A 288358-nucleotide genomic window follows, 5' to 3' on the forward strand; every position below is an offset into this window, starting at 1 on the left:
GACAGGAGGCGGCAAAGAAGAGAACGACGTTAGAAGAAGCGAAGCTCAAGGGACGTTTTTGTTGACGGGCACAGGTTCGCCCAGAATAAACTAGTTTTCATAGAAACGGCCGCCGTAACTGTTGGTTACAATATTGTCAAAATTTTGAAGGCTGTCCTTTTAAAATCAAACTAAACACGCAGGCACGTTTCATCGGTGACTGTGTTAAGTTAATGGCGGCCGAGATTGAAGAGCGAATGCAGAGCTTTCCTGTGAACTATGAGATAAAGCATCTAGCGTCACGTGCCAGGTGTGTGCTTCTCCAGCTGACACATTGGAAGAATACGTCATAAAGATTAGGGATTCTGGTATTAGTTTCCAACTTAGAAACTATTGTCAACGCCTTGATTAATGCGCATAGGCAGTCTCCCCATATTTCTATTTCTACTTTCTCATTTTGATGCATAGTAACCATGTTGTTTACTGTGACATTTTCGAACAGAATGCGTTCACGGCTTTTGATCACTGTAGAATGGAGTCATCTGCCTTGTTTCTTTTTCTGCTGGCGTAAGACAGGTGCGAGATACATGGACTTCAAGACGCGGTTTCTCCCGTGACACTCTTTTAGAAATTCGGAAAAGCAGATGACGCATGCACACAGATCCCCTGAGGCAACAGGTTTTTTTTTCGGCCAGCCCCGCCTGCCATGAACTGTCCTAGAACACACGCCGTAGAGTCATTAAGACAGATTGTCCCCTTTACGGAACACCGTCGCCCGGAACAATCAACAGCGAGGCTTGAAGCGCTTATCGGCACCAACGAACATTAGCTCGAAAGGAGATACGCCAAGAGGCCCGCGAAGACACGGCTATGGAAACAGCTTACCAGGGTTCATGATGCCCTTTGGCTCAACGGCGTTCTTCAGCGTGCGCATCGGCTGGATGCCGTTATCGCCGAGCTCCTGGACCAGCAGGCGGCGTTTACCAATCCCGATACCGTGTTCACCCGTCGACGTACTATTAAGGAACAGAGAACTACACAGGTCGAACAAATCTCAAAGCATAAGTATGTGAGACGACAAAACTACACACTGTGAAACGCAAGAGCGTAAACTTTATTTTCAAATCAATGAGATTCGAGTCCGGCGTCTTTTTAGTGGGTCTGGGCACCCGCCGCGGACGCGTTTCCGAGACCTTGTCTCCAAGCGACTTCCCCGCCTCGCTGGACGGCCCAGAGTTGTGCTGTCAGGTTCGAGCTGAGCAGTGCGGTCTTCCAGCGCGTATAGAGGCTGGCGGTGGAAGAGACGGAGAGGTTGGCACTGGCCGACTTGTTTGCTACGTGCTGACACTCCCATAACATGTGATTAAGGCCGGCAACTTCGCCTCACGATCTGCCTCTATTTGTAGGGTACATGTCTGGATACATGGCGTGCATGAGTCTGAGGTTTTCTGTGACAAGCCGTTTGCAATTGTCTGAAGTGTACTGCTTGCGTCCTGTCTAACCTAGCGCGAGGGACTGGTTATACGCGTCTTTCTAACTGGTAATGTGTCCTGATGTCGTGGAACCTGCTCATGCGATACTCCCATGCCCACACGCTTGCAGTACCCCCCGGGGGCTCTCCCTCAGTTGCTCGAGGCCTCACTCACTGTAAGACGCAAACGAACAGGCATTTAGTAGGAATATATAGGCAGGGTCACGTGTCCCGGCCTCTGTTTTGTTCATTCCGCGCTTTCCAGCCCGCTATTCCTATAAATGCCTACACAGTTAGAGGCGGACAAGGCAGCAGCTCAACGAAGCGTGAGAACACTGCCAATCCTTCAGTCCGTGTCAGCAGATCAAAGGAACTACCGTACTGGACGACATATTTTTCGTTAACGCATTAGCAGCGGTGGTGAACATCCATAAGTGCGACAAAGCTTCACGCAAAAATATGATTTTTTTTTTCAAATATGTAGCTTAACATTTTAATTCATTTTGAGTACGTTTGCTGCAGCTGAGCCATTGAGGCCTCTGCCTGCTCTACGTATTCCAGCTTGGCGGGAATCTCGTAAGTAACGTCAATTTTTAGATATTCGCACGGAAACAAGCACAAAAATACAGGTGTGTTCCATATCGCGTTGTTACACTGTTCTGTATGTTTCCTTTTTGCTTTGATGTTGCGGGAGTGGCGTTATTGTAAATCAGTATCCATCGTGTCGGCTTGGACCTTCTCGGCCCATTTCCAGAATCCACATCAGGAAACAAATGGCTTTCAGTCGCGGCAGACTACGCGACCCGCTACGCCGTAACTCGCGCTCTTCCGACCAGTTGCGCAACTGATGTTGCGGACTTCCTCCTACATGATATCATTTTGATGCATGGTGCTCCGTATCAGTTGCTTACAGACCACGGCAGTACGTTTTTGGCCAAAGTCATTGACGACATCATGCGTGCCTGCTCAATACAGCATAAATTTACCACCTCCTACCACTCCCAAGCGAACAGCCTCACTGAGCGTTTGAACCGCACCCTTACAGACATGCTATCCAAATACGTTTCACACGACCACCGTGACTGGGACCAGGCTCTACCGTATACATTAACTTTGCATACAACTCTTCCCGTCTCGAAACTGATGGCTTTTCCCCCTTTTACCTCTTGTATGGCCGCGAACCGACGCTACCACTGCACACTGTACTTTCGTGCGCCACAGCTTCAACTAGCGATTACGCCCATGATGTAATCGCCCATGCTGACCATGCTCGCCAACTTGCGCGCGCTCGTGTACAAATGTCTCAAGACAAGCAGAAACAACGTTACGACCTCCATCACCATGATGTCCATTTTGTACCCGGTGCCCTCGTGTTGCTTTGGTCACCATCGCGTAAAGTCGGCCTTTGTGAAAAACTGCTTTCCTGTTACACAGGCCCGTATTGCGTGCTCCGTAACGTGACTGATGTCACCTATCAAATTGTTCTAGCCGCGCCCACTACATCCTCCGCTGTGACAACCAGTGACATTGTCCACGTTGCCCCACTGAAGCCCTACAACTCTCCACGCACCTTGCACATTTAACAGCACCGTGACGGTGCTTTTGCCGCATGGGGGGTAGTATTACGGTATTATCGCGCGATGCTCAAGAGACGAGCCGCCGCGAGAACGACGATGAATGTGGTCTGTGCCCTTGGCGCGAGCGTCAGCCTGGCTGCCTGGCTCCAGTGTAAATAGCCTCTTTCGTCTGTGTCTTTCCACACGCAACAATATATATATATATATATATATATATATATATATATATATACAGTAAAGATCAGCGGTTGAACTTAAGGTACAAAGACGTGACAAGAATAACTAACCGGGATGAGGGTAAACCACTCTTTGTGATCCATTCTTGAATATAGTTCTTTAGCCTGTGTAGTTGTGGCGCTCGACAATTTTTCTTTCGTCTACCACCTCGTCTGCCGCGAGTTCTGTTGAAAAAAAATATAAAAGACATTCTTACGATTTGCGTGCCCAAAACGAACGTTTGACACGGAAGAACGCTGTAGTGTTCCAGGTAATTGACATCATCTGCGGTTCTCTTAACAACCTCGCACTGCGCTGAAGAGAACATTCTTGCACTTTGTCTTCATCGGGCTGAGGCCTGCACGGCCGGCATCGAACCTGCGACATCGAGCTCAGCTGCGCTACACCGTAGCCTCTGGGCTACCACGGCTGCTTTTTGTTGCATAATGCATACAAAACGCCCCGTGCTTGCTACTCAGGAGGCGTGTCCCACAATCCCCTCGAAAACATCTTTATAATATATACGTTTTAAGTGCATGTGAGCGCGATGGTCCGCCTTTAACCCGCCAGCATCGCGTCACACTAAAAAAGACTGCTGCGTGTCGGTCAGGCAGTTGTCGTTTTAAAATAAAGGACGCGCTGCGCATCGCCGCAATAGTATCTATGTTTCCAACTGAGGTTAGACAGCGCGAATAAAACAAAGACAAGAGAAAATACCACAGACAAGCGCCAACTAGACCTCTTCAATATCTTACTAATGCAAATTTCTTCTGCAATGGGCTCCTTCCGCTCATCACCAACCTTGCCAGACCCAGCATACGTATGTGTCAACCACATCGCCATAACTACTTGCCAGTCACGTTCCTAAAGCTACTACCTGAGAAGACGCATCACGCCACCTGAAATCATCGGCTTTATTGGTTGCGTAGAACTTTCTTGGGGACACGTAAAAAGGTTGCGCAAGTTACTGAAGTCTGGGAAATGGCTCCCAATACGACTATACAATGATTGGCTGAAAGTACTTGTTGAAGAAAGAAAGGACCCGTGCAAACAGCGTTTGTCTGTGGTATTTGTTCCTCGTGTCCTTGTTTTATTCGCGCTGTTTAACCTCAGTTCTAAACATGAACCAAGTAGCCCTCATCAAGAGCTTTATAGTATCTATGAGACGATTTCGAATTGTGGTGTTAGTACATATCTTTATATCGTTAGTAGTACATATCTCCGAACTCGAGCCATTCTCTAAATTTATTCCAAGTGGATAGGCCTTGCAAACTTACCGGCTATACTTCGGAAATTGCAATATGTGGCGTGAATTAACTAAATAATAAGTGACTTGGTCAATGCTTGTCAATGAGTAGAACTTCCTGCCCGCTTCTGTTGGAAGTAATGTCCACCTCTCTGAATCATCCATCTCAATTGATAAAATTGTTATATTAACAAACAACTTTTCGAATACTCAAAGTCCTGCAAATCATGACCCCCTCTTCTCTTTAGGGTTCTGTAGACTCTTTTAAAGAGCGAAGTCATAGATAAAAGAACGGATGTTAAATATGTGCCACATTAATCTTCAAACACGTTTCATTGCAGTTTTGGCTCAAGTTTGATTAATGTGCGCAAATTGTTCTGGCAAAAGGATTTGGAAGTTTGACGGGTGGCTGTTCACTCTCAGTGTCGATATGTCGTCATATTGCGGGTGCACAAGCTTTCGTTGTTTATCACAATCTCTTTTGTCAGCCATATTGAACACGTTCCTTGATAGATGTGCATTACAAGTATGCTACAAGCTAAATATACCTCGCAGCGAGGTTTCCATAGACGCCTATGCATTCAAAACATGGCGGTTCATCAGTGGTTCATAGGGCTTAGCGCCATCTGTGTGAGGAGAGAACACTTCCTGGGGAATAAAAAATAATCTGAGGCCATATTCATTAAAAACAGAGGGGACGTCCTTTTGTTCTAAAAGGCAGGAAATTCGTTTTGATGGCCTGTCATCAGAGCTTTATATTCATTTTCCCCGCCATTCCGCTTGATGGTTTGCATCGAACGTTCAGTGCGGAAAGCGATGTAGTATGAGATCAGCCGTACGCGTTTCGAAATCACAACCCTGCCCAGAATATGTTTTCTTGGGAGGCCACTTCAAGAGGCCACTACCAAGGAGGTTTAGCGCGTTTCACATGAAACTTCGTGTACTATATGTATCGACCTCGTATGCTATCCGTGAAATAGTTGATTTACCTTCCCGGAGATAGTTCTCGCAGGCAGTTCGCGTTCTGTACACTTGATAGAACTCAAAGAAAAATGAAAAATTTGTAATTCGTTGAACAGCTCGCGCTTTTGATGATTAGGAAGCTGTGGGAGATGTCTTGAAAATTATCGTTTTTTGGACCGAACGAATTGGCGCCTCGATACGCTATAGGAAAGAACGAATTGCTGTAAAAGAAAAGAAAACGGCATTACCGGACATACCAATTGTTATTGACACCCTTAACGACAGCGAAAAATTATATACAGCCAAAACTTCGAGTTACGAATCTTACTTTTTATTGGGTTAACTTGTACCTAGAAAGACAAGCAACACTCAAGTAAGAAGGGCCGTGGCGAGTCCGGTGGTTAATCTTGAAATCTACTCTCGCAGATGGAGTGCGTACCCGATTTATTGACAAGTTCCATGTTTGTAAACATAAAACCTGTCGGATTGTTGGGGGCACTCGCATAGGCAGGATAAATAAAAAGCATTTGAGGCTTATTTGTTGTCAAGCCACTTCAATTCGTGTCCACGATTATTATAATCACCCCGTACAAGCACCGAACTTGAAGAGGCCACTACCAAGGAGGTTTAAACATCTACTACCATAGGAGATATGACGTCTTTTGTAACTGCGGACAGGGGTCGACATGAAAGATCCGTTGTCGGCGTTGGCGTCTGCGTAAGCGAAAATTCCCGTATACATTTGTGTACATACATATGCCACTTTGCTATATGACATGCCATATGTGGGGGTTATATTGCAACACTATTCTATCACTAAAGTTGCTCGTACCAGGTCTTACATTCTTGAGAAAGTTCGTCCTCAGAAATTTGAGAATGATAGCCCACAAAAAAATGTTACGAACCGACAGTTACCGACAGTGCATGTTACCGACAGTGCATGCCTTTTATGCTAAATCTTCTCAGACTGAAATATTGAAAGTGCGAAACAACAACAGAAACATGAAAATAATGTCTTTCTTTACGCGGCTTTGCACAACCTCCGGGCTCAGCGCACGCACGGGGCCGCATTTCTACCAGCAAGCTCGCCTCCGTGCATAGTGTTCACGGCGAGCGCTTCCCGGTAAATATAGCGGTTACATAAGCTGAAGTTGCCGGGAAGCGTGAGCAGCAGTCAGGGATCTTGAAATGCTCTCACATTCTACTCTTAAAGGCGAAGCGTACAACTGTTCTTCATTTTTTTAATGTTCAAGCATTCTTTGCCGATTACCCCAGCACCGTCACGCGAAAAAATGTACTGCATCGTGTGAGCACAAACAACGGGTAATTGACAAGGTTATGATATTTAATTGTTACAATAGTGTAAATCTACATGACTTGTTGCTTTAAGCGTTAATAAGCAATTTAAATAAATAAATAAATAAATAAATTGGAGGACGCTTAAGCTTCGCCTTTAAGAGTGGAACGTGACAGCGTTCCAAAATCTTTGACTGCTTGCGACGCTTCGCGGCAGCGTCAGTGATATTGCGGATGCCCGGAGGCGAGCGCCATCTGGATGGCTTTGTTGCAAGGAACCGAGCGGGCCGCGCGGCTTTACGAATGGTAGGAACGCTTGAAAAGTGTTTTGTGTTTGAGGTTTCGCGTGAGAGAATCACGTTTTCTGGTGTATTCAAATTACAATCCGACGCTATCATGTATGTGGGTTGTGGTTACGTCGTACTTTACGATTTTTCTCCCGTACTTTGAGGAATTCAATAAGTTCAGTAAGTCCTCTGCGCCACCCGGAAGGCCCGCATGATTGTGGTTCGGAATTAGTTTTCACGTAATGACGTCCGACGCCCACACCGGGCCATCCGCGAAGCTGGGTCCTTTTTGCTATCGCGTTAAAGAAGAATACATATGCGAGACATAAATGCATGGGCAAGCTCATAGTAGAGGTCGGCCAAACGAAATTATGAGGTGGGCCAATGAGAATTTGGAGAAGGGCCAACTTGAAATTTGGAAGTGGGCCAACTTGACATTTGCGGGGAGGCCTTCTGAAATTTGGTGGTGGCCCAACTTGAAATTTAAACGTGCGCCAATTGAAATTGAAGAGTGGGGTAACTTAATTTGGGGATGGACCATCTTAAATTTCGAAATGGTTTAAGGTGAACGTTGGGCTTTGGCCAACTTATACTTGGAGCAGCACCAAATTGACATTTACAATTTATAGGTAGACAAACCTAAATGTGTGGTGGGCCAACCTGAAATTTCGTGGGAGTGAACATAAAAATTTCGGCATGGGCGCATTTAAATTTGGGGGCAGGCCAACTTAAATTTCGCGCCGGGCCAACTGAAACTTGGAGGTGGTCGAGTTTGAAACTTGGACGGGATCTAACTTAAATTTGGGGGTGGGCGAACCTGAATTTGAGGTTGAGCCAACTTGAAATTTCTGGCCTGGCCAACCTAAATATGGGTACGATTACCAAGACGGCGCCGAATAAAACAACACACGAAGAAGGGGGACACGAGACAGCACGTAGGCGCCTACGTGCTGTCTCGTGTCCCCCTTCTTCGTGTGTTGCTTTATTCGGCGCCGTCTTTGTAATCATGCTTAACCAACTAGCCCACCAACGCATGCTCAGTTAAATATGGGGGTTTGCATACGCAAACTTTTGCAATTTTTGTACATGTGGGACACATATCACGCACTATAAGGAAACGCAAACAGACGCATGTCACTGATCGACTCTTCATTCTTGGTTTCCGCGTCGTGTTTGTGAAAAAGATAACAATAAATTTCAACCATGTCAAAACTACGTTGGTAGGGTTGTAGGTACAAGGCCTCTGTGTCGTAAAAACTGGTTTTGCATGTTTTGTGGCTTGTATAGCGTTTAGTAAATCACGCACTGTACTTTTCGCAACGGATGGCAAATGTAGCCCCTTTTGAAATGGCCTGTGGCCTCGATGGGCAATTGTTCGTACCTGCCTAGTGCCAGGAATTCCGTGATCAGAATCTGCCCAACCGCTACCAGATTTTGCAAGCTTCAAGGCAGACCCCTGGATGCCGCCCCCGGTGCTGTCCAGGAACTCGCACAACCGACGTCGTCCGCCCGGGTACCACAGCGTTTCGCCATGGGAACCAGGGCTATGCCCTGCCATCTGATTGCATTCTCCGCACCTCCACCCAAGGCGTTCTGTTTCGTCATCAATGCACTAGAGGTCAGCACCGTTGATGATATATTTGATGCGCTAGAAGCATTGACCGGTCCTTCCGGTATAAAGTCCGTCCAGAAATGGGAGGTGTAAAGTTTGGAGCCGCTGCCGCAAATGACAGTGCTGATTCAAAGCTCAAGAAACGGGGCGCTATTTTGTTGACCGGCGGGTTGGTGCCTCTAGTAAACATCAGTTCCAAATCGTCCATATTTCAGTTTTCCGAGTGCCACTGTGGGTCGGCTATGCAGTCCTGGCGGCAGCTCTCTCGGCCTACGGCAATGTACAGCAAGTACAGGAACCAGTCTTCAAGGGTCGCCCGGGAATCGGCGCTAGCATCTGAGTGCCTCGAAGCGAGAGGAAGAAACATATCCAGAACTTTCTTTCTGTTCAAGGTTACACCGTAATGTGTGACTATCGAGGCGTCCAGAAGGTGAGCTCAAGGTGTCGCCTCGCAGGCCCTATAGGAAAGGATTGCGCCACCTACGAGGCGCGCGTTGCGACGTATTTGACCAGGCTATGCATTGGTGGAGAGAGCCGTGGCGCAAATGCTGAGGAAACCACACAACAGCCGACTGTATACGATCGAGGTCATCTGCGACGGCAGAACCAGCAGGTGTGCAGGGTGAAGCAGCTGCACTGGTTTCATATGAATTCCAAGCACCAGCGGGAAATACAGACACCGAAACCGTAACATCGGATGCTGGCTTCCAAGCAGATTCACAAGAGGAGACAGGAAATTTTCTTCCTCTTCACGAGGGGGAGTTCCATACTGTCCCCAACCACAATAAACTTCTGACTCTTCTTCCGAAAACTCTGAAGACCACAGCTCGTCGACACCCGCAGCAGCAGTATCGCTTCCGAGAAAGCAGGGGGTTCCATAGATAACTCTCATGCTGCATGGACCTCAGTTGGCAGCGACACACGACCTGCGGGACGACCAAGTTGCCCAGTCTCCAGTCCAGACAAGCCCGCACAACTGACCCTGACGACCTCCCGAGCGAGCAATTTCATAACGCACTCCCTGCTGCTGAACTTACAGAACCCTCTCTACACAGACACAGTCTTCAGTGCGATCACCAGACACAGTGCCATGGACATTGATCGTCAAGTTACAAAGCGCCTCCACCCCAAGTCCACGGACTCTCAAGGTTCTTCAGGTAGTAGTAAGCCTCATAAACTCCCTGGTGCTCCGGCGCGGTCAGAGCACTACTTCCCGTAGTCACAGTGGCTTCCCGATTCCATCTCCTACTTTTCCTTGTTTCAAGAATAACTGCGGGTGCTCTCCTCATAATGGCGATGGTACACTTTCTTTTTCTGAATGTTCGAGGGTTTAGAGACCTATACAAGCAGAGGGAGAATATGAACTTTGCTAGACCATGCTGCGCAGATATTCTTTTTCTACAAGAAAGTAAATCCAGTTCCCCGTGTGATGTTAAAACCTCTTGTTCATGTATTTGTGCTGAGCCATTTTACTCATTAACAGATTCCTTTATATGTACAGTCAGATTTGTGTATTTAACGCCAGCATTTCCTTGGGGCACCCATTATTTTGGTTCTGATAGACGTACGCTAGCTGTAGACATCAACCTTCATGGCCGGCGTACAAGAGCGCTTGTAATTTATGCTCCAGCTCAGCATTCCTTTACGTCTGAGTCTCTTGATTACCTTGATTTTTTTATGTTGGACAATCATCCTGCTTTACTTGGTTGGGGATTTCAGCTGTGTCGACTATCCTTACATACATGTAGCTGGGCGTAGACAGGGCAGGGCACACAGCGTTGCGTTCGCACTGAAACAATTAATTTGGAATGTCAAGCTTAGAGACTCATGGGTGGGTACTCATCGAGATGAGTTTACTGCTACCTGGCAACGAGGCTCAGCATGGGCCGAATAGATTGATTGTACTTCCCCGAGGTGCTAGCCACCCATGTGATCAGTTGTGAAGTGTTGAGGTTTCCTCCAGATGTACCGCGCATCTCTGATTACTTTCCAGTGTCAGTAAGGCTGCTGTTTCACCAGCCTGCACATTCACGAACCCATGAAAAATGGACACAGCACTAGTAAGTGATACAACGCGCGTAGCTGCTTTGCTTGTTTAACTTTAAAACGCGTGCAGCCGCTCACCAGCACCGCTCGGTTGGGACGCTTTGAAGGACAACTGGCATGCTGAGCCAATTAAAGCAGGGCGAGAAAGAAAGGCTCCGAAAATCGCGTATTGTGCCACGAGGTGAACCACATACGTTCACTATGCAACTTCATCTTAATCAGCTGATGCTGCGCAATGATCTTCTGCTCCGACTTAGCTCCCGTGCTGCCACGCAGTTGTACGTATATGGCAGGCCTGTAGCAGATCCTGTGGTTCTCCGTAGCGTCTGCAATGGTTCTTCAGAAGAACGGGTATAAATCCCATTCGTTGAGTTGCCTAGCGGAACAGAGTCTGACCAAGTAGAGGACATAACGGCCGTCTTTAAAACGCATTTCGCAAACCCGCTCACAACAGATGGCACAAATACAGAGTACCTGAGAGTAGGTATACGCTAGTTTTTTTTCAGGCGTCTCCCGTATAACCGAAAAGCACCATGAGAGCCTTTGTAGACTGTTGACCCTTGAAGAGCTTCGCTTTAAGTTTCAGGAATCAGCGTGTCAGCTGCGGCTCGCCCTGACGGGCTACCGCTCATCTTTTACAAGTATTTGTTTGCTCAAATACATGCTCGACTCGTGCCAATGCTCAACGGCCTTCTTGCTGTCGGGATCCGACCATAACCTGTCCGAGAAAGCCGAGTCATATTCACCTTAATGAGCGGCGGTGTACCGTCAAACCGGAAAACATGGAGACCCATTTCTTTACTAAACTGCGAATGTAAAATACTAGGCGCTACCCTAGCGCACCGCTTCAGAACCGCTTGTATCGCCAAAATAATCGATAACGTCGAAACATGCTGTGTTCCTGGTCGTACGATTTTTTCTTCACTTGCTTTGACCCGTGATCTCTTCACGTTTCCTTGCGCGAACACAGGTTTCTTGCGTCTACGTCTCCTTATATCAAGAAAGAGGATTCGATAGGGTTAAGTGAACATACTTTTTGCGGTATTAGAATGCTTCGGCTGTCCTGCACGCTTGATAGAAGTTATTCGATTTCATTATACAAACCTAGAAAAAGTTATGGGGTTTTACGGGCCAAAACCATGATCTGATTATGAGGCACGCCGTTGTGGGAGACTCCGGAAATTTGGACCACCGGGGGTTGTTTAACGTGCACCTAAATCTAAGCACCATGGGTGTTTTGGCATTTCGCCCCTATCAAAATGTGGCCACCGTAGCCGGGATTCGATCCCGTGACCTCGTGCTTAGCCGCATAGCTACTCAACAACCGCGGCAGGTCCTAGAAGCCAGCCTCGAATTTAATGGCCACTTAACCGACCCCATCGCTATGAGCCGTGGTATACGCCAGGATTGTCCACTCTCTGCACTTGTTTTTGTATTCCGCAGACAGCCTTTGCTGCAGCAGATCCAAAGTTCCAAATCGATACGAGGAGTCCCTCTCCCTGGCCAGGGTGAGCTAAAAGTAGCAGCATATGCTGAAGTTTCTCTTTGTATTCGAAATATTGATAGCTACAGGGCATTTCTGCGGCTATTTTACACTTAGAGGCGCATGTCTGGTGCGCGCCTAAATCCAGAGAAAAATCACGCATTGCGATGGGGAACATTTCATGAATTTTCATATGGCATCCACTAGGTTGATGGAGTAAAGTCCTAGGTGTGACCTTCCTTGCATCCGGCGAAGTAGCCCGTATCTCCTGGAAAGAAATTAGCCACCAGGCAGATAAGCGTACTGAAGTCGTCACAACTTTTCATTTGACCTTTTCTGAACGCTCATACCTCCTCAAGACGAGCATTGTAGCGTCCCTGTTCTACTTGGCTAAAATCGCACGCATGCCTCGTCCAGTTCTGCAGAGGTTAGCCACTGCGTGTGGCTCGTTCTTTTCGGATGGATACGCACAAAGTGTCGGAAAAGCCTTTGTCCGCGTGCAGACAAAAATGGGTAATTTTAGCATTCCAGACCTGCAACTGATGTGTCGTATGTTCGCCTTAAGAAGCGCGTGCGAACTCATCTCGGATATAACCTACCGCGGCAGAGAGCTCACAACGTGCCTGATGGGGACTTTGCGCCGTTACTTTGCACTGGCAGTTGAGATTGGACCGGCGGCAGAGCGGCAACCTGCGTTTTATACACACCTGTCGAGATCGTTGCATCTTTTGCAAGAAACTTGCCAGACTGTAAGCTGAATGGAATGTCCCCCAGTGAAGTCTATCAGTGCATTGCCTTTAACACCTTGAGTGATGACCAGCGTAGGAAATGCCGCACAAGAAGGCGCAGGCCCTTGGTTATCGCCTCCCTTCCTGCCGGCGTCCGTGACTTCCCTTGGTTAAGAGAAACGTCAAGCGCTGCCAATGGCTTGCCGCCTTGCTGCGTGGGGTGTGGCGCCCCCTGCCTCATGTCACTAATGCAGTTGGGCGGAAACCTTAAATCTTGTCCTCCATAAATTTTCTGTAGCGCGTACGTTTTGGCGAATAGTGACGCACATGCTTCATGTTCGCATGCGACGGCAGAGTCGCCACAGGGACATCTTTGTTGAATTGATAATGTGCATTGGTGCGTTGTATTGTGGAGGCGAAGCGGACTGGCATGCTTAGGGAGACGCGAGCAGAATGTCATGTTTCCTCAGCTGCATCTTTTAAGAACAACGATGATAATACAGTTGAACGCGAAACTGATCGTACTTTGGTATGAAGCCTTCCTACTGCGCTGGTCTACGCCATTGATTCGTCTTAGAAACGCGAAAGTGACCATGCCTATACTTCCCTAATAAAAAGGCAGGCAAGCGTTTGTCCTGTCTGATGCATGTGATGTCACTGACCACTTTTTGAACTTTTGTATGTACACCATGTGGACTTAGTCTTAATTGTAGCTCCATCCGCATAAACAGCAGATGCCTATGTTTTCATGAGTGCACCCTATATAGTAGCAGTTGAATACGAGTGTTTCTGTTTCCCGGATCATCTTGGAAAAACAAATACTCTTCAAGAAGTGGTCGGAGTCCCGTGCCGAGACTTACCATCGCACTGCGGTTGGCTGAAGAACGCCAGCACCCCAAACGGGAGCAGGAGCGGATTGTAATTTTTGGTAGTGGGGCTCGGCGTGCGCGAATAAATATAGCGACAATTAGATTGTTTACATGGCAGCACTAGTGAGAATACCATGGCTACAAGCACCGGAAGGAAGTAGAACGACGCATGACAACATGTAATGTTTTGTTAGGCACAACACGTGAACACGTATCTAACAATTGAATTCAGAATGTTGTATTATCGCTACAATCTTTTGACCTACATTAACTGGATATGCATCCTTTCTTTGCTCTTCTGTAAACACATCTTCCTCCTACCCCTCGCAGCCAGTGTCACGAATCATGTCCTTAACGAACTTGCAAGAATGCGCGAACGTTATTAAGTTTTTGGTGTCGCTACGCCGTGCTCAAGCTGCTTTCAGCCTCGCAATGTTGTTTGTGATTGTTGTTTCTCCTCGCTGTTAATTTAGCATGTAATTGACGGCCTCCTTATGACTAAAAAATTTTCCCGAGCCTAAATTTATAACCAGAACCGCATGCAAAATCTTTCACCCGTATGCACATGGCGTGTAACGCAAGCGCACAGATTTAGCGAGCGTGCTTCAACGGTATTTATGATGTTCTGCGCATGCGCACTTGCATCACGCGAAATGTTTACGTACACAGGCCAGATGTGCGCGTGAAAAATAAAACTATATTGTCCTAGCACATTGATTTGTAATGCCTAACCCCTTCAAGCAACCTTCGACTCAGTGCTCTTCCTCCACTCATTCGAGCTGAGTACAGCGTTTCTCTTCGAGGGAAGAAGATGTTACAGTTCCCCACAATGGACGTGAAGTGTCAGTGAAGCGCAGTGACCAATGTAGTCGAGACACAGAGCTGCGATTTGCGTTAAGCCGAGTTGGAGTGCCGAGTGGAGGGACCTTCTATAACATGAGAGCAACATATCCAGAAATAGACATTCCCGTCATCAGCGGCGTTTTGTATGACAGTTGAATAATTCACCTCCTTCGTGCTCGCGCGCAGCAGTATTGCACGAGCGTGCTGTACCAGTTCTACAGAATCTACAAAATGACCCGCGGCAAGGCTTACGACGGAGAGGGCCTCGCGCAAATGGTGTGCAGCGGACGAGCGTCCAGGGCGCGAACTCCCGCTGTGCCTACAGCCGCCGAAGGCAGGACACCAGCCGGCCTGTCGCCGCTGCACCCGCACAGCGTAGCGCTGCCAGTCGCAGTTGCCGAAACCTCAGTCACGGCGGTCCACACACCGAGCGGCCATTCGCAGTCCTCCGTTACGCCGCAAGACGTCGGGACGGCCGTAGCCTCCGCGATGGCGAGCTCCTCGGCAACGCCTCGGCAACAGACGGCGCATGGTTCCGCAGCGGGGACTCCTAAGCCGACCACTCATTTCATTTCATTTCATTTATTCAACCTTAAGGGCCCGAAGGCATTGCATAAGGGGAGGCATGCAGCAAAGTCGAACAGCTTCATAAGAAAGTTCAAACACCAATGAAGCCGCGGGTGGCAGCCGAACGAGATTGCGCCTTGGCCGTCGACTCCAAAGTGTCGACCTCCAGCCGTCGGTCGGTCGTAAAAGCATCCCTGCACTGCGGACGGTCGCAATGTGGGCGGCAAAACGACGGCGACAAAGAGCCCCGCCGGACGAACGCAACAGTTCTAGCCAGCCCGCTAGAACCTGCCCGGGCAGCGATGCCGCTGCAGCGTCGACGGCGACCAGCGAGAGGCCGCAGACGGCACCGAAAGCGTTCGCAGACGGCACAGACGCCTCGAGGACGCAGCAGCTTCATTTAGGCGCTATTAACTGATTGCGGTGCGATTATCGCCTTCTATACATCATTCAAAAAGAAATAAGAATGTTGGCTTCTGCGTCTCTTGGTGTCGAAGCAACTGCAAATGTCTTAGTGTCCAATACGTGTGCTACGTCAGTTTCGCTTACTTTTGTCCGAAACAATCACTTCTGCTAATAACAAAAATTTCACACCATAGCCATTTTTTGATAGCGGTGTGTCACCGCTGCTTGTATATAGTTTTATTCCAGTAGCTCTGTTGATTGTTAATTCATGTAGGTCCTTCAAGCAGTGTTGTTCTGTTCATACGGCATCTGAGCACACTTCCCAACGCAGTTAATATTAGGCAGTGTACACGAACACAGCAACAGAGATCCAGCACTGAAGTTACGTGGCTAGAGGCGTATATATGGAAAGCCTGTACAGCAACAGCTGTCCAATTATTGTATCAGTACGCATAGTCTTTTAGGAAAACATAGGCTAGACACTTTTTACTTTAGAAGCGGTTTTTCACGAAATCGTCCGCATACTTCTTTGATATAATTGCAAACAATGTTATGTTATCGCTTAACGTGTCGGAATGTCGGCTGCTTCAGGACGAGCGAGTAGCCGTTTGTCACGCGTTTGCCTCCTTTACGGGAAGTGAATGGTGTTCTCGACTTTGGATTCGCTTTATTTCACTTCGGCAGCAAAGTCTAGGTGCGTTGTCGCTCTTGAAATTGTTTCTCGATCTGCAGGGGTGAGGGCCTAACCTGTCCAATATAGGCTACAGGCAGCTCGCGATGTCACTGCAACAAAACAGTGGCACCAACTGTCACGGCTACGTCATCATCAGCAGCAACAGCCAAGCAGAGACAGATGGCGCCGCCGCTCTCCACTGCCATTTTCTTGAGACAGATGCACCTCTACGAATAGCCATATCTTTCGCTACGAATCTTTCGCTCAAAAAACTCAATAAGCCCGTCGGGAAAAGAGACCCCCTTGCTTCTGTGTCTGTGGGGATTGTCGCTCAGTTCCCTTAGACTATATGCATCTAGTTTGTATTGGCGTTGCGAAAAAGGTGCTGCTTTTGTCCATGAATGGCAGTAAATCCTTCTCCTTGCGTTTTTCACCTCCTAAATAAATTTCAAAGCGATTATCTGACCTATAATTTCTGCTCCGTGGAGTTTCCACGCCTGCTGCGGTTTTTGGCATATCTGCGGTATTGGAAAATAACCCAGCGTCGCTCATTTCTATTGTATTTGGGTCCACTTATACTTGAGAGACGTTCTAGATCAAAAGAGATGTGAGCACTTGCTTGTGCTACACGTTGCAGTTAAGAGTTCTCGCCAGAACGAACAATCGTGTGACATACAATGACTACGTCAAGCGCTCCTTGTCTTTTTTTGTTTATTCATTGAAAAGTTTATACGGAAAAACAAAGCTGTCATACATTGTCCTTGGTTTAGGTCATTTAGCGCATGATTTGATCAGACATGGGCAACTCGACAGCTTTAGTGCATTCCCTGCTGGAACTTTCATGTTCCAGTTGAAATGCCTTTTCATCAGTGCTACGCACCCTCTACAACAACTGCAAAACAGTGTATGAGCTGAAGGCCTGTGGCAAACAATACGTTTTTCAGGAGCCATCAAAACAGCCATATTGTACTGAAGTATGCAAATGGGCGGGCAACTACCACTGCCACGTGAAGGCCCACAGTTTCACGCAGCCATTTTCCCTAACTTTGTTTTAAAATCAACGGTTGGAAATACTTGCTGTATTTATTCCAAGAGTGAGATAGTTGTTAACGACTTCTGCTTTGACAAGCATGGGTTGAAAGTGATTCTGGAAACGCAGTTCATCACATTTCAACACTTCCACACTACACCTGGCAAGCCCAGTGATTAGGGGATCTTCATTGCTTGTGACCTGACCTGTCCCACATTGAAACCAGTGTCTAGCGTCATATCCAAGTGCATTCTCGTGCCTCACGTGGTACAGTTTAAATTTTTACTATATATTATTGTATAGGCGCAGCACCTCCACGTTTAACTTCTTGAGAAACTTTCCGTGCACAAGAAGCGTCTCTCGGTGAGGCAGCACGCATCAAAGCTATCTCGGCGCGGCGTCGCATTGAAGCGGTATCGCGCGGTTTTCCCGGCTCCTCTTCGGCTCCTCAACGTTGGATTGAATAATGCTCCCTATTGTTTCTCTAGCCTTATGGACCAGGTGCTACGAGTAATTCGAGGACTTTGCACTTCGGTATCTCGGGGACATAGCAATCCTTTCTTCATCATGGGTGGACCATATGCAACACCTGCGAACCGTATTGTGTAGTCTACGAGAGGTCAACTTAACTGTCAGGGCTCCCAATTCCCAATTGGGGCGCGCGGAGGTAGCTTATCTAGGCCATGTGATAGGGCAACACCATCGTCGGCTTTCCGAGGTTAAACTGACCGCAATAGACAACTTCCCGCAACCACGCACCAAGCGGGACATGAGGTCATTCCTTGGCTTTGCAGGTTATTACCGAAGATATATCCCGCGTTATTCCGACATTGCAAGTGCTTTAACAGATGCTCCAAGAAAAACAGAACCGCAAATGATAAAGTGGGATGACGAAAAAGAAAAGGCTTTTAGTACGCTGAAAAAAGCACTAACGAGTCAGCCAGTGTTGAACGCACCCGTCTACTCCAAACCACTCATTCGTCAATGGGATGCCAGCGACAGGGTTATGGGGGTGGTGCTTCGTCAAAAGAGAGATGACTAAAAAGAACACCCCATACTGTACTCCAGTAGAAAGCTGTCGGTTCTTGAGGAAGCATACAGTGCACCACAAAAGGAATACGCCTGCGTAGTATGGGCGGTGCAGAAGCTAGCTTGCTATATCGCTGGTTCAAGGTTCACCATTGAGACTGACCACTGTCCCCTCATATGGTTGCAGTCCATGTCTACGAAAAATGGTCGTCTTTTGCGCTGGAGTTTTTCTCTTCAACAGTAGACCTTCCATATTCGCTACAACAAGGGCAAACATAACGGCAATGCCGACAGTCCGAGTCGTTGCCCCTAGAGTAAAGGAAGCCTCATGCTCACCCGGGTTTCCGTGGCACTTTTACGTTCGTTCATACGTTTTATTTTCGCGAAGTTGTAGTCGATTATTAGCGTATTTTAATAACCACGTCTTAACGCTTTCAAGAAATGGTTGTTTTAGTGTTCAGGGGGGGGGGGGGAGGGGGCAGGACGTGCGAAAGGAATGGGAAAGGAGTAGCGGGTTTTCTTCTTTTTCAAAGCCTGGTGTGTCTTGGAGGAGGGTGGCTTGGTCCTCGCTGTATTGTGGTCGTGGGTCCAGCACTGTTCTGGGGTGATTGCTTGCCCAAACAGGAGACGAAACCTTGTGAGACACGTTTGCTAGTCTAGTTTCACCGGACCGTACCAGGGAAACAAGACACAAGAGCGCCACAAGGACATGTGAACGACTCCCAGGAATCTACCAGCCACGAACCAAGGGTTCGTCACCCCTGAGGAGAATTCTGCAGCTGAAACGCCGATCCCTCGCACAGCAGCTGCTGGCCCCTACGCGTCGGTATCTTCCTCCCCCGCCGGAGATAGTATTACGGTTGACGTCTAGCACCCCGTGCAAAATGGATTCTCGACCACCATGCCTCATCCACACGAAGTGTGACTTCCTAATTCGCCAGGGCTGTCTCGAGTGTATGCTGGTCTGGCGGACCGCCCGCAGTGTTAACAGGCCCCTTTTGTGTGTGTGCGACTTTAAAGGGACCCTTTCCTCGAACTTTCATGCTCTACAGGAGAACTTCCGCGAACCAGCAACGCGCAAAAGAGAAGGGTAAGCGTCTACAATCCCGGACCTGCGGCTTCGTATATACGGAGGTGGGACGCTCTTTCCTTGCTGCGGGCTTGGTATCTACGGAGGCGGAACGCTCTTTCCTTGTTGCGGCTTGGTATCTACGGAGGCGGGACGCCCATCCACAAACCTGACCCTGTGCTTGTAACGTGACAGCATTTTAGAAAGCCTATTTAAGGGGCTCCAAATTGTACTTTTTATCGCTTCATTTTCTTCTTGTCATATTTAACCAACCTTTGAATAAACCGTGCGAGTTTCGCACTAGAAATCGTCTCTTCCTTGCCTGGTCGCCATGGTCTACCGGATGCCTGCAGCCCGCCGACAACGCCACGACACTCAATAGTAACATCGGTCGAGCTTCGATAAACAGGCGTCACTACAACTCGGCAGCCGTACGATACGCAACACCGTGCGCACCGTGTTGCCTGGAGTACGCAGCACCGTGCGGCAGCTGCACGCGCAGCTAGAGCACGGCACGCTCTTTCTTCTTGGGTACCGCCGATGGGGCGCATTATTCGATGGAGGCGCACCTAATTGAGCCACTTGCGCGCCCCAGCGATGAAGAAAATCGCAACCCCAAATTTCAGAATCGAATAGGAGAGTGCCGCAGGAGGTGAGTCTAGCTTCTTTCAATTTAACAAGGGGCTTTAGCAGCCCTTTGCTGACAGCGCCATCCAGGGCCAGCCGGGTGTACGCCGCGTTACGCTTTTTTGCTCTGGAACGCGCTAAATCGGATGGCCGGAGCAAAACCTGCCAGCCCGAGCATTCTTGGAGGCCATGCGTAGCCGACCGCAGCTACATGCATCTGCTATGTGTAGGCGCAACGTTTACTTTGTGCGTAACAGGGCTAAAGTGCGCGCTGGCGCTCGCTTCTGACCGCGCTGCACAGTGAAGGCAGGCTTGACCTGCAGTCGATTGACCGGGGGATAGTAGCCTCCTCCAACTCGCGCATATTGAAGCGCTTCCAATAAATCGTTATGAAGCGACGTCTACCAAAGTGTATAGCAGGAAGCGGCGAGGTGTGAGCGCGCGCTGCCAAGCATGCATACGGTCTAAGTTTGGCGTGGTTCGACGCTAGCTGAGAGTTTAAACGATTCGAAATTAGCGGGACCCAGCATCTACGACAACGATAAGCAGGGTGACCAAAGTTTAATTCATACGTGGGTGGCCGCGATCGAGCATGAGCATATAAGGCTTCATCCCGAAATACGTAATTCGTATAGAAATTCGAAAGCAGATTATCGCTTACTCCAGCCCGTTTATTAAACGGCTTCAACAAATATACATAGCAGCATTAAGAAGAAGCGCACTGAACAAAACACCCTTCTTGACTGACGTGAGCTATCGTCAAATGGTAGCCACCTAAGGGAACCTTCCGTATGAGGACATATGCAAGGCGCCGTCAACTTTAAAGAGGGTGAGGAGAAGGCCTCGTTTGAAACGAGAGTGTTTGAAAAATATGACTTTGCGCTCTGCTTGAGATGATGCGCCGCGCACCACAGCAATATCCGGCCGAGATGTTCAGAGCAGCTAATGCTGTCTGCACACTGTGTTTTCCCATGCCCGAGGTGTGGTTCCGGATATCTTTAATGCCTGTATGGCAGCGCTGCCTTTGATTTATTTTGCGCTCTGCGCGTTTCCACTCTGACAAGTGGATAACTTTATTTTCAGTTACATCGGGGTCCCTAAATACATATTTTATTCAGAAGCGAAGCACAATCGAGGCAAAACCGCACCAAATACCTGCAGAGAAGCTTCCAAGCAGACACCTGGAGACGACACCATTTGTCGAGGACATTTATTCAAGCAACAACATCGGAATCCTCGCACTACATCTCGCTGAGCAAGAACCTGCGCTCGCGGGCCTAGTAGCTTTGATTCTACTGTAGGGAACTATTGAAAGTGAACACAGTCCAATACATACAGTGCAGCTCTTTGTGGCATAGAGAATAGGAATGTTACCGTCCATGACGTTTTTTTTTCGTCGTAGTGCTCTTTGCGCACACTTCCCTGTGCCCAGTTGGATGAATTTTGTGGCTGTTATGACGGCTCGGCCCCGTTGTCCGTGCAAAATAACATATGGAGAAAGAAAAGGAGGAAGCATGAGTCGGCCCTCGTGAGCGCTGACTGCTCGAAAGTTGAAGACGAAGATTGCTCTTCCGCGCAGGTCGACGTTCCAATAGCTTCCGTTGGCATTTACTTCACAAGTCTGCATTACCACGTCTAGTTTCTAGCTGTCGGCAGCCCGCTACGAACTCGGACAATCCCGGCAAGCACGGCGTAGTGGAACTACAGGCAACACCAAACTCGACTTGCGCGTTCGGTGTTGTCGAAGCGCGCCGGCCAGCCACTATGCAGGAAGGCCAACCAGGGGAAGCGCACCCTGCCCGCAGCGACCAAGGTGCCAGCACTGCCCCGTCCTCAAGTGGCGGCGCAAGCTGTCAAGCATCGCCCGGCAGCTCGCGAGGTCGAGTGTCGCCAAACGAGCTGCCCGGAAGACGCTCTCGCGTCGGGAGGTCCTCGACCACGAAACCAACCTCAGCCCTCGACGCAGCCTTGACGCAACGGCATCAAGGGCAAGGTTTACTTCCGCCATCACTGAGTGGGCCGTCTCCGGCTGATGTGGACCGCACCGCACCGCATCTGATAATGCAGCGCCATCATCGCCCCAAAGGCCGCAAGAAACAACCGAAGGACGGCTTTAAACCGACTCTTACCACGTTTAAGCCCGCTGCCCCACCGTCAGGCGCTTCGCCACCTTCATCTGCTTCCCCGCCTTCATCTGCTTCCCCGCCTTCATCTGCTTCCCCGCCTTCGTCTGTTTCCCCGTTGTCGGCCATTTCACCCCTGTCGTCCGCATCCCCATCGTCTATGCGTCCCGGTTACGATGAGGACGGCGTGCATCACGAAGGATTGGGAGCCCCGGAAAAAGACGCAACATGTTGTCAGAGAGTACGCAGGACGGGACGTGCCAAGTACGGGACAATGCACGGCTCCGTCGACAAGCGGGAGGTAAGCAGACACTCGGGCCTCGACATGCAACCAGCCGCTGAGCGCACAATAGTTCAAACAAGCCGGGAAGTCGCTTTACTAGCTCCGATCTGCTCGTGATGTAGACCATCGGTGGTATAACGTAAAACTATTAGAGTGTGATTTCATTAAAAACTACTGATGTCAACTTAAAGCGACGGCTAACGCAAGCATCGGGCGATGATCTAAAGGCTTTGTTTGAACAACCTATTTAACACTCTCCCTATTTATAGGAGCTCAATTTTGCTTGCTACCAACGATGATAGCGTTGCTTGCATTTGCAATTGACCAATCGGAGACGACGAGCGTGCAGAAGTGGAGAGGATTTGCATGGGTCTTATGTAGCACAGTGGAAGTACGCATAAATTATCGGATGAGAAAGGCGGTACCCGCGTGTGCGATTGGTCCACTTCCCCTTGCTTTTCTTGTGATGGCTGGTAGAAAATCGTGGAGGCGTGCAACAGAAGGTTAAAAATGCCGGCAAAACGTATCCTCAGCGAAGGAGAATTGGCAGAACCATGTCCTATAAGTGCCGAAAGGTCTCAACAATGTTGTAGTGGCACGCCAGAATGTTCGTTATACGCAGAGAAATCTATTATGCCCGGCAGCTCCACCTAGCCAGGACCACATCGATCAGCGGCAGTCATATTTTATTTCTTTCGGAACAGGGAAGTCTCTCGGTAATTTCGAAAAATTTAAATTTTGTTCGGCAATTTGATACATCTATCATTAGTAGGTACACGTCCACTTGACGTTGTCATTTTTCTTGTGGTTTTGTACGTCGCGTGACGGACAGGCGAAGACGCCAGAGCCCAAAAATAATTAACCATTACAGGAAGGCTAGCGAAGAAGAAAGGCGTAGAACCGGAAATATTTTTCTTTAGTTGGGTCTAATCATGCATAATCTGTATCACAGACGTCATATCGTGGTTTTCCTGACGTCCCGTGACTGATAGGTGAAGTGGGGATAACCCGAAAATTTTTGGCCAACTGCTGAAAGCTAGTAGGAGAAATGGGATATAAACAGATTGGAATAAGTCAACGTAACTTTACGTAATAGCGCACCATGGCCGATAACAGGAAGAACGATCCATGTGTATGTGAAGGGGAGAGAAGACCCTTAGCATTCTCTTTTAAAGGTGTTTTGGCCTTGATTACCTGAAACTGCTTTTCTTCTCTTAAGCTTAAGAAACTAAATGTTTATCCTAACCAGAAGTGGTTTCAAAGATTATTGCTAAGATGTTTGCAAATATGAAGTTTTTATTACTACGACGTCTGTTTTCCACGTAGGTTAAGAGGTACCCCAAGTTTAATTCCTTGCCTCACTTTCCTCCTTTTGTATCACATTTTCTTATCAACAACATATTACGTTGATGTAGATTACCACCTAATGTCTTCCATCAGTCACACGCGGAAAATGCGTCTAAATGGAAACAAATAAAAGTTAAGAGAATATGCCGTAACCGTCCGTGCTCCTGCAACTGTAACATTCATGGTTCTGTTAGCGAGCAAGTGCATGCTTAAGATACTTATAGGTTCGTGTAAGCTCTGTCCTGTCCTTACAATGACACAATGATTACCATATCAACGCTAACCGAGAGCTTAGATGTTTAAACAATTGTACGGCCCCCTCCTCTGTAAAGCTGCTTCCATGAAAGATTTCTTATTCGAAGCTTGGACAAAAGGTGGCCGGGATCTATAAGTTGCCACTTCCATGAGTCTTACTGAAGCAGCTCAGATGTGACAACCTACTTTGTTTTCCATTCTTCTCTTGCTTCGTCACTGGCCCCAAGGTCACAGCGCAGAGTCGTAATAAGTGAAAATTAGAAAACAGAATCCATTATTACATAACATGGCCGCAGGTTTCATTTTATCAAAAGCTTGTCAGTTTAGCGCATGCGGTCGGTAAGCCTTTCGTTGCACAGGCAAATTGGCAGCTCATTCTTAGGTTGCGAGCTTTCAACGTGACTCTCACCGGAAGAGAGCTACGTACTGACCCTAGATTTGTCGTATCGATCACTGAACACTGGTTGTCGCGGGAGCCAGTGCTCTCCCTCTTTCGTGCTTCACTTGCATAAAAACTGAAGCTACCTGCGTGTGCCTCGTGTGCATTAGTCAATTCGCACCGCAATGGTTAAGGGCCGGTAAAAGCAGGATGCGCGCTCAGGGGAGCTATCATGCAACCTGTTTATTGCGCGTGACACATAACGGCCCTGCGATACTCCACAGACGACACTGCATAAAGGGCCCTAAGCGGTGTTAGAGAATCTTGCTACTGTGAGGGCCGTACGGGAAGGTGTGTGCAGATAATGGATCTACAAGATATCTTATATAAGAACAATAAGCTTTTTTTATATAACTCCCATGAAGCCGTCATGTAAGTGAGGGTTAACGTCCGCGAACGGTTCAGATCAGGCAATTAGTGCACTAATTAACTAGAATAGGTTAATAAACATTTTAGCGGTTAGACTTTCACGAATCATTGTAATAGGTAAATTAAAGAAAGATGTCCGGACACGCCGTATGGACGTTCAAATGTGGATAAACTCGCCGACTCAGGAGAGCGCTGCCACGCCCTCGAGTGAAAGTAACTGGAACGTCACTCAGCGGCGGGAATGCAAAACTCCGCGCCCAGCTTCTGCATCGCACAGCTCAGCTGATTAGAATAGTAGAATAGATAGAAGCGTTAATCGGTTTGTGTCAGAACATTTAAGAGGTAGGCGTCAAATTCAGTGCAATCGTGTGCTTATTAAGAATAAATAGTTAATAGTAAAAACGATATGGCCTCGCAAGGCTGCGCAGTATTGAAAAAAAATTCAGCATTCGTATTTTGCTTCTGTTCAGCATTGATATGAATACGAAAACTACATGCCAATGTTTGCTGCTGAGAAAGGTGAAATGCTAGCTTTTAACGTGGTATCGCGCAGGAGCGCCTCGTAACGCTAGTTTGTTGACCTGCTCCCTTGGACGTGGATCGCGTGACGGTGTGACGCAATCCTTTATTTCCAAGCCATTTATTAAACTCTACTGTTAACTCCTATTCGCATTCCGTTTCCAGAACTTTCGCCTCCAATGTGCCTCGCCACACCATCTTTTACCTTCTTTACTATATTTCCATTCTCCTATTCTTTTTCTACCCGTTTAACATTTGTGGCCCGGGAAGGGGTGCCCCCAACAACCAAGCACATATTCAAAGCAGTGAGGGACAAGAAATGTCGCAGTATCCAACGTTACGACAAGGGGACGGGTCTTGAGCTCTTGTAGCACTGTTGATTCGTGCAAACTGTCATGCTAGCGTGAATTTCTCCCTTCGTTGGATATTTGGTGTTACAGGGACGAGGCGCCATCAACCGAACATATTAGATAATATTGGGTATAGGATATGAAAGATTTGTCATAAATAAAAGGTGCCTGTCCTCTCGGTAAATTGTTCTCTGCTTTCTTAGTGGGAAATTAGGCACTGTTTGCAAAGCTTAGGTCGAAATCGTTGCATTGCAGCAGAAGCGACCAACGGCGCCTGACAAAGTAGCTGCGGGCTTCGAAAGAACAGTGGCCAGTCACGGCCCTCTGACCAGCACCAAGCAGCAGCAGCGGGCAGGCGTGAATGGTGGTGCCAAAACGGACAAAGACGTGGACTTCACTCCGACTAATACCAGGTAATGATCGGGTTCAAGTACACGAACGCATCTCTCACTGCTCGGGAACAACAGCTAACCAATATTACTCAAATGAAGATTCCGTAACAAAAACATTTGTCATCGCTTAACGGTCGGGGACAGCAAAGTAAACCGAAAGAAGGCGAAAGACTGGTAAACCAGCCTTAGAACGGAACACGATCGGTGTAACGTTCAGTCAAGAATGAGGCAGCATGAATTAAAAAGGAGTCTCTGGCAGGCTGTATCTGTGACACAGCCATATTAGGGTGCCTGAAACTAATTGCGTTGCTGCAGAGGGTATGTGAGAACGAGGGTATAGAAATGACTTAACCAAACAAAGAAGTTACATTCACGCATTAAAAAGCTTACTTGCCTAACTTGTGTTACAGGTAGTCGGAATCTCTCGCTATAATTTTGCAGTCGTGCGCGATCGCTATTCGTAGTGGACTTGTTTATACAACAGAGGGTTTATTGGCACTGGCAGGCACTTACTTACCCAGGATCTTGTTTTGGGAGGGGCCAACCCCCAAGACAACTTTTATATGCAAATGGTGGGTGGGCTTATACCTTTGCTAGTACAAAAGTTTACAATTCCGACCGTTCGTTATAAAGGTGCGTAAACGCGCAAGAAAAAAGATGAAATAAGTTGCATATCACAAGTATCCGCCTTTGATATACACGCGTCTTTTACGTGGCAAACCAGGAACCACACCAAATTGACTCGCGCAGGAAAGCAACGTAGGAAGGACACAGCCAAGAACAAGTAAAGTAACGAAAGCGCAAAATATACTGGAGTTCTGGTAGTGTTTTTTCTAATTAGCTCTAGAAGAATTATTGAGAGAGTTATATTTGCGGAATAATCGCAGGTCTTTTGTATCCCTCGTTTACTGCTCTGCCAAGTTAGAGGCCAAAACCGACTCGTGTTGTTATTTGGGAAGTTGCGTAATGAACCGTGTAGGGCGCAGGACGCTGCGGTTTTAGACGTACTGCGCCCTCGCGGAAGGTTAGAAATACATCGACATAAGCACAGCAGAGAAGTGGCTACGTCAGGCGTGCCTCGAAGGATAACTGTAGAAGCGTCATTCAAAGTACAGGTAACGATTCTGCCCTTCCGGCGGCATTTTCTTTACTTCCTTCTTAAATAAAAGGATTTTCGTGCATTAGTATTCCGACAGAAAACGGTTAAATTTGTTAATTTTTGATTTTTCTTCCTCTTTGGCTGCTGCCTAGACTCTCTCCTTCAGTAGATAGGTCAATTTTTCAAGTACTTGCGACTATTTTCTCCCGTTGTCAATGTTGCACGATAAGTGCTGTACAAATAAGGAAAAAAAAACAGACAAGGTAGCGGGTGACATTCATGTTTCTTATGAGTTCAACGGTTATTGCAGGGTTTGAGTGAAATCTTTAATTTTGGGGGATGGCTGATAAACGTAGATCGTCGAAAAGATATCAGTGGGGCCTTTCCAGCGGCAGCACCTTGAAATTTCGAAACATACTTCGAAATAACAATAAAGGCGAGAACATTCATCCATCTTTTAGCTGGGAGAATATCAAGCTGTTTCACGCCCTCAGTTCAGTGGCCTTTTCCTCGACCCGATTAACGATCGCTTCGGTGCCTCGGCCATAATAGACCGTTCTCGAATAGCGTTTGTCGCCTTACGTACGTTAAACGTAATCACCTTTGCGGGACGTTACGTTGCGCGTCCTTTCAAGACATTTAGTTTACCGCACGGGAACGCAGACATAAGGAAAACACTCCCGTCGCGGAGGGAAAGGACAGGAAAGGTTTTCGCGCCCGCTACCCCGACGGCTTCATTTCCGTTCAGTTTAGTCTCGGAAAACGGATGCGACGGTCACGTGTTGCGCGTTCCCCCGAGGAACGGGCAGCGTTAGACGAGCGGCGGCAAGGACTCGCTTGTGAAAGGGATCCCCTCGGCGCACCAATCCAGCCGTTAGAACCGCCCGAACCCAGGCATTCCGACAGCAACGTGAGGATCCCGAACGGAGGGAGCGGGAGGTCGAAGCAATTCGGCAGCGTTGCCTGGGAGTTACTTAACCGTCACGAAGGTGAGGTGCACGCAGGACAAGTTTCGCTTAGCCCCATTTTGCGGTAGGGGAAGGGTTGTACTTTTTTCTCATCTATATATGGATTGACGCTACTCAGGTACTCCTCCCAGCACTCCCTTTTCGCCTATCGGCGTGTTCGTTTTCCCTACGACTTAATGCAATTTAAATTGATCAAATGTTCTACAGTTGGAGACTCTCATCAAGTTCTCCAGGGTTTGCTACAGTTTTTACGTGCCTCCATGCGTTCCTCATTCCACCAAGGAACGCGTCGCATACGAGGCGTCTTTTATGTTTGTGGCAGGCATTTTTAGGACAGCATCAATCAGAAAACCTGTGAAGCACGCCACTTCATCATCTGTACTAAAAGCTACGATGTGATTTCGCTCCAAATGTGCACATTGTCAAAAACATTCGCAGTAGGCTGAGTCGCTTTTCCTTCGTGGTATATGTACAAGGCGTTCAACTTCTTTGTCAAGGTTTAGACCTATTGGGAAGTGGCCGCGCTTGTACGGATATTTAATAACCATACTTTTTATTACGGCATTATTGCTGGAGAGGTTATGCTTAGGTGTGTGAAATAAGTACGTTCTATGCGTGGCACTATTGAAGATGGGATTCTTTTTATTTAGCAGAGCCGCCATCAATACAGAAAATAAAGTTTTCAATTATTCGACCTCGTGCGTCACACCGCGAGTCGTCCCAGAGTTTATTATGCGCATTCACGTTGCAGCGGCTGCGCCTCGGTCAAGGCAGCGCTATCGTCGCAGCAGCAGAGACGCGCACGTTCGTGCTGCATGCACCTGCGCTTGGGTTCGCCGGCGCTCCGTGCACCTGCTGACGCAGTCATGAAAACGTTAGCTTTGATTTAGGCGTGACCTTCCTCCTGTGTGCTCCGCTCCATCTAAGGCCCCATAGTGTGGTGACCCGGACGTTTACTCTACATTTTGTAGGGTCGTGTCGACCGGGCATTGAACACATTGGGCACTTGACTACAGCGCCTACATAAACAAAAGGACCGAAAGAACGTTATTTGGGTCATTTTTGTCTTTGTACGCGCTGTAGTAAAATTTGCAATGGAATGCCAACTAGCCCGTACGCAAACTCTGGCTCAGCCAACACAGCCCGCCGAGCGCCAAGGCGCCGTCGACCCCACGAATGTTCCCTCTGTTACCGATCGACCGCCTGTGTTTCAGAGCTTGGCAACCAGGTTCCTCTAGGCGGAATTTCACTTTTCGGTCGCCGGCATTCGCACCCAGCTGCGCAATTACTACCTGGTCGTCCCCGCCCTGTCTTTTGCTGCCGTAGCCGAAGCGAACGACATCGTGTCTGTGCCGCTTTACGCTATGGCATATGAAGCTCTCAAAACTATACTGCTACAGCGCACGACTCCGTAGCCGCGCAGTCGTCTGCAACAGTTGTTCTCCATAAAAGATATGGGAGAGTGTCGGCCTTAGCAACTTTTTCTGCGCATGCGTTTGTGCCTGGGCCCGAGCTAGGCTAACATAGACGATGCACTCCTGCGTAACTTGACACCGCAGCGCCTGCTAAAAAAGGTACAGATAGCCGCTGTCGTCATTGTCATCCTGCTCGATCTTGTTTCTTTGGCCGACAACGTGATGTAAATCACTATCATCGGCCTCGACTCTCGTCTCCGTTCGAGACGAAACTCCTGTGAGCAGCCAATCATCGTTGAGCTGCCCCTCTATCGACGTTTGACAGTCCTTGCGACGGCCATGAGCCCATCCTCCGTGCCGCACAACATCGGCGCTCTCCGCCTTCTCACAATCTTCAACGGCGCACCAGCATTTCTTGCCGCACGCCAGCTGCCTTTCATGCAGGCTCCCCCACTCCGCCTGGAGTGTGTTGGTACTACAGCCGTTTCGGAAAGGACGGGCACCACTTTCTGCTTCCTTATTCATGGCATGGAAAGCCCCAGGCCGACCCCTAAAGGGACGAGTGGTCTGCCACATAGTACAATCACCCTTTCCACGTCGGCGGCCGTGCCACAGGTAGGCAGTTTGTGGTTGACAGGGGTGCTCGGGTCAGCACACGGATCGTGAAAAGCCACCAACATCCCGTGGTCAGGAGGTAACTGGCACAAGAATTCCAGCACACAGTGATAACTCATCCTGAACTTGGTCTTGCGCCCATCTTTCCTTTGGGTATTTTCAGTTGCCGACGTCCGCCCTTCGGTAATTGGAGCTTACTTCCGGAGAAGTCATGGCCTCGGGGTCGACGTCAAGCGTCGACGGCTTCTTGACCGTATTACCCACATGTATGTCGCAGGCGTAGGCTCTACGCATTTGCCTCCCGTTGCAAACTGACCACTGTCCCTGATTGTACTTTCGCCGCACTGCCTAGAGAGTTTCCGAGATCCTCTCGACACCTTGGTTGGAGGCAACCTGTACAATCCTATGTCCGGCACCATATCATAACAGGTGGTCCCCTCGTACATGTCCCTTCACGTCGATTGGCGCCTGAAAAACTAAAAATCGTGCAAATAGACTTCCAGCACATGCTCGAGATTGGCATGGTACGACCTTCTTCTAGCGACTGAGCGTCCCCACTACATATTTTTGCTTAGACAACTGGGGGCTGGTGACCTTGCGGGGACTACCGTGCACTAAACAGAATAGCAGTTGCTGACAGGTATGCTCTCTCAAACATCGAGGACTTTACGGTTGTCCTCTATGGCGCGGTGATCTTCTCAAAGAGACCTTGTACACAGAAGGCGATATACCGAAGACCGCCTTAGCCTCCCCGTTTGGTCTCTTCTAATTCATTCGGATGCATTTTGGCCTTGGCAATGCCGACCAGTGTTTCCAAAGACTTGCTTACTCGCGGGCTTCCTTTCGTATTTGCTTACGTGGACGAGTTGCTCGTTTTAGTTCCTCTTCTGATGAGCTGATGGGACATCTCAGAATACTGTTCTGGCGCCTTGCAAGCCATGGTATCGTGATCAACGCAATGAAGAGTTAACTGAGACAGAAGCAACTTGAGTTCCTCGGAGATCTGGTCGACCCCTGCAGTATTAGGGCGCTGCAAGATAAGGCTCATGACATAAAGGATTTCTCTCTGCCGCCATAAGGTAGAATGTAACGCCAGTTGCTCGGCTTCGTAAACTTTTATCGCTGCATCATCCCAAAATGCGCTCCACTATTCGCTCCTCTCGACGCTATGCTGCCAATAAAGAACAAAGAATCCACCTTGAAATCACCGGAAGAGTCTACCGAGGCATTCAATCGAGTAAAAATCGTGTTCGCCAAAGCTACAATCAGTGTAGCTTTGGCGAGCACGATTCGGAAGTTTACGCGTCAAGCCTGAGGCGTACAATCAGTGTAGCTTTGGCGAACACGATTTTTATTCGAGTGAATGCCAAAGCTACACTGATTGTACACGCCAGGCTTGACGCGTAAACTTCCGCCATGGCGGATGCGTCCAGTGCAGCTTTGGACGCTGTTGTACAGCAGTACAGTAATGAAGCATGGCAGCCTCTCGCTTTTTTCTCAATGAAGCTCAAGCCTGCACAAACATGGTACAGTGTCGTTTGGCTAGAGCTCCTGGATGCATACCTTGCTGTAAAGCATTTTCGACGCTTCGTCTAGGGCCGACATTTTCTGGTCCTCACTGGCCACAATACGTTAGTCTATGCGGTCATTTTCGGTCCTTTTGCTCCCTAGCAAGGTCCCCTCCTTACCCGCATGGAAAGCAACACATTTGGCCTGAAGCTGAGCTGATTCCGGACATCTGGGCGCCTACGATTGCGACAGCTCTCTCGTCAACTTGTGTTTCGCGCTTTGGTTTCCCATCTTTCATAATAACATGCGGAAGTCGACAATCATCCCTGCAATTTATTCGAAAGCGCAACTTCACTTCCCTGTTGGAACACGAATGCAGGTTTGGCGGCGCATACCTCGAAACCGATGCCACCCTCAGAATGCACTCCAGGTCGATATGCTTTAGAAGCTAAAGCTACAATTCGTAGATTCAAATATGTGCCCTAAACTAAGTAATTAAACTTAATTTAACAGTGAAAATTATGGGGTAAATAATCATGTTGATTTCCCGTAGAAGTAATTGGCGCATGATAGAGTAAAATATCTGGATGATTAGAGTTTTGCTATCTCCCACAGGAATTTTTTTAAATTTTATGCAGCTAAAAGAAACACCCTATATATAACGAGGGACTGGATTTGTGACAATGTAAGTCTAGACCGAAGCCTGCTTGCGCATCGTGCGGCATCACACGATGACGTCGTGTGATGCCGTCATCGTCCAGAGAAATTGTGCCCCGATGAAGTCATGTGATGCCTCTTGGAGAAGCAGCACACTGTGTCCGGGATGCACCCATGATCACGTAATGTGATTACTAATTCACGTGAAACGCCACGTGATGACGTGATAACACCGAAAGTAGCGTGATGACCTATCGCGTCAAACGTTACGTTATTTGTTAGCGGCATCGTTACGTGTCCATATTGTCTGATGACGTAATCTACTTACGTCATCACGTCAAACGTTACGTCACAAAATGGCGTATTCGTCAAGTGATGGTGTCACCTGATGACGTTATGTGATGCCTCTTGGAGAAACAGAGAAACAGCGCACTATGTGGTCCCACTTCTTTGCACTCTCTCCGTGACCAGCCGACACTTTCGTGTGAGCAAAGGTCGCGCATGCGGACACAAATCCGGACCAACTATAGTCTAGCAGCTTCGCTGTAAAACGCCCTCTATGTATAACAACCTACTACCTTATTGACAAAGTAAGGGTCACTAATGCAGGGCGCAAGGCATGTATCTATGTGGGTCGATATCTAAACTTAGTGGTGGATAGAAGTAGAACTTGCCTGTTTTTGCACACAATACGATTCTGCTAGGCGAAACGCTCTGACAAGTTACGTCGCGCTGCTGCCGTCACACATTTGCTTCACAAGGTTCGTCTTTGTGCGTCTGCGGTGTCTTCGTGTCCGCAGGCGGTCGCCAGACGGAGCAGAGACAAGACAGGAAGTGACGGTCATCGTTGGTTCCGGCCAGATGACGCCTACTGGCACAGCTGTCTCCAAGCGTAACACTCTGGCGTCGCACGACCAGCAGCCACGGGCCACCGAGGTGAAAGCGCGCGACCTGCGCCCCGTGGGTCTGGTCAAGGAGGAGCTGGAAGACCCGGAAGGATATCCCAGCTGTGGATATCCCACCAAGGGCGTGACGACCAGGAGCCGCGGCCGCTTGGAAAGCGTGCTCGAAGGACGCTCCTCGGTGAGTGTGCGAGAAGCGGACGGCGTCTACACCACCTTGGGAAACATGCAGTGGTGCTAGCAATGAATTGCGATTTGGAGCAATCTTCCGACCATCTACATTTGTTGTAGAAGCCCTCTGAAAACTTCCCCATTATATCTTATTTTGCAATAACACTATTATCAGATAGACAAGTCTATCGAGGCATGAAGAGCGGCAGATATATTTCATTTTATCTTTTCGCAACATGCAAAGCAGGAATGTTGGGGACAGGCGCATAGCAGTGAGTTCAGTTAACACATTCACAAGCGTTGCTTGCCTGTTTCGTTCACAATACAGCAGAAGTGCTGGTCGTTTGCGGAGACACCGATAAGGAAAGTCAGTCTTGCTACAACAGAACGTTGGCGCCATATTTCAACGCTACGATAAAAGGCGGGCTTCAACGTTACAACCTAGCCGTCTGCGACGTAATTTAGGGTAACAGACTATGCTTTCTACCGCGTTTAGCTTTAACGCGATAGCATCAAGAGCTCCGTGTAGCAGAAAATCTGGGGTCCCGCGTCCAGCCTAGACCATCTTTTGGCGAAATGACAATCCCACCCAAGCATATACTATACGGCACTGTACTTGTGCTATCACTAAAGTTGCTAATACCTTGTCTTACGTTCTTTGCAAACTTATTCCTCGGTAGCTTGTGAATGGCGCCTACAAACAAACGTCATGAAACAAAACACCGACAGCACGTGCGTATTATGTTAAAGTCAGACTGAAATGTCAAACGTGTAAAACAATAAGTGAAGAACAGCGCACGCAAATTGCCGCGTTTCTAGCAGAAACCTCGCATTCGTGCATAGATTTTGTCGCCAGCGTTTTCCGGTAAACATTGCGGTTGCACAAGGTGCAGTTGCCCGGAAGCGGGAGCACCAGTCAGGGATCTTTGAATGCTATCGCTTTCCATAGTTAAAGGCGCAGCTTAGGCATCCTCCATATTTTTCTTGTATTATTCCTGCAAACAAATTCCGGTTTTAACCGGCCTTGTTTTACGACCTACCAGCTACAAGGGACGAATTACTGGCCAAACTATTGTTCAGACGGTTATATATACAAGAAGCTGTGCTGCGGCGACATGTGCGTCGGCAATGAATTGCATGCAACTTTTCGCTGTCACTGCAGTAAAAGAAGAGAGCCATCTTATGCGACCTTTTAGAATCACGACCGAATTTCCGACGACTCTGCTTTTTCAAACTAAAACAATAAGAACTGAAGCTGCTTGTAACTAGATAACGTATTTCTTAAACTTAGACGCATATGTTTGGCTAGCTTATAGCCTGGCCCACACATAAAGCTTTTGGACAATAGTGACCATTTAAAAAAAAAATAAAGGTACCAATTCATAGATACATATTCTACTTAGCAAGAACATTGACTGAATGTTTTTCCTAGCGCTGTTTCGACACCTTTAATATAGGTTGCCTCTGGAGTTCTCCCGGGACAGCGGGATAAATTTTGCGTTTTTTGTAAAATACATTGTAACGCCTGCAATAATTTGCATAGGTAATTTACACCTCAGGTGCTAATTATTTCACACGCTTAGAGCTTCGCCTACACAACACCCATAATATACCCTTAAGTTTCGCAACACATCGTACATAGGGTTTGGGCACAGATGCGGCGGCCCAAACTTGTTGATTCCGATCTGAGTTGCGAAGTGGGGCCCCTCATTCAATTCCCACTCCATTCCAAAGAGCGCAGATCCTTCATTATTTCGCTGCTTTAATTTCGGCGCATGGTGATAGTTTACCATACCCACTCCTGAAGTGGCTCCATTTCTCCAACTCCAGTTAGGGGAATGCTTGCTCTAAAACTGGTCACTGCTTGTGCCCTCCTTGGCTACCCCGTGACAAAAAGAAGATTGTTTTTGACTTCTTAACAACGTTACAGATAAGTACAATTTCCAGCACACGAACTATGCTTCATGGTCCAGCTGTTAGCCCTAGTGCGCGGTGTCGCCTTCAACCTTTCCAATATCATCATCATCATCATCATCATCATCATCATCATCATCATCATCAGCCTGGTTACGCCCACTGCAGGGCAAAGGCCTCTCCCATACTTATCCAACAACCCCGGTCATGTACTAATCGCGGCCATGCCGTCCCTGCAAACTTCTTAATGTCATCCGCCCACCTAACTTTCTGCCGCCCCCTGATACGCTTCCCTTCCCTTGGGATCCAGTCCGTAACCCTTAATGACCATCGGTTATCTTCCCTCCTCATTACATGTCCTGCCCATGCCCATTTCTTTTTCTTGATTTCAACTAAGATGTCATTAACTCGCGTTTGTTCCCTCACCCAATCTGCTCTTTTCTTATCCCTTAACGTTACACCTATCATTCTTCTTTCCATAGCTCGTTGCGTCGTCCTCAATTTGAGTAGAACCCTTTTCGTAAGCCTCCAGGTTTCTGCCCCGTAGGTGAGTACTGGTAAGACACAGCTATTATACACTTTTCTCTTGAGGGATAATGGCAACCTGCTGTTCATGACCTGAGAATGCCTGCCAAACGCACCCCAGCCCATTCTTATTCTTCTGATTATTTCCGTCTCATGATCCGGATCCGCCATCACTACCTGCCCTAAGTAGATGTATTCCCTTACGACTTCCAGTGCCTCGCTGCCTATTGTAAATTGCTGTTCTCTTCCGAGACTGTTAAACATTACTTTAGTTTTCTGCAGATTAATTTTTAGACCCACTCTTCTGCTTTGCCTCTCCAGGTCAGTGAGCATGCGTTGCAATTGGTCCCCTGAGTTACTAAGCAAGGCAATATCATAAGCGAATCGCAAGTTACTAAGGTATTCTCCATTAATGTTTATCCCCAATTCTTCCCAATCCAGGTCTCTGAATACCTCCTGTAAACACGCTGTGAATAGCATTGGAGAGATCGTATCTCCCTGCCTGACGCCTTTCTTTATAGGGATTTTGTTGCTTTCTTTATGGAGGACTATGGTGGCTGTGGAGCCGCTATAGATATCTTTCAGTATTTTTACATACGGCTCGTCTACACCCTGATTCCGTAATGCCTCCATGACTGCTGAGGTTTCGACAGAATCAAACGCTTTCTCGTAATCAATGAAAGCTATATATAAGGGTTGGTTATATTCCGCACATTTCTCTATCACCTGATTGATAGTGTGAATGTGATCTATTGTTGAGTAGCCTTTACGGAACCCCGCCTGGTCCTTTGCTTGACAGAAGTCTAATGTGTTCCTGATTCTATTTGCGATTATCTTAGTAAATATTTTGTAGGCAACGGACAGTAAGCTGATCGGTCTATAATTTTTCAAGTCTTTGGCGTCCCCTTTCTTATGGATTAGGATTATGTTAGCGTTCTTCCAAGATTCCGGTACGCTCGACGTCATGAGGCATTGCGTTTACAGGGTGGCCAGTTTCTCTAGAACAATCTGCCCACCATCCTTCAACAAATCTGCTGTTACCTGATCCTCCCCAGCTGCCTTCCCCCTTTGCATATCTCCCAAGGCTTTCTTTACTTTTTCCGGCGTTACCTTTGGGACTTCGAATTCCTCTAGACTATTTTCTCTTCCATTATCGTCGTGGGTGCCACTGGTACTGTATAAATCTCTATAGAACTCCTCAGCCACTTGAACTATCTCATCCATATTAGTAATGATATTGCCGGCTTTGTCTTTTAACGCATACATCTAATTTTTGCCAATTCCTAGTTTCTTCTTCACTGTTTTTAGGCTTCCGCCGTTCCTGAGAGCATGTTCAATTCTATCCATATTATACTTCCTTATGTCAGCTGTCTTACGCTTGTTGAATAACTTCGAAAGTTCTGCCAGTTCTAGTCTAGCTGTAGGGTTAGAGGCTTTCATACATTGGCGTTTCTTGATCAGATCTTTCGTCTCCTGCGATAGTTTACTGGTATCCTGGTTTACTGGTTTCCAATATCTACCGTTCTTTAAGAAATCCTTTTCGAAGTTTTGGTTTTCGCTAAAATTTAGCTGCCTATGAGCTGTGAAAACGACCACGAGTCCATAACAGCGGCATTTCGCATAATACTCGGATTGCGAAGCACGTGTGTGTTTAGTATAGCACCAATTTAAGGGATCTCATTTAACAAACACGAACAGGCGCTGAGTACTCAAGACAATTAGACGTGTAATACAACTAGGCAAAATATACATAAAACATGATTACATATATATTGTGTCGCTTGTCAAATAGCGACAACAAACATGTGGCAAACAAACAAATAAGTGGCATGATTGCAAAATATATTAAAGCCTTGGCATCAATATATCTCTAAAATATATTCATCTGTGGGGACAATCTTACACGCAGTCGCCTTTTCCGAAGCGTATTTTTCATATAAACATCAAAGCGACAGGAATAGGTCTCTCTTTCTCTCTAGGCCTCTTCAAAACCATAATAAAGAAAAGGGTATTCTATCTGAAGAAAACGAGTAACCGAGCCGAACAACCGGACTTGACTGAGACAGCCGAAGCGCTCAATTTGAACCAATGTTTTATTGTGCACATAGAAATATATACAGGGGCTCGAATATGCAGGAAAGAGAGTTCATATCATAGTAGGAATACATTGTCAGGAAGATAGCCACGACGGAAAATATAAAAACAGCCCAACTAAATAGTCGTCATCATGCACGTGCAAGATACGCAAGTTCTTCCAGGAGGACCGGTATCGAAGGCACTTTCCCGCACATGTCGCCTTTCGTGTCGATGCAAAAGGCCTCGTATACCTGACGCTGGTAACTAAAGCGCCTTAGTATTTTGCATTTGTCAAACTGTGCGCGACAACCTCGACGGGAGTTATACACGACTAGGTGGCCGCCAACAAACCCTCTTCAATAAATTGGGATGTTCCCTGAGGCGGTCACTATAACAACGCCCTGTTTGGCCCATGCAGCAGAGACCGCACGAGAGAGGGCGGATCTCGTATTGTGGCAGCAATCGACAGGCTTTTTGATGCGTTTCTTATCACAAGTGCGGGAGCCCGTGCCTTCCCTATTCACTTTTTGACACATACTGGTGAGTTTGCTTTTTGCCGAAAAAGAAAAACAACACTAGTGCCTGCCTTACGTGCTACATTTTTATAGGGTGAGACACTCGGTGCGAATAGGGAACGACCGCGGTTCTTGAATGCGAACTTTTGTCTTTTTATTACTACGTTTGTCAGTTTTTGGCTCCTTTAGGCCTGCTAAAAACTGTCCACTTACTGTCCACCTTTGCTTTTTGCCAAGGTGGACAGTAAATTGTCCCGGTAGCCTGCCATTAATTTGCAGTCTGAGAACCTGGGGATCACGATAGAAGCTAGCGTCTACAGTGCGGTCGACGAACGGGTTAATGGTATCAGTCTTGTCGGTGAAGACTCACAAACCACAGGTTCCCTTCCGCGTTATCGTTTGTGATCAGGGCACTTGGCAGCGCCTTGTGGAAACGTAGCTACAGCGCTCTCTATCCGTGTTGGATGTGGAAGGCCTTTTTCTTATCAGGAAGCCCCAAGAATTTGCCGACTATCTTCAGCACGATTGTCCGCCGCAAGTGAGCTGCTTTCCAATTGACCTAAAAGACATATTATTCATTGCCGCAGGATCAGGCGCCCGGTGAGGTGAGCGAGTGCATCGACCCCTAGGATGTATACGTTTTTAGTACTCATGCGGATTCAGCCTTAAGCAACGTTTTAGAAGTTCTTAGCTTTTATTTACGTCTTACCCTCACAGCACAGTGGTTAATTAGTTTATACAAAAAACGGCGTATACTCATGCTTTGCCCCAATCCTTAGTGACGTTCTTTTAGCAAGTTATAACAGATGCCTCGTGGAATGCCAGCTACAGACAAGCGTTCGAAAAGTGTTCGTATTTGTAGACGACTTTTTGTTTTTTGCAGGTCTGACCCCTGTAACACTCGGCTTTGTGCCGGACAAATTGTTGACGCGCTTTGTTCCTGCATGCAGAAACTAATACTGACTACTGAATTTCCCGATACTAACTTAGGTTCCTTGACATTGCGCTATTTTAATCTGACATGTGCGCTGGCGGTATGCACTCTGCTCCAGCAAGAGCCGCCTACCTTCCAGCTCCGTGCACTCGAAAGTTTTGAACCGTGTGATTGTCATACATTGTTTAGAGGGTGCCTAGTTGCGGTAGTACGTCGCATCACACAATGCGCAGAAGTGTTGATTCCCAGGTGCTCAGAATGCGAATGGCAGGCTACCGGGACAATTTAATGTCCACCTTGGCCGAATGTCCTTTAGCAGGCTAGCAGGTAACAATGAAAAAGGCAAAAGGTCGCATTCAAGAACCTCTTCAAGGGTCTTCAGAAGTGCATAATAGCATGTTGCTTATAATTACCCCGGCAGAGGTAGTCCCTTAGAGTTGGACACTGTAATAACCACTAGGAAAAACGCAATATATTGGCGCAGTCTATTCTAAATGGTAAATTCACCGGATTCGTAGTTTTCCAGTTTTACCTAAAATAACTATTTGGTGCTACACGACTATGTGGCCATTCCATTCAGACTTCCATGATTTCGGGCTCCCATTTCATCCCCATTCCATCTGCTCGGCAGGTGGCATCATACCATTCTTATTCCACTCCGCCTGCTTATCAATGTGGAATCATTCTGGAATCATTCCGACTCCGGAGTTGCCCCTCCACATCTCTGATGCCGATATACCTTCACTAAAGATATATAGGGTACAGCGCAGTCCTTACTGTGCTATAACTCGGTCTGATTAGTGAAACGCTCTTTTTCAGGTATTGAGCAAGGCGATGGCACGGGTCACTAAAGGAACCTTGGAGGTCACGATTGCTGCCCTAGCCCTGGTCATTTTCGCCCTGGTTGCTGTAGGGATTCTCTTGACCAGGCAGGAACGGCAACTCAGCGGAGAGAAGCTTTGTCACACGGGGGACTGCCTCACGCACGCTAACCTGCTCTTGCGTGCCATTAACACGAGCATTGACCCGTGCGAAGATCTGTATGGCCACGTGTGCTCCCGTTGGTTACCGGACAGCAGATACCGCGACTTCGTGAAGTCCACATTGGACGAACAGAGGTTTGCTTGGTACGAAGGATTCAACACAACCCTCACGCATGGGACGCTCGCGCTGCCTGTGGGGAGGAAAGCCCGCGCCATGTATGACACTTGCATGGCCAGTGAACCAATATTCGGCGAGTCGGTGGATAGATTCATCAATTTGCTCCACCGTTACGGGTTACGCTGGCCGGGGAGACCCGAGTCAAATGTGACAGCTCTCGGCGTGCTCATCGCTCTCGACGTTGACTTTCAAGCGGCATTCTGGTTTCTGGTCAGAACACGAAATCTAGAATGGGCACGGGCAGTTATAATTTCGCCCAGTCCCTTTATCACAGTATATCTGAAGCACCACCGCAGCGTAATGTCAAGCGGGAATTACGCCAAGTATTGGAGGGACTTCGAGTCTGTCGTCCTTAACAACTCAGGGCCAGCCTCTAGCGATGAAGACATTGCGAAAGCAGCTGATATGGAGTCCAACATACTGACGTGGCTGGCCAGTGCCTACAACACACAGCCAAAGTCTCCTGCGCTGTTTTTCCTTGAAAAAATCGAACGACACACGAAGCCTTTGTCATCTGAGGACTGGATTAAAGAGCTGAATGCCAAGATGGAGCTCGACTCAGCACTGAATAGCAGTGATATAGTGATTACAGATGATGTCCGTTACCTGCAAGCGATTGGTAGCATCTTCGCTAACTACAGCAACGAAGACCTCCTGCGTCATTTATCTTGGCATGTTATTCAGCAGTATGGGATTGTTGCCAGCTATAGGCTGCTACATGCACGGCACGGAAGTGGCGAAAGGTTCACGTTCTACCGCCCGGCCTTCTGCGCCACTAATGTCGAGGTGTCCTACAAGGCACTTGTCCTGTCCTTGTACGTCGTGTCACGGTTACAGCCCAATGACCTTGACTCTATCACGGACGTTTTTGACAGCCTCAAGGATATTTTTTTTGAAAAAGTCAACGCATCTCGGTGGCTCGATGTGAGCAGCAAACGCATGCTTGTCCAGAAGGTGTCCGGGTTGGCGAACCGTTTGTGGCCGCAGCCAGAATTTATGCGCAACAACGCACTCGAGACCGTTTACTTTGATTTCCCTGATAACGAGAAGACTTACGGAGACTACTGGGTCAAATCGCGGCTGTTGGTGCAGAAGCTACACGACAGAGTGCCTGGCTACGAGGATGTACTCGAACTTCCTGGAAACAACTCGCCCAAGTACCTGCTCTTTAATTATATGATGAACAGCGTCGAAGTAGCAATCGGAGCAGTTTCGAGACCGCTGTTCTACCCACACGGCACGCGGGCGATGTTGTACGGTGGGCTCGGGTTTTCCATAGCCTTGCAGATGGTGAAGACGATGGACAACGAAGGCCTCAAGTGGCATCCTCATCATGGCCTGGCGTATTCCATCAAGTCGCGGTCTACGATGAGCGCCTACCAAGCAAAAGATGGCTGCCTCAAGGAAGAGGGACTGCCGAGCGTGTTTCCCGAAATTCCGGCTATGGAGATCGCCTACGCTGCTTACGCGAAATCCAGCAATACTCACCCGCCGATCGATCACGGCCTGCCAGAAGACAAGGTCTTTTTCCTGACTCTTTGCTACATGACCTGCTCACAGCGTGGAGAGAGAAATCCTTCCGCAGCCGACTGCAACAAAGCTGTGCGTGGCTCTGCCGCCTTCGCCGAAGCGTTCTCTTGCTCTAAGGGGTCCGCCATGTACCCGGAGAAAACGTGCAGTTTCTTCTGATCTGCGGAGTGGATCAATGCGAACTATTCAGAAATGACTACGCTCGTTTTGCGATTACCAGTAAATGAAGTACCATAAAGAAAACGCTAAGTGGACCTCTTTACCCTACCCCCTGCTTCGTCAAAGAGTTTGTTTCTGTCACCCGTGTTCTCATAATTTGTTTGCTATCGCTTTATCTTTTTACAACTGAGTATTCATCTGTTAAGTATGAGTCGATGCCTCCATCTTGTGCATGATCCTGCCACTGAAGAACTTATGTGTAGACGTGCGCCCTGTATCGCGAATGCTCCATACACTGACTATATTGCAGTGATTGAGATGTTTAATGCGCTGAACTGAGTTTGCTTGTTTTTCTTTATTGTTAGAACCCAGATTCTTGACGGTTGCTGCAGCAAGCTAAATGATACTTTCTGTACGAGGAGCGATTTTTTGATGTCGTGACGAGAGGCCTAGCGTAAAGTGTTGCGAAGATGTAAGGGACCGGGTCTGTATCTTCGATGGGTGCTGTGGTCTTGATTTGCTTGATATTAAACGATTTACTCGTGTATAAATTGCGGACTTGTCCCATAATTGTCTGCGTTTCTCACATGCAAAACATGTTTACAATATGAAAACAGTGGCTTTGGACTGAGGACTTCAAACTTGAGATTTTCAAACCGTACAGGATTTATGGGCGAGCTGGAACGTGTCTGTCGCGAAAACCTCCACTTCTTGTAATAGACTAAAGGTAGGTACTCCGTGCGGCGACCACTTCAGTTCGACTCCTCTGATGGGTCTGTCGTGCAGAATCAGGCGTCTCAGAGCCGCGGTAACCAGTCCACATCCCAGAGTATTCCCGTACGCGGGTTTCCTGCTTTTGTGTCAAAAGCGATGGTCGCAGGAAAAAAAATATATATGTGAGGTAGAATATCAGTGTAGATTTAGCGCGTAAGATGTTCCTTGTTTCGGCATAACGAGAATGCAATCTCACATATCTGGTGATGTACTTGACAGGACACATTATGGGTATTTTGAGTTTTACATGACATAGCATCTGGCGTGAAGCCTCCTTGCAGCGAAGGACATTCTGCTCACTGCGTTCGGCGCCTGCTGAAAGTGATAACTGTGACTGTGGGCCTCTCTTATTCCCTGGGCTTCGCCACTCTGCGGCTTCCTCTTTGAAATGAATGCGCGTCGCAGTGACTGAGCTGCAGGAAGCTTCCCGACCAGGTGCTTTAACGCTGCGATTGCCTTAATGGTGGCGTCCCTGGTGCATGTTGGTAACCGCAATGCTGAAGTTATCCATCGCAATGCGTTACTATGCAATTTGATCTACTACGCTCAATTGCACACAGCAGAAAAACATGGAAAGCACACGACTTCCTTCGACACTGATCAGAAGGCATGAACGTATTCTGTTCGAAAGTACTACAGTAAATTTGTTTTGACAGATGGCTTTCGAGTTATTTTGACTTTTGCATGACGTAGCATCTGGCAGTGTCACGCTATACACGCTGGTTAGATGGGTATAGTGCTCGGCGTAAGCTAGCCCGCCAAGGAAAGGACATATTTGAAATAGAACACACGCTCACGAAATAAATATATAAGTATATTTTCATGTTTCGAGGTTTATCCGAGCACCTTGCTCACAATGTATATTGAAGGCTATGACATTGGCCTATGTATAAAGTAGATGGTGCAATGAGTGCAGTAAATACCGGGCGGATTGCCTCATGTCCGTTTTATCGCCTGATTTGTGGTTGGTATGTGCCGCGATTTTAGCAGCAGACGTGTCGATAATCACTTTTCAATGGCGATTACAGATACCTAGTCCCAGTCGGTTCTATGTCCCGTCTTTTCGTGGTGCTCAGATAAGGCGTTCAAGACCATGTGTGCTTCTGCAACTTCATTTTGCTGTTGCGTCTTGCGTCGTTCATGGTTCCCAGATTTGCCAATGGAGGCAGCATCGCAGTCGTTGCCTGCAATCTTGTAGACGGCACGCTGGGAAACTAATGCAGTCTAGGTAGTCCTTGACGCGTGCAAGTTGTGCGCGCAGTGTGCAAGTTGGGATGTGTGTTACCTGAATACTATAATTTTTGAAGATACCAGTGATCCTTTCACTTAAGCTATAAGCGTAGGGGATCACTGCACGTTTTTCTCGTGAAAACCTTGTAAGATTCAGTGCCGTGGATACCGAGAGAAACCAATACTTTGTTTCCATGTGTTTAGATGGGACCTCCCGAGCTAAAGCTTCCTTCTAACCGACTAAAACTTCATTCAAGCAGGTAACACCACAGAAATGTCGGCGATAATCTTGGCGCTGTCACTGCTAATGCTCTGCTGGTGCGCCGCAGTTTTTTGCCTCGTTGCGTGGCGACAATGCACAAATCACCGACCGTGCTTTGCTGCATTTTGTAAACCTCAGGTCTCACTTCACCCCGTCGCGTCTAGGTTACCTTCCGAACACCCAGCAGTGTGTTACATAAGTTACATATGCGGGCTCGCTTGGAGGATCGCTTGCGATTAAAGCAGTAAAACGGGCCGAACAAGATGCAAACAGCCGCCAGAAGTTCATGTGGAGGGAAACACTGTCCATTGTGCGAAAGCGTAAGAATATCGCAAAAATTTTGAAGGCTCTCTTTTTAATATCAATCTAAACACACAAGTACGTTTCTTTGGTGGCTATCTTTAGGTTAAGAGGAAGCTTTAGCTCGGGTGCTCCTATCTAGATACATGTAAAAGGAGAATTCGTTTTTCTCGGCAACCACTGCACCAAATTTGACGGGGTTAGCTGCATTTAAAAGAAGAGCTTAAAATCTAGTGACTGTTGGTTTCGAATTTTCGATTTAGGTCGTCAAATTTTTATAAAAATTTGGCGAAAATCGCAAATTTTCAGAAAACGAAACTATCAAGTTTAAAACTCCGTAACTCAGCAAGAAAAAAATGATATCGCAATTCTGTGAATTGTACCTGATAGCACATCTAAAGCGGACAAAACTGATATGTTACACATGAACCTCAAAAAATGGAGTAATGTGTAATTACAACTTTTGCATAACCTTCGTAAACAACGTAACAAATTCACGTAAGATGCAAACTGACACATCAAATTTGTCCGCTTTGAATGGTCTAATCGATGCCGTTTACAGAATCGCGATATCTTTCTTGATGCAGAGCTATTAGCTTGTAAACTTCGTGCTTCTATTTTTTTCAAACGTCTGAATATTTGAAAATCCTTTTAACAAAATTAAAGCCCTAAATCAATATTCCGCTTCCAACAGTCACTAGAATTTAACTTTCTCTCTCAAATGCAACAAATTTCATTAAAATCGGTCCAGGGGTTATCTCAGAAAAACGTTTTTGCGTTTTTACATGTATTTGATTAGGCCGCGTCGGAGTTGGGCCCGAGCTAAAGCTTCCTCTTAACGGCGGCCGAGATGTGGTTTGGAGAATGAATGCTGAGCTTGCGTGTGAACTATGAGATAAAGCACCTAGCGTCACGTACAAGGTGTGCACTCCTCCAGTTGACACATTGGGACAATACTTCATAAATAGCAGGCATTCTGGTATTAGCTTCGAACTGAGAAGCTATTGTCAACGCCTTGATTGATGTCCAGAGGCAATCTACCCATATTTATATTTATGCTTTCTCGTTTTGATTGAATATTAACCCTGTTGTTTACTGTGACATTTTCGAACAGAATACATCCACGCATTTCACATCACCGTATAATGAAGTCGACTGCCTTGTTTCTTTTTCTGCTGTGGGCAAATGAGCGTGGGAGAATGAATTGCATAGTTTCGTATTGCGATGAATAACTTCAACATAGCGGTTATCTATACACATGAGGGACTCCGCTGCTAAGGCTGCCGTAGCGTTAATAGCTTAGTTTATGACGGCGAAGTGGCAGAGTATGCCCATAGAATATCCCCAAAAAGCTTTCTCTATCCCTGCCTTAAAGAGACTGACTACTGCCCACACCTTGCCTAATACGTCATGTGTTGCAGTAAATGAAGTTATTTGCAGTCATGGTAGAGGACGCTAATCATTATTGACTGGCCGATATCCAGCGCTACGGAAATAAACAAAGATGCTTTAGAGGTAAACACGATTGCTGTTTCTTAAACAAATACTGAACTTCCGTGAGAACTGGTCAAGAAACTGGGTAATAATGTTTATTTTCACTGCCCCTTATTTAACTATATAGATCCTGTACACATTCTACACCGATATTCAGATGGATAGATAAAGCTCGGGGCAATAAAGCATTTCGATAGTCAAAATTCAAGATCCAGTGTTTATCTCCTTCATCTCAGATGGGATACGGGTTGCATCAAGTCTCCATAGAGGCAATGCCCCATCCAGGTACACATTGCTGAGAAATCCTACCGCAATAATATTTCGAGTTGAAACTCGACTTACATAGCTGCGGTAGCAACGTGTTAAATCATAATATACAGCTGGAAATGACAGCTATGCAAAATGTGCTAGAGCCCTTCTCGTTAACGGGTCAACAGCGGTACCGATGAAGTTTTCTTGCTCCTACATGGCACGGAATGCCACTACCACCATTAGAACGCTGAACAAAGGACGCCACTGGCGTAAGACAGGTACGACAAAAATGGACTTCAAGACACCGTTTCTCCCGCTACACTTTTCCAGACATTTGCAAAAGCACAAGACGCATGCGCACAGAACCCCTCAGGCAACAAGGTTTTTTTTCGGCCAGCCCCACCCGCCATGAACTGTCCTAGAACACACGCTGCAGAGTCATAAAGGCAGATTGTCCACTTTACGGATCACCGTCGCCCGGAGCAATCAACACCGAGGGTTCAAGCGCTTATCGGCACCAACGAACATTAGCTCGAAAGGGGATACGCAAAGAGGCCCGCGAAGCCACGGCTTGGGAAAGAGCTTCCCACGGTTCATGATGCCCTTCGAGTCAACGGCGTTCTTCAGCGCTCGCTTCGGCTGGATGCCGTTATCGCCGAGCTGCCGGACCAGCAGGCAGCGTTTACCGATCCCGATGCCGTCTTCACCCGTCGACGTACCGTTCAGGTCCAGAGCCCTACCCAGTTGGAGCAAATCTCAAAGCACAGGTATGTGAGAAGAGAAACCGACACACTGTAAGACGCAAACGAACAGGCATTCAGTAGAAATACAGGCAGTGGCACGTGTCCTGGCCTCTATTTTGTTCATTCAGTCATAACCCTAAGCCCTTTCCAGCCCAATATTCCTACATATGACGATTAAGTTAGAGGCAGCCGATACAGCAGCTTAGCGAAGCGTGAGAACACTGGAACTGCTTCAGTCTCTGCTAGCAGATCAAAAGAACTACCATACTGGACGACATATTTTCTGTTAACGCATTAGCAGCCGGTGGTGTACATCCGTAAGATCGAAAGAGCTTCACGCACAAATAAAATTTTGTCTTTCAAATTTGTAACGCCGCATTTTAAATAATTGCTTTAGTGCATTTGCTGCAGCTGAGCTATTGAACCCTCTGCCTGCTCGACATATTCCAGCTTGGCGGTAATCGCGTAAGTAACATCAATCTTCCGATAATCGCATTGAAACAAGCATAAAAGTACAGGTCTGTTTCATATTGCGTTGTTACACTGTTCTATATTTTTCCTGCTTCTTTCGTTTGGTGTTGTGAGAGTGACGTTCTTGGAAACAAATATGCGCGACGCCAACACTATTCTCTCGAAATATGTGGAGAGTCTTGCAATGCGGGCAAGGCCTGAGCAATGCCTGGCTACAATTCTGCAATTGCAGATGTGTCATTAACGTTAAAAATGCATGTTTAATGTAATTTGTTAACCAATGTTACAGATTTACGGATGTTCGCCGCAACTAATTCTACGTTCTAAAATAACATCGTATCATATATATTTGCTAGACTACTTTAAAAATCGAAGTAAGATGCGTGCGACGGTATGGCTAATATTTTTACATGTGTATCACAGGCGTACGACAATTTATCTTGATATTTAAAATTCATGTGTGCTAGTCTGCTTTGTTGATTTCACATGCATATTATGTGTTTCCTGTTACGTCACATTTATGAATATATAAACCGCTTCCTACCAATAAACCCCGTTGAGGGTTTGAGCTTGTGTCTGTCGTCGCCCCATCGACGTTCCATGAGTTGCGCAAATAACATTGATCGTGTATCCGATAAACTTTGTTAAGTGCACTTTCCCCATGTCTCGCTGGTTCGACGAATTATGAGTGAGACATAGGAAATACGCATCGAAAGTACTCCGCACAATCAAGCCAGGCTACGTTCTACGCTGTAATATTCGTCAGTGTAACAAAAGACTTGAAACGAGTTCAAACGCACCTCGTAACGTCTCGGAATATGCAAACAATATCTGCGCTAGCGGAAGCTTAGATATTTGTTTTGTTACCATGTTCCACGATGACTGAATGTGACAGCCGTGCAGCAAGAGAGAGAGAGAAAAATAGAAGAAAGGAAGGCAGGGAGGAATACCAGACGCATGCCCTGCAGCAAACATTCTCGACGAAGTTAACGCGGCAAGAACTGTAGTACTAGGGTGGGAGCACCGACCTAAAGGTATTATATTGTAACTTTAACTACAATATCCAATGAAATATGTAACACCGAGGCAAATACTAGTCAGTGATCAGAAGCGTTCTTTGAACAGCCCAATCAAAAGGTTTTCTCGTTTACACGAGGTAACTTTTCCTTGCTATGAACGCATATAGCACTGCTTGCCTTTACAGGTTGCTATAATCCAATTGGCCGACGAGAGGCGAGGAGTGCGCCGAAGAGGCGGCATTGGCCGAGCAAGCACAGTGAAAGTAGATAACCGGACGAGGGGGCTGGTGCCGGCGTCTCTGATTGGTCTGCTTCCCCTTGCTTAGCTTGCGGTAGCTCGTCGACGATTGTGGCGGCACGCAAGGGGAAGTTCGAAATACCACGAAAACGGATGCTCAATGGAGAAGATTTCGCAAAGCGATGCCGTTTAGGTGCCAAAAGGGCTCGAGAACGTTGTACTGCCATGCAATATTTTTATTATAAGCAAAGAAATCCAAGTCTCGCAGGCATCTCCGAGTACACAACACCGAAGCGATCAGTGGACAGCTATCTTCTATTCCTTTCGGAGTGTGGCAGCCAGAAAAGGCTGTTCCCAGAAAAGTTCAGTTTAGTTTGGCCTATTTATGCATTTGTATTGCGCATAGGTCACGTTAACGTGGTCGGTTTCCTCGGTTTGGTGAAGTGACCTGACACCAAGCGAAGTGCGCACGGGCCCAAACATTTTTCACTAATCGTGGAGATCGAAAGACATGGAATAGAAACAGGTTGGAATAGCTTTGCTTGATAGCGCCCTAGGCACCCCTTGTTCAATGTGCGCATCAGCTACAGCAAACAGGTAAATGCTGCTGCGACGAACTGACAATAGATCGAAGCATTGAAATTCCAAGGAAAATTATCTTTGTCACCGCAAGATAAATAGCCCAGAACTCGATTCAGTTCTCGTGAGAAAGCTTTAGCGCGGGGCGAGCTCCTATTTTTTTATTCAAAACACATAATGAAATTACGGATTACTGGTTCAAAAAAAAAAAAGCGCACAGTGGGTTATCTGTGTGAGGCATAATGAAAATAAGTTTTTTTTCATGGTCATTATGTTTCCAGGCAATGGTTTGAGGCAATGCCCCAGATTGCGTTGCTGATATCGAGCATGCTGCCGAATGCCAGCTTTTGCTTCACAAAAATGGCTACAAAGCTGTTTGTAGCATCTTTTTAAATTTCTCTTCAGAACGTTTCAGAATGTAATTGGCAAAACTTATATATTTTAGCACAAACAATCCGGAATTAGATAAATATTGCGGTGGTTTTGTTCATGCAAAGCTTTCCCGTCAAATGCTCATTCATCACTTGCAAGCGTAGCAGCATGTTGTTATACTCACTAAATTCTTTTTCAGTTTTGCCCAAATGCCCTACACCCACAATCGCCACCATGCAGCAGTCGCCTGGTAACTCCGTGTCTAAACTCAGGTAAACGAATTCTCTGCAAGAATTCTCTTTACGAGAGCATAATCTTTTGGAGGATCTCATAAAAGAGCCTACATACAAGAATACTGATTCTGGAAATCGGCTAATCAACTGGCACGAGTAAATTTTGGATTGGTAATATACACGCTGCATTTGAATACAAGGAGGAAGTGTTGTTGCATTATTGCCCAGAATAATACCTGCATGGAAGGAAAGAAAGAGTTCTAATAATTGCAAGTGTTATCTGCAATTAAACGTTCATGAAATATTTATTTATTTATTTACTTATTTATTTATTTGGTTAAAATGCAGGGCATTAAGTGTCCGTTCCGTTACACAGCCGTTGGGCAATTGCTTCATTCAGATTGTCAGCTCAATAGCTGGTTTCAGGGCATTTTTATAGTTAATGACCACACTGTCTCCCAATAAAGGTTATTGCATTGCAGATAAAGCGTGGATGGCAGGAAAGCAGTTGTTAATGAAAACTTTTGAATTCACTTCTTGCCAGAGAGTATATCATAGATGACACAATCAGAACAATTTCTTCAAACACAGTATGTTAAAAAAGATATCTTTCATATTTATTGGGAATCTACGTCCTCTCTAGCAACGAAATAAACAGGACTGTTGCACTGGAAATAATTTGTTAGGTATTTTTTTTAAATAATGTATCCTGGCAGCTTTCTGCCCAGAGCATGCAAGAAGTTTCTGTACGAACAGGTCATTTTCGAAATTTACTTGAAAACAATGAACAAAATACCGGGACGTTCGCTTTTATTACCGTACGTTGTGATTTTCTGAACATTAATCATATTCATGTGGTTCTGGGAGGCAAGCGGTAATTGCTGCGTCATATAAGATTTCGCGTACACTTGTTGGTTGTTTCAGGGATGACGTCGGAGATTTGTCATCTAACAAAAGAATAAATTCGGTGGCATATATTATAACGTTTCTACGCGCTCTACGTGTTCTGCTCTTTCTTGGAATCTATATTGGTAATTACACATTAGAAAATCAAGAAATGCCCCTGCAATCATGATAGTGTGTTGCCTGCCATATTCAAAGAGATACTTAGAGCAGCAGCAACAAATAACTATCGGAAGAGACAGAGCGATTTCGTTTGGCTTGTGCCAAACCCCTTAATAACAGGCAAATCAAGAATTGATCTAATAAACAGCAACAGCACAGCGGAGCGCCGCTGCCGTGCCGGCGTGACAGCGCCGCGTGTGGGGTAAGCTTTCAACCAGCGGGTATATATCTTGTTGCGCACTCCAGGGCAGCGTATCGTACTGCTGCCGAGTTGTAGCGGCGCCTGCCTAACGAAGCTCGTCTGACGTTACTTATTGGGTAGCGTGGCGTTGTCGGCGGGCTGCAGACATCCGGTAGACCATGGCGACCAAGCAAGGGCGAGACGATTTCTAGTGCGAAACTTTCACGGTGTATTCAAAAGTCGGTGAAAGAAAATGAGAAGAGCATGAAGTGATGAAAAGTACATTTTGGAGCCCCTTAAATAGGCTCTCTACAATCGAAGGAGGGATCTTGCTTCCGTCGACGTCACGTGACCGCCACAGAAAGAGGGCCCCTCCTCCTCTGGTTATACCGAGTCTGCTGCAAGGAGGAGGCCGTCCTGCCTCCAGGAATTGTCGACGCCTGTCCGTCTCTTCTGCGCGTTGCGGGTCTTGGAAGTTCTCCTGTAGTTTGTTCGAGGAAAGGGTCTCTCTAAACTCGCACGCACGCACGCACGCACGCACGCGCACGCGCACGCGCACGCACGCACGCGCACGCGCACACACACACACACACACACACGCACACACACACACACACACACACACGCACACACACACACACACACACACACACACACACAAGAGGCCTGTACACTGAGGGGCTTCCGCCAGACCGGCAGACACTCGAAATGGTCATGGCGAATTAGGAAGTCACGCTTCATTTCGACGAGGCCTGGTGGAAGAAGGTCGGGTGAGAGAAAGTTCTTTCTGCACGTGGTGCCAGTAGACACCAACCCTAACAATCTCTCCAATCCCTCCTTCACACCACCTCGATTGTCTGCTGCACTCTACGTGTTAGCGCTGGTTTCGGACCGCGCGCGCGCGCGCGTGTGTGTGTGTGTGTGTGTGTGTGTGTGTGTGTGTGTGTGTGTGTTTGTGTGTGTGTGTACGTGTTTACGTGTTTGTTTCTTTTTGTGTGTGTTCGTGTGTGAGTGAGTAAGTGAAGTAACTTTATTTCGGTCCAGAGAAGACGCAGGGGAGACTTCGCGCCACCCGGCTAGTCCCACGTAGGGACCGCCAAGCCGAGGTTGACGGCCCGATCGCTGGCACTCTGGACGGCCAGGGTTTGGTCGTTGAGTTCGGAGCTGCCCAAGAGCGCAGTCCACCTATCCTCGCTGAAGGAGGAGCCGATGGCTTCACACTCCCACAACACATGGTCCAATGTTACCTTTAGTCCACAGGCAGGGCAGTCCACACTGGAATATCTTTCAGGGTACATGGTATGAAAATCCGCGAGGTTAGGGTACGCACGGGCTTGCAAAAGTCTAGGTGTAACCGCCCGCGTCCTGCATAAGGCGGGGTGCGGGAGGGGGAATAGCCGTCTTGACAGATAGTAGTGTGTGGTGATTTCATTAAACGTAAGCAAGGGCTCCCCGCGGGGCTGGGGGACTGCTGAGGCGGCGCGGTCAGTGAGTGCTCACGCGGCCACGTGTGCGCCCTCGTTAGGGTTAGAAGGAGAACCCTCAATCGACCCCAAGTGAGCGGGAAACCGAATGAGAGAATGCGGAGAGATACTTTTGGCGCTTTGGAGAATGCGGAGGGCCTGGGGGGAGACCATACCGGTTTGGTTGGCCTTAATGGCTGCCTTGGAATCACTATATATTGCACTCTGCGACCATCGAGCACAGCCAGCGCGATTGCAACCTGTTCGGCTACCACGGGTCTCGAAGTGCGTAACGTAGCGCAGCAAGTGAGCCTTGAATTGGAGTTTACGATGGAGACGTCGAATGCCTCTTGGACATATGCCGCGGCATCCACGAAGCTTGCCTCAATGTGGTTATTGCGCACATGCTAGAGTAGAGCCAGACCGGCAGACACCCCTGGCCCAACGTCTGCCGACGTTGTTTGCGGGGTGCATATTGCGGGGAAGGGGTGTCATGTGCAGTTGAGACCTGATGTCGCTGGGAATCCGCACGGCGTCAAGGTACTGGTCCACAGGATTGAGGCCCATCTCGTCGAGTGTCTTGGGGCCCGTCGGGGTGCCGGATAGCCTGAGCAGCTGTGAGGGCTCTTGTGCCGCGATAATGTCTTCGAGCGTGTTGTGGACTCCGAGCTTCAACAGGTGTTCGGTGTGGGTGCTTCCAGGCAAGCCGAGGGCAAGCTTAAAAACCTTTCTAATGAGTGAATTGAGCTTGTTCCTCTCTGCCACTTGCCACTTATGCATGGCCGCCGAGTATGAAAGGTGGCAGAGAACAAAAGCATGTATAATGCGGATGAGATTGTCTTCCTTGATTCCCCGGTGCCAGTTGGCGATCCTCCGAATGAGGCCGAGAGCACTTTCCGTCTTGGCGGTGATCTTTCTGAGTGCGGTTTCATTGGAACAGTTAGGCTTGATATACATCCCCAATATTCGGAGTGAGTCCACTCTGGGCACCGGAAACCCGTCACCAGTGAAAAGCCGTATTTCGCTTTCGGACGCCGGTTTCCAATCACGATGGCGGCCGCCTCTGGGTCTTTTCTTGTAGAGAAGTGGCTCAGATTTTGATGGAGAACATCTGAGCCCAGTGGGGCAGAGGAAGCGCTCGGTCGCATCGATGGCGCTCTGCATGGCGGCTTCAACTTGGCCGTCGCTCCCGCTGACGCGCCAGATGGTGATGTCATCTGTGTAGATGGTATGGTTGATTCCTTGAATATTCGCGAGCTCCTTAGAAAGCCCGATCATTGCGATGTTAAATAATGTTGGCGAGATGACTGAGCCCTGAGGCGCGCCGCGTGAACCGAGGGTGATCTCTTGCGAAAGGTATCCTTCGATCTTGAGCTTGGCAGTTTTCTGGCTAAGGATGGAACGGACGAAGTCGTAGGCCCTCTTCCCGAGCCCGAGGCCGGCAATAGACTGGAGAAGGAACTCGTGTGAGATATTGTCAAACGCCCTCTGCAGGTCTAATCCAAGGATGGCGCTGGTATCTCCCGTGCTCCGGTCGATGATCTGATGCTTTATCATCTTCATGGCGTCCTGTGTCGAGAGGCCGGCCCTGAAACCAATCATATTGTGGGTGTACATGTCATTGGCCTCGATGTGCGCCTTGAGCCGGTTGAGCAGGGCATGCTCTGCAACCTTACCAACACAGGACGTCAGGGAAATTGGTCTTAAATTCTCTATTTCTTTTGCTTTACCGGGTTTGGGAATGAGTACCGTGCAGGCCGCCTTCCACTGTGTGGGGACCTGTCCACTGCGCCAGACTTCATTATTCCTTTCAGTGAGGAAGTCGATCGACTCATCATCGAGATTCCTCAGCACCCTGTTAGTGACGCCATCTGGACCAGGGGCAGATTTGAGGTTGAATGAGAAGAGAACATCTCGGATATCGGCCGCACTAAAGTCTTGCTCCAACTCCGGCACCGCACACCCCGCGTAGTCCGGGAACAGGGTACGGGCAGAGCTATCCGCGACCAGCAGGTACTTGTCTATGAGCCTGTCGACAATCAACTCGTCCGGGGTAGAGTCCGTAGCGAGGTGGATGGCTCGCGCGAGGGATTGTCTCTGGCTAGATCTGGTGCTGCCCTCATCTAGTAGGTGTTTGAGCAGACCCCAGCTCTTGCCTGATCTGAGCTGACCCTCGATGGATTCGCAGAGCTCATCCCATTGTTGCTTACACAGGTTCTTGCAGTGCTGTTCGATCTCTGTGTTAACCTCCGAAACCTTCTTGCGGAGCCTCCTGCTATGCTTGTGCCCTTTCCATCGCGTGAGGAGGGCTTGCTTGGCTTCCAGCAGGTGCGCCAACCTGCTATCCATCTTGTCAACGTCGAGCTCAGTGATGACCGCCTTGGTTGCCGCCGCGGCATCATTCCTTATCCCTTTGTACCAACCTTCAAAATCTGTCTCGGCCATCGGTGCGCGCTCGGCTCTGATCTTGCGGAAAACGTCCCAGTCCATCAGCTTGAATTTCCTCGTCTTATAGCGGGCAGTCGGGAGGGAGACTTCGATGACGCAGTGGTCACTTCCAAGGTCTAAAGCCGTGTTGACCCACTTGACCTTCCCTGCGTTCTTGACAAAAGAGAGGTCTGGGGTAGTGTCCCGGCATGCGGAGTTGCCTCTCCTAGTGGGGAAGTCTTTATCGGTGATAAAGGTCAAGTCCAGTTCCATCGCAGTCTGCCACAGTTCGCGTCCCTTGGGCGTGTCATGGGTGTACCCCCACACCCTATGTGGGGCATTGAAATCCCCGACGACGACAAGGGGGTGCCCACCGGCCAGGCTGACGGCCCTCTTGAGGAGAGAGTTCACCCTCGCCCTGCGGTAGCTGGGGCTGCAGTATACGTTGAGGATGAAGCGGCTGTTTCTTCTGAGGCCCTTTCTGGGTGGGTTCATGAGGATTTCAGTCATGACGTACTCGATGCCATCACCAGCTGCGCCGAGGCCGTGAGAGAGGCAATTGTACCTTTTGTTGACAAGGGTAGCAACTCCCCTACCTCCTGAATGTGAGGATACTACCAGATAACATGCGAGTTTGATAGGAGTACTAGTTGCAACTTCCTGAATAGCGATGATTTGGGGCTTAACCGCGAGAGTTCCTAAATATTGCTGCAGAAGCGGCTTCTTGTTGGGAAACCCTCCGCAGTTCCGTTGCCTAATACTAAAGTTCTCGTGCGCATTATCCATGGCTAGGCTGAGAGGAGGCTTGAACGGCCCTGAGAATCGCGCCCTCCGTCGGTGGTACTAGTACATGACGTTGTGCTGCGACCAGGGAAGGAGCGGGGCTGGGTTCGCTCTTGACATCGACCTCTTCTAATTTGCTTATCCGTTCACTGAGTGCACCTAAGCTCATTGTTGGGTGCGATATAGCTTCCTGGACCTTTGCTAAGCTAGCCTGCATGCTGGCGAAGGCATTCTTGAGTTCTGAGAGCAATTTTATAGTCTTGTCTTCCTCTCTGTTCTCTACCGCTCGACGCTTGGCGCGCGTGCCGCATGGGATGTCTCGGACATATCCATCGCGACCGGGGCCAAAGCGGGTAGCGTCGAGGAGAGTGAATGCGCGAGCTTCCTAATCTCCGCCATCTCCGTAGCTAGCCTGCGCATTTCTTGTTTAACCTGCGCGTTTTCTTTCCTCAACTGCTCGTTAACTCGTCGCAACTCCTTGAGCTCGTGTGCGTGGTGCGAATCGCGAGGCGGGTGGTCACCTCTTGGACCCTCACGTCCCCCTCGAACCTTGTCGGCCCAGGAGAGCGTGAACTTGCTTTTAATGGCGGTGGGCGCGCGGGAGTGGGACCTGGTTCGCCTGGACCTGTCGCGCCCCGGCCTGGAGCTGGAGCGAGGCCGAGAACCGAAGCATCCCCGGGAACAGGCCCATTCTCTGGACCCACGGCGGGAGCCGGAACGTTCCCTGGAGGCGGAGTGGCCCCTGGATACGGAACGGACTCTCGAGTGGCCCCTGGAACGGGAGCGTCCTCTGCGCTGAGCACCAGAAGTAGACGAAGCCTGGACGAGTTCTGCAGTGTCCGAGCGTCGCTGATGGGATGATAACGCGGCACCGGCCATCTTGGCACGCTCACTGCGACGACGACGCACGATTTATGGCATCTTGAATTGTTGAGCACAGTCCTTATTAGCGGTGCGATGCTGGCCACGACACAGTTTACACTTGGGGGTACACTGATGCTGCTCATCGGGACTAGGGGCACCACAGCCACGGCAAATAGCGTCACCTGGATTAGGACATACGTCGGCGCGATGACCGAGGTGGCCGCACGTATAGCACACGTCGATGTGCTTGCGGTAGAGTGAGCACTGCATGAGTAACCGTCCAAACCTGACGAAGTTCGGTACACGATGCCCGTCGAACGCGACGATGACCGTGCCGGTTTGAGCTATTCTCTTCGCTGCTAAGGCGAGTGGATTATTGGCGTTGAGAATCTTGGCATCGATGACGTCAGGGCCATCTTGAAGAGGGATGTTGCGGATCACTCCCTTCCACGTGGAGTGTGGGGCCGTCTCGTAGGCACTGAGCTCATATATCTTGCCTGAGATGAGCATCTGCCTCATCCGGACGTAGCGGTTCGCATTCTCGCGCGTGGGATTACTGGTAACCATAATATTTTGCAGTGGATTCGAGCATAGAGTACCTTGGCATAGATCTTCCTGACTGATGCCAGCGGCGGCGAGTATTGCGTCAGCCACTGTAACAACGCCAATCTTGGAGATATTCAGTCCACCTCGCGGCATGATCACAATCTTGATATCATCTCGTCGAAATGAGGGCATTCGTTCCGCTCGTATCACTTTGGATTTTAGCGCAGCACCGCCTGATTTGCCACGGCACGCTCCCGGCTGGGGCGATAGCGCATTAGTGTCAGCCGTGCGCGTTTTGGTGTTAACTCTTCTGGCCCCCGCAGACTGCCAGCCTTGATCTTGGGTAACCTCTTCCGGGGAGATATCCTGCCCCGCCACTTCATACTCCACCTTGAGTATGAAGCGTACCCCGCCTTCAAAGGGCCAGTACGCGGCGAGCAGATGGTTCACGAGGCGAAAAGCTCGGTCTCAAAGCTCGGGCACGGGCAGGAGGCTCGTGGCCGAGGCGCGAGGCGCGTGGCCTCGGGGAGCAAAGCTTGGCAATCCTCCGTAGGCTTAGCTTGGCGGCCGTCGCCTTGCTGCTTCCAAAGCTTGTAAATATGCGAAAAATGAACTCACAGCGCTGCGGATGGTCTCTCTGAAAGCCGCTTTTCGAGCTGCGTCGAATGGTGCAGACGTTCTGGCGCTTCCAGGTTGCATTACGCAGGATGTACACGTTGAATCGGGAGCTCATGTGGAACAAGTACGCTGAGTTGGCCCCCTTGCCTGCGTTCGTGTGTGTTTTTTGTGTGTGTGTGTGCGCGTCTGCGTGTGTGTGTGTTTTGTGTGTGTGTATGCGTGTATGTGTGCGTGTGCGTTTGTGTGTGTGCGCGCGTGTGTGAATGGGTGTGTCTGTGCGTGTGTGTGCGTTTTTGTGTGTGTGTGTGTGCGCGTGTGTTTTGGGTGTGTGTGCGTCCGTGCGTGATTGTGTTCTTGTGTGTGTGCGTGTGTGTTTGTTTTGCGTGTACGTGTGTGTGTGCGTGTGTGTTTGTTTTGCGTGTACGTGTGTGTGTGCGTGTGTGTGTGCGTGTGTGTGCGTGTGTCTTTGAGGACGTTTCATTCGAAGGACATATGTGCACGATGCACACGTGTCGATCAGCCTTTAAGAAGATCTGCGCGGTTGAAAACTATTGTTCGTGGCTGCAATGTGGTGAAAGGGCAGCGTCTACTAAGCCATGTAGGTGACGCGGAGCAGTTAATAAGAAACGACACCGTATGGGCCACCGGTAAAAAATCGTCGGTGCATTCGATGCGTGTAGGCTCAAGTCATTTTTTTTTGCAGTTTCCCACAAAATGTCTGCTAGAAATCCATGTTGTCTCTTTTGGCGACCACGGACTTCCATTGGCACGGTGAGGAAATACACAAAATATATCGCCGCATAGCACAAATACGACATGCGTACACTATTTTAACTAGTACGTCCCCTAAAATATAGAATGGAAGCAGCCGCGTAAATAGCTTGATAATTTTTACCAGTGGTGGAGTGACGTAAGTTGAAAGCATTAGTAATCATTTCTGCTTCAGCAATGCCGGTGTGATCAAGATGTGGGCATGTATCTTCCAGTAACTCGATCGATCGGTGCACTGGTGATCCAGGAAGGAGCTTGGCTCATGTTCAACGCATCGGACACATATTCAATTTCTCGGCACGCGTCAACTCAGACTATTGCTAGCGCATGGAACAAAAGTTGTTTCCATTCTTGGGCAGCACACACACAAACTCAACACGAGAAAGTAGACAGGACAAGCGCTGATAAAATAACTGAAAGTTCTTATTTGAAGAAAGAGAAAGAGACCGAGGAAGGCAAAGGAAAGGCAGGGAGGTTAACCAGAGATTATCGCCGGTTGGCTACGCGGTGCGGGGGGAGCGGCAAAGGGAAGCGACAGGTAAGGGAGAGAAAAAGAATTAAAAAAAGAACATATGCACACATATATACATACGACACAGAACTGTTTCTGTGGGCATTGTCACGCAGTCTGCGAAGGCGTTCCTAATGTTACGCAGTGTCACCATAAAATCTTACGTCGCACAATGTACAGTCACAATTTGCCACAAAGTCCCGTGTCATTTAAGTAACGTAGCAGCACCTTCATAGCGGATCGCGCTGATCTTTGCGTATGGGCCAGTTTCTAATGATGTTGTTTTCCGTTGTTGGGCGCTTTTGCAGTTGGTCTAGGGCGGCTGAGAGGGCTGCTCTTTGAGGGTTGAAACGAGGGCACTCGCAAAGAATGTGCACGATTGTTTCGTTGCACCTGCAGAAGTCACAAAGTGGGCTGTTGGGTTTTCCGGTAAGAACGGAGTACGCATTTGAAAATGATACTCCAAGCTATAGACGGACTAGAAGGGTCCAGTTACGTTGTGGAAGGTCGGGCCGAATACGGAGCTGTAAATTAGGGTCCAGGTTATGAAGGTCTGCACTTGTGAATTCGAAGGAATTCCACTGAGCTAATCTTAGGTCACGCGCAAGTGCGGAAAGCTTTTTCGTTGCGTCGGCTCTCGAAAGAGGAATGGCAACGCAGTTGATGCCGTCGTGGGCAGATCGGGCAGCGGCGTCCTCTCAATCATTGCCATGTAAGCCATAGTGAGTAGGCAACCACTGGTATATTATATCTTGTCCTCCATCAACTATGTGATGGTGATCTCTGATCTCTGCGACGAGCTACTCACGTGATCCATGGCGCAGTGCTGACACTACACCCTGTAGGGCTGCCTTGGATTCCCAGATGATTGACCATACATGGGGTAGTTTCTCCTGAATGAAGTTAAAAGCCGCACGCTGGGTTACCAGTTGAGCAGCTGTAATTGATGATAGATGGGACGTATTTAGCTGTATTTTGACGGATCTTTCGGGTATCACCAAGCGGCCACTGAACTTGTAGGTGTGACTGAGACAAATACTTTAACATGTACGCCCCCAGTGTGCACCCAGTAAACATGAAATTCATGTGGATTACACGTAAAATCATTATACACTCTCGAGCGATCAATGAACGAGATCTCTACGTTTGCCAGTTTACTTACTTTTTTCGGCGCACCACAGTCATCCATGTCTGTCGTCCTTCTTTTTGTACCATTTTCGGCGGAATCGGTAGACGTTCGCTGGTGGCATCAACCCTCTCGTGCTTATATATCTGTTGTGGCAGTTAACAGCACAGTTTTAATTTCCAGTCGTCCGAAGAGGCACCATCGCAAACAAGAAACGTTTAGCGCCCCGCCCGAGCTAAGCGCGAGCGCGCCGTTGAAGGGAAGCGACGGAAACGTACACCCTTCAGAGGTGAAATCCTTCCAGCAGGGGAGAAACGATCGCTGGCGTCTAGGATGAAACTTGTAGTGCGGACGTCTACATAAGTAACACCTGTAGCTGTAAAGAATTAAGCCTAGACATTGACGCTGTGAATAGACAATCAAGGATGAAGCCATGAAATTTTGAAGGAACTTGTACTAGCTGGAGCGGCGTGAAATAGAATTTAGTTTTAAAGCAGTCTCAGGTTTTGTTATTCGTTATGATATTTTAAATGTTTCCTGCTTCCGAAGTTTCTGATCAGAGTTGTAAGATATACCAGCAACTGCAGGATGTATGATATATATATATATATATATATATATATATATATATATATATATATATATACACGCGACGATTTTAGCTGGTGGTAACAGTTGCAACCTAGATTTTCTTCTCAAATTTTTTTTTTTTTTTTTTTTGCTGAGTGCGGGTTGACTGACCCCGAAGTAATCCCCAAGTGCCGGGAGCGAGCTGAACAAGTAGGATAAAAGGCATCGGCTTGGCGGGTCCAGGAGACTCCCGAGGAACGTGCTAGAGGGCTTGACACAATGCGGCTGTTATAATGCGCAACCTGTCTTACTCAAAACGTTTCTGGAACATTCTCCGCGCAAACGCACGAAAAGTGAATATCGTCCATACGCTTGCGCGTAACCCACGTTTACGAATTGAAACGTCACTACATATTTTATTGTGATCAAGAATCGTTATGATATGCTATAAGATGTGTATTGCATGCATTCTGTAAAAACTGTGTTGTGTAGGAAATCAAGCAGTGTTCTGTGGTATTGGTTGGGTACACAGTGATTATAGTTGGTTGTGGCACTGTAGCGTAGGCCAGTTTTCAGTATGAGACGTGTGCGTTTCGCTTGCAAACCCGGAGAAGTACATATGAAGCTTAGAACGACAGAAAGCTGAGCTAGTTGCTAAGGATTCATTATGCAAAAAAGAAGTGAGGCGTGCAGACCGGACACAAGAGTATAGAAGTGGGCAACACGAACGCCGACGAACGTGTTGTCCACTTCTATACTCTTGTGTCCTGTCTTTACGCCTCACTTCTTTTTTGCATAACAAGTCTATATAGCTTGTTACCGCCAACCAGCATATTTCTCGAGCTTTTTAAGCGGTTTACAGGATGTCACTAACACGGTTTTGTCGCGATACCCACGCTACCTTTGTTCCTGCTCGGTTATATTAATATCGATAATCTCACATGGGACTGTGATCCACCCAGCATGAATCATTGGTCGATGCTTGCAAAAGAATTTCTTGACATATGTATTGTTTTTTTTCGATTTCACAACTTCTCAAAGAACCCACCAAGGCGATAATTTGTTCCGTCAATACCCTTGATTTATTACTCACTACTCCACCCGATCTTGCTTCCGATATAGCTTTACTGCCGGGTTTGAGCTATTATTCCATATTAACCTTCGAAATAACTTTATTTACTCCGAACCTCGGAAAATTATCCATAGTTATCCGTATTTTTTTTCCCTTTATTTTAGGATTCTTTGTTACCCTGAATTTTAATAAATGCTTGACCCTAACCGACAAAGTAGGTTTGAAGGTCATTAGCAAAAGCATTATTGAAATTAGAAATATGTAGCCTGACAATGAAATAAGAACAGGCGACGGCTTGTTTTGGAGTGAACAAGGAAACTTATAAAAGAAACTACTATCAGAGTCCCTGGACCAGTCAAGAAACTTCCCTTACATAAGAGTCACGGACCCATTCGTATGCTACCATGCCATGATGTTTTCATGTTCTTGCGAAAGGAAATAACACATTTTGCTAAGCTCGCCTATACCTTCCCTTTAAAAACATTTTTATTGACCAATTTCACGTTCCATTTGCCTAAAAGGGAACAGTCGTCAACTCAGAAAAAAGTGAGCGCTGACTTCAGCCTGGTTAACATTTGCTAAAAAGCTTTGACGGCTAAGGAGAGCCGCACTATTGGTCTCAGTTCCTCTGCAGGTCACTGCTCTTTCTGCACCAAATCGGTGCTGTCCTCCCGCTTTCGCTTGCTGCAACGCTCCGTGACAGCAGCTGCGTTCTCGCTTTTCGGATCCTCCTCTTCGTCGTCCAGAATGTCACCGACCTTGAGGTAGGAGCGTAGGTAATCCAACATGTGGGCACCAAGTTTGTCGAGCTGGCGGACCTTCTTCCCGTTTGCTCCAGTAGGCGGCGCATTGCAGATGAGCTGTTCTTTGACAATGCCAGACAGCTGCCAGAACTGCATGGAAAAATAGATGTCTGACGAATCAGCTATGCGGAAACTTGCAATGTCAAGGAAGGTTCCAGAACGAAGGAAGGAAGGAAGGAAGGAAGGAAACGGAAAATTGGCATCCATCCCACTGTAGCATCAAGCTACAAAGTAAACCCAATTCGGGATTCTCTATCTCCCACACACACAGGCACAATCACACACACGCGCACACACACAGGCACAATCACACACACGCGCGCACAGGCACACACACACACACACGCGCGCACAGGCACACACACACACACGCGCACGCGCACAGGCACACACACACACACGCGCGCACAGGCACACACGCGCACACACACACACACGTCCACACACGCGCACACACACACACACGTCCACACACGCGCACACACACACACACACACACACACGCACGCGCACACACACACGCACGCGCACGCGCACACACACACACACACACACACACACACACACACACACACACACGCACACACACACACACACGCACACACACACACACGCACACACGCACACACGCACACACACGCACGCACACACACACGCACGCACACACACACGCACGCACACACACACACACGCACGCACACACACACGCACGCACACACACACACACACACACACACACACACACACGCACGCACACACACACACACACACACGCGCACGCGCACGCGCACGCGCACGCGCACGCGCACGCGCACGCGCACGCGCACGCGCACGCGCTCGCACGCACGCACGCACGCACGCACGCACGCACGCACGCACGCACGCACGCACGCACGCACGCACGCACGCACACACGCACGCACACACGCACGCACGCACGCACACACGCACGCACGCACGCACACACGCACACACGCACGCACGCACGCACGCACGCACGCACGCACGCACGCACGCACGCACGCACGCACGCACGCACGCACGCACACGCACGCACACGCACGCACACGCACACGAGCGTATAGTAGACGGGTCATAGGCTGGCTCATGATGTACTTGTGGTCTAGTCAAATCAATTATATAAACAAATTGGAATAATCAAATCACTTATGTACTGAAATGAGTCGGCGGTGACAAATGGAAGCCAAATGAGGATTGCCAAGGCATGCAGCACAAGGAATAATGAGTGAAAAGAAACGAATAGTCTGTGTTTGTCGACAGCCTGCGTTTGGCCTTTATGTATCCTGGTTATCTCGTCATGCGCGCCGACACTTGCAGGGATGTGTGCAACTGCTATTCCTTCTGTACCTTGTAGCACGGCAGATGGGACTTCATCTTCGTCAGAGTCATCTTATTACTAATTTTGAATGAATAACATACGCGTTGGTTTTACAGCCTGCGTTCACAGAAATCCCTCATGCTTTATGCTTTATTACATTAGAAACTAGTAATGACAGGAATCTGGGCCCTCTGCCTAAAATAAGCACTCTTAGTCCTATCCCTACACAATGCAGCGCAGTTTTGACAAACAATTGGCGATGATTTTTACAGGCAGATACACGGGATAAGTCCGGAAAGCGGTCGATTAGACCCTCCCGAAGAAGGTGAAGGGCACTAGACGAAAATAAAAATATGCATATTCCACGCACTATGGGAATCGATGTAATAGAAGCTTGCTGTGCTGTTTGTGTTCATTGGCGGCATTTGGCTTTGATTTGGACAGCATGCGGCAGTGATGACGTGTTAAATGCTACCTTGCATGCACCACTTGCGTTTGTCTAAGTGGTACACAGAGCGCACAGCGAGACGTGTTTGCTCGAGGCGTTGCTGTGCGCCGTTGTCCGTAGCCTGCGAGCAGGTTAGCACTCGCCCTCCCTCACACGGCGCATCGCACGGTGGATGAGAGGGAGAAATCCTTTTACTGAAGCCTTAGGAGCAATAGCTGCTGCCACATCCTTTGACCGACGGACCAGCACCCGCTGGCTACACGGGTTTCCGTTACGCATCAGGCAGCCCCCCCCCCCCCCCCTCTGCCCCACCCAAGTATTGCAGGGTAAGGGCACAGCAAATAAAGTGTTTATATGCTGGATCACCACTTGCGTTTTGTCATTTTCACGCCGCGGTGCTTTAATGCGGCTTTGCGTCTGCTCGCAAAGACCCTGCGTCAGTTATCCGCGTGGACAAACTTTCATGGTGTTTATTTTTCAGAAATAGCAGAAACGTGCCTACCATACCTTGAATGATTATTAATATTATTATTATTAGTATTTGAAGGGTGCCCAAAGAGAACATGTCGGATAACATCGGAGGGAGCAGGGGGGTAGAGGAGAAGACTAAAAAAAAGTAAGAAATGGCGACATGACTATAGTTTGACCTATTTGATATGTGCGGCTTATTGCAACTTTTGGCGCAGCCGACAAGTGAACGAAGATGCGGGCGTCTTTTTTCGTGGAGAGGTACAACCACCGACTTGTATTCTAAGGCTCCTATGTCCACGATGATTCTCGGCTCGATCTCCCTGTGCACACAACGGCTAAGCTCGAGGATGTTGTTCTAGAGCGAGCTTCTGTGTCGCCCGAAGAGCTTGTTATAGGAGGTTCAGCGAAGGTGAATATCCCAGTGGCCCTGTTTAACCAGCTGGTACTCGGACGGCCATTTGGGTCATGCAGCGTCATATGACCACAAATCAATTTTTCAGGCCATAGCAATGCAACAAGAACAATTTACGCAACAGAGCGCAGTGGCAGAAGTTCGCCTGTCTGCTTTACGCCACTAGAGAAACCATCCAGTTGAAATTTTACGGCCAGAAACTTTTGACGGGTCTTATGATAACCTAGAAGGATGGATCACTTTTTGAGGCCGTAGCGAAATACTGCATATCATATTGACCGCAAATAAAGACGGGACAGAGGGAGAGAACACATAAACAGCGCGTTTCCCTCTGTCCCCGTCTATATTTGCGTTCAATATGATCTGCAGTAAATACCAACTAGGCCAAAGTGAAGTTCTTCTGTAGCGAAATACAATGAGTAGATTTCGTACCAAGGCCGGGTCTTAAATGTGCGACAATTTCTGAGTGGTGTAGCCGGAATGTGGCATTAGTTGCGCTTCGTAGAGTATGTTTGCGAACCTTGGTGCATGTGGAAAGAGTTTCTTTTTGTCAACATTCTGAAGAAATAATGTACAGTGACAGGACCAGGCACTGTTTGAACGTTTTAGGTCCGGTTACCCACTTGGCAACTTTCTTGAGAAGCAGTGACTGCTTCGACTAGCTGAACGAAATGCGCAATCAAGATCAACCTTAGCGCTTGGATTTCACGGTCTCCCAAGATATTTGCAACTGCATCCATAAATAAAAGGGCCGAAAACTCTCGAAGCACTACTAGAGCTGCTACAAGTATTCCCTCATCTCTGGTCTTAGAGGAGCTGTAAGACGCGGCCAGCTCCTCACGGACAGTCAGATTCTCAGTCCAGCAAATGTAAGGTAGCCACTAATTAAATATAGTGCAAATATTGGACTTTGTGCGATCGACTAAGGACTTGATGACGCCTTGCAGTCATCGACACTGTTCGAACAGAAGCAATTGACAAAAAAAAAAGCCTCAGTATGTTCAACTAAAACGAAACGAGACAAGACGAGACATTTACTTCACATACAGCTCGAAGTGAACGCACACAAGCCACGATCTCTTCAGTATTAATACTCAAAGAAGCGGAGCAAGTGCAGAAGACAGATGCAAAGACAGATCAGTCCTTGTACGAGGTTATGACGGTTATGAAGATGAGCAGGTCGAATGGACAAGCTTAAGGCTAAAATATCAGTCGGAGCACGCGGAACTTCCTGCCTTGGTTATGGAAGGTGTCCTATGGGGCTTTCTTCTGTTTCGGCCGGACGTGAACTCATTGAGGCTAAGCATTCATTCGGACGACACTGCGTCTGTAAGCCCCGATGAAGTTAATTCCAAACCAATGACAGGTACAAACCAATTTCGCTGGCCAAAAAAATAGACATTCTTAAAAACATTACACACAGTTGTTCTGCTTGGGAGGCTATCCTCCTGATAGCACCAAGTTTGAAGTCCCCTCTAAATTACACGACACTAGTATATTCTAGAAAAAGCCACACTAACTATCGAGAGAAAAGAAGGCGTGGCTAAAAGAGGAGTTTGAAAAGATGTTAGATGCTGATATCATCTTTCCACGTATATTAGCGTTTGCATCACCAATCACCATAACTCCAAATGAGGACTGTAGCCTCAGACTGCATTGACTACAGAGCGATCAACGAGACGCATCTGATCCCATTTGCAATGCGTAGAATAGACACCATAATTGACGGAACAGGCGGATGTACCTGGCTTTCTAGGATATATCTGTGCAAAGGTTTCTGGCAAATGGCACTTCGAGACCAAGCAATACACCGCCTCTATGACTCCCCGTTTGACATTTACTAGTATTGTAGTGAAGAGGAATGCCCAGCGCTGCAGAAACATTCCCAGTCGTCCGGGATGCGCGAGCTTGAGATTGCCTGAGCTGCGCTGGTTAAGACACGCTGGCTGCTGCTCTCTTGGACCATACAGTAGTGGACAATGCACATCACAAGCAGTCCGCACAGCAGTGGACAGTGGCGCACTCCTGACAACCGGCGAATATGTTTTTCCTGTGGTCCACCTGGTCACGTTGCACGATTTTGCCGTCACCGCGCAACGCCCTACCGCCGTAGCTTCGACCCTGGGCCATACGTTTCCCCATACCCGTCCTCCTCCGCGTCTCAGAACCCTGGACAGATGTCTTCCTACTCGGACCACCACCCTCTTGTTGACCGCCGTTTGCCATCGCCTCGACGCCGCTCGCTTTCGCCGATGCGTCGTCGTCCTTCTTCGCCGGAACGGGAAAACTAATCGTCGCAGTTCCAGAGGCAAGAACTGCATCACCCACGAACAGACCGAGGCCTCTCCCTTCTCCGACCAATGTTATTGATGTATATGTGGACGGCGTCGCTGCACTTGCTCTCGTTGACACTGGTGCCGCAGTTTGTTATTAGCGCCAAACTTTGCCGTTCGCATAGAAAAGTTACGACGCCACTGTCCAACGTGTCACTTCGTACCGCCAGCGCAAAACACATAACGCCTGCAGCTGCGTGTACTGCTCGCGTTGTGATCAACAGCCTCCTCTACACCATCGAATTTTTGGTGCTATGTTCTTGTTCCCACGATCCTATTTTGGGCTGGTACTTCTTTTCGGCTAATAAGGCCGTCATCGTCTGTTCTGGTTCTAAGTGTAATGTCAAACGCTGTGTAATGCCCCACTCCTTGACGCTTGTTAACCTGAAGATAAAGAATTTATTGCCGAAGAGGTTACAATTGCACCACACTCTTCTGCCCTTGCCACAGTGTCATTCAACGTTGCTGCTGATGCCAGCGTACGTTTTACGCTATCTGCAATTATCGCTCGTCGCAAACGTTCGCCGCTGCCTATCCCTCTTTTGAACGTTGATGCGGCGTCAGCAGGCTGCTAATCACCAACCGACTGTCCTGTCCTCTCGCTTTGCTTAATGGGGAGTGCGCTGGCCGTGCCCAGTGTGTCGACCCTGCTGCCATCATTGACATGCGAACTGGTTGCACCGCCACTCATGAGGTCGCCGGAGTGACCTGTAACCCCGCGCAGGAGCCGACTTCACCCGATGTTTTACGTAGCTTTATCGCCGACACGTTGACTGTTTCTCAACGCGCCCAGCTTCTACGTCCTCTCGACAAGTTCCATTCGTCTTTCGGCTGCCAGCGTGTTCCCTTGGGCCGCACGTTAACTGTTTGTCATCACATCGACACGGGTACCAGTGCACCACTGCGACAAAGACCATATCGTGTATCCGCGACAGAGCGCCGTGTTATCGACGACCAAGTAGCTGACCTGCTCAAGCGCGGCGTCATTCAGCCTTCGGATAGCCCCTGGGCATCTCTCGTTCTTGTTAAGAAGTATGCATCGATTCGATTCTGTGTCGATTACCGTCGTCTTAACAAAATAACTCTTAAAGATGTTTACCCTCGTCCGAGAATTGACGACGCCCTTGACTTTCTCCAAGGCGCGGAGTTCTTCTTTGCTACCGACCTGCGCAGCGGCTATTGGCAAGTCCCCATGGCACCCGAAGACCAACCTAAAACGGCCTTTGTAACACGAGATGGCTTATATGAATTTCAAGTCATGTCTTTAGGGCTTTGCAACGCCCCCGGAACATTTGAGCGTATGATGGAGAACCTCTTGCGAGGTCTCAAGTGGAAAACGTGCCTGTGCTACTTAGATGATGAGGCTATTTTTTCGCCCGATTTTCCCACCCATCTCTAGGCTGGAGGAAGTGTTACAGTGCCTAACTGCCGCCGGCCTTCAGCTCAACCTGAAGAAATGCCACTTCGGCAGAAGTCAGCTCACCATCCTTGGCCATGTAGTATCTAAACACAGTATTCTTCCTGACGCCGCCAAGCTGCGACCAGTTGCTGATTTTCCCAAACCTTCCTCCGTAAGAAAGCTTCGCAGCTTCCTTGGCCTGTGTTCTTACTTTCGCTGCTTCATTCGGAATTTGGCATCCATCACCGCTCCCTCGAATCAGCTTCTACGGAGTGACTTGAACGACTACGCCTGGTCGTCGGCTTGTGACTATTCCTTCCAAGAGTTGCATCGTCTATTGACCTCGCCGCCTATACTGCGTCACTTCGACCCGACAGCTCCGACCGAAGTACACACCGACGCCAGCAGTGTTTGACTCGTCGCTGTGCTCGCGCAGCGCAAATCTGCATTCGACGAGTGCGTCGTTGCATACGCAAGCCGCACCCTCACCACAGCCGAAAAGAATTATTCCGTTACGGAGAAGGAATGTTTGGCCATAATCTGGGCACTTGGTAAATTTCGACCTTACCTTTATGGCCGTCCCTTCGGCTTGATTACAGACAAGACAGATCGCACTTTGTTGGCTGTCCACGTTGAAGGACCCCTCAGGTCGATTAGCTCGCTGGGCTTTGCGGTTGCGAGATTTCAACGTGCACGTTGTCTACAAGTCTGGCCGCCGCCACACCGATGCTGACACGTTTTCCCGTTTACGCGTGTCAACCGAAAGCGATGCATGCCTCTCTGCCGCTGACCAAGTACTTTCGTTCCCAGCACTCTGCGACATGGCTTCGGAACAACGCAAAGATGCCTGGATTAGTACTCTTATCCGCGTCCTTTCAAACCCGTCGAATGTTCCTTCATCTTCTCGAGTTTGCGCCGTCAAGCATCTCACTTGAAAATTCGGGAGGGACTTCTATATCACCGTAATTACGTCTCTGACGTCCGCAAGTGGTTTCTGGTCATACCGCGACATCTTCGTGGTGAAATATGTTCTGCCTTTCATACTGGCCCGCACTGTGCACGCGCGGGTGTCTTCAAGACGTAGACCCGGCTTCGCTCCAGCTTTTATTAGCGTGGCATGTACACCTTTGTGTGCAAGTACATTCGGTCGTGCCCTCAGTGCCAACGCCGCAAGGTTCCTGCTCAATGTGTCTCCGGTCCACTCAAGCCAATCCCGTGTCCTACCAGGCCTTTCGATCGCATTGGCATTGACCTGTATGTACCCCTTCCGAGCATGGCTTCCGGGATCCGCTCGTTATATGGCATCCTTCCTCCTGAAAAACTCCGAAGCTGTAAACACGCTCCTTGCTCAATGTCGCATCGTTCATCACACCACCACCGCGTACCATCCTCAAACTAATGGTCTGAAGGAAAGATTTAACAGCACTGTTGGCGACATGCTCTCCAAATACGTCGCCTCTAATCACACTGATTGGGACCTCATTTTGCCATTCATCACGTTCGCGTAGAACACTGCACCACAGGCGACCACAAATTTTTCCTCATTCTTACTCTTTGATGGCCGCGAACCTTCGACTACCCTCGACACCATTCTTCCGTACACACCCGCCTCATCCGAATGTACGCCCAACTCTGAGGCTGCCCGCCGCGCAGAGGAATGCCGTCAGCTCGCCCGTTCCTTTACAGCCGTCGACCAATGGCAACAAATGTCTCGACGTCATGATGATCACCCGCACTGTCACTTTCTTCCTGACTCCCTTGTGCGGCTTTGGCTTCCTGCCGTTCCTGCTGGACTCTCATCCAAGCTTGTATACAAGAATCAAGGACCCTACCGTGTTGTAGCGCAGACATCGCCTGTGAACCATATTGTCGAGCCTGTCACGCCACCTACGGACAAACGCTGTCGTGATCATGAAACCGTCCACGTACAACGCCTAAAGCCATACGACGACCCCATGATTCTGTGGTCATATGAGTCGCCAGGATGGCTCCTTTTTCTATGGAGGGCGATTGTAGTGAAGAGGAATGCCCAGCGCTGCAGACACAGACACTAATTGAACTTGCCGAGACAAAATACGTAGAAAAATCGTAAAGTACGACTTACGCGCAACCTACAGACATGATTGCATCGGATTGTAATTTGAATGTTCGCCAAAACATTCTGTTGCGCTAAAACTAAAAAAAAGCCCACTTTCCAGCGTTTCTACCATCCATAGAACGGCCATGGCCCCCTAGATTTGCACGGGCCAATCTCGAAGGCCATAAAGCAGTGCTCCCGCTTTTTTGAAACACCTCCAGATGGCGCTTGCCTCCGCCGCATCGCGGCCCACGCAAGAGGCACGTTCCTATCAGAAAGCTCACCCTCATGCATAGCGTTAGACGCCAGTCTTTACCGGTAAACATTACGCTTACATAAGGAGCAGTTGCCCGGAGGTGTGAGAAGCAGTGAGCGATGTTCGAGTGCTGTTGTGTTCCACTACTGAAGGCGAAGCTTAAGCGTCCTCCGCCTTTTTTATGCTAAAACAGGAAGCGTTAGTGCCAGAAGAATTGCGTATGAGATGTACAACCGGCGTGGTTTGCTTTATTCCATTTTTACGCGAGCAGACCTGTTTACCGTGTGTGTGTGACGGCGACGCTGCGAATGCCGCTATGGTGACATCATTGTGGGGATTCGCATTTGTTGTCTGCTACCCTCCCTCTATAATAGCTGGATTTCAATTCGTTTCCTGGCACCGTGGACGCGTGCTCGCGTAGCACGAAGTTCTCCGATTACTACTTGTATTTTTTCTAGGTTGTTTTTAAAAATATCGACATTATTACGATCTACAAACGTGTCTTCCCTATTACAAACCATTGTGGTTGCCCAGCGGCTATGACGTTTGGCTGCAGAGCTGTCGGTCGTGGTGCAGATGTAAATGGAGTGCAAAGTGGAGGTACGCTTGTGTACTCAGATTTAACAGCACATTACAGAGCCCCAAATAGTCTCCTGCAGACAAGCAGCAGTGCGGATATTACCGTATGCTCAATAATGCTACTGTGCAGGACCGTTACCCACTTCCGCACATAACAGATTTCTCTGCGCCACCGCATGGAGCAACAATATTCTCCAAAATCGGCCTGGTCAAGTCTTACCATCAAATTCCTGTGGAACCAGTGGATATTCTTAAGGCGTAACCATGACGCCATTTGGACTCTTCGAGTACGTGCGCATGACTTTCGGCCTTCGAAATACTGCGCAAACTTTTCAACGATTCATCGACAGAGTAACGAGAGCCTTTCAATTTCGCGTACATCGACGATTTGCTTGTCTTTAGTCGCGGCGCAGAACAACACGTGCAACATCTGGGCCAACTTTTTCAACGCCTTGCCGAATATGGCTTTACCGTCAACTGCGAATTCGGCGCACTCGAGTAGGACTTCATCAATAACCATGTCGAGAAGGACGGCATCCATCTCTGGTCGTTAAAAGCCCAGTCCTTACAAGATTTTCGTCAGCCGTCTTCCATCCGTAAACCGTGCCAGTTTTTTGGCCTCGTAAATTTCTACAACCGCTTCATGTCTCATTCCGCCGCTTTTCTCCGGCCCTTAACGGACATGTTGCAGGCCAACAAATCCAAGACAACGGAACTCGCCTGGTCCCCAGAAGCACTAACCGCTTTTCATACAATGAAGACCAAGCTGTCTCAGGCAACCCTTCTCGTCCATCCGAGACCAGGAGCCCCACTTTTCCTTATGACTGATGCGTCCAATGCAGCAATGGGAGCGGTGTTTCAACAGTTTGTAGATGACTGGCAGCCCCTTTCCTTCTTTTCTCGGAAGCTCTCACTAACGGAAACCGCTACAGCATATTAGGAAGAGAACTCCTCGGAACGTACATGGCTGTATGCCCCTTAAGACACTTCCTGGAGAGTATCAAGGCGTAGACACGATTGCCGAAGAGCAGACGCTGCAGTTGATTGTCAAAAAAGGGTCTGACAAATAATTAAGAGTGCGCCGCGAAGTAGAACAGGAATGGAGAGAAACCAACGCCATGCACGCGCGTGTGCCGACTGATTGCTAGTAGACGACACCAGCAGCAATCCACACTGAGCGTATTAACGACAGCCAGTGCAGTGGCTTTACCAAGGGATAATGTTCCAAAAGACTTACATACTGTTGTACATACCTGCCCAATCACGCTTGAAAAACTCGAACACACAGGTCGGCCGGCAGCGTCAAGTTGCCTTGCCGTAGCGAGCGAGCGCGCGGCATGAAAGAGGAGTCCATCGCTGAGGTCAACAGCAAGAGGGCGCCACTGAAACACCTCATGACTAATACAGGCGAAACTGGGCGATACGTTAGTGACCGAGCACGGCAGCACAAACTCTCAATTAAAATAAAAGCAGTCCGCATCTGTTCGAGCATTGTACGGTTTGCAAGTGCGAACCTTCGTTTCACGAGATGAAGATTCTGCGCGTATGCCAACAATTTTTCGCACACGAACTTTTGGAAGCCGCCCATATCAAGAAAAGTACGAATTGCATTAGATATTCAGATATTCTCGTTTGTCTATTTCGAAGCGAGGTCTGATTTGATTAATTTTTTTTTTTCGTAAAGAACTCCTGTGCATGCGCATTTTAGCGTAGGTTTCTTCTGGCTTTCAAGAAGCGTGTAAATCAGTTATGAGCGTAGCGCCCGTTGTGTCCGGTCTAGTGTTGTGCTCATTTTTATTTGCGCTACTATGGCTTAAGCAAGCCTTGTCGCACTTGGACTTCGCACTTAACATGACGGCGAACATTCGTCTTGAGTGTTCATGTAATTGGCTTCAAAATAATAAGCAGGCTGGTCACCATGACATGTGATGATCCATATTGTTATTGGTTCGCCGTCTGCGCTGCATTGGCGAGTTTCCCAATAAAGTTCAGCAGTTCCACATATGGACAAGTCACAGGCACGAAGGGGCCGCTGTTAGATGTGCCAGAACTGCCACGCCCCAAGAACGAAATTACAAGACAAATGGCGCCATATGAAAGAGACTTTTGCAAACAGCGTCATCATTGTGCAAGATTGTTTGCGAGTTTTTCTGATGGTATTGAATTTCTCCGAAGGGATATTATGCGCAAAATTGGGCTTGTAGCACCTGCCTTTTCGTAAATGCACTGTGGCCCTCAGAACCGCAAGCGAAGCAAATAGAGGAAGCTGTGAAAGAGCGTGAGAAGGCGTCAAAGATCATCGAGAAGCCATAAAGTTGGAACTATACAGACAAGAGGTGCTCCGTAGGTGGAACAAATACAGCGAAAAGGGTGGCGACTGAGCTTGTGCAAGATAAGATTAAATGCACAAGTGAATGTTCGGTGCATAGCATTAACAAAACAGACAAAGGCGCACCAAAATGCGCACCAACTAAATATTCGTATACGGCTGTAAGGAACGAAGGCGGTAACATTTTCCAAGAGGACTATGCGCTGCGGTACCTTAGAGACGGTATTAGGCATAAATACGGCACGAATAAAAAAACAGCATAGTTTGGACTCAAAGAGGTCCCGCAACAACAGAGAAGCCTCAGGGATCAAAATTTGGTATAGAAATCTATTGCTAGAAGACAGTAGAAGAAAATGTCCCCAATAACACTGCCGCAGCATCTCACAAAATTCCAATGCAGTTAATCAAAAACATTGGTGCAAAGAACAAGCGACAGCTACCACAGAGCAATTGAGTAGAAGGAAGGAAATTCAGGTTGGATGGCGTAAAAGCAAGATGAAGCTCATCTACAAAAGCAAACGTGATAAGGATAAGACGAGCACGCAGAGGCCAGTTACGTGATATCATCATCATCATCATCATCATCAGCCTGATTACGCCCACTGCAGGGCAAAGGCCTCTCCCATACTTCTCCAACTACCCCGGTCATGTACTAATTGTGGCCATGTTGACCCTCCAAACTTCCTAATCTCATCTGCCCACCTAACTTTCTGTCGCCCCCTGCTACGCTTTCCTTCCCTCGGAATCCAGTCCGTAACCCTTAATGACCATCGGTTATCTTCCCTCCTCATTACATGTCCTGCCCATGCCCATTTCTTTTTCTTGATTTCAACTAAGATGTCATTAACGCGCGTTTGTTCCCTCACCCAATCTGCTCTTTTCTTATCCCTTAACGTTACACCTATCATTTTTCTTTCCATAGCTCGTTGCGTCGTCCTCAATTTAAGTAGAACCCTTTTCGTAAGCCTCCAGGTTTCTGCCCCGTACGTGAGCACTGGTAAGACACAGCTGTTATACACTTTTCTCTTGAGGGATAATGGCAACCTGCTGTTCATGATCTGCGAATGCCTGCCAAACGCACCCCAGCCCATTCTTATTCTTCTGATTATTTCACTCTCATGATCTGGATCAGCAGTCACTACCTATCCTAAGTAGATGTATTCTCTTACCACTTCCAGTGCCTCGCTACCTATCGTAAACTGCTGTTCCCTTCCGAGACTGTTAAACATTACTTTAGTTTTCTGCAGATTCATTTTTAGTCCCACCCTTCTGCTCTGCCTCTCCAGATCAGTGAGCATGCATTGCAGTTGGTCCCCTGAGTTACTAAGCAAGGCAATATCATCAGCGAAGCGCAAGTTACTAAGGTATTCTCCATTTACTCTTATCCCCAATTCTTCCCAATCCAGGTCTCTGAATACCTCCTGTAAACACGCTGTGAATAGCATTGGAGAGATCGTATCTCCCTGCCTGACGCCTTTCTTTATTGGGATTTTGTTGCTTTCTTTATGGAGGAGTACAGTGGCTGTGGAGCCGCTATAGATATCTTTCAGTATTTTTACATACGGCTCGTCTACACCCTGATTCCGCAATGCCTCCATGACTGCTGAGGTTTCGACTGAATCAAATGCTTTCTCATAATCAATGAAAGCTACATATAATGATTGGTTATATTCCGCACATTTCTCTATCACCTGATTTGCTCTATTTCTCTATCACGTGATGTCGCTGACATACAGAGTGGTAACGCAAGCCGTAAAATTATAACTCTCTAAGTGGGTTGAAAGAAAATTATGTACTCGGGCAACTACAGAATGGGTTCATACCAGGCAGACGTTTAGAGGATTTGACTGTACTTACTCAGTGCATAAATAGCCCAAAATTGAGCTTTATGGATGGCATTTCCAAATAATAAAGGAGCCTACAACAACATAGGCAAGGAATTGTTATGGTATATTCTCAAGCACGAAAGTATAAACAATTTCTTGGAGCTGCTGAGGTACATATATAGAGACAACATAGTGCAATTTGTATCGGAATGTCGAAAATGTAAGGGAGTGGTGGAAATTCACCTAGGACTGAAGCAGTGGTGTTCTTTGTCTCCAGTGTTGTTCACGCTTTATGTTAAAGCCATAGAAAGACCACTGGAAAATAGTCAATCAGGGTTTGATTGATCCTACATGCGTAATATACAAATGGTGCAACAGAATGTCCGCGGACTTGTGTATGCGAACAACATAGTGCCACTAGCCGGCAATGCAGGAGGTATACAGACACTTGCGAATATCTGTGGTAACACAGCGACAAATCTAGGCGCTGAGTTTAGCACAGAGAAATCAGGAATTATGACCTTTTATGAAAAGTCGGATAATTTCGTAGTGTAAATTCAACAAGTCATACCCATAGTCACACACTATAAATATATCTGCGTATACAAAATGAAGGAAACAATTTATGAAGCACCCTCCACGATATTCTGAAAATAAAGGGGAAGCGCAATGCAACCATGAAACGTATATCACTTTGGGGCCACAATAAATGTGAGGTGGTGCGTGGAATCTGGAAAGAAATCATGGCGGCAACGCTAACGTTCGTAAGTATTATGTACATAATATCGGATATATTGGCGTGTTTGAAGTTATCCAAAGGTTGGTAGGCCGGTTGGTTTCGGAAGCCCACGGTAAAACCACAAATAAGGAAGTGCAGGGTGACATAGGTCGCGCCTCTTTTGAAATCAAAGAAGCGCAGAGCAATTTAGTTTTGAGCAAAGACTCAGGAACATGCATCAACATAAATGGGCAGCTGAAGTGCACAAGTACTTTAACATGACAAGCGTGGGCACTGAATGGAGTAAGAAGTCTAGAAACTTGACAGCCAAGTACAAGGTAATTTAAAGTGTAAATAAACAAGCAAGAATCATCAGAAAGACAGTGAGACTAACAAAGAGAACAAATTTGATGCAAAGAAAGAAACAAAGAAACCATGGAGATTTACAAAGATAGCAAGAAAGAAATTAGACGGAAAAATCTGTACGATAAGAGGATTGCTATTTCTGCTCGAGCAGGTTGCCGAAGAACAAAAACATACCGGAGCAACCATTCGCAATAAGACGAAACATGTGTATGCTGCAATCCCGAGACGGCTCAGCACATCCTAATGAGATGCAATGAGAATCACCTAGTGAGAGCCTTGATCCATCGCCTACCTCATCACGAAGCCGAAGACGGCTTCGCTCCATTCTCGCCTTGGCCTCGCCTTCACTCAGGAATCCCATGCACTGGACAACCTCTGCAAGCTGCGGGTGCCACGAGACCAGTTCGTAGGCGACAGCAGCGCGTTTAAGCGAGCTTCTCATGACGAACGCAGCTGCGCACTGCAGCAATCCGTAGTTACGACGAGTCTGCAGGGTTTCAGAATTGTTCGTGAGCTCAGGCACTGGAAAAAAAACACTGAACATTTAAGGAATGCTTGTGATGCGTGTTTAGAAATATCGGCACTAACGTAGTACACAGCAAACCTGTTGAGCGCCTTCTGTACGCGTGGCCGTGTTGTTAGGACCGTGTTTGGCCCTGCCGACATTAGCTGCCAACAGGTGTTTAAATGGTTAGTCTGTACAGCAGTGTTTGAAAGTGAGAGAAAAATAAAACAACTGCAAAGGTGAAGTCGCGTCTAAGTCTGGTTGACGGCCGTGGAAAGATGGCAGTGAATTTGCTATGTTATGTGCCTGAAGGATTCCAACTACGGCTGCGCCTTAAGTTTGGAGGTTGCGAGAAAAATAAAGACATATAATAAACAAATACCATTGCATTGAATGGTAGCATTATGAAAAAATAAAGTTAGTTAAAAAAAACGAGGACTGTTGCCTAGAAGCAAAATAAAAAGCTGAATGGATGTATCTTTAATAAAGTTGCCACCTCGGCGTTTGAAATATTCTGGCAAGCTAGAGAAAGTGTCTTGTTGAATAGACACGTAATTTTTTTATCCGATGAAGGAGTAAACTAGCAGTATGAACGGTTTTTGGTTACGTGGCATGTTTTTAAGATCTGATTACATCACTACAATTGGCTCTGAGAAATAAAATGATTAGGCATATCAAACGCTGGAATTCGTGTGAAGCAGAGCTTCAGTGAACACACGATTAAAGGATGTACAACTAAGCCGAATGCGCCCAATTGTGCTTATTCACATATTGTGTAACATGCGATCTCACGCATTGTTTGTGTATATATACCACATTGTTCTTTTATCATTTCGGGCAATGTTTATGCACTAGACCGTTCACAAGATACGCCTAAATGCTAGAAAAAAACTCACGCGGATGGCCACAGTCAGACATCAACGCAGCGATGCCATGAGGACGAAGGCGATGTTTGATGCTTGTGGCAGGAAGAATGGGGAAAAGGGAAGCATGGGAGCACAGGAAAGTTCGGCACTTATCTAAATTCTTTTAAGGTTTGTGTAACCGTGGTTCCTCACTTAACCAATAATTTAGAAATTGAGCGGAACCATGAACTGGACGATTATTTTCTGAATTGGAAAACTTGCCGAGGAACCCCTATATGTTTCCTGTGTAGCTCCGTGCTACAACCAGGTAGATGACAATTTTGGTTTGCTTGAATCTTGCTACAACTTCCGCGTTTTCACAAAAGGGTATTGACATTTCGATTGAAGCAATAAAAATACATGAAATGGGCTCTCTTTAGTATGTTCACTTAGTGCAAGGTAAAAGCTTCAATGTGTTTTAAAACAAATGCTAACTTGAACTGTGTGCAGGATGTTTCTACCTGTAGGAAATTTTTATGCGCTGAACCTGCTAATAAAATTGCCTACGAAACAACACCTTCACATTTCTGTAAACATTACGTAGGTCTTCTGTCATGCAAAGGGGTTAGATGCGTGGTATTTGCACTGCTTAGTCTTTCGATTAACTTGGGGCTACAACAGCAAAGATTTGAATACCACTACGACGCTATGACGACGACGGTCGTCGTTATACTGCATGCGGCCATAGTAAAATGAACTTCATGTTATGGTCAAGCACTGGTTACGTTGGAGTAACTAACACTTGGCAGGTATGTATGATGGGGGAGGAACCTCGAAATAGTCCCGGTGCTTGCACTTCTCACATAAGAAGAAACAGATTTGTTCGTTCATGCGCCAGCGACTGGATTTTAGGTGTAGGATAACCTGGTATATCTCACTTCTCGCAATGCTATTTGGTTTTGTCTCGGCAGAGACACTTGCTTGTCGAGTGAACTGATAGCAATGTAATGAAATATGTGAATTTATAGAAGCACACATTGAGAATTCCTGAAAGGAAATAATGCTATCCGCGCTATTGTGGCACAGGGAGCTACAATTATCCCTTTCGTTAACCTTCTGCCGCCCTGCCAGCCTCAGCAGAACTGATTTGCTTTATTTTAGGAATCTTAAGTCAGCTATAGAAGGTGCCTTCAAATAGAGAACGAACAAGTTGTTGTTGTTGTCTTGAGTGGCCGTGGTATATACCCACAATGGGGGATTGGCCAAGAATCGGGTGGTTTAATTAGGTGCATAAAATAATAATGATAACAAGGGAGTTAACAACTTGAGCGTGTGAGTTTAAAAGTAAACGTTTTGTGTTTGGAGAAAAAAGAAAATTAGATGAAAACCGTGTATATAATAATAATAATAATAATAGATAAGAAATAAAAGAAAGCTATGGTTGGGAGGGAGAACGATCAATCTAACATGGAAATCGATTGGTTTCAATGAGGTAATTTTGGATCGCCAAGGAAACATTTCTGTGGCTGAACCCATCAATGGAGGCTCCAAAAGATAGGATCAAAGGCACTGATAAAGTTAGCGAAGCGGGATTTCGAGTAGTCGTTTTCTTATAATAGAAAAACGTCTGCAAGACAACAAGAAATGGTCGATTGTTTCCGCTTCACCACAGAATGAGCATAATGGTGAGAGGACCAGACCAGACCTGTGGAGATAGAAGTTCAATGCAGGTATACGGCAGCGCAGCTTCGTGATGGACACTTCAATTTTCTGTGTTCGCAAAAATCTCTGTTCCAAGGGTGTAGGAGATGTCCGTAATCCAGAGTTAGTCATTGCGGAGCCTGATACTGACTGTATAATGATACTCCTGCGAAATCTAGCAGCAGTAACATGAGCAGTCAAAGGGCAGCAAGGGAGAATCTGGCCACTTATCGATGCCTTGGGTAGAGAGTCTGCAATTTCGTTAATGATTAGTCCTTTAGGGCCAGGCACCCAAATGAAACGCACGCTTCTCAAGTAACCAGGTACCAATGATTGAAATGTCCTCATCATGCGAGAATTACTAGAAGCAGTAAGGGATGAACAGAATAATAACGAATCAGTGACTATCACGGCTGACGTAATTGATGGTCCTAATTTGCGTAATGCCAGCACCACGGCCACGAATTCGGCTAAAAAGATCGGTATTAAATCTGGCAGCCGAAGAGAAAATGTCCAATCGAGAATCAGGGAAAATATTCCTACACCTGACTTTTCTTCACATTGTGAAGCATCTGTAGCAATTACAACGTTTGTTTGAAGGTTTTTCAGGTGATCTTGTAATATACCGTCTAGAATACGGTGTGCAAGTAATTTTGCATTATTGAAGTTAGTGCATGACATGGCCTCGGGAAAAGCGGCTGGTGAAGATGGAATAACGGTCGGTTTAATCAAACATGGAGGAGATATCCTGCTTGAAAAGCTTACAGGCATTTATACGCAATGCCTCACAGTTTTGTGTGCATCAGGGAACTGGAAGGATGCGAATATTATAGTAATCCACAAGAAAGGAGACTTTGAAGAATGGAAAAAGTTGCAGGCCCATTAGCTTGCTTTCAGTATTGTATAGAATATTCACCAAGATAACTTCCAATGGAATTAAGGCAACACTTCAGTCAACGAAGAGAACAGGCTGGCTCCAGGAAAATCGAGAAATATGCACAGAAAAATGAAGACATCTATATGGCTTTAATAGTTTCTGAAAAGGTGTTTTTTTTTCAGTAGAGATACCAGCAGTCATAGTGGCATTACGTAACCAAGGAGTACAGGAGGCATACGGGAATATCTTTGAAAATATCTAAAATGATTCCCCAGCTACCTTGGTTCTCTACAAGAAAAGTAGCAAGTTACCCATCAAGAAAGGGGTCAGGCAAGGAGAGAGAATTTCGTCATTTCAATTCCCTGCATGCTTGGACGAAGTATTCGACCTATAAGCTAATAAACTGGGAAGGCTTAGCAGTGAGAATCAATGGCGAATATCTCATCAACCTTCAGTTTGCAGATATTGTCTTGTTCGGCAACACAGGCGACGAATTACAACAAATGATTGAGGACTTTAACAGAGGAAGTGTAAAAGTGGGGTTGAAGACTAATATACAGAAGACAAAGATAATCATGAATAGTCGGGCAAGAAAACAAGAGTTCAGGATCGCCAACCTGCCTGTAGAGTATGTGGAGGAGGGCGTTTATTTAGGTCAATTACTCACAGGGGACCGTGATCATGAGGAACAATTCGGATACATTTCCGGATATCTGCTGTTAAGGGATGCACGGCCTGTGGTGAGGTTGCTATTTTGCCTTATATGCTCTTAGAGTGCGGGTCGCTGGGCCCGAAGTTCACCAAGGAAGAGTGGGACGCACTTCTGCGAAGTCCCGTCTTTTACAACGAAATCCTGGCCGTCCAGCGCGCCCGCGATCGGGCCGGCAGACGATATATGTCAGTCTTGTCGTGGGCTTAGGCGGGTGCGCGTTTTAGCGCGTTTTGCTGGACCCAATACAAGTTTATTCACTCACTCAGTGATCATGAGGAGGAAATTTACAGAATAGAAATGGGTTGGAGCGCGCATACGGCAGAGAATGTTAGCTTGGATGGATGGATGGATGGATGCAAAGCGTTAATGAAGGTCCTGAGGTACGCGACCCAGCGCGCTGCGGGCCGCTCCCACGTTGGGACAGTCAGGCCATGCCCGAACGCCGCATCGTGAGCCCTCTGGACAGCCCATAGTTGCGCCCCGGCATCGGGGCTCTTGATAGCGGAGAGCCACTTGTCCTCATTGATTTGTTCTGTGCCTCGTAACGAGGGGCAACGCCAGAGCATATGGTGTAGACTAGCGATGTCATTGCAGTGCCTGCAAGAACCAGTGGCATAGGTGTCGGGATAAAGCTTGTGGAATAAAGCTGGGCTGGGATACGAGCATGTTTGCAATAATCTGAGGGTCAATGCCTGCGCTCTATTTAACTTCTTGTTTGGAAGGGGAAAGTCTCTCCTGGCGAGATAAAAGTGCTGCACAATTGCATTATATGTGGTCGGTTGATCTCTGTTCTCCACGACTGCGGGCCGGCGTTGGAGTTCTCCATGGTCGCGGAAAGCGAGACCTCGCGCCTTGGAGTGGGCCTGCTCGTTGAGGTTTGGGGGGCCTCCCATGATGGATACCATGTGAGCGGGGAACCACGTGAGGGTGTGGGTGGCGATGCTTTTGCCGTCCAGGATGCGACAGGCTTCCTTACACACAGCGTCAACGCTGAAGGCGCGGATGGCTGCCCTGGAGTCGCTGAAGATATGCGCATGTTTGTCGTCCAGGAGGGCCAAGGCAATGGCCACTTGCTCAGCCGCACGCGACGACGTGCTTCGTACCGAAGCGGCGTTAACGGTCGAACCCCTGTGGTTGATCGACACTACCGTGAAATTGTTGCTGTTGCCATACTGGGCCGCGTCAACGAAGCAGCTGCCGCCAGGGAGTTCTGTTGCGCGGCGTAGGAGCGCCACCGCCCTGGCCTTCCTTTTTTCTACGTTGCGCTGGGGATGCATATTGCGCGGGGCAGGCGATATGATGGTGCTATCTTTCTGCTCTTTCGGAAGGCCCTTATAGGAGTCTTCGACAATGGCCGGGGCGACGCCCATCTCTGTTAGAAGTCATCTGCCTGCCCTAGTGCCGGAGTGCCAGAGAATCTGTGCCCTTTCTTGTGCTTCTGCAATTTCTTCAAGGGTATTATGAATACCCAACTGCAGGAGTCGGTCGGTGCGTGTGTAGTTTGGTAGTCCCAGCGCGCTCTTGATCCCCCTCCTTATCATGGCATTTAGCTTGTCTCGCTCGGCCCTCTTCCAGACGTGCATGGCCGCTACGTACGTGAAATAGCATAACAAGAAAGCGTGGACTAGCCTTATCAGATTCTCTTCGCTCAGGCCTCTCCTTCTGTTAGCTACCCGCCTGATTAGACCAATGACGCTATGCCTCTTCTTTGCTAGTTTGTGAACGGTGATGCAATTCGTGGCCACCCCTTCGAGTGTCATTCCCAAGATTCGAATGGACGCGACTTTGGGAATGGGATCTCCGCACTTGGTGTAAAGAATAATGTCAATTTCAGTGGGGGGTTTCCAGTTCTGTGGCTTGCGGCCCTTTCTAGTTGGGCTGAAGAGAAGGAGCTCTGATTTCTTTGGGGAGCACCGTGTCGGTTAGAAAGCGCTCTGGAGTGTCGACAGCTTCCTGGAGAGCGGATTCGACTTTTCCGTCACTGCCACCCGCGCACCAGACAGTGATGTCGTCTGTGTAGATCGTGTGACCGATTCCCTGGACCTTGCCTAAGTACCTTGAGAGGTCGACCATTGCGATGTTAAAGAGGAGCGGTGAGATGACTGACCCCTGAGGGGTGCCTCTTCTGCTGAGCTCCATTTTCTCCGATTCCAATCTCCAGCGTTGAGGATGGTGCATCGTTTGCTCATGAAAGATCTGACGAAGGCATGGAAGGACGAGCCTAGGTCGAGTTTCGAGATGGCGTCGAGAACGAACTCGTGACGGATGTTATCAAAGGCCTTCTCCAGGTCCAAACCAAGGATGGCTCTCGTGTCCCGAGTACAGCGTTCCAGGATTTGTATCTTGATAAGCTTCATAGCGTCCTGGGTGGAGAGGCCTGGCCTGAAGCCTGTCATGTTATGAGTGAAAAGGTCGTTGGTCTCGATATACTCGGCAATTCTGTTATGGATGGCGTGCTCGGCCACCTTCCCTACACTTGACGTCAGTGAGATGGGGCGGAGGTTGTCCAAGCACGGTGGTTTACCGGGATTTGGGATTAGTATGACCTTCGCCAACTTCCATTCTTCCGGTACAATTCCCTTTCTCCCAAATCTGATTTATCTCATCTGTGAGAAACTCGGTCGATGCGTCCTCTAGGTTTCTGAGAGCCTTGTTGTTAATGTGATCCGGGCCGGGCGCAGACCTGCCATTGATGTCGTGTAGGCCACGACGGATTTCACTGGCTTTGAAGGGCTCACCCAGCGCGGAGTTTGGCATCCCTTTGTATACTGGGTATGCCGCATCATCGGCCAGTTTCGAGGGGCAGGTACTTCTTAGCTAGCATCTCCAGCACGTCCTTTTCCGAAGACGCCTTCTTGGCTTCGTAGAGCGCGTTAGCGAGGACACTTCTCTGGTTTTACTTGGTGCCGGAGTCGTCGAGCAAGTGTTTGAGAAGATTCCACTTGCCTCCCGTGCGCATCTGCCTGTCGATTGAATTGCAAATTTCGTCCCATTGTTGCCTAGACAGAGATTGGCAGTGCTCGTCGATCTGCTTGTTGATCTCGGCTATCTTTTTCTGAGCTTGCGATTTAAGCGTTGGCTTTTCCACCTAAGGTGTGCTAGCCTGCTATCCATTTTGTCTGTCTGTAGATTCGTCTCTATGGTTTTGGTGGTGGAGCAGACATCTCGCAGAATTAATGCGCACCACTGGACGACCCTCTCCGGATTTTCTCCACGGGCGGCGCGGGCCCTGCGAACCTCGCGGAATTTGTCCCAGTCAGGGACCGAGAAGGCCTTCTTTCTCTTCTGCTCCACTTGTAAGCTGGTGACCGTGATGTAGTGATCGCTACCGAGGTCTATGAGCAGATTCGACCACATGGGTGAGCCAGCGTTTTAACAAAGGCGAGATCTGGGGCAGAGTCCCTGGTCGAAGAGGTGCCACGTCTGGTGGGAAAGGCTGGGTCCGTCAATAGAGAGTTCCGCATCTGCCGCCTCCTGCCACAGGCTTCTGCCCTTGACCGTGTCGTGCGTGTAGTTCCACGCGTGAAAGGGGGCGTTGAAATCGCCGGCCACAACCAGTGGAGTTTCGTTGCCCTATTGATGATGGTTTTGAAACGTTGTCTGTGATCGCTCGGGCTGCTATATACGTTAAGTATAAAAATGCTGGAGATGCTGGATTGACTTGGGATGACTTCTGCTAGAGAGTTCTCCGTCTTGCTAGGCCGGACCCCTAGATCGTGTGCGACGAAAGTGAACTTGCTGCAGACTAATGTGCAGATTCCTCTACCATCCCCACGGAGAGCCAGAGCTTTGTATCCCTGTTATCTTGGGACTGGAAGCTTATCATTATCATGAAATAGAAACCTGCACAGTCAGTGCATTATACTGGTGCTAACATATGGAGCAGAAACCTGAGACTGACAAAGAAGATCGAGAACAAGTTAAGGACAGTGCAAAGAGCGATGGAACAAAGAATGTTAGGCGTAACGTTAAGAGACAGGCAGCGGTGTGAATGAGAGAGAAAACGCGGATAGCCGATATCGTAATTGTTATTAAGAGCGAAAAATGAACCTGTGCAACCCATGGAATACGTAGTATGGATAACAGGAGGACCATATGCAGGCGCAAGTTGGAATTGGTTGACGACGGACAGGGGTGAATGGAGATCGCGGAGAAGAGGCCTTCCTGCTGCAGTGGACATAAATAGGGTGATGATGAAGACCTCGATCCAGCACCTTTCTCGCTCGCGCCACATGTGCAGTGAACAGTGGCACTGATTATCGCCGTGTACACGCAGGCGGAAAGGGATGAGTTTGGGCTGTAGTGAGTGGCTCCGTGTATATATGCCCATCTCAGCGGCTTGCGCTTGTATCCGGTAAAACACATTCAGTGATATAAATGAGCGCGTTCAGCGTTAAAGTGCTCCACCAGATGTGGAAAGCTTTAGCAGCTCTGCACCTTGACATCTCCACGACCGTCTGCTTATTGCTGAAACAGCAGGACCTCGCAAAATGTTGTTAATGTTGATAGCTTGATCTTGCCCTTTCACCTGTTTTCGTGGTCGGCGGCTTTTGATGGTCGGACTTGCGACACAAAGGAGCCGAGAGAAATGGTGCCCATGCCACTGAGTTGCAGGGAGGGCGCATCAGCGAGAAGTAGAGTGGAGGACCGCCTCCCACTAAATTTGTTGAGTGTTCGGCAAGGAAAACACTCGTGCGTTCGCTCGTTATTCCATTCGCGCTGTTCTCTTAAATTGCCTTTCCTCGTCGATTGTTCTTGTTGAATTGTATGCGTTTTTGATCACACATTTTAGGAGCACTAATGCGCTTGCTGAAGACATTTACTGGTGGATATGTCCTCATTTCTAACCTGTGTTCATTCAGCTCTTTTACATTCAGAATATTTTTTCTCTTCCCTCTTCTATTTGTGAACCATGATGGCTATATTTAGTGCAATGCGCATCCTATCGTGAAATACATTGTATTGTGCAATATTAGTGGTTTGTTTGGTTAAAGATAGACTATTCTTTGTTATTGCAGTCCCTGCTGTCTTTATCTCATGCCATATCTGTACACGAGGTGTTATGTGTCCCGTGAATGAATATAAAAATAAACATATAAGCAAGTGCATGCGTATGTAGCGCGTATATTGGGCATCGCAAACAGCTTTCTTACGGTGTTCTTTATGCGCATCCAGGCTGCTTGTTCGAGATCACGGTCAAATATATTCATTGCCGTGACGGAGTAGTTACTCTCGAATGACGTTGCCAAGGATTTGACCACTGCCGCATTCTCTCTAGGAAGAGGCAAGATGTCCAGGTTGTGCAAGCGCCGATTGTCGATCAGCCAATTGGTCAAGGTTGCCCAGTCATCATCCTTCACAGAGAATCCTGCGATCAGAAAAGGTAATTCATAACCAAGTGTCCGCGCCAAAGCTACCAAAGCTATGAAGGCTGCCGTCCTATACTATAAAACATCGTTGCCGGGACTGTTGGTATCTAGTGCCGAAGTACAGCGTCATCCACAGTGCAAGTGTGCGTGCTTGGGCGTGTTTTCTCATTTTATCTGAACACTTCTCAACCCAGGGTCAGGAAATGATGCGAGAATGAAGCGCTGATTTGTGATCTGGTAGCGTGGCAATTAAATACATGTCGGTTAGGTTACGAAATTAGTATGGCAATCGCAAGCACAAAAAAAGAAAATTTTATACGGGATTGTGTCTGTTCTGGCAGAGTTTTTGAGTTTGAGATGCTGGCAAAGCTACATCGTAGTCACCATGAGGCGCTGCTGTATCAAAGGTAAGGCGTAGGTACACGTTGATTACACTCAAGCTGAAGTACACGTTGATTGGCAACCTTGAGAGAAAGATATACTATCGTCGCTGCTGCATAGTATACCCAGTAGCCATCATGCCGCAGCAAACAAAGTCCTTCTTGTGAGACGAGTATACAGTGTCGGTTGAACTGAAACAAGGTAGGGAATAAAGTTATTCCAGCTTATACGGTGATAGTTGTAGCCAAATTCGCTGTGTATTGCAATCGCAACCTGCCAACAAACAACCTTTTTCAAAAATCACATGTTGCTTGTGGAATTGGAATCCAGTTAGCCATCACACTCTGAGCAATTTTTTAATAGGTCAACCCAGTGACGTGTTGATGAATTTGTCTGCGCAGAGATGAACTGCAATTTTTGCCATGAATAGTGAGTTAACTTCTCAACAAACGTGCTCAACTTCCCGAACTGCTGGGGTACCAGAGAGGTAAATTGAAGCAACAACGCTGGTAGCGATATTTTGTGATGCCTTATACAACCACAATGTATTTAACACGTTTTGCTGCTACGGGAGTCTTCGTTCAAAAAAACAAACAACTTATGCACATCAAAAGCACCATTTTGTGATCTACGTGGACTTTTCGTGAAGCGTTTAATCAACCGCTGTAAGTTATCCCATTTCATTCCTGCGTCTTTGATTTAAAGAAATCTGGTGCGCGCGTGATGCTAGGCTACGTGACACACCCCGTGATCATCTCGAAGAGCTTGTTGATGTTGGCACAAACAATGCGTGCGATTGTGGGCTGATAGAGCATTTGGACGGGGTACTGGGATGACCGTGGGTCAATCCAACCATTGCGAATTGTTTTTTTTTTTAATATGACCCCTCCGGCAAGACCGCACCAGCACCCATCAGCAGCCACGGTTAGGAGAGTCTCGCAGGATTAACTAATAAAGATTTGCTTTAGAAAGGCTCTTTGTTCACCTTACGTTCTTTCTGCGGAAAATTCATGCCAGCATCTTACTATACAATAATTGGTCACCCATGTTACATCTGCTTACTCTGGTAAAGTTCTGCGCCACCAGCAGAGTGCTTTACGATGTCCGCAGTATTGCGCAGCAAAACGCAATTCACTTACGGACAAGCTTGAACATGTCATGTTAAGTGCGCTGACTAAAGTGCAGAGAATGTTCTGCTGCCCGCAATATCTGTAAATTGGAACGTAACGACGGGCTACGTTACAGCACTGAAAAGCTCAACAAAATTCCGCATTCTACGCGCAGTTCACCTACTTTCTATCCGCAGCTGCTCGATGCTCTTATTCTTTGCGATGCCTTCTATGATGGTCTGCGCCGACTCATGCGATGTTTCAAATTCCATGTCCAACTTTCGTAGACTGCGTGTCAGTGCCAGGTAAAGGCCCAATCCTTTAGCCACATCCGGGGGCACTTTTATGAAGTACTCGCCGGACAAAAGCAAAGAGGTCAGGTGGTCTCCACAGGCAACATTGGGAGGACTGCACGAGTGTCCCAGCGGAGCAAAGGTCAGATTCAGAGGCTCAAGCCTATCGGGGCTTGAGAGCACCTCGTGGCAGCAGGCAAGTTGTTTAGCGGCAGTGGAGTGTACGCTAATCGAAAATCTGCAAAAACGAGACAGAACACAACGACGTCATTACCATCTTGTGGTTGTGTTGGTCACTTCGCGACTATTCTCAGCTGGAATAATTCAACGAGCAATACGATATCCAATCCTTAAATAGGACATACGACATGCGGTAAATAATTCACTTAGCTATTTAATGCATACTGCGAACCAGCATGCATGTAGCTGAAGAATGAGAAGGCGAACGTGTACGTATGAACAATTGTTACTATAACGTATAATGGTTTACAGCAAGTACGGACGCGAGCGCAAGAAGTAGAAACAGACAGGTCAACGCTGGTGCTTCCTGTGCTCGCATCCGTACTTGCTGGAAACCATTATACGTTCACTATGCACCAACTTGCCCATCAAACTACTCTGCTAAACTGTTACTATAACGTCGACAAAATTCCAAAATAAAAGCTCAGTGGCTATCTACCCCGATATATACGAGAGCGATATATGCAAGCTATGCAAGCCTGTTAGAGCCACCCTTCAATACACGTTGCGGGAATGTAAAATATGTCAACATAAAATGGCAGTCTCCCCGTAAAATCTACGAGCACGGTGGTCGGCCGCGCTACTCAGCTCAGAACTCCAACACCAACTTTGGGTCGCCCAGCGCGCCATGGAGGTCGTACTAGAGCGGCTTCTTCCAGTGGCCATCTAGGCGGCCCCAGGCTCGGGCCTCCCAATCGCCGCATTCCGAACAAAGTTATTTTGCTCGCTCGCTTTTAAGCGGTAAATCCGAGAGAAGTGGTAAGCACTACGTGGCACTCCTTTGAGGATGCGGTTCCATCATTTGAACCGTGCCTGCCACATTGGAACGTGTTGTTTAGGAGCACACTAGAAACACGTCCTGCCCCTTGAAAGAGCGTAGTGCATCCGACGGTGGGCCGAAGTTGGCCACAGTCAGTTTCAATTTAAATAGTAGAGGCATATATATATATATATATCATACCTAACAGGGTTTCCACACTTCACACTATTTCCCACTTTCGTATAAGCGAGAACAAGGTGAAAGCCCAAGCCAACTTTTCCACAAGTGGACTTTTCTTTTTCAAGGCGACATATGCTTTCCTCAACATAGTATATTTAGTTACGGCTCTTCTTAAAAGGAGAGTCGGTAAAGTGGGTAGCCGTCGTAGAGAACGAGGCACTGTTAGCGGCGAGAGTGTAGAATTGAAAAGAGAAGCGTGCTATTTAATGTAAGCGGTGGAATGTGAGGTAGCGTCGTGTGTTAGTCGGCTAACCTGTCACTGTAGGCTCCATCATTTGGGAAAGGGGCCTGGATGACGGGATGCGCAAGCATATAATCCGCCCCACGCGAATGTGCCAGTGGAGAGCAAAAATTCTCCGTCGGGATTCACACCGGAAGTCTGTGAGAGCCTGAACGCACACGTCATACAAACCAACTCTCGCTCTGTATTCTTCCATGGTATCCAAAGTCGCCGTCCACCAGAGAGCGGAAGTGACGGATGTTTCTCCTATTGCTGCTTGAATCCGCGCCTTGGCAGCGGGGCACGTGAGCTCGATCAGTTGATCCGAAACGGCCAGTGGAGAGCGCGAACGCACTCGAGGTCGACCAGTGAAAAACATTAGCGTTGGGCCACGAGGCCCGTCTCACCAAGGTAAGCAAGGAGTGTGTCTAGGATCCGCTTGCGCTTTGTCGTTTCAAATGGTTGCACCTATCCTTGGGATGTGGATGGCCCGGGGGTGGATGGCAGCTAGAGGCCGCACGGGGCCACACTCGATGTTTACTGTCATCCGGCATCGAGCTGTGGCTTCTTGTACGACAAGATTTACGGCCCCGTCGTAATTTACATTCTGCATGCCCTTTTCGAAAGTATTAAATTAAAACGCACGTTTCCTCTGTGTTACGAGAGGACGATTGGGACGCCTGGCTTAAGCTTGCAGAAAATGGGCAAAAGCAGTAAAGTGTATGGATCTAATAGTGAGAATGATTCTCAATAATATACGTCATAGCAATAAGTTATGTTTTAAATTTTGTTATATTGTACAACGTATATATTTATGAACTCACTGGATTTCAGAAAAATGACGACCATTCTTTATTTCAGTGGTTCAAAGTTGAACTAATAGCAATGTAACAGAATATGACATGCTATATGCGTGAATCTGTTTGCACAGACAATTCATGCGCTTTGGGAGACACAGTATTCTTGAGTAATCAGAATCGTCAAACAGATAAATAACCAAAACTTCCTAATTATTTCTCGGCTTCCGCGATTGTGGTATATGTCTATACTTGAAAACGGAAGACGGTGGTATTTAGAGGCAGCTCTGTTTTAATCAGTGGGGCGTTTGTGTTAGACATATTCATCAAATTTGACTCAATTATCTAATGCGAATCAGGGGCATGGATCTCCACACAACAAGTCCCCAATCTTGTGTAGCCTACTTTGTGTGGCATTTCATTTGCAAGCAAGGCGAAGCTGAAACAGCTGTGCTGTTACTATTGGCTTGCGAAAACGAGCAACGACTGGCTTTTCTTCCTTTTATTGTGTTGACGTTGCCTCACGCCTTGACGTTTTGTGAAGACCCCACCCCAGAATTCGTAATTAACTGCATGCGTGTCACATTTGGTGACGAATATCTTGAAAAGCGTTGCAGGAGACTCATACAAAATGAAGTTGTCTTCAAATACGATTTCACGTTTCCATCATGAAGGTATGCTTTAATCATACCAACAAAGAGGTAATCAAGTAACGTTTGTTAATTAGGTGATTAATGACTAATTGTTATCGCGAACACTGTCCGGCAAAGCGCATAAGCTGCCTGCGCATAACATACTTTCCATAGCTAGAATCGCATTTTTATTGAACGTACTGGTAGTTTAACTGTGAATAATCACCATAAGAGAATCTGCCTCACAAATTATAGAATAAATTGTGAAGCTTAATTCCAAGAAGCTGCATAGCGGGTTATACGTGTTGCCGTGGTGTAGTACACCGTTATAATTTTGAACAGCTGGGGCTTTTCATCGTGCACGCAAAGCGCGGTATACAATTTTTGGTGCATTCCATGATGGTGGCCAAACGCTCTGCATGCGCGAGACGTCAGGGCTCCAAGACAATTCCCTATCAATGATGAGCCATTTCTCGGCGGGAAGTTGTGGGGCGCAACAGTACCATCACTGTTACAACTATATAAAGCACTGTTTTTGGGATTCCTGCGGTACAGGTTACCTGTACTAAGAAATAGTTGCACTACAAATATCCGCAAACATCAGAGTGTGCAAGCACAAGTACTCAGAAGTTGTCTCGATCTCCCCAAAACTGCGTCATCGATTGCGGCAGTGGCCATTGCCGGAGACGCTCCTTTGACACTCTATATAGATACAGAAGTCCTCTGGTTCTTTTAGAACGCGAATCACTACATCTGTGTCTCGGCCTTATATTAAATTATATAAATAATATTTTATATCATGAAACTCACCTGCCTTCTCTTCAAACTCGATTTCGTATACTGACAGTCCAAACATTTCTAAGCATCTATGCTCCTCCCCAGAGACATTCCTACTATATTTTTATTCGAGAACCAACTGCATTCTTAGAGAATCAATGGTCCAGACTGCATTGTCCCCAGGTAGATTTTGTGCGGAAGCTATTAGAGCCATTACAAATACCAATCCGTGTAGTGGCTTTTCAAAATTTACCTATTTAAACAGTAAGTGTTGAATTTGGCGATATATTTTCCAATAAGGCTAAGTTCCTACCTATTCGATACCTGAAAGGTTTATTAGATGACCACCTTTAAAACCTCCAAATGAATGCTGTAATAGCCACAGATGCTGCTGTCGGTGAAGAGAACGCCGGAGTGGGCATTTTTTCGACATCATTAAATTGCTCTTTCTCTCTTCGACTACCCGACTTTACGACAGTATTTCAAGCAGAGTTATTGGCGATCATCCTAGCTCTACGGCAACTTCCCACATCTATTTCTTCAGCCGTAATCTTAACCGACTCCTTGTTTGTTTGCTCCGCTTTATCTGTGCCCAATTCCAGTATCATTCTCCGAGAATTTCATTCATTCATTCCCCAACATTTACGCCTCATACATCTGGTATGGGTGCCAGGGCACGTGGGACTCACTTTAAACGACTCAGCAGACGCACTAGCAGCGGCATTTCTTAAATTCCCGGTACTGAGGATCCTAAAACCTCCGGCATACGTCACTTCTGCAAGATTAAAAAAAATTCCATTCTAGAAGAACATACCAAATTATGTGTATTAGATAACGCTAATTTTCAGCCCCTTAGATTTCCTTGGCACAGTGGATGGTGTGCAACAAGAAAATTTGAAGTTTCGTTTACGCGTATACGCTGCCGAATATCAAGGCTTCATTTGTATTCCCATAGGTCTGGTTTGGCACCTTCTCCTAAATGTTTCTACTGCAATGAACCCGAAACTATGGATCATTTCTTTATAGAGTGTCGTAGGTTCAACGTGCATAAAAAACGACTTCTAGAAGGATCCTTACGCCAACTTGGATTAGCCATTGCACTACCTATCATTCTGTCTGTGGGGGCGTCGCCACTAGGACACTGTAATAGGAACGTATGTGATGCCATATATAATTTTGTAATGGAAAGGAGACTTCCGTGCTAATTTTACTGTTTTATTTTCCACAAGAAACCAAGAATTGTAACTTCTAATTTTAAGAAACAATAGCATGAAAATTATTAACGATTAGAATTCATTTTTTATCTCATTTTCAGTATAAAAAATCTTATTTAGGTATTTATTCTTTTTCGACCCATTGTCGCCCGATTCATGGCCAATCCTCTGTAGTGGGTTGTGCTATATCTACAGGCTCCAAACCAAACCAAACCAAACCAAACCCTGCACAATAGCAGCTACCCATGGAGTCTCGCTATGGTTTATGCTTAATAGGCCCCTTTTTCGATGCAGAGAAAGGCTTGATTTTATACACGCCCTGGGCGTATGTTTTGAACACTGTCACAACGCAAGCCAATAAGGTTCCGTAGAACAACAGTTACCTAAGAATGATGGCACACAGTGTGCTTTGAATGGGGGCCATCAACATAGAGTCATCAGGAATTTATGGTAACAAGAGATTAAACAGTGCATTGCCACTGCTGCTGTTCTGCGCCAACGTCGACGATACCGCGACCGCGATATTGGCTTCAATAATATCGCTTCAATGGAATATTCAACTTCACAGCTTGCACCAAAGTTACGATTTCTTTCCATCATGACATGGTAAAGAATGTAGTTCTACTTAGGATGCTTATGTACAGATTATTTCCAGATTAATATAGCCAACAAGAACTGAGCGATTCAATCATACACTTGCTGCTCGTATTACTTCAAGTAAACAGCTTACACAAGCTTTTCGACTCTGGGCACCACACTCGCCTTGCAGGTTTTGCAATCTTGAAACGTAAAGAAGTAATGAAATTACTCACTCTCCAATTGTGATCTTCCACTTCTTGGCCATCTCTTGACGCGCAGCAGATATCGGCTCAACATCGTCCTCAGAGATAACCGAAAAGTGGAACTCTTTCAGAGACTCGCATACATGAGTGGCTTCGATGATCCAACGAATCTCGGCAGCAGAAAAGTCTGATCTCAGGGCGAGGCGCCGGAGTGACTTTGCCTGCCTGAGGCCATCCGCCAAACGGTCAGCATGCCACCTGATCTTCTGCTTGTCGGAATACAAAACGTTAGACAGAAGAATTAGTTGTTGATTCATCTCCATAAATCATCACACGTTGTACAGTTGTCATTTCGTATAGAGCCTCAGCTGCAAGCTGAGGCTCAACTTTTTTACAACACACAAGAACGCCCAAGGGTGAAGTGCATTCCATTTAGAGTGTCCAGAAAGCCTTGCATGTGTACTTCAAAAAAACTCAGATGACAGATAAAAGGTTTTGTAAATTCATGCTCCCATATAGGCAGAATATATATTTCGCAATATTTGTTATACAGGGAACTATTTGCAACAAAACTGAACTTTCATCCAGATTAATCACCCATAGCAAAGCTAGAAATCAAGAATGAGAGGTACAGAAATAAAGGACTCGTATGTTGCGGAAGTTTACCTCTGTCTAGCATCTTGAGAAAACGTCTTATAATTCAGGATAGTCATGATCTGCATTCGCAAATTACCAATATCTAACAAAATGTGTGAATTTTCTGTGAGCTTTCGCCGACAAGGTACACAGAAAGTTTCCGAAATATATTGTGTTCATTGAGCATATGCAGCAGCTTCTGTGGGTTCTTCCCGCTCCTAACGTGTCCGCTTGAATTCGTTGACTGTGCAGGAAAAGTAGCAGCCAAGATATCAGTGATAGATAATGCCCCCTCTTTCACGGCTTTAATTACATGTGTGATGCAGTTCTATTAAGGTAAGCAACTTTGAAAACCTTCATAGCCAACTTGAAATCGATTTTTAGCTGGTGTGTATTCACATGTGTAACAACAGTTCGCGTGGATAACGAATGGACACACAAATTGCCTTATTGTCTAATGTGTGACATCGCTATTGTCTGACAAGACATATTGTCTCTGCATCCGGCGAGTGCCAAGCAGTATCATCCAAGAACAAGTGTTTGAAAAGGGCGGACGATTGTATTAGTAGATGTTAATGGCAGCAAAATCGATTTACACTGAAGCCAAGCTGCGTACCAATCTTGTAAATGCCACTACACTGCAGTCAAAAAGGGGTGCACAAGGACGTGCACTGCGAAAATAAAGGCTGGGTAAAAATAAAGTCAATTCCGGTAGAGCCTCACTATTACCTTTTGTAAGACATGTTTTACCGCGTCATTTCGAGATACCTCAAAAGATTCCCAAGGATTAAGTTTCATTATGTCGATAAGGTCATAAAATCACCACCGGTCATAAAATATGTTACCAAAAGCCGAGCGGAAGAGCAGCTAGCGCGTTCCGCCGTTGATGCAAGGGTGACTTGCTGCGTATTTTAAAGCACAAGTTGTCTCTAACACTTCAATTTATTCTTGAAATTTCTATTCGCTGACAGCGATTCTCGTGACGAAGGCGCCTTCTTTTCGTCAAACACTGAATGGCCGAAACGCCGAATGTGGAATTACTAGAGGTCGTTTTGCATAAACGTCTGATCACTAATAAGGTCTTTTAAATCATTTTTTGAAATGCAGTCTTTCCGATTTGGTCTCTTTCGCCTCATGGAGAGCTTGTCGTCATTCGTGCCAGAGATATTCGTTACTGAAATTATAGGCGCAGCCTACTGGCATCAGAGAGACCAGTAGGGTGTGCCCATACTTTCATAAGGCTAATATCTCTGGCCCCAATGACAACAGAAGCGTGATATTCACGTTGTGGGTGCACGTGACCGGAGCATAGCATATCAGCGATTATGGTAAGCTAGATAAGCTTCGTTATAAACGTTATTCGTGTGCATTAAGGCAACGCCCATGCGTACAATAGTTTTGTGCATGAATGAGCCCGTGTCTTGGTGATTCAAGTTGTTGAATTTGAATACCGTTGTTAACATTGATATTGTTACTTCATTTGACGTGTTCTATGTCACTAATCAACCGGCTGATAGGGCCACCAACCGCGAAAAAAGCCGAAGGCCACAGATCAGAAAATGTATAGGCGTGGTAGCGGGAATACGAGGGCCTAAAAATGTCTTACGGCACTGATTAACTACTGAAAGTCCACAGGAAAAACACTTTTCTTTGAAAACGTTTCTTCCACGAAATGATCGTTGACGGTGCGTTCCTTATTTAGGCGCTTTATATAATCACTTTAAAATAATATTGTGCGCATATTAAGAACTTCAAACTCAATATAAAAAAGAGTTACCCTTAGTTTGAATCTGTGATAACATCACGCGATGGCAACTTTGAATTGCGAGAGCACGTAGTAACTTATAGCTTGTGCCACTCAACAAGTTGAAAACTGGCAGAAGTCTTCCTCACCTGAGTTTTTTCTTTCCTCAAGTCCCACTGAATGTGATCGAGTGCCATCTCGTGAATGGTATTGTTCGAGGCAAGGAACTTGGAGAGTGACTTAGAATCCAAGACACCCAATTTGAAGCCCTCAAGGGTGAGCTTGGTAACTGTTTTGTTGGTAAAGAGAGCTCCGAACACAATGTTTGCCTTGGTGCGGTAAGTGTGGTTGTGGCAAAGTACAGTCACGTCGGGAGGAGCCGAAGGTCTGGCAAGCATTCGCTTGAAGCTTGAACCGCCGTGGTGAGATGAAAAGGAGGCATCCAAGGTTAGGCAACAGATGCTCGTGCTTTTTTCCAGGGCATGCAGCAGCTTTCCGACGAAGTCAAACACCTAGACAGAAACATGCGTATGCGGCAAGTGAAAACAACAATAAAATTAGTTTTACAATAGTCTGTCGCCGTTTCATAAAAGGAGCACTGCGCAGCCTCGAGTCAATTATTACGCTAAGCGCCTCATTGCAGTGTGCCGGTTCACGTGAGCCAGAAAACCGAGTCATACACCAGAAAAAAATGTTTGCGGAATACTTCACTGTAAAGTCACAGTTCCTCTGCAAGCAGACAAATAGTTTAAAAGTTGGTTTTTTGCTTCAGAGGTTTAGAGTCTTACATTACAAGCATGCCTAATGAAACAATAAACCGTGACGCTACAGGCATATCCCGGCATTTATTTCCTAATCACTGTGCACACTGCAATTTCTGCTCGCAAGTAAGCTGTCGACTACTGTTTATTTTGATTCATTTCGAGAAAAATAATTATGGAGTTCTACGTGTGAAAACTACGATCCCATTATACGGCACACCGTAGTGGTCGACTTCGGGTTCCTTTTCACCACCTGGGGTTCTTTGATGTGGACCTACACCTAATAGACTGGTGGTTTTACATTTCGCCGCTATGAAAAGCTTATTTTGAACCATAAGTGTCAACCAGAACTGCATTTCTTATTGTTCAAATGGTGAATTGTTAGTGCACTTTAGAACGAGGTGCTTCAGAAACGCAATTTATAAAATATTCAATGTCACGTGCAGCAACAAGTATTCATAATTGTACAAATATATTCTACCTTAGATCGACAAGACCGTTGACTATGTTTCGCCTCAAGGTTACCGTTAAAACTTGTTCTGTAGTAACGTAATTCAAATAAAGGTAGAATTTATTGAGGGAATGCAGAGATTCACCTTAGGTACACGCAATGCCCAGGATTGTAAAGAAACCATTAAGGAAGCACCACTGAACATCTACCGTATACCGTACAGTATACATCTACCGATTCTACGGCTCTCATAACATTTAAGAAGCGAAATATCAGCTAAGAAGTGTTTGCAGAGGAAGACAAAATCACTTACAATGTATGCTTGCTAAAAATATTTCGGATGGCCGATTAGGCGGATTATGGAGGGTAGACAACGAGAAAATATAAGCTACCATCGACCTGAGTATGACACTTTCTGCAATTGTGGGACTTCCAAGATGTGATAAAAGATATGAAGCGAACAATATTGAGAATTACGCCATGACAAAGACGCAAGAGCGCAGACAAGGAGAAAATTTGAGACAGAGAAAGGTTCTTTTCTATTAAATTTCTGTTTGTCAGCGCCACGATTAACCATATTGCCGAACCAGGAAGTCCAAACGTCTAAAAATATTAAGGGCAGTTTAGGGGATCGAATGTATGAACATTAGACAAACCACACCGAACATAAAGACGATGGTCTACAGACAACAAGCTAGTATTTCGAAAGGACTGGCAGGCAAATAGGTTACGATGCAAAGTGATAGAAGAAGATGAGTTCCAGGTTTGCCGTAATTCTTGTGAAGCTGCATAGAAGCACTAGTTTAGGCGAAGAAGATACTGTGACGCACAGGCCAGTGAGCGCAGGCACACAGTCAGCACGGCGAGCACGACTAAACTGCGAGAACTTTATTGGCCAAACTTGTGCCCTCAAAGAAAGCACATGTGATTCTGGAGCGGTGGTAGCAGCAGGTGTGGTTGGTCGCCGCGAATTCGTGTGCCAGTGCTTACGGTTCGCCCCTTTCATGCGTGTAGCATTGTATCTTTTATACGCGCTCGTGAATAAGGGTTTGAGCATATAAAACGTGTCACAATCTTGTATTTGCGCACCTACAAAGAGGCAAGTATTGCCGTTATTACTAGTACGACAGCGTTTTGGATCTGTGCGTTTTATCGCGCCGCGACAGCGCTCTCCTGCGATTGCAGAATCGTCATAAAGCCACGCAACAGAGCTGAACAATCGAGAGTACACCACACTCGCATAACAAGGACCACAGTCCGTGTGTAGCAAACCTGCTGGTGATTAGAAATCAAAGCGCATGCGGTAGAAATTTAAAATTATAAACGGCAACGTACCTTTGTTTTTGAAGAAGAGAAGAATAATATGCATGTATTTTAGCACTTGTAACTTACGGGGGTCAAACTTGAACGATAAGGATTCTAACCAGGAGTTGTTGAGGGGGTTCATACGAAGATAAAAGGTTTGAACGCTTAGGTGTAAAAAACGTGGACACTCGAAAAAGATAACGCGAACAAAAAGATATGAGGAGAAAGAAAAATATCAGGAGGCCTCGCAGAGAGCGATAGGATTGAAGTTGGTAAACGAAGTATAGGGGTGGTGATTCTAAATATGACAGATCTGGTATTTGCAGCAGGCCGATATTTAGAAAAAGGAGCTTGGCAAATCGAGCAGCTGAGAACCTTCAAAGTAACGAATCGGCTGTAAATGAAGAAAGAAAGCGCCTTCCCGGACGGCAGTGAATTCGCAATCAGGGGTAATCGTAAGTCAGTTGTAAAAGCCTTCGTTTAACAGTTGGCAAAGTCTTTTGACAGATGGTAAAGACGGGCACATTTCAAAGTCATTTAATTTATCATTAGACTTTATCTAACCCTCCGCCAAAAATTGGTTGGGTTTCACTGCATATTTCCCGCATTTATGCTAGTAATGCGAAAGAGATGGGGCATTGATTGGGTAGATTGAAAACAAATTAGCAGGAAATGAGCAGAAAGGTAGAATATAAATTATTTTAGGGGAAAGAGGGAATGGTAAGTGCAGGAAACACGGAAAGAAAAAAAATGAAGGATTAAAGACACTAGCTGACCAATATATGGAAGGATAGTAAAGAAACGTGGTAAACTACGTCCTACCGATATTCTTTTAAAAAATGTACTCAACGATTTCAGATAAACGCATGTGGCCATTCGATGAAAATCTAGATGCCTGCGAAACTGATCAAATTCTGCTTGTATGTCATCTTGGAAATGTTGAGAACTATGTGCTGTGTGTAAATTCTTCATCAATATGAAAGCGAACAGATAATTTTTTTAAACGACTGTAACTCATGATGTGTGCTTCCAAATTTAAGAAATTGAATGGTAATTAGTTTTCCAGTTGAGCATTTAGTCTGACCACTTGACGCTATTCAAGTGACGTTGCACACAGGCAAGCACGAAATGTTGCTGCGACGTCTATACTTGCGAAAAAATAGAGCTTGGAAGATTTTCACGGATAGAAAAGTCACCACTAAGGCACAAAAAACCTGCGTTTACATTGCGCGAAACCGAAGTTACGAAACTGCCACCGCTTGTTTTCTCACCCCAACTATTAGATCAGCTTACGTGAGCCCCTGATTTGCAACAAGGTTTTGTATGCAGTCAAATCTGGTATTTAGAGTCAACGACTGTTTAGTTCCAGTTACCTTGTCTTAGCAACTTGCCCGTCATACATAGCATGTGCAGTTTTCAAAAGCCTATTCTAAAGAAGAAAGGTTCCTTCCACAATTAATATTGCGTACAGGACCGTGACTCGGTTTTAATGTCCAACAACAATGATCTGACGCGCATTCGATCTCGTCACCTTGAGATTACTAGATCGAGTCTCAAATTCAATCTCCGTAATTCATTTAGATCACTTTTCTTCTTTACTTACGGTTACGACACTACATTCTTCCGCGTTTCTTCCCGACATTTACCGCCAGCGGCTATGTGGGTTTTAAGGGTAGCTCCTTGGACTAGTTGGCATTTGCTTTCAGTTAATATTTGGGAGCCATGTCGTCAAGCATGTCTGTCGTGCGCGTCTTATCTGCAGCAAATGCGTCATGCAGTACACGTGGTTTAATTCTGTCAGTTGTTTTGCTTCCTTTTTAGTGGCACGAGCATCGAGTGACACTCTTGGTTCTTGCGCAGCACTTCCGGTTCACCTCCTGAGACGACCGGAGACGAAATTCGAAATAAATCAGCAAAAGGGGAAAAAAATAGTAGAGTACAATATGCGTGGGTTTCATTGGAGATATGATATCAGAGCATAAGTTTAGTTACAAATTGAGTTATCGAAGTGTCTGTAATAAATAGAATTAGAAATCACTGATTACCGCTCACCAAAGCACAGAATCGTAGACTTTTGAGACGCGCCACGTGAGCACGACTTTGCCGATATTCATGAAAACGCGAAGGTAGAAAGCGGAAGTAATGACGTCACTAATGACGTCCCACACAAGAAGGTGGCACGGTATCTAACCGGCTAAATAATGAAAAAGATTTGCCTCGCACAGACTGAACATCTGCCTGGCAGAGCGGATGTGATGTCACTCCCTCCTCTCTCTTCTCTCCCGACGCGTACCTGCTTGCTGGTTTGCTCTCAAGAGCTGCGCGCACACGCGCTCGTTACGTGCTCTGACGTCAGCACCATTGACTGCCCGTAATGTGTGCTTCGTGCACCGTTCTTTGGGGGCTACGCCTCGCCAGGTGACGCGCGCTGCGCTTCCTCCTTAAGGTCCCTTAAACTTCGTGAAGTACTGCCACGCTTTGAAGACTGCCGCCTCATCCTCGCGCGCTCCAGCAGAGGCCGACGCCACGTCGCTATTGGCCTAATAGCATCACGTGGGCCCTCGCGCATTGCATCAGCGTGATTTTTCTCGAGGAGCGTCTACGGAGTGGCGAGGAGCGCATGTTGGCGCCGTTGCTACGCTGGAGCAGTGTAGGCGGCACCACGGTCGAGGAGGGAGTGTGAAAGAGGAGAGGAACGAGGAGGAGTGAAGAGGGAGGAGGAGAATGTCGCTACTATAAGCTTAAGGAGTTTTATTCCTCCGCGCCCTCCCTCGCCCGCGTATCGTGGCAGGGTAAAGACGTTCACTAGCTAAACCAAACGAACACCAATGCCGAGGTGCGACTGCCACTAAGATACACCCAAGTCAAAGACTAAGGTATCCTACTACATTTGTTACTTCTCTCCAACGAAGTTGCTAAAGCGCGTTCAAACTGGGTAGTTTTCCATCACGCGAGTTGGCGGTATCTCATCGACGACGGAATGGCCACGCTCCCAACGAAGCTGTCGTCTTGCGTTATGAAATGTCCATCACCACCAAAGTTCTGGAGGGAGGCTGTGCATGGACTGAAGTTCGCTACTCTCACTTCTCGCAGGTTTGTTCCGAGTTCATGGTTATTACAAAAGTATTTTGCATATGTGCACAAGTAACGAAAAAAAGATTAGATACGTTGCATAAACAACAAACGTAGACCCTATGTTACGTAGGCGCATGCGGTGACAGGCTCGCAGAAAAATTATACAAATCCCACACACTATGGGAAACGGGCAACATGAGCAAGCACGGCAAAATTACGCAGTACGACGAGTGGGCGATGAATATTTTGGAGACAAATGTATCGCTCAGTCACCAGGATGGACCTTGAAAACTGGTGGAAATTTTTTTAGGCATTATAGAACGTGTTAAGAAACAAAACGCTACGTGCTCGACCCTGTATAAATGCGGCCCACCAAAATGACTGTCCGATAAAAGATGCGTATTGTCGTTTTCCGTGGCTTGGAACAAGCGTTGCCTGTTTTTCTTTTTTTGCCACTGACAAAAATCGGCCTCAGACCGAACGGTAATACGAGAGCTTTTTGCCTGGCGCAAAGCAAGTTTTCCTGTCGCCGACAAGATCAGCACCCGAAAATCTCCAAAGTGTGAATGGGGCATTAGAATGTGTTGACCTGAGGCGCGATCGGGGTTCGTTGTTCGAAACGCGCGTTTCCTCCTCACGCATATACGCAACGCGGAGTCGTCAGCCGCCGATTCGGCTAATGCTAGGCCAATCGCGTGAGGCGAAAGTGAACGCAAACTGAACGCACGTTCGCAACAACGATCTGCGATCGTGCCCATGTCCGTTTTTCTCAAGCTCTTATTTCGTTTGATCACTTATGACTAGTAACCAGAACTTCAGGCCGAATGCTTAGTTTGTTTTTATTACCTCCTTATGGCGCATATTTAACATATAAGCACAAATCATGTCTAGAATCATTTTAGTGGCTTCATCAACGGGCTTATGAATGGCTAGATCGATGCTAGTGCCTATATACAATTTTCAGGGCCTAAAAATTACTCTGAGTGTTTGTGCTAGTCTTGTCTTCTTTACAATGTTATAACCCACTGGGGAATCCGACTGAAGGCAGCCGATTATTACCGCGAACACATTGCTGGTGTTAAGGCTGTTGCTACCAGATTTACGGCTGGCTACTGCACTTCTGTGCGAATGGCTGAAACTGCTCTAAGCGAAGATACACTCAGAGGTGACTTAACCTACTTGTGGGCTCAATAGATATCTGGAAACTTGAATGGCTTGTTGCGATTCTAACCACGAGTGTAGGGCTAACTTTGAAGTTTAAAAAAAAGTTCGTCCCCATCAATAACGAACCTGCTGCTATTCAACCTATTTAGAAACAACGACCTAACTTGTACAAAAATATCAGGTGTTAGGTGTTGAAAGAACTGTTGCAGGTTTTGAGCAGCGAACATTTTGCAATTCCACAGGGCAATAGTTTATCAAACGTACCGAACGAGAAGTATGTGCCGGTAACATCGGCGGATATTGAGCGTTGTTTGCCCTTACAAACTGATACCCAGCAAAAATAGGAACAACGTGAAACACGGACGTCTTGAGATGGTGCTTGTTTGTCACTGCTTTCACAACTTTTTCCGTGGCTGCATGTCTAGGCACACTAGGTTTCACACAGATCTTCAGACAGATACCTCCTTTTATTGTATTGAGAAAACAACGTGAATTCTACGAAACAGGCATTTAGTGGGCTTTATTTCTCGGAAAATCGTAAGTTATTCCCGGATGGGCAGGAGAAGTTCTTTTAGCCTATACATGGCTAAATGCCAGTTTTTTGCGCCTACAAATGCGTAAGTAGCAACTCTTGTGCCTCTTAAAGGCAGCTAAAACAGCGATCTTTCGTGCCTAAGAAACTCGTGTGTAGTTATGACAAGTTGCTTTAGGATTTCATGACTTTACTGAAAACAGAAACGTTAGCGCTTTGCAACTCATTTAGTGCGATAACCGGCGAATTACAAGCAGGACGACTTGAAGTCTGCTAGCTTTCTCGGTCTTTACCAAAGAAGTTACACATCAACCAATAACTTATCACAACTTAGTACACTCACTGCGTACACCGCCAGCATAGCTTTAACAATGTGGTGGGGTGCACTGGATAATAATATGACCACCTGGTGACGTGTGTCTGTAAATTTTCCTAAAAAGCATTGCGCTTAGAGACAGTAACGTTCTGCCTCGTCCGCCGTCCGGTTTCATCCCTGACTGTATTCCAACGTGTGCACGCGGAAGGAATACAAAAGCCATCGTACATGGAAATTTAATACACTAAGAAAAAAACTAGTCTCCAATCCACGCTGTTAAGGTGGTTCGACAGCGAAGCAGTAAACAACTAGAACGATTAGTCATTGCGACGTAGTCTCAAATTATTCACATGGCGACATTCACATGCACTTTACGTAATTATTCGGCTATAACGGTTCAACGGCTCGCGACTTGGCTTGCGCCATACATTGTGCACCTAGAGAGAGTGGACCAGACTGATTAAAATTCACTTAACCGCACTTTCGCCGCGCCTCGTATGCACGCTGGACATCGGAAGTCCTCACTATACAAGGCCTTCCCGTAGCACCTTCCCGCCACGAATCGATTCCTAGGCGGGTTCTTTTACCTACGGAGGTGTAGTTACGTCGCTCCCTTCTTCGTATGCCAGAGTTTCCATTTCCCGGCGACTGCAGCGTATGCAGCCGTAATCTTTACCGGGAAACAAGTACAGCGAACGCTATGCGCGAAGGCGATATCTCGGGTTCTTTTATAGTTACCCCGCACGGCCGGCGCCGCCGCTGCCGCGGAGGCGAGCGCCATCTGCTGGTGCTGCAAGAACCCCAGCGGCGCGCGCTTCCCGAGTTTTTTGCCTGCGGACACGACAGACCCATTGTGAGGTGGCCAATACAGCTTCGTGGTAAAAAACATTTCTCGCACAAAATGCCGAAAATATTCCCGAGCCCTCAATTCAGGCGCACTGTGTGGCTTTGGGAAATGAAACTCGAGAACTTGTTCATTTATTATTGTCACTTTCAATAACAGTACACGGCGCGGGGATAAAAGAGCGCGCTTGAGAAGTATTTTTGTGCAGCTGTATTCTTTCGCTTGGAGATTTATAGACTGCAATCCCTTCAGCGCTACCCTATCCACTAAGCAACTGTGTCACATTTGTTAGCGCGCACGCACACACACAGGCACACATACAGACGCACGCAGGCACGCACGTAAGTTACCTCCTCTGTGAAGAACGTATTGACGACTTTGAGCCACTTGAGTGCGCTTGTCTCCGAAACTGCCGTCATGAAAGCATCCAGCGAAGCACACGCTTCCTTGGAAAGATCGATCAGTCGCACGTGCTGCAGAGAGAGTTCGGTGAGTCGCGACCGCAACAGACGAGTGACAGCTGAGAAGACCGCAACTGTGATCGCTGTATTAGTTAACACTGAATCACTCAAGTAAAAGCAGCTGAGCGAAGAGATCCGTCTCATGGTGTTGCACATCAGTGAATCGAGGTTACGTTGTTCCCGTGGCTGGAGTCTTAACTGCGACAAGAAAAGAAAAATGCATGGTTATGAAAACCCACGCCTTCAGTAGCGGTATCTGTATTATACAAGAGTTGAAACCTCTACGTTTTAGTAGCGGCAAAAACGAGAAATGCAGAGCTAAATGCAAGCGTTGTCTTTTCCGAACGAAACAATGCCACATTTTACCTCGATATAGAAGAAAGCACAATTGACCTCTTTTAGGATAGAAAGTTTGTTCGTAGCACTTCAGTAAGGATACAGCTTCTTCGTCCATCTCAAGAGCAGAGGTATTCTTTTCCTACTTGGGCGTCCGAGAAGCACCGTCAGAGACGGTATCCGCAAGTGAAGAATACTGCCGCTAATAGGTTCGCTGGAAGCTTAAGGTGGATTGAAGCAGACACAGATGAAATTCGCATTTATAATTTCTTAGAAATTACGCATAGAAATGCAAGGTGGAACAGGAACACACAGGGTGACCCTATGTCGGCAGAGCTGATGGTTTGTAGCACCGCGAGTCTGAAATGTTCGGTCGAGGCAACGGGACCATGCTTTCGATTCCTCGGTAGGCCACCCCTAACATATACAGCCCGAACATCACCTAGTGGTTTTCAGTGTGGTTGACCGGTAAGCCAGTCGCCAGTCTTGTACAAGCATCGCCACGTGAGTGGTCCGCCGGCTATTCAAGCTGGATGGATCCTATGAGCGTCCTCTTTAGAATTGTGCCGGTAGGTGGCGCCATCAAGCTCTTGGTGTAAGTAAAACTCTTGCTTGGGCTAGTTGGTTCATGCTTGAAGTACGTAAAGGCAAGGCGCAGAAGACCAGGACTTAGGAAGAAACACAAACGACAAGACGGGCGCCTGTATAGCTTAATGTCCCACCTATGATAAAAGCAGAAAAAAGAAAACAACCCCGAAGAATTCCCTTTACACATATTTCTGAACCACTTTTGGGAACTTTGTTTTTGTAGACTTCCATTATTCGTCCTTTCCCTACTTTTCTTCCACCTATCTGCCAATCGCCTCTTACTAATATCTTGCGGACATGTTTGGTTTCACCATGCTCTCACTGAACACAAGGGTTTCTAGGAGGCCAGCGGTGCCTAATACCTGTTTCACACGGGCACATTTGGAAGGCCTTCCAGTCGACGGCCTTCGAACACCACAACTCTATCGACTCAAAGGCATTGTCGCGCTGCTACACGGCACTTTTGAAAGGCCGTTGAGTGGTTCAGGCGTTTCTCGCAAAATTGTGTGGCGCTGCGGATCTTTATTTTCGTTTTTATGTGGCGAAAAGTTAAACAACATTGAAACCTCTTAAAAGCGCTATAATTTATGTTATGTTTGTTTATACAATAAAAGAATTTGTTTATACATCGCCATACATATATGTTTAGTTTTTAAGTTGTTGAGTAGTGAAACTGCGGAAGCGTTAGCACCACTCGATGCGTCTGCCGTTTCGGTGTGTGTTCGCACATGTCAAGTGGCAAAAATACTGTATTGAATAATTAATAACACTGATATATAGTATTTTTAGAGCATTTTGGTTTGATTTGTTTTTTTCTAACCGTGAGTACGAGCACACTGTGAACGAAAGGGCATGTACGCGCTGTTTCCGTTCCGTTGCTCAAAGGCCATCGAGATTTCGATAGAGTTGTAAGGTGCTCCGTTGACTCGATACACTATTGACTCGGCGGCCTTCGAAACGGCCCGTGTGCAGCTCGCACTTGACCTTTTAGTCAACTGACTATCGGTTGGAAGGCCTTCCAAACGCCCGTGTGACACGGGTATAAATGTACCACTGGGCAGATATCTTCACATACTAATAAAACACGCTCCATCGTTTCCGTAGCTTTACCACAGCAAGCACATGTTTCATCCTTGTTTTATCTCGGTTTATAAGTGCGTGCTCTAACGCAATCTGATCTCGATTTGATAAGTAAAGGCACTCCCTTTAAGCTAACATAAATTGCTTCTTTCCCGATTTAATTCCTTGCTCTTATATAGTTACTCGTAGCAAGTTTATGTTCCATTGCCGCCACCCATGAGATTATCGTAGCCTCCCTGAGTTTCCACTTGATGTTCTTTTGGGCTCACCACATCCGTCGCATGATTGCTGGTAAGCTTCCTAGTCATTTTCCTCTACTGTGAATCAATGTTGTTCCTGTACAAATACCTGAACGCTCTCCCAGCTCATTTACTTCCATATTCTTCAGTCGTTCTTCACAATCAATTTTACCTAGAGCTTCCCTCGCTTCAAAACATGTCCAATCCATTTCACCCTGCACAGTTTCATTTGTCGTCTTCCCGTGAGTGCCCAATGCGAGGCGTGCCACTTTCCTTAGGTGATCATGGAGTCCAGATTGTACCCCTGACTCAAGCAAGCAATCGCGTTTCCAAATGGAAGTCCTGGAACCGTTACACCTTTCCACATACTCCGGAGCACCTCGTAAACATTGTATGCACATAGCCCTGTGTTTCATTATGGCCGCATTTCTCTTCCCATTAACTGTTATTGTTTTTTCTCTGTGTTTCCATGTATCTCTTGCCTTCTTTTATCCATATACCAAGGTATTTATATTCTTTTACGCGAGACATTTCCTGGCCCTGTGTTGTTACTGTCTGTTTTTGTTTTCATTGTATACCACAACACCTGATTTCTGAACGCTAAATTTCCGGCCTAACTGATCGCCTTGCTGTGCACAGATATTAGCCAAACGCTGCATATCACTTTGCTTGTTAGCTATGAACACAAGGTCATCCGCATAAAACAAACCTGGAAGCTTAGGAATTTGCTTTTCGGCTTTCCTACAGATGAAATTTTTCAACACCAGCTCCTTTTCCATCTAGTTACCTTTCATGCAGTTTTAAAGGCCCCTCACCAGGTCTGGCCATTTTGAGCCGAGAGCGCAGAGCGTACAATGTGCCCTAACGATCGTGTTTGCAAAGAATCACATCCCTACGCGCCGCGAAAGGCTCCAAAATTTCAATCCGAACACAGTTTCTTTTTCCCTCGCCGCGACCGCGCTCCAAGCCGGACGGTGACGTACTCGTGTCCCTGCGCCTACGTAATCGTGCCAGCAGTGTGACGTTGCTCGTGCTGACACGTGACTTCGAGAATTATTCCAGACAACATTTTTGATCTGTGGGGTCTGCTCCTTGAATGGACAAATTGACGTTCAGAGAAATAATAAAACACACAAACAGAATGTCTGCGCGTTTCTTGTTTTACTTCGCACCGAAACAAAAGAGATGCACTTGCACTTCTGGTTGTTCCCACGGTCGGGCGGTCACCTGCACAGGTACCAACACTGCCATTTTCTACCATGTTCCAGCGCGTCATCATGCTCTGCGATGTGCTTGTTTTGCCTCAGTATTCGTGTAGCACGGAATTATACCACTAGTCTTGTTTCCTTGTGCAAAGCGAGCAAAATCGTGCGCTGCGCGAGCGAGACAACACTTGTGCGTGACGCCGTCGGCGGAAGTGCGTAGCGCCCAAAACAAAAGCGAGGAGCAAAAAAAAATGAAGGCGGATCCCGTGACGTATGCGTCACGCGATCCTCGAGGTCCGGTATGGCATGACGCAGGGAAGGAAGTTCGCTTGTGTAGCCAAGGCGGGGCGAGTGGCTAGAGCGTCTTGCTTGGCAGTGGATGCCGTCTGCTGAAATCATGGGTTCGCGGCAGAGAAATATTTCTATCTCGGCCATTAATGAGCCGATTTGAAAAATGTTTGCCGCAGAACGCTCCCTAGAGGATACGTAACAACTTCCAGCATATAACCGAAATTTGCTATGGGGCCTGGTTAGGGCCCTTTAAAGCGAAACCTTTCTAGGCTCATGGTGAAGTTTGCGTCAGCAGACCTGACCACCGCAGTGTCCGCAGAAGCTTCATCACGCCGTATAAAGACAGATTACGGACCTATTAACGAATGAAAAACCATTGATAGTGAAAGTTAGTGAATGATAACGTTATAATAAAGATTGGTAGAGGTTAGTAATGACTCGTAATAACTAATAATGACTACTGATGACTCCTAAATGACCAATATGTCTAACGTCGGCTTGTAATGACCACAATTGATTACAAACGACTGAGAATGCTTAGTAATAGTCCGTAATTACTACTAATGACTGAAATGACTGGTAATAACTACTAATGACTAAGAAATCGCCAATACTCCTAACGACGAGTTGTAACGGCTACACTTGATTAGAAATGAATAAACATGCTTACTAGTGAGCAGTAATGACTAATAATGGCTGAAATGACTTGTAATGACTCGTAACGACTACGATATGTCTAACGACAACTTGTAACGAATACATTTAGTTTGATATGACTAACTATGCTTAGTAATGACCAGTAGGGACTAATAATGAGTTTTGTTTTACATTCTAGAGTTTGGAATCTATCAAGACAATGACGGCCTTAACTTTAGTCATAACAACGCAATATAACTGGACGTGAGAAAAGGACAAACAGTGCTGCTTCTTGTGTAGTGAGTAGATTGTAACTTTCTCGTTCGAATTTAACAGGTTTCATCGAATTCAGTGAAGTGGTTGCCAGGAAAAACAATTTCTCCATTAATATGAGCTTGGATAGGAGACCCGGGCAAAACTTCCGCTTAAGAGGAAGCTGTAACTCAATGCTAGCTCCAATTTTTCTATTCGAATGAATACATGTAAAGCGTCGAATTTTTTAATGCCAGAACCACGACAAGAATGGGAATATAATTTCCGAGTTGTGAACAGGTAAATTTTAGCGTTTGTAACAAGCAAAATTTAATATACGATCGGGAGTTTTTATAAAAGGTTTGTTGAAAATCACTGCAAGCGTTGAAGAAGAGATTTGCCGGTGGTGAGTGGTTGCTGTAGTGTCTAAGGGAACATGAGAAATAAAAAAGGTATCCTGAAGAACTTGCACATCTAGTGACACGTTCAAAATTTGTAGGAATTTTCCAGAAAGACAAGAATGAGCTGCGCTGGGAGAGTTAAAATGACTTATCAATGCAATCTTAATATTACACGTGCCGTTACGAATAATACGCCTAAAATGAACGAAATTATTAAGCATATATAGATGTCTTCTCGAACGTAAATATTGCCCAGTCAGAAACAGTTCACATAATTAGAGCGTAGCACCTAAGTTAATGAGAAATGGAAAAAATTACTAACGTTAAAGATTTCATTCTGGGAATTTCCATGCCGAAACCCCGATATGATTGCGAGACATGCCGTGCTGGAGGACCCCGGATTAATTTTGTCCGTCGGGGGTTCTTTACTGTGCAGCCAATGCCCGACACAAGGGCATTGTTGCATTTAGCACACATCGAAATATGCCAGCCGCGGCCAGGATTTCAACCTGTGACCTCGTGCTTAGCAGCGCAATGCCAAAGCCATCATTCAACCACGGTGGGTGTAAAACGCTCCTGAGGAAGAAAAAGCTTGAGGGAACAAAGATACAAAGATATATGACTTCACCTTATGAAACGGGCAACATTTGGGCGCCATTGTTTACCTGATCTTCTCAATAGTATAATGAATAGGTTACGGATCATACTTTGAGGCAATATGTATTGGCTGCACTGACATAAAGGTCACTATATCACGGGGTTTTACGTGCGAAAACCACCATCTGACTTGGCGGCACTCTAGGCCAACTGAGAGTCTGCTTCGTGCTAGCGTGGCGCATGTTTTTGCCGTGCGTTAATCGTTCAGTGCTCGAGGACGATTGGTGCTAAATAAACTTTGTTGGAAGAATTCCAGGACTCATTTCTAATGGCGTGCAGTTCTTCTTGTTCCAAAGTTATAATATATCTGTAACATTCATTCTGATCCTGCGACTCCTCCTGCTAGCGCCTCTTCTTGGTAAGGACTATTCACGAACGCAACCGACAAACCAAGTTGCTTCGAGTGGCGGCACAAAACGTTTGCCTTTCCTTGTCTTAGTTCACGTCACCATGCTTAGTTCAGGTGCTGCTGAAGACTGCACACGCTCATATTCCAGCCTTAGGACCATGTTTTAAGCGTGCCGAGTATTCATAAATGTACATGTTAAAATTTTAGGCGAGTATGGCTTTTTATAGCGAATACAACTTCTTTCTTTTAACCTTATACATGATATACTTTGGTTTTAATGGTCATTTTCTAAACAAAATGCCCATCGTTTAATGGTCGTGCGGCCTAACGTAATTAGCGCCTATAAGTCTAAATTTTATAGCTCAATTTTTAAAATAGTGTTTAGTAATAAGTCTTTCAGAGGATCCAGAATGCAGCATCAGCGATATATTGATAGAAAATTTATGTGTATGTGCACTGACATAAAGGTCACTATATCACGGGGTTTTACGTGCGAAAACCACCATCTGACTTGGCGGCACTCTAGGCCAACTGAGAGTCTGCTTCGTGCCAGCGTGGCGCATGTTTTTGCCGTGCGTTTGGTTTTGTGCCGTCCTACATATAGGACACTAGGCAAATACACTCCTTATTATAGTGATTGGATTTAAGCTATTCGATTCGAACTCTGATGTCACATTTCTCACAACGCACTGTAATTTTCTTATGACACTGGGAACAGATGGTTCGCCTGTCATGTAGAATCACAATTTTGTCCAATCGGGTCAATCAGTTTTATGTATTCAGCAAATACTTTTGGCTCGTTCAATGCAATGACTGATAGATATAATCTTTCTGGTACGTGGCTGCTATAGGCTTCTCAAATGTGAGCAGGTCAGTGTCATCACTTCCTACGCGGTAGTGCTAGAACGCATTCACATGCATAAAGAAGGCATGTAAGTATTGAAGAATACCGACTATTGCTCGTTTAACAGTGCAGTATGTCGCATTGGTTAGGTTAAGCGTCTAGACGTCACCCCTGTGAGATCATATCGGGTGATTATAAAAGGCGCCGATTCCTGAACACGACATTTAAGGAACTTTCTATTAAATCTCTTATTACCACGTGCTTGGGCTCCTCACACTGAGCGTTAGACGTGACTGCAGCCGTACTGTGGCATTTGCAGTGACAGACGATTCCATCAGAGTTCCAATCAACTCGGTAATCAAAACCTTGCGTCCATAATTTTAGAACTGCTTCAACAAAGTTCGCTAAGACTGCAGCAGCTTAGGAAACACGCACTAAGAAGAGAGCACCTGAAAGCTCTATATCTTACTTTATGCACACTCCAAGTATAGGTAGTTATGCTGGGCATAGCAGTTGGCGTTATGTACAAGAAAAGTGACCACTTCATCTATGAAAAACTGTGACTATGTATGCCAGACAGAGATGCATCTTGATGCATTAGCGTATTGCAGGACTAGGTGCTCGGAAAACACGTTCAGGTCATGCTTGCGCCTATTTTCTGCATACTTTTTGACATCTTACTGGTGGTTCAGTGACAAGCAAGTTATGATAACAGCATTACAAAGCTTCGCATACTTCTTCACCCATGAAAGTGCTGTCCGGCGAATAGGTCACGCCCGTGGTCTATTCATTACTGCTTTGTTCGTCTGTTAGTACCACGGTGTACTTCCTGGCGGAATAAGGGAGAGTGCTGAGTGCACCTTATCACGAGTGTCAATGTGGTTGAAAATTATCTTCAGCCTTTGGCGGGTGGGTGGCTTTTGTTTTTATAGCCTGATCAGAAAATATCTGCCCTCGTAAAAGGACCAGAACAAATCACGGTTGCATTAGTTTATCTGCGGTAGGATATTTGATCCCCCATTACTATAGCTTCCAAAAACCGCACCCAATCTGCCTTGTGTCCTACATATATATAGAGAGAGGAAACAACTTTATTTGCCACTGCACGGTTGGAAGTTAGGGCCGGTAGGCCTAGTGTGGCTCCCAGGTGGGGGCGACGTCTCGGGCCCTCGAGACGAGTGCCAGTTGTGTTTTCTTGTCTGCTCTCGTCAGCAGCTGGTTCCAGCCCTCCTCGGAGGGAGCTGGTAGGAATAATTGTGGGAGAGGGTTACCCTAGCATGCCGAGAGAATGTGTGCCCGAGTGGCGAACACTCCATGGTCGCTCTTAGCACAGACGGGGTCGTAATCCCCGCCAGTGATTAAATAAAACCTAGAATGACTGAGAATGGAATCGGTCTGCAGTCTGCGAAGCATGGTGGCTTGCGCTCGGTCGTGGTCGAGGTGGGGAGGCGAGTACACGCGTCTCGTCTCCTTGTCGAAGTTAGTAATGTCAGCGTAGGATTTCGGGGCCTCTGCGAGAGCATGCGGGTTCGAGGGGCCGGCCTTCCGGTTACTTAGGCCTCGAGCTAAACGGTCGTCCCCTTCATTATGAGAGTTCCGCGCGTGAGCAGGTACCCACACTAAGCTTACAGTTCTGTCGAGAGCGCAACCGCCGATGATGTGAGCGGCGGGGAGACAAAGTGAGTTTTTTGCGAAATTTTGGATGGCTTGTTTAGAGTCACTGAGAACCATGCGTGTGCGGGGATCCGCGATGGCTAGCGCGATCGCGACCTCTTCGGGAGCGGTGGAGGAGTGTGTGCGCACTGTAGCGGCGCTGTAGGTCGCTGCTCTTTCAAATGCTGCAGTTCACGAAATTTTAACTACAGAGAATAGATAGTCTGCCGTACGTACATTTTGTCCCTTATGGACATGTAGTCACGTAATCGGCAACAATCAATTACATTTCAATTCTTATTGGTAACTTTTTTTCCATGAGGTCGTGCCCTTCACCAAGTCCAAATATTCACGATGTTGCAGAGGTCGTTACGTAGAAACGACTTGACACATACTTACCAAAGTTTGCACAGAAGAGATATGACCTCCTAGCTATCGGTTGCCAACTGCAAGCTTTTACATACAAATATGAGCAGGTACTGCCAATGAAAGAACTGTACCACATGTAGGACACTAGGCATACATTGTTTACGCGCAAAGAGCCCTTCTATCATTTTTTCATTGTGACAAATATCGAGTCCCGATTTTAACCTACCATCTTGCTCAAATTAGTGTGCTCAATGGCGAAATATTTTTCAGCATGTAAGCGACGCCTGATCAGTAGGCAACGAGCATGCATGTTTTACGCTTGTGTTCTTCACATACTCAACCTTTCCTTCCATTTTACGGTATCTATACTCCCTCCACTTTTTCTCCTGTTCTTCACTCGCTATTCTTTTTCTCTGTACGTTTCGTCTTCCAGAGCTGACACGCGTAGTGTCCCTCCTGGTGGCAGTTTCAAGTTTGCTCTCTTCTTCGTCTCTTAGGTTTATGGATGCAGACCAAAGAAGTAACTAAAGAATATGCTGCAGTAAGTGACCGACAGGGGCAGGCAGCCGTAACAGACACAGCTCACATGCGATGAACGTATACGGCTTTCGATACACGAACTTAACCACGACATGGTACAGCTGCGTATTCAATGAAATGAACGAGATAAGCGTGTGGAGATATCTGATGCAAATCATTCCTAGCCTCATTCAGCCACATTTCTGTATGTAGGTAGGTAGGTAGGTTTATGTCTCACCTCGTTTTAATAAAAATATAGTTATTACGTGACCGATAGTGGAATTAAGTAATCCAAAGCAACAGCCCATGACTAACCACTAGGCCACAATCGCGAGCACACATCTCTGCGGAAAGCCTGTCAACTCTTTGAAACATTTGGCTAGTGAGTCCCTATGCCTTGTCTCTTGTTTCTTCGTGACATACGATACCTTAGGGTGCTCTGGTATTCTGCACTACCTCCGCGATAGGCCACATACCCCAGTACTCTCCTCGTAGTAGATAATGCTATGTGAAAGCAGTGCAATGTCGTGCCGGCTTGATCAGGCCAAGTTAATTAAGTTGGAACATTTCTTCCCGGTAGTAGAAGCACCATCGTTGCGCTAACATACACCACATGACATACACATGGACATGAACGAGTGCTGAGCCCTCAGTAGCAAATCACTTCACAGTCTCTCCCTAATGCCCGTTGAGTTTCTGTGTCGAACCCAACGACTCGCAAGTGTAAATTTGTCTTTAAAGTCCACAGCAGAAATCATGCCATATGATCGTCTTCAACGTGATCGTCGTCGGGCTGCAGACGTCATACACTCGTTCGTCCGCGACACCCACACACAACTACTGGATTTACACCAACACGCTGGTCCGCCTGGTAACGCTTTGCGCAAGCAGCAGCGATGCTGGTTAACCAGGTATCTGCACATTGCGTCACACAAAACCGATTCCCACAGTGCGCGCGACCGCTCATTTTTATTTGCATTTCCTTTTCTGTTTGCATTTCTGAAGGAAAGTGACCCAGCTTAGCGTCGAGGTACAGATTTAAAGAGTTAAAAAGTCCGGAATTGAAATCATGACGTCGTGCTCAGCAGTAGAATGGCATGGGCCACTGGTTCACCACAACACAAGCTAGCCACGCTCGAATGCGATTGATTGAAGTCTTCGTCGCATTATCATATAAGCTGCATACCCTGATCGACCATCGCAAAGTTACTATTGAATCACACAAAATATCGTGCAAAGCTAATGACCGAGGAGTGCGATAAGTCGCGTATCTCAGTTGTAAACTTCATGAGAAAAACCAAAGCCTAACCACGAGTATTGGCAAAGGAGACGGGTAAAAAGCAGTGCGGGAAGCCTGGCGCAACTATGCCTTAACTTTGGCGAGTTAAATTTTATTGCAATAGCAATTATATCGACACTCAAGGCGCATTTCTGCCGTTGCCGTGAGGTTCCGTATAAATGAAAGCGTGTGAGAGTGAGCCGACGAACGTGGTTCAATTTCGCGGGCGTGAGCGAAGAATCCGGTGCCCTCTCCTATGGCGTGCGAGGCAGGGGGGTGAGGCGAGGGAGGAGGGGCCTTCTTCGGCAGCTTCTAGGGTGCATCGATGTCCTCCTCGTCCACCGCTCCGTACAAAGTGGAGAAAACAGCGGCGTCTACTGCCGCGTTGACCACGCGAATCGCGGACGCCGTAGTAGGCGTTTTTGCTCACGCCATAGGGACGCGTTGCCAACGCTGGTGTGTCTTGAAAGCGATCTGCGACGTGGCTAATGTGAACGCCAGCGTGGACCTCATGCATATTCAAAGCGATCTGCAAGGTTGGCAGAGTGCGCGTAGTGCCGGTAGCTTCGTAAGCGCTGTGCTTTCGACATTTCGTGCGCGCTGAAGCCAGACATACATGAATGTCAATTTGCTTGCTGCTGCCGCGATTCTTAACTCCAGCGTTTTCACAGACAGTTTCCGCTGTCATCGAGCGATGTGTGCTAATGTCTACCTGTGCGCGCGGGACATTGTGCTAGTTAATTTAGTTCAAACACGCTGACGAGCTAGTTGGCTTAAAGCCATGATAGAATGTGTAAGCGCGACTGAACAAGGACGTAGAAAGAAGCACACACACAAAGACAGCGCTGTCTCTGTCTTTCTACGTCCTCATTGAGTCACGCTTACGTTTACTATTATTGTTAATTTAATTAGTAAGCTAATATTTACAAGCTTATACTGCCGACAAATCTACTATCCTTACTTCATACAGATATCTACTCATTTGCTATCGCAATAGGCGCTTTTCCTTTCTGGCGAAATTGCGAACTTTTGTTTAGCATATTTCGATAAAGAGCGTTTCTGAAGCCTTTGAATGCGAAACGATGTTATTTTGTAATATTTTTTTTTTTTGCTGTAACTGCCGGTCTTCTGCCGTCCTACATATAGGACGCCAGGCAAATGTCGTCCTCACCAGGCGTATAAAATATACAGCAATTCTTACGAATTCCCCAGTCAATTTTTTTACTATGCATGCTAGTTTTCTTAAGGCAGTGAAAATAAATAGTTTGGCCTGTGAAGTCAAGCGCTCGCGAATGGGCTAAATCAATTTTCTGTTAACAAATACTGTTGCCACTTCTCATACAACGACCTATTGCGATAAGCCTTCTGGTATGAGACTGCTAGTTGCTGTTGAAATTCAAGCAAGTCACACTTATCACACACAAGGTAACATCAGCAGCCAAGAATACCAGCTCTTTTTTGTATGCAGTGCGGTATACTGCAATTATTTGGTAAAATGTGTCAAATTTACAATGTTAGGGATTTATCCGGAGATTATAAAATGTTACTTTTACCACGACTTTCAAAAAGTTTTCTCTCTCTCTCATTACCACTTGTTTGCTTTCCACATTGGGAGCCTTATGCGCTACTGAACCAGGTAATCGTGTCTCATCGTAACCGCTATGAAGCAGATTCATAATGAACTCGGTAATGGAAAGCTGGCAGCCTTCCTTTCAAAATTACTTGAAGTAAAGTTTCAGCGGTACTGTATCCGTCTAGGAAAGGCACGCCAACAAGAGATTGCCTCAAAGCACTTCATCGTATCCCATGAATCGCGTATGCATTGATTTTGTTACAGTGCATAGCACTTTGCCCTATCTAGAAAAGAGGTGGAGATTTCATCGGCGAAAATATTTTCCAACGTATCGGTTACAGTCAAGGCTGCTTCATAATTTGGCGTACCTCAGGACTTGGTGCTAGAAAAACGCGTTCAGATCGCGCTTGTGGTCAGCTTTCACAAAATTTTGGAGATTGTGCTGGTGACTCAATGATAACCTAGTTACCCTCCCTGCATACAATGTTTAGCCTACTGCTTCACCAAAAAACCTTCAGTCCGGCAAATCGTTTATGTTTTTTTTGTACGGGTTTCCCATTTCTTCATCATTTATTGCCGCAGCGTTACTTTAGTACCGAATAATCTAGAAGGATGAGGGTAGCTCATCAACAATGCCAATTCAGTCAGATTGTCTTCATGCCATTGCGGAGCCTTATTTGCAACAGCCTGAGCAAGGAATTTGTTCTCTCCCTACAAAAAGGAACGAAGTAGTTTACGTGACACACAAGAATTCATCATTACGTTAGTCTCTTTACATAACATGTCTGGCAAACCCTTTACTATATGCTCTCGAAATCTCACCCAATCTGCCTAGTGTCCTGCATATAGGACGCCGCTTTTTGAAGCGCCGCAGGTGGCGAATTTTTTATTACACAGCGCAGGTACCCCGTCGTATAATCGTCTCATCCCTTAAAAACAGGTAATCACGGTCTCGGCAACAACCAATTATGTTTGGATCACTTTTGTTATGTTTTTGTTATCACTTTTGTTATCTTATCTGCTGGGTCGCGCATGTATGGGTTAAGATGAGAACGGGGCATATGAAGGGCAGGAGATTAGCATGAAGTTCTCGTTGACTACTCCGCAGATGGGGCAGGAAGATAAGGAGAGTGAAGCGAGGTATATGCAGAAAGAAGTGCGCACAATATCCAGCAGTACCAGGCAGTGTTCATAACCTCTTAATGCCAAACGTACCTCTTCGACAAGCTGACTTTGGCATCCCAAGATTCTGATTTACGGAAGGGAGATACAGAGAGAAGGGAGCAAGGAAAGGCAGGGAAGGTAACAATGAGTCCAGTTTGCCACCTTACGCGTGGAGAGGAAGGTGGGGGAGTGAAGGAGAGAAAGTAAATCAGTAACCACACTTCCACATGCACTAAGTTAGGTGCAGCATGTCTGCAGTCCGACACTCGTCCGTCGCCTTCAGGTACTGAAGAAGCACTCAAGTGGCTTTCGGGGCTTATGAAATCTGAGGGCAGGCTCCCAAGACGTTTGCTTCTGCAAATGCCCTATCGTCTCATCTGTTCAAGGTACACAGGTGAGTCTGACGTTGGTCATCGATGCGAGAACAGTGGCACAGATGATGACTTATGATCTCTTCACGCTTGCACTTGGCGCGCATCGGCAAGTTCGGCATTCCAATAGTACAGTTTCAGGAGTCAGCGACTGCTACTCATACACACCGCCGACAAAGCAGTGTTGTGTCACTTCTTGAAAGGGTTGCCGGTAATGTAATGTTCAGTGATTGGTGGAGGCTCTTTAAGCGATCGCCAGTAAACGAACGCGATGGGGAGAACGAGATTGCGAATCTCTTTTGCAGCGTTTACTCTCGATAAATGTATAAGAAGTGTCGCTGCTCCAGTCTGGGCCTCTAGGGCAGCGTCATTGGCGATGGCATTATAAATTATTTCAATGGCTGCAGTGAGATTGCGGGATCGTTAGTCATCACCTTATGGAAAAGAAAATTAACCAAGAGCCGATGGTAACACTGTTAACGAGCTGTAGCGGCATTTGTTGCGGAGAGCTTACAATGCAAAATTCTAAATATTTATTTACTATATTGCGTTGTTACCAAAGTAAATTCTTTTTTGTAGAGATGAACTCTCAGTGGAGAGAAATATTGATGAACTACTTGCTCTGAATATTACATGGTGTGGATCACTGCGTTGGCATTACCGGGTCAAAGTTCTTTATGTTAGGTGCGGTAACCTGAACGTAACGACCATCTGGTAAGCATACCTCAAGTATGTCGACGCAGCGGTGCCTAGTGACGATGCAGTGGAGGAATATGATCGCTGTCACCATGTGTTGGTCTCTCTTGATTTGATCATTGTTGTTGAAGCTTGTGTAGCAGCGGACAGCAATTTTACCCGGTGCGACTTCAGTCAATTCAGCCCCTATGTAGTACAGCAGTTGATTCAGTGCTGGAAGCTGCGTGAGAAGGCGGCAGGTCTTGGTCTGGCTGTCGGTGCAGTGAACAGGCAGCGGCAGGCTCGACACGCTGGCTTCTGTTCCGAAGTCCACTAGTCTTCTGACTAGTCCAGATACATCCTCTACTTCCGAGTTCAGGAGCTCCATGGTGAAATCGTCGTCCAGAAAAGCGTTCCAAACCTGTGGTCGTTCCATCACTTCCTGCAAAAATATAAAACACGGAAACATAGAAGCATCGAATTAAGTCTAAAATGTACTGGTTTCGGAAGTTGTGAGGTTACTGTTTCGTAGACGACAAGTACGAAATATCTCGTTCAAATTGTTTAGGAATTGTGGCAATGATAGGTGGGCAAATATTTTTCTGAATTGCAATGGCTTCTTTGAGTGACCGCATGAAAATTTTTTCTACCTCATTTAGTTCACTCGCAGCATTTTTTTTTAGGAAATGCCATGTTTCAAGGATGATTTATTTATTGTTCTCGTAATGTTCCGTACGAGTGAACTATCGAACACATAACTATACCAACAATGTATTAGAAGAGAATGGTTATATTTGTATAGTCCTGGAAAACGTGAATAGAGAAAACTTGGAGGACAGCTATGCGCTTCTTATCAGTTGTGAATGCGGCCGCACAAAAGGCTCATGTACAGTTTGCAATAAATCAGTCAGTAGGCTAGCCCTGCACCGTAAGCGACTGCTAGAACAGGCAACTTCACACAACTGGCCTAGTCCGCAGTTCCCAAGCATGATAAACCAATAAAATCAATTTTAATTTCTCCTAAAACAGCAGATCACACACCTGAGGACAGTGTGTTCGCAATAACTTTAAAATATACTCAAAGTTTGGCATAACATTCAGCCAATCAACAGTGGACGAGCCAGGGAAGCCTAAGCATGTGAACTTATCTTCGTCACGGCCCTTACAATTATGTTTAATTGTTGAAACGTTGGATACAGGCTGAGGCTTCCCTTGCTTACCTCTCTTACACAACTGAAGTGTTGATCTCCTTGAAACCTCTTTGCATTGTTTCAACACGCAAACTGAGATGTTCTTTTTTTCAACATGAAACCATAAATTGTATTTTACAAGGATGCGTGAGCATTAGTTGGGCATATTATATGCCTAGTTAGTGTCCTTATTTATGCACAATATTTCCAAAGGTCGTTGTCTCGATAGCATTCCTCGCCTTCCTACGAGTACTCCAATTGTGTCAAAGCCTTTATTGCTGCATCTGAACACTAAATGTGCAGCAGAAATATCAGGAACACACAATATGTGATCTAAAATATAGCATAAAGTTTTTCGCCTCCACACTTCGTGCCTACAGCGAATGTGTTATGAAAACAATGCGACATTTCAGCTCGAGCTCACCTTACTGACAGTACATCATTGCCAAGTACTTATGTTTCTTTTCTATAGTCCAGCTGAAATCGTCGAAGGCAGACAATGTACGTATAGTATAAAACACGTCAAACAGCAGTGTGCACAACGAAAGTACGAGTGTAGCCGAGCACAATATTTCTGTCTTTTCTTTAGCGGCATGCCACACACGATGAGAAATCTTCACTATATTTCAGTTATTAATTCCGTTAAATAGATTACTATCTGTGTTTCTGTATGTGGTAAACTCAGTGATTGACAGCACCAGGTCCACCTGACCTGTGCGAAAATTGTTGGCATGTACTGCTTCATTCACGATTGACAACAAACAATGTAAGCTTGCAAGTCTGACGTGTTTTTTTGCCAGTTGAGGCCTCTCGGTCACCTGGCAATATGATAGAGGTATCGGTAGTCATTTTAGAGTATCGAACACACGAACACCGCTCCGAAAACAGGAGCAAAACGCCCAGAACCAGCGAGCGAGCAGCGCGACGAACCTTAACAGCCGCTACCGTAACGGCCATATTTCTCATTACATAATGATAATGGTGATCGTTTTGATTTTGCCAGCGCCGTCTCTCGGTCGTATACATTAGTTCACAACGCCACCGCTACTCTTATTTCCGTTGCACTGTGGAAAGTAGTTTCCCCAATCTAACTTTGCATAGGTGTTCTGTGGCAAAACAGCGCTCGCTCAGGCGTTCCAATGAAATCATGGCGGGGGGCACGGCGCTGGCTGAGGCGCCCTGTGTCGCGAGTCAGCTCGCCCAAGGGTTTCGCTGGTTCGAAGCCGTTCTGGGGCGATTCACCACTAGCGCTTTTGCGCACGAGGGGGTGCGTTTCTTGGGCCTCTTCGCCGGCTCCGAATGCCTCGAAAAAATTAAAGGAACAAAATGGTCACTTACAGACCTATAACCTATGTGATGGATTTTTCGGAACGCCAAATCTATGAAGTGTCTCTTTTAAACACGAGATTGATAAGTTAGGTATAATTTGTTCCACCGAATGACGGTACTCACCCTCTATGCCATTAGTTCATATTTATATGCAATAACAAGAACCGATATATTTTTGCGATACGCACAAGGGAGATATTTTTTCGTCTCTGCTTCTATTTCAGTGCATTGAATAAGAATATGGAGGACTGTGAGGTTTTTGCCGCTCTTAATACATGTCGGAGGATCTCCCCTTTCAAGAGGTAAGAGCGAGTACCCTAAGTGTGTCCTATTCTTAAGCAGGCAAACATGCACTTCCTGGCACCGTGAAGTTTTCTCACTTATCCAGTTCCCTAGTTTTGATTTTATCATGTGTAGCTTATTCAATGTTTGGGTATACCACTCTCCTTGCCAATGCTTCCTCAGTTTACGGCGTAGAAAAGACTTTAGGTCCGCGGCAGAGATGGGCATATTTCCATCTGTGTCTAAAATTTACTGACGTAGCGTTTTTGTCAGCAGCTACTTTACCTTTTATACCTTTGCGGCCAGGTACCCAGCATAAGACAATCACTTGGTTGCATATATATAAGGTGCACAACACGCTGCACAGTTAATTCAAGACGGAGTTTTTGTTTTCGTATACTAATTAGAGCTCACTAAACTTAATTAGCTTTAACGACATTTGTGAGCCTTATGTGTGGAACAGCCCAGAGTGTAGCGTATGCTTCCGCTTTGAAGATACTGTTGAGTAGATTTCGCGCCCCAGGTGTCGAAAATGAGGGTTCAAGAGATGCTTAAGGAAAACCAGCAGGAGGCTTCGAAGGATCTGTGTAAAATTGAGCACAGGAGCACTTTTCCAGAAGTTCACCTAAACGTGAATATATATTTGCCTGAGGTGCGGGTTTCGATATTTCTGCGCAAAAGATGTCACACTGAATTGTCTGCAACTCCCAAGCCGGTGGAAGCAGAATAGGAGCCACTAGGACATTCTATAAACGAGGGACTCTTGCTGATTCTAAGAGTGCTTCCAAATGGAGGGACAGAAGAGGCCGGATGGCTGGACGGTTACGGAACAGCCTGAAAGTGGACATGTAGCGAATAGTAAACTGACATAGATGCTGAATATTTGATTTGATTTTCAGGGCGTAGGGGAAAGTTACAGATGTCTTTCGTAGATGTAGATACAATTCCTTGCATTCAACGCATAGGCTTTCTAAGTACTAGTCCATAAAGCACCTGCAGCAAAGACGGATACCAAAGTGGTGAATCGAATCCAGCATGTTCGAGGCACTAGGCGTGGTAGGGTTATACGCTATGGCTCCGTAGTCAAGGCGTGATCTTGTCAGACCTTTATAGAATCTCAACAGGCACCTACTGTCACTTCCCCAGGATATGCGGGATAAGAGCTTCAGTAGCTTCATTATCTTCATACAGTTCGCTTTCAGATATTTGAAGTTGGGGATAAATGTTAATTTACAGACTAAAATGAGGCCCAAAATTTATGCTCACGGCTCACAGGTAGCTCTTGTCGATTAAGATAAATAGCGAGGTCAGGTAACATGACCCTCTTGTTCCAGAAAAGAACAGATGTGCTTTTTTACTGGTTTAGTTTAAACCCATTCCCGTCTGCCTACTTAAACAATTTGTTAAACCCAAGCTGTACGTGTCACTCACAGATCAAAATGCTGCACAATTGAAAACCTATTTGTACGTCATCCGCATACACAGAATAAAACACTGTACGTGGTATGATTTTATGGAAAGAGTTGATTTTGCAACAAATAGAGTGCAGCTAAGCACACCACCTTGTGCCACACCTGTTGCCTGTGTAATTAGACGAGATAGCACATCACCGACTCTAACACGGAACGTGCCAACGTGCCGTTAGACCGGTAACTGTACAAGATTCAGCAACTCGCCTGGTACTCCCGTTTCAGCCAGGTCAAGGAGAATTCCGCAACGACACGTGCTGTCATATGCCTTCTTCATATCAATAAATACTGACAGAAAGAACTGCAATTGCACAAAAGCATCGCTAATATTCGTCTCGATGCAGACAAGGTGATTAGTTGAGGATCTACGTGCCCTGAAGCAACACTGTAGTGGGTCTAATGGTTTGTTGCTTTGAAAAAAATGAAGCAGACACCGGTTAACCATTTTGTCAAAGCGTTTATATAAGCAACTTGTCAAGGCTATAGGCCTGTAACTGTTTACCGGTTTATTATTGCTTCTTTCCAGGCGAGCGGAATGCAGCCAGCAGAGAACTCGGAGTAGAAGAGTGACAGTGCTGTGGGAGGGTTTAGGTGCTATAATTTCATACAACGTTCTATCGTTTCTGCAGCGGGCTTGTTACTGCCATTTAGTGCAGTCTGAAATTCCGCCATGTTGAACAGACAGTTGTCGAGCTTATTTGTGTTTCCTTTCGGATCCAGAGGCAGTTGCACCGCTTGTTGGCCGGTATCTCATAAATGTATCTGAGTAGTGGGATGAGATAGAAATCTTTTCAAAATGTGCCCCTACAGAATCAGCTTGGTCAATAGGTGTGTCACCTTGTGTGTTTATTAATGGCAGAGGAAGAGTTTCGCGGCATGTTATTTTTACAGTTTTCGTGGCTTTTATTTCGTCTGTATGTGAATTATAGCTAGATATGTATTTTTGCCAGAGACACAAACGATGCGGAAAATGCAGGGAGGTTAACCAAGGAGCTTCCCGGTTGGCTACCCTACGCTTGGGCAGGGGGGAAAATGGAAGAACAGATAATGAAAGAAAAGAACAATAACAGTCATTCGCAGTCAGTCGCAGTGCAATCTCCATTGTCATTTTTCCCAGCTTTTTCTTTTGACCCGGCGGCGAGTTTTACAACCTTCAGACTGTATATTCTTGAAGCTTATCAAGCTATCGGTAGTTTGATTCGTGAAGGTAACTCCAAGCCTTATTTTGATTTTTGAGGGCTTCCTTCCACTCCTCCTTCCACCAGAGAATACGTCGTTTAGGCGGAGATCTATTCGTTTCAAGGATGCATGGTGACGCAGCAGCAGTCATAAACGCTGTCATATATGACACTATATCATCGATAGGAAGCGTGCAGATGTCATCACAGGTCACTTTCTGTACCATTCTAAGTCGGCACAGTGGACTTTTCAATGGGGCAGGTGTCGAGAACACTCATCGCTTTTTGTCAATTTCAAGACAATTTGGAAATCTCCACTGCCGTATGGATTTCTAATCCCGTTCTACTTCAAGTATAGTACAAGTGTACCTGATGCAGTCCTTAAAGCTATGAATGAAAACGTTTTCTTTCACACACTGTAGAATGTGGGCTCTTCCTCATTTAGCAAGCAAACACTTGTGGACATCTCTAATAATAACCCTCTCGCATCATATCGAGAATCTCCCCAGAATGTGTTACGTACATTAAAATCACCAGCTACAATGTAAGCTTCGGGAAGTTGTGATAAAGCTCTGGAATCTTGCTTTGAAAACTTGGAAACTGAGAGGAATATGTAGAGAACGAACCGTGATTAGCTTATAAAAACAGCACGGCTGTGATTGCAACTGCCTCAAAGGTAGTTTGCAGCTTCAAATTCTGGCAGGCGACACCATTATCCACCATTATTGCCACACCGCCCGATTAGGCAAGGCCATTGTTGCGCTCTTTGCGATAGATGGCATATTGTCGGAGAAACTTAGTGCGTGAAAGGTTGAGGTGGGCCTCTTGAACACACAGCACCCTTGCATATAGCTTATGTAGTATTTTCTTAATGCCATCAAGGTTATGTATTAGACCTCACACATTACAACGTATATTTGTGTAGCCGTAACGGAAGTGTTTTGTGCTGTGTGTCAAGATAAATACATTTACGCCACGAGACCTTTCCAGGTCCCCTGATACGGGTTTTTTTTCCCGGAGCGCTCCATGGAGCTGCGCCGTTCCTTCAGCGTCTGAGGCGCCGGACTAGTGTTGCTTGCATCCATCGCCTCTTTAGAGGTGCTGGATGACGCCCGCTCGGCGGGCACACTCGGGTTTTTTTCAGGCATATCTGCACGCACAGTGGCTCTTTGACCGGCAGGCTCGGTCATCTGCTGTCCCTTCATTTCGCAGCAAAGAACAGCACTGGTTGCGTCTGCTGGAACGGCTGATTGCGGATCCACCGTCACGCCCCGTGTGACTCGGGCGGCCGACCGAGGATGTGGCGCTGCCCCTCGGCGCGTCACATGACTGAGTGAGTGAATAAACTTTATTGCAGGTCCGGTGAGCACGCGCACTCGTCGCGCACCCGGCTAGTCCCACGTCGGGACCGGCAGGTCTAGCCCACCGGCCCGGTCGCGGGCACGCCGGACGGCCAGGATTTGCTTTTCTAGAGCGGGGCTACGCAGAATCGAGTCCTTCCCACTCCTCCTTCATTAACTTGGGGTATGTCGACCCGCACTCGTAGAGCATGTGAGGTAGAGTGGAGGTCTGGCCGCAGGACGGGCAGGAGTCGTCGCGATACACGTCGGGGTAAGCCTCGTGGAGAGAGGACAGACACGGATATGTGCTGGTCTGTAGAGGCCTAACCGAAACGGCTTGTGCCCTATTCTACTTGGGGTCAGGGGGTGGAAATACCCTTCTGGACATGTAGAAATATTTAATAATCTCGTTGTGAGTAGCGGGAGCGTCCCTGTGATCGTAGAGAGGAGGGGGTTAGTGCTCCTTATAGAGGAAGCGCGGTCGGTGAGGCCACGGGAAGCCTCGTGAGCAGACTCATTGAGGTTCCGGGGAGCACTCTCGACCGACCCTACGTGAGCGGGAAACCACTGAATTGAATGATTTGTGAGAGCATATGCACTCGAGCCGCTAAGAAGACGAACAGCTTCCTTGGCGATGCAACCCTTCTGAAAACCCCTAACTGCCGTTTTGGAATCACTATAGATTTCTGACCCACACCGTCTAGCAGGGCGAGGGCGATGGCGACTTGCTCGGTGACTCCGAGGTCTGAAGTGCGAATCGAGGTGCTATTGGAAATCTTGCCGCTCGAGTCGATGACAACGACGGCAAAGGTCTGCCCATCACTGTACTCCGCGGCGTCGACGAAGCTTGCTCTAATGTCTTGCTGCTTGATCTGTTTGATGATGGCTGCTGCTGTGGCCTTGCGTCTGCCCTCGTTGTGGATGGGATGGACGTTTCGGTACACAGGGACCACTACGAACTTGTCTCTAATGCACCTAGGGATCGGGGTACTGACCATCACCGATTCCGCAGGGTGGTAACCCAGCTCTTCGAGGATGCGTTTACCTGCCGCTGTGGTGGTCAGGCGACTGAGTTGCGCGCGTTCTTGGGCTTCGGCAATCTCTTCGGCGGTGTTATTTACCCCCAGCATCGAGAGATCCTCGGTATGGGTCCTGATGAGTAGCCCAAGAGCCATCTTGACTACTTTGCGGATGAGAACGTTGAGCTTGTCTCGCTCCACTCTGAGCCAGTTGTGCATAGAAATCGTGTACGTGAGGTGGCAGAGTACGAAGGCATTGATCAGTCTGAGAATATTGTTTTCCTTCATGCCGCGATGCCGGTTTGCTATTCTGCGAACGAGGCGGAAAGCGTTGTCCGTCTTTGTGATAATCTTGCGGAGCGCAGTTCCGTTCCCGCCGTTGAATTCTACAAACATGCCCAGGACCCAAATAACGTTGACCCTGGGTATCACCCCCCCCCCACCCCCCGTCACAAGTGCGAAGTCTGGTGCTGCTTTCGGAGACTGGCTTCCAATCTCTGGGTCTGCGTCCCTTCTCTTTTCTGTAAAGCTGGAGCTCCGACTTGGCGGTGGGGTATCGAAGTCCGGTGGGGCGGAGATACTCCTCGGTCACGTCGATCACCTCCTGCATGGCTTCTTCGACTTTGCCCTCGCAGCCGCCGGAGCACCATATGGTGATGTCATCGGCGTAGATGGTGTGCTTGACGTCCTCGACGCGCGCCAATCTCTCGGAAAGACCAATCATACAGATGTTAAACAGTGTTGGGGAGATGACGGCGCCCTGAGGAGTGCCCCTCCCTCTGAAGGGCACATCTTTGGAGCGTAATGCGAAGCTTGGCCTTCCTGTCAGTTAGAAAAGTGCTGACGTAGCTGTGGAATCCGGAACCGAAACTCAGGTCTGAAATGGTCTTGACAATGAAGGTGTGGAGCAAATTGTTGAAAGCCTTCTCGTGGTCCAGACCGAGCAGAGCCTTGACATCTCTGGAACGGCCATCCACAATCTGATGCTTGATTAGTTTCATGGCATCCTGCGTTGAGAGTCCGGCTCGGAAGCCGGTCATGTTGTACGTGTAAACCTCGTTGTATTCGAGGTACCGTTAAGCCTGTTGAGGACGACGTGTTCCATGACCTTGCCGACGCAGGTCAGAAAAATCGGCCTCAAGTTCTCGAAGTACCGGGCCTTGCCGGGCTTGGGAATGAGCACCGTGCCGGGCGTCTTCCATTCTGCAGGTACAATGCCGCTTTTCCAAGGACTCGTTTATCTTGTCGGTCAGAAAGACAATCGACGTGTCGTCGAGGTTTCTCAACATTCTGTTGGTTACTGCGTCCGGACCCGGCGCAGACTTGCGGTTGAGCGCGAAGATGGCCTGTCTGACCTCGGCAATGGACATGACTGTAGGAGGGACTCGATTGATTGTGAACAGAAAAACGCTTGCGCGCTGCTGGGAAGAAAATATTTAGTTTGACCTTGAGTTGAATTATTTCTTTTTCTTTCTTGTATGACGGGAACGATGGCGAATAAGCAGAGCGATCTCCGTCATAGTTAGCACAGTGTTTTGTGAAAGTACAGATGTCTGAGGCGTGCTATATATATGCATACTTTGCCCAAGTAGCATGCCTTTGGCAGCTCTGAGACCCACGGCCAAAACGCTGACACGTGAAGCATCGGTGCGGATTGAGAATGTACGGTCGTACGCGAAGTTTACAACATAGGGTGTCTATTGAGTTATGGAGTTCACTTGTTCCAAATGTTTTTATTACGTGCTTGGTTAGAATTCTCTTGTCGTGATGCCTGAATTTGTTGCACCTTTACTACATTCTGCTCTTGCCATATATCCAACAGCTCGCTTTCACTGAGTTCAATAAGGCCATCATCGGAAATGCCACTGCGCACAGTGTTCATTGACCTGTGGGGACCCACAGATACTGCAGTGGTACCAAACGAAACAATATTTCTCTGTTTGTTGTACTGAAGCTTATCACGCCCTTCCAGAAGTTCACCGCTTCCCATCTTAGTTACTTTGTAACCAGAGCCGATTGCTTCAGTCAGACATATTGCGACAGCATATGGTGATAATGCACGCACTGTCTTGGATTCATGTTGACTATGCAATGAAGGGCACATAGAAAATGTTTAATTTGGTTTCAAGAAAATTTTAAGGGTTTTTTAGATAGAGCCTCTCGAGAACCCTACAACAGTGGAGCCGACGTGTGCGGAAATATTAAACTACTATAGAGGGCAGAGAATCAAATATCCTCCGCCACACACACTACTTACACAACAGGAAGCAGCCGACTGGAGAAGGCTACAAACCGGAACTTTCTATAATCTACACATACTAAGTAAAATGTACCCGACAGAATACAGAAACTCCTGCCCATGGTGCGGAGAAATACCAACTTTTTACCACATAACATGGGAATGTAAGCATAACTACACATTCCATAAACATAAAAACCCGAGTGCGGAGCAATGGGAGGGCCTGCTCACCAGCAGCGAGCTCACCGCACAAAGGGCAATAGTGCAGCACGCGTGCGAAGTGGTCAGGCTCAGTGGAGCCCTGGAATAGGGGCACACCCGTGCTGAAGAGCCAGGCAGCAGGCGCAAGACGGCTCACCGCTAAACCCCTCGATAGCATCAATAAAGTTTTTCTCTCTCTCTCAGTATGCGATCAGCAAGTGGGGGAAAACTAGAAGCCATATGCGCCATTAATGCCCGCTTCCCACCTCGCAACCCAACCTAGGGATGTCACAGGATTAGAATATTCGACTCTGCCTACGCTAGCGCTCTATTCTCGCTATAAACATATATATATATATATATATATATATATATATACACATACACCCAGGACTGCATATGAGTAAAACGAGCACAAGGCAAAAGCGGGAGCCAACGCTTTGACAAGCGAAATTTTTCATGGCCTGGATATAATACACATGGTTAGCCCTTGCCACGCAGAAAATAGAAGACAGGAATGCTGGAAAAGTGAGAGTGAAAGCAAAAATCCTCAAGAGGCGAACAGGAAAAGGTGACTGGCTATTTTCTCCAGGTAAGTCAGTCTGGACGTGCCGTCTATGTGAAGCAGAGGCAGAAGAGGTGTGTTGCCTCCTCCAGGGGGGCCTTAAAGGTCCGAATACCCGGCATCAGCTCAACCTCTAAGGATCCCCCTTTCCCTAGACTCGGCTAAGCCGTGTACCACCTACATGCGGGAGGGTCCAACACTCCTTTGTCGGTACGTGGTGCAGCAACACACCTAATGCCTGCTGACGCAGACGCCCCTGCGGTGCTGAGGTAAGGCAGGCACTAGGCCCTCCCCATACGTGTTCCATTCCCGAAGATAGTACAATACCGGGCCGAGCCGCGACGCAAGTGAAGCAGACGTTAAACCCTCCCAATACGTGAGCCAATCACAAAGATAGTGCAGTGCCGGCCCGCCTCGCGGCGCAGGGGATGCAGGCGTTAAACACGTGGGCCGATCCCGAAGACAGTGAAATATCGGGCCACCCGGCCGCGGAAGTGCAGTTCACCATTAAGGGGCCCACGTACATCGCTTCGCTGGTTATCTTTCACAGAATGGAAGGGCACTGGGTTTTTTTTCTTCGAAGAAACGCTTTGCCACGATATGCACACGAAAATTCCAGAGAATGATAGGTGAATAGATATCCGCGATCGCTGGTTCGCTACCCCTGTGACGGAGACATATGGTGGATATAGTATTCATGGGAGTAGCTTGTGCGTATTGCAATGTAACCAGCATGTGCTGTGAACATTTACCAAACAGGATGGTCTTCTGAGAACATAATGCGGGAGTGCCTGAAGCGGTGCAGGGGCAAGCTACAAACCTTTATACACACTGACATGAGGCAAATGAAGTGTGAGCGTCAAGATCGGGTGTTGTAGCAGATGACAAGGGAGCGATGCGGGTGGGAGTTAAATGCGACTAGACTCAACAAATGTACACCCTTTCGGTCGTATCTTGCCACACATCAATATTGGTCATCCATGTTGATTGTGTTTCCTTTCTTTAAAACGCTGCGCTCGCTACTTTCCTGTCGAGAATTTTCTGTCGTGCTGACAACACGCATGCTTTTCGTGACTTGGAAGTACCTGGCTCGCAGCGTTAAAGAAAGTAAATGCGGACAAGAGATATGATTATTGTGTTGCGAGATACGTTCCAAAGGGTTTAATTTTGCTTAAGAGTGTACTGCAGTCGCATTAAACTCCCGCCCACATCCCTCCCGTCTGTTATCTCCTCCTCTAGCAAAATTAAAGTACCAAACTAGTGTCTACGGCGAAGTACCTAGGAATGTCACCACCTGCGCAAAAAGTGGCGAACCTGAGCGACGTGGCCTCAATCAGATCAGACGGCTATCTTATATGTTTTTCTTCATGGGTAGGCCACTCGACGAGTGGGAGCATAGCAGGCGACCGACCCTGCCAGAGAATGTCAGAGCGCCACAACGTTCTGATTCCACGTGTCTATGTAGGGTATGAGCCATAGGTCTCCTGGGAAACGAAACCTAAACTCATTCGTAGCAGATGCTGTTTTAATAAATGCAAAAGCACGCTCGGAGACGTGGTAGTAATTTTTCTAGGGCTGCGTGAGTTCGAGGACCTTACCTAAGAAATAGCAAAAGCGAAAAGCGTGACGTAGACGCCCTTCGAATGTTCAATATAAAAAAAAATGTCCCACATACTGCATTCAATGATTGCAGATGCCAGATATCCCACATGGCTCCCGCGTTTGAAAACAGTCTCGATATGTCGGTCGGAAGGAATAATAATTGTCCATCTTCAAGTATTCATTTGACGCCTGTGGGACTCTTCTTTGAACACTAGTTTGCTTGCACGAGATGGCCCTACACATATCCCAATCATAATCAGGATTTTTGCGGATATCTTCGGAAGTACAAATGTCGAGCGCCAAACATAAGCAACAATTTGCTAAGGCGTTTCAGGTGCAACTGCAGAAGAGACACGGCTTTTTTAAGCGAAGCTTGTACTGCCCCACCCTATTCGCCATCGGCGTTGCCATTCAAGAAAACTCAAGCCGCAACAAAATTACAATTGCTTTTCGGGCTGCGGATTCGAACCACCGACCTCCGGCTTGCGAGACCACCATGCTAACCGATTCGGCCACTGTCTTTTTCTTCATTGCCGACTTTGCGATTATACACAAACAATACACAAAAGATAAAACATGCCACAAAGGATATTGCTGGCATGATATTAACATTTTTTAAGTGCTGCCTATTTATGCAGCATGTGAATCCATGTTGGCTGTTCAGGGAGTGCCCGATGAACATCACTGAGCCATACTACACCTTCAATGAAGTGATCGTGCGCAGGTCGCACTTGGACATCAGCATTGTTTAACTGCGTTAGAGTTTTCCACTAATTGTGGAGGCCCAGGAGTATTTTAGCGTCATACGGAAAAACTTTTGCTTCTACCGTTAAGAATCTTAATCCATGTGGATCTAAAGGCAGCTCTTTCTTTAACGTCCTTTGTATCGCACCCTAGAAAAATATGCGATGCAAGCTATTTAGAAATGCATGCTCTATCACTTCAGGTTTCTTGCATAAGAAGCAGTTAATTGACCTCGGGTAAAAAATGGCTTTGTTACGCGTCAATGTTTTAACTGATAATAGATTAGTGCGTAGTTTAAAGAAAAAACGTTGGAACTGAAGGGTGTACTACCATTCTTTTAAATCCTTTCGATGACATCACCTGGGCCTCCACGGTTTCACATACGGTAAATCGGTACAGGCAGCATAGTGTCCACTAGGTCCTGATAAAGTTTTTTTCCTAGTAGTATTGGCGAGATACTGCATTCAAAACTGCACATCCAACATTCTGTACGCAAGTACGACTAGTCGTAGATAACCTTTAACGGTACGATGCATTGCTTCACACATGCATACAAATCCTGGAAGCTGACGATATAAAAACACTTGCAGGAGTGTGCCAAGGAAAAAATTCTGATCGCGAAGATAAATAAAGCGCAACACGACTTGTCGCATAAATAAACGTGCCAAGCCAAGGCCTCCCTTTTTTACGGGCAAGAACAAGTTTGTTTCACTGGTTCTTTCCTCAAGTTGACGCCCATATGAAAACTGAAGACATGGCCTTTTTTTGTCGATCGGCGAAGCACACAGCACATTCATGACATACCATATCTTGAAGGTCAGATATAGGTTACAGACTGTGGCACGCGAGAACATTGACAGCTGCCGCCCTTGCCACGATTTAGTTTTTTCCTGTACTCTCGCCGCTTTTTCATTCCAGTACGGCTCCGGGTGGCGATAAGAGTCGAGAGGCATGTCTAGACACGTTGTTGCGGGGGTTGACCACCAAAGTCAAGAGAAGCAGTCTGGCGTTTCATTCCATTCACCATGCCAGAGTCTATAACTGTTCTCCCTAGTTATTTGTGCCCTGGTCTATTTGCAGAAGGTTTCACCTACTGCCACGGCCTCATAAATACTATCTCCATTTCAATAAAATATGGTGATGTCATCGGCATACGCCAAAACTTTCACATGTGCGGACTGTAACCTGAAGCCAGCTATCCTCTAATAATTCTATATGACCTTGCAAAAAGGCTCAGTGTAGGGCGCGTACATCAGGTGAGACAGCGGAAATCCCTGCCTAACAGAACACTACAACTGCAAACTGTCAGTCAGGTCCCCGTTTACAATGACCCGTGTTAAGGAGATAGCATACACCATCCTGAGAGCGTCTGTTATTACGCTTCCTGCGTTGGAAATATATAATGCGGCGAAGAAAACATCGTGGGAAACATAGTCGAATGCTTTAGAGCGATCTTGTTGCGTCATAGCCACTCGGTCATCAAAAACATGATAACACACTAGCACACTTCGAGCTACGTGTAAGTTTGTGGCGATGCTTCGACCCTTTATACCACAGGTCTGATTCAGGCCAGCCAGCCTCATTATCACAGCTGGCAATCGTTTGGCCAACATCTTGATAAATATCATACAGTCTACGTTGGTAAGGTTTATCGGATGATAAGACCCCACTGACGGGCGTTTTTCAAGTGTCTCAGTTTTTGGGATGAGAACGATGTGCGAAGTTGTGAAGGACAGTGGTTTACGTTTTTGCCGATACGATTTGATGATAACTGAGCAGAATTTGGGCTGTTATTGTTTTGAATGTTTTAAAACACGCTACTCATAGGCCGTCAAGGCCAGGGGCCTTGCCAACAGGTAGTGCATCTATTGCGTCGTCCATTTCTTTCACGGAAACCGGCTGGTACAGATGCGTTCTTCTTCATTCAGCTTTGGCACTAACAGAAATTCTGCTTTAAAGCCCCCTATAACGGTATGCTGTTTACCGAGCAATTCTTTCAAATGATCCGCGACGACGCGCTCGATAACAATGCCGTCCGTCGAACCGTCATTCGCACTCCTTATTTGTCGCATTTCCTTATTATAAACGCATCGTTCTTTAGTGCGATAACGCACGTTTCGTAGGCATTTCCCGAACCCTCAGCTTCTCGGCCCGTGCCCGTATAACTGCCGCTATGTACTGTTCTGCATCAATTTTTAGAACTGAATATTTATGCTTGTTTATTCATTGGTGTAAGTACCTGGTAAGGAGCATTCTATATCCGTAAGAAACTCAAGTTGCTCTCAAAGCAGCGTTTCGTTTCGTTTGTCTTCATACCGCAATGTGTTACTTCTCTCGTTGGCTTTCATTTTTACTTCTTGCTTAACATCCTCCCCCTCTACACCAACGCTTAAAGGTTGCACTGAGAGTATCTTCTGTAGCTTCTCATCTACATCCTTAACGAAACCCTCATCCTCCAGCGATTTCGTATTAAGTTTCCAAGGTTCCCACTTTAGGTACTTTAGTTTTCTTTTTTTTAATGTGGTAATAACTACACAGTGGTCACTGAAACAAACTGGCTTAACCTCGCCCAATGTGCATAGTGGCCCAAGGTCAAGCAACACGTACAGCGTCGCTAGTCGTGCATGGCTACCGCCTTGAAGATGTGCGAGTTGCAGACGCCTTCGATTTATTGCAACACTTCCGATATCTTCTAATTTGACGTTGTGAACTGCTCTATTCAAGACCTCCTTATCTCACACTCGCAAACATGTTACACCGTCTACCGCACGACAAACACAATTGAAGTTTCCCTACAAAACTAGTATTTTTCCACAGTCGATATACATCTCAAAACGCTAAAAACTGATTTCTCTCCATCTCTACATTTGGAGCATACGCTCAGCTAGTGTCGGTCTGTATCGTACGTACATGACTTCTTCCTTCTCAGCCACTGTCGGTTCATCATACGGGCCCTATAAAGCGGTGTTTTATATTCCTGAAGAAGTAGACACATCGCAAGATGTGAGCCAATCACAGGCGTCCCCTCCCTCCGGAGGAGGACCAGCGAAAGGGTGTGATCGCGTGTTCGCTCGGCTCGTGCCCGCCATTTCCTGCCAGTTCAGGCCCAGCAATCAGATGGGAAGGCCCCGTTTTATTCGTTTGGCCGAAGAGCAGGCTGCGTAGAAGGATCATCAGCGGGCCATGCGTAGTGCCTTCGGATGAAGAACAGGTGGCGTTTGATGAACGCTGCCGGGAAGTCGCGCGAGAAAGGGCTCGTCGTCGACGTGCCAACCTCGTCGTGAGGTAGCGCTGGGCCGAGGCGTTCCGACAACGAAGAGCCGCGGATCCCGAGCTTCGTTTGCACCCTTCTTCACAGCAGTCAAGTGGCGGTCAATATTTTTTCTTAACCTCTTGATACATGGGCCATAAGGTATGCACCATATTGACAATGTCATAGAATTTTTAGACATACTTCAATAATGTGCCCTACTTCTTTGCGCCCCTATACACCCCTAACTACTGCTCTTTCTTCCACGAGTATCGTACATCGCCTTCGTGGTCTAGAAATCGCTATGTCGACGTCCCAGAGTTTACATTCCCCAGAACTCATGTCTGCATGTTCGCACACACCTTGCGAACAGTGTACTTTATAATCGTAAACATTGCACAAAATTAATGTCGTGACATGCGCGCTAAATAAGCGTAAACATTGCATCAGATTACAGAACCCATATAGGTTGAAAATAAACAGGAATGTGCGCATTTGATTTATTTATATAATATTTAATTAACCATATTGCTAAACTTCGCTGGAAATATAATATAGCAAGTGCGTTAGATCTGCATACTTTTGATGGATGGCAAACACGGTCGTAATCAGCCTTCCGTGCGGCTGTTTTGTTGGCGGTGCTGGTGCAGAATAGACGCAAGTAGAGTTACTCAGACGATACGACGGTTGAGCGTTAGGGTAGTTGGTATTGCATAATTAATGTTTCCCCAGCGACATTAGACATGGACAGCATAATGCAAACATAGAGTGCAATGTGTGCATATTGTCCGTATGTAATGCTCTGAGAAAACAGAAGATTACAGGATTCAAAGAAATCCCGCTTCAATTATGGATACGTCAACAAAAAACCGGTACATATAATCTGTAGGTTTTATTTTTCTGCATTTGGTATCACACATTTACCTGCATTTTAAATTTGATATGGGAAATTTGGTTGGGGGAAATCACTTCGTTTAGTGCATTCTTGACACGGAAGGAAGGAAGGAAGGAAGGAAAAACTACTGCTCTATTTACAGATTTCAGCGGCTAACAGAGGTCTTCATGTTTTACTGAAGTCTCCGTCCTCTTGAGTGTTCGGCGCCCCTATTACAAAGCACCGCATAGCCTGGCCACTTTGAGAGCGTGTTGCACCAATCCTTTTTGGACTGTGAGCACGTCGCCGGTGAGCAGGCGCTCCCACTGTTCCGCACTGGGTTTTTTTTCCTTTGTGGAAAGAAGTTATTTCTGCACTCCCATGTGTTGTGATATAGTGTTGGGATGGCCCCACATCATGGGCACGTGTCCTTGTATTGACTGGGAAACATTTTATGTAGGATGTGTAGATTGGAGGATGTTCCTGTCTGCAGCCTTCGCCAGCCGACTGCTTCGTGTTGTGTTAAAGATGGGTGGGGTGGTGGATATATTATCCTTTTGCCTCGGTGATGGTTTAGTATTTCCGCGTACGTTGGTTCCACCGTCATAGTGGCATCCGGGTCCATTGACTGTCCCACTCGGTATGTGAGCTCGCGAGCTAGACTGTCAGCCCTATGGTTACCCTCTTTCCGGTGGGACCCGGCACCCGGAAAATCGTATGCAGTATGTTTTCGTTCGGAAGCCCTGCCTCGAGGAGGATTCGCCGCGCCCCGTTGTTGATTCTACATGCCGTGTAATTTCTGCATGCTTCTTTGGAGCCTGTGAGCATTCTCAAGGATATGTTTCTACGGTAACCCTCTGCCGCTGCTAGAGCCACAGCTGCTTCTTCCCCCTCTGTTACCGCACAGCTCCTTAGGATTGCGCTGCTTATCAGCTCTCCCATGTGATCCACGGTCACTGCCGCAACTTTATGTTCTTTGGTGTTATCGTCCCACGGGTATAGGGCTGTATCCGTGTATACCACATTGTTTTTAGTGGCCAGGTATTTTTCTACGTATTCTACTCGCACATGTCTTTCGGCCGCATGCAGATTCGGGTCCATTTCAGTGTCTGGCGAAAAGAGTCTGGTATGTTAGCCATCCTATCCTTCGTTGCTTCTATCTTTTCATAGCTTAATCTTTTAAGGAGTATCCTACCGGTGGTTGACTGCTGTAGCCTGCGCGGCTGCGCACCCAGTTGTGCCACCTTGAGCTCTTCAAATGTGTTGTGGATGCCTAGCTTGAGTAGCTTGTCGTTCGACGTGCGTCTGGGCAGATGCAATGCCGTCTTGTACGCTTTCCTGATGATAGTCTCGGTTTGTTCTCTCTCTTTATGCGTCATGTTCTGGTACGGGAGTGAGTACGTGACCCTGCTGACCACCAGGCTCCTGACCAGCTTGATCGTGTCCCCCTCCTTCATGCCGCTCCGTCTTTGCGACACTCTCGTGATCATCCTGCTGACTTGCTCCGTCGATTGCTTGAGCAGGCCTAGCGTGTGTCCGCACCGTTTGCTGCTCCGGATCCACATGCCGCGGATGCGTATTATGTCCTTCTCTGGTATGACTTGGCCTTCCATATACACTTCCATTTTTTCCTTGGTTTCCTTCCAATCCTCAGAGTTTCTCATTTCTCGGTTCAGCACGCGAGGCCTCTCTCCTTGACGAATTGTTCGACGCATGTTGCCGCCTGCTGAAGCTTTTCTTCTTTTTGGCCCAATGATCCCCGATTTACCCAGACCGTAATGTCATCCGCATACATGGCGTGCTGGATGCCCTCGATCTCGTTCAGTTTCTGGGCTAGCCCGATCATCGCGATGTTAAAGAGAATTGGGGAAATGACCGAGCCCTATGGTGTACCCTTGTTAGGCTTGTCAAAGGTATCACGCCGTGGGGTTCCGAGTCCTACTGTCGCCGTGCGCTTTGACAAGTATGACCGCACGTAATCGTGGACTCTCTTGCCGCAGTTGGTCTTGTTTAGCCGTTCCATGATGGCTCCGTGGCTGACATTGTCAAAAGCCCCTTTGAGGTCTAGGGCAATGATGATGTTTTCGCCGGCTTTGGGGATCTTCTTGAGGATCTCTTCCATTATTTGTAGCAATACATCCTGTGTTGACAGGTTCACCCGGAAGCCAAACATGCTGTGAGGGTACAGTTCGTTGTCTTCTAGGTGTCGCTGTATTCTGGTGACCACTCTTTTGTAAAGCTTGCCGAGACACGAGGTGAGCGAGATGGGCCGCAAGTTTTTTATCTGTAGCTTCTTCCCGGGTTTGGGTATCGTGACCACTTCCGCGTGCTTCCATTCTTTTGGTACCGTGCCCGCTTCCCACTGCGTATTGAGATAGTCCGTGAGTTGGGCCACCGCTTCAGAGCCGAGGTTGGGGATCAAGGAGTTCTTAATTTTATCGGCACCTGCTGCCGTGTTTTTCGTGACTGCTCCGATGACGGCATACACCTCTTCTCTTGTAATTGGCTTGTCGAGTTCCGGGTTCTGCGTTCCCTGGTAGTACCCTTCGTATTCTTGCTGCTTGTCCCGGCCATAACATTTGATTCGATGTTCCTCTAATAATTCGTCTTCTTGTCCCTCATATTGGTGGACGAGCTTTTGAAGTGCCTTGTTGCTGGTAGATTTGGTTTTGGTTGGGTCCATGGGTGCCTTGAGTATTCGCCACGTTTTGGCTGTGCTGAGCGTGCCGTTTAGTGAGCTGCTAAACTGCTGTCAGCATTGTCTTGCCAATGGCGCTGCGCATTCCTCTGCCTTCTGGGTAACTTCAGCAATCTTCTTCTTTAGCTTCTTATTTAGCCTCTGTTTTTTCCATCTCTTGGTGAGCCCGCGTCTCGCCTCCCATAAGTTGAGTAACCGCGGGTCCACTTCCAGTGTTTGATCCGTTCTGTATATTTCTTGCGTGTATTGTTTTTGTAGTTGCTGTAGCTGTTGGCACCATTCTTCTTTCTACGAATAAAGTTTTGTTCTTCTTCTTCTTCCATTGAAGTAATTTCCCCCTTCATGTGTTTACTGTTGTTGCGAAAGGCGCCCCAGTCCGTTATGTGGGCTGTGCCAATCTTCCTCTTGATGTTCTCGGCTTCTATAGTTATCTTCAGTACGTAATGATCGCTGCCTAGGTTCTCCAGCAAGTTTTCCTATTCGACCTGTTTTGCTCCTTTAACGTACATTAGGTCGGGGCAGGTATCTGGGCTAACGCTGTTGCCTAGACGCGTTGGCCGATTTTCGTCCGTTATGAGGGTGCACTTTGTGTCCTCCGCGGCCATGCTAACTAGTTGCCCCTTCCTTTCTCCTTTCTTATACCCCCAGCCGGGGTCCCTGGCGTTAAAGTCCCCCGCTATAAAAAGGGTGTTGGATTTCGCTAAACTGCCTGCCCCCACGAAAAGTTTGCTAAAGTTGCTATCTTATTGTCTGGGCGGGCTGTATAAATTTACTATGAACGCGCTTTTTGCATTATGCTTTTTCTTCGGTATCACCTCAGTTATCACGTGTTCTATTCCGGTATCTGGTATTTCGCAATCTGCTATTATTACTAGTTTTTTTCTAATTAGTGTCGCCTTGCGGCCCTTCTCCTGGCATATATATCTCCTGAGTATTGGCGTGACATTTGTCTCTTGCAACATGATGATGTCTGGTGGTGCGGTTCGTGTGTTTATGTACAGCTGCAGGAGTCCCTGCTTGCGCCGGTATCCCCTGCAGTTCCATTGCCATACGCTTAGTGTGTTTTGTCCGGCAATGTTTTATTGTTATTGTTGTTGTTTTGGCTTTCGGATCCGAATCTTCTTTCGTGATAAAGCCTGTCCCTGGCTTCGCTCGTGATTTTCTGGGTGTTTTGATTTTTATGTAGCTGCGAAAAGTCTGTTCCTACAGCGCCATTTTTTGTTGCATCTGTGCAATCTGCTCCTGCATGGTGTGCATAAAGCTTTCCATCTTTTATTCTAGGCTCTTTTCCCCTGACTGTGTTTGTTGTATCTGTGGTTCGGGCACGGGGCTGGGTGGCGATATGGGTGGGCTGCCCTTTGTTTGTGCCTGTAACTCTCTTATTAAATCATCGATTCTTTTCTTTAGTTGTCTGGTTTCCTCTCGGCTTAGTTCTAGCTCCCTTTTGAGCGCCTTGTTTTCCTCTATTAGTTTCGTGTCATTACTCGATTGTCCCGAGTGCGGAAACAGTGATTTGGGAGAGCCCGTTCCCCAGCTCACCTTGACTCCGCCTTTCTTCTGCTGTTGTTCTTGTTTCGGCAGCCCTTGGTTGTTTTGCTTTCCCAGGAGTGGAAAGGACTGATCTCTGGGGCTGCCTCCGCCTTGGCGGCGGCTTCGTCCCCGGCTCCTGCTCCTGCTCCGTGACTGGTTCCAGGCTCCGGCCTGGCTGCCACCTCGGCTCCGGGACTGACTCATCACCGTCTGAGCTGAACCATCTCGGTCGGCGTCTCCGCCTCCGGCCCCGTCGCTGCTGCTGCTACTGGCCATGGTTGCCCGGCGGCGGGTGCCCGCGTAGCTCCTCAGCGGTCTTGAGCCGCATCCTGCAATCTCTGGTGCCGGTCACATGTTCGCCTCCGCATACCATTCCTTTCGGTTGGCATTGGTGTCCGTCGATGGGATTGCTGATTCCGCAGCTTCGGCAGGTTCCCGCCTCGGGCATTGGGCATACGTCCGATCGGCGTCCATGCAGGCCGCATACATAACAGCATTGTCTCGTTGGCCTGTATGGGTAGGTCTTGTACTCGCCGGCGCCTAAGATGACCCACTTCGGAATATTTGGACCGTCGAAGGTGATGAGTGCTGTCTCGGTCTTGCCCATACTTCGTGCTGCCAAGATCTCGACTCCTTGCGTACGTAGTCTTAGCTTCGATTCCAGTACTTCCGATGGCATGCCCGCTGGCAATCCGTGAATTACCGCGCGCTTGACGTCGCCTGGCATGACCACGTAGGCCTGTACTGAGTAGCTCGTTCCTCCAAAGGGAAAGTGCTTGATCTTGCGTATTTCGTTTGTTGCTTCTTCTTCGGAGGTGCTCGCGATCATTATGTTCGAGCCGGGTCGGAGCCTGGCCAAAAAAACCTCCTCCTTGATTCTTCCTCCACATGCTTCCACGACGGCACACGTGGCTTGATACGGCTTCATTGCGTGAACTTTGAGTCTTCCACGGGGCCGGATAATGATCTTGGCGTCGTCCGTCGGGAGCGGTGGTAGCTTTTGCTTCGGCTGCCGCTGTGCTTCTGCTTTAACTCCTTGAGCCGGCATGCGCCCTCCGCCGAATTGTGTCATCCCGCCGGCACCTGCGTCTGCCGGCGCCATCTTGCCATTGTTCTTCATCGCTTGGGGCCCCTCTGGCTTCAAAATGGCGTCGCGCTTAGCAGCGTGCTTTTCTTTTCTTTTATCGTCTGGTATGGTATATCTGCCGATTTGTTTCTTCGTCTCGCACCAGGCTCTCGTCGTCGCTGACGTCCTGTTGCATGCTTGCGTCTTCCATGGCTCCTTCGGGGCCGTTCCCCGCTCCCTGCGTGCCGGAACTCGTGGTCGCCGGCGCGGCCTCCATCTCTTGAGTTTCCGCCTGATCCTGGGCTGGGCCAGCTCCAAAATTATTTGCGACAAGGTTGTTTGGTGCCCGAGATGCCATTCCTGTCTTCCCCGAAGGCCTTCGGCTTGACAGGGCGCCCGCTCGGGGTGGGGTCCGCTAAGCCTCGCGTTAGCCTTAGCTCCCCGGCCATGAGGTCATGACTTCCAAACCCGATAAAAGTCCAAAAAGAGGGTCTACCGGGCTGAATTAGGTGTCCTCATGGTCTTGATGCTTATCTTCGTCGATCGTGCCAAAAGATTTGGTGGCCCGATGGATTTGCAACGTCGAAAGCTACGAAACTGCGCGGAGCCCTTGCGACATGAGTCTGCTCTCTTCGACCTTCCTTGACACGGATATTGCACGAGACTGAGCTCTATCCTGAAGAAGGGCGCCGCTTGAAAAAACATTTCGTCGACGATTACGGTACTGCATAACTCGAAATTAAAATGGAGCTCTATAGAGTTATTTCGTGATATATTGAGGCAGAGTTTGAGAGAGGCATGTTGTCAAATCGGCGAACGTAGAAAATCATGTGCGGGTCAAGCGCGCCGGATCTTATACACGACTCGTCGAAGGTTCCATTGTAATCGCTGGAGCCACGTGGTTTTCAGAAAGTACTAAACAGTTCGCGTCGTGCACACAGTCAGCTTACAAAACAATCGCGAACCATGATAATCGAAACAAGCGGCAACGAGACCTAACCAAGCAAACCAAACAAGCTCGAGCGACTTCTAGCGCGAGCGGACGATAGTAGAATAGTAGTAGACTGGTCCAGCTGAGGCGAGTTACGAGGACGCATCGAAAGCTTGGGTGTGGGTGCGCATGAAAGCAGCTTGCATCTTTCATATCACATTACGGTTTGCTTATTCATCATTCTCTGTGGTGCTCACTGCTGGAACGTGGGCCTAAGAGCTGCGCTGTAAAGCAAGAGCAGCTACACAGCCTCCTAAATTAGTCGGCGTAGGATATAAAAAATGCAGCGGTATGTTAAAGAAGCATGAAAGTCTGCGGCGCCGTTCGTTCTAGTGCACGAAAATCCTCTGCAAGTCTCCACAATATGCACTGAGGCAATGAAACTAGGTAAAACAGAGGCTTATTCCGTGTTGGGAAAGCCGAAAAAAAGTCACCGTTGCGCCAGAAAGGCAAAGAATCCACTGCGATAGCAAATTAGTAGTTTTCTCGGTTGTATAAAGTTGCAGACACATGCAGGCATACTAACTACGTTAACTAGCACGGTGTCACGTGCTCAAGTAAGCACATCTCACTCGATCAGCGCGGAAACTGGCTGTCGAAACGCTGGCGTGAGGTAACGCGGCAGCAGCAGCGAGGGAAGTCACATTCGTGCTCTGTCGCTTCAACGCAAAGTGAGCGCCGAGAACATACAGCACACCAAAAGCTAAGTGCCACCGACACAAATCAAGCTCAAGATATGGCCCGCGGTGGGAAACTCCGCGGCTTCAGTGGCACTAAAACCCCTTGACAATTTAAATGTAGTGACACTCTCCTCCTCACGGCGGTTTCCTCCTCGATTCTCCTCGCCCGCCGGCTGCGCACGGCACGCTTTTTGCTCCTGGGCTCCAGCGGACGGGCCGCAGGATTCTATGGAGGCGTGTCATTTTGGGCCAGTTGCGAGCCCCAGTGGGGTTGAAAATTTTAAGAAATGATAATAACAGCATCGACAATGCTGGAGGGAACGTTTATGAGGAGGTTGAATTTGTCTTAGAGCCGTATGAACGGGGTATACTGATGTAAAGAGAGCTTTGAGGCGAGTTCTATGCTTCAGACAATTTTTCTGCCACATGATCACATGGTTTACTTCGTGCGTCTATTCTAGTATTGCTTGTGACACATCCCTTTGTGTGTTGCTTATTAAGCGAAAGCCTTAGACCTCTGTTTCAAGGTCCCGTTGTGAGCTACAGAAAATATCACGTAACCGAAGGAAGGTGGGAAGTGAACCAAAGCATGTGCAGCCGCGTATAAGAGATGATTAATGATTAGCAAAGTACTGATTCATTAGTGCTTGGATTCAGATGAATTCGGGTGTATTAAGCAGGATTAAAGTGGATTAAAGTCGATGAAGGTGCATTAAGGTGCATGAAGGAGGACTAGGTTGGATTAAGGTCGATGAAGGTAGATTAGGGTGCATGAAGGTGCGTTGAGGTGCATTAAGGACAATTATAGTGGATTAGGGTGGATTAAAGTGCATGAAGGATAAGGGTAGATTAAGAACGATTAGGGTGCATTACGGAGGATTATGGTGGGCTAGGGTGAATTAAAGTGAATGAAGGAGGATTCGGGTGGATTAACGAGAATTAGGGTGGACTAAGGTAGATGAATGTGAATTCGGCTGGATTAGGGTGAATTAAGGGCGATTATAATGGATTACGGTGGATGGAAGTGAATGAGGAAGCATTAGGGTTGATTAAGGAGGATTAAAGTGCATTAAGGAGGGTTAGAGTAGATTAAGGTCGATGAAGGTGTATTAGGGGGCATTAAGGAGGACTTTCGTGAATTATGGTGGATTAAAGTGAATGAAGGAGGATTAAGGTCCATGAATGTGGATTCGGTTGATTAATGTGCATTTGGAGGATTATGGTAGACTAATCGGTCTTAATACTCAATGAACTCTAATTCACCTTACTCCACCCTAATCACCTTAATGCTCCTTCATCCACCTTAATCCAGCTTAATACTCCCAATCCACTATAAAACAACCTAATCCACCTACATCGCCCCTAATTCACCTTAACCTACCCTATAAGGTCTTAATCCTCCTTTATCAACACGAATCCATCACAATCCGCCTTAATCCTCCTTCATCCACCCTAATCCTTATTCATGCACCTTAATTCAACCTAATCCTACTTAATAGTCCCAATCTACCTTAAGACACCCTAATCCACCTCTTTCAAACCTAATCGAGCTCCATGGTCCCTAATCCACCTTAATCTACCCTAATCCACCCTAATCGGTCTTAATCCTCCTGTATGAACCTGTATTTCACTTTAATCTCCATTAATCGACCTTAATTTCCTTTATTCACCTTAATTCTCCCTAATCCTTGTTCATGCACTCGAATCCACCCTAATCGGCCCTAACACGCTTTCATCAACCCTTCACCTTAATCCACTATAATCCGCCTTAACCCTCCTCCACCCACCTTAATCTTTATTCATGCATCTTAATCCTTCATAATGCACTCTAATCCCCCTTAATCTTGTTTAATACACTCCAATCAACCTTAATGCTCCCTAATCCATCTCATGTCAATCACTAATGATTCATTAATTAACTTGGGTAATCATTCTCCTATACAGGGGTGGGCATGCTTTGGGTCACCTCTGTCCTTCCTTGCGTCACGTGATACTTCCAGTTTACAACTCGACCTTGAAACAGATCTAGAGGCTTTCACCTTAAAACTTAAAAAAACTCAATGTTGACTAGCTAACGCTCATCACCTGCAATACCGCGGGTATACTTTCAGGGCGCAAAGCAGAAGCTATAATGCTGCACTTCCGACTGAATAACAGCAGTTAGTGACGTGCGAGGTGATCGAGCCGCCCCAGAATATTAAGCATACTGAGGACAACCGCAACAAAAACGCCGGTGAGCAGGCTGGAAGAATGAAAAAAAAATGCAGAATTACGGGATGCTTTGCTACGAGCTATAAGAAAGACGCCTCAGCTCGCAAACAATGCTGTTCTTTGCCGGAACAAAGTTCTTTCGGCTAATGACATGCAGCCACTGCTTCCTGCGCAAGCCGTCACGCTTTCTTTGTGGTATCATAAAAACGGCATAACCATCTTCAGGCTTCTTGCTGCAGTTATATGCGCAACAGCCCCGGCATAGCGCTAGCGCATAGAGCAGGAAACAGCGTACAACGTTCGCTACGCCGAGCTAGCTGTGCTCAGGAGGAAAATGGCGCGAACAAAAAAGAAAAACACAAGCAAAACTGAAGATCCGCGCGTTTCCAAGGGCAAAGGCAGGGAGACCAATCGTCGTGCAGAAAAACGGGGGAAAAACTGGTTGCCGCGGGGGAACGCGCAAGCGGCGAGGAAGCGAGGAGGTCGCGCGGCGTCGGCAGAGTTCAAAGAGTGTCGCTACTTTCAAATTATCAAAGGATTTTAAGTGGCAGAGGTAATTGGTGCCATCTATGAAGAGGGTGAACCCGGAAATCCGTTTCCCTTGCATGACCTCGCAGATCGTCGCACGAACGCGCGCCGATCCAGGTGCCTGAGCCCTTCCGCCCCCCCCCCCCAGCTCCTCTCCCGTCGCCTTCCCCCGTTACTCCCTCGCATATCCCTCACCTTGGAATGGTGGTGGTGGTGAAAAACGTTTATTTGCTCTATTTACATATGGAGTTATCGGTTCTTCAGATGGCTTCTTCCATCTTGATTTGCAGGGTTGGTGCCCCTAGTCCAGGGCCCCACTGAGGGTAGCTGCCGTGCGAGCACGCCTTACTAGCCCTTGCTGGACTTTCAGGATGTCGCTGGAAAGCATGCTCTCCCACTGCTCCGCACTCGGGTTTTCTATTATGGTTATTTCTTTTGCTTTTTGGCAGGCCCACGTGATATGATATAGCGTGGGCTTGTCCCCGCATTAGGGGCATGTGTTCTCATATTGGGTAGGGTAAATTTTATTTAGAATGTATAAGTTCGGGTATGTGCCCGTTTGTAGTTGCCGCCAGATTACGGCTTCTTCTCTGTTGAGTTGTTTGTCTCGTGCCGGGTATCTCATTCTGGTGCCCCTGAAGTAGTTTAGCGTGTCAGCGTATGTTTGGCCTACCGGTTCTGGGTCCTCTATGGCGGCAGTGTTCTTGGACGCCCGGTTTTTTGCGTACCCTCGAGCTATCCTATCTGCCTCCAGATTTCCCTCGACACTCATGTGTCCCGGTATCCAAACTATCGCGTGTTTCCTTTGCTTGTCTGTGGGTCGGCCGTTAGAGCGGAGAATGTTCAGCGCTTTGCGGCTGATCCTGCCATTCATGTAATTCCGGCATGCTGTTTGCGAGTCTGTTAGAATCGTTAGGGATTTGCCTAGTCGATAGCCCTCCACTGCCGCTAGAGCTACGGCCGCTTCCTCGGCTTCAACTACCGTGCAGTTTCGTATTGACGCGCTGGTGATTTCCCTGAGGTCCGGGCCAATCACCGTCGCCACTTTATGCTTATTGCCTTCTCCTTTGCCGGCGTATGTTGCGGCGTCAACATACACCGTTTCGTTCCGGGTGGCCAGTGTCCTTTGCACGTCCTCTGCCCTCGCCTCCCTGCGTGCCTTGTGCAGGTTCGGGTCCATATTTCTGGGTATTGGTGCTACCCTGATGGTACTGCGGTACTCGTCCGGGATCGTCATGTTATCTTGTACTTCTCGTAGGGTTGATTCGCCGCCGTACCTGACTAGAAGTCTTCTACCGGTTTCAGTTTGCTGTAGTCTTTGGAATTGTGCGATCCTTTGGGCTTCTTGCAGTTCCTCAAAGCTGTTGTGCAGCCCTAGGGCTAGCAGCTTCTCGGTCGACGCTGTTTGGGGTATTTGAAGCGCCGTCTTGAGTGCTTTCCTTAGGATGGTATCGATTTGCTGGATTTCGCTTTTGACACAGTTGTAGTACGGTAGGCTGTACACCACTCTGCTGACTACTAGGCTTTTTATCAGCTTGAGTGTGTCTGCCTCCTTCATGCCATATCTTCTTTTCGACACCCGGTTTATCATTCTGGCCACTTGGTTGACTGCAGTCTTGGTTAGTGCCAGGGCGTATGTGCAACGCTGGTTTGTTTGCACCCACATCCCCAGTATTCTGCATTGCGTCACTTCCGGGATCTGGTGTCCCTCCAGGTAGATTTTCAGGGGCTCGGCCTCGTCGCTGGCCTTGCGTCTCCGGCGTGCTCTCAAGAGCTCAGATTTCTCCGTTGAGCATGCGAGTCCTCTTGCCCTGACATATGCTTCTACGCATGCTGCGGCCTCTTGCAACTTGAGTTCTTGGTATCCTAGCGGAGCTCTTGGCGCCCAGATGGTGATATCGTCGGCGTACATCGCATGACGTATACCCCCAATTTCCTCTAATTGTTTGGCCAGTCCTATCATTGCCACGTTGAAAAGGATGGGCGAGATAACTGACCCTTGCGGTGTGCCTTTGTTTGGAGTGCTGAACTTGTCTGATCTTAGCTCTCCTAGCCCGATGGTCGCTGTTCTGCCCGACAGGAATGCTTTGACATAGCCGTGTGTTTTTCTGCCGCAGTTCAGGTTGTCTAGGCCCGTTAGTATGGCTTCGTGACTGACATTGTCAAAGGCGCCTTTGATGTCGAGTGCCATGATGATATTTTCTCCGTAGCGTGGGATTTCGCTGAGTATTTCTTCTTTTATCTGCAGCAGCACGTCTTGCGTCGACAGCTTGACTCTGAAGCCGAACATGCTGTGCGGGTATAATTCGTTATCGTCCATGTAGTCTTGAAGTCTCTTCGTAACCACTCTCTCGTATATCTTGCCCAAGCATGATGTGAGAGAGATTGGTCTGAGGTTCTCTACTTGGAGTTTCTTTCCTGGCTTTGGAATCATGATGATTTCAGCGTGTTTCCATTCTTCTGGAACTGTTTCCGCTCCCCAGTGATTGTTGAGGTAGTCGGTTAATTTTTCGACTAACTCGTCATTGAGGTTGCGGATAAGTGCGTTGTTGATTTTGTCCGCACCCGCTGCCGTGTTTCTTGTTGCTCTTCTTATTGCCGCATAAACTTCTTCCTTACTTATGGGCCTGTCCAATGCTTCGTTTTCTTCCCCTTTATATCCTTCTGTGTAAGCGGCCGGGTTGCTGTCGCCAAAGCATTTCTTGCGTACTTTTTCTAGCAGTTCTTCATTCGTCCCTTCATACTGGTGAACCAGTCGATGGATGGCTTTGTTATTCTCTGACGTGGTTTTGGTCGGGTCTAGTAGGGCTTTGAGTATGCTCCACGTCTTTGCTGTGTTCAAGGTCCCGTTCAGTGAATTACTGAACTGCTGCCAGTTTTGTCTCGCAAGCTACTCCGCATACTCCTCCGCTTTCCTTGTGATCTCTGCTATTTTTATTTTGAGCTTTCTGTTAAATTTCTGCCTCTTCCACCTCTTCGTGAGTCCTTTTCTTGCTTCCCACAGTCTGAGTAGCCTAGAGTCCACGTCCGGTGTTTGCTGCGTGCGTTCGACTTCTTTCGTGAACTTCCTTACTTGTTCTTTGAGGTTTTCTCCCCATTCGGATATCGACTGGATTTCCCCTCTTGTCGTATCGCTGTCCGACTCTCTGAAGGCTCTCCAATCCGTGATTCTGGCTTTGCCTATTTGCCGTCTGATTTAATCTGATGTCGTGATTTCTGTTCTTATTATATAGTGGTCGCTTCCTAGGTTTTCCATTAGGTTTTCCCACTCTGCTTGTTTTGTTCGCAGGACGAAGGTGAGGTCTGGGCAGGTATCTTCGGTTACGCTGTTCCCGGTTCTTGTCGGGTTTTCGGCGTCGGTGATTAGCTCGCACCCCGTGTTATCTGCCGCGTCGGCTACTATCCTACCTTTTATTTCTGATGTCTTGTACCCCCAACTTTCCTCTCTGGCATTGAAGTCGCCTAATATAACCAGCGCATTTCCTTTTGCGATTTTGTTTGCTCCTCTAAATAGCCCTTCAAATTTGGCATTCTTTTGCTTAGGAGAACTATATACATTGACTATAAATATGCTTCCTCCTGCCCTTTTCTTTTTCGGAATTATTTCGACTATTACATGTTCTACGTCCGTGTCAGCTATCCTGTCGCGTTGTATGGCCGTGAGGCTTTTGCTAACTAGGATCGCTGTCATTTTCCGTTCTTCGTCCGGACTTTCGTAGCACGTGTAGCCTTGTAATTTTGGTTCTACGTTTGTTTCTTGTAGCGCAATTATGTCCGGAGGTATTAATCGCTTGTTAATGTATTGTTGTAGTAGTCCTTGTTTTTTTTTTGTAACCTCCACAGTTCCACTGCCATATTTCTAGTTTTTCTTCTGCTTTGCATTGACCGGCGTCTGTAGTTTCATCAGTTTCGTGGTCCTCGGTAGTTGTGTGCTTGTGCTCCGCGATGTTTCACCCGTTTCACGACTCGTACCGCTCGTGCATCGTGCAGTGGTGCACGAATACCTCAAAAACAATCCCTGCAAGGTTGTTCCAGGTGCCTAAAGACAACAGGTGAGCGCGCAGATCCAAGGACATCAAAATGCGCATGTACACGAACACAGCCCTGTCCATGTGTATGCTCCATGAGCCACAGGACATCGTTGCGCCTTGATTGTGCTACACTTCCCTCGTGCCGGTAGAGAAAGCTGACAAATAGATGTTCCTCCTCATTGTTACCTGGTCTATGACTTGTGTTTTCTTTTTTTTTTTGTGCCAAGTCTCATTCTGCAACTTGGGTAATTTGCCCAGCTTTCCATTCCGCCCTCAGTGCTTTTTCTGTGTGTCACGTTCTACAAACGTACATACAGCTGGAAAATTACTGTTCGTGTTAGTGTATTATCTCAATAATCGCCGATTGGAAAACCGCGGGAACAACCTTCATGTGTAGTCATGATACGGTTTTTTTTTCCTTCTGGAAAGTGTGAGCATTGCAAGTGTCCTAGATGCAGATTTTTGCAGTTCTTTCCACTAGGTACGACTTGGTGCCTTAAGTGACGTAATTTTACTGCTAAGCATTGCATTCGGGGCGAAAGAAATGTCGAGTTTCTGGCCTATTTTGCCTGGTCTTTATGGAGGAATAGGTCTTTCTACGAATGTTTTGTATGTGCTGCTGCAAAAGCCAACTACCTTCCGTTCCCCCTTGCCACCGTTACTCAAGATGTGGCCAAGTGCAAAATAATGTGATAAAGTGTATTTAGGTTTTTAGTACAATGTAATTTTTGTTCTGCCACGTGTTTTTCATTTTGTTCCGTAGTAACGAACGTGTCACGTATTTCATATACTTTCGCGCAGGTTTATAAGTAATCTCTTTTTTTTTAGTATCGCTGTCAATCAAACAAGGTTAGCATTTCATTCTACTTTTTAGGTGTTTTGCGTGTCATTGTTTTTGCCATTACCAGTGAGTTTTCCCTTTCTATAGTTGTCGTGACTATGTCATACACGTCGTCCAGTTTTGTGCAATATCTTAGTGCATATATCAGAAGCTCGTCTACATTTCGGTCTTGAGGGCGTTATATTAAAATCTTGTTTTTTTTATGTGCGTGTACATGAAACGGTCTTCGTGTTTTCTAGCACTTTTTTGTTATTTCACCGTCTGTGAACGTTTGTGTTTAGTAGTGTTGTATATGTCATGCAGCTTTCACTTTTGCTCATTTTTCGAGCGTGTATCACACCACCTAATAAGAAAAATCTTTGTTTTCGGAAACGAAGTCAAACAGCGAGACCAAAGATCAGCTGTATTGGAAGTGAAATTTTTTATGTCCCGGCACATGCTGATGTAACTATGGGCAAGACTGCGTGCGTGCCAACGCATAGCCCACGGCGCACCACGGGCCAGCTCGCAAGCAATGCGAATGTACGGCGTAGCGCGCGCATTGCTTGGGAGCTGGCGCGTGGTGCGCCATAGCGCGTGCGATAAAAAACAACAATGTGCCGCGTTCAGGTAAAACACGGAGGAAGGAAACTAAGGAAAGGCCTTGACGTCACTCTGTGAAGCTAAAGTGAAGCCGAAAGTTGGCGTTGCTCATGGCGTTGCTCCGCCTATCGGGCCAGCTCTCCTCTCTTGCTTACATTTCTCGCGAAACCACGCCGCGCTGCGCGCAACCGTGCTGCTCAGACCCGCGCGCTCCGCAGCAATACTAAGGAGTCGTTAGCACGTTAGCATGATTCCGCGAAAGAGGGCAACATTTCCCGCGGATATTCCTTCGTCCGTAGCCATTGCCGTGGCGCTGTACATTGCGTATAGCGCTGCATGCGCGTTCATTTCACGAACTTTAGTTCCTCCTGTCCCACCTGGCCACAGCAACATCCGGTAGAGCACGGTCCAGAAAACACAGCGCAACAAAACATGGAGACCAACGCAAACCTGCCCGCACGGCGCCTTTGCCACGGTACGAAACCTACGGAGCAACACGTGTGAGCGCACAGAACCTAAACAAAGCCGCCATTGTGGCCAGAAAGGCGTGGCCGCTACAGCAAAGAAAAAAAAAACAACAAGAAAGAGGAGAACCTACTACGTCATTTCCTCCACACTTTTCTCCTAGCGCGCAGAGGGGATAGGGCCTCTCCTCAATTTCCTTCCTCCATGAGGTCAAAACAAAAAAGAATAAGAGGCGCGCGGCATGGGGGAAAGTGGGCGCAGCGGGTTGGCATAATGAAAACAAAACGAACAAAAAACGTTTGGGAGAGGAAGCGCAGAGCGGCTGATGTTCCTGTTGCCGTGACAACGTAAACAATCGTGTGCGCCACCATTTTGCTTCTGTGTCGCCCTGCTGTTAGGGCTGTAACTGAAGCGGACCTCAGCGCTAGCGTCGAAAGAGCATCTGCTCGAAAACAGCCAATGGCAGCCATGCAGAGATTCACCCCTGTGATACGGCCGCGCGCCGCCCCGCCCCATGTGTAGTTGCAGCCGGGATAGAACGCCGCTTGCTCTCCTTTCCTTCGCCCCGATGCCTCGCATGGTTAGGTGTCTCGCACTCGGCGAAAGCCTGCGCGCTTCTTCCTGGCTTTCCTCTCTCGCGCGCGGGCGAGATTGAGCAGCGATCGGCGGCTATCCTTGCATGCTTTTACTCGCACATAAACGTAGTGCGCGCGGCGACGGTTATCGCCCTTGGACATCATACGGAACCGCACGGTGACACCGACTTCGACGGCTGAAATGCGCTTGGAGCGGCTCAGTCTGGCTGGTGACACTGCAACTTAAGTGGTGCAACAGCGCGCTGCAACGTTTGCTGTGATCCGGCATCCCGACTTTACAGGACGCCCGCGGTGACTACAGCGGCGGTGGGTGCTAACCGAACGCTTTCTGCGACTGCGCGTTCTACAGCACCTCGGCAAGTTTCTCTTTTACTGTGAAAGCTTTCAATTCGGGGATTAATTTTTAAATGTTCTGAAACTAGATCAGTGGCCCTGGTCGAAGCGCAATGGGGAACAAACCAGAATACGTGTGGTGTGCATATATTACCAGGGAAGATGTTCGGGCGTGTTTTTAGTCCAGTCATAAGGGGGAATACAGAACGCAAGAATGACACAAGGACGAAGCAGGAACAGGGGACGAGCGCTAACTCTCAACAATTGATTTATTGTGAAGCAGGTGAGATAGCTAGAGCAAGTGACGATTGTGTTAGCACGCCGTCTACTCATTTATTTAAGAAAGAGCTTGAATTTTTCGGCTAGTACTCACACGACCGCTTTTCCTTTCTTCTTTCCCTTCAGTGTGTCTGTTGCAGTGGCTTTCCTATGAGTATATATACGCTTACCAGCTGCAATAAATCAATTGTTGACAGTTAGCGCTCGTCCTGAGTTGCTGCTTCGTCCTTGTGTCGTTCTTGCGCTATCTATCCCAGTTTACGAGTGCATATATTACGTGAAGGATTCTATTGCGTCTAAGGCTCTTTTGTAAACGATGCCAGAGTAGTATCAGCTTTGAGTCATGCCAAATGCAAAGTTTTATTGATCAGTATTATTTGGGGCAAATCAAAGCAATATTAACTACCGATATGTTTTACATTTGGCACATTGTCTAGACGGATAGAAGTCAGACATAAGTGAAGTTCATTTGATTGCAGAATGTGGGCTGATATCGACGACATATGCCGAAAAAAAAAATGGCCAGAGTAGATCTGGATGCTCGGTTTACGACTGAGCTCCGTAAAATGCGGCTGTCTTTTCCTCTATATTTGACGCTTTGCTGTCGTCATAGTTGGCGAGCACAGACTTACGCTGTGCGCGCGAATAATATAACAAGAACACCACGTCAGGATTATCAAGGCATCCCAGAAAGCAAGACGAGACAAAAGCGTTTCGCTAAAAAACCACGCTGCGATTCTTTTTTTTTTTTTTTTTGTGGTTTGTACAGCCGATAGCAAATGTCTACGGACCAGGCCAGACCATGCCAAACTAGGGTGACTGGATTGTTTTCTCCTCGCCGCTGCCCAGTGAAGGTGAGGACATACATTGAAGAGGCCCTTGCCGCCTCTACTTGATTGGCTCGTCCGTCCACGCCATTACCACACTCTCTCCGTACCGCGAGTATGTCAGAGCTTGTATATCTGACTGTGTTCATTGTCCGAGTAATATATTATTATGTAGTAACAACTGGCATTACTGATGAATGTAAGCAATTTCCAACACTTCATCTCTGTCCTGTTAGATCCTGTGAGGAGCTCTTAGGGGTTTATTAACTACTGATAATTTATACCAGCCCAGCAGCACGTGGGCAGTATCAACAATATCAGTTCTATTGATACTGCTTTCAAGGGAGAAGCGCGTAGCCACAGTTGTCAAAGAACTGCTTGCGTAAGAAAGAGCGAAATATGACAGCAACAAAAGGCATTTGCAGCCTAGCATCTCTCGACGACTCCTGGTGAACCAGAATTTTCGCGGAAAGGCGGCTCGGCACGTACGCTCACGTGGTCCCTAAACTTTTGCGGTAGACTGCACATACACTGAGTCGAAAAACTAAGGCACGTAAAAAACTGTCGTATAAATCCCGTAATGAGAGGGCTCTGTTTCGACTTGTACAGTCTGAACTCTGTTACTGGCTGCTGGCCCTAATTGCGCCACACGCAGCAGCCGCAACTATAGCTGACAATTTGCTATGCGTTCATTACTGGCGCGATGCATGTAGCAGACGCGGAAAATTAATCTCGGGCGTTGTGTGCAGCCGCCATAGGCAATGTTCTAAGCTAAAGAAAAGCCCAAAGATTCGCTTGCTCGTTGTCCATAGGTTATCTCGGGGCAAGTTGCTGTGCCGTACTTAACGGAGACGTGCAGTTCATTCTACTTATCGCTTACATAGCCATTTGTACGAAATATAAATTAATGGGTCTCGGTAAGGATGTAAACAATAACTTCGGCTACCTATCGGCTAAAACCATCACTCCCTTTTTCTTGGCAGAGAAATAAGACGGCTGTCGCTGCGCCTGTCACGCTTCAAACCAAGGAACGTAACAGAACATACGCTGTAGCACACTTGCGAAGAAGTAAGCGCCCGCAGAATAAGTATACCGAATATTCTGTGTGCTCAGAAATACGAGAGATTCGGCTTACCTCTTGAGGATGATAAGAGCGGGAATTCCTTGAAACGTTGTGCCGAGAATCCGCGCCAGAGCCTGCGTTGCTATCCGATGCGGCCGGACGACGAAGCACCACGCAGCGATATTCAAGATTGAAATAACCCTCAGCCTAAGGGAATGCCGCTAGTCTTGGATTGCACTGGCTTTCCAAGTTCCAGTGGCTGCTAACGAAAACATTTGCGTGACATTTCTGTTCGCGCCTTTCTTGGGAAAATTCCAAGCATAATTGGTATTGCTGCTGTAAGCTTGTTACCTTGTACGTAATACGATTAATACTTTTCTATGCTAAAATAACCACACGCTTGAGGAGCTTGATGTAGCCCCTGCTAAAACAGTACGAATCGACGGGATCACCTGAGGCTCTGTTCTCGACACGAGTTGCAAAACTCTTTTTTTGTGTGTTTTCATCAAGATGACGAAACCTGACGCGAGCTATAGGCTTTTTCTAGTAAAACATTTTTCTGGTCCTTGGCAGCTATATTGCGGTGTTAGCGCTTAAAAACAAAGCCAGCGGTAACGTGCAGAAGCCCGTTTAACGCACCTGCAATTTTCCCTATATGTGGTGGTGGTCCGAGATAGTCGCCGCGTCAGCTTGTTGATTTGCTAAAGGAATATTACGTAAGTAGCGTCACAGGAATGGCCGCTTCGTAAATGTTACTATGACGTGGCGTTACGTCGCACTCGGCCGCCATTGCAGAGATTTTGCGGCATAATTCCTGGTGGGATGAGGTGCGCCATATATGCTAATGAGCTACATTATGCAACGGCGGCGGAGAGGCATGTGTATCCCCGCATTTTACCCGTCCTTTGAGACCATGAAAATCTTTTGCTCGTAATGCGCGTTCACCATCGTTACATCGCTTCGGTGTGGGCATTATTGTTTTGAACAATCATTTCAAAACGACGCTTTCTTTGCCTCTTCACTCGTCTTTTCAACTGCTGCTGCTGCTATCCATGTGTTGCGCGAGTGTACAAGGTCATACCACTACTAGTAAGAACACGACCCAGTGTAGCCGCGCATTGAAGCTAAGCGTAGCAGGCTCGCAGGGGCTTGGAGGCGGGGCTTCGTGTCGTCTGCTCATAGTGTTCCTGTATATGCTCCCTGCGGGAGCATATACAGGAACACTGGGCTTCTTCGATTTTCCACTTCTGGCTACCCGCGGGCTGCCAGAGCCAGCCAGAGCGTCTTCGTTTTTCTCGGGTTGGTCCGGCCCCCGCGCTACGCACTTCCGCCGGGCGTTCGTTTTGCTCGGGCTGGACGGTTGTGGCTACCCGCGGGCTGCCAGAACCTGCCAGGACGATTTTGGTCTGGCTGCTCTCTGGAAGTTGTTTGGCTAGCAGACGACTAAAAGAGGCGATGGGCACTCGCCGCCATCTTTGCGGGGACTTCAGGGATTGCAACGCGGGCGCTTGAGGGCTTAATTTTACCTCGCTCAGCCAACTGTTTACGGTCATCTTCGGATTCCCTTACTTCTAGCGTTATCTTTTTAGGTGCTATCGCTCCGTTCCGCATTGCGAAGTGGTGTGATACAAGCAGTGGTGAACCGTTTGAAGCTTTTGCGTGTGTATGTGTGTGTGTATCCCCTGAAGGCTTCTTCGCGGCAGTGATCAGCGCGCTGTGCTCTCATGCGTGCATGTTACCTGCGTCGTGTTCCACGCAAGTTGTAGACGCTCATTCACACATTGCGGTACCTTTTGAGTTCGTATTTTTCTGGTGGCGTTCCTTTTCACACATCTCGTTTATGTATATATCTCCTTTTTCTGCAGTTAGCGAAGGCTTTGCAGCTAGCCCGTGTTCGCTCCGTCTCTCCGTCGTGTGTTTAGGTGGCCGCTCGAAACCGATATGTGTTCGTGTCCAGGCCGTTGATCTAAGAATGCACTGATTGCACTGGATACATTAGCCACACGTACACAGGCTTATTGCTCTCATGGTCGCGACGAATGTGTGAAACGTTTCGCTGGTCAGAAGCGGTGTACATTTTCATGCGCCAGCCACGTCTCCAGCTGAAGCACAATCAGCCACAACAAACTTTTTGAAATCGAAGCCCAAGCAGGTTGACACTAAATTTTATGCCTATGAGATGTACCCGATAACCTGTTTTTGCATGTCTTGTGATGACACAACGCCAACTCATCAATGTCGCCGGTGGCTGACGTGATCGCTGCGAGCAGGGATCCTCGAGCTATCGCTTCCGAGTATACAATCACTTGCGCGCGATTTCGCGTCTTGTCATCCGCCGCGTCGGAGGCCATCTGTTGCGCTGCGCAAGGTGAGGTTGGCGCAGCCCGTACAAAAATGACTGTTGGTTAACCATTGATATATTGTTGGGGAATCGTTGAAACAACTGACGAACCAATTTTGAAAAGCAATTGAGTTCGCTCAACGCTTGCACAACAATATTACCGTTCAGTGTTCTCAATAAACAATTTATTGGTTAATTTGTGTTGATTTTTGAAGCGTTCCAACCTCATTGCTGTCACTTTGCGGCAGGTAGGTTCTTCTTTCGCCTCGTTTTCATAAGAAGAAAATACTGTGTGACCGATGGGGTGGCATTGAACGTCGGCCGTCGAGCCCGGTGCTCTAACCATTAGGCCACGAACGCGCGCAAGCTCCTGTCGTTCGAAAGCCAGTAAGTTCTGAAATGCTTGGCGCGTGCGCAGCGTGCCACTTCCTCGTGCTGTCGCTAAAGCTGGCGCTTTCAAGCGCCTATCTCCGGGACTGCCCCACTTTCATAGCCGTTTTCTCTCTGTAAAAACTGCCGTGTTACACCAGCTTCATGACCGCCCAAGTTCATAACGATTTATTTCTTCGCCGGTGTACAAATGCCATCGTCGTTTTAACATACACTAGACGACCTAGCAATTGGTACGATACAAATTGAGCACGTTTCGGGGAGCAGAAGAATGCGAAGTTCACTCGCAAACACCGCGACTACGCGCATGTGGAGTTCCCCAAAAGTAGACACGGTGGCAGCGCGGCCGGCGATAAGACAGGCGACGACGCTACATTCGAGCATCCGACGCGCTGTGGGAACCGTAGGATCCAAGCGGCGCACATGCTGCAAACATACACGTGAGAGATCTTCGAATTTCCTGAGACGCATCCTCCGTCCGGAAAGTAAATATAGCTTTTTTTATCCAACGGCCGTGGTGCTAGAGATCAAACAACGAACACACTTTGAGATCGCAGCGCGCAGCCGCTATAACCATTGACTTCAAAGAGCTTCTGATTAAGAAACAGCTGCAACAGTATCGCAGCTAATCGCTGTATCTGCGGCTGCTCCCGACTCTCGCCTTGCAAGAAGCACGCGATTTATTTGAGCCTCGCCGAACTGTCAACCTCTCTTCTCCCAAGCCTGCAGGACAGGTTCCGTATGTTGAGTTAAATAGAAGAACACCAAAGGGAAATGAAAGAAATACAGGTAGTGGACTCTTATCATACCTTACTTGTCACCTCGTTATCTGCAAAGGTGCGATAAACTATTCTAGTAGCGTTACTTTTGTAAAGATAATAAAATAATTAGTAATTTTTACTTCTAGGTGGCGCTACCAACGTCAAGGTAGCGTTCGGGTGTGTGTGTGTGCGCACGCGGTTGCAACCGTTGTAGCTTCGTATTGAGCACACTTTTTCAACAGTACACATCGTTACCGCTAGTTTCGTAGTCGCATATTTTGGTCGTAGTATTTATTGTTTACGCTACAAATTAGGTTGTTCTTAAAGCTTTATGAAGTTTAATGGATGAAAAATTATTACTAATTAATTAGTGGTTTTCCCGTGCTGCTATATTGTGTTTGAAAGGTTTTTATAACTCCATACGATAGTGAAGCTGTGAACGGCTTTCGGACTCAGTTAGTTGGTTGCCGTTGCGTGGTGGTTCACGCCTCGTGCTTTTTGATGGAAGTATTTTTTTCTTTTCGGTCATCACGACGCACACTTTAGTGAAATACGTTAACGACGATAAGTGGGACGTTTATCCGTTGAAGTCGTTGGCTGACCCAGCTACTAGTCTTCGACTGATGTGCGAGCCTGGCTGTTTTGATGAGTTGCGCGGCAGAGGTCACCCCGAAACAGTCGCAGCCGAACTTCTGCAGATAGGCGAGTAATCTCGTTTTCTTGGGCACGTAGCCTTTTCTCTATTTTGACATTGACAAGCGTGAGATGTTAAGCACGCCGTTCACTTTCTTCAAGCAAACCGTATGCCCCGGAGCGAAAGCGCGCGATACGCATTTCGTAACTATGGCGGCCGCCGTGGAAATTTGGGGCTCGAGGTCCTGGATAGGATCCCTGCGGCGGCCGCATGCCGAAGGAGCGGAATGCAAGAACGCTCGTGCATTGTGCATTGTATGCACGTAAAAAGTTCCAGGAAGTCAAAAGTAATACGGAGTCCCCAACTACAACCTGCCTCATAATCAGATCATTGGTTTCGCACGTAGGACATCATAATTATTTTTAATCCGTAGTGGCTCATCGTATACCATACGGTTAGTGTGATCACGTTTTGTGCCATAGCGGTTAAGCGCGCCTCGATTTAGGTTGCGCTAATGATGCGGCGGCGCACCGCAACATATATTTCGCCTCTTTGGGATTTGCGGAGAACGGCCAACCGATTAGTCACAGCTTCCGCGCGGTGATTGTACACGGATACACAACGCAAATGAACAGAGGTGTGGTAACGACTTCGGCAAAGAACACAGCCGCGGACGGGCTCGCCTTATCGCCTATCACCGCCAAAACTACCGCAGTAAGCATCTTTATCTAGCGCGGCGCGTTTCCGCTGACGGCGTACTGTACAATTTTAATTGGCGATAACCGAAACACGCCACCGTTCTCTGCTGCCTCTTTGAGCTGGGCCGATCCGAATCTGCGTTGCTTGCAGAAGCGAAAGGAGCGCCACTCGGCGCGTTGTCGCCTCGAGCACCGTTTGCGCGGTGAAGAATGACGCGTGCATGAAGCTAGCTCACTGCGCAGACGCTACACGCAAAACGCGCAAGGGCGTGTACGCGACGTTCTGCACACAAATCGCGTGGGATGATCGGAGACACGCCGGAGCGGCTAGCTTCAAAGAAACGGTACATGTCCTCACTCGTACAGCACGCTCACGCTCGCATCGCTCTCGGCGTATCTTTAGGTCATTCCTGCTGCTGGACTTCTACCCAAAGATTCGACATCTGCTTGGTATCGGCTATGCACTGTCGCGTGGTCTTTGGTTCTGCGAGAGAGCGGGGAATACTTCTCCCCGCTGTGAAACATGGCTTTGCGTGTCTTAGCTAACATTTACCGTAGCAACCTATTCCTTTTCTAGACAGCACTCGTGAAGAGTCGCCAATTTTTACTTGCCAGTATAGTGTGTACTTCTATCTTGTGCGTAGTTATGTGCAGTGTGTGGAAGATTCTGAAACCGCGCAATCTCATTTTCTGTCCGCATTCCCTTCTCGCAGGTTGCGCATGCAGCAAATGCCCAGACGGTAAAGTGTTCTACGTCAAGAGCAGCTTGGCGTCATGTAAAAGACACCCGTTGATATGCGGCTGATTCACTAGCAAGCTCGCATCTCTGTTGCCACTCTCCATCAAGTGGGATTTTTAACTATTTTTTCTGCTGCTCTGTGGTGAACTAGCTGCCGCGCATGGACGCTGTGAAGGCTTACTTTCGATTTGCTCTGGCTTTTAGTAGTAAAGGGCGGGCTAGGTTTTGAGGGGAGGCATTTGCTTTCGCTTGCGAGAATGTTTACCAGCCTAACCAAGTGATACGTGCGTACTGGAAACAGCAGCGCGGACAGAGGCGGACGACGGACGACGAAATAGGTAGCACACACGAGCGAAAGTTCAACTAAGTTTATTTTTGAAGACAGAGGTATTAAAGATGCTGGTCAACTTGACAAAGGTAAAGAGCCGTGCATGCGTGGCAGAAACAGCCACGAGCGACAAGAAAAAAAAATATGAAAAAGCCATGTCATGTAGAATAAACGTGCGTGAAAAACGAGAACTATCGGACAAATCTTTCGAAAAAGCGAAATATTTGTCCGATGAGTGATACTATCCAACGATAAATACTCTTGAGAACTGCAAGTCTTTCTCACTAAGGGCAACAGATAACTTGCTTATGTATTTGTTTCGTTTGTGATCAATAAATATTGCTGCTGGAACTCCCTGGTGTTGAGGTATAGAGCAGAAAGAACGGTCGTTCACAAAGACCAGAACACAAGAAGACTTATGAAAGAATTATTTATTGATTACGAAGAAAAACTCATAAGCAAGATTTCTGTGACCCTTAGTGGGAAAGTGTTGCTGCAGTATTTCTCGTTAATATCACTTACAGGACAAACCTTTCGGTTTTCATGTGGTTTTTCGTTTTTGACGCACATGTTTGTTCTACAGGACATGTCTTTCGGTCCTTTTTTGTTGTGCCGGGCTGTTTCTGCTGCACATCCATGGCTTTTTCTTTGTGAAGTTAGCCAATGTGTTTAAAATCTTTGTCTTCATGAATAAACTTCTAGTTGAGTCAGCGTTCATGTGTGTTCCTACCTTAATTCATCCTTCTCGTTTCTGTTTGTGTGGTTGTCAAATATAGATGTTCGCTGAATCGGCGAAGTGTCCATAGAATTGATACATGAAATATTTGCGCTCTTTATTTCAGGAAGAACGCTATAGGGTCTTATCTTCTCTGTTTTTAACACTGACGTACATTTTTCTAGTTCAACTTCAAGGACTCCCCTGAGGAAGCCAATAAGAGTGATGGTAACTTCATTTGTGCAAGATTTATGAATTTCATTCATTCAAGGCATGACATGTCACATGCCTGTAGGTATGCAAGTATTCGTACTTTTTAAACATACTAAACTCTAGTTTTCAGTTCTCATGACGCTGCTTTCTACTGTGCTGCATTCTCCAGGTGCAGGAACCTTCTTTTATGCCATCAGGGCATGGGTTCCTTTGTATATCTATTTCAGAAAGAATTGTCTTGAGCTTAAATATGCATGTATATCAATTGTAATTTTTTTTCAATATGGGTGCTCTATCTCCCTCCTTCTTTCTTACTGCTTTGTCCCAATTTTTATGCAACTTTTATGTATTTTATGCAATAAAATTCTGGTAGCATTTTAATAATATTTTACCTGCGCAATTGAGGTCATTGGCTTTTCGTATACGCATTTATTCGCGTTTTTCACTGTCTCACCAATCTGACTGTCCAGTCATTGAAACCTTTTCCCATCCTTTATGACTATTTCTGGGCTACTTGATACTGCAAGTGCAGGTGACCATCTATTTGGCCCTGGAATTGTGTTAGCCGTGTGTTACTACCAATTTTCTGTGCTAAATAATTATTTAAACCACTTAGTTGCTGGGTGTAGTGAAAAAGGCCCCAAAAAGTGCTCTAATTAGCTTTGTGCAAGTCCAGAAAAATTAACTGAAAATGAGCTCACTAAATTGAGGAAATACCACCAAAAAACTCTTCTGTACCTCAATTTAACATATACAAATGGTGTACGAGGCACCCGAAGACCAGGAGTGGGCCGTCCAGCGGGCCAGGGCCGTTGCCGAGGATCTCGAAAGATCTTCCTCGGGCGATGGACCCCTGGCAGCCTAGCCCCGGGCACCAACATCAACAACCGTTGGACAAATAAAGTTTATTCCTATCCTATCCTATCCTACTGTTCTTGCAAACCTGGCTCGTCAGAAACATGATTCAGGTGTTCACCATGCCCGACAACTTTCTAAATGATGTCTCATCAATTAATAGCTAAGTTGACTGATGTTATTTTATAAAATAATTGGGCAACCTGAAAATATATACATCTCGAAGACAAAAAGCTCAGACAAGTCTACTTTGGGACTTCATTAAAGTTTAATCGCGGTGAAAGACGTGTGCTAAAGCTTGTATATATTTACGTGAAGTCATTTGTTTGAAGTCTGTTATTTTGCCTTTTCACAGTCAGCCGTAACTTTTCCTGTGATGGGTTAGTGTGCGAAACATTTTAATATAACGTATTCAGATGTCTTGTGTGTATCCACACGCAAGCAGCTTCAAGTGTTCATGTGTTCAAAGTTGGTTAAAAGGACATGCTTAAGCCCTGCCTTTTGAGTCGGTTTGCCTTCTAGTCATAAACTTAAGTCGCAAGTAAAGATCACAATTGTCGTTTTGATTTAATTCATATGTATAGGCTTTTTCAGATGTATTTACACTGTTAAGAGTGCTGTAGGTACTAGCCTATGTCTCCAGCTTTGATGTAGTGGTGTCTTATGAACTGTAATAATGTTTCATGGGCACGCATCTTTGGTGTGAATAAACGCACTTCAAATTGATCAGTCGCTCCTTTGCTTTCGTTTGTGTTTGTGAAAGTTATGAGCAGGCACCGGGGCATGCAATTGTGAATAGCAAATCAATTTCAATATATAAATAAAGATCCACTAGCCCAACGAAATGTCAATCATGTTTCAATGGCCACTTCCGAAATCTCAATGCCATCTCGACTGGGCAACAATGTACTTTTCAGTGCTATGACAACAATACCTCAACAACAGGTCAACGGAACTACCACAACGTCAGTTCAATGCAGCATCAATGGTAATCCAACAACCATTCAACAAAATGAACACAACGAGTTGTTTAAGCGCAATGGAATTTCAATGGTAACTTAACAATTATTCAACATTGAGACACCCAAGGGTGTTTCAAATAAATTTCAATGGCCAATATTCGAGACCACTCAACAGTTAGCCCAACAATTCTCCAACAAAATTTTCACAATTCCTCAATGAAAAACTCAACATTGACCAATAATAATTCAATGCCTTCTCATTAATTTTTTTTTGTACGGGAGCGCGCGTTCTACGCCAAGTCGCGCGAAAGTGATCGTATCCCTGAATCAACTATATATTTTCAAACTGGCAATGCATAAATGAGCCGACTAGGCCGAGCGCGCGGCGGCATTGCCGGGCGCTGCCATGCTGGTAGCATGTTTACGTTTGGCCAGCTGTCCCGGCGTTCGATTTTGCAAACTTCGGGCACGTTCGGGTTGTCTTGGGATCCCAGCCCACGTTACTTCCTATCAGAACGGGAACTAGCTGGCTGCCATCTGGCTGCCAGCGGGCTGCCAGAACTCCGAAAATCGAAGAGGCCCACTATCTGCTCGAGCGCTGGAGCGCGCCGTGCTTTAGCAGACGACACACGACACGAAGCCCCGCCTCCAAGCCCCTATGCGCTTGCGGCGCTTAACTTCGATGCGCGGCCGCCCCATGAGCGCTGCGACACGGCGCCGTGTTCTTACTAAGAGTGGAAGACCCTGTAAATGGTAGGGGCGCGGGATAAGCATCTGTAACGCTTAAACCTGTAACCTTAAAGAACGTGCTTGATTCAAAATGTCTATGTTGGTTATTCCATCCGTGCCATGTTTTATCTTTTTTTTTTTTAGAAAACCAATTCTCCCGATTCCTTATTGACTAATTACTTCCGAACTGGGGCGGTATACAGGATGCCCTGAAAGATCGAGCTTTCACAGGCATTCGCGTTTACTTCACGTGGGTACCACGTGCCGCGTGATGGTTAACTTTTCGAATTGCGCGAGACGTTTTATATTACGTCACGGAAAAATAAGCGATAAAAGCGACAAGAACGTAAGAAGTAAAGCATCGTTTTTTTTTCGTAAGTGCGCTCGCAAAATACGAGTGAGTTCCTACTACGACGAAGCTGTATATGGTTAGCCGATTCGACCCTTAAACTTCGTAAAGTACTGCCACGCTTTGAAGAATGCCGCCTCCTCCTCCAGCGCTCTGGCCGAAGCCGACGCCGCGTCGCTATTGGCCTAATGGCATCACGTGGCCCCTTGCGCCGGCTTCGTTTGTTTACAGTCGCGCTTCAGTGCCATCTTTGCTGGAGAAGCGGCGCTTGTTGGCGGCATTCCTTCCGTTCCTATTCTGTGTTGTTTTGATCTTGCGAACGCCTTGAAGGATGTTTTGTGGCAAGTGCGACTTCGCTTCACGTAATTTTCTGTTACCATGAGCTGCTGCGCGTTCGGATGCCAATATAGCTTTAGCAAAGGCAAGAATATGTTCGCGATACCGTCCGGTAAGCGCAACGGGTTAAGAAGAAAGACATGGCTTCACCAAATCGGGAGGGAGAACTTCCGACCAACTTCCTCCGCGAGACTATGTGATGTAAGTTGTGGCTCTCTCAGAATATTGTATGTGCCAGGCTTGCGTATTGTGCTGCGAGCAATAACGTAGTAGATATTGCACAGTTCACTGTGCATGTTGTCATTTGTACGCACGCTTTAACATAATTTTTACGCAACGTCTGTTTTGCTTATATGCGCACACGTGGTCGTGTTAGTCATATTTGGTGCGCTTAATCGTTTTGAACGCCAACCAGCGTGAGTTCGCGGGCACGCGAGGTTGCGTGCGATAACGTGATTACGAAATTTTTAAGATTCAGCGCAGTCCTTTTGATAAAATTTCAGTCTCGATCATGAAAGCGCCTCAGGAGAGCAACTCTCTACCTTTTGTGGTTACTTACTAGCCTTCTTTAGATAGACCAGCTTTGTTTTCCACATTTGTTCGTGTTCCTCGTTGGCGGTCGCCCGGTGGATTTGCGATGCAGAGGCACCGATGAAAAGCGTGCGTGCTCTCCCGAAACCGTGTTACGCGGTGCGTTCGTCGTCGAGCGACCGCATCATAGGTAATTGAGACGTATGTGCTAATTCGCGTGAGCTTTAAAGTGTGCGAATCTTAAGATGCGGCGGTGGAGCACTCGCAAAGAAAACGTGTGGTCGCCCGCCCGTTCGCTGGCTGGATTAGTCGTCGTTCGTGCTTAGTCGTTTGCTCGTTCGTTCGCGCGCTCGTTTAGTCGTTTGCTCGCTGGTTTAGTTCGCGCACTCATATAGTCGTTCGCTTGCTCGTCTATGCCACTATTAGTTTCTACAGTCACTATGCCTAATTGAGACGCGCTTGCTGTAGGACTCTTAGGCTGGTGCGTTTATTTACGCAATGAGACAATAAATGGTGCACACGGACTTGTGACTGCAAAGGCAAATCTGTAATGCATCTGTGCTGAAAATAAACTGTTAACTTGCAACTCGAATGCCGTTTCATATCATTTTAACCTATGGATAAAACATCATTTCACTTGTCGCAATTTCGGCCGCGTCATGGCGGGGGATTTTTCGCGCGATCATGACTTCACTAATAAAGTCATGTCTCGCAAATGTTCGAAGGGAGTGCAACCGTCCTCAATGCATGCACCTCAGTGCAACTCGGTTCGCGACACGTACGTCACTTAGTAAACGGACGAACCAACGCACGATGAAGTGTTATTCGTGATAAGTCATTAACCTGAAAAAATTACTGAAGGCCACAGTGCTCTTGTTTGAGATTTAGCCAAGCATTGTTATCGCGCTCCCGCTTCGCGCACGAATGCTAAAAACTCATTTTATTTTCTTGTGTACGCACAGTCCCGACTCGATGATCGGCACGCGGTATTTCTGTCGGCGTTGAGAGACGAGCAACATAATAGCACCAGCGCCCACCTCTGAGGCTTTGCGCGCGCTTAGATTGGCAAGCACGCACGTTGGCGGCACTGTAGCTTGTAATACACTTTCGAACCTCCAGAGCAGTGATCTCCGTCAGCCTTTGTACGTCATAGCTGATACGCGCCGCGAATTCACATGGTAAAGGCGGCGCGGATTCTTTAGGCTGAGGGCTTGCTGGAAGCCAAGAGGTTGTCATTCGATGGCAAACGTGTTATTTACAACCATTCGCAACAAGATCTTGCGACACGCCCTCGACAAATGCTGCGTACCTAATTGTAGGGCACGCGATACATTCGCAGTCGTCAACGCACAGCGTTAACACTCCTTTAGGTACTTTTTTAAGAAATAGTTATCAAAAAATGAAACAAATGCTGCCGTTACCGAATTTGTATAAGCATCCGACTAGATATTCTATGCTGTACACGAAGTTACGCGGAGCTGGAAAGCTAACGTGAACGCCTAAATAGCACTGCCTTGCTATGCGTGCATTCACACTGCGAAAGGTCGTCTGCTGCGCTCGAGCATCGTAGGCGGCGCCATGGTCGAGGAGGGACCGTGAAAGAGAGGAGAAACGAGGAGGAGTGAAGGCGGAGGAGGAGAGTGGCACTACTTTACAAAGTTTCAGGGGCTTTAATTCGACCGCCTTGCCCTCTGTTGCCTGTGAGCCGAACACTCCTCCGGCGCAACCCCATGCGCATGCGCAAAGAAAAGAGGGAGAGAGAGAGTAGTGATGGCGCCAGTAGTGATGTCGTTGTTCTCCGTCTCAGCTGAGCGCGTACTGAGCAGTTTCTCTTCGGTTCCGAAATGGGTAGACCATGCGTCATGCGCACTCCTAGGGAGTAGACAGCTGTCGATCAGCAACACTGAGAGCAGAACCGGGAACGAGCTTGTCTAAGCCGTGCCGATGCTGCAGTCCGCACACAAGGACAGGCTTGTTCAGCCGAGCGCAAGCAGCAACTATGTGTCGAGGACATATATATATATATCTATATGCGACGCGAGCAGGACGTTGCGGACGAAGATAAACATGGTCGCCCGAAGAATCTTTGTCTCCCTCTTTTTTCAGACACAGTCTTTTCTGTACTACGTTTCTTATTTCCCCATCTCCCGTAAGAGAGTGGGCGCAACAAACAACATTCTGCAGTGCATGAAGGAGAGACTGATAAATAAAAAGCATGAAATTGACAGCTAGTCCAATGTGCCAAGATAGTTCTGGAATTAGTTTAGAAGTTCATTGAAAGCGCACGTAGTCCGGTGACGTCCAGCATAGCTCAGGTGGACGAGCCTGGCCATTGCGTTCCGGACGACATGCACCGCAGCTCGTGACCACAGAGGGTGGTACGCATTTACATCTTGACGCAACTGAGTGAAGTTGAAGCACCTTGAGTAGCAGGAGTGGTTGTTGCTCTTGAAGCTAATGCGGACTGAAGAAACTACGAAGCGAGTTTTCTTTGGGATAGTGCGCTCGCGTGCTGCGTACTGTTGGGGAATGAATCGTCTCGTTTCTGATGGTTGGAGATGCGCCGTTCCCGAAATGACTGCTCGTTGGTCGAGGTTTCTGAGCCCATAAAAATGGTACCATTTCGTTTCGCCGTCGCATGCGTTGTCGTCGCAGGTGTCCGCGCAATAGGCACAGTCTTGATTGGTGCTGTTGGAAAGACCTCCGGTGGCGTTCTTTTCTTAAAACATGACGTACTTGGGTTCGCCTTGCGTTTAGTTGGACTGCGTGTTGACGTTTTTCTTTATTGATGCAATCGTAATTCCGGCGACGCTCTTCGTCGTCTTTGTCGAAGTCATCGTCGTGGTTACTGAAGTTGTTCATGAAGTTGATGTTGATGTTTCTCATGTCGCGGCGGGTGTTGCTGAGGTAGTGTTTGCATCAGAATTGGCGTGTGATTTATTTTGCAAATTGACGCGGTAATCTGTGGGTAGCTTGTACATTGTTCGCTTTTCGGATACTTTTCTGGTAGCAAAAGCATCGCTCCAGGCTTCACAGAAGGCTCTTCAGAGGCTGCTGCATCGACATAATGAATGGACGCTACTGTCACATGGCAGGGCGCGGTGCTTGGTGCCTGCGACGCTTCTGCCTAGGCAGCGGCTCGTGGGGGTGTTATACGCGGAAGAAAATTTGTGTCTTGCGAAGTGCTTGTGTCTCCGAGTGCTCATGATTCTTCCGCTTTTGCTGAAAGTGCATTGTCTTCCTTGTGAAAAGAGCACACGCGGGTGCTGGTTTCCTTCTGTTGTCTTGGTGGGAAGGCAGTCTGCTTTGTGTCTCTGCTGGAAGTAATAGTGGAGGTCCTTCCTTGATTGGTGTGAGTTGTACCGTAGTCTGAGTTAATGCAGCTTGGAATCCTCGATGCTAGATTACTGGACGATGCCACAGTATAGGTGGCTTCAAGACGTGCGTCCAGTGATGTCTTTCTTGAGAAGATTTGAGGTGCCATGTGCGAACGAAACAATTCTGTGGAACACGGGCTGCGGAATGGGCTTCATAGACGAATCGGGTGATTCTGAATCAGGCGGTGGGCCGCACGTACAAAAAGCAGTGAACTCGTTCGATACTTCAACGATGAAAGTTGTTAGATGGAGTGTTGAAAACTCACATAACGGCAGTTCCTGCGGCGAGAAGAAACTTGGGGTAACCTTTGCTGTCGAGGAAAGGCAACATGGATATTGCGCAGAGAAAGGAGGCTTTGCTTTCTCAACTGTGCGTGGTCAATTCATGCTAGGCGTGTGATTTTGCGTTGTCTTTTCGGGAGCGTCGCCACATGAGAATCTTGTCGACGATCTACTCATATGGGGCTTTGTTTGGCACTGATGATGATTGCTACGCAGTGATGACTGTGACTGCCGCTACTCAGTTGCAATGTCGCTAGCTGTTGGATAAGGAGGGGTCTGCAACATATATTTTAAGTCGGCTGATCACCTCTTTCTTATTTTTTCTTGTGATTCGTTGTTTTCAATGATGTGAATATGGCAGCACCAAAATGCCTCATCGGTGACGGATTCCCTGAAGTTTGAGCCCATATCCCGTTGCGACCACGACCAACAAAAAGATTGTTGATGAGCCGTTGCTCCAGGGTATCAATGTCTCTGCGTTTAAAGGTTCTTCCTATATATGAATAACTGCATGAATGACGAATTATATATTACGTATGAATCAACAATGAATAACTCTTGAATAATGGGGATTCCTTGAAAATTAAGGTAACCTATATACAGAGTACCACATTGCCTGCGAAATCACGTGATTATGTAGTATTTCTGTGTTAGGGTTGATGCGTCATGACTTTCCAGTCGCCAGATTTGCAGCCACAAGTCTCTTCTTTGTATGACCTGTAGGCTGCTCCCGCGTTTGGGCATAACCCTTCTTTTGGCTTCATTAATTCATTCAGTAATGGATGGTACTCAGACGACAATAACATATCGATGACAAACTTCGATCTCTTTCTACTGTAACAAAGAAAGACGCTGCCTTAAAGACTAAGCCCTCGTAAACAATGAATAGCATAATGTATTCCATCGTATACTAACCGCTATAATTATCGAAAGCCTAAATGCACAAAAGAATTTACTTTCCATTGGTGGAATATGTTTATGCGAACAGAGTTCGAAAATTTATTTTCTTTGGCAAGGCAGCTAATGCCATAATTTCTGCTTGTAATTGCAAATGACGCGCAACGAGCGAACGTAATTCATGGTGCGTAATATGTGTTATAAATTTATGGAAAACAACGAAAGCACAACGCTTTGACTTCTCACGATCATCTGCCTCGCAACCGCACAATTAGCCTAAAGCATTTGCGCATATTTAGGAGGTTGGTCTTTTTCAAGTTCCCAAAATACGATAACTCTTTCTCTAAAATGTGATAATTTTATGACTAAGTCCATTCTATCATTCTGACCTATTGATGTCATTGTGAACGTCGCCGAAGAAGAAGACGTGAAGTGAGCGTGAACAGAGTGGCTTTCGTCATTTCACTAAGGAACAAGGACAGGAACAGCGGACATCTGCTTGCCAGATTTCTCGAATAGAGGTTTGAAGGTCCCAGGTCTGCGCCGCAGAAAGGAGCTGCACCGCCAGAGCCACCAGGGCAGCGCGTGAAGACTTCTGCTGCCAAGAGCGACCCGTCATCCCTGCGTCCTGCCTCAAATATGAGTACAGCTCCCGGAACAACGGGAACTCAGCCTGCTTCAACACAACGCCGCGACACAGCGAAGATTTCAGTGCAGCCAGATGGTCGTAATCCTTCGGCAAAAGCGAGCAATGTCCCTGGAAGACCACAGCTACAGGACGCTAAAAAAATGGAGTCGCCTCAGTGGCACCAGACTCCAGATGAATGCGCCCGGAAGTCTTTGAAGCCACCAATCACGCCAGACAGTACCTCCACGCATCGCCTTGAAATTACGCAGAAGGTCAGTCGTAAGTGCACAAGGTGCGCGCAAGAAAGGGATAATCACGCTGTACCTGTTGCTAATATGGAATACGTTTCTAAGCAGAAGGGACATGAAAGTCGGGGACGGAAGTCTCAGGGTGCGGAACAACAAGTCGTCCCTGTCGGCTTTTCGTCGTGCAATCCGCACAAAACCAGTGTTGCTTCACCGCGACCCTATCCTGAGGCCGCGGCTGAAACGAAGAAATGCAACGCCAAGCAACATGGTACCGTAACCCTTCCATCTCGAAGCCGCACGAAAGCAGCGAAAAAGGCGGATTTCGTCGTTGCCACGGAAAGCGACAGTTGTGGAGGCGGTCCACCGAAAAGTTTCATTCCTGGTCGCCTGAGAGAGACAAGGGAGAACGCGCTCAGAGCCGCAGTGTCGCCTCCAAAACCTGCAAAGTGCGCGTCGCCCAGGAGAGTGTCGTTTGCCCCAACACCTGCCGGTCCTGTTAAGAAGAAGTCGCAGTCGGCCTACTTACTGCTCGACATTGAACGACCGGTTCTGCAGCCTCGTTCGGGATCACGAAGTTATAAGCGGACGTCAATGACAGGCATGCGTGACAAGCCGCATGACCTCCGAGGGCCGAGAAACGTGCATCGTGGAGCAGAGTTCGATCCGTTCAAGCCGCCTTCCAAGTTGGAGGAGCTCGTCGGCACGACTGGCGCCAGCTTCGCGACACCCATCATGGCGTCTCCTCCTAGAAACAAGCTTCCAGTGAAGCGCTTGTCTTCATTTCCCGGAATTCCCGATTCCGAGGCAGACGTGAAACCGCAGAAGCCAGCGGCCCTGAACTTCTCCAAGCGGGATGAAATTGCGGCAATGCAAAAACTGGCTGGTATTTGTGTTTTTGTCTGCATTATAGCCACCACGCTGTTTGTCGGATACTATGTGTCGTGGAGCATTCAAGACAGCGAACCAACCACATACAATCTGCCATTAACCAGCGACTTAAAGAGCGAAAATAATCGCTCACTGCCCTTCTTCCCGCTGGTCGTCGCGAACGAAAACTGAATCCAGTCGGAAACACGCAAATGATGTTGGCGGGCCGGATGTTTGCGATACAGGAAGTGTCTCCATGCAAGCAGCGTTTGAAGACAACGGATCTACAAGTGTCGCAGTCTGCACAAGGGCGTTCTCGTGGCCGTGCAATGGAATCAGACTTTTGTGTTAGATATTTGAAGCTGTACGTCTATTATATAACCAATTTATCATATAATGACATTTAACGGTATATAACTTTTAAATGTGCTCGTTTCTGTGTTATTCCTCACGGCGAAGTTGTCATTGCGGTGGAAGTGATGTTGTCCAGTCTCGCATCTTTTGAAAATATCGACGAGAATTCATGAAACATAGCATTGCAGACGGGTGAATAAAATTAAAGAGCGACGTTGGCATTCTAGGAACCATGTGCTGGTCAATGTACAACCCTGACAGATAGACAAGTGTGTTGTGAGCAATCCACAAATAGCTGTTAATTACGTTTTGGACCTAGAGGTGTTATTCAGCAGTGTAGTCTCTTAGCTTTCGGAAATTCCAAGTGGTAACTCAGGAAGGAAGGTTTCTCCAGGAAGACTTTTCTGGAGAAATCTTTAAGTTCCGGATACCTCGGGTTGCCGCAAGAAAATAATAACGTGTGCTAACATGTTGTACCCTTGTCTGGGGACCTAAACACCTTCCTTCCTGAGTTACCACTTCGATTTTCCGAAAGCTAAGGGACGACGCACTGCTGAATAACACGTTTAGGTCCAAAACGTAGTTAAAAGCTATTTCTGGATTGCTCGCCACACACTTGTCTATCTGTCAGGGTTGTAAATTGACAAGCACATGGTTCCTAGAAAGCCAACGCCACTCTCCATTTTATTTGCCCGTCTGCAATGCTATGTGTCATTAATTCTCGTCGATATTTTCAAGAGATGTGAGGCTGGACAACATCTCTTCCACCGCAATAACAACTTCGCCGTGAGGAATGACACAGAAACGAGAACATTTAAAACTTATACACTGTTTAATGTCAACAGTATGCTAAATGTTAAATGTTACTGTTATAGAGCGTATCGTGTTAATGTGCGCACTGGTAGAAATACGCAGCGGAGATTTCAAAGTTTTAGAGGCGCCGTAATAAAATGTATTACCCGTTGGTAGCTCATAAACGGCTTCTTGAGCAGTGACTGAGCTTGAGCGGTGTTGTTCCATATAAACGGCTTAACATTTATGCTAAATATTTGTATATGTGTCAAGACTATTATATATGCTTAGAATCAACCACACATTCCATCTTTTTAATTTAGGTAGCTTTCATTGGTAAGCGCTAATTGTAAGCTATCGCTGAGAGTAGCGATGTCGGCGTATTAATTATTCATCTTGCGAAAAGGCAGTTATAGCGCTGAGAAGACACAAGGATGAGTGAAAGCACATGTAATGACACATGCAGCGCTGCGTGTGTGTATTCCATGTGGCTTTACTCATCCTTGCGCATTCCTAGTACTCCAACTCGATGTTGTTAAGCCCCAATCGGTCTCGCGTTCTAAGCTTCACCCTTCTACCTAATCAATTATCATTGCTTCTTGTATGACCGAATCAAAAGCCTTCTGAGAAGTACGATTGTGTGTGTGCGGGTCCGCTTGTTTTTAAACGAATCTCGTCGAAATATAGAACCTCTGAAATGTGCTGATCTTAGGACTATGTTCGCTGAGTGAACTGAATAAGGGAGCCTCCTCTAAATAATGGTTTAGTCAATTGACACAGATCCACCCGAGGAGCTTGAATATGGTCGGTGCAAGTGGCGCCAAACGGAAGCAGGAAAACTTAACAGTACACTTGCTTCTCTTCGCTGTCCGCTGCGCAAAACTATTTCTTGAAATTAGATTTTTTTTTTATTCAGCGTAAGCTGGTGTGGGCTCATTCCAATAGCTGTTTCGGTTGGCGATGGTGTTCGTGGTTGCCTCCAGTGCCCGCGTCTGGTGTCTGTAGCAGCCTTCGCCGGGAATGAGAAAAATAAAAAGATGCCCACTTCCCACCGATATCGAACCCAGACCCTCTGCGCGGGAGTCAGTTACTCTACCACTGGGCCATGCCCGCGCTTGTTCTTTTTCTTTAATACAATGAAAGAGAATCTTAGGCAAAACAAGAAAAACAAAAGCACTATAGTACACAGAAACTTAAGGTGACTGAAAACGCAATGAAAATTAAGGGCAGGCGTCCAATAAAGGCATCCATTCCGGCGCTGTTTCTTGCGCAGCGTACACACTACGAACGTAGGCAGCAGATCCCCGAAAAAACGACCGAGTGCTTTGCGGTTGTTCTGGGTGCCTGTCATACGTTCCACTGCGCCAAAAGCTATGTAAGCCAAGTACCATGAACATGTCAAATGGTGGGTCACCGGCATCCTGAAAAAGCAGGAAGCGGATTGCGTGTAGTGTGATGTCTAAATCTTTTTTAAGTGTTCTTTGGAGATTGTCCCAGAAAAACAAGGCATTCCTACAATCTACAAAAATAATGATCAATCGTTTCAGCATGTGGAACACAAACGGCAGTTTGTCGACCACAGCACAAAACAGCCCCCTTTTTCTAACCAGATATATCCTAAACGGTCGACCCCCGACCATTGGTAGGAGTCGAACCTGCGATTTTTGTTGTTCAATAATGCGAATAAAATTCAGGCGCAGTTAACTGAGGTATAGTAAATAAGGCACTCGAACCGACGACGTTAGGTGGGAGTCGAACCCAAGACCATTGGGGGCTGGGAGGCACAGCAACGATATTTGGGGTTAATTAAGGCCGAGGTAATTAGGGTATATTTAATTAGGGCCCTAGAAGCCACGACCTCGGGTGGGAGTCGAACCCACGACCTTTAGTGTTAATTAAGGCGAAGTTAATTAAGGCACTCGAACCGGCGAGCTTTGGTGGTAGGCGATTCAAAACTGCGTGAGTGTCAAACGGGCACACATACAAACACATACGTGTTTCGAGAATGGCTCAACCAGGTGCCGATTCAATGCACCTTTCTTGCCCATGCGGAAAATCACTGTGGTCACTGCGATACCACCTCCAAATGGCGTAGAAAAGCTCGTTACACCGTGCCAACCTAAAGTAAACATACAATGAAACCCACGAATCAATGGAACGTACTGTCTATGAGAGTATCAAACTAATGTGGAAGCATCACAAGATCAAAGACAACGATGAGTACATGGAGATCGTACATTTTGGGATTTTAAGGCCTGCGATTATGCTGAAAAGAGATACCACGTCGACTAAAGTGAACTACTTCATTCCATTGATTGCTTCAGTCTTGAGTTCTAATCCAAGACTGAAGCATCCAAGTCGTCCTCGATGCCTACGCCTGTGCTGCGTGCGTTGCAAACTACGTGAAGAAGGCCAATTAGAGAATGCCAAATCCTAACAAGGAGATACAAAAGGTTATTGAAGAAAGGCAAGAGCCTTAAACTACCTGCATTCAAGCGTTGCGGCAGATAAATCTAAAGCTGCTCAATGCAGTCGAAGTGTAAGCTCAAGTAGCGGCATGGTTTTTCCTGAAATTGGCCATGTCATCCCAGTCTCAAGACATGGTCAGTGTCAATACTGCAAAGCGAGAACACAGGATTCGATTCAAGAAGACAAATGAAGAAATGGAAAAGGGAGGACCGGACGAGTTCAGTACTAACGTCTGGAAAAATTCGGCTCTCGAATGATATGAAAACAGGCGTGAAAATTTGAAATCAATGTGCTTTGTGTCGTATATGACCAAGTGTCGCCCACCAAGCGATACATTTAAGACAACAACAAGCCATTCTACGGTAACACGCCTGCCCAAAATCCGATGAGGTAAATTTCAAATAGGAACAAGTACCGTTATTCTTCCAATTTAACAAAGCGGTGGATATTCTGGATTTCATTAAATTTCTGTGGATCTTTGAAGAAAACCTTACACGGAATAAGTAAGGAGAAAAGAAATATTAGGATGTAACAACGCACGCGAATGGGAATGTCAATGTAATTTGACGGATGTTTCATGAGCTCGCTGGCTTTCGCTTTGATCCTCTTTAGCGGAAGCTAAATTGACTGTCAGCTTTTCTTGTGTGTTTTCTTAATGCATAAAAGAAATGTTGATTTTCTTCCGGGTTTTTCTTTTTTGATGTGTCCTGACTACTCATGTCTAATTTCTTCATACTTTCTATTATTTATACAGTGTCCTTTACCTCTAACTTTTCAAATTGTGATACTGTTTTATTCAGCTTGTTATATTGGGTCAACCTGACATATACCTTCTGTGCCCTGTTTTCTCCCACTGCTCAATTCAGTCTTCTTTCTGCCGTAGTGGATACGTAGCATATGTAAGGAACGTAATCACCATCAACAATAAAGAACATGACAAGAGGAAACCATGATCGCAACGAGGAAGGAAGCCATCTTTTTGATCGGAATGCACCTCGTGAGTATCGCTCAATTTCTTTGAGGCCGTACATTTTTCTACGTTAAACATACAACGGGTTTGACAGGTGTTTAATGTGGGTTGTAATTTTCCCTGCCGATATTTTGTTTTTACGCTCTATGCAGGTCCCGAACATTTTCGGTGTGGCCCGCTTTTCATACGGCTTTCACCGAACGGCATCAAGTAAGCTACTTTCATATTTATAGTGAACTTGCTAAACCTGTATTGCGCAACCTGGTCCGGCTGAGCATTAAAGAAGCCGAGGTGGTGGAAGTTAACCCAGAGCACTCGAATACTACGTCTTTGTACACGTTCTCCATGTGTGTCTTTCGGACGCGTCGAAACCCGTAAACAACGGTTGAGACAGTGTGTTCGGCTTCCGCCGGTGGCCAGCTCTTATGGCTCCCGCGCCCGGGCTGCCGCTTGAGGTAGCAAGTTTTATCGCGGTACTTGCGTCCACACATCTATAAGCACGCCATGAGCATTCAGCGGCACGTGAATACCCAAGCCCCAACTCGCTCGACCTATAGTTTTGCAAGCGCACGCTGTCGTGGCATTGAGCCGGCTGGCGGCTGGTTCATAGCGCCCGGGGTTGCGGACAACGCGAGAAGCTTGAAAGAGGAGACTTAGCTGGTGTTGAACGAGCTTGATGGTACAAGGGCTGCATATATTAGGAATGTGCTGCGTGACGTCACGCCTCGTCTGCGCAATTAGCGACTGCAACGCACGGAGACACGGTAGTCCTACCTCACTTACAAATATGGCAGATGTGGCTGATTTGAAAATAGAGGCAGAGAGTGTGGCTTCTTTTGTCAGCCACAGGTGGCGTGAATGAACTTCTACCAACAATCTAGAGCCTTCTATGTAACAAATGTTTGCTAACATCCCATTCTAAGCGGCCATAACCTTCTTGAATTGTACAAAGCTTCTGCAGCGCAATAACAAAAACCGCAGGGAGGAAAGGAACACGAAAACAGCAAGTTCATGTCGCTTCTGTGTTCCTTTCCTAACTCCGATTTTTTTTCAGCTGCACAAGCTTTGTACAATTCCAGAAGACGTACCGACTAGCCCGTGAGCCGATTCATCTGGTCAGCGCAAACTACGTTCTCCTTTGAGAGGAACATATCTGACAAAAATATGTAGCTGCTGGTGGGTTGTTGATTACACAAAGAAATTGCTCAAGGTAGACACTGCTCTAGGAGTTTCCGCCCAGTAGAGATTGGTATACAGTGCTCTTTGCGGTGCATATGACAAAGTGAAAGAGTGAGCGAATGAACTCACTGTGCTCGTTACTGAGCGGGCGCTATTAGTTTCTCTTTACTGCTGATTTAGTGGCAGATTCGTCGGAAGTAGTTACCCACCATTGGTTTGGCTTCCAAGCAAAGCTGCTCGATGCCTGGTGCCCAGTTTAAAGAAGGCAACGCAAACGATGCGCACACTGTTTTGTCGAATGGCGGCATCCTGCTTGTTGTGTCAGTTGTGTGCACATCTGAATAAGTTTTGAAATTTTCGCAGCGCTTCCTTGGTCCTTAATTGGCCATACGCATGTTACGGCCCGCGACCTATCACTTGTTCCAATTTCACATATATATTCATTTACTTATAAGACATTTACTAAGGGAGATAAATACTTGCGTAGTGTTGACCAACGTCTCTCGTCAGTTGGTGCGACAGCGTGCTGAGTACTACATCTTTAAGCGGGAAGAAACATACCGTCTAAAACGCGGGCTTTCTTGCATTTCGCCCCCATCAAAATGCGACCGCCGCAGCAGGCATTTGATCCCGCGACCGCGTCCTTAGCAGCGCAAAGCCAAAGCCATTAAAAAACATGGCAGGTCGACTCATATTAAGAGCACTAGAGTGGGTAGACAGAAAAAAAGAAATATTTACTGCTCTATCAGTGTACACGCGCTATAATAACTGTGCTTCACTATTGTGCTATTTGTACTATTACTGCATCACAAAAAGAAATTATAAGGAGCTGAGTTACGGCGTGGCCTGTGGGGCCAACGGGTGTTAATGGGTGAATTAACCTGCCCACTTATTCAGTGATAGCCTCACATCTGTCGCTAAGTACATTCGGCTCACTTGAGTGCGACGCTCTGTTTTTTTTTTGTTTTGTTTTGAAGCATACCTCTTAGGCGCCCGTTCCTGCGGCGAGCGTCGGTGGTGGCATCACCAAGCGAACGAACACTGCGAAAAATGAAAGCGAACGCGGAGCGCAGCGGTGGATGAAAGACGCGAAGAGGAACGCGTAGGAGGGCATGGCGAAAGCGTGAGAAGAAAAGCGTAGTGACGATGCCTACGAGATGGCGCCAGAGGAGCGCGCGTCGTCTGGAAAGTCTGTCGGTGGCGGCTGCTGTGAATCGAGCCCACGCGTCGCGTCTCCAGATTAACGAGGCAGTCGCGTCGCACTTCGCTCCATTTGCAACGTCTTCCACGAGACAGATTGTCCGCGCTAGCCAATATATCGCGAAATGAAAACGCGTATGGAGCTGTGCTCAAATTTCTTATTAGCGAGTTTTCTATTTGTCGGTTTACTTTTTTTCGCTTCAAAAATCGAGGCCCGCTGTACGAGTTGTGGCCTGACAGGTCTATTGGACTGCATTTCGGTTGATTGATCCGGGCACTGAGGAAGTGCTGTTGGAAGTACAATTTTAATTGCACTTCCTGTCTTGAACGAGCGTGACCGCGCGTTACGTATTTACCATCTCAGTGTCAGACGCGGCTAATACTGTGACGGAGCTTTCTCTCTTTGCAGGAGAAGGTGGCCTCGTATTGGATATTTATCTTGGAGCCGAGTGTGTCACCAACATCTGCACCGACGTGGTGATGATCCTACTTCTTTGGAGGGAGGTATGAATTACATTTACCTTAATTATCCACCTCCAGTTTAAAACATTGTTCTCTACAGATTACAATATTCTGAGCATTCTAACATGCTGAAGGGTGCATTAAGTGCATCAGTATAGTTCGAAGTTCCCTTCGATAAAGCGTTTGAGTTACATGAGGACTACAATAATAAAGCAGGTGCTCAACATTATTTACATTCGTATGAACTGCGCATTTGGGTGTCTGATGGTACCCATACTTTTCTACGTGATAAATTTGCGGAACATTTTCCTTATCCCGGTTCGCGTAAGTATTATAGGACGGTGATCCGGCCTCTTGCCAAAAGGAACAAAACATTGGTTTCGGCTAGATGGTTTATTCTTTAAGTATAGATAAGGCAGCGTGAAGAAGCGTGTACAAAGAAAACACCTAAAGAGGACTCTGCGCCCCTCTTACTTACGTGTGTTTACCTCATCGTTTTTCTTCGCGCTGCCCTGTACATACTTGTGTAATTCAAACCAGGCAAGCAAAACACATCCAACCGACCTTACTAACAAAAAAAAATGCCAAAAATGGGCGGTATGTCACCCGGCGACGTCTACTATACGCCCGACTTTCGAAATCTGGATTTTAGGGTTCACACACTGCGATCGCATACGTTTCGACTGAAAATAGTATGCATAAACATTGTGAACTCGTGGTGGAACACTCGTGCCAAAGAGTGTGTTCGATTACCGCGAGTGCCGTGAAGCCTCAGCTTCCAGTTTGCCTGATCGCAAGAGGAGATGGACACAAATTTGCGATTACACCTTAATTATGGTAAGGGTCTTTGCGAACGCAGTAAAGAAAGCGTTGCCGATCTGAAGGAGAAGCTGTTGTGGACGCGTGTGACAATATCAGTTTACGGCATGCACCACAGAATCAACAATATCATGTGAAAAATTATAAAATTTGTTGGCCGTCGCCTTCGCAATGTCGTTGTCGCAGGCATTGAAGGCCACCAACAGCCATTGGCTGACTTTTGTGATCGCGAGAACATTCTCGATAATATTGTTATTACTAATTTGGAAGTCAATGAAATGTCGAAGTTTCGTCAGAAAGTGGAAGCATCGATTGCGATAGGAAATTAGCAGACAACCATATGATCTAAGGATAGCAAATTCATTGGCCGCATCAACCTGTAAACTTTCGCTTGCTAGCTAGATTAGCAAGCATGGTGTCAGCACGCACAGCAAACATGACCAATCACACTGGATGACCGCGGACACTCTCCGTCAAAACGCTGGCTTGAGAAAACGTGGTAGCAGAAGTGAGCGAAGTGACATTCGTCCTGCTTATCGCTTAAACGCGAAGTGAGCGCCGAGAACGCACAGCACGCACAAAGCTGCCAGCCGTCGACGCAGCTAGACTCTGCCCTCAACGCAGATCGCTTTCAATGTACGGCCGCGCTACCACACGCAGCCGCCACATGCGCATTTGCAGCCGGAGCCTCCAGTGCCCGCAACGTTGGGTGCCTCGCGCGCGACGAAGACGGGGGGGGGGGGGGGGGCTTCCTCTCCGCTATCTTCCCCTTCGTGCGGACGAGATTAAGCCGTGATCGTCGGCTCCCCTCGCACGCTTTCATTCGCACATACGGCGTATGGCATGCGGCGACGGTATTTAATGCCCTTGGACGTCATGCGGAACATCACGGCGCCGGCGTCGGTAGAAATGCGCCTGGGGTGTCCATATGATTGGTATCCCAATGAAAGGAAAATATATTTGCTTTATGCCGAGATCTGAAAAAAAAAAAAAAAAACGAATGAAGGAGTTCATGTTTGCGCTGCCGGTCTACACACAACAATTGCGCGTAGCTGCATGGTCTCCAAGATTGCAGTGGCGTGCCGCGCTGACTCCGCGGCCACCACGGGGTGATGCGACGAACCCTCTCGCCCGAAAGCCTAAATCTCCGGTGCGACGCTCAACTTTTGGGCGGTGCCTTGTCCCCTTGCCACCTCTCCTGTGTAGCTTCCAGCGCGCTAGTGGCAACGAAAGGAAACAGCATCATCAGTGTGATGACTGCATCTAGCCGAACATTTTGAAACAATATTGCGGCAGGTGGTACATCAGACGACGTCCTTTATTAGTAAGGCCGTTCTACGATTAGCTAGAAAACTGTTTTAGGGGCCTTACGACGAGGCCTAATTTTTTAACGCTCCGACTGTCGTGTTTTTGAGAAAGCGCTACCTAAATTTTCGCCATCTAGGAAAGCGCCACCTAGATTTATAATATCGACAAAAGCAGTCTACAGAGTATAATGCAGTCTAATGCCGAAAAAATTATTTTAGCACCGAACTTTATTACATGATGTAAAAAATGAAATTGGATGATTCTTAAGAGGCGGGAAATACGTAATTTTCTTTCACAGCGCCATGTCGCAGTTAGTGTAGCGCACTATGGCATAGCTCCTTGTTATATTTAGTAACACAGATAAAGGGATTTACTATCACATCTAGCAAGTGAGGCTGCCCTCGCGCCTTTCTGTTTAGCCTTTGGGACGCAGATTGGCACTGTGCGATGCGACCCCGGTGACAAGTGAGGGTGAATATATATTCCAGGAAGGCCGCCTTGCGAATACCCTACATGGGGGAGATGGCCAAGGTCCCAATGGCTGTTTGGTTTGTTGTTTGGTCTGTACGTGGCTGGAGCGTGTTCAATTTGGTGCGTGTTATGGGACTCATTTCAATGGTTTCCCAAAGAGAGTGATTTTAGCCGAATGTCTAACTACGAGTGTGTTGATAAACACGTAAGCCTGCGAGCCTGGGTCCATGTGCTCTGAGGCGTGAGTCAAGCCGTCCGTGATGGTTGAATGTTTGCGAGTCAGTGCTGCCGAATGCGAATACCACTTCCTCTTTTTGGCATTCGTTGTGCAACATAAATTTGGGTGAGTTCGTTTCTATGACTAGAATTGCGGTATGGCATTTTGAAGCTTTACCGCGGAAATAGCTACAAGACATGGCGATATTGCTGTCCAATTTCCAGGCGTCGACTGCAGCGCCACCTCAGGCACGACACCCCGTGAGTATCGGTTTTGAACTGTCGCAGGTATAGCGTTATCGCTTTCGCGCAGGACGTATTTTCTGTACGCGCAACTGTGAACGCTGTTGCCAAGTCTCATGGGATGTCCGGTAAAATATATTTATAATATTCGTCCCATTATAATTAACCCTAACAATCGATAGTCGCAAAATTATTTGTTGCTACATGATCATAGAAAGAGACAACAGCTACGAAAGAACTGAACAAGTGACACACCCACGCCTAAACTTAGTTAACTCCACGACACAAACAAATACTCTGTTTAATATAGCATTTGCTGGAATTTCACGCAATAGAAGACTTAGTTCAGTAAACATTACGCAAATTACACTTTTTTCTTTAGCTAGTTCTGCTTCTCCTTCTGGTCTGCTAAGAAGGTTCTTCTGGGCAGACGAGAATAGATGAACGCGTTCCCCGTCGCCAGCAACAGAATATACATTAAACATCATACTTAAGGGGCTGTGTGCAACTTAGTATTTACATTCTAGTGCATGACTAACACTTTTTTGGCACTCCACCAGCGCATTTAATGGACGAATTTAATTTGCAATCTTTCTCCATACCGAAATGAAGCTGAAGTTGAAAGGATTATAGCCAGACCAGAGATTCTGCTTCTATAAGCGTCAAATCCTAGTCGCCTGCTACAAACTCCGAATTTTTAAAGCGCACAAATTAGCTTTGTCACGGAGATCATGTGTTACATTTAAGAGTAGACAACAGCGTGTATCTCATGCCTTTTATTTTTAGTATATTGTTTTTAGTGAATATAATAATACAAAGAGAGCTTCACGCAATCACAGATTTCAGTGGCCCTCCATAGTTAACGAGGAAACACAATCCAACACACGGGATTGCGATGCCCTTTGCGCTTGGTCTATGCGTCAGCGATCCTTCTATAGCGTTGAGTGACTATACGATAACGCTGCTTAATGTACACGAAACCAGGAAGCAGCGCTATTTGTGAATGAACACAAGCGTTTCACATTATTTGTTTTTGTTCTTAGTATTATTACTTTTCTTAGGCATATGCTTTCTGTCTTCGAATGAGACAGTCGTTAGCTTGCGCACTATGCATCTTGTGTGTGATCTGTGTTTATTATTACAACAAAGCAATGCGAGTTCACATCCACTTGTAGGAACACGCAATTAACCTTCCTACACGCTTTTCTTATTTTGGTTGAGCGGATTTGTTTTCTTTGGAGGTCAAGGCATCTCGAGCCTGCATGCTGCATGCTTCACAAAAGCCCCCCCCCCCCCCCCCCCACCTGATAGAGTTGAGACAACGGTTGTCACATGCTTCCAATTATCATTCTCTGCTAATGAAACAGGAATACAAAAAAGAAGCGACAGTTTAAATATATTATTAGCTACTACTGACCTTAACCTTAAACCGTTGCGCTTAAGTGACCGATGCCATTGCAGGGCACAGAGGCTGCAGACAGAGCTTACAAAGGATCGTCATTTGTTGTGGCAGAAGCAGTGATCTGTGGAGATCTCTTTCAATAAATTGAATAAAAACGTGTACTCGCGGTTAATGCGGTCCCAAAATTAAGTCAAAGTGAATTGAAACTTTATTTGCAATTAATGGATTCTTATATGCGTGTCCAAAATGTGAACATATGCCATTTGTACACACCAATCGCGAGAACGTTTACGCTGCTTATTACAAGGATACAAAGTAGGCATAAACTGATACCCTTACGATATTCTCATACCCTCGCACTGGGTATTTCGGCAGCCCAAATTTCAGCGCAAAAGCAAAAAGAGCTTCAAATTGCGCAAAGTGGCATTTCTTCTAACGTGCTATGTTTTCCACGAGAATGTTAGACCTTTGACACCGCGCAAATCTCGAACGCAGGTGCTAATTACGCGCGCGTTGGGCGCGTTTGTGGTGTGGAACACCCTGGCGGTGATGTGCTGCTGCTGCGGCAACCTGGTCGGCCTACGTTACCCACCTAAATGGGTGAGACAGCGATTGAGTCAGCCGGCTTACACTCATTTTGCAAGGCTGACAACCTGCGGTGACTTGGGGATGCTTCTCTGTCGCATTGTTTGAAACCTTCACATAGCCAAGTATACATAGCAAATTTGAGAAAAAAGTTGTCGCTTGGCCTTCCCGTACGTTATTATAGTGATCTTACTCTGACTGCCATTTTTATAATTTGCCAGCAGGCTTTCACTGGGTGATACAGACGAGACAGACGTCTCTCTCAAAGCTTGCTATGTAAAATGCGTGTTAAAATTGTAAATCAGGATAGTGTTCAGGACTCTTTGGCAGTTGGGTTTGTTATGGTTCACGCACCATGCTTTTTCCCCCTCTTGACATCGTGTACCTATGCGAGTCAATGCTTGCGGTGTCTGCTGTTCTGCTTGTTTATATTTTCGCGCAGCATCCTTTACCACGAATGCAATATCAGTCAATGGCGACGCTATGCGGTCGTTGGCGTACGTGGAAAGTACGGGGCTCTTCCAGCAGCATGGAGTGTAAGAGTTAAAGTAGTATTGACAAGGAAGCAATGAGCCGACGCTTAGAAGTGGCAAATGAGTGGCCATGATTTTCTGGAGATTAAATACTATAGCTCGTCCTGAGGACCAGTTCTTACTCAGCTCTCGCCCTGCAACTAGATATAGCATAGACTGCACAGCCTTGCTACACCGCATGGCAAGCGATCTCCAAATGATGGAAATGGCATAGGCGCTTGCACCCTAATCACATGCCAGAAAAATAATGCGCTGTACACGTTTCGACGCTCGGGCTTGAGCAGGTAGTTATGTTTTTTTGATCAGCTTGAAATTTACCGCGAAAATGTTTCTCTGTAGGCGCTAGAACATGACATTTAAATTAAGCTTGTCGTTACGTACTTTCTCAAGTATCTTACAGCAAAATATTCTAGGATTGATTTCGCTTAATTTTTCCCTCTTCCCAGTACACACACCGAGATGTGGAAGAGCTCACAATGCACGAGAAGGTAAGTGGAAAGGAATGACTCGACAAATGTTCATCTGCTAGTCAGGCGTTCTTGCTTATATCTATCTTTTAGATTTGAGCCTTGTTAAATCTTGAGTGAGCGTTAGCTCGAATCATTTTCCTTGGCCTTCAATTTAATCTTGTTCTTTTTTTTCTCGTAGGTGAAGATTTTCATCTTTTGGGCACCCGTGATCATAGCTATTGCATTCGCAAAGGTAAGCTGGAGGGATGATTTTCCGCTTTGACCTAATATAATGGCTCTTTTATTATCAGGCATTTCAATATATATATATATATATATATATATATATATATATATATATATATATATATTGTCACGTTTGTCAGTTATTGTCAGTTATTTTTGTCACGCACAAAGGCGTGACAAAAATAACTCACTGGGATCCGAGTAAACCACTGTTTCCGATCCATCCATGAATTTACTTCTTTTGCCTGCGTAGCGTTCCCATGTGGCGCACGACACTTCTTTTTTTCTACCGCCTCGTCTGCTGCGAGTTCCCCTGTTTACTAAAATATAAAATACGTTCTTACGATTTGCGTGCCCAAAACTACCGTCTGACACTGAGGAACGCCATAGTGTTCGAGTTAATTTGCCTGACCTGCGGTTTTCTTAACGAGCTCACACTGTGCGTTAAGAGAGCGTGCTTGCATTTCATCTCCATCGCACTGCGGCCACCAAGGCCGGGATCGAACCTGAGACCTCGAGCTCAGCTGCGCTACGCCGTAGCCTCTGGGCTACCCGGCTGCTTTTTGTTGCATAATGCATACAAAGCGCCCCGTATATATGTGGCGCTTGCTACTCAGGAGGCCCGTCCTACAATCCCCTCACAAACATCCTTTACGTTATAATATACGTTTTTGAATGCATGCGAGCATGATTATCTGCCTTAAACCCGCCAGCATCGTGCAGACTAAAAAACCTGCTACGTGTTGGTGACGCAGTTGTCGTTTTAAAATAAAGGACGTGCTGCGTCCTGCCGCAATAGTATCTGTTAGACGATTCGGAATCGTGGGGGTTCGTGTCCCGAAACTGGTAACCAGTTGTGAACGACGCCGTAGCCTTGGGCTTCGTTATTCACTCTGAAACTCTCATGGTTGTTTAAATTGTACCCAATGCACAGTACACGAGAATTTCCAGTGATTGTGCGCTCACAATCTCTTAAAATGATAGTATGAAAAAAAAAAAATCGAGATAAATTTCTTAAACGTAAGTTATTGTGGCTACTGACTTGCTGAGTAAAGTATTCACTCTTAAAGTAGCGTGAACAATTCAATAAAAGAGTAGTTTGCGAAAGATAGGCAAAATTCCTGAATATTAACTAGCCTCCAGCGTGACAATGAATGTTCTGTACAAGTTACCGATTCAAAAGCTCTCGTAGTTAAGCTCAACCTACAATTTAGATTTATCGAGCTTCTGTTGATAAGAGCTCGTAAACAAGCAGGCTTATCGTTCTCAAAAATCAATGCGCTTTTTCTTTAGTACATTATAAAATGCACTTACTATAATTTTGAATAACGTTTGCGACGTTTCATTTGGTGCGCCTTTTTTTTGCAATTGTTTTTTTTTTCAGATCGCCGATCGCAGTTAGCACCTTTCTTGTCCATGACCTGTATCATTCGATGTAGCGGATGATGCTAGTCCGAGAAATCAAAACACATGATTATTTATTCACAGAAATTCGCTGATTAACTGCCGAATTTCAAGGAAGACATCAGTTTCGAGATATTTCCGAAAGTGTGGGACGAAATACATCGGCGTTCCAGTATACTTTTGTGCAGCAATGCTTAACAGAGCATTATGTTAAAAAAGTAAGTGGAATAACGGTGAATTTTTATGAAAAGTTTCGTGGTGCATATCTCCAAACATGGTGCTATTCTGGAGATTTATTCCAAGTGGATACGCCTTGCAAACACACTGACTACAATTCGTTAATTGCAATACGTGCATAAAATAAATAAGAAATTACTGGGTGAATGTTTTTTAATAAGTTGAAAATGCGTTTCGATTTCTCTAAGGAGATAACATTTCCGGCAGAAGAAAGAATAATGTGACGCGATATCCATTCAAAAGAGAAGTGACGTCATTTTTGTTGTCAAAGGCGCGAAACATGTTTTGGTTAACTGTCATTAGACCTTCATATTCAATTTCCCCGCCACTCGGCATGGTTGGCTTGCCAAGCTTTGAGCGCGGAAAGCAATGTATTAAAAGATCAGCCGTACGAGTGTCGAAATCGCACCCCTGCGAGGCCGACGAAAGCTTTGGGTGTAGAGTGCTGGTCCCATCGTCGGACGTCAAGCCCGTCGGTCAGAGCAGTCACACGAAGTCGGCTAATGTAAACAAATATATAGTGATCGTAAATACTTTTGACGTCAAAGGTTAAAAAAACGATGACGCTACCCACCGCGCCAAGTTCACACAAACGTCGACAAGCAACGGAACACAATTTGTGAGGGGGGCGTATTGTAACCAGTGAACTTTACGAATGCGCCTTTCTGTACGCTTCAAGAGCTACATTGCATTGAAAATGGTAGCGGTGTCATGGCGTTCGCCGAAATTGTTATTTATTGATGATGATAAAGTAAAGTAGAGTTGTCTTTTCTCTTTTTGTCGCGCGTATATAAAATTGATTACGCATTTTTTATTTGCCTTGAATGAATTGAACTGCGCCTCGTTTTAATTAAAAACGCAGTTTATTTCGCGGTCCTTCTACCCGCCTGAAATAGTCCCGCTTCAATCGCTGCTCCCATAACCACCCTTGCTGATCTCGGTGACAATAAGTCCTGAACCGCGTTTCGCCTGAAACTTCTGGAACTATCTGCATCGACCTCGTATGCTGTCCGTGAAATAGTTGATTACATCGTGTTTGACTTTCACGCAGAGAGTTGTCGCAGGCAATTCAAGTTCAGTACACTTGACAGAACTCATTTAAAAATTAAGAATCCGTAATTCGTTGAGAAGCTACGCGCTTTTCATGATTACGAAGGTGCGGGAGATGTCATGAAAATAAACGTTTATTGGACAGAATGAATTGGCGCCTCAAGGGAATAAAGAAAAGAAGGGATTGCCGGAGATGCCAGTGGTCATCATCACGCTTAACAACAGCGAAAAATTAAGTACAACCACAACCCAAACTACGAGTTACAAATCTTACTTTCTATTGGGTTAACTTGCATCTAAAAGACAGGCAACACTGAAGTAAGAAGGACCGTGGCGAGCCCAGTGGGTAATCTTGAAATCTACTCTCGCGGATGGAGTGCGTCCACAATTTATTGACCAGCTCCATGTTTGTAAACATGAAACATGTGACATCGGGGGGGGGGGGGGGGGGGGCGCACGCATAGGCAATATAAAAAAAGTGTTTTGTTTATTTCTCGTCAAGCCACTTCAATTCGTGGCCACAATTAAATATGACCACCCCGTACAAGCACTGAACTTCAAGAGGCCACTACCAAGGAGGTTTAAACATCCACTACCATATGAGCTATTACGTCTTTTGTAACTGCGAACAGGGGTCGACATGAAAAATCCGTTGTCGGCGTTGGCATCTGCGTGAGCGAAAGTTCCAGTAAACATTTATGTATATGTATATGCCACCTTGCTATATGACATGCCATATGTGGGGGTCATGTTGCAACACTATTCTATCGCTAAAGTTGCTCATACCATGTCTTACATTCTTGACAACGTTCATCCTCGGAATTTTGAGGATGATAGCCCACAAACAAATGTCATGAAAAGAAACACCGACAGTGCATGCCTTTTATGATATATCTTCTCAGACCGAAATATTAAAAGTGCGAAACAATAGCAGAAACCTCAAAATTATGTAATTTTTTACGCGGCTGGTGCACAACCTCCGGAATCAGCCCACACAAGGGGCCGTATTTCCACCAGCAAGTTCGCTTCCATGCATGGTGCTCGCCGCCAGCGCTTCCCGGTAAACATAGCGGTTACATAAGCTGAAGTTGCCGGTAAGCGTTAGCAGCACTCAGGGATCTTCGAATGCTCTCACATTCTACGCTTATAGGCGAAGCTTAAGCGTTCTCCAATTTTTAATGCATTCTTGCTGATTACCCCAGCCCTGTCACGCCAAAATATGCAATGCATTGTGTAAGCACAAAAAATGAGTAATTTGCAAGGTTAGGATATTTAATTGTTAAATAGTGCAAATCTAGCTGATTGGCTGCTTTAAGCGTTAATGAACAATTTAGACGAATAAATAAACAAATAAAATTTAGAGGACGCTTAAGCTTCGCCTTTAAGTGGAAGCTTTAGCTCGCGCCCAACTCCGACACGGCCTATTCAAATACATGTAAAACGCAAAAATGATTTGAATGAATGAATGAATGACCGAAAGCGAAATACCGATTTAGAGACTGAACTCTATTGAATGAATTTTCGAATATTCGAAAGTTGGAAAAAAAATGGAAGCACAAAGTTTACAAATTAATAGCTCCATCAAGAACAGATATCGCGGTTCTGCAAACGGCATCCGTTAGATCATTCAATGCGGACCATTCAAGCACCCGAGCTAGAGTTTCCTTTTAAGGGTGGAACGCGATAGCATTAAAAAATACTTGACTGCTTGAGACGCTTCGCGGAGACCGCAGCTTTCTTGCGGATGCGTGGAGGCGAGCGCCATCTGGATGGCTTGGTTGCAAGGAACCGAGCGGGCCGAGCAGTTCTATGAATGGTATAAACGCTTGAAAAGTGGCTTGTGTTGGAGTTATCGCGTGAGAGAATTACGTTTTCTGGAATATTCAAACCACAAGCCGACGCTATTGCGTCTGTGCGTTGCGTTTACGTCGTATTTTACAATTTGGCTCACACACTTTGAGGGATTCAATTATATACTTAACTTCAGTATAACTGATACTTATATACTTACTTACTTATAAACTTATATAGTTATATACTGATACTTCAGTAAGGCATCTGCGCCACCCGAAAGGCCTGCATGATTGTGGTTCGGAATGATTTTTCGCGTAACGACGTCTGACGCCGACATCGTATTTTTTGCGACGCTGGGCACTTAATGCTTTCGCGTTAAGAAAGAATACGTATAAGATACATAGGGTTCATTAGCAATTGCATGGGGAAACTCATAGTAGAGGTAGGCGAACCAAAATTTCAGGGCAGGTCACCTTGAAATTGGCCCAACTTGGAATTTGAACGTGGGCCGACTGAAATTAGGGAGTGAGCCAACTTAATTTGGCGATGGCAAACTTAAATTTGGAAATGGTTCAAGGTAATGATTAGGGGTGGGCCAAGTTATATTTGGGGGTGGACCAAATTGAAATTTAGGGGTAGGCAAACCTAAATTTGTGGTGGGCCAACTTGAAATTTCGGTGTGAGGGAACTTAAAAATTTGGACATGGCCGAAATAAAATTTGGAAGTAGGCCAACTTAAATTTGATCCTGGGCCTACGGAAGTTTGGAGGTGGGCCAACTTGAAACTTGGACGTGGTCTAACAAATTTGGGCGTGGGCCAGCTTGAACTTTGGGCGTGGGCCAAGCTAAATTTGAGGATCGGCCAACTTCAAATTTCTGGCCTGGCCAACTTAAATATGGGGGTGTGCATACGCAATCTTCTCCATTTTTTTGCGTGTGGGACACAGACAACCTGCATTAAAGAAACGCAAACAGACGCACGTCACTGTTCGAAGCATTATTCTTGGTTTCCACGCCGTGTTTGTGAAGATGCTCACAATAAATTTAATACATGTAATAACTAGTTTGGTATATTAAAAACAGTAAAACTGGTTTTGCATGTTTTTATGACTTGTCTGGGGTTAATTAAATAACGCAGTGCACTTTTCTCAATTGGTGCCACTTGTAGCGCCTTTTGAAATTGCCTGTCGTCCCGGTGGGAAATTGTTCGTACTGTTAAGAACGGCCCGCTGACATGCCTGTTTTAGCTGTTAGGAATGGCCTGCCGAGGTGGCAACGTGCAAGTTTTGCCAGCCAGTTGCGACGGCGGCGGCAAACATTTCTTGGAACACCACCGCAAACCTCTAGCCACGGCGTCACTAAGTCGACTGGGTGTGGAGAACAATACGCGCGTCCTTGACTCTCCGTCACTGGGGCCGAGTTTGATGAAGCAGGCTTTGTGCCTGAACCCGCCACTGCGGACCGGATCTGCTATAAGCGGGGGAGTTGCCGTGGGAACGTCTACAGAGACGCCTTCCCGTTCGCCGTTCAAGAAGCAAGACAATGGACACCACGGATGCCGCGCTGAGGGGGTCAGCTCCGAGTTCTGCGAAGGCCCTCTGCCATCGGGGGGGGGGGGGGGGGGGGGGGCATGAACCTATGCGGGTGTGTGTGTGCGTGTGTGGGTGTGTGTGTGTGTGTGTGTGTAATCCCTCGTGAAGAGGTGGCTCGTCTCCGCGTCGAACGTTTCCCTCACCTTGGGATCGAGGAAGGACCGACTGTTTATAAACCGCTGTTGTGCGGCTGCTCAGTGCATTTTCTCTCGCAGTCATGCTAGACTGATGAACTGCAACATCCTGATGTAGATACTGTAAATAAGCCCATATTCCTCGTTCTTGATAAGAAGCAGTCCTTCCCTTCAACAACGTACTCAGCATAGATAAGTGGGACGACGGCATGGGCCAGCTACCTTGTAATTCATGCCCGACTACAATCTCGACAACTCATTACGAGCGATGGGATTGAGCCCCCAATGCTTACAACTGGCTGACAGCGGTGAGATGGACTTTGCGACGTGGTGCTGTGTCTGCAGTGAGTGCTTGGTTCTTGCTTTGACTCTCTTGGCTTCATATTGTGGTTGTTCTGTTTAGAACTGTAGGGAAGCTAGATTGTTGATTGTTAGCTAGGTTGTGTTTTCCTAGGTAGATTTAGCGAGCAGGACCAAGGCAGTAAAGCAGCAATCATGGAGGTAAGGAGACTGCTGAGAGAGTTGTTGACTGTTGGTGAGGAACTGGGCCTAGAGGTACGCAAGGAAATGCTAAAATCGGAATTATTGCAGCTAATTTCGGAACAGTTCTGTGAGGAAGAAATTGAAATGGTGTTGGAACTTCTGAAAAAAAGAGAGAAACGGGACAGAGAGAGAGAAGAACGGGACAGAAAAGAACGGGACAGAGAGAGAGAGGGGCGCGAGTGAAGAAAAATGCAACTTGAACTTGAAAGCAAACGTTTGGAGTTATCTCAAGGAAGCGAAGGGGCTCTGGGACGATCAAGTGAGGAAGAATCATGCCGCATGGACAGGCTATTAAAGCCATTTGAGGTCGAGACCGACATAGGCTTGTTCCTAAGCAATTTTGAAATGACTTGCGAGAAGATGAACTTCGGTCAGAGTACACGGCCACAGCGGTTGCTGTCTATGTTGCCGTGTGAGGCGGCGGAAGTAATCGCCAGACTCAGTGCACAGGATGCGTATGATTAGGCGAAAGTTAAGGCTAGTCTGCTGAAGAAATACCGTGTTTCAGCGGAAGCTTTTCGGCAGAGGTTTAGGAGCACAGGCAAGAAAGATAACGAGGGGTATCCGGAGTTTGCATGCGGCTTAAAGGCCAACCTAGTCGAGTGGCGGAAAAGAGCGGAAGCGTACGACATCAGAAACATGATCATTGAATGCATGTGTCAAGAGCGGTTTAACAAAATTGTCCCCCAAGCTGTGAAACCGTGGGTGCAAGACAGAAGGAATGTAAACACTGTGGAAAGGGCGGCTGAATTAGCCGTAGAGTACGCAATGCGTTGAAAGTTGAACTCCGAGGACTGAAATTGGGACGGTTGAAACAGACCGCGGCAACCATTTCCGTTGAAAAAGGGTTCGCAGACAAGACGACCGGAGCCTGTAGACGTGGAGGAAAAGCCCTAAAAGAACGAGGAGAAATCAAACGGGGAAATATTACCAAAAGAGCAGAAAAGAAAATTCGAATATTTCAGACCAATCCGCTGTTATAAATGCCACAAACTGCGACATATAGCTATAAACTGCGGGAAGCCTAGCGTAGTTTTCTCTTACGTGTATGAAAAAGACGAGAATATGGAACTTTTAAACCCATATCTTCACGACCTGCAAGTTAATGGCAAACCATGGCGGGTGCTAAGAGACAGTGCCGCCACGATGGACATTGTCCATCCGTCTTACGTGACGGTAGATGACTTCACCGGAGAAGTAGCATGGATCAAACAGGTTGTAGAAGAACACAGCGTGTGTCTGCCCATGGCCAAAGTCAAAATGTGGACCATTCGGGGAGCTAGTGACCGAGGCTGCCGTTTCCAAATTTTTGTCACTGCAGTACCCTTACAATTTTTCGAATCGTTCAAATCGGTTACTGCGTGAAAAATGGCTTAAACTGGGAGAGGGCGTAGTACAAACCCGAGGCCAAGCTCGTAAAATCGCGTCGCTTTCGCCTGAAAATGCACAAGCTGCTCCCGCGGAAGCAGAAAAAGAGATAACTTCAATACCCGAATCTGAGCTAGGCCCGAGGGACAAAAAAAAAAAAACCGTTGAGGAGAGCCTACCAGCTGACCAGCTAAATGAGAGCGCATCAATAGAGTGTCAAAGTTCAAGCCTGCAGGAAGAGCGAGCTGACGCAATCGCAAGCGAGACAGCGTCGTTATCACCGGCCTCAAATAATTTTGATCAGCGCTTACGTGTGGATAGAGAGCCACTAGCAGCCGAGCAATAGAATGATCAGAGCTTAGCTAAATTACATCATACAGCTAAAGGAGGCATTGCTAGGCGCAACGTGACGATACATGAGAGAGGAGGATTGTTGTGTCGGCACCACAGAGATCGAAAGGGCAGGATTTTAGATCAGTTAGTCGTACCTACTAAGCACAGGGAGGACCTTTTGAGTCTCTGTCATGGAAATGGGTGGTCCGGCCACCTAGGCATAAATAAATCAAAGGAAAGATTGCTTACGGAATACTACTGGCCTGGTTGTTTCAAAGACGTAGAAAATTTGTAAGATGATGCGACGCCTTCCAGCGCTCTGGTAAACCAGGAGAGACATGGAAAGCTCCACTAAAGGTAGTGCCCTTAATAACAGAACCTTTCAGACGACTTGTGATAGACGCGGTAGGGCCTCTACTAAAAGCAAAATCGGGTTACAGGTATTTGGTTACCTTGCTGTGTCCGGGTACAAAGTTTCCAGAAGCAATCCCTCTGAAAGAGCTCAGCTCCACCGAAGTAGAAGACGCGCTTTTGACAGCATTTGCACGAGTTGGGTTTCCAGCCAAAATTCAGCCGCATCAAGGGTCAGTATTCACCAGCATACAGACTTCCACATTCTTGCAAAAGTGCGGTGTAAAGTTAATACATAGTTCCGTCTATCACACTCAGTCAAACAGTGTGGAGAGGTGGCATTCAGTGCTTAAGCGGGTTTTGCGTGCGCTCTGTTACGAGCACAAGGAGGACTGGGAGAACTGCCTGCCGGCAACTTTGTTTGCTTTGCGAACAGTTCCACATGAAGCGACAGGGTTCTCGCCAGCAGAACTAGTGTATGGGAGGACACACCGTTCTCCACTAAGAATTTTAAGAGAGATGTGGGAGGATAGAGGAGAGAGTCCTACAGTGGTTGAATACGTGCTAAATCTGCTGAAATGGCTAAGCGCAACCCAAGAACTCGTCGAAAAGAACATGGTTGTAGCTCAAAAGGACGCCAAATTCTATTACGACAAGAATGCAAGGCTTCGTACGTTTAACGCCGGAGACCAGGTAATGATCCTCAAACCTCCAAGAAAGAACAAGCTTGAAGTTCACTGGGAAGGGCCCGTTCAAGTTTTGCACAAACTTTCATATACTAACTATGCTCTGAAAATGCCCGGTCGCAGGAAGGAGGTGAGGATATATCACTGCAATTTGATGAAGCCTTAAATAGAGCGGAGCGGAGTCGTTAACTATACCATCAAAGAGCAGGATGGCACTAGTACCAAGTTTAAGGAGTATAGGGCGACCTCCAACTCTGAAATCGGCCTAGAAGAAGTAATGAAACACACGGTAAGCTCGCATGCTCTTAGACTCGAGCAGCTAAATGAGCTAAAAGAGGTGTTAGGGGAATATCTTGACAGATTCAGCGATCGGCCGGGTAGAACCATAACTAATAATGCATGAAATAGAGCTGACATCGACCGAACCCGTAAGATCAAAGCCTTACAGGGTGTCGCCAAGACAGAGAGATATTATGGAGGCAGAGATAAAGCGCATGCTAGAGTTTGAAGTTATTGAGCCCGCTGAGAGTCACTACACGTTACCGCTAATACTGGTAGAAACTCCTAACAAGGACTCTCATCCGTGTGTTGACTACAGGAAGTTAGATGCCATCACTAGGGATCAGCTGTACCCAATACCGAACATTGAGCAACGAATTGAAAGAGAACGCTGCTAAATACATTTCAAGTATAGATCCCGTGCGGGGTTACTGGCAAGTTCCCCTTTCAGAAAGTGCCAGCCGCTATGCCGCATTTATCTCACCTGTAGGCACTTCTCGCCCTCTCGCACTCAGCTTCGGGCTGAAGAACGCGCCGTTTAGCTTCTCTAAGTTAATGGATATTGTCCTAAAAGACTTGCAGGAGTTCGCCTTGCCATATATTGATGATGTAACAATTGTTTCGGACAGCTGGGAACAACACGTATCGCACCACAAATAGGTGTTCTCATGGTTGAGGGAAGCTGTCTTAACGATGAAAGCGAAAAAGTGTACGCTTGGTTGTTCGCAGGTTACTTATCTGGGCCATGTTGTCGGCCAAAGCGCGAGACGGCCGGCCGAGCTGAAAATAGCTACAATTGGAGAATTTTCTCAGCCACGCACGAAAACAGACCATTCATTTTTGGGACTTGTGCGGTACTCTCAACGGTACATTCCAAATTACTCGCAGATGGCGAGTCCATTAACGGATGCCCTCGGAAAGAGAGCACCGAGTAGCGTACACTGGGATAAGAAAAAACAGAACGCTTTCCAAAGTTTGAAAAGGCTATTGGTTTCTCGTCCTGTGCTTCGCGTGCCAGACTACACAAAGGAATTCATAGTTCAGTGCGAGGAAGGCGACAGGTGTATGGGCGTGGTACTTAGTCAGGTCGGCGACGATAATGAGGAGCATCCTGTCTTCTATGCCAGCCGTAAACTAAATGTAAGAGAGGAAGCCTACAGCGCTTCGGAGAAGGAATGCGGTTGTTTAGTTTGGGCCGCCCAGAAGTCGTCGTGTTACTTGTACGGAGCGAAGTTAATCTTCGAGACCGACCACTGTCCTCTGACGTGGCTCAATCAAATGTCACACAAAAATGGCCGCTTGCTCCGATGGTGCCTCACTTTCCAAGAGTACAACTTCTCCGTTAGATATAAAAAGGGAAAGTTGTATAGCAATGCGGATGGTTTGAGCAGGCTAATTTGAATTCGGCGTTTAAGGGTCCCGCCTAAATTTTAGGGTTACTATAGTTAATTTTGTTAAGCGAAGAAGATCCCCTTTCATTTAGCAGGATTCCCTCCATGATTGTTGAATTTGTCAGCACGATATTGCTTCAAAAACTGGCATAGCGAAATGCAGCACTTTTTGTTTCTGCACTTATGTTTTCTTTGAAGCCTAGCGGGTTTAAAGTGAGATCCAAAGTACGTCATCTCGGCGCAGAGCCGTGTTGTGGGGTTCATTTTGCAGTTGCCTGTCGTTGTTGGACGTTTTGGGGAGGAGACATCATTACACAAGTGGTCGCCTCGAGCCAAGGCATCACCCCCTGGCGACCAGCCGTTCTCTTCCTGCCCAGCGGTCGACAGCGCTGGACAGTCGAGATTTTCCGGGCCATGGAGGTGCTGTTAAGAACGGCCCGCTGACATGCAAGTTTTAGCTGTTAGGTATGGCCTGCCGAAGTGGCAACGTGCAAGTTTTGCCAGCCAGTTGCGACAGCGGCCGCAAACTTTTCTTGGAACGCCACCGCAGACCTCTAGCCACGGCGTCACTAAGTCGACTGTGTGTGGAGAACAATACACGCATCCTCGACTCTCCGTCGCTAGAGCCGAGTCCAACGAAGCAGGCTTTGTGCTTGAACCCGCCACCGCGGACCTGATCTGCTATGAGCGGGGGAGTTGCCGCGGAAACGTCTACGGAGACCCGTTCCCACGCACCGCTCAAGGAGTAAGACAATGGACACCACGGCGGCCGCGCTTAGGGGGTCAGCTCCGAGTTCTGCGAAGGCCCTCTGCCCTCCTTGGGGGGGGGGGGGGGCATGAACCTGTGCGGGTGTGTGTGTGTAATCCCTCGCGAAGAGGCGGCTCGTCTCCGGGTCGAACGTTTTCCTCACCTTGGGATGGAGGGCTGACCGAGTGTTTATAAACCGCTGTTGTGCGGCTACTCAGTGCATTTTCTCTCGCAGTCATGCTAGACTGATGAACTGCAACATCCTGATGTAGATACTGTAAGTAAATCCATATTCCTCGTTCTTGATGAGAAGTAGTCCTTCCCTTCAACAACGTACTCAGCGTGGATAAGTGGGACGACGGCATGGGCCAGCTACTTTCTAATTCATGCCCGACTCCAATCTTCACAACTGATTACGAGCGATGGGATTGAGCCCCCAATACTTACATTAATTACATAGTGCCAGGAAATGCGAAAAAATTCGGTGCCATAGAAGCGATTCTTAATAGAAATGGATAAAAATCCGGTTAAGAAAAATGCCTCCACATTTTGGCAGTGGAATTGTAGGGGGTACCAGAGTAAAAGCGTTGCTGCGACAATACCTCGAGCTGCAACAGGAAGCACCCGTAGCCATAGTCGTGCAGGAAACGGGAACGGCCCCTGTTAGATTATCGGGTTACCAAAGCTTTGACAGCAGCAAGGGGGATAAATAGCGAGTCGCCACCTTCGTAAAGCGAAACATTGCAACCATTGTCCATGATGTCTCCTCCAGCGAGGCAGAGGCTGTTCTTGTTGAGGTTATCACAGGGAAGAAAAATAGAGATAGCATATTCCTGCTGAATGTGTACAGCACACCCAAGCAAAAGAAAATTAGATTCATTACTTTGATCCGCAAAGCACTCAAAGCCGCAGATGGCAGACCTCTCATCATTATGGGAGACTTCAACGCGGCTCACGAGGAATGGGGATACACATACAGGCATCCCAAAGGTAGACGAATATGGGAAGATATACAAACGCTAGGGCTTACTCTACATACTGACCCATGCGTCCCTACGCGCACAGGTAACAGTATAACCAGGCAGACAGCACCCGACTTCATGATCAGCCATATGGCGGGAACAGTAACATGGAAAAGCACAGGCCAAAATCTAGCCAGCGACCACTTTATTATTTCGCTCATGCTAGGAAAAGGCGTCAAAACACGCCTCATCAAACAACCGAAATTAAGGGAGTTGGATAAATTCAGAGAGATAAGAAAGGAGACCGCACTGCCGGACGATATGTACAATATCGACGAGATCACACACCTCCTTAAAACGCATATAGGGGAAGCGACTACAAACGTAGAGGATGAGGACGCACCCCCAGCACTAAACAGCAAAGTGCTGAAGATCTGGAGCAGAAAGAGTAACCTGGAGAAAAGACTCAAGGCACAAAGATGGAACAGGAATATCCGGCGCGAGCTAGCCAGACTCAACAAAGAAATAGAAACATATGCGATTAAGCTCAACGAGCAGAATTTGTACAGCAAGTGCGATGAGATGGAAGCCAATATGAGTCTCTCCAGAACATGCAGCCTTCTCAGACATCTAATCGACCCTAGTAAATCAAAATTGCGAGCTAGTACAAACCAGGTGAGAGCCAGGCATGGTTTTGTTGGCACAAATGACAAGCTCATCAGCGAGCTCCAAGAGACATATCTTGGAAAAGCAGAGAGCGAGGTGTTTAGGAACTACGAGGGACCTCCCAATCCCGATCTCGATGCCCCCATCACCCCGACAGAGGTTAGAGCAGAGATTAATAACCTCAGAAAGAGATCGGCTCCCGGTCCGGACGGGATAAGAAACGCAGCTCTCAGGAATCTAGACGATGAGTCCATCATTGCATTAACCAAATTCATGAACCAGGTGTGGGAGAAAGGAGAACTCCCCAAAACATGGAAACAGGCGGACGTAGTTCCCAAGCCAGGCAATGTACCCGGCTTGAACATCATGCGACCACTCTCCCTCACCTCGTGTGTAGGGAAATTGATGGAGCATGTTGTTCAAACGAGACTGACCAGGTACATGGAGGAGAATGATCTGTGGCCGCATGAAATGGTTGGATTCAGGCCAGCGCTCAGTACACATGATGTCATGCTCAGACTTAAGCATGATATCCTAGACCGATACGACTCAACTGACACCAGGGCGATCCTAGGTCTCGACCTCACCAAGGCCTTGGACAACGTTAGCCATAAAGCACATGGTAGGCCTCGAAGAGGTAGGTGTGGGACACAGGGTATATGCATACGTCAAAGACTTTCTGTCACAGAGGGAGGCGAATATAAAATTTCTGGATGTAAAATCCCCTCCCATCACACTTGGGAGCAAGGGAACCCCGCAAGGGTCGGTGCTATCGCCCTTTTTATCCAACATAGTAATGAGGGGTCTCCAGCCGGAACTCAATAAGATCAAATCGATTAAATTTAGCATGTACGCGGATGATATCAACATCTGGGTTAACAGTGGGACTGACGCAGCCATGGAACTTAAACTATAGATAGCGGCGAATATGATGGAAGAGTATGCGGCCAGCAGAGGCTTGGCGTGCTCGCCACAGAAATCGGAGCTGTTAATCATTCAGCCAAAACATCAAAGGGGACACGCTGGGAGCAGGAGACCCATCAATGTTTCCGTAAACGGAAATGAGGTTCCCAAGGTGGAGGAAATAAGAATTCTGGGCATGTATATCCAGAGAAATGGATGCAATCTCACGACAATCGAAAAGCTAGAAGGATACGCGGCGCAGGTCACGGGGATCTTTAGGAGAATTTCACTCAAAGGCAGGGGCCTCAAAGAGAACAGCATCCTCAGACTCATGCAAGCCTTCATTACCAGCCGTATGGCGTATGCCACACCGTATCTTGTGTTTAAACGAGAAGAAAAGGAGAAAATAGATGCGATCATTAGGAAGAGCGCTAAGAGAGCCCTAGGGCTACCAGACTCGGCCTCGGCAGACCTCCTCCTCAATATGGCGGTTCACAACACGCTAGTTGAACTCACTGAGGCAGTACGAGTGTCTCAGTTGGAAAGATCAGGCCAGTCTAAAGCAGGGAGAAAAATCATGGAATGGGTAGGAATCCAATGCGACAGGGGTGCCCCGACTGACAAGAAAGACATTCCGTTGGACGTGTATAAACGCTTCCGAATCGCCCCCCTACCTAAAAATATGCAGAAAAAAGAGGGGAGACCTCACAGGGCTAAGGCTCTAGTAAATAAACACACCGACGCATAACGTAGCGTACGTGGATGCCGCTTGCGGCAGAGACGGGGCTGCGGTATCGACGGTGGTTGATGGCGACGGGTGCGTTAAGATAGCGTGCTCCACGTGCACGAGGGAGGCCTGTACAGCCGAGGAGGTTGCAGTAGCGCTCGCTTGTGTGGGTACAAAAGCGGGAGTAATAATATGCGATAACAAATTAGCTATCCGAAATTTTAACAAAGGGAGAATCTCGGTAGAGGCACTCCACATTCTACTCAAGAACCCTCCCAGGATGGACATAACTTTTATTTGGGTACCGGCCCATGAAGAAGTCCCAGGCAACGAAGCCGCTCACGAGCTCGCCCGAGCACTCTACCACCGGCCACTCTAGAGCAGCCAGTTCCAGGGATAAAAGATAGCATTATCACGTGCAGGGAAATTGTCGATCATTACAAAGCAGAAAGAAGAACCTTTCCGCCTCCGCATCGGTGTCTCTCTCTGGAGGACGCTCGTATTTGGCGACGCCTCCAGGGAAACAATTATACATCAACACATTGGATCTACTTAACACAGACGATGGACTATAACGATGCCCTCTGCAAAATTTGTAAGCAAAAAGGTACGCTAGACCATATAATATGGGAGTGTGCTGGCTCCCCAGGGGCCAAGGAATCAAGGAAAACAGACTACCAGCGTCAAGCAATCCGCCTGGCCGTTGAGGCCGTGAAAACTCACCGTCCTCAACGCGCGGGGACTGCTTCGTCCTCCCCCCCTACCTACATGTCGATTAAGAGGCGGGCACCCCAGCTCCGTGGAATAATAAAGTTTTCAATCAATCAATCAATCAATCAATCCATGATCAGAGCGTTACTCTGCCCAACCGCTACGAGATTCATCAAGCGCCAAGGCAGACCCCTGGATACCGCCACTGGACTAGTCCAGAAAGTCGCACAACCGACGTCGTCTGCCCGGGCACCACAGCGTTTCGCCGTCGGAACCAGGGCTCTGCCCTGTCATTCGATTGCATTATCCGCACCTCCACCCAAGGTGCACTGTTTCGTCCTCAGTGCACTAGAGGGCAGCAACGTTGATGATATATTTGATGCGCTAAAACCAGTGACCAGTCCTTCCGGCGTAAAGTCCCTCAGCCCATGGGAGGTGTAAAGTTTGGAGTAGCTGCCACAAATGACAGTGTTGTTTCAAAGCTCAAGAAATGGGGCGCTATTTTGTTGAATGGCGTGTCGGTTCCTCTGGTAAATATCAGTTCGAGATCGCTTACATTTCAGTATTCTGAATGCCACTGTGGGTCCGCGACGCAGCCCTGGCGGCAGCTCTCTCGGCCTAAGGCAATGTACAGCAAACCCATGAACCAGTCTTCAAGGGTGGCCCGGGAGTGGGCGCTAACATCCGAGTGCCTCGAAGCGAGATGAAACCTATCCAGAACTTTCTGTCTGTTCAAGGTTACACCGTAATGTGTGGCTATCGAGGAGTCCAGCAGGTGTACTCGAGGTGTCGCCTCGCAGGCCACATAGGAAAGGATTGCGCCACCTACGATGCGCCCATTGCAACATTTTTCGCTACACTACGGAGGGGTGCAGAGAGCCACGTCGCGAATGCAGAGGAAACCACACAACAGCCGACTGTATACGATCGAGGTCATCTGCGGCAGCAGCAGGTGTGCAGGGTAAACCACCAGCACTGGTTTCATATGAAGTCCAAGCACCAGCGGGAGAGACAGACCCCGAAACCATAGCATCGGATGCTGGCTCCGAAGCAGATTCACAAGAGGAGAATTGAAATTTCGTTCCTCTTCACGAGGGGGAGTTCCCTACTATCCCTACCCACAACGAAACTTGTGATTCTTCCGAAAACTCTGAGGACCAGAGCTCGTCGACACCCGCAGCAGCAGTGGTGTATTCGAGAAAGCCGGGGGCTCCATAAATAACTGTGATGCTCCATGGACGTCGGTTGGCAGCAGCACACGACCTACGGGACGACCAAGGCGCTTAATCTTCAGTCCAGACAAGCCCGCACAACTGACTCCAACGAGCTCCCGAGCGAGCGATTTCACAACTCACTCCCTCCTGCTGAACTTACAGAACCCTCTCTACACAGGCCCACTCATCGGTGCGATCACCGGACACAGTGTTATGGGCATTGATCGTCAAGTTACATAGCGCTTTCACCCCACGCCCACGTACTCTCAAGGTTCTTCAGATAGTAGTAAGCCTCATAAACTCCCTGGAGCTCTGGAGCGGTCAGAGCACTACTCCCCGTAGTCATAATGGCTTCCCGATTCCATCTCCTACTTTTCCTTGTTTCTAGAATAACGGCGGGTGCTCTCCTCACAATGGTGATGGTACACTTTCTTTCTCTGAAAGTTCGAGGGTTTAGAGACTTGGACAAGCAGACGTAGATTATGAACTTTGCTAGAGCATGCAGCGCAGATATTCTTTTTCTACAATAAAGTAAATCCAGTTCCCCGTATGATGTTCAAACCTTTTGTTCACGTTTTGTTGTTGAGGCATTTCTCTCATTAAAAGATTCCTTTTTGTGTGGAGTCAGAATTCTGTATTTTACGCCAGGATTTCGTTGGGGCGCCCATTATTTTGGTTTTGATAGACGCACACTAGCTGTAGACGTGAAACTTCATGGCCGGCGTGTAAGAGCGCTTGTAATTTATGCTCCAGTTCAGCGTTCCTTTACGACTGAGTCTCTTGATTACCTTGATTGGTTTATGTTTGACAATTATCCCAATTTAATTGGTTGGGGATTTCAACTGCCTCGAAGATCCTTACAGAAATGTAACTGGGCGTAGACAGGGCAAGCCATACAGCGTAGCGCGCGCACTCAATAAGCTAATTTGGAATGTCAAGCTTAGAGACGCATGGGTGGGATCATGGAGCTGAGTTTATTGCTACCTGGCAACGAGGCTCAGCAAAGGCCGAATAGATCGATTGTATTTCCCAAAGGTGCTAGCCACCCATGTCATCATTTGTGGAGCGTTGAACTTCCCTCCAGATGTACTGCGCTTCTCTGATCACTTTCCAGTGTCAGTAAAGCTGCTGTTTCACTAGCCTCCCCGTTCAGGAACCAATGAAAAATGGACACAACACTAGTACATGATCCAGCGTGCGTAGCTGCCTTGCTTGTTTCACTTGAAAACGCGTGCAGCCGCTCACCCGCACCGTGCGGCTAATTGGGACGCTTCGAAGGACAGTTGCCGTGCTGTGCCAAATAAGGCAAGTAGAGAAAGAAAGTTCCCTTTAACGACAGAAATAGGCGGCACCATCCGAAAAGCCCGTGTCGTGTCGCGAGGTGAATGAACGAATGAAACCACGTTTATTCCACATTAAAATCCGCCGAAGACGCTGCGGTGCCAAGGGGAGGGGTGTTATTGCAAAATGGGAAGGGTAAGACTGCCTCTGTTTTAATACCGAACGTCCTGGAGGCAGCCAAGTGGAGGCCGCATGACGCTTGTGGCTGTCGCGGAGCCGATCGCGGACGGGTGGTGGCGCCGGGTCCTGGAGGAAAAACAGCAGTGCTCGCCAGAGCTCGATGGCATGGTCCGGAGACGTGGTATCCGGGCAAGCCCGTGTCGTGAACCACATACGTTCACTGTGCAAGATTCACTAAATAGGCTGATGGTACGCGATGATCTTCTGCTCCGACTTAGCTCCCACGACGTTGTACGTAAATCGTAGGCCCGTAGCGGATCCTGTGGTTCTCCGTAGCGTCCTCAATGTTTCTTTAGAAGAACGGGTATCAATTTATTTCGTTGAGTTGTCCAGCGGAACACAGTTTGACCAAGCAGAGGACATAACGGCCGTCTTTAAAATGCATTTCGCAACTTACTTACAACAGAGGGCACAAATACAGAGCACCTGAGCATAGCTGTACGCGAGTTTTGCTCAGAAGTTTCCGGTATACCCAAAAAGCACCATGAGAGCCTTTGTACAATGTTCGCTCTTGAAGAGCTTCGCCTTGTACTTCAGGGAATGAACTCCTTAGCCGCGGCTGGCCCCGACGGGATACCGCTCATCTTTTACAAGACTTTCTTTGCTGAAATACATGTCCAACCCTTGTCGATTCTCAACGGACTTCTTCCTGACAGGATCTGACCAGAAACCCTCTGAGAAAGTCGAGTATTATTGCACTTAATGAGCGGCGGTGAACCGTCCAACCCAACAACATGGAGACCCATTTCCTTACTAAACTGCGAATGGAAAATACTAGGCGCTATCGCAGCACACCACATCAGAACCGCTCTTATTCCAGAAATAATAAATAACGTTCAAACACGTTGTGTTTCTGGTCATACGATTCTTTCTTCACTTGCTTTGACTCGTGATCTCTTCACGTTTCCTGCGCGAACACAGGTTTCTTGCGTCTTTGTTTCGTTAGATAAAGAATTAGGATTTCACACGGTTGAGTGACGATATTTTTTTACAGTATTAGAATGCTTCAGCTTTGCTGCACGCTTGGTAGAACTTCTTCGTCTGCATTATACAAACCTACAAATATATTATGGGGTTTTACGTGTCGAAATCACGATATGATAGTGAGGCACACCGTACTGGGGGACTCCGGAACTTTGGAAAACCTGAGGTTCTTTAACGGGTACCTAAATCTAACCGCATAGGTGTTTTTGTATTTCGCCCCTATTGAAATGCGGTCGCCGTAGCCGGGATTCGATCCCGCGACCTCGTGCATAGCCGCCCGACACTATATGTACGTAACAACCGTGGCAGGTGCTAGAAGCCTGCCTCGTAATTAATGGCCACTTAACCGACCCCATCGCCATGAGCCATCGTATACGCCAGGGTTGTCCATTCTCTGCACTTTTTGTACTCTGCACATAGCATTTGCTGCAACAGATCCAAAGTGGAAATCGATACGAGCGTTTCCTCTCCGTGTCCCGGGTGAGGTAAAAATAGCAGCATATGCTGATGTTTCTCTTTTTCTTCAAAGTATTGATAGCAACAGAACATTTCTGCGGCTGTTTTACACTTACAAGTGCATGTCTATTGCGCGCCTAAATCCAGAAAAAAGTCACGCATTGCGATCTGGAGCATTTGATGAATTCAAAGATGGCGTCCACTGGGTCGATGGAGTAAAAGTCCTAGGTGTGACCTTTCTTGCATCCGGCGAAGTAGCCTGTATCTCCTGGAAAGAAATTAAGCACAAGGCCGATAAGCGTACCGAAGTAGTCACAACTTATCATTTGCCCTTTTCTGAACACTCATACCTCATAAAGACGAGCATTGTAGCGTCCCTGTTCTACTTGGCTAAAATCGCACGCATGCCTCGTCCAGTTCTGCAGAGGTTAGCCACTGCGTGTGGCTCGTTCTTTTGGGATGGACACGCAGGAAGTGTCATAAAAGCCCTTGTCCGCGTGCCGACAAATATGGGTGATTTTAGCATTCCAGACCTACAAGTGATGTGTTGTGTGTTGGCGTTAAGAAGCACGTGGGAACTCATCTCCGATATGACCTACCGCGGCAGAGAGCTCACAACGTACCTAATGGGGACTTTGTGCCGTTAATTTGGACTGGCAGTTTAGACTGGACCGGCAGCAGAGCGGCGACTTGCGTTTTACACATACCTGGCGAGACCGTTGCATCTCTTGCAAGACACTTTGCCAGGCTGTGAGTTGAATGAAATATCCCCCAGGGAAATCTGTGAGTGCATTGCCTGTAACACCTTGAGTGATGACCAGCATAGGCAATGCCGCACAAGAAGGCGTAGGCCCTTGGTTATCGCCTCCCTTCCTGCGGACGTCCCTGACTTCCCCTGGTTAACAGAATGGCAAGCGCTGCCAACGGCTTACCGCCTTACTGCGTGGGGTGTGGCGCCCTCCGCCTCATGTCCGCAATGCGGTCGGACGGAAACCTAAGATCACGTCCTCCGTGAATGTTCTATGGTGCGCACCTTGCGCCGACTAGTGACGCGCATGTTTCATGTTCGCATTCAATGGCAGAGTCGCCATAGGGACATCTTTGTTGAACTGATAATGGGCAGTGGTGCCTTTGTATTGTGGAAGCGGGGGGCCTGGCTTGATTGTGGGGACGCGAGCAGAATGACATTTTCCTTCTGATGAATCGTTTAAGAACAATGATAATAATACATTCGAACGAGAAACTGATCGTACTTTGGTAAGAAGCATTCCTACATCGCTTGTCAATGTGATTGATTCGGCTTAGACACACTAAAGTGATCATGCCTATGCTTCCCTAATAGGAAGGTAGGCAAGTGTTTGTCCTATGTCTGATACATGCGATGTCAGGGACCACTGTTTGAGCTTTTGTATGTACTAATTTGCACTTAGTCTTCATTGTACATCCATTCGCCTGAACAGCAGATGCATATGTCTTCATGAGTGTGCCCTAGTAGCAGATGAATACGAGTGTTTCTGTTTTGGAAAACATATACTCTGCCAAAGACGGTCGGGATCCCGTGCCGAGGCTCACCATCGCACAGCGGTTGGCTGAAGAACGCCACTACCCTAAACGGGAGCAGGTGCGCGATGTAATTTTTGGTAGTGGGGCTCCGCGTGCGTGCCTAAATATAGCGACAAAATTGTTTAAATTGCAACACTAGTGATAATACCATAAGCTACGAGCTCCGGCAGAAACTAAAACGAAGCATGACAACATGTTATGTTATTGTAGGCAGAACACATGAACATGTTTATAACACATAAATTCAAAATATTGTATTATCGCTACAATCTACTGACATACATTCCCTGTATATGCATCCTTTCTTTCCTTTTCTGCAGCTGCAGTGTCGTCAATCATGCCCTTCAAGCTTTACGAGAAATGCGTGAACAGAGCAATCTTATTACATTTTATTACTTTTTTTGTGGCGTCACGGCGTGTTCAAGCTGCAATCCGCCTCGCTGTGTTGTTTGTGATTGGCGTTTCTCGTCGCTGTTCATTTAGGACGAAATTGATGCCCTCCTAATGACTAAGAATTCTTCCCGAGCCTAAGTTTATAACGAGAACTGCATGTAAAATATGTCACATGCACGCGCAGGGCGTGCAACGCAAGCGCACAAATTTAGCGAAGGTACTTGTTACTCAAGGGTGTTTACCATTTTCTGCGCATGCGCACTTGCATCACGCGAGATGTTTACGTACGCAGACAAGATGTGAGCGTGAAAAATAAAGCTATATTGTCCTTAGCACATTGATTTCTAACGCCAACCACTTCAAGCAACCTTCGTCTGAGTGCTCTTCCTGCACTCCGTCGAGCTGGCTGTACACAGCGTTGCTCTTCGACTGAAGAAGACGCTACGCTTCCCCGTAATTGCCATGAAGTATCAGTGAAGTGCACTGATCACTGTAGTCGATCGGCAGAGCTGCGATTTGCGTTCTTGAGTCGAGTGGAGTGGAGGAACCTGCTATAGTATGCGAGTAATATACTCATTAATATACATTCCCGTCAGCAGTGGCGTTTCGTAAAACAATTGAATAATTCATCTCATTCGTGCTCGCCCGCAGGTGTATTACACGAGCCTGCTGTACCAGTTCTACAGAATCTACAAAATGACCCGCGGCAAGGCTTACGACGGAGAGGGCCTCGCGGAAATCGCGTGCAGCGGACGAGCGTCCAGGGCGCGAACTCCCGCTGTGCCCACAGCCGCCGAAGGCAGAACACCCGCCGGCCTCTCGCCGCTGCATCCGCACGGCGTGGCGCTGCCAACCACAGTCCCCGGAACCCCACTCACGGCAGTCCAAACGCCCAGTGGCCCTTCGCAGTCCTCCGTTACCCCGCGAGACGGCGGGACGGCCGTGGCCTCCGCGATGACGAGCTCCTCGACGACGCCTCAGCCGCAGACGGCAGACTGTTCCGCAGCGGTGACTCCTCGGCCGATCATCCAAACACCCATAAAACCACGTGTGGCAGCCGAACGAGATCTAGCCGTGACGGTCGACTCCAAAGCAAAGTCTCGACCACCGGCCGCCGGTCGTTCGAAAAAGCAGCCCTGCACTGCGGACGGTCGCAATGCCGGCGGCAAAGCGACGGCGACAAAGAGCCCCGCCGAACACACGCGACCGTTTAGCCAACCCACCTAAACCTGCCCAGGCAGCGATGCCGCTGCAGCGTCCATGGCAGCTAGCCATAGGTGGCAGACGGCACCGACAGCGTTCGCAGACGTCACAGACTCCTCGAGGACGCAGAAGCTTCGTATAGGCGCTATTAACTTATTGCGGTGCTATTATTGCCTTCTATACATCATTTAAAAGAAATAAGAATGTTGGCTTTGGTGTCACTTAGTGTCGAAGCAGGTGCAAATATCTTAGTGTCCAATAAGTATGCCACGTCAGTTTCGCATACCTTAGACCGGAACAATTACTTTTGCTAATAACAAAAATTTCACGCCATAGGCAATTTGTGATAGCGGTGTATCACCGCTGCTCGTAGTTGCATTCCGATAGCTCTGTTGATTTGTAATGGATGAAGGTCCTTCAAGAAATGTTGTTGTGCTCGTAAGGCGTGGGAGGACAATTTCCAACGCAGTTAATATTAGGCAGTGTACACCAACATAGCAACACAGTCCGAGCACAGAAGTTACATGGCTAGAGGTGTATATGTGGAAAGCCTGCAAAGCAACACCTGGCGAATCATTATGCCAGTACGCGTAGTTTGTTTGGGAAAATATAGGCTGGACACTTTTTACCTTAGAAGCGGTTTTTCACGAAATCGCCCGCACACTTTTGTGGCATAATTGCGGAGGAAGTTATGTCATGGCGTTACGCTGCGGAATGTGGCCTGCTTTCAGACTGCCCGCTTCAGGACGAATGAATAGCCGTTTCTCACGCGTTTGTCTCCTTCACGGGGAAGTGAATGGTGTTTTCGAATTTGACTCCGCTTTGTTTCGCCTATATATGCAAGCGATAAATAGTGTTTAATGAAATTTTTTATAGGGGAAGTCTATCTTTCTAGCGTTCTTCGACTCAGTTACCTCTTGCAGCAAATTTGGAAGTTAATCTCGGGCGTTTTCTTTAAACAAGTTCTGGCATTGGACGTGCCATAACTATGATTTTATTAAAGCATGTAAGCCATCATAGCCGATTGTTTTCAAATACAATAGGGCGCAACACGTGTGGAGGGACTTTGGCCGTGCTAAAGTTGTGTCAAACAAGGGAGGTCTAAGCTTTCATCGTTATCGCAATAATGAATAATTTATCCGTCGGTTTTTACATCACTGTTCTCTTTCGTTTCATTTTTTTTATTATTTTAGGGTTAAGGACCGCAACACGCGCGTAGAGCTGCAAACTTTATTAAGAGTACACTGGAATGACATTTTTTTCGCTGTATTACTCTTAGGCTAAATCGATAAAATGAGAGAAGATTGCACACCAAAATTACGCTTTTAAATGAGCACACACCAAAAGCTTCAGAACTAAGAAGCGATTACTCCGAGTCGTTGATACAGACGTTCACGAAATTGAATTACGGTCAGGGGTACATGTTGCTCTTGGCACAAGTGATAGAAGCCAAGCTGAGCTTTGGCTGTGGGAATACTTTTTCAGCGAATCATTCATTTTTTGTTACCTCTCTCCATAATGGGCTGTCTTTAGGGTCGAAACAATTTTTCGCGGTGCATCTGATACCTACTGATACCAGACACTCTAAGCAGCTTTTTTCGATGCCTGAATCGATGGTGACATGCAGTAGGGTGCCACTGCTCTTCGAACATGTCGAGCTGTGGTCCGTGCTTCATGAAACATTAAAGAATTATAGTTACGACATTGTCGAAGAAAAGTGTTGTATTAGAGAATTTTGTTAACCACGATGCATAATATTCCTGTACATTTGCTATGCAGTAAACTATTTTGCGCCTCTGGTTGATGAAAAAGTCCAGTTTTGCAATAGTATTCATGCTCGAAATATGTTTGCTTCGCACTAAGCTTTGATTATTCGAATTCGCTTTGAAATTGAAAAATTGATATTTCGACACCCATAGTTTTTACCTAAACTTGAAATACCAACAGCACAAGTTATTTGAGGACATAACTTTAGGAATAGCAACACTATGCCACCAAAGAGTCAATACAGTTCAAATTTTTTTTACATTCTTTCACAATTGTTTCCTAATGTGTATTCATTAAAACCATCTTCAGCCTCAATAATTGACTAAACTAAGCTTCGATAACAGCTGCATGCTTGGATCGAACGGTGAATGCTCCGGCCACTCTAGGGTAGCAGAGTAGGAGAAAAAATATGCGTTACTCAGAAATCCCACTCGGAGACCTTATGCACAGAAAGCCCGGCTGGACTTTGCTAACTGAAGCTGCTGCACAATGGCTATCACGGAATTTTTGGTGTTTTCGATGGCATCGACTTGCTTGAGAAGCTCGACCTCAATGACGACTGACCACTGGCAGCACTTATTTCTCTTTATCACAGATGAAAATTGCATACGAGCTTTTATTTCGCCAAAAACACAGACTCTTGCTACATTCAAGGAAGTGGCATTCTCCAAGTCAGTGTGCTCAGCATGTCTGGCATGCACTTTCATATCCTGTGTCAGATTGGAGTTACTATTCCAGATTAATGTGCTACAGAGATGAGAGAGAGGTTGGTGAAGAACTTATGTGCCAAGACAGATAGAATGATAATATTAATGTCTATTGCAATTCAAGTCCATCTATTTGGCACCTTTCATCACCAGAAAAATGCTAATGGCTTCCTTTTCTTTCGTCTCATAATATGGGTGGTAACACCCAATTAAATAGTTCCTAAGATGGCTTTTCTCAAGCCTGAGCAAATATCTCACGGAAAACTTGTAGACAGTCTTGATAAGTGTCAGATTACTTTTCAGTGTGTTCTTTATCATCACTGTGGTGATCGCAATTTCAATTCATGTGCAGCCTTCACACAGTGTGCACTCCTTGCAGGCATCTGTAACTAGCGGCAGTTAACCAGCATACTTGAAGGGAGAAAAAAAGTGCACAAACACATCAACCACATCACAGCATGTGCATGCATCAGATGACATTGCTGAACCTCATTCTTTGTCGGCAGGAAATGCGTGGCTGCGGTCGCTATTTCGAGTGCAACTGTTCGTCCCAAGGGTACAGCGAAGTGAGAAATTCAAATGGTGCCTTTTCATGCTGCCAGGAGCTGAGCAATGAAAGCAACAGTAATCAACCCCTTTGCCTCCAAGTGATCTTCCTTCTTCGTCTTCCCCCATACCAGAACCAATGGTTCATGTCACACTCGCATGACGAGCCTTGTTTTCGCTTGCTTTTTTTCTTCTCTTCCTTTTTTGTTGCGGGGCACACATCACGGGATGGCATTTAACATTAGTTGACTTACTGACAACGTGCCATGGTTGGGATGTTGCAGGCAGCACGTTTTACATAGAGACATTTGTGCATGTAACCTTGACTGTGGCTGAATCAAGGCTCCGTTGAGACCATGACTTTTTTTGTTAAACATTTCAGCTGTTTTCCCGCTGTGTATCATTTTGATAATTGTTAGTGCGTGATCTATGCACTACACTTGTCGATTTGAAGGTCCAATCTGGGTGAGACGCCTTTTAATATAACAAAGAGCGACTGAACTTCCCGAAGGCATTTGTCTCCTATTTTCAAGGGAAGCAGCCCACATCCGCACCTTATTCACAGATATACATTCTTTTTTTTTTGCTGCTGCTCCGTATTAAAAATGGGAACCCAGGACTGGGGAAGTAGCCTGGGCTTGGTGGTCTCGAGCTTGACCATTGTTTGTCCGATTGCACAGCTGGCACCAATGGTTACAACCTGGTCACCAAGGTGCTCAGGATCGTGCCGCTGACTGCATTTTGCTGCAGCTCATGAGTTATGAGGGTGCCAGGCAGGTAATGCCGCAACAACCTAACAAGTAACAATGAACGTTTACTTCACATTGTTACGGAGTGGTCAGCTCTGCAAGTTTCCTGATGGCGAGCGGCATAATTTCTAGTTTGCTCAAAAGCTGAAGGCTGAAGTCCATTGGCGAGGACGTCCTTTGTAGTGTTTGGAATACCGTCGCTCAAGAGAAGGAGAGAGAAAACGCTCTCCGCGCTGGCGGCCACCGCTCGATACATGGAAGTGTTCAACGGATTTTCTAACCGCCACTCGCTCAGCAGAAGGAAAGGCACTGATGCGCACACACGCACACACCCACCGCCGGTGTCTTCCCTGCCGAGAAGGAAGAGAAAGAGCGATGCACACACGAAACTTAACCGTCCCATTCGAGGAAGGGAGACAGCACTGTGGAGAATATGCAGACATCAGGGTGTCGTTCAAGCCGTGGCGAAGAAGGCGAAAATTCCTGTACAAAGGAATTCTTCTCTTTTCGCTTTTGGGGCCTCCTAGGCGTTTTCCAACGGTTACGGGTGGCTCGTAGTATTTAAAACGTCAAGCCTTTTGCTGTTGCTTTGGCGCAGCGACACAAATTGTTGACCACACAGGCCAGTCATTATATCAGTTAGGCTAGTTCTTGCGCACGCTCAAGGACACTGAGCTTTAACGATGCCGTGACCGCTATTGTGTGCATACAAAGTCGTTTATAAATCCATTGGGCACTGTGCGACATCGCCTTAGATATCCAAGGACTGAAACGCAACCATATGGTCAGAGTGAGCCGTATTCACTTACATATCATAAGTTGCCAGAAGGATTTGAAAATATTGGGCTGCGACTACCATTACTGCGTTATGAAGCAACCAGGAATTACAGTACCACGCTTCACAATTTCTCTCCTGGTGCGTTTGTACTTCTGAGGTCCCCTTTACACTGTGTGGCGCTCCAAGGAAAGCTCTTCGCAGAACAGGAGACCATACTGTGTGCTCAACCAGGTGGCACCCGTCACAACAACATTGCCCCAGTCAGTCTCACCTTGTCATCTCTCGTCATGTCCAGTGACGTCCTTCACGTTTCGAGGCTGAAGGTTTAGCACTGTGCTTCCGATTACTCTCTTTAGAGCTCTGGGACAATGCTTCCGCTGCTGGGGGTAACGCTAAAGAACATCAACTCCACTGACCCCGACCAGGTACGCCATGTTTGCAGGCACAAAGATAAAACCTTGTGCAGGCTGTCTGACATGCATATACATCTTTTTCTGCGCCTCTTTCTATGCAACAATGCTTTCACTGGTGAACAGGAAGGCAGCCTTTCTTTCTTTTTTCCTTATCTTTTCTCAATTTTACAAGGACATAAAGTAAAATAAAGAAAACAGTACCGACAACATTATTTACAGGCACATTGATTATTGTGCAGAGCTGTGTTAAATACATGACATGCTCGCATACATGAGCGTAAATATGCATGTAAGCAACATACCTGGTACTCCGTAGACATAGCAGAGATGTATATGTGTGGTTCATGTCAGTCACACTTATGCCTTTCTGGTCCGCTACTGCTTCAGACACATAATCTGGTCGTGTCCCTCCTGAGGCTTTGGAAAGATTGCGAACCAGCCCTGCAATTTTCCTGAATTATTGGAAACGAATATGTGCGAGCAGAGGATGCCAAGGTGAGCAAATGCAATGAACGGCCAGGTGCAACAACTGACATCATTCAGGTGGCGCAGGCGGGCCTATAATATGCCTTAATAATGGGATTTATTTGAGCGTGAACATGGTGAGGAGGCTGCTTCTGCCTTCCAGTAGTGTCAAGACTGCTGCATGTCTGGAGTTTAAAATGCTGATCATTCTATCATCATCATCATCAGCCTGGCTACGCCCACTGCAGGGCAAAGGCCTGTCCCATACTTCTCTAACTACCCCGGTCATGTGCTAATTCTGGCCATGTTGTCCCTGCAAACGTGTCATCTCATCCGCCCACCTAACATTCTGCCACTCCCTGCTACGCTTCCCTTCTCTTGGAATCCAGTCCGTAACCCTCAATGGCCATTGGTTATCCTCCCTCCCCATTACATGCCCTGCCCATGCCCATTACTTTTTTCTTGATTTCAAATAAGATGTCATTAACTCGCGTTTGTTCCCTCACCCAATCTGCTATTTTCTTATCCCTTAACGTTACACCCATCATTCTTCTTTTCATAGCTCGTTGCGTCGTCCTCAATTTAAGTAGAACTCTTTTCGTAAGCCTCCAGGTTTGTGCCCTGTAGGTGAGTACTGGTAAGACACACCTGTTATACATTTTTCTTTTGAGGGATAATGGCAACCTGCTGTTCATGATCTGAGAATTCCTGCCAAACCGAGCCCAGCCCATTCTTATTCTTCTGGTTATTTAAGCCTGATGAGCCAGATCCGCGGTCACTACCTGCCCTAAGTAGATGTATTGCCTTACCACTTCCAGTGCTTCGCTACCTGTCGTAATCTGCTGTTCTCTTCTGAGACTGTTAAACATTACTTCAGTTTTCGGCAGATTAATTTTTAGACCCACCCTTTTGCTTTGCCTCTCCAGGTCAGTGAGCATGAATTGCAATTGGTCCCCTGAGGTACTAAGCACGGCCATATCATGAGCGAATCGCAAGTTACTAAGGTATTCTCCATTAGCTCTTATCCCCAATTTTTCCCAATCCATGTCTAGGAATACCTCCTGTAAACACGCTGTGAATAGCATTGGACAGAGCGTATCTCCCTGCCTGAGGCCTTTCTTTATTGGGATTTTGTTGCTTTCTTTATGGAGGACTACGCTCGCTGTGGAGCTGCTATAGATATCTTTCAGTATTTTTACATACGGCTCGTCTACACCCTGATTCCGGAATGCCTCCATGAGCGCTGAAGTTTCGACTGAATCAAACGCTTTTTCGTAATCAATGAAAGCTATATAGAACGGTTGGTTATATTCCGGACATTTCTATATCACCTGATTGATAGTGTGAATATGGTCTATTGTTGAGTACCTGAAAGTATTCCGACTATTTAGTGGAGGCATGCGCAAGCCACTCAAGCCTACATTAGCAATATCTGTGTGATATTGATTACAGCGAACACACTCCCTCCATGCTCATGCAACCGAATGTAAACATACTGAAACCTGAGGTGCACCTGACGAGTGCAACGCTGTGTTGCTTGCCAACAGACCATAGGACAGGAAAGGCGAATCCCTGTGCAGGCAGAGTGAACTTGTCACTAGTGTGCACGCTATTTTGGGAAACTGGATTAATAGATGTATTGCAAGGGCATTATGTGACTGTAAAGCACGTGCCGCGTCTTTGCAACCATAGCTCGAGCTTGGTGAGAATCAAGTGATTTGATAAATGTACAACAGAGCCAGCGATGGTGGGACAGTTATTAGAAACTGCGCAGCTTGCTCGTCTGCCTCTACAAGGTAAAATAAAAATTCACTTAGATCCACAAGCCAGATCTTTCTTACTGGGCAACATTCATGCACCAGCTTTGCCAGTTTTTTCGTGCTCCCACTACTTGTGCTGAGGTCGCGAGAAAAGCCAGGAAGGAGTATCGAATTCGAGAATCATGTGCCTCTTACATTGTAGATGTCCTTACACTGTGCAAACGCATGAACACCGCCAAATGTCTCAAGATGATCGACTGCGACATATTATAAAGGCACAAATGCCGTTACCTTTTACCTCCTTCGTACGCAGAACCCTAGCACCTCCACCACTTCTAAGGAAGCACTTTATTCTCGCCGAGCTAGAGCAGTGGCGAGGGAGAAGTGACACACGACATGTACGGATGAGGAAGATGAAGGAAATTCACATTGCGCTCACAGTATCGCTAAAGTGGTGGTTTCCAAAAATAAGTGGTCACACCAGCGCGTTTAAAGTCTATGTAAAGGGATTCTGATATGTCTTCCCTGTCCAAGGGACTGGTGGCAAGCACCACAGCGCAGCACTGATCAGGCGCATTTCAATTAAATTCTTAAAAAGTGAGAAAAGGCCGATTCAACACAAAGCAACGACCTGACATCGTTGCCAACAAACCTGTTGAACTGGCATTAAGTTTCAGATGTTTCCGGCCAAAGATAGGTAAACTAAAGGGCAAGGTTCTCACTGGTGTTGTAGAAGTCGCGGGACGCTTTTTCGTTGCGACGATTCATTCATTCAAATAACTTTATTCAGTGCCCTATGATTTGGTGGGGTAGGCTTGGACCCCGCCTAGGTTTCAGCCAAGGGTTGTTGGCCCTTGGCAGCTTCCTCGGCTCGCTGGACGGCCCGAGTTGGTGCTGCAGGTCGGAGCTGAGCAACGCAGACTCCCAGCGCGCGCGGAGGCTGTCGCTGTTTGAGGCTGCATCCCCGTTACCCTGTATTACAGCCGTAAATTCCCATAGGATATGCTCCAGGGTGGCTCTAGAGTTGCAATGTGTGCACTTGTCGGTTGGGTATAAATCTGGGTGTATTAGGTGCATGATAGCTGGACTCGGATAGGATCTGGTTTGTAACTGCCGCCATTCTACAGACTGGTTTTGCTTAATTTTGGGTGAGCCGGCGGGAATGTACGCTTCTGCAATCTATGGTGTTGTGTAATTTCATGAAATTTGGTCATTCAATCTTCCCACTCCCACTCATTGGTAGTCGGTGAGGCGGGGCTGACGGAGGCTCGGTCCGTAAGTTCTCGAGCCATGCGGTGCGCCACCTCATTGCTACCGTCTGGTAGTGTGTGAGCGGGTGTCCAGATGAGATCGATATTTTTGTCGCGGTTATTAGCTAATTGCAGGAGTCGTAGTGCCTCTGGGGAGATTCGACCGTTGGCGAAGTTTCGTATGGCCGTCTGGGAATCACTGATAATTACGCCTGCTGGTATTTGTGCTATGGCTAGCGCAATAGCTATTTCCTCTGCGGTTTCTGCATGTAGCGTGTTAACTGTAGCGCTCGTCGTGCATTTTCCCTCGCAATTTATCACCACTGCTGTGTAGGCGCGCTTGTGTCTGTATCTAGCTGCGTCTACAAATGTGGTGTCCTTGCTGTTACCGAATCCCTTCTGTATATTGCGTGCTCTGCTTTCGCGTCTACCCTGATGGTGGGTAGGATTCATATTCTTGGGTATTGGAGCGATGGTTATCATGTCTCTAATGTGTCTGGGCATATCTACTTTGACGCCATGTTGGGTATGATACCTTATACCTAGGCGCTCTAATATTTGCCTGCCGGTTTTAGTAGAGCGGATTTTTTAAAAAGTAGTGTTCCAGGAGGCCACGTGTGACCGGCAAACGCATGCCTCAGGAGAGCACCTTAGATTATAATCAAGGAGACGGCGCAGGATCTCCAGGGTGCCCAAGGGGCAGCGGGGGAATCAAAGCTGGAAGCAGGGCGGTCCGTAGGTTAGGCTATGTTGCCCCAACCCACGTACCACCCTGCTTCCAGCTTTGTCCACGAAAGCGGACAGCTGATCTTAAAATGCGTCAGAAAATTCGTAAAGTACGACTTACACACAGCCTACAGACATCATAGATATACTACTAGCACGCGCAGGCCTCGGCGAGCCCCAATCCATGGACCAGTCCGGGTTCTAGCTCTGGTGTTTCCGTTACCGGTTTGGTGTCCTGGAGATGCCGCCAATAATATGAAATAGCGACACGTTGTTCCTAGTAAAAACACGATTTAAGAAATCTAATTACGCCCAGCCGCTAACTTGTGACGCTACGTTCAGTGCTGCCGCGCCACACGACTTCTACAACGCCTGTGAGAACTTCGCCAATCAATCTTTGTTCTTGGCAATACTTAGAACTTGTGAATTTTGTGTACTGTTCCTGCTTAACTTTGTATTGCACTGCGGCTTAGTGAAGCACTTTGCTTGCGTGTAGCGTACGTACACATCTTACCTGATAGTCGGTGAACGGGGTCTTGTACAAATATCCGCTAAAGAAGGAAAGACTACACCTTCACATTTATTAGAACACATGGTAAACTTATAAAATACAGACATACAATGAACCTCCACACGTTAAAATTGCAAGAGAATTAAATAAAAGATGAAAACTATTGAACACGTCGCAAGCGCAAATCCGCCATTGCTGCTGATAATGATGTTGATCAGGCTGTCCCCCTGTGATCGCGTCGGCAAGCGCGTGGAAGCGCAATTGGGGGCAATGTAGCCAAAATAAATATATAAATAAATGAAGAAAACTGCGCATCAACCACAACGACACACACGCAAAAGAAAAATTGGTGGGATTCTCTATAACGACGTTTCCAACCCCCCGACCGATCTTTCATACAGCTCGTCGCATTATTTAAAATATCTGCAGTGCATTGTTTTCATAACGCGCAAAAAATTTCTGCGCTAAAGCTCACCCACACAAACACGCGGCGCAAATTCGTAGAATGGTACCAATGGAGCCCCCCGCCCCCGCCCCCAAGAAAAGACTAGTAAATAGTAATAGCATCTAACTATAGTGTGAGCGTCGTTGCAATCAATGGAAAATTCGCCTTTATTTGTTATAGAAAATCAAAAGCGGTGCAGTAAGCAATGGATAGACTTAAGCATATCGCTTCTTCGAGACTAACAAAATCTGTCTTGAAACTTCACTTGGTGACGCGGCAAATTGTGAGTACATGATTGAAAATAATTGCTATAGTGTGTTCGTGCAGCAGTAAGCTTCTCGAAAAGAGTTTCAGGTGTTTCCTAGCTATGGCAAGGTTATATCTTGATTCATCAAGTTTTTTTGTTTGTTCATGTTGGTCAAGTATGTTTAAAACACGAATTGGATATCCCAATGGTATTGGTTTTTACCGGGGCAACACAGAGTCGAGCCACCGTTTTGAAACAAACTTTTATTTAAAGGTGGTTACATAGTAACACCGACACCCTCGCCCATGACAAAACAACTTTCACTCGCTGTGTCCAGACACTTGGTTTAATTGCATGTAATGTTTCATCTCCAAGCTTTGAGTTGTTTCTTAAAAGCACCGTGAAATCTACACTCTGTTTTTATTTTACACCTCCTCATCACATAGCACAAGATCTGAAACGCATGAACAAGAGGAATCAGACCAGCATATATTCACAGAAACGAACTCTTCACACTGCAGTCGACAATTGCAACAATTACAGCAGAAACTGTCAGTCACATGATATGAGCAAAACATAACTGTTCTTTTCGTGGGAAAGCCTCAGTCTCATGCTGACATTAATCCATATGGTGGTCGTCAAGGCCGTGGTCATCACTGGCAATCTTTGGAAGATTTTTATAAAATAGAAACTGAATGTCTGGAGTATTTATCATAAGGGAAGCAGACACTCGCACAGATTCCAAACAGCACTTTGCAGTGCTAAATGTATGTTGGCTATTGATTGTATTAAATAGTAAATACGACTGTTACAACGGTTAAACAAGACAGAAGCTCACAAGAATATGAAGGCTTGAAGTGATAAACAGTGTTTGGAGGAGTAATGTAGCTGGAGTGAACCTTTCGACAAAGATTTGTCATCGTCAGTGTCGCAATTAAGTTCTCCACAGCAAATTTTATGCACGCTTAGCTCACTCTCCCACACCCTCAATGTAGGATGAAGAGGAGATTAAGATAGTCCGTAGAGTGGAGAATGTTGAAGTGCAGAAAAGAAATGAGCAGGCAGTGAAAGAGAAGGTAGGAGCACTGTTGTAGGTTATTCTTCCAACGTTACTCTTGCAAGACAAAAAAAGATAAATATTAAATGTGTAAGGAAGCATTACCAATTGTTATTATGCCTACTCAAGTGAGAGATGCACCATAAGGGATGCTATATAAACCTGATCTGATATGTAAAGTAGACTAAAGCTTTCTCCACAGTCTTTACAATCATTATGACACTGTCTGCTGCAGCCAAATACGCAGAAGTTGGAAATGAGTGCTCATGACCAGAGCAATTTATTCATGGACTGCACACAACACCACTGCGGATGACCTCTATTTTGGTAACCTGAAAAGTAAAAGGGTATTCAAATGGGCAATGAAGAAACGTCTTATTGAACACAAGATGTAGATAGAATTATGAGGCGTGCCACAGTGCGGGCATCCGTATTACTTTTGACCACCTTGGGTTCTGTGATGTGCACGTAAATTCAACTACGGGCTTTTTTTTTCATTTCACCACCACTGAAATGCAACCACTTTTGCTGGGATTGAACCCGCGAGCTCGAGCTCAGCAGTGCAACATCATAAGTACTGTGCTACTGAGTGTTTACACTAACTTATAAGCAGCAAAACCCATTGTAGGGTTTTGCACGCTGAACCACTGCACACCATCGAATGCACTTCCTTACATCTATGTACAGACATACTTACCAGCGGCTCATATTAAAAAGCATGGAGGCACCTCTCGTGCTCTCTCTCAAAAGCTGTAGAAAATCGTCACCTAAGCTTTCCGCTTCCAGAATATCCCACAAAATGTTGCGGTCTATGTTGTCTTAGACTCCTCTAATGTCTAAAAAGGCCACATATAACGGTCTGCTTTCTACTTTTAATATTTCAATACACTTATTAATAAAAAATATTTGATCACCTAAGTGCCTACCTATTCTGAAGTCATTCTGAAGCTCTCTCAATATGCCATTATTCTCTGCCCATACATGAAGCTTTAATTGGATTGCCTGCATTGCTAGCATGTATATTACCGATGTAATGCTCAAGGGTCTATACGAATAAACTCTATCTTTCTCCCCCTTGCCTTTATAAACTAAATTAATTCTACTTTGTCGCCAACTGTCTGGTATTCGTCTATCATTTAAAGCTTGCTCCACTGCTTTCACCAGAGCTTCCTTACTTATTGGTCCTGGTTCATTAATCAGCCTCATGGGAACCTCATCTAGCCCTGTAGCTGTGCGCTTGGGAATTTTCTCTTCCGCTTTCTTCGAGTTGAAATTTGTGAGCACGAGCTCCTTTTTCACCTGCGTCTCTTTCATGCTCTTTTTTTCTTCAAGTACAACCTAGTCGTTGCCTTGCAAAGATTCGACTGTTTTTTTAGGATGGAATTTATTGCCGCTTCTCTTTGCAGTCTGTTTTCATCTTCGTCTAGGATATGTTGTTGTAATGTTGTTGACTTGCTGCCTAATAATTTTATGTGGTTCCAGAATATTCTAGGTGCGGCCTTCTTTTTATCGCGTATTTCTGACAACCAACGTTAACTTTCATCTTTTAATTTGCTTGCACCAGTATTTGAACCATATACTTCTTCTCCCGGTGTATTTCCCATTTACTGGTTACTTCATCCTGCGGCAACTTCGCCTTCTTTGCCTGCTTGTGGTCTCGGGATGCTTTCTGTCGTTTGGCGATCGCTTATCGTATCTCCCTGTTCCACCAGCTTTTCGGTTTCTTTTTTCCTTTCCAACGAATATGTTGTTTCTCTTTTCGTATTTCTGTCGTTATTACACTTAGAAGCTCACTATATTGCCACTCTTTATTGTGGCGCTTGCCAAGTACTTCCTCGACTCTAATTACTACATTTGTTATTCGTTGAGCGTTCAAATTAGGACTGGCCATTTTGCATTCCTTGCTCTCTTTCCCACCTACGTATCCCATTTTCAAAATGTTGCGTTCATGGTCACTCTCCATGCTGCTATACCCTTACTCATAAATGACCATTTCTCTTAACTTATCATGAATTCCTTCTGTCATCTGACAGTAATCAATGGTTGATTGCCGGTTTCACCCTTCCCACGTGATCTGTCCTTCACACTTAGGCCCTGTATTCACGATAACGAGGTTATGTTGCTCACAAAGGTCTAGCATTGACTTCCCGTTGTTGTCGGTATAGCCATCTAAATCCTGTATGTGGGCATTCATGTCACCCAATACGATAATTTCAGCACCATTCCCGAAACCCTTAATATGAGCGCTTATGCATTCCACTAACTCTTTATGCTTCTCTGTGCAATTATTTCCCGTCCACAAAGACGGAACCCCCCGCCAAGCTCTTTTCCACTCATTGTACCTGATAACCAAAGATGCTCTTGACATTTTCAGTTTACTCTTTTCCATTTTGCTCCCTGATGGATAAGCATTCCAACTCCTCCTACCTTTCTTTCCGACTTAGTTTTGTTGCACCCTTCCCAAACATAATTCTCAATCACTGGCGGCTCTTCCGAATCTCTAAGGTGCGTTTCTGTAACCGCATACGCCCCTAGTTATTCTCAATTTAACTGCTCCCCAATCTCTGGCCACTTTTCTTTTCGTCTGTCGCCCTGCACGTTTTTGTAGCCTATTGCATGGCGAGCTCTTTCTTGCTTTCTCCCTTTTTCTGTTATCGACCGCGATGCTCTTCTGAGGTTCCCCTAGGGGATCTACTTCCTTACTACCTGCTCTGGCCTCCTGAGCGCCCATGGGCCCCCTCAAAAAGCAAGAGCGTGACCACCAAGTCGCCAGCCCACTTCTCGTGCAAGCCTGTAATAGAAGTGAATCCCGTCTCGTTTAAAACCACCACACCTTCTCAATTCTCTGTTTACTTTCGACAACCTCGAAGCCTTTCTCTCGGCTCATTTTTGATATCGCTTCATTAACCGCCACTACGGCTCTTTGTACTTGACTGTCACGTACAGGCACCTTCGGCACCGTGAACACCACGATCTGCACCTGAGGGGATAGCTCGCGCAATTCGACCACCCTCTTCGGCAAGCGCTCGGCTTCTCCTGTCCCTTTCCTGTTTAGGACGTCATTTAGCCCACCTGCTACTATGACAAGGTTGCACACGTGGGCATTTTCCGCGAACTTTTCTTTTGCTCGCTCCATGACAGAACCCAGTGTCCGCCCTGGAAATGTCCCTACTGTAACTCTTTTATAGCATTTCACCATTTCCACAATTGCTTCTGAGCACCTAGCTAAGTTTGAATCGCCGGCGACAATCACCCTTTCACTCTCTCCTACCTCTCCCTGCTTCCCTTTGTCCTTTTCCTCGTGATTCGGACTCAACAATGGGCATCGTCCCTTGTGCTCCTGCTTTTTCCACGTGGCGGCCTCAAGGTAGGTGTCGCTCTTTCCAGCTAACCTTTCACTACGTTGCACGCATTCCACGTACTTTGCTAGCACTCCCTCTCCTGTCACGTCGGGGGACTGCGTTCCATTCTAACGCACATTCTCGATCACAATGGCTACCCTGTTCAGCTTTTCCTCGGCTGTTTCAAGTCTTTTTGAAACTACCCTCTATGCATTTTGAGCTATTCCACCTGTTTGACAAGCCTCCATTTTCTTGAGCCTAGCATCAACATCACAGTGTGTGCCGATTGACTCGGTTCCCTCTCCATTCTCATCCGTCCTCTCCTTTGCCTTGAGGGACCCCCCTCCCCTGCACTGCCTGCTTTCCCGGCCTTCTTACCACGTATTGCACGGCTTTTCTTATGCTAATACTGTAATACTATAATAATGCAGAGCACGTGCGTTGTAGTAAAAACTGACACGCACAGGATCCATATCCTCACAGTGTTGCAAAGCAGCTCTCACCACTGCTTCAAAAGCAATCAATGCCGCGGAGACCCAAGGTATGACACGCTATCGCACGCGCTCAACCACGCGGCCATGCTCTCAGTTTCCTACCAAAATACGCACAGTAAAACCACTACTAGCTTTCAGTTTTGTCACCTCCAAGCTACCATTTAAAGGCTAGAAACACTCAACGTCCCACCCGGCGGCACGTGTTGAAGCACGTGGCGCGAAAGGACGCTCTAACCATTCTGCAAAACCAAATGTGCACGAAACACACCCCCACGCACGAAATACGAGAGACAAAAAAGGAAGACCGCACAATTACTATTTAAAGGAAAAAAATCTGCAAATCAAAACCAGAAGCAAGCTTACAGCATGCACAAAAACTTATGATTTCGTCGCCGCCACGGAGCCCCGAAAAGCACATCCATTCGCCACAAAATCTCAAGTGAAGCAGCAGCCGGAGAATAACGCCCCTCCTACCTCGCCTGACCCCCCTGCGTTGCGCGCCACAGGAGAGGGGACGCATCCGGGCCGCGTTCCTCGCTTGCGGGCGCGCCGCTCCTTCTCCCGCGCTAGACTGCAACCATCCTGCCGCGTCGTTATGCTGCACGATGCTATTTTTATACTTTGCTTTTATTCACTCTCAGCTCTCTCTCTCTCCCAGCTAGGCGAAGCTGCGCACGAAATAAAAAAGCCCATCGAGGTTCTAACATCCACTGCAAAAAACGAAAACAGCAACTAGTATATTGCAGTTTACGGCGGATATTGTCGCATAGTTCGCTGAAATCGTAAGTGCTATCGGTGCGAACAGCGGTGCGCGTGGCGCAGTTTGCACCGTCATCTTAGAGATAGATTCGCTCATGTGGTTCGCCTGTTGTGCGCCACATTCATTATTTAAATCGGCAAACATGCGCAGCGCGGTATCGCTGGCAGCCCCGACGGTGGCCGGCGTGGGCCTGCCGAGCGCGTTTGGCCGTTGGTTTGAATCCCAGACGAGCGCAGTGCGGCCAAGTCGGATGCGCGGGCCTGTCAATGGTGATGACTGGACGGTGCGCTCTATACATTCACTTGTGCTTGGACCACGCGCTTTGCTGTTCACGTTTGATTTGACGCTGATAGTACGTTATCTGGTTCGGTTTCGATTGTCTAGCCTAATATAATGTAGTGCAACGAAAGAGCCAGTTCTGTGGACGATTCGCCAAAGCGCAACATCTCTTGACCGCTACATGCGGGGGTGACACAATGCCAGTGCACAGTGAACTTTGGTGCGAGGCAGGAACCCGCCGCGGCAACAATTGTGTAAATTTTCTAGGCAGGATGTTATACGTCTGTTTAGGATAAGACTGTTTTCACTATGTATAAGAAATAACGAAAGTAAACGTATGTACAAGTCTATGCGCACATTAATGCATATGCACACACCTTTAAACAAACATTATGTAGGTGCGAATATCAAGAACATCACATATAATACAGCAAAATTACATTGAAAAGGAGAAAAACCATACATCCACCAAAGTATGGAATTCCCTCTCCAAAGAAAGACGCGGCTACGATAAACGCCGTAGTTTGGGTCTCCGCATTCATTTTAACCGCTTAGTGCGATAACCCGAAGCTAAGCAAGAGGAGCGTTTTTGAATTCCACGCCTACGTCGGAACGCGGTCGCCGCGAGTGGAAATCCAGCCTCCGCAGAGGCACATGTACGGGGGGTCCTGAAGCAGGAAATGCCTGGCGCGTGTCGGAACACTGCCTCGTATTTAGAGCAAGCTATAGTCGATGAAAAACTTCTGCACTTAAACGACCTCTTCTTGACCCAAAGACAGCTCAGGGACATGATCGGTTTTCTCAAGCCGGTTCTTAATTGACCAGCAAAGGCAATGACTCCGTGTACCTGACGAATGTATAGCTGCCTTTTCATGATCCTTGTCGCAAAAGTACATTTTTTTTGCCTAAACACTCAGTCGAAGCTGTGACATGCCGTGGCAGGTTGGCATGCAAACTGATGCTTCGCGCCTCTCACTTTTCATTGCGACTCACGGCTTTAGAAACACGCTGCACGGCTTTTTTACGTGTCGGCTGCGACGACACAATGGTCGTCACAGGCCCCGCCGTTTAAGGTGGCATCGGCACACACGTCACAGGCGACATTGTTTTCATCGTCTAGACGACACCATGGCTGATGGTCAGAATATGCTTAAATCCATTCCGTACAGTTCAACATGCATCCGACGCACCAAAGTGGGAATGAATACGCCGTGTAGTCTCTCCCGAGATAATTTCGAAAAAAGGGCCTTAAAGCAATGTGAATTATAAGAGAGAGAGAGAGAGAAAACTTTTATTGTCAAGTTTTAGTGGAGCTTTCTTTCCCAGCGGTATGGGCTAGCGTGGCGTCTGCTTTGCCGCGATGCTATCAGCCCATTCCGCCAACCGTATCTGGTCTTGCGGGTTGGAAGTTTTCGTCTTTTTCTCCCACTCGTCATGTGAGGGAGCTCGCCTAAAGAGTTCTCTCGGGGGAGGGTTCTTTTGGCATCCCCACAAGATGTGATCTTGGTCCGCAAGGAGACAGCTACAATGTTTGCAGGTTGGTGGATATTCACCACCGGTCACTGCAGCTAGCCTTTTTGGACTAAGTACAGATCTAGTCTGTACTCTCCTGAGGTTAGTGGCCTGTATTCTTGTCAGTGTCTCGTGCGGGGATGGATATATTCGCCTGGATTTGCGGTAATAAACGGTCATTTCGTTGTAGGTGTGGATACTTTCATGTCGGTCAACCCCGTCGGGCAAGCCCACCTCCCGGTTACTAGCTGCTCGGGCGGCTAGGTGGGCGGCCTCATTGCCAGGGTTGCCCGCATGAGCGGGTACCCACACCAACTTCAATTGATTGAGGCTTTTGTTAATTATCCTGAATGCTCGAGGGGAAATGAAACCTGAGGTGTAGTTACGAATCGCTGTTTTCGAGTCGGATATAATAATCTTGGTGCCCGGAATGGAGGTGCCCATGGCGATGGCGGCCTCTTCCGCCTCCATAATGGAAGATGTGTTTACCGTCGCACAGCTGATGGTGTGCCCATCGCCATTAGTGACGGCTATGGTGTGTCGACCATCACTGATGCGAGCAGCATCCACGTATATGGCGGGTTGGTTTTTGTAGCATTGCCAGAGTGCCGCCGCCCTAGCTTTGCGTCTACCGCTGTTTTCAGTGCTCATGTTTTTCGGAAGCGGGGGGATAATTATCTTGGTCCGGATAGTGTTAGGTATTCGCTGTCGTTGCGGGATGTCTAAGGCTGGGCGATACCCTAAGGTGTCGAGGATCCGCTGTCCCGCATCTGTGCCGGAAAATCGAACTGTTTGAGCCCATTTATGGGCCTCTATGATTTCCTCAACGTTATTATGCACCCCTAGACTCAAGAGTGCCTCTCTATTAGTTCATTTTGGTAGCCCAAGAGCCTGTTTGAATAACGTTCGGATTAGACCGTTAATCCGTTCCAAATCCCTCCTCCTGAGATGCAGGTAAGGGCAGATATACGCCACTCGGCTCAGAAAGAAAGCCTGGATTAGCCTGCAGGCATCTTTGTCCTTAACTCCGTTCCGTCGGTTGGAGACCCTCCTGAGAAGGTTCTGTAATTGCCCAGCTGTAGTTTCGAGTCGTGCTAAGGCTTCTTGGTTGTGCGTGTTTTGCTGGATCCACAATCCTAACACTCTGATTTTAGGAACGGGTGGGTCCGGTTGTCCAGCTACCTGCACCTGAATGTGTGCAGCCAAATCAGCAGCCGCATTTGCGGGATTTTTTTTCCAGACTATAAGCAATTCTGATTTTTTCGGCGAACAGCTGAGGCCATTGTTACCAGCGTGTTTCTGCACTGCATCAGCCGCTGCCTGCAGTGATTCTGAAATCTCTCCATCCGACCCAGTGCACGTCCAGATCGTTACGTCATCGGCGTAGATGGCGTGCCTGATATGAGGGATCTCTTTGAGCTGTCGGGATAAGCCACTCATGGTGGTATTAAAGAGGAAAGGAGAAAGTACTGCTCCCTGTGGTGTACCTCTAGTGCCGAGCTCTATGGTTTTGCTTTCAATATTGCCTATGTTTACGGTGGCAGTACGTCCCTTGAGGAATGTGGTAATATAGGTATATGTTCTCTTACCTACGTTCATGTTGGATACGTTTTCTAGAATGGCTCGATGTGAGACATTGTCAAACGCCTTGTGTATGTCTAATGCTAACACTGTTCGAGTTGCGCGTATAGGCGCTGGGTTAAGGATATCATTTTGTACTTGCCACAGTATGTCTTGGCTGCACAGTTTAGGACTAAAGCCGATCATTGTCTCTGGGAAGAGGTTGTTGGTTTCGGCATAGTCAACCAGCCTATTGAGAACCACATGCTCCATAGCCTTACCAAGACAAGAGGTAAGGGATATGGGTCTGAGGTTCTCTAGACTGAGTGACTTGCCCGGTTTAGGAATGAAGACCACGCTAGCGTGCTTCCACTCTATCGGGAGTGTACCGTTTTGCTAGTGCTGATTAAAAAGCTTGGTGGTCATTGTTATGGTAGGGTCATCTAGATTCCTGAGCATTTTGTTGGTGATCTTATCTTTACCGGCTGATGATGTCGTGCGTAGGCAGCTGAGAGCGGCGCGTACTTCGGCCTCAGTGATGTCTTCGTCTAATGTTGTATTTTCGTCTCCTCTGTACTCTATATATACACCCGGCTCCCCTTCTGTATTAAGATATTGCCCGATCAAGAGGTTTACGAATTCAGAGTCTGTTCCCAGGAAACTGTGTACGATTTTCTGAATCCTTTTATGAGCAGCACATTTAGAGTGTTGTGGATCTAGCATGAATCTAGCATAAGATACAGGCCACCGGACAGGCCATGTTATACGTAGGGCTGATAACAACTATGGAAGCGCCCTCAAGGGCGGCAGACGATCGGGTGGCGGTATGAAACTGGAAAATTTGCAGGCATAACCTGGTGTCAGCTAGTGTAAGATAGGGGGCAATGAGTCATCGTTGGTAGACGCCTACGTCCTAAAGTGGACGTAACGCTACACTGCTGCTGCTGCTGATGATGATGAGAAATGAATTATACTGGGTGTTTCAGGAAACACTTTCAAAAATTCTTAATGGTTGCCTGTAATAGGTAGCCCAATTCTTGTTCTTGAGGTGGTCTACTCAAAGCGGCGGACACTACTTGCGAAAAAAATATGAGTGCATAATCCACTATAAACGAAAATTCACTAATCATCTTTTGAACTAACGAGCTTATGGTCCATATTGCAATTTACAAGATCTAGCCTTGGAGTTCGGAAGGCGGATCCACATGGAACTAATTTTCAGGATTACACCAGTTTCGAGATATCTCCCGAACTTTTCGGAGAAATGCATAGGCGTTCCAGTTGCTTTTCGGCTTGAATTCGTAAACGACCTTTTGTTAAGAAAGGATGAACAAGAAAGCTGTGCGGCCACGTCAGCTGATGAGCAGAGGTGCAGCGACGTCACGTGACTAGCGGTGTTCGTCACAAGGTCCTCACAACGTAAGGTTGTGGTTCTGATTCTCACCAAAGGCGGAGGGTTTGACTCGCAACAAATCTCGAGGGATTGAGTGCCTTAACACTATTTTAATTACCATGGTATTAATTCATTAACACCAAAGGTCGTGGGTGCGAGTGCCTTCACTCTATCTTAGTGAAGTGTCGCTTAATTACCACCAAAGGTCGTGGGCTCTACGCCTACCAGAGGTCGAGTGTTTGTAGCATTTTTGGACAGGCATGTGGTCCACGCCAATACTGACAACGCAAGATTTTCCGCCTCAAGAGCCATATGATGTTTATGCATTAGTACTTAGTTTCCCATAGCTCTTCGTACAATCACCACAAGACGCCTCATGTGGCGAATGTCGGGCGGCTTGGCTTCTGGGAGGTGGCGAGATGTGCTGAGACTCGGAGTGTCCACGTGGCTGGCCCCCGTTGGGGTGGTCACGTGCGCTGAATGAGCACGTACGTTGCCGGTGCGGTTGTGGGCTTAATTGTTAGATGGCCGAGTTTCTCGAAAGAGGTGCAGGTCACGGCTGGCTCCGACCTGGAAGCCCTTTCGTGCTTCCCGGATCTCGGGCAGATGAGGGGCGAACACAACACACTACCGCTGATTTTTTATAGCGGCAGCATTCTTAGAGTACTTCACGCTCTTTTGGGGTCTGTGTATGTATGTAAGTTTGTATGTCTGTACCAATCCGTTTTCCCCGCCTACCTGAGTCACTGTGGGTAGTCAGTGCTCGAATGGGTAGCGCGCATCAGACTGCTGTGCTGAGGGTAACAGGGTTCGAATCCATCCACCAGATGGGAGTTTCACGCTGACTTGGGTCACTGTAAGATGCGGCACTGGGTATATCGAGCTGTTCTACAAAAGTCTGACACTGACTTGGAGCAGTGGGTATGTACCATTCAGTCTGTGATGCGGCAACGGGGTTCGAAATCAACCGTTGTACCGTTGACAACAGGCCATTGCTTCAATCGGCTTCGATTAGACTTCGTCAGACTTCGATTATAATCAGGAAATTACCGTACGAACCAATTCGGGATACGCCATACCGTGCGTCGACAAAATCAGAGTCATGGGTATGATCGTAGACACTAAAGACGTCAATGGCTCTACGGCTCAGAAGCTCATCACGAAAACCAACAACGCTATCGGGCTCATCAGAAGAATTGAAAAAAAGACACAGGGGCCTCGAGGAACATAATCTCATCAAACTCATACACGCGTTCGTCACCTGTCACTTCGCATACGTTGCGGCAACGCTCAATTGGTCACAATCCAAAAGAGAGAGAGTTAATGCCCAAATCAGACAAGTCACCAAGCAAGTCCTCGGCATTCCAACCAGCAACGAGAAACTGGGGCACCTGGGCATGCACAACACCCTGGAAGAAATTGCCGAAGCCCAGCAGCGCGCCCAGCTTGTTAAGCTTTCTACGACGCCTATGGGGCGCGCGATCCTAGGGAGGCTAGGCTTTGCTCAAGGAGACATAGAAAAAGAGTTTGCGGACATCCCGTGGGATGTCCGCGCCAAGATTATGGTCCGACCTATACCCAGAAACGTACACCCCGAAAACAACAGGGGCAGACGACAAGCGAGAGGACAATTCCTCCTTAACCAAGCTTTGGCGAACCACGAACGCTCAGCTTTTGTGGGCGCCGCGGCATACGCGGGAAAGAAAGCTTTCGCACTGGCGGTTGTGGACGGCCGCGGATCCACAAGATATGCTGCCACGGTAATTGCAAGGAAGCCTGAACAGGCCGAACAGGTTGTGATCGCTGTTGCACTCACCGACGAAAATCTTTCCCATATCTACAGCGACTCCATAGCCGCTATCAGAGCTTTCCAAAAGGGCACAGGCTCTCAGAATTGTTACAAAGAAAGAGATTAAGAACCAGGTCATATAATGGTTCCCGGCACACTTAGGACGAAAGAACGGCGATGTCCCCAACCTTAACGAGGCGGCACACGAGGTTGGGCACGCGCTTACAGACTGTGCGGCTTCACCCGATCACTCGGAGAACATGGACGCCCCGACTAGAAACAATGAAATCACTAAACACTACTATCTGCAACGTAGAGTATAGCATGCCACACCGCTCGCTCACTCGAGCTCAAGCGGTTACACTCAGAATGCTACAAACAGACTACACCATTACATGCCTGAGCTCTACGATAAGTCTTATTGTACCAATTGCAATACACCCCTTAACGTATATATATAACGCGTGTCCACGACGCCACCAGGAAACTCGACCTCCCGGTTCCACCGTGGGAAACGCCCAGTCCATGAGAGCACAAAGCTCTCTTGGCCTGCAGGACCTTGAATAAAGTTGATTTCCTTCCTTCTTTCAGCTGGCTCCGGGATCTCGATGACGAAGACGGCGACTATGCTTGGAAGCAGGATTGCCCATTGCCTTCTTTTCCAATCCCCTGTAGTGAATTAGCGCCATCAAATCTTCAGCCACAATATAAGCCATCGTGCGATGCCGTCCGACTTGCCTTGCACGAAGAGAGCTCTTATGGGCCAAAAGTTGAACAACGAAAGGTCGCGGGCCTCCGTCAGGCTGTAGTAACGTATTTTTTGGCAAATATAGTGTTAACAAAGATGTTTTTTTAAACGTCTTTATTTTGAGTTTAATAGGCGAAGCCTTGCGGCATAAAAGGAGTGCTCCATGGGGAAGGGGAGAGGGACCGGTGCTCTCTTCTCCCACGAGGGGGTGAAACGCGGTCCAAGAGGAAGCCACGGGCAATGCCCAGCCAGCGCAGAGTACCCCGAGATCACGCCCCCCCCCCCCCCCTCTACTTCTTTCCCCTTCTGCCTCAGCCACGCAGTGCTGCGACATTTTCCCCGGGGGCAGACGAAGCTCGCTGCGCGAGTTAAAGAGACCCGTGATGGTACTGCTTGAATATGGCCACGTGAAGAACTTGCGTCGAACGTGAAAGCCGATTACCTGCCGTCACTTTGGCGACGACATAGTTCACATCACTCAAGCGATAGTGAATAACGAATGGTCCCATGTAAGTGGTGAGAAACTTGCGGTACAATCCCTTTTTGCGAACAGGTGTCCACAACCAAGCATAGTCACCGGGAGTGAAGCTGACCGGGATGTGCTGCGCATCGTAGCGAATCTTGCTGTTTCCTTGTGACGACAACGTCCTAAGATACGCCAGTCGACGTGCTTCTTCAGCATGACACAGAGTTTGGGCGATTGAAGGGTGTTCGTGAGACGATGAAGGTAGAATAGTGTCCAGAAAGCTCTGGCGAGCGCGTGCGTACAGCAAGAACGGCGCATATCCAGTAACCTCGTGCATGTCACTATTGTATGCGCACGTTATAAAAGGTAAGAAGGCGTCTCCATTTTTGTGGTTGGCAGCGACTTACATTGATAACATGTTGGTAAGGGTTCGATTTGACCACTCCGTGAGGCCATTGGTTTGCGGGTGGTCAGGAGGGGAATGACGATATGCAGAACCACAAAGCCGTAAACGTTCTTCAATGACGTCGGCGATGAATTGCCATCCGCGGTCACTGAGCACACCCCGTGGAGCGATGGGACGGAGTATGACGTGATGCAACAAAAATGAAGAGGCATCTCCTGCAGGGCAGATGGAAGTGCCGCCATTTCCGTGTAGCGAGTAAGGTAATCTACGCATACTATAATCCAGCGGCAGCCAGGTGAAGTCTTTGGGAGCGGGCCGAGCAAGTCTATTATGTCTTTTTTCATAGGGTAATGTCGGTGGCCTAACTGGTTGTAAATAGCCTGCTGGAGCCGTCGTCGTTTGCTTGTGACACTGGCAAAACGTACAGCCGGCAACATACTGTTTTGCTGTTTTCCAGAGCTTGCGCCAGAAAAAACTCTGGCGAAGTCGACGTAGTGTGCGTGCGAAGCCACGGTGCCCGGAGGTTATATCGTCATGCATGGAACGAAGAATAGCAGGGCGCAGGTTTTCAGGCATAGCTAGAAGCAATGGAGGAATATCAGCCGAGTAAATTTTTTAAACAGCGAACCATTACGAAAAGTAAACGGTCTTGTTCCTGCTGGCTCACGTAGCGATTTCAAGGTAGGATAGCAACGTTGCTCGCTCTCGAAGGTACTCAGGTCTGGAAAGTCCGAAGAGATGGAAACTAGGTAGTCATCGAAGTCATCATCGTCAGCTTGTGTGCAGTGAAGGGAGACGGGATAGGTAATCAGCATTCGTGTGACATTGTCCGCTCCTGTAGTTAAAGGACAAACTGTACTCTTGAATGCACAAAGCCCAGCGTGCCAACCGGCCAGACGGGTCACGCAGCCCAACGAGTCAACGGAGTAAATGATGGTCAGTCGCTATCGTAAATGCGCGGCAGTGTAGATACGGACGGAACTTGTGAATGGCGAAGACGACTGCTAGACACTCGAGTTCAGTAACGGTGTAGTTTTTCTCCGCAGTCTGTAAGTGTCTAGATAACAAGCGAATGTTTGCCAAGTGCATACGGCCGATAAAAATGCTATCTTGATTTCGTATGGCTGTCTGCTAATCGACAGCCGGAAAGTCGGGCGAAACTGCAGCGTTTTTTGTTGGCCCAAGTTCCAAGGCGGAATAAGCAAGTTTATCAGCCGCTTCATTTCCCAATGCTGCTGGATGCGACGAAATTAGGTAATTAAAACTTTATGGTAAATCTGAGTCGGCGTAGTTCTTTAAGACAACGCAAAATAACTTTGTGTGAACTTCAAGAACTCAAAGCCTTGCTACAACAGCTGCAGAGCGTGCTTGCTGTTCGACAGCACAACGACTTGCCGAACTCGACACGGCCTTAGTTTACTTACGGCTGCTTCATTCATTGGCCACGCCCTCTAGCATACTGTTGACGAGACAGCGGAGTCAAGTCTGAAAGGGGAGGACACCTGCATGGACGGAATAACAAACGTTCTTGCGCTTGCTCCGTGCTTCATATCTATCCAATGAATCATCGGTGAAAATTTTCAGGAGTTGGTCATATGTTTGTTCCAGATGATCAAATGGAAACGAATGTGCTTTTGCTGCAGATGCAAAGAGCTTGTTGTGTGACCGGGTAATTGGCAATTGGGAGTCCAGGGGCGCTATAGCATAAAGGTATTCCAAACTTTTCTATTCTAATTCTGCTATCAGCTCTCAACAACTGGTCAAAAAATTTTCGGCCAACCCCACTGTGGCTGTCTGTCACGCGACCTCACGAAAATCGCGAGAACTACCCATCTGATATATTTGACCACTCATTACGCATGATTAGACCGAAGTAAAAAAACGATTAATTTGTTATTCGGTCCCTTTTTGGCCTTTAGGAAATAAAGGCGTTGTCTCACCACTTACTATTGGGCAAACGTTTTCGATCTTTTCCCACTTAGCCTGTCTGTCACGCGACATAACAAAAGAGCAAAAACTCATCGCGTCAAAGTCGCGTGTACGCGTTAAGGGTGCATTAATATTCCAAACAAAACTGTTTTTCTGAATAGCCAGAGACTGCCTGGTTCGCAAATGAATAGAAGATGGCTGCCCGCCGATAACTCTGGCGCTGGCTGCTCGCAGCTGCCGGGTAGCATGAATTTATTTGCGTAAAATAAAACATTTTGCGTTGCATTATAACGTTATCGAGACCTTTCGGCTCGTATACGACATCGCTCTGTCAATCCTACTTTGTCGAGGATCTGTTTTATCGCCGTTCTTAACCTTCTGTTTCACGCCTCCATGATTTTCGACCATTCACCACAAGCTAAGTAAGGGGAAGCGGACCAATCGCAGATGCCGGCAGCCTCCTAATGCGGTTATATACTTTTACTGTTCTGGCTCGGCCCCATCAAGAATGTCTCCACCTGAGCGTGCTCCTCGCATCTTCTCAACCAATAAGATAAGAAAATGTGCTCAATGTAGACGATGATATTCGTTTTGAAGGCAAAACAAAGTGACATCCTATAAATCAGAAGCGCGTATGATTGGGCTTTTCAGGCAACGCTGTGGGTTAGGCCCGATGCTTGCGTCGGCGGTTACGTAAATTTCACATCCGGAGTTCGGAATAAAAACAAATAGGAATAGCTTTACGTTACAGGGCTCCAGGTTTTCTAATGACCATGATGGCTCAGGTCACTGCCTTCGTTTGGGAAATTCCAGGCCAAGAAGATGAATAAGTATCGAGTGCTACAGGAACATGCTATCTGTAGTTCGCCGAAGGCCATGTCAGTAAGTTTAAGCACGAACGGCTGGAAAAAATTCATCGTCCAGGCCTCACAGTCGTACTGGAAATTCCACAAGCAGCGGCTAGTCAAGGTGCCGAACGAGTCTCGGCTTTCAACAATTCGTCTTCTCGCTTCACAATGACAGCATACATGGTTATGCCGACTAAGAAAATCTAGCACGCATCGAGCACTGCTATTTTATTCATAAAGATTAACAGCGCATTTTTGCACCCGTCAAGAAAAGTGCAGGACAATCTTTTAGCCGCGCTTTGTTACTTAGGATAGATTCAAAAATTTTGCAAATTTATTCAACAATCCTTTGATTGCACCATAAATTTAACAAAAAGATAAAAGTTCAACACGATGTTCGAAAACCTCCATCGGTATGCCCATAAAGTCAACTACAATGTGGTCATCTTTATGTCATATCTAAATAAACTATTACAAGGAGAGTTTTCAAAGAGAAAACGGTGATATGGTCGACGAAAAAGAAACATGAATACTTCAATAGTGCTTTAGCACCGTACATTTGCTAACAATTTGCACCAACTTCCCAATTCGACAACGAATTTGCGGACAAGACGATCTGGCCTAATTTCGCTGAATGTCATGCCTGTGTGCAAACCTCTTTTCCCTTCTCTTCTTTTCCCCAGTAGGGTCCTTCGTTCTCGGACGTGTGGCTATTATTTTCTTCTGCGAGTGAACACTTCGAAATATCGCATCATCTTGATATCTATATTTAGTACTGAGTTACAGAGTTGAAAAGTTGGTACTTACACTTTCCTTTTGAATTTCGCTATATCGAAGGATTTTCGTTAAAAAATTGACTTAAATAAAAGGCATGCTTCCTAGTGTCACTATATTTTACTTCATCTCTTGGATTCCACAAACGTAATCAAATTTGGGGAAGGCAGATTGAGCTAAGTGATTTATTTGTTGCCATGTCTTTAGATAGGAATGCGCCAGGTAAAATTTGCTCTTAAGCGAATGTTTAGGACGCCTAAACGGAAAAGCTGAGTGTCGCATCGTACCGGCTTGTCGTTTGAAGATGCCATTGAAGGAGTGGGTTGATGCAAAGACCGCCTGTGTTTCCGTGCACTCAAAGCTAATGCCATCGTAAAATGCGCGCCAAATAAAGGCACACGTATAAAAAATCAATAGACTTGCTGAGCGCTGCGCGAACGCACGAGTAAATATCTGAGTTCCTAACTGAAAGTAGGCCCTCCACGAACATAATTCAAATAGATCTTTATTTGCTTATTTCTGAGCTTCGTGTTTAATAAATCGTGAAGTACAATACTGTCTCACTCTATTCTTTCTCAATGCTTTACATTCGTCTTTGAAATAACACATCTTCTTCTCTCTTACTTCCTCCCTTCCCATGTTCCTATCTTCAATTTATACGTTTCATTCCCCTGCATCTCGAAAAGTAGGCAGGGGTTGTGCCCATTCCGGTGACAGATGCCTGCGTGTTCCTTGGTTTCACTTTCTTATGTTTCAAGTGAATATGTGGCCTCATATCGAAAACAAGATTGAATGGACTCCTGTTCTTTTATGCTTGAGCAATAAAATAAAATCACGAAATGCCTGATGTTGCTGCACTTCTGGCAAAAATCTTTATTTTGTAAATGCTTAATTCAGTGTCCTCTCCTGCAGAGAAATCAACATCTTAGCACTTTGTGATTAGCGCACCGCAACAAAAATTTTATTACGCGAGGCTGCTCGTTATGCACATACCCGATACAAATACATTTTCTATTCGTGCAGTAATTCCGGGGCCTGTCATTAACGAGTACCGCCTGACTAGAATAATTTACTATTGCGCCGGTTTTTTCAGTAAGTGTAGTTCGTTGTGTGAGATAAAAAGGCTGCTAAAAAATTTATTCATTTTTTTTTTGTTCGTACCATACTTTGGGTACATATTATTTATTCAGGCTGTGCATTGCTCCATTAAAATGATATATGACTGGAATATTTTCACCCAATGTGATTTCATGTGGGAGACAATAAATCTTACACCTTACTTTTAAGGTGCCTTCGCTAGAACCGCTGAACTACGGTTCGTATTCTTTACCTTTGGCTCTTGGTAGAAGCAGAAGAGGAAGCGTATAAACGGATCTCTAGCTCTTCGCCGGCCTTAATCTTTTCTCAACAAAGTCATGGGTGAGAGATCAACATTTTCCATCTCTTCGAAATTTCGCTGTTAGGTATGAGGTGTGGCGAGATTCACTGCATACGCTATTGAAATAAATGATAATGCGTGCCCTAACGCTGTCTAACGGGCTGCCGCATTTGGTACTGTGCTTGCTCAAGATGCGTGCAATTGAGTATCAGGAGAAACAGGCAGCTTCTAGACTCAGGAGTGCAGAACATTCTCGGAAAAATGCGATGATTGAAGTGCGCACCATCGAAGCACTAACGAGAGCTGCTGAACATCTGTAGGTTCTGTAATGTGACCGTAGGAGCAGTTGGAAGCATCGCACAACAAAAGCTTGAACCTATCGCGGTAGTTTATCCGCAATCGCGCTCTTACAGAGCGCACTTCCGTGCTTTTATAAAGTAAAAGCTGGACAAAATCCGTGAATTTGGGTTTGAGAGTTTCCTAACTTTCCATACCCTTGTATAATTTTCTATACATTTTACGTAGTAGTCAAAATCCCATAGTCAGGTGCAAATTATCAGTGTAGTAGGACTTGAGCTTGACAAAGCAAAACTGCTGAATGGGTTACCAAGGCTTTCCTGCAACGCTTCATTTACTCCCTTTACAAACTGGAAATGGCGTCGAAATTCTTAGCACATTTTCGGTTGGCACTTTAATATGCAATTTAAGCCTTAACTACAAACATAGTGTTAAGAAAATTGTAGTACTGGTGGTGAACACGCACCGGTGTTTGCATGGTTGTCAAGATTGACACCTTGATTGCATGAGAGTCCGAAACCCTACGGAACACTTTGATATAACTTGAACGATCACCCGTGGTACGTTTGAATGCGTTCCCGTGGTACTCGACATAGACAATGTGCCCTAGACGTGGCGTGCACGAACGTCATGAACCGTGGCTGCGCAACCACTTCCAAAGTTAGAATCACGCCACGATTTTCCGTTACCTACAGTGGCTGCTGGTCAAACTATCCGCGCCAGCCACCGCACGGCTGACAAGGAAGATAGGTCAGGCGTGGCAAGAAGCTTCCTTCAGAGAGATGTCGCAGCAAATATGACACTGCAAATGCTCAACTACCTTTGGAATTCTGAAAAGGTGATCAGGTTTAATTGAAGAGGAAGCTTTAGCTCGGGTAGCCCTACCTAAACACGTGTAAAAAGAGAATTCGGTTTTTTCGGTAATCACTGCACCGAATTTCACGAGGTTTCTTGCATTAAAAAAAAAAACTTGAATTCTAGTGACTGTTTGTTTCAAATTTTCCATTTAGGTCGTCATTCTTGTGAAAAATTGGCAGAAATAAAAAATTTTCATAATCTGAAACTATCAAGTTTACAACTCTAACTCCGCAATGAAAAACGATATCATAATTATGTGAATTGCATCTAATAGTACATATAAAGTGGACAAAATTAATATGTTACACACGAATCCCAAGAAATCTAATAATATTGAAATTCAGCTCTTGCCGAAACCTCGTACACAACGCAAGAAATTTACGTAAGATAAAAAATCACGTATTTGGTTCATCCGCTTTCAATGATCTAATGGATGCCGTTCACAGAACCGCGATATATATTTTTGTATTGTCAATTGTTGGGCGTGTTGGTAAACTGAAATGATATTTAGCGCCAGCAAACAAGGACGGAAAGGAGACGACGCGTTGTGGTGTCGTCTCCCTGCCGTCCTTGTTTGCTGGCGCTAAATATGATTTCTATTTTTGATGCACACTTATTAATTTTTAAACTTCATGCTTCTATTTTTAGAAACTTTCGTATTTTTGAAAATTATTGTAACGAAATTGGGGCTCTAAATCGAAATTACACTTCCAACAGCGACAATCATTTATCTTTCTCTCTCAACTGCAGCAAATATTATTAAAATCACTTCAGGGGTTATTTCAGAAAAACGTTCGTGCGTTTTACATGTACTTGAATAGGCGGCGTTGGAGTTGGACCCGAGCTGAAACTTTTCTCAAGAGCCGCTCTCCCGTTGCTGACTTTACCAGAACGCAAATACTGCGGCAGTGCTATCGGTCCCAGATGGAGCTGTCATGGAACAGCATCCTTCGCCGTAACGTATAGACCGCAACCTTTTGCTGCAACACCAGCGTTTGACGCAAGCGCACCAGAACCCCACCGCCATCTCTTGGTGCTGCCTGCATAGAGAGTGAGGGTGTGATGAAGAGGTATGCCTGACGGTAACGCCACGGCGGGCAAACATTTGGGACAAGCATGCACAAAAAAAGATGCTGAGTGCTGTTCGCTCTGCCAGTTCCCGCAGTTGCCGACAAAGGATGATTGCCAGCTACAAGTGGTGCGAATTCTAGAGCACCCTTAATAAAGTTTCGATTAGTAAGCGCTCTTGGTGATTGGCCGGTCACCTTGTCTTGTACTATGCGCACCATTAGGATTTACTGTAACTTGCTATTACTAACAATTCTAGAGTAAGAGCCTTTTGCGAGTACAGGCCGTCATCTATAGGAAATGAACTTCAAAAAATGAATACCTATATAACAGCTCGATACTTTTGATTTTCAGCAACCCCTCAATATTTGATGTACCTGCGGTAATCACACCATGGCTTGGCTTCTTTCAAGTTTATCATTTCAGTGATGACACATGGCCTCAACAGTTGTCCATAGAGCAGCACAAATTTCAGCGCATGAAGATTGGCCGAACGTGTCCTGTCCGCAGATTTGGCCCGCAGATTTGCTCCTAGGATTGAGCCCTGGCATTCCATTCACTATTGTGTTTTGAAATAAATAGGACATCATTGTATTTTTGTCCAGTGCCTGCAAGCGCGCAGTTGATTGCATCAAGTTTAATTGCATAAAGATGATCGTTGACCAGTGGAACGCTGTCTGACATTTCAATGCCTTGAGGTTTTTTGCAAGTTCAGTTTAGAATTTTAATGTGGCGAAGTTTCAATGCGACGTAGGAATAAACAAATCTCTTCTGATAGGAGCGTAGTGTGTGAGTAGTAACGGTAGCATGTACCTAAACCAATTATTATTGTATTTATCCGTTAATCCCTTGAAATTTCAGCTTTGTGGCATGTCCACTTCGTTCAGGACAATGGGCCCACATCCTACGTAGTTCGTAAAATGGGCTCGTAATGCTTTGGAGCGATTGAATATTAAATTTTCAATAAAGGCTCTTATCAGCCTACGCAGTTCAAACTTCTAATCGTACATATATAACCCACAAGTTTTTTCAAATGTCAACAAAATATGAATGACATAGGTTGTTTAGTTTTTTGACAAATCCGAAAAAAAATAATTTTGCATCATCTAAGACATCAAGACAGGGCGACAACAAGCAACATTTTCAATTAACCTACGCAATTAAATGTTTCGGTTAGAATCACGTAACCCCTCTTCCCTATAGATATAAAATTGAGTCATTTTTTACTTGTCTGAGAGCAGCTAGGCAAGTGTCTGAGCGTCCTGAAGCACGCACCTAAAGAAACACAAAACGAGGCATTAGCTGTTTTAATTCAGCCCCTAAATAATTCAAAATTAGCCTGAACACGGGCACAGTGTGCGCTGCACTTCCTATAAATATACTCTCCGTAAAAATCTAGTTCGCCGAATTCGTCGTGAAAGCAAGCCTAATACGTTTTCTAGCGTTTCAATCTTCAGAAGCATCGCTGTAAAAAACTCGAATTGCAAATAGAAATATAGGTACTCGATCGTTTGTGATAACAACGTGTATCGTTACTTTATATATATATCCCTGACTCGTGGCCATTTGGTGAGGCACCAGTGCCGACCAAGCCTCTCCAGTTGTTTGTGTGGGGCGGAAGATGTGGTTCTGAACATCCAGAGCATTAAAGTTCTTGGCATCCAGGTTAGACATTACGCACGGCCTGTGGTGAAATGTCGTGTCCCGCTCCATGTCCAAGGAAAATATGCCAGAGAGTTTGGTTGTCTTGGCGTCTACTAACTCTTCCTTCATTCTCAATTTCAGAGGGAAGCACCACCCTATCTGCCTTTGGTAGGTGTTGGCAAAAATAGCCATCATATTCACTCATTTATTAAGCCAACCAGTATTTATTATTAGGATCTTCCGTAATTTCGACAGTATGTTTGTAGGCTTTGCATGACGGCGCCTGCACAGTTACACGTAGCTGTCATGAACGAAACGAGCCATTAGATGGTTCAGACAAGCCAAGCAAGTAAAGCGAACATACATGGCAAGAAACTTTCGTAAAGCACCTGAGCTCAGAAGTATAGTCGATCCTTGCGATGGCTGTAAAATTGTGTAACGCTTCCAAATTATTTCAAGAGCGATTGCGCGGCTACATCCTACTCAAATAACAGAAACGTAGCACGTAAGACAACACTCGGCCGTCCTCCATGACCAGTACTGTAAAAAGAGAAAAAAAATCTTTCAAGATGGCTTCATTTTACAGTTTTTTATTCTTTTTTTGTCGCCCTGTATTACTTTATCCACATTTTTTTATGCTTCTACACTTTTTAACAATAGTGCGACAAATTGTAATTTATATATTACCACATAAATATCCCCGAATGAAGCATCGCTTGACAGGCTGCTAATACAGTCCCACGCCTTTGTAACCAACTCCTTGGAACCTCCAAAATCTTTTTTTATACTGGTCACTTCGTTTTGGAGATCGCTCACCGCACTGCTCACAATAGAGCACGCTAAGAACATTCAGCAAGAGATAAGCTCTAATATAATGTCGAGAGAGATCAGTCAGATAAATCGCAAATTTTTTTCTGCAAACTTCGTCCGAGGGAATGTGCGACTGTCAGAGGACCGTATTGCACCAAGGTTTGTGACATTCTCCACGTTCCAAACGCGGGAGTAACGCAAGTTAAAGCTGCACATCGTCAAATCCCAGTCGTTTTCCTCGCCATCAAAATTATTCGTTCGCATCATCAATTCGTTGACGTTTGCGTCCTCTCAGGATCTGAATGGCGTCGAAGACACTGTCGATTGTCAGTTACGATTATATAAATTCATCAACTGCGACGTATTCATCAGCCGTCACACCCGCTTGTGTGCAAAGCGGGCGTACAAAGTGAGCGGTTCCTGGAGTACTGCAGGAGAGCTGCAATACTCGCTGACATCGACACGCTATTCAAGTGTGTCGCTTGTGTGGCCGTTAGCGTTAGCGCAAGCTCAGTGGCGGCTGCGGAGGGCAGTGGCGAGTCGCTATACGTAGCGTTCGTTTTAAATGAAGAAATCAGCTGCCGGGGACGCGTGAATTCCTTCGTTGTACAGACAAATTACCTGTTTGGGTGTTCCTTGTAGAGGCGTTTGACTGTATTGCCACGCGCACATGACTCACCTATCAACATGGCCCAGTAGAATATGAGCTGCACGACGTCGCCGCCTGGCGCGCACCGTCCTTTCACGTCTTTCTGGCACTCTGATTGGTACCCCGTAAAGGCAAGCGGGCTTGCTTAACGACTTTTGGAAGATTATAAACAGCGCGCAAAGGACGAGAGACAGTGAAACCACAAGATAGCACTCTAGTCTTCTAAAATGCACCAACTCGCCCAGCTCTGGTATCTGCTGCGATTCATACTTTTTTTCTGTGTATTTGCATCCTTTACAGATCATAGTGAAACCAGCAATATCTACGGTAAGTGCTTCAGGTTGGATATATCTGCAAGAATCTCTCAGCTTATGAGGCACTTTTGTCTGCGCTACGAGTTTAGCATGGCTGTGATTGAAGATAAGCTGCGCGTGGCCAAATATTCAGACAAGAAAGGTGCCATTGACTGTAGACAGTTTTGCAGATTAAGTTTCTTCACGTCTTCAGAAACGAAAAGCACTTGTCGTGCTGTGTGAGCGGTGCCTGAGGGTTAAAAGGAGCACAGGAATGGCTCAATCTTATTTTGCCAAATTTTACGAAAGTTTCCGCTGATGGTGTCCAGTTCGACATGAGGTATACCGTCGCCTCCCGAATTTTAGCATTTGTTAGATAGCTTCAATCGCGACGTGTCCACGCTGCGCGCGCACATACCATGAAAAACTAATATTATAACAATCCGCTATAATCTAGATAAGCGAAGTAGAAAACCAAAAGCTACGACGGTATTGAGCAATTTGATTTACGTCAATGATGCACGGAAACACGGACCAAAATTAGGCCACATTCGCGAGCCTGAGAGAAAATGAAGTTTTTCGTCAAGCTGTTATGAATCTCAGAAAATGGAGTTGAAAGAGCGAAGAGATACGCATTATGTGAATCAAGATCCCATTTCAACATTATCAAGTGAGATCAGCTTCTTAGGAAAGGCATAGAACGCGTGCGACGACACTTCGTTCAATTAAGGCAAGAAATGTGCCAAGGCCGCTCACAAAGGTGAAAAGCTCACGATACGCGCGGTGTTTCAAATTAGATGTTCGATCCACCAGTTTGTCTCGCAGTATTCACAGTAGGAGCTAAAATTGGCACGCGACATCTGTGGAAAACCAAAATTTGTTGGCGTGACCCTCTATCGGACCAAGAAAATGACTTATGAAAGAATTCAGTGACGAGGAAATCAAAGCTTATAGATAGTATACCGACATCCGAAACTGGAACGGGGACACTGACATTTACATTTTCTCCGATGCATGTGCTATAAGATGTAGCGCCAGCGATATCGTCGTGATCACTCTAGAAAGAAGACAAGGCCAGGTGGCGCCATGAGTGGCGCGGGAGCTTTGCTGGCGTCGGGGACCGAACAAACAAACAAAAAAAAGATTTGAGATTGACCTCTATAGTACTGGAACAACGTCTCGTTGCCTTTCTCTCTCATGTGCTCTGCAAACATGAAGCCTACATGGCACTGTCATATGAAAGTGAGGACGGAGACTCGAGTTTCAGTATTGCAAACAGCCGGGGCACTGCAATCAAGGCCGACAATATCACAAAACTAGTGCGTTCGGAAGAAACAGTGTGCGTGAGAATGGGAGGATGCGTCGAATAATCTTAAAAGAGAAATTCAACAGCTACCGACGCTAGAATCATGCTTCACTCGAAGGCAAATGCCAACAGTATCGATGCATTCGCTGAACAGAAACTCAACAAACTACGGAATCCTTCTGTGTGCATACAGTGAAGGTACGTTTGCGGTAATGAAAAGCCGGTTGATCAATTAAATATGGGACTTGTCGCTGCCGAAAAAGCTTTATCTTTGAAACTAACTTGAACCAGAGCGACTAAAACAAGCAGACGCATAGATACCAATACCACAGATGCAGCCATCAAAGAGCGATTTTGGTTGTGCGCATTGTGATAACAGAGGCGAGAGCTATGGAGCAGAAACGAACAATTTCGTAAAAATCTGGGTAACAAGAAATCAGTGGGACCAGATGTTTTTTCCTGGATATAAAAGGGAAATCGACAAAAAGTGGGGCGTGCAAGTGAAAGCGAAGCGTGCAAGTGAAACAGGACACTGCAAGGCAGTGTAGTATCCCGAAGGCAGTGCTAGGCTAACAGTGTCTCTAAGCGCGACCTGCCACGAGGGAAGAATGCGATGAACTGTCACATGACGCAAGCTAGACGTTTGAAAGAGCCACTTTCCCACAAGAGAATTGTGCGTGCAATCTGGCCCTTATGGTAAGAGTACTGCGCTGCTGTGCTGGAAGATAGAGGTTCGACGCCACACAAGGCATCGGCATTGGAGGAAGTGGAAGTTACATAAAGCAGATGAGGGTGAAAGCGTAGGTATTTCGCTTCGTCATTGACAAACGATGGTACAAGGTCAATGGCCTTCTCACTGCGCAAAAAAAAGAACACATACTACCGCCGCCGAGACTCGTCCTGTTTGATGAAAACAGAAAGCTTGCTTTACTCAACGATTGAGAGCAATAGGCAGTAGGACCTCCCACAGATTACGCAAATGTCAGGCATTTCTTTGAAAGTGTAGATGTTTGGGCTTGTGGGTTCGACAACATGACGAATCATAGCTGAGAAGCACACAGGTGGAGACAAAAGAGACGAGTGCTTGTCTCCCATCTTTTTTCCCTGTCCGTCTGTTTGTTTCTCATGTATGATTTGGCAGACATTTTTTTTTGATACCTGACAGGCGTCTAATGGTGACGCGTAAGCAATTTGACGAAAACGCCCTATTTAATTACTTAGAAATAATAAAAAAACTTGATGACAGTGCTAGTTCACCACGTACGTCGTCAGAGTTATTGGGGCGTATGACACGCTGATCCGTCCGGGAACCAGGTTTTTGGGCATTCAGAGGATGTCGAGTATATTAAAGGGTTAATTAGATAGTGTGTTGCATGCAGACGCTTTGATCCCAAGCTATTGAAGCAAGAGGTCGCTGCTCGTTCTGTCCACAGAATGAAACAGTTCTGACAGCTGGATTAGAGGCCTCTAGACCTGTACATAATGTTGGAGGAACAATGGCAGGGGACCTTGTCAAAGTTTATATGCTAACCTTTAGAGAAGTCGTCACATGGGCTTTGCACTTTAGTACTTATAAAGACGCTGCTTCTCAGTTTTCAGCACGAGGAGAGGTGCGCTTTGTAATATACAGCGATATGAATATGACTTACAAGAAAGGTGCCAAGAAAGTGAACATGGTTATGAAAATGTGACAGTGAAACTGGTGCTGATTAGTTCAACAATCACAAAGTAAAATAAAAGTACATTCTAAAATACTGCGTGATGATCATGTGGGTTTTATGAGAGAATAATGAGCCTTTCCAAGTGGTTTGTTCGAAAAGTTATTATTCGGCGCCTATTGCATCTTGAAGTGTTGCAGACATAAATAACATAAGTTGAAGGTGTCACGAACGATGACCATTGACGTACATTTGCGAAGATCAAGGCGCGTCTACTCGTGCAATAGATTTTTCAGGTGGAAAGGGAAAGCTCGGGGGAAACTTCATGAAAATTGAGACGGCGACCTTACGAAAGTTCGGAAACTACGGAAAAAGTGACTCAACGTTAGTGGGGAAGATGGCACGTCAAGTACCCGATGAAGCAACAATAAAAACTGTGATAAGAAGGAAACAAATAAAAAAACGTAGTGAATTGTTCCGACATTGTTTTACTTGAATATAGACACCCAGGAGGCACCGAGATAGAAGTTTTCCCTGACAAGGAGCAAATCTGGAAAGCCAGCAAATAGCTACGAGCGTTCACTAAAGAACAACACACTAGTCCCGACGAAGGCGACGATGAATTGGCACTTGTGCAAGCCAGCAGATAGTGGGTGCATATCACTAAACTTGAGGTTATATATATCTACAGCTAGAATGGTAACCGCCGCCTTTCGAGTAAGAGAGAAAGAAATAAAATTACGTCTGAAGTAAGCACCGCTCGCTCCGTAAGATTATTGTGACGTCTAGACAGCTGCGCGCGCATACTTCCCGGTGGACCCGTGATGAAAGCGACCTTTCTAAAGCTAATCTTTTACAGACTTCCGATTTCATGCAGAAGGTGACGCGCTCGCGTACGCTCAATACACCTCAAGCTGCCGCCAAGATACTGTCAAAGTGGGTAAAATAGTATAAAGAAAGGTGCGACCGGTGATCCGATCGAACGTCTGTCTTTCAGCGCAGTAGCACAATGCTATAAACGTTAGGCCACAGTCACCCGCATGATTCTATGGTGCCAAAGGTGCTCTTTGAAACGTATGGCGCATTCATCATGTGCATGTTTCTAGCATTCTTCCCTCTTGGCAGCAAGCGCTTTGAGACGCTGTTGCCACGTTGCCTTTGGGATGGGCCGAAATGTTGGCTTTGATACCTCCAAAGTAGGTAAAGTTCGCCTACATAGCTATTGTAATGAAATATCTTGTAAATACTCCCCTGCGTTATTACTGCTCCATTCGAACAACATTTTGGCGCATAGACCTGACACCTGACAACCACGACACCGGGCAAAATGTTCCCTCGGAGGCATAGAAACATGGTTGAGCGACTGGAAGGACGCGCCGTGGCACTGGGAAGATATATCAGGGACAAGTTGGAGAAAAGCAGGCAGAGAGAAGACTACCAACAGCGATCATCAGGCCCTTGCTTTACTTACGACCGTCATGTTGAAAGGTTATAACCGTCATAGCTTCTCAGTAACTTCACTAGCAACACTTGCGAATAGCATATCTGTTAAATTTATTCTATCATGCCTTCTATTCTGCATACCATCACCCCTTTTCTAAAAGCTGGCGCTTCAACAGAAGCGATGATGGTCATTTCATGCCTGAACTTCTGTATGTCCGTTCTCACGTTTAGCATCGCTTCGAAATCTAGCCAACGCCATACAGGCAAAAAGGCTTGGGTCTTCTCTATACTCAGCATGAGGCAGTGCTATACGAATGACGAAGCAGTAGTACGAATACGAAGCAGTAGTATACCAATGAAAGAATTTCGGTACTCACCACAGCTTCATCTTCAAGAAATAACTGTTATCCAGGAGACGACCGGATCTAAGCAGAACTGTCCAGCAGAAGTGTCCAAAAAGCATCGACAGGGTAGTCCGGTTGACGCATGAGGTGTTTCCCGCCGTTTGGCTGGACCACCGTGCCAGGCATATCGGAAGTTACGCGCAGGCTTGGTGGCGGCGCCGCCAGATGGCGCCTAGTGTTCTCGGGGAAGAAGCGAAAGAGGAGTCACGCCGCAGTGTACGCGTCATACACAATTCGTTTCGGCGCTGGCAATACGTTGTGCCGCTATGTTCATTCAACGCTGAACTAACTGCCGTCGACAGTCATCGTAACGTGGGTCCTCCTGGACTTTTTTATTTGATCGTCGCATGTTCATGATGAAGAAGATTTTCAAACTGTGGCACATAAACACGACGCGGGCTTGGCCAATAAGCGAGCGGTACGTTTAAAATAAATGAAATGAAATGCAGAAATTTGAGGTAAAATGAGAGTTTTTGCAAAGCGTAGCACGGATGAACGAGACCGCATGTGCATGCGTCAGTTTTCTTTACGTCAGAGATGCAGGAATGAAGTGGGCAAATTTATAGCATTTTATTGACAGCTTTACGAAAGCTTCACTTCACATAGATTCCGAAGTGTGCGTTTGATCTGCAAAAATTTATTTGACGGGTTATATTTTATGTTTGGCATAACAATAAAATACAGGAAGACAGGGGCGCGGATTAGAGGGCGAATGGTTGTAGTGGATATTTTAGTTGACATTAAGAAGGAAAGCTGAAGCTGCGCAAGTCACGTAGTGCGTAGGGCAGATAACCGGTCGATGGTTTATTTGAGTAACAGAATGGGTGCCAAGGGAAGGCAAGCTCAGCCCAGGCCGGCAGATACTTACTTGTTGTGAAGAAATTAGGACATGTGCAGGCATAATTTTGAATCAGCTATAGCGCAAGTCAGGGATTAAAAGAGATGGCTGGCGGAGACCTTTATCCTGCAATGTACATAAATATTGGTTGCTGAGGACGATAATAATGATACTGTGCCCATTTAATTTTTAAATATAATTTTAACGTTTAGTAGTGTAAGCCGACTGGTAATGAGGGAAAGGGAAAACAGTCCAGGTGGCAGGTAATTAATCAGGGTGGTGGAGATGTAAAAATAAACAGGCCGCTTGGAACAGGAGAGTGACATTTAAAGATCGAAAGCACAGGCCTTCACCATGAAATAGAGCTTAACGTGCTGACGAGGATTTTTCGATACCCAAGTATTTAAGTGGCATCGACCCTAGCTGTAGCAATCGCACAGCAGAGTGTACCACGACGGTACGTATTTGTAGTATCGTAGTTTACTCGGAACACAAATTTATTTCGCGGTTGCTGAATCATTTTTGGCAAGTTTAATACCCGAGCAGAAGCAGAATGAGAAGAAATATTCACGTACCATACGAGCATAACGAAAAGTGTGTATTTGCCCGTGTTTTCGCACTGATAAGCCATCGCCATCTTAATTTTGATGCACATTTCCTCGCCTGGTTGCCGAAAGACAGGTTTCGTACGCACCGCCGTATTGTAAATGGCACCATCTTTCTTGTTGCCAAGTGAACAGAATCGTATTATTCGCTGCGTGGTTTTATCGTAAAAGAACTTGTAACCCTCCTGGTATCCTGTTTGCATATTATCATGAAACTTAATTTCTGCCGTAGCCTCAGATCGGCCTTATTATAACTCACTCCAAGTTTTTGTACTGGTCAAATGAACTCAAATGACAAACTTCATTAACGACACTGCTTTTTCCCCTTACCTCCGACAGATAAGTCGCTCGTCTCCGAACAAGGTGAGTGCGCTGTAACTTCTTTAAGGCGAACAAAATTAGTCTTAACTACAGCTTCTAAAATTGTCATCAACTTGCGTGCAGGCTATAAATTCAAATAAGTTTGTTGTTTTCATCGCGAACATGAAGAACGAGTAGCAGTCAAAGCGTAGGCGCCAGATTCTAAAATGCAAATAACAACTACAAAGTGTTTGTCGCAACTGTTACTTTCCTTGCATTTGTATTTACCTCTTGGACAATACGTCTTTGAACGAGAACCTTAGGCAATAAGGTGCAACATAAAACTTATTCGTTGTTATTTGTCAAAGCCACGCCCGCAAAGGAACAATGAAATTACATCATAACACCGAAACCAGCTGTCGCTTCGAAAACGGTGCGGTCATCCGCTTATGAATGTTCAATTTACAAAGATGCTTCATCGCGGGCACATTTACTCATTTGATAAAGCGTTTTCAGCCATATCATTCGCATTCCGCTAACTGGAAGTCGCTCTACGTCGCTATCAGCTTTGAGAAGGTATCCTTGCTTAGCTGGCGTCAGCTTCGATGATGCGTCACAGTAGCAAAGTGCATCATAATTTCGTAATGTATTCCTGCCAAACTTTTTAACACCCAGTGATTTGTATACTACGGCGCCAAGAGCTCAAGGAGGATCTGAAAGACAAAGAAAATTCACGACCGGGGAGGGCAGACGGAAGAGCCAGTCAGAAAACACGAATGATCATTTCAAAAGCTAAGGTAGAAAGCCTTGTGGCTAGGCGACTTCTTGAAACGAGTGGCTATAAATTATTGAAAATCATTTAAGCAGCTCATTTTATTTGCGGAATTTCTTGACTTGTACTACCGGGCTAAAGCGTTGCAACACGACCGCTCAAAGCCCGACCCACAGTCATGGGTGCCCGTGTGCCCATTGAGAAATAAATATTCGCCTGATCCAAGAAAATATGCGGAAGCTACAGGCCGTTGTTTAGTTATTTAAATGGGGTTCACATGTGCAGGTTTATGATAAGATGAAACAGGAAAACGTATGTAAATTTTTTTTTCAGGAATATGCCGTTCACCAAAACCTTACTATAATTACCAGGGAGTTAAGGCGATGATCGGCATGCAAGTTCGCGCAAGCAGCCGGACGAACTTAAGTGCATCTGCCGTCCCAGCATTCTTAGCTATTTTCTTATTTGCGTCAATTTTGTCTGCCGCTGCGACAAAAGCCAGAATAGGGTATGTAGAGGGGTCGGAGGAATTCCGAATGGGGCCCTTGTAGTGTTCACGCTGTAGGCATTGCGGTAGATTACCTGGCCAAGTTCACTGATAGTAATGCGGACACTCACACGCACATAAACATGTACACGCAGGCACACAAACTACACACACGCACAGAACACACACACAATTTCACGAGCGCGTACACACGACACACATACAAACGCACGCACAGAAACATGTACACTCAGGCAAACATACAACGCACACACATGCGCACACAAGCCCAGGTGCACAGCGCATACACGCAGGCACACAAACAACGCATATGCACGGAACATACACACGCAGTTTCACGCGGTCATACACGCAACACACGCACACGCACGCACACATACATGTACACGCAGGCACACGTCGAACACACTCACACGCAAACAATTCACGCACTCACGCACACAAACACGTGCACGCAGGCACACACGCTCACACGCCCGCAACACACAAGCGCGCGCACAAACATATACACGCAGGCACACATAGCACACACACACTCACATATGCACACAACACACACAGGCACGTACATGAACATGTACACGCAGGCACACTATATAATACACACACATGCGCGAACACACGCGCACGCACACTAACACACACGCACGGACACAGACATGTACACGCAGTCGAACATAGAACACAGACACACGTGCACACATGCCCACGCACACAACACACAAACACGTATCCAAACATGTATACTCAGGCCCACAAGCACAAATGCACAGAACACAAACACGCATTTTCACGCGCATTTACATGCGACACACACACACACACAAGCGCAGGCACACAAGCATGTACACGCAGGTACACATACACATGCAGAAAAACATGTACACGCAGGCACTCATAGAACATGCACGCAGACACGCCCACGCACACAACACAAGCACTCACACAGACATGTACACACAGGCAAACATAGGACACACAAACACACCCACACGCCCACGCACACAAACATGTACACGCAGACACACATAGAACACAGTCACGCACACCCGCCCACGCACAGAACACACACACGGATGCACACAAGCATGTGCACGCAGGCACACATACAACACACGGACTCACACACGCCCACGCACAAAAAACACACACGCAGGCGCACATAGAACATACACGCACAGAATACACACATACAGGCACACATAGAGCACACCAACGCACACAATACACAAATGCACGCAAACAAACATTCACGCGCAGGCGCACACGCATGTACACGCACATGTACACGCACGCGCACAAACAAGTACACGTAGGCGCACATAGACCACACACATACACTCACACACGCCCACACACACAACACACACGCGCGCACACAAACATGTACACGCAGGCACACATAGAACACACACGCACACGCACGGAAACACGTACATGCAGGCACACAAGCACACATGCACAAAAAACACATCGCGCATTTTCACGCGCATATACACACAACACACGCACAAACGCACGCACACAAACGAGTACACGCAGGCACACATGGAACACACACGCACAAGAACACACGCCCACGCACACGACACACATGCACACGCACACAGACGACACACACGCACACACGCCCACGCACGTTCACGTGCGCATACAACACAACACACAAACACGCGCCCAGGCGCCTGCGCAACCCAGGCTCACACACGCAAAAGCATGTACACAGACATGTACACGCAGGCACACTTAGAACACACACAGACACGGACGCAAGAAACAAATTATCTGGTAAAATAACGCCACAAAATGTAATGTCAGTCCTATTTGCCGGTAGGCCCATTTCACGCAGCTCTTGGTTGTGCCCAATGTAGCACAAATGAAAAACATTCGAATAACTGCTTGTAAGTAAGCGTGCCGGGAGCGTTGACATCGGAGCTATGCGACGGGGGAAGTTTATGTTGTTGCCTGTTAGAGGCATGAAGAAGCAGCTTTTACCGGGTAGTTCTGTCATTGATTTGTCTGTGTAGATGTCGTGCGAGTATTTGTTTTCAAGCAGCCACGTTTTATGGTGAATTTTGCCAGTTAAACAAATATCGCCCGAGATGAACCTCGGATTGGGCAGAATTTAGAGTGACTTATTAGTACTGCTTTCTGCAGGTACCGAACAGAACCAGTAAGTAGCTCTGGCCAGTATTCTTTTCCATGCTTCTCACCCATTTCTGTGCCCTGTCTATATACCCGCTGTACCCACGCGTAATGCTTTCGCCAATCACTCGGCTGTCGTCTTCTCTTGAGCTTTTTGTCAACAACTTCAACAAATTGACGCTTCACTCACAGCCTTGAAACCGATAAGTAGAACATGACTAAGGAAAGCGCCCCCTACGTAGTCTAAGCAGCAAACTGCTGCTGAGCCTAGCTGTATAGCACTAAAATGAAAATAGCCGTATTACCTTAGCTTGATGCTAAGATCACGCATATTGCCAATGGAAGTGCAAAATAAAGAAAACGGGCTGACAGATGAAATAGCACACTGTGGTATAAAGTTTGTAAACATGTATAAGGTGTCTGAGAAGTGCTGGCCAACGTTTCGATGGGAGGACCTATCTTCGTCAAAGGCGGCCTCGTCATCCTCGGCGTGTTAGTATTAAAGGGTCAGTGCAGTGACGTCACGTGTGTTCGTCGTCAGTGGCGGCTGGTCATAAAGGGAGAGACTGCATGGGTAATGAACGCTGTCACCCGACATCTGTGAGCGCCGTTCCCAAGACGAGGGGACAAGAGCGGGGGACTGGAAGGCGGGGAGATATGAAAAGAAAGAAAAGGATAGCAAAACGTAAGGGGTACCAAGAGGGAAAAAAGGGGGGGAAGAAATAACAAGAAAAAAAAGAAGGCGGCATGGGAGGGCGTTGCGGAAGCGAGGTGTTAGGGAGCATTCAGAGGTGTCGTTGGCGGCATGTTTTTGTGGCATTAGAAGAGCCGGTTAGGCAGTCAGTGCGCGAGTAGGACAACAGTAGGAAACCTGAGTTGAAAGCGGGACTTTAGTAGCAAAGCAGCAATCCCTCGTGTAATTTTGAAGTAGTTAAGATGGCGACAAGGAGTCTGGGATGCAATGCATGGCGTACCTGGAAGGCAGCGGCATGGTCTTTCAAGGGCCGTGAGCCCCAGTAGCTGAAGTCGCTGGAAGAGGGACAGTAAGAGACCCTTATGATTGTTAATATAAAGTGTGGTGTTAGATGTAACCATGAAAATACCAAATCGGACGCTCTTAACAACTGATTCAATCTCCTAATCTTTCCATGCGCACGTTGATAGCTAGTAGCACGCTATCGCCACTTTGCATTACGATATTTATGGTCAGTGTGAAATTTGATTGACTCAAAACAAGTGAGAATATTTATTTATTTATTTATTTATTTATTTATTTATTTATTTATTTATTTATTTATCTAGTTAGTTGTTTACAAGTAAGGCATTGTGTAAAGTGAAGGCCTTGTGTAAAGGGGGTAATATGTTAACATAGCCAAAGGAATTAGGAAGCAAAAAAAAGCATCGGCGAGTCTGGGCTACACGATCGAATGCTACTGAAAAGTGCAGAAAGATGCAGTCAGTTTGTTTATTACTGTTCGTGTCAAAGTGTAGGCTCAAGCAGAATTCCAGTAGATGGGTATCGCAAGAAAATCCTTGTAGGAAGCCGTGCAGTGTCGGGTAAAAAATGTTCCATAAATTCGTTTAGGGCTACCGACGCTTCAATGAGGCCAACGATATTTGTTTCCCTGCCCTAATGAGAACACACGATGCATCTTTTAGAGAGAAGACAACGGACATTGGCTAAAATAGTAGTTTGGGGGAAGAAAGTATCTCCCGCTAATGACTAGCCGGACAGTCCCAGAGACAAATATGTTACTGGAGTTCACGGTACCCAGCATACGTCAGTAGCTGTGAGGAGCACACGATTTATCAAATGACCTCTAAACGTCCTATGCGAATTCAGGAAACACTCACTCGCTCTTCTCCACGTTTTTCGATCCCTTCTACACTCGTCGTGACTTCAACAGGGCTGTGCACTCGACGTCACCAGTGTAAAATTTGGAGGACCCTTAAGCTTCACCTTTATGAATGGAATGCGATAGCATTCAAAGACCCGTAATGCTTTTCGTGCTTCCCGACAACTGCAGCTTATCTAACCCTAACGTTTATCGGGAAGCGTATTTACAATGGCTACTAGGTACAGCGGGGCGTGGCACTTGCGCCGGCGCCAGACGTTGGCGCGCATGCGTGAGTAAGAGCAGGTGCGAGAGAGAAAATGTGGGGTATTTTGCTCCTTGAATGCATGACTGTGCCTAGACACTACGGAGGAGTTTCTTGGCGCGTGTTGTATGCGTTTGTCCTTAGGCGTGCCGGCATTGCGAAGTGGGCTCGAGCTTGTTTACGCTCGGACGCTGGCTGCCGGCGCACTGTAACAGGTGATAACAACGCAGATGTTTCCGCCGAAACAGTAGAGACCGTGGAAGAGGCCGATCCGCATATATTGAAAATGTATGTGGATTTCAACCGCGCCTTAGTAAATGTATGCGTTCAACCGCGCCATAGCAACCACGGTTGAACGCGAGTCGCTGAAAGGGCGCGGGCGACACTCGACGGCCTCGCAATCGCTATACGAATACGCTGTGCACCCCTAACGCGTTTTACGCTAACCTAAGCGAACGCTAACCTAACCTGACATTAACCTAGCGTAACGTTAACTCAGCCTAACGAGACCGACACAGACAACAATGCTCAGGACGTAACCGTTGTGAGAACACACCGCGCCACGTCGGCTTTTACGCTAACCTAGCATAAAGCAACGTTAAGGTAACCCAACCAATGGTAACGTTAACCTAACCTAACGTAACATAACGTGGCCGAGACGCAAAGACAATCCGCATGGCATAACCGCTGTGACGCCACGGCACCCTTACGCCTTTTACGCTAACCCAACGTAACCTAAGCTAACGTAAACCTAACCTTAAGCTAACCTAACCTAACGTGGACAACACGAACAACCAGTAATCCCCACGGCGTGCCATCAGGCAACTGCGTTCAACCGTGGTTGCTAAGGCGCTGTGCGTTTAATTCACTCAAGAAGGACCATTCAAAAATTCTCCTGAGAGGTCCAGGAGAGCAGGCCCGACCTCTACTACGGCCCCTACTGCAACCCCCGGGAAATCTGTATTTTTTTATTTTTTGAAGGTAGAGTGCCTTAAGGCGTGACAAAGTTATAATCCGGCATGACTGACTCAGCACCAGCGCCGCACGCGCTTTTTAGAAATTCTCTCCGTCGTACCTTTAAGCACAGCGATCAGCAAATAGGGTGTCAGTGCGCGCCGGTTTACCTATTTCACCGCGCCGGCAGCCAGCGTCCGAGCGATAACAAACTCCACCCCCCTCCGCATGGCCGGCACGCGTAGTGACAAACGCCCGTTACACGTGCAAAGAAACTTCTCCACCGTTGTGCCCAAGCAGAGTCACATATTCAAGGAGCAAAGGCCCCCACACTTTCTCTCTCGCATCTGCTCTTACTCGCGCCTGCGCAGGAACATCGAGCACCACGAGAAACGCCACGCCCCGCTGTACCTACTAGCAATTGTAAAAATGATGCCGGGAAACACAGGCGGCAAACATATGCAGGAAGGCAAGATTTGACGTAGAAACGCGGCCTCTAGCGTTGGTCGATCTCCTGTTATTGTTTCACACTTCTAATATCTCATTCTGAGATGAGCTAACATAAACGATATGCGCTGTCGGTGTTTATTTTTTTCCTATTACATGTATTTGTTGGCTGCAGTTCCCAAAATTCCAAAGAATACCTTTGTAAACAACGAAAGAGAAGGTATGATCAACGTTAATGATGGAAGAGTGGTTAGGTTTACATGGTTACGAATTTGGTTCGAAATTCTTCCCACGTCCGACGCTGGACGAGGGACGACGGCGCTGGAATTTCTCCGGCACGGCGCCCTTAACGTTCTCGAGTTAAAAGCTTTTGATTCGTCCTCATGCCGAGGACATCAATTCCTATTCGTCTGCTGGGAAGCCGTTTGCCATGCTGCTACGCGTTCGCTCTTCCTCGATGTCTCGCTTGCCTGTGATGCGCAATCAACTGATTTCACATCGTGAAGCGGGTTTTGCGTTGCGCATGTAGCGGTAACAGCACGCAAGCGAAAAGCGCGCAGTGTTGGTTAGCGGGAGTTGATGGGGTTCTCAATTAGGCAACAATCGTTAGGTTGGCAGTGACGTAGTATTCGCGTGTATTTTGGAGAACTACGCGACAAGGACGATGAACAGCGAAGGTGAGAGAGAAAGTGTGCGGAATTGTTTAGAGGCCGTTCACGAAGCAATCTAAACGCATTCGAAAAAATAGACGCTTTTCTCGCAAATCTGCGACTGAAAGTATTTGCGAGAGCAAGCGGTTTCCTCTTGCACGCGGTGCTGTTGATTATGAACGGGCATTTGCTGATAAATAGCCGCCTTGGGTGCAGGCTGACATAACGTTAGGATGGAAATTTTGAAATGTTGAATTTGCATCTTGAAGTAAACAGCGTGAAAACGACAGTACAAAGATAGACCGGCGGACAAAAATATATGACATAACGAGGCGCAGACACTACGCGCCTTGGTGAAGTCTATGAGCTTGCTTTGTCGGTACACTGTGGCACCAAACGGCGTGCACGCTGCCTATGAAGATTTTAGCTTCGATGTGTCGGCTGGTGACTTCGGCTTCTTCGTTTTGTTTTGCTTAACAACACGCAAACGTCGCTTCGTACAAAACAGAAAGCTAAATGAAGTCAATATATACCTTCTTATTGCAATAAGCGAGAAGAGGAACCGCGGAAAGCTCGAATTTTTGTTGCGATAACAATCATATGGATATTCCAGGCGCATTTCCGCCGTCGCCGTGAGTTTCTTTATCAACTCCAAAGGTGACAAAATCGTCGCCGCTCGCCGTATGCTGTATGTGCGAGGGAAAACGGGCGAGGGTGAGGCAGCGATATTGTCTCAATCTCGCGCACGTAAGCAAGGGAAGCGGCGAGGAAGTGCGCCGTCTTCCGTCGCGTGCAACAATCCGGGAGGAGGATAGGGGGAGCGGCGTGTTCTACTCTGGGCGGCCCGGGCCTAGGCGCGGGACCGCCCGAGTCACGTACTACGATTGCTAGCAGGTACAGTGGGGCGTGGCACTTGCGGAGACGCCGGACGTTCGCGCGCATGCGCGAGTAAGCGTGGGTGGGAGAGGGGAATCATGGAGACATTTTCATTTTAATGCGAGGATAAATGCCTCAGGGCATACAAGGGTATGTGATGGGGGTGAATAAGGATGATTAAATGAATGAAAAAAGATTTCCTGACTTAATGAAGTCCAAGAGGGATCGATAATGCGGTCCCTGCGTCCAAGCAGTGTAATGGCTCAGATTATGCGGCGAGAGTCCCGTGCTGCGAGGTGCCGGAGCCTCGTCGGTTTCAGAGCAGGGCAAACCCACAGCAGGTGGTGGATGTCGGCTTCAACATTGTGCGACTTGCAGAGTGGACACTCAGGACGAGGATATAGCGGGCGAAAGTGCGGCCACTTCCTAGTCACGGCAGGAGTGAGGGCTACCCCGACCCGTATCCTCCGAAGCGCAACCTCCTCTGCACGGGTAAGACCGCGGGGAAGGTTTACCGCACACGGAGGTATGAGAGCACGTGTGCGGCGCCGGAGGTGCTCCTTTCTTGTTAAGAGGAGGGTGGCATCATCTAGGTGAAAGAGTTGAGGCAGTGATGATGGAGAGGTCGCTAGACGGGTCGCAGAATCCGCACGGCTTTGGAAGCTTAGAAGGTCGCGTGGGATCCACTCGACAGATATTGGCTGCGGGATGCGTGCCGCCAGAAGATGGATCTGTTGGCATATGTCAGGGCTGTGACTGACGCGTCGCAGAAGCCGCGTCGCCTGGAGGGCATCAGTGCGGATGACGATGCGGACCGTGGGGACCATGGGAAAGGCGGCTACAGAGCACAACGCTTCTCGGATAGCAAGGAGCTCAGCACAAAAGGAGGAAGGAGGTTCTTGGACTTGAAACCGGGTCGCCTTATTAAGGACAGGTGCGCATGGGCAATAAATTGCAGTGGTTGTTTCACAGCCCTTAAACATGGAGACATTTGCTCCTTGATTATATGACTCTGCCTAGGCACTACAGAGGAGCTTCTTATTAAGGGCAGGTGCGCATGGGCAATAAATTGCAGTGGTTGTTTCACAGCCCTTAAACATGGAGACATTTGCTCCTTGATTATATGACTCTGCCTAGGCACTACCGAGGAGCTTCTTAGCGTGTGTTGTATGGGTTTGTCCCTAGGTGGCCCGACATAAGTCGGGGGGGTGCGGTAGTGCTGAACTTAGCGTCGCAAGTTGGCGGCTGGACGTAATTATATGTATTCCATCGTGTTCCCAACGAATTGAAAGAACGTATCACTATTTCGCATTATTGATGGCGCGCCCAGGACACCAAAGCAACAACGGGGACACCAAAGCTAGAACCAGGAGTGGTCCGTGGGTTGGGAATCGTCGAGGCCTGCTCGTGCCAGGGGTGTATAATATCGCCTGTCCGCGACAGCGGACAGCCAACTTTTTATGCGTACACCCCCTGACACACTTCGGCCTCAGCGGCCCCAACCCACGGGTCGCCCTGCTTCCAGCTTTGATACACCCGCTACCCCTTCGGTGCCCTGGAGTTCCTGCACCGCCTGCTTTATTATAACCTCAGGTGCTCTCTCGAGGCCTCCGTTTGCCAGTTACGTGTGGCCTCCTGGAACAGTACTTATAAAAATATCCAATCTATCGACGCTTCGAAAAAAGCCACCCGAGATTTGTACAACACCAGTCAGAACCTTGCCCCTTCAGACACAGCGATCACCAAATGGGGCGTCAGTGCCCACTGCCTCACTGTGCGGGCAGCCAGCGGCGGAGCACAAACTCGACAGCACTTCGCAATCCCGGCATGTCTAGGGGACAAACGCATGCAACAAGCGCAAGGAAACCTCCTCCGTAGTGTCCAAGCAGAGTCACATATTCAAGGAGCAAACGCTGCGAAATTTTCTCTCTCGTACGCGCTCTTATTCGCGCATGCGCAAAAACGTAGAGCACTGCGAGAAAGGCCACGCCCCCGCTGTAGCTACTAGCAATTGTCAAGATGCGCCCGGGTCGTTGTATCTTGAAAGCCATCTGCGACGGGGACAGAGTCCGGCCGCGCGCCGTTTTCGCGGCATAGTTCACGTTGATGCGAGGCAACACGAAGATTAATACGCTTGCTGCTGCAAGAAGTTCTCTTGTTTAATTTACGATAGCAGAACGATACTCCGATCAACAAGTGTTCAACTGCCATGAGACAAGCATATGCTGCAAAAAAGCTGCTAAACGGTAAAAATGAAGGTAGAGGAACTGCCAGGGCACTAGTCCATGAAAGAAAGTAGAAAGTTTCTTTTTTTTGCTGTCTGCAGTACAAGCGCTGGTATAAATTTTAGGCTGCCGCTAGTGTACCATTTCGAGAGTACTTGTGCATTCAAAGCTCACAGCTTGTAAAAGACCCGATTGCCTGACATCTAGATGGTCATTACGGAATCTTCTCTCAAGTCACTTGTTCATAAAGTGGTTGCACGAAGTCTTGGCACCCACCATAGAAAGAGTTGTGTTACAACTAACTGCCTTCTTTTTCATTGACAATTTTGGGGCACATCATTCATCCTTGGTGGATGATATGAGGATGAGTGGGTCTCTACAAAGGTGCAGTTCCTTCCTCTCCAAAAACACATCATTATTGCAGCCAGCAAGTCATCTGCCCCAAGTTCAGGGAGCTGTGCACTAATGCACACTTCGGTAGAGGCTTTAATGTTGCGGAAAGGACATTCTGTACCCTTAAATAGCTCTGGACGAATAATTTCGATTTTCTTCTGCATCAGTTTGATTAAAAGGTGCTGAAAAGATGTCAGCCCTCAGACGTTCAATTCAGCCTGGAAAAAATGGTGACCAAAATTGGCTACTGAACATGACAATAAACAACCTGATGCATAGATGGTGTAGATTGTGCCGACGGGTAAGAGTACGAGTGTCAACATGGCTAATGGAAACAGAGTAGCTTTGTTGACGCAAAAGAGGAGCTGACCACAGAACTCGGGAAACCTCATGGTAAGCAACCGCAGAACCTTTTCACGGAACTGTCTACTAAGGAGCGGGTGACATAAATGATGCTTGCGGTGATGCCATCGAATATAATCGCGGAATATGAGTGCCAGAACTTAACTGAGGAGCGCCACCACAAAAAAAAAAAAAAAAACAACTACCATGTAGAACATGATGAGCAAAAATGTTGCCCCTCATTTATGTAGGGTTGTGCAGCAGAGCAAAAAATACCATTTGACAAATTGGTTGCCCGAAGTGAGAATAAAACTGAAAAAAGAAGGAGGAAATCGTTGCAAGGAGTCCCCTCGGTATTTTTTTTATTGAAAGCGACTCTCCCTTCAGCGAATCACACACCGCCACCCAACTGTCCGGCAGTTTCTCCTACATGAAACGTTGGACGGTTTTCCCGTCAAACGATCACATTACTGAGCCACACTGTACTTACTCAACATTACAGTTATCTAAAAAAATGTTACTTTAAATGTATTTTCTCTAACTCACACTTACAGTGAGAAAGGATTCGCCATATTTGCATTGTTTCCCATGAAAAAATCGGCTTTGTTTCCTACCCAATCCGGTTCGCGACCTACCCGCCGCACTAGCCCACGGCTATTCTGTTCTGGTGCTGGGATTTAGCTCGCAGGTTCGATAGCGGCCGCGATGTCTCCGTTTTCACGGGGCCAAAATATAAAAACGCTCAGCTGCTTAAACTTCGGTAAACAATAAACAATGCCAGGTAGTCAGTTATTTCGGAGTCCCCCTCCCCCCCCCCCCCCCCCCTGCGGCGTGCCTCAGATCGGATCGTGGCTCTAGCACGCAAGACTGCCTAGTTTAGTCACTTTGTTTTTGCTTTGCATCCGAATTTAACTAATTGGCAGCGGCGGGCCGTAATCGCCTCTCTCCATTCCGACGGCGTGCGCCCAATCGCACGGCCTCTGTTGCCGGTGTCGGGTAAATGGTGAACGGTGCCGTTGCCGGCGCCAGACAAGCGCTCACATCGCAACGGCCCGTCTCAAGAAGATTGTGACCGACGCGCGAGATTGCCGAAGGTCGACGGGAGCACCAACTGGTCAGCAGTCACCACGAGCAAGAGACGTATAAAATAGTGCTCGAAAAGAAAGCAGGGTAGAGATTGGGACGACCGGATCATGTAACGTCACGGGTAGGGATACAATGTATATAGATAAGTTTTGAGGAAAAGAAATTAAGATGTATGCAAGAATGCTAGGATGAAAAAGATGTACGTCACACCTGAATAAATCAAGCAGGATGTGGGTGACAATTTGTCGCCACTCTGTTTCAAAAGGGATGGCAATACATCATCATCATCATGTAGTGTGGCCAAGACTCCCGCGCAGCAAAGCGTCACGTTTGGCGGTGATTCGCGAGTGTTTTTCACTGCCATACCACGAAGCTGACAACTGCTGTCGCAATACCGAAGTGGCACGAGTGCTCCACGTAGCGCTTTTGAAAAAATAACCAAAGTGGCGAAGCGTGTCGGCTGAAGGACGCGCGCTGAGTCTATGTGGGTGTACAGTAGTAATCGGTTCTTTATTGAAATAAATAAAAGAAAAGGAAGCGAAGGAAATAACCGCTGACTAAACTGTAACCGTCTATTGCAGTGTGCTGACACCTCAAAAACGGTCAGCGGTTGAGGGTAAGGGGGTGAAAGGAGAGGGAGTGGGGATAACCGAGAGAATAGGGTAAAAAAATAGAACTACTTACACATATGCAACTGTGTGCCTAGGTAAAAGGACGCTGAGCCCGGCAGGATTGCACATGTTCCACAACAATATTTAATGAGGAGGAAAGCGCGAGTGCGAGCACAAGAGTGTATACTGGGGCGCGCATCATGTGTTTCTGCTGCGGGTATCATGCGCTGAAATCGGTGGTCGCTGAATTTGTTGCTTAAAGATGAATTAAACTGAGTAGACAAAGCGCAGACAATGACAAATTAAATGAAATCAATTTTGAAGTTTTACGTGCCGAAGCCACGATCTACTTAAGAAGCGCGCCGCAGGGGGCTACTTTGGATTATTTTTTATCCCCCGAGTTCCTTAAGCTCACCTAAATCTAAGTGCGCGATTGTCCTTGCAATTCACCCCACAGTGAAGTCCGGGCGCCACAGCCCGGATTGAACGCGTGACCGCGAACGCGTGACCGCGACGCACCAACTAGCCCAGCTTTCTGCCTCGTTAGCCGCGAAACTCCATAACGACTGGGCTGCGGTGGATGGTACAGCATAAAGGACAAAGGTGGCAAAACAGAAATTAGTCAAAGCGACACAAAGAGGGACACCACCCATGTTTTCAGCCTTCTCTCGCTCAAGTGTGCCACGGCGAATCCATCAAATTTTCGTAACACTTTGCTGCAACTTACCGTCCATTTTTGAATACCTGGCCTACCGACTTTTCCGAACCACCGCCAAATCTACAGGGCTAACTGCAGGTGTGCCCGGCGTGCTAGCTCAGTGGCAATGGAGCGGTGCTGCTTACCGCGAGGTCCTGGGATCGATTCCAGTCCGTGGGGGCCACATTCCGGTGGGAACATAAAGTAACAACGCTCGTGCGCGTTTGGGTGCACGTTTGCACGAAGGTTCCTATAGATTGACCCCATAGGGTCAATGTATAGCAAGGTCTGAAATCTCGGATGCAACAACCCTTCGCCGTCACATTTTCCGGACTTTTTGCCCTGACCGCAGGTCCGAAACGGCATTAGTAAAAGCCACAACCGCCGCCATTTTGATAACCTCGCCGCCTCGAACCGACACGCTCGCACGCAGATCCGCTGGCAGCCGTAGCCACCACAGCGGCAATGCTAAGCCTAGCTTCTTCGAGATTCGGTATTAAGCTTCTTGCCGTTCGATTCTGTGCCGTGTTTTTAGTTGAAAGAATTCACCGCTGTAAGCAATGGTAGCGATGCCGCCTTTGTGGTCATCGCGATTGGCTTCGAAGTTCGGACAGCACGGCGCGTTGCATAATGCTGGTTTCAGATAGTCAGCTTCGCCTCATATAGAAATGTTACGCTGTAAAGCATGACAAGTGTGTGGCAAAGGGCAACAGTCAAGGGACACCAGTATGTGTTCTATATACTCACCCGCCGTGGTTTCTCAGTAGCAGTGGTGTTGGGCTGCTGAGCACGAGGTCGGCGGATCCAATCACGGCCACGGTGGCCGCATTTCAGTGAAGGCGAAATGCGAAAACACCCGTGTACTCAGATTTAGGTGCACGTTAAAGAAACCTAGGTGGTAAAATTTCCGCAGTCCTCCACTACGGTGTGCCTCATAATGAGAAAGTGGTTTTGGCACGTAAAACTCCATCATTTCTTTTTATCTATACACACGTGCAACCCGCAATCTTCTTCCTCAGTACGAGCACCGATGTGTCTAATAAGTGTACTGGTGGGCCTTCAGAGCTTTTTCGGGTGTGCCAGTGGCGATTTCAGCCCTTAAAGGCTGTAAAAGAGTGCATCAATCTTTTCGGACGTTTTCGTGGCCCCTAGGGTGTACGAAAAATCGTACGCTGACTGTACAACTGTCCAAGAAGATGCTTCAAATAGTCCGTGTGGCGAACGCACAGCCGAAGGAGAACACGAAGACAAAGGACCTACGCATTGAGCAATGAACGGGAAAGGAAGCATGCCGCCGCTTTTTTGAAGGAGCTTGCACTCTAAAAGCAAAGTGTTGGCTGATGTCAAAATGCGGGTGTCCCTCATCCAAACAAAAAAAAAACTATGTAAAACCGCAAGACTGAGGTGTTGTGCGCGGGTTGAGAGTATGTCAGAACACTTGAGGTTGACTTACCAGCTGTTGCGAGAGAATCTTACTCGTCATAAAGTTCCGGGCTCATACCAGTTAGCTTGATATCAGTTGATAGAAATAGCTCATATTCTAAAATATTCTGTAGGCATCTCTTTTTTATTCGTATTTGAGAACGTTCGACCCGATTCGCAATGGGTTTTACTGTTTCTTTCGGAGATATCTTATTCGCTTTGTATTTCACTAACCCATCCGTTCTGTTTTCTTTTTGAATAAAATAAACAGTACCCCTTACTATTCAAACCGGATTACGTAGTTTTTTTTTAATTTTTTAGCATGCTTACTAGAGAGTGACGCCACAGGACCTGATGTAGCGAGCCCATCTTGACAGGCAACAAAGTTCTAAGTCACTCATAGAATATTGCAAAGGCACTCTGAGAAAACCTATAAAACTCAGGGAACTTGGAATTGTCAACTTGGTAGACACCCTGGTATGGTGGTCGCGCGGGCCCTATATTGGAAGCGATCTGCGATTGGGGCAGAGCTTAGGCGAACCGAGGTTTGACAGCTTTGTTTGCGCTGTGTTCTCGCCGTTTAGGTCATGTTAAACCGAGAAGCAGTACGAACGTTAATTCGCTCGCTGCTGCTGCGACACTTCCTCAAGCGAGCATTTCAGCGCGAGTGTCCACGGTCATTGAGAGAGATGTGTTCACGTTTGCCTGTGCGCGCACGAAACCATACTTGTTAATTTAGTAAGCGAGCGAATGCTTACAAGTTTATACGGCTGATAGAACTACCATCCTTGCTTCGTATGGCTGTCTACTAATTTGCTATCGCAATCGTTGCTTCGCGTTTTGGGAGAGAATGCGGCATTTAAAGCGAAGCTTTTTTGGCCTCTTCCTCTGACTTTGCCACTGCTGCTGTTGATGTCTGGCCCACCGAGTAGGGGGTGGTGTAGAGCGTGTGTACGCAAGACAGGAACGCGGAAGAGAGGAAAGGCGACGTGAGAAACTCGTTTGGACTTTGTACTGCGCAGAATGTACACAATTCCTTCTGGAGCTCGCCGGGCGTTGCCAGATTAACTTTTGACAGTTACAATTATCTATGACCCCCCGCAAGAGCATTGAAGAAATTACAGCAGTTGCCTTTCCACTAGCATGCAAGTACAGAGGGAAGTTAGATAGAATGGTAGACAGGAAGGGGGAGGCGACACAGAATGGATAGAACCAATGCAGTCGCGAAACAAGTGAATGATAGCCTTGCCACTCTTCGCTCGCAGTTCCCATACAGGGGGGGGGGGGGGGGGGGGGGAGATAAGGACAATGTGACGTGAGAAGGCAAGGAACCACAACTATATAGACACGTTAGCGGTTGTGGGCAAACTACATCAGTTGAAGTTTAAGGTATTGTACGTACGTTACATTTCTGCTATTTTTAAAAAATAAGCACCATGCGAGTTTGTCAAGCGGGCAAATTACGCAGAGTGTGCAAATGCAGAGCCGCATAAAAGCGCAACGTTAGATCGAGGCGACACGAGAGGAGCGCTCACACGTCACACGTCAAATAGACACTTTTGTGCCCGCCGCGGTGGCATTTCGACTGTGGCATTGCTCGAGGTTACGTGTTTGATCCCAACAACGGCAGCCACATTTCGACTTGGGCGAAAAACAAAAGCTCGTGCGCTTACGTTTAGAGACACGTTACAGAACACCACGGTGTCAAATTTAATCTGGAGTCCGCCAAGACGGCGTGCCTCGTTATCGGATTGTGGTTTGGCACGTACCGCTCCATAATTCAATAAAAATGTAATACTACTGCCACGACGCGATGTGCCATGCGAGGCAATGAGTACGTTTGGCCCTGTCAGAGCTTATGAAGTATGGCGCGCAACAACGCCTCAAGTAAACTCCTCCCCCGGTGTGTTCTGTCTACTACGCAGACAAACAGCAGTGGTGCGCGCAAGGTAACTTTTGACATCAAGTCACCACTCTCGTGTTGGACTAAACGTTGAAGAAATTAAACATTTTCCATCAATATCCCCGCTAATTATAGCCAATGAAAGCAACCACCGAAAAAAGCTTCACCTACATCGATTTCCACAGTGCGTGAGATGCGCATCATTTTGATTCTAGTTCAATGGGAACCATCGATTTGTCGTCCCAGACTGTCCAGGGCTGCCGAAGACGCCGCATACGGAACGCTTATTCGCTGAAAGCACCACCTCGGCAATTCTGTGACTGTCTGGGAAGGATAACTGAAGAGGCGTACTGTACTTGCATCCATATAGTTTAGAAATACCAGGTGTTTCTGCGAAGGCTTTAGCCAATTCTAAGGCTACGTTCACACTTGGGAAACCGCAAGCGGGCGGAAAAGCCAAAGCGGCCGGAAAATCTTTTCCGCGCATGTACAAGATGTTCACATTTGTTTTGCCACTGCAGCAGAAACCACTGCCGCTTTCGCCCACATCCATCTAGTGTGCGTACGTTTGTCCGCGTGGGGGTGCTGTTCATTAGACTGTTTCAAGACATGCGCTCATTCATTGACCCATCAGTCACTACAAGCTATCGTTTCGCGCAACTGCGCCTATCGTTTCTAACTTTCGTCTAGCATGTGAAATAAACAAGACATAGTTTCGATAGCTTTAGCTAAATGCTTTTCCTAAAAATAGACAATGAGCAACAGAAAGTATTAAATTTTACGACCGGATGTTTACATGCTAGTGCAGCTTTCGGTGAAGCGAAGAGCGGTTCCGCTTCGCCGCGGTAAAAAGATCAGTCCGAGACCGATTTTTTCACCGCCTTGTATTCCACCCGTTTTCCCGCCTAGGCGGGTGGATTTTAACCCGACAGCGTTAAGGAGCTCGTGTCGCAGAAAAGCCGGTGTCGTCGGCGTTGGTATCGGCGGCGTTGGCCGTGGGCGATAAATCCCGGGAGGCACTTCATGAACAAAAAACAACTTGCAAGGTGGGCTGGGTGGGAATCGAACCAGGGTCTCCGGAGTGTGAGACGGAGACGCTACGACTCAGCCACGAGTTTTTTTTTTCTTTATTACTTCTCAGCCACGAGTTCGATGCTTCAAAGCGGTAGAAAAGCGCCTCTAGGGAATACGGTGTTGCCTTAGAAACGAGCCGTAGAAAGTGATACTGCGGTGTATATCGGTAATTATGAACATGTAACTTACAGAAGTCGCAGTTACACCAGTAGCGAAGTGCGCTTCCGCTACATTTCTTCTGCGCTTTCCGCACACGCAGAGCCATCTTGCGGCAAACACACAAGACCCCCCTCCTCTCAATGTACGGCGTTGCCCCGACAGGTGGCGCGCCACGCGCGCATTGGGGCTGTGCGGGGACCGATGCGAGGCGCGTCGCGGCCCGGACTCCCTCTCCCCTGTCGACGCTTCGCCGTGCTCCCTCACGGGTTGCAGAATCAAGCGTCCTTCCTTTCTTTAGATCACTGTCTCTCTGCCCGTGCCGATCACGACGTTTGGCTGGCGTAGATCGTTTCCCCCACCGAGACACCGAGTTCTTTGGTTCGTTCCACTTGCTCAGGCGCACGTTTCGTTGCCGCGCCGAACACTGCGTTGCTCGACGCTCACCGCGTGATTGGTGGGTGCAAAGTCCGGTGCGGGGCGCCTCGTAAGTGATCGCTGCGCCGTAGCGCATTGTCTTACGCCCCTTGGCGGGTCGACGGGCACGCCGTCGCGTTCCATTCTTGAAGGCGAAGCTTCATCATCATCATCATCATCAGCCTGGGTATGCGCACTGCATGGCAAAGGCCTCTCCCATACTTCTCCAACTACCCCGGTCATGCACTAATTGTGGCCATGTTGTCCCTGCAAACTTCTTAATCTCATCCACCGACCTAACTTTCTGCCGCCCTCTGCTACGCTTTCCTTCCCTTGGAATCCATTCCGTAACTCTTAATGACCATCGGTTATGTTCCCTCCTCATTACGTGTCCTGCCCATGCCCATTTCTTTTTCTTGATTTCAACTAAGATATCATTAACTCGCGTTTTCTCCCTCACCCAATCTGCTCTTTTCTTATCCCTTAATGTTACACCTATCATTCTTTTTTCCATAGCTCGTTGCGAAAGAAGAATGATAGGTGTAACGAAGGCGAAGCTTAAGCGTCCTCCGATTTTTGTCTAGATTTTTCCGGTTCCACCTGCTCCGAGACCAAGTGTGAACGTAGCCTGAAGATAATCTGAGGCTGATAGCACATTTCCAACCATTAGGCTGGATTCCTGAAAAGGGGAAAGGGCGACATCATGTGCACAAAGGTCGAAATGCAAAGCTGGCCAATTAACAGAAGTTCACTAATTAAATTTGTTACTAATGGCCTAGCTGCACATATTGCAATTTACAAATTCGACGAAATTTGCCTCATGCTTACCGTCTGTCTCGCTCAGACCAGTATCTGCACTACCATGCGATATGTGCACAGCTGCTCAACAAGCACGTTAGTGCGTGCCCGCACAGAGCTCGTGCCCGCAGTGGAGAGGGAAACCTCGCTTCTCTGGCTACGCTTGCAGAGCCGACTGAGCGGGGCGCCACCGTGCGTCCGCTTGTCATTTTTGGATCCAGACGCACCGCGCGTCCATCGCGTCTCCAGAAGTCTTCCAAACAACCGCGCGCATTCGCCGTCGATACCACGAAAGCATGACGGCAGCGACTGCAGAATATAAAATGTTCATTTAGACGAACGTTTCAACGGTCGTTTCATACCTACAAAAATACTTCAATGTTTCCTCTGAAAACAATAATACTAAAAACTCAGTGCCCTTCCACTCTGTGAAGGAGGATGACCAGCGAAGCTGTGTATGTGGGCCCTTTAATGGCGAACTCCACCTCCGCCGCGGGTCCGCCCGGCATCGCACTATCTTGGGATCGACCCAGGCATGAGGAGTACTACACACCAGCTTCACCTTTGCCGCGGGTTTGCCCGGTATTGCAATGTCTTCTGGATTGGACCACGTTTGGGGAGTGCTTAACGCCTGCTTCTCGTCCGCCGCGGGTCGGTGCGGTATTGCCCTACTTTCGGGATCGGTCCACACTCTTTTTTAGAGTGTTTAGAAAGTTTACACCCTTTGGGGCTTATTTTGTTTCACAACAATAATCATGATCTGCATTGCTTGCGTTTCCTCTCCTGAAAACTCGGTGCTCGCTACTTTCCAGTCGAGAATGCTGTGTCAAGCTGACAACGCGCGACCTTTTCGTGACTAGAAAGTACCGGGATCGTAGCATTAAACAAAGGAAATGCGGACAAGACAAATGACGATTATTCTTTGGGGTCAAAATACAACCCAAAGTGTGTACATTTCTTTAAGTGTGCACGTATGGGGAGTGCTTAACGCCTGCTTCACCTACGTCGCGAGCCTGCCCAGCATTGCTGTACCTTCCGGGTTTTGTGTCTACACACGGACACGATCCTGCAGTAACTAGCCCTTAACAGCTTGACTGTAAAAAAAAACAAGAAATTAAATACTTTTTTTCAAACAAATAAGGTTTGTACCCGCCTAAGGCGCCAGAAACACATCTCAACCATCTTAGATTTGTTTCTACAAACCATCACTGCAAGCGTAGCTAGAACAGTTACGGAGAAATCCAATGACAAAATAATGATCAGCCCTTCCTCTACCGGAAAAAGGGTGTAAGCGTTGCTTGTCCTCGGTACCTGACCTTCGTAACGGTTAAGTCACAGGTAACCGTGCCGGATTGCTTTGTCCTCCCGCTCCCTCAGCTCGGGATCTTCCCTGTCGGATTGCCTGGGCACGAGGGGCTACGGCTGTACCGGGCCACCGTCCGCGAGCCCTTTCACGGGCGAGTTGTTGCCGCCGCTAGTCGAAGGTTGCCAGTTCCTCGAGGAAGCGCACAACGCATGGCTACCCTATCCATTTTCAAGACTGACGTGAACGGAAAGAAAGCCGGCGCAGCGCGCGCGATACCTTTTTCTGCCCTTTCGCTTCCCAGCGGAAGCGAAACGGCTCTAATTGTTTGGGCGCTTTGCGTGAGCGTGCGCCTATGCAGCTGGAAACCTTGCTGATGGCTCACTCTCAGGTAACCCTGTTAACTCAACAAACCCCCTTTCCCCCAGCTGCTCTGCTCTGAGAGCAGCATTTTTTTTTGCCTGATTACATCGGCACAAAAGCTTGTGAGCCAATACAAGCTTCGCTTGAAAATTGCTCATAAACCTATGCAGAGCCATGGTAAGATTCTTAATAAAGGCTGATTCGTGGCTTCTACTCAGATGCGAGCTTTCCTTTAAAAATAAAATTAGAATAATTAATAAAAAATCTATATATATATATATATATATATATATATATTAAACATGTCTGATGACTAGTTGCGGAGGAATAAAATTGTTTTCCCAAGATCATGCTTTCCAAGTTGAGTTGCTGCAACCTGGTGCTCCCTCAAGTTCGCGTAAAAATTCATTTCACCCTTTTCATTTCAAGGGGCGGCAGCTACATCTTGTGGTTCCTTTTCGCATCAGCAAGTGCTCTCTTCGTAGTCGCCCTTCTCGTCACGTTGCTCGTGGTTCTGAACGCGGGTAAGTGGCAGACTATTGCAGTCCACATGCTGCAAACATGTTATGGCATCATTCTTGTTTCCAGCGTTCGTTTTGCCCAGTGCATTCTGGAAGCGCGTCGTAATTTCAGGCCACTGCTACGACTACAGCAGGGAAAATAATTGCAATGAACGCTACAGGAAAGATAGGACCAGAAAATGTGCTGATTTCCAGCGCAGCGTCTACTGCGTGACCGCTATTGTGGCAGTGATGCAAAATTAAGAGCCAAACCTTAAGCAGCGCACCTACTTAAAAGGAATAATAACTTATGCGGAGAACTTTGGATATGGCAAACATTGTCGATTAAGTGACACAGTCAACTTCTTTGTCGTTCAGGTTATCTGACGATGCATCCTAATAGATTAAAGAGTTTAGAATGGAATGGCGAGAGAGCTTTATTCGATCCTTGTTTCCTCGTTCTGTCTTCAGCGAAAATATTGCAGTTTTTTCTAACGAGCACTGTCTGTTGCAACTTTACCGTTCTGGTTCTTCACGTTTATTTCTCTTTTTTTTATACGCTGTGTATACACTTCTGTGCTTGAAAAAATGTATGACCGAAACCTACTAATGTGACCTCAATCAACACATTTACGACCAGGTATTCTTTCTTTCTCTTTGCTGTAAATGAAGAACGGGAATCTTAAAACACCATAAAATAGACTGGCAAGCGACGAAGTGCCCTAAATGATTAACTACAGTGCTTGTTTCTACGGAACAGCCTGGGTGACACTTCACGACCTAGTTACTCGTTCCATTCCTCAGTTATAGCGTTCCTGGCCATGAAACGAGGGCCCATTCACCCATTGTTGTTCAGTCGTTAAGACGTAGGGCTACCGAGCTCGAGGTTGTGGATTCGATCCTGTCCACGGCGGCCGCATTTCGATGGGGACGAAATACAGAAATCACTCCAATACTTGGATTTAGGTTTGCGCGTTAAACAACCTCCGCTGGTGGTAAAAATTATTACGGAGTCCCCCACTATTACGCGCCTAATAATAACATGGTCAGCCTGGCACACAAAGCACCAAAATTTATTGTTTGAAACACGCCGCAACCGTTTGTTTATTTTTCTGAGAAACACCATCATACATACCTTCATTGCAGCAGAGCATTAGTAAACTTGGAACTGTGTCAGGACGTCACGCTATGGTCAAAACAACTATGCGAACAATTCTTTCTTTTGCACTCTAAACGGTCCCCGTTTGTCCAGTGGCTAACACCGTTACACTGCACAGGGAGCGGTAGCTCGGTGGCTGGTATATAAATAAGCGTGAAGGGAGAAGTGATTTTACTCTGCAGCCACTGCAGCGAATTCTATGAAGGTTGTCACATTCAAACTGAAATGCCAAAATCTAGTGACAATCGCGAGCAATTTTTTTAATTTAGGCTGTATGTTTCTTGTATGAAATTTGTCGAAAATTGCTATATTTCATTAAGCGAAAGGATCATAGAAAAAAAGGAGGCAGAATCAAAATTAAGCTTTATGGTTTTGTTAAAATTAGGCCCTGGGAGGCACGCGAAGACCACCTGTGCAAATGAGTTATGCGGCCAGGGGGACAGAAAGTGAGGTAATAATTATCGCTGTAAGCAGACCAATTAAGCAAAATTGAATTAATAACTTTTTATTGACCGCAGTAAGTGTGCATGTTTGTATTTAAAGTTTAGAGGCAGTCGTGTTTCCACAGAGTTTCACTTGGAAGAATTCTTCTAGCATGTAGGCGCTCTGAGATATCGGACTCCAAATTTTAATTGTCGTTTGCACGATTACGCGCGCAAGAGAGTCAGGATCGGCGCAAACCTCAACCCTACGTGACCGTGACCCCTCCCCCGGGTACATTACTGATTCATATATTTCATTTGTTCAAACTTAAAGGGACAATGAAGAAAAGAGAAAAAAAAATGTTTACATGTATTACAAAAACAGACAATCTAAATTAGCAAGAACAAAAGATAACCGCTCTTTATGTGAGAAGAGGCTCAGTAAGCCAGACAAAAAATATAGAACAAAACACAGGCGGCCAAGCAATCTCGAAGTTTCCGCACCGGCTCACCTTGACGCCATCGATTTTGACATTGTCTGCTAGGGATTAGTTATTTTTTTATTTGTCACGAAATGGAGAGCATTGTCGAGAGCCAAGCATTCCACTTGGGAAGTTTTTGAAACCTCAACTGAGCGAACGTAGTACTAATGCGAAAACATGTTTTCAAATCACGACGTCACACTGTCGTTCTGTCACTTTAATTTCGTCGAAAAAAAAAATGAACTTTGGCCTTTATTTTCTCTTCTAATAACCAACCTACTATCGCGTAGTTAAGAAAAATAGAGTTTCGAATGAAATCTTGATGAGGTTAAAGTGATTCATTATTTCTACTTAAGATTTATTCAAGTTGGCAGTACTGCTTATTGCAATCCCTACCTTTCATTTCATCGCTTTCCTAGTTCTAAATAAGACAGCTGCAGTAAAATGTTATATGGGGACAGTGCACATGACCACTTCAGTATAGGACAACCATTTATTTGTGCTTATTGCTGTAGTTTCGACTATCGCGAATGCTTGTCTTTCCTGTGTGCCTTCCCTGAACGTTCATTTCGGGTGCTGACTTCCCAGGTGGCGTCGGAGAAGTGGGCACCACAGGCGATAACCAAGATCAAGACGATGGCGGTGTTCTTGGAAGTGAGGCCAGTACGAGAATAACGATTCCAGTAAGAGCCGCTACACGACCAAGCATGGCCACAACAGGTACAACCGCTCTACTATTTAAGGCGAACTGAACATCAACCGACTGCGGTAAATCCGTTCTTTTGATTTCATTCATAGATATTTTATTTAGTTTCATAGCTGGCTTCCTCACCGCTCCTGTTCTCTATGCGGTTTCAGAATCTGAAACTTTATGCGTGATACAGTTTTCTTCATTGGCATCATTGGCGCATATGTGCCTGACGTGTTTATAAACGTAATATCGGTTTGTTCCCAGACTCTGTTAACCAAAAAGCGGTTTATGGTTTATATTCTGCAGAGTGCCGTGGCTATAATGGAAGAGAACCTACGTCATCGCGCGATATAGTGGAGTTAAGCCAAGCTAGAGCAAACATACAGCGTTTCTGACCCATTCGTGCCCTTCACTGGAAGTGAGTTATGTACGTACTTTCGGTACCGATCATCTCAAGTAGGCAGGAAAGTTGGGGAATTATCTCGGCTGTCTTTCTGTGCGCGAAAGCCTTGGTACAAGCTTGAAAGCCAGCATGAAAGCCAGTAACACAAAAGCGTCTCACCATGTCGATGGATTGGAATGACATAACTTCAAGCAGCATACGCGCTTTTCGTTTGTAATGGTTCATACCTCGAAACGATCGGAACGCGCACTAACGTACACGAATGCAGAAACCTGACAAAGGTTTTATTTTAATAGACGCAACGGGGCAAAACAGTTGCAAAAACAATGCAATATGACGTAAAGTAAGGGAATAGCTTATGCAGACTACGGAAATCAAATGTGGCAAACGAGCAATACGGCCGAATCATACTGCTGGCGTAAAAAAGTGCTTGGTGGAACAAATTATCCTCGATATGCTTGGGTCGACGGAATGGCAGCGCAACGATGACAAGAATTGCATGACCAAGACAGCATGACGACACCGCAATGACGACAGCATGAAAACCATGCTACGACGTCGGTAGGTTGTGTATCTATGATTGCTTTCTTCTTCTCTCGTGTATTCCACGGAGGCCATATCTACTCATCCGACTCTTCACTTCAAGATCATACAGATAGCATGCCCTATGGGAATCGGTCTAAGCGAAGCTGTGGTGAACCGGCAAGACGAAACGGCGCTTCTGAGGCGCGCAACGGACTTAGGCGACGAACGCGCCCTGCAACCGCCAGCCCAGGTCATACAGAAAGAAATTTCAACAAGAGCGGACACTCCCCCAGAGCCCAGCGGCCGAATTGGCTGCAGCACACCAAGCGGATGGTATTAACAACTTCCGGTTTCGGTTTTGGGAGCGCGCGTTTTGAACACCAGTTGGTACACGCCACGTCGGCTCGGCAGCTCGGCGCGGCATTAACTTTTTTTTTTTTCGCTTGTGCTAAACCCCGTGTGACCTTGGCGTGGAATTGTTTCATTATTTAGTAGAAATGAATACGAACGACATTGACAAGACTGCGCCGAATCTGTCAGGTGCAATTTCATAAAGAAAACGAAAGGCGTCTTCTGAAATGATGAAATGTTTATTTTGCTCTATATAAATGCTAGTTCCGGGCTTCTTCTGCATTCATCCAAAGTTGCGGCACCAGGTAAGCAGCAGTCGTTGCCGTACGATGCTCCGCCGGATGCCATCAACTGAAAGAAAGTAAATTACAAGCATGTATCATTTCGGTATATTGACCTAACAGGAGTATTGCGTGTAGAGGCGAAACGTGCGTAAGTGGTGAATGAGCGGTATTACAGATAAATTCACTTTTACGCACATATCGCAGCAAAGATTCCTCCCAAACAATGCGATAAAATGTGAAGACAATATCCGATTTTCAAGCATCCCTCCCTTCCAGGGGATTATTTCCTGCACTTTAAGAGCACAAATAAACGGGTGACTGCGCGTTTCCAAAACAACTTGGCCTTAGTCGACGCTATGCTACACCAAGTAAATAGAGGTGGCTACAACACAGGCTCAGCTAGACCATGTTACACACTCGCAGACTGCCTTCTAGTCGCACTCATGAAAGATTCGTGGGTGGAAAGCCTCTTTTCAGTCGCTATGAATACATAAATGTCAAGCTCTTGAGCTCCTCCGTGTTATCTTTTACGCGTCCTGCCGGCGCAAGCAACACTCCCGTGTTATCACTCTCGGCAATCGCTCGTCGCGCTTTCGACAAGCGTGTGTACCGAAATAACGTATATGTTGTTGCACGGCTATAATATGCGTCACAAACTTCTCCCGCTAAAATTCAGTACACGCAAAACTAACTCACTATGGCCAGCTTGCCTTTTTGCTAACAGCTTCACAACCCCAGGCGCGGCGAGCGTGCATCAAAATATCCAAAAAAGTTCCGAAATGAATTACAATACTTTTTCGGATCAGAGAATGCGTCACGAACTTCTACCACTAAGATTCAGTACACGCGAAACTAACTGCGGCACACAGCCGAGCTGCTTTTCGCTAACTGCGCCACTACGCCGAGCGTGGTCACTGTGCTTGAAAAGTACCCCAGAAAGTAGCGAAATTAGTTACAATACTGTCTGGGGTCAGACAAAGCGCCAAAGCTCCCGGTAAGATTCAGTACACGCGAAACTGCGCACACGGCCAAGCTGCTCTTCGTCACAAAGCCAGGTGTGACGAGCGTGCCCAAAAACTACCGAAATAAGTTTTAATTTTGCTTGGGCTCATAGAAAGCGTTGCAAACATCTCCCAGTACAAATAATTAACTCAAATTAACTAGGCTTGGACTGCGGAGCTGTTTTTCGGTAACTGCGTCACTATATGGGTTCAGCTTTGTGCAGTAACCCTAAATGTTCTTGAAGTGCGTCGCACACTGTCGAACAAAATTCCTCACCTTGCTCAAGTCCAGTAGTGCAGCTGTGCCGTGTCGAAATGCAGACGGAACAGAAAAGAACGCCGGGAGCCCAAATAACGGGCTACATCCAAAAGAGACAGGTCGCCGAGCACGCCAGCTTTCATGCGCAGCCGGCCTGGCTCACTCCTGCGGCTTGTCTGGCGCATGATGTATGCACGCGCGGCTGGCGTGCCGCTAGCTTGTTGCTAGGCAACGCAACAAGAATAAGTCACAAATTATAAGTTCATTTACACGCACAAATTTTTTTTACTTTTAGTGGGAAATAATAAAAAATAATAAAACGTTGTCTGTAAGTTTATTTCACATTCTTTTTTTCTGATGATCGCAACTAACGGATGGGGTTGAAACTAGGCGTGACGTGTTTCCTGTTGCCAGTTTTTAAAGAGTGTCCCCTCTTGTCGAATTTCTTTCTCTAGGCCCAGGTGGTGGAGAAACGCGACAAAGCCGCCACCACCCGCCACATGATCTTAGCTTTCAGGCACCACAAACTGGTCGCGCGACAGCGCGCGTACGTCTCAAAGAGCAAGTTAGGGTTCCACGACGAACGCGTGGGGCAACTCGGTTACTACACTCGCGGACAACTTGCTGTGGCATTGAGCTTCTGCACATGTATTACCGCGCCAAGTACTTCGCCAGCGTTTGACAGTGCTTTTGGTTGCTTGGAACAGACGCTGAATCGACGCAACTTCTGCGTGCGACGGTTTCGCCTTTGCACAGACGCGGAACGAAAAAGCCCCAAAATAATTAAACTTTTACATTAAGTGGTGTGTTTTATCCTATCTAATGGCTGCTAATAAGGTGTTTATGTTTGCCGAGCTTTACCATGGATGAAAACACGGGACTCTTTTCAGTAGCGCTCTCTCTTGTGCGCGCGTTGCCTCCGTAGCTTTCCCTTCATGGCCACAAAAAATTGTCCGCGAATATAGCTCGGTTACACACGCCTTCAGCGGAGAAAAGTCCATCGCCGAGCGCGGCGAAAACGGCGAGAAGCCAAATAAAGCGATTCGGTAGAATAAGCGATGACGCCAAGACACATATCCTTCGTTCTACGCGCCTTCTTAAAACAAATTCTCAGTTCCGCCCGACAGGCGAAGCACCGATTGCGATAGCAAATTAGTTGATAGCTATACGAAGTAAGGATAGTAGCTTTCGCGGCCGTATAAACTTGTAAACAATCGCTCACTTTTACCAATTTAACAATGTTAGAATATGTATGTGTGACTATACCAGGACGTACTACAAATAAACATACACTCAGAAACAGCGCTGTCTTTGTGTGCCTGCTTCTTCCTACGTGTTTGTTCAGCCGCGCTTGCACATTCTATCATGGATTCAAACCAACTAGCCCGTCCACGTGTTTCAACTAAATTAACCAGCACGATGTCACGCGCGCACAAGTAAACATGAACACACATCGCTCGATGACAGCGGAAACTGTCTACGAAAACGCTAGAGCTAGGAATCGCGGCAGCAGCCGCGAGCCAATTGACCTCCGTGCATCTGTTGCTTCAACGCGTACAAAACGTCGGAAGCACAGCGCATGCGAAGCCACCGGCACTACACGCACTCTGCAAATATCGCAGATTGCTATGAAGATGAGGCCCACGTGGGCGTGCCCTTTGGCCGCGTCGCAGATCGCTTTCAAGAGAATCAAGCGCCGGCGAAGCGTCTCTATGGTGTGCGCCAAAGGCGTCTACTACACTGCAGCCTGCACAATTCGCGTGGCCAACGCCATAGTAGACGCCGTGGTTGTCTCCACTCTGTACGGAGCTGTGGGCGAGGAGCACATCGAGATACCCTGGCAGCCGCCGGAGAAGAACGCCCGTCCTCCCTCGCTCTACCCCTCTGCCTCATGCGCGGCAGGAGAAGGCACGCATCCGGGTCGCGTTCCTCGTTCGCGCGCGCGCTATTGAAACGCGTTCGTCGGCTCATCCTCACACACATTCACTCATACGGAACCTCAAGGCGACGGTGACGCCAACGGCAGAAACGCCTCTGAAGTGTCCATATAATTATTATCGCAATGAAATGAAGAGCGCGTACACTACAAGCACTGCAGGCACTTGCGGCGTACACCCTACGTGTGTTAAAGTTTTCGAGTATTCGTGTCATTATACATTCATGATATATGTTACAGATTTGTATAAACTAGTTGCAGTCTTCACGCTACTGTGCAATGCTTAAAAACAATGACATGGAACACGTGAACAATTCTGGTCATTTCGGTTCTCGTTTGCGAACAGAAACTCGCGTTTCAAGAAGAATCAGTTGTCCATTTACGTTCACATTGTCGCTTCCCGCGTTCCTGCTGAGCGTGCTTAGTGTTCGCCGGATCACAGAGAGAGAGAGAACGTTTATTTATTCGGATAGTTGTGCAGGGTAGCAGGATTGTCTGGAAGCAGAATTTTCCCTAATTGTGGAGGTGGAGGCATCCTCCTTGCATCCCCAGGGTATATGACTGAGGGTAGCCCTCTCATCTAACACTAGTCAATCGGGAAAAGATCTGGATAAAACATATGAGAGAGAACTAGCGGGTTAGGGAAGGAGCTTGTTTCAAGTCTCCTCCAAGCTGTTTGTTGCTCTTTATTGAGCTTCTTATTTGGGGGCGGAAACTTCCTTCGTCCAGGGCGGAATGCCGTGGGTCAGATCGTGAAATGAAATTAGGCTGTCCTTCGCTGTCCCAAGGGCGCAAGTGCTCCCCACCCGGCCGACTAAATCTCGGGCTGTCTGATGAGCCGCCTCGTTTCCAGGGTTTCGAGAAAGTGCCTGTACCCAGATCAATTAAATATCCCTATCTGGTGAAGTGATTTTACTAGGAAAATTAAAAGTGGATTGAGCAATGGTGCCCGGGGCGAAATTGTGTATGGCAGTCTTGGAGTCGCTGAAGATAATATCTGCCTCTGAATTTGTAATTGCGAAAGCGATGGCCACCTCTTCAGCCATTACGGATGTTCGTATATGGATGGAGGCAGAAATGACTGTGGCATGTGTACGCCTAATCCCTGCCACTGTGAATGCTCTATTCGGAGCTAGATATTCAGCCGCATTGACGTAGATGGCACCGCCTGCTGTTGATATGCCTTATGGATTGACCTGGCATTCCTCCTACCCCCGTGGTGTATGGGATGCGTATTTTAAAACCTAGTTCTTTGGCGCCCGTTCCTGCATTTCGCGTCGCCGTCGTGCCTCGCCGTAACCAAGGTCATCATCTGCGCTCTGGTCTAGCTGCGCGCGCTCCTGCTGCCATCTCTCGCGCGCGGTGCGAGTCTTGCTCTTCCTCTTGCTCTTCCTCCGCGCAGCGCCGTTGCGGTTACTCTAGCCGCTACCGTCCAGTCCACCCTTGCGGTCACTTCTCTCGCTGTCGCGTCACTGCCGCGGTGCCGGCGGCGGGTGCTTTTTGCCGCCTCGCGCGTTATCCACGGCTCTCCGCTCTTCCGTGTCCGCGTCGCGTGGCTGTACGGCTCTCAGCCATGTCTGTCGCTTCCCCGTTTGCGTGGCGCGTTCGTCAGTGGCATTTGTCACCCCTGGCAGTGCTTACACCTGGCTGACCTCCCACCTCCCCTCTTGCCCTGTACTTCCCCTTACCTGGCGCAGTGCCGTTGCGGTGACCGGAAAGACGTTTCGTCCCCTTACTTCTACTTCCCACCTCAACCTTGTGCGGCCACATTGAGGCCTGCCTGTCAGTGAATGAGTGTGTGACCTCTACTCAATACGCCTGTTCTCCACCCGTTTCCTCACCCAACCTAAGAAGAAACATTAAATATTAATTGCTAGTCTACCCCCCTCTCCGCGGCGGGGACCCCCTATAATATGGCGCGTCGCGGGAGCGCTGGGTCGAGAGCGGCGGATCGCGGTGTGTGCTGCCCAATCCGAAACGCGGAACCGCCTCCTTTCGGCAGTGCCCGTTTTGTATGTGGTTGCCTGTTGTTGAAATAAAGCAGCAGCTGCACTAAAAGATCGCATTACTAAGAAGCGTAATCGTCGGCCAGTTTTCGGGGAAGACGTTTAAGTGCGAGCGGTTTCCTGACTGGTGGGGGTAGGTATCTTAGTTCGTTTATTTGTCGTTCTACGTTTTCGTTTAGTTTGGCGAGCATACTTCTGTCTGTTTCAGGTTTAGTGAGCTGCGCCATATGTGTGGTGATGTGGGCCGCGCACGTCTTCAAATGTGCTATGAATGCCAAGTCGGAGAAACCTTGCTGTAAATGTAGAGTGGGGTATCACTAACGCCGCTCTGAATGCCTGTCTGATTAGGCACTCAAGCTTCATCTTTTTTGCAGCATTGAGCTGTAGGTAGGCCATAAAGTAGGTTAAGCGGCTCAGAAAAAAGGCCTGCACTAATGTGAACAGATCCTTCTCCTTCAAACTTTTCTCATGTTTGCAATCCCTTTCATTAAACGTGTTGTCTCATTGGCGGTGACAGAAAGCCTGTTAATGGATTCGGCGTTATTACCATTGCTTTGGATGAATAGACCCAATACACTAAGTTTCTGGAGCTCTAGTATTGGTTGGCTGCTAACATTAACTGTGATGGGTATGGGATCTTGATGTGCCCGCCTACCTCTGACCTCACATCGAATAACGGGGATTTCAGAATTGGGCTGTGAGCAGGTGAGTCCTGCTTGTGCGGCGTCACTTTCTACTCGATCAACCGCCAGTTGCAGAGCTGCCTCAATTTCCCCCTCGTTGCCTTTATTGGTTCGGAGGGTTCACCAGAGCACCGTCACGGATTCATTCCGAGCGTTCCCTTCCTTTTTATCTCGTTCATCATTACGTCCCTTCTCCTCCTTCCCCGCAATGCTGACCGATGTTCAGGTTTCAGCAGAGCGCTAGGCAGCTGGTGAGGTCGGCAGGCTTTCGCCTTCGTCGGGAACCAATCCCTCTCTCTCACAAACGCAAACACATGAACGCGTCGGAATGATCCTGTGCATCTTTGTAGACTCCCAAACGCGCTCTTGACGATCAGCCCTGATCACGTGAAAGCAAGAGGAGATCTTAGAGCTATACAGTTTCAATATCCCATTTCTAGGGCACCCGGTTTATCAGTGTTTCATTATTGCAAGCCGTGAATCCGTCGTGAGAAAGCGCCGCTTCAACGGCGAAGAATTCAGTGGACTGAGTTAGGAAACATTGCCAGAGGATGCGCTGGAGGCCTTCAAAACGCCCAATAAACGCTGTGACCGTGCTCGTCGCGTGACTGGAACTATCCGCCAACCACGTGATATATGCACACCTCTGTGTGATCTTTCATTTTTGCTACAGCACCCTCTAGCCCTCACCTTCTGTGGTCACATGGTTTGATTCAGGAACAAGAAAATCATTCAGATACTACGCACTGTAGGAATGGTGCAAGCAAAGCCTTAGTAACCCGTCAAGACGAAACGGTGTACTTCAGAAGAACGATGCGCAGCGGACATTGGCGACGAATGTGCACCACGCCCGTCACTTAAAATGCCGCAGGTGTGCGACAAAGCGCCACCACCGGGCACATAATGCAAACTTTCGGATGCCAGAAAGCTACCACTTATCCTATGTCTCGAAATCGTTATGCGGCCGCTAGGCGACATGTTTTCGGATTCTTCTGGGAGAACGAAGCGCTACGGTGTGCTCAACTTTGGTACAAATGGAAGACTTGCCGTCTTCAATTCATTTTCCTGTCTCACGTTCCTGGCTCAATTACTCGCCTCAGAGATGTTTCCTGAATACTCTTTTCTACGGGGTTTACATTGAAAATGGGAGAGATCGAGACAGCTGGTATTACATCACCAAAGTTTTTCATCGCCGCAGAAAGCACGGAACACAGACGGGTTAAAAGAACCGAATGCGCTAACGTGCAAGGCGCTAGCATGCGGCTAACGTGCCATCATCTCGATGGAGCACAGATTCTGGCACGTTACGAGCCTTTATAATTTCCTTTTACTTGATTTCTTTTTCTGAGGAATCGGTATGTCCAGCGGTCATTACCTTATGGTGCATTTGTAATACAGGCTTACATATGTGTTTTTTATGTATAAATAGCATCTTATAAGCAAGAAAACTTTAGTTTGTGTTATAGTGCTTGTGCTTCTCTTTTCCTTTTTTGCGTTCTGCAGTTTCTACATGCTATAAAGTGTTTTTCGTTTGACCATACGAGACGATAAAAGGAGTCCCTGCAGCACGAGGCAAACGTAACGGCGCGGTGTGCTTCGATTCCGCGATAACACTGGCCCTTGGTTATGTACCGAAATGTTTATGTCACGCGTAACAATTACATTGTGTGCAGGGAATCGATTATGCAAGTGCTCAGAAGCGTCCTGGGCGTGCGTCGCGCACTGCACGCAAAGTTTGACCGCATAGCTTTGAGAAGTACGACCGCATTCAAACTTGACTTAACACTGGACGTCTGCTGATGCCTCGGTCGTATAGCTGAAATGTAAGCAACGTGTGCGTGCTTTAATTGCGGTCTCTCAAACAAAAAAGCACTACTCATCTGACTGCTCGAAAGGGAAAGTGTGAAGCTGTCATACAAATCTTTATAAAACAATCTTTGTCCGGCAAAGCGGTAAACAGCTGAACAAATAACTAATTAAACTGCGATGTTTTAAGTGCCAAAACGGAGATTTGATTATAAGGCACGCAAGTGGGGCAACCTCGCAATAGTTTTGTTCACTTGGTTCAGCCAAAGCATGGTGCAGGAGCGTTTTCTTTTGCACTCCGTCCCCATTGGGATGCAGCCGCCGCAGTCGTTATTGAACCCGCGACCTGAGCGAGCTGACCGGCGCAACCCCGTCACCACTGATCTAAAGCGACTGGTGGTAAGCAGACGACGAACGAGACTATTCAAACGGAAATAATAGCCAAGTTCGGTGGCCTTTGTGTGTCTAAGCCTTCACTCGGGCTATCACAGCAACAACAAAAAATTCCTAAGAACGTGATGTTGAATTCACTCAGGATGCGCGCTGTTGGGCTGTTTATCGGCGCAGTGTTTACGTCAATAAAAGAAGCAACTCTGTTGCAAGTTAGCGTTATTTGTGCCCCTATCGCTCTATCTCTTTTTTCACCTAGCTGATCCTACCTACACTAAATTGTGGCTTTCAAACGGCTAGTCTGTAGATTTGTATGTTTCATACAACAGCTTCGACACCAAGTGGGACGAAACTCAGAGTGACAACTCCTAGGAGAAGTCCTACAAGTCCACGTTCTACACGTCCACGTTCTACAAGCCCAAGTCCTACAAGCCCAAGTCCTAGAAGCCCAAGCACTACGAAAAGACAACGTACGTAACGCGACGACAAGTGCAGCTACCGTAACTGAAATTAGCAGTGGTAAAATTAGTCGTACTACTATTAACGCTTATCATTCATACTGGCGTGTGGTTTAGTTAGACAAATCACTGGCGCCATTTTAGTATGACTTTCTGGTGTGAAGAAAACAAGATTGCGTCAGTTTTAGGTCTGTTACTTTTGACACACGAATAACAAAACGACTCAAGGCATAAAATAACCAAACGACTCAGCACCGCAAGCGATATGGCTTCATATTTCCATATCGTTCTACTCGCTGCTAATAATGTTGGTGGGCGCCTTCACCTGATTGCTATTGTTATGAAGTTACTGTTATCAACATACCGCGTTTCTTAGTAAAATTCTGCCAGGAATATTGGTTAGTAGCAAAGGAAACTTTCGAGTGCATAAGAATGCAATTATTTTAATTTCTTCTATTTACTAAAATAATCTTTTGTTTCTTTGGCAGCGTTTCATTCTACGCGAATAAAAGACCATTGACAGAAAAGCAATTTGCAACACGATGCACTCATTACACGCATCGGTCGCAAAGGTGGAAAATAGCACGAGCTCGAATGGATTGTTTATAATCGCCTTCAGAAATGTGCTGGTGGTTCTCTTCGACTTCGATGTGGCACTACCCTCTTACGATGATTCCCTACGCGGCGCGAGGAGCGTGATCATCAGAGAGAGTGTGAAAGAGCTTAATTCGTGCTACGTAAACGACGTCACTTGCTGTGGCACAACGTAAAAGCAAAGAAGGAGTATGCCTGTGCGCTCGACACGACGGTGAGGGCCCGAAAGCACCCCAAAGGAACTTACTGAAATGTATGCGCCAACGTGCAAGGGATCGTAGATGCGCCTTTTCCTATTTCTGCGTACTAAAGATGCAAGCTCGGCAGGCTGCCCGGAGTTCCTCTGACTTGTGCGCATATTTTTTGTTCGAGGCAGTATAGCAGAGGAAAGCGAAGTGTACAAGGCTAACATAGGTTTGTAACAGAACATCTCAAACAGAGGAAATCGGTGATTTCGCGGCGGTAACATTTGAAAGCACTTCTGCCATAGGGCAGAGCAACGTTAAAGTCATATAAATTGGGGGAACCATATTCTGCCACATGTCAGCTGAGATCCAGTTCATTCGGGGTTTTTTGGAGTTGTTTTTCATTCTATGATCATACTTCTAACAAGAATTGTTAGTTAGCCTAACAACATGCCGCTGGTAAATAAGTAAAGGCTCTCTAATTATCAAATCGGGCAAGGGCAACTTCCTAATCAACATTCTTTCGAGGATGCTTATAGACACAAAAAAATTCAGATGTTTGTTAACTTTAAGGATGATGACACAATAGCAATTTCTGATGCTACTGGTGAACTGATCCCAGTAGAAAAGTGACGTTCGTTCTCAACTGAGAACAGTCATAATCAAGTGAGGCTTTTCGCGTGCAATTACAGCATTGCTAAAACATAGGTCTGCTTCGATCATGTAACTACCCCTACCGTGCAATGTTTCAATTAACTCCTAATTATCATGGCATCCAAAATACTATGAAATCACCAGTGCCAAAATTTCAAAGGATACGGCCTGGTATTCTTCGACAATACTAACTATACCTTTTGAAGAAAAACTTATTGAACACTCGCTACAATCCGACTGGGAGATTTAGAAGGTGACAGTACTTTTTCAATCAGTTGAGGAACAATCTGCGTGTAGTATTACTGACTCGGCCATATCACTTATCAGAACACCACGTAAAATATATGAGCACATTTAGTTTTCTCTCCTTGTCAACTTTTAAGAATATAACTCACTCAGTGCACGGCAATGGAATTTCAGAAAATCATACTTGTGGGATACACAGCTAATATCCGACACTCAGAAACTGAGTTTA

General features: G+C 47.0%; 3 protein-coding genes and 1 long non-coding RNA gene across 4 annotated transcripts; 2 read left to right on the forward strand and 2 right to left on the reverse strand.

Moving 5' to 3' along the window:
* Positions 1-62671: 62671 nt before the first annotated feature.
* LOC126538321 (uncharacterized) lies at positions 62672-95282 on the reverse strand. Its single transcript, XM_050185185.3, has 5 exons — positions 95048-95282; positions 89247-89593; positions 87357-87571; positions 77856-78050; positions 62672-63100 (listed from the first exon to the last, which is right to left on the reverse strand). The coding sequence occupies exons 1-5, from the start codon at positions 95077-95079 to the stop codon at positions 62843-62845; spliced, it is 1047 nt and encodes a 348-aa protein (XP_050041142.3). The 5' UTR covers positions 95080-95282; the 3' UTR covers positions 62672-62842.
* A 2213-nt stretch (positions 95283-97495) lies between these two features.
* On the reverse strand, positions 97496-156992 carry LOC140217261 (uncharacterized). Its single transcript, XM_072287669.1, has 4 exons — positions 156863-156992; positions 120837-121229; positions 106196-106504; positions 97496-97909 (listed from the first exon to the last, which is right to left on the reverse strand). The coding sequence occupies exons 2-4, from the start codon at positions 121221-121223 to the stop codon at positions 97496-97498; spliced, it is 1110 nt and encodes a 369-aa protein (XP_072143770.1). The 5' UTR covers positions 121224-121229; positions 156863-156992.
* Positions 156993-178404: 21412 nt separating this feature from the next.
* LOC140217172 (uncharacterized) lies at positions 178405-186149 on the forward strand. The gene is made up of 3 exons (XR_011893687.1): positions 178405-178465; positions 181044-181138; positions 186051-186149. It is a non-coding gene; the product is annotated as an uncharacterized lncRNA (long non-coding RNA).
* A 978-nt stretch (positions 186150-187127) lies between these two features.
* LOC129384875 (uncharacterized) lies at positions 187128-212319 on the forward strand. Its single transcript, XM_055070461.2, has 3 exons — positions 187128-187161; positions 187322-187375; positions 210030-212319. Exons 1-3 carry the CDS (start codon positions 187150-187152, stop codon positions 210603-210605), a joined length of 642 nt encoding a protein of 213 aa, XP_054926436.2. The 5' UTR covers positions 187128-187149; the 3' UTR covers positions 210606-212319.
* Positions 212320-288358: the final 76039 nt, after the last annotated feature.

Source organism: Dermacentor andersoni, chromosome 4 (assembly GCF_023375885.2).
Source record: "Dermacentor andersoni chromosome 4, qqDerAnde1_hic_scaffold, whole genome shotgun sequence".
Lineage (NCBI taxonomy): Eukaryota > Metazoa > Arthropoda > Arachnida > Ixodida > Ixodidae > Dermacentor > Dermacentor andersoni.

Bases quoted from the DNA above. Each gene is read 5' to 3' on its own strand.
- LOC126538321 (XM_050185185.3), bottom strand. From the start codon at position 95,079: ATGGCCAAGAAGTGGAAGATCACAATTGGAGA. The intron at 78,051-87,356 runs GTAAGAAAGCTG...GAAACCCTGCAG, and splicing joins GGATGCGCATAAAGAACACC to ACTCGTCGTAACTACGGATT. The intron at 63,101-77,855 runs GTAGGCGATGGA...TTTTCCATGCAG, and splicing joins GTCTTCGGCTTCGTGATGAG to TTCTGGCAGCTGTCTGGCAT.
- LOC140217261 (XM_072287669.1), bottom strand. From the start codon at position 121,223: ATGGAACGACCACAGGTTTGGAACGCTTTTCTGGACGACGATTTCACC. The intron at 106,505-120,836 runs GTATGCTTACCA...TTCTTGTCGCAG, and splicing joins GCTGCGTCGACATACTTGAG to TTAAGACTCCAGCCACGGGA. The intron at 97,910-106,195 runs GTAACTTACGTG...GTTTCTGTCTAG, and splicing joins ATACGTTCTTCACAGAGGAG to GTGTTTGACTTCGTCGGAAA.
- LOC129384875 (XM_055070461.2), top strand. The intron at 187,376-210,029 runs GTAAGCTGGAGG...GCTCGCCCGCAG, and splicing joins TAGCTATTGCATTCGCAAAG to GTGTATTACACGAGCCTGCT.